Raw genomic sequence first — 288358 nt, 5'->3', positions numbered from 1 at the left:
TCACCTGATGTACTGTCACTGTATGTAGTCACTTATATGGTCTGCAGAGCCTGTGTGTAGAGCCAAGGTCACTAATGTCTGTTTAAAGTGGTTTATTATGTAGATTATTGGAGAATTATCCGTTAATATGTAGGGGTAAGGTGTAGTCATGGTGTAGTACAGGCATAGGCAACCTTGCAACCTTGCAGATGTTTTGGACTACATTTCCCTTGATGCTATTACAGCCAAAACGCTGCAAAAGCATTATGGGAGATGTAGTTTTAAACATCTGCAGTGCCGAAGGTTGCCTATGCCTGGTGTAGTACAATTATTTTGCCCTTGTATAGTGGTGTTATTAGTGATACTGGACTGTGTATAGTGTTTTTTTAAGGGGTACTCCGCCCCAGACATCTTATCCCCTATCCAAAGGATAGGGAATAAGATGTCTAATCTCTGCAGCGCCACCCCACAGTCATCACTACAGAGCAAACTGGCTCTGTGCGTGATGACGGGGTGATGCAGGGGACAAAGCATCGTGACATCATGGCTCCGCCCCTTGTGACACCACACTTCGCCCCCTTAATACAAGGCTATGGGATAGGGCATGACAATTGCCATGCCCCCTCCCATATACTTGTATTGAGTGGGCCGGACGTGACGTCACGGAGGGGCCGAGCCGTGATGTCACAATGCTCCGTCCCCTGCATTGCCCCGTCATCACGCACAGAGCCAGTTTGCTCTGTAGTAATGATGACGGGGCGGCACTGCCGAGATTGCGGGGGTCCCCGGCGTCGGGTCCCCCATGATCAGACATCTTATCCCTATCCTTTGGATCGGGAATAAGATGTCGGGGCAGAGTACCCCTTGAAGTATCAGGATGGTGTTATTATCCCATCACTATATGGCGGTAATGGTAGTGGTCATGGTGCGGTGCAATCATTTGTCCCATGTAGTCCTGGTGTGGAGATATTATTTTATATTTTTAAACCCCAACCCTTGACAAAATCCTGCGTGTGCCCCTGGTGAGCGGCAATGAATATATTGTGTGCCCTGCCATTCTCTTAAATTGCAGGCTGGGGGGCCTCATGATTGAGGTTCACCTCACAAAGTCTTGATCTGCCTCTGACAGTGGCATAGGTTACTGATAGTGTGCTATTAAGGTTGAAGGAGCAGGGCTTTGCCTGGCTATCATTTCTTGCTCCTGTCTACTTTAACCCCTTAACGACGCAGGACGTATATTCTCAGTCGGGCTGTTCGGGAACAGCTGATCGGACACCGGGAGGGCCCTTACCTGCCTCCTCGGTGTCCGATCGACGAATGACTGCTCCGTGCCTGAGATCCAGGCAGGAGCAGTCAAGCGCCGATAATGCTGATCACAGGCGTGTTAATACACGCCAGTGATCAGCATAGGAGATCAGTGTGTGCAGTGTTATAGGTTCCTATGGGACCTATAACACTGCAAAAAAAATGTAAAAAAAAAGTGTTAATAAAGGTCATTTAACCCCTTCCCTAATAAAAGTTTGAATCACCCCCCTTTTCCCATAAAAATAATAAAACAGTGTAAAAAAAATAAAAATAAACATATGTGGTATCGACGCGTGCGTAAATGTCCGAACTATGAAAATATATCATTAATTAAACTGCACGGTCAATGGCGTACGCGCAAAAAAATTCCAAAGTCCAAAAAAGCGTATTTTGGTCACTTTTTATACCATTAAAAAAAATGAATAAAAAGTGATCAAAAAGTCCGATCAAAACAAAAATCCTACCGATAAAAACTTCAGATCACGGCGCAAAAAATGAGTCCTCATACCGCCCTGTATGTGGAAAAATAAAAAAGTTATAGGGGTCAGAAGATGACATTTTTAAACGTATAAATTTTCCTGCATGTAGTTATGATTTTTTCCAGAAGTGCGACAAAATCAAACCTATATAAGTAGGGGATCATTTTAACCGTATGGACCTACAGAATAATGATAATGTGTAATTTTTAGCGAAATATGCACTGTGTAGAAACGGAAGCCCCCAAAAGTTGCAAAATGGCGTTTTTTTTTTAGATTTTGTCGCACAATGATTTTTTTTCCGTTTCGCCGTGCATTTTTGGGTAAAATGAATAATGTCACTGCAAAGTAGAATTGGCGACGGAAAAAATAAGCCATAATATGGATTTTTAGGTGGAAAATTGAAAGGGTTATGATTTTTAAAAGGTAAGGAGGAAAAAACGAAAGTGCAAAAACGGAAAAACCCTGAGTCCTTAAGGGGTTAAAGATGGCTATCAATACATTTTTATACATTAAACTTTAAAGAAGCAAATATTTACCTGTAAGACCAGTGACAAAATGACAACTATGACATCTAACACATAACATAACCTTATTTAACTCAGAGCTCGAAATGCAAATGTAGATTGTAGTGACATCTAGTGGTTAATATGGATATCTACCCTCTCTTTGAAACATTGGAGTTTTCTTTTGAGGCAAACCTCTGTACTTGTTTTAACTATACCCATATTAGACAGGCTGTTTCTACAGATGTTTTATTTTCTTATCCTTAAAAATGATGACTCACTGATGCATGTACCTAGTAAGGTCATTAGCTAGTTCACTTCAGCCAAACTTGCTTACATATGCATTATGCTATGTGGGAAATGATATGGTAAGCATTTGGCTGGCTACCTATAAACATAATTCCCTACCTGGCTAACTAACCAACATAGCAACTTTCCTGGCTGCCTGACCTACACAGCTACCTGCCTGTTTACTCACTTCCCACATATTTGCCTACCTACTGACTTATTTACCTGATCTATTTCTGTACACACCTACCTAGCTACCTGATTACCTACCTACATACATAGCTAACTACTTATTTACCTACCTACCTACTATCGTTCCAAGTTACCTTCCTACCTATCTACATAGCTACTTACCTAGCTAATTGACTACCTACCTACATAGCTACATACTTATCTACCTACCTACTTAGCTATCTACCAGGCTACCTACCTACGTTCTTACCCACCCACATATTTACCTACCTAAGTAAATATCTAGCAGTCTGCCTGCCTACCAACCAACTACTTACCTATTCACCTACTTACTTACATACCAAGTTACATAGCTACTTACCTAACTACCTGGTACCTACCTACTTAGCCATCTACTGAGCATCCTGGCTACCTACATAGGTTCCTACCTAGCTACCTGGTTACCAACCTACCTTCATAGCTACCTACCTAACTATATACCTATCTACCTACCTACTTATTTATTTACCTGCCTACTTGTTCACGTACCTGGCTACCTACATAGTTACCTACCTACTTATCTACCTAGCTACTTGCCTATCTAACCAACTAGCTACATACCCACTTGCCTACAAATCTAGCTACCTACCAGACTAGAGATTATAGAAAGGTGGGCAGCACTGTTAGGTGTATGCTGGTGCTGCAGGTAAACCCGGTCACAGGTCCAGTAAATCCAACAAAGAGAACAGCAGCACTCAATTCCGTGAAAAAATGTGTGGCTTTATTCAACCAATGCCTCCTGTATGTTTGGTTGAATAAAGCCACACATTTTTTCACGGAATTGAGTGCTGCTGTTCTCTTCGTTGTACCTACCAGACTACCTACCCAACATATTTACCTACCCAACATATTTACCTACTTGGGCGGTACAACATATCTAAGGATGTATTTACCTACCTGCCTATACACCTATCTATGGGTAGGACTATTTAAAAAGGGAACAAACTATTGTGGGACATACCGACCTGCCTACTAGGGGGATATACCTACTTAATGGGGGACCTACTAACCTAAGCCCTTTTACATTATTACAGTTTCGGGCCTATAGATAGAGAGATTGTGTAGAGAGAGAACTGTAAAAAAATGGCAGTCTAAAACATCTGTTCTGCAAATGCTAAAGAGATAACGTTTTGGCTGGGAGAAGTCGACATGGCGGTTGGTGCCTGATTGAAAAGAATAGGAAAGAGGATGATGCCGATCAGAAAAGAAGTGAATTGTGAGTCACTTTATTTAACTGTATGTAAAGGGGAGTGGGCCATTAGCAGCAATACAGCACCTTAGCCAGGGGCACAAGAGGCACTAGATACTCCTCTGGTTTTATCAAAGATTAGCTATTTGGACCGTTTTTGGTTGGACTGGGGCCAAAAATTGACATATTAGACTATGCAACCCATTTTTTTTTTGGGTGGGGGTGGCAGCAGTCAGACCCCCATTAACCTCTTGGGGACCAAGGACGTACAGGTATTCCCATGCGTCCCGGTACTTGAGGACCAAGGGTGTACCTGTACATCCTGGTCCTGTTACCGGGGTTTGAAGCATGCTTACAAGCTGAGCATGCTTCCAACCCGGTTGGTCCAGACTGCTATCAGCAGCCAGGAGCCAGGGTTAATGCCGGGTACCGCCAATAGGGCCAATGCCCGGCATTAACCCTTTAGATGCTGTGATCAAAGTTTATTGTGGCATCTAAAACGAAAGTAAAAGTATCCTGGCAGCTCAGCGGAGCTGATCGGGACCATCATGGTGAAACGCCGTCCGATTGGTCCCCGATGTTCCAGTTGGAGCAGCAGAGAACCAATAACACTGATCAATGCTATGCTATGGCATAGCATTGATCAGCATATACAATCAAAAGATTGCATGTTATAGCCCCCTATTGGAGCTAAAAATAAATAAAGTGTAAAAAAAATAGTTAGGAACAAGTTAATTCACTTTTATTAATACAAGTTTGAATACCCCTTTTCCCATTTTTTAAAAATAAAATAAAAAAAATCATATGTGATACCACCGCGTGCGTAAATGTCTAAACTATTAAAATATAAGGGTAGCTAAACCACACACGTAAAAAAATACAAAAGTCCAAAAAATTTATAAAAAGCAATAAAAAAGTCCCAAAAAAATGGTACCAATAAAAACTACAGACCATGGTGCAAAAAATGAGCCCTCATATAGACCTGTATGCAGAAAAATAAAAAAGTTATAGGGGTCAGAAGAGGACAATTTTAAACATACTCATTTTGGTGCATGTACTGTATTTTTCGTCATATAAGACACCGGCATATAAGACGCACCTCATTTTATAGGATAAAAATCTAGAAAATAAAGATTCTGAACCAAATACAATGTAAAGTATAGGACAGTGATCTTCAACTTGCGGACCTTCAGATGTTGCAAAACTACGACTCCCAGCATGCCCGGACAGCCGTTGGCTGCCCGGGCATGCTGGGAGTTGTAGTTTTGCAACATCTGGAGGTCCACAGCTTGAAGACCACTGGTATAGGAGGCAGTACTCACGTGTCTCCGCTGCTCCGGACCCATCACCGCTTGTCACCGATGCCCTAGATGTCGCCCTCCATCGCTGTCGCCGTGTCCCCGGGGTGTCCCCGTCTCTCCGGAACCTCTCTGCTGCCCGGTATCCTTGCTCTCCGTGCGCGACGATGTGATGATGACGAATGAGAGTGCCAGCCATGCAGGGGATCCCGGCACGGAGCAGACACTGAGGAGGCAGGTAAGGTCCCTCCCGGTGTCCTGTAAGCTGTTCGGGACGCCACGATTTTACCCCGGCAGTCCCGAACAGCCTGACTGAACAGCCGGGTTAGTGTTATTTTTGCTTCAGATGCGGCGGTCAGCTTTGATCGCCGCGTCTGAAGGGTTAATACAGGGCATCACTGCGATCGGTGATGTCCTGTATTAGACGTGGCTCCCGGACGTTGATGGCCGCAGGGACTGCCGCGATAGATGTGCATTCGCCTTATAAGATGCACCAACTTCCCCCCCCCAATTTTCGGGAACAAAAAGTGCGTGTTATACGGAAAAAAATACGGTAGTTAGGATTTTTTTAAGGTAGTAAAATTAAGTAAAACCTACATAAATTGGATGTCGTTGTGACCGTAGGGACCTATAGAATAAAGAGAATGTGTCATTTTTACCAAATAGTGCACTGCGAAGAAACGGATGCCCGCCAAAATTTACAAAATGGGGTGTATTTTTAAAATTTCACTTCACAAATAAGTTTTTTTTTGTTTTTTCGCAGATTGTTATAAAATAAGCGAAGTCATTACAAAGTACAATTAGTGACGCAAAAAACAAGCCATTATATGGGTGTGTAGGTGCAAAATTGAAAGCATTATGATATTAGAAGCGGAGGAGGATAAAACAAAAATGCAAAAAAGAAAATTTGCCGGGTCCTTAACCCCTTCCCGCAAATGAACGTATATTTACGTCCACTGTGGGCTCCCACAGTATGACGTGCACTCAGCAGGTGATCACGCACCATACCCAGTGGGTCCCGGTTGCTGATGGTCCTGCAGCTAATACTGGACATCGCCGATCGGGTTCATGTCTGGTATTGACTCTTTAGACGGTGCGATCAAAGTTGATTGTGGCATCTAAAAGGGGAGATTGCCCTTGCTGGTTAGCTCAGTGGGCTGTTCAGGATTACTGTGGCAAAAACGCAGCATCCTGAACAGCTGGGAGGACAGCAGGAGGGTACTTACCCAAGCAGCGATAACAGTGATCAATGCTATGCTATGGCATAGCATTGTTCAGTGTATGCAATTAAAGTATTGCATGTAATAGACCCCTATGGGGACTTAAAAAAGTGTAAAAAAGGGGAAAAAAAAGTTAATAAATGTGATTTAACCCCTTCCCTAATAAAAGTTTGAATCACCCCCCTTTTCCCATTTAAAAAAATATATATAAAAAATAATAATAATAATAAACATATGTGGTATCACTGCGTACGTATAGTCCGAACTATAAAAATATAATGTTAATTAAACCGCATGGTAAATGGCGTTCACGTAAAAAAGTCCCAAAGTCCAAAATTGTGTATTTTTGGTCACTTTGTATACCCCCCAAAAAAATACTGCTCAAAAAGTCTCATCAAAACAAAAATGGCGCTAAAAAAAACTTCAGATCACGGTGCAAAAAAATTAGACCTCAAATCGCCCTGTATACAGAAAAATAAAAAAGTTATAGGGGTCAGAAAATAAAAATGTTCAACATATATTTGGTGCATGTAGTTATAATTTTTAAAAAATAGTAAAATAAAATAAAACCTACAAAATTAGGTATCCTTGTAACCGTATGGGCCCACAGAATAAAGATAAGATGTCATTTGTATGAAAAATGCACTGTGTAGAATCGGGGCCACCACACCCCTTCCCCTAGACTTGTATTAAGGGGACGTGGCCTGACATCATGACCTCCGCAGCACGCGCACAACCTTTGGAACTAAATGTTCCGAATGCAGCTGGAACACTGGCCAGTGGAGTACCCCTTTAAGTCCCCCCCAGACTCATCCTTCCCCTCATCCTCCGGGCTCCTCCACACTGTGAACATTTAGCCAGCAGAATGTCTGCTTGCAGCAGGCGCTGCCGATGCCATTTGCAGTAAGATGGCAATGCAGTCTGGCGGAATTCCACCAGCAGAATGGACGTCCACCCAAAAAGCAAACATGTTAATTCTTTGGGTGAACATCCATTCCAACGGCAAAATTCTGCTGCGGCGATTCTACAGTATGCACAGGGAAGCAGAATCCCATTGAAAACAATTGGACTTTGCTGCAAGCAGATTTCTGCCGACGCAATGTCCTCAATATGGATGGGCCTTAAGTTCCCCCAGACCCCTTAATCCTCTTCCAGACCCATCTTTCCTCCTACTCCTTCAGATCCCTTAACCCCCCCCCAGACTCCTCTGCCCCCCCCAGACACCTCAGTCATCCTCCTTTACAATTTCATCACCCTGACCCCTCTGTTCCCTTCTCCCCTCCCCGAGCCTCAGTCATCCTCCTTCATACTTTCTTACCCCTATACCCCTCTGCCCCCTTCTCCTCCCCAGACCCCTCTGTCCCCTTCTCCCCCAGACCCCAGTCATCCTTCTTCCAACTTCTGTGCCCCTTCAGACCCCTTCTCCCACAGACACTTAGATTCCAAGTGATTTATCCATAAAAAACAGGGTAAATTCACAGCAATACAATACAGAAATTTAGGTGCACTACTGTGGTGGATGTATACAATGACATTGGCTATTCCTCAACACTGATGTTAAAATTGAGACATTCGCCAGTGTATCCTTATATGAAGGACACACCAGAGCCCGCACACCAACGCCAAGGTTTCTCAAATGGCACGGGACCTAACGCTAAACTACCTGTGCGTAATAAGCAAAAACCAGGGGCCAGTGGGCAATTACAGCAGCACTAGGCCGACATGCAGCCTGCTCCCAGTTACCTCCAGTGTGACTGAGCACACATACAATGGGAGGAGGGAGAGACAGGCTACAAGCCCCACCCAAGTTGGCTGATATAGGTGCATGGCCTCACAGGTGCAACCTTAATGCTGCCTGGAAAATATTCAAGGCGTTATAACATATGGAGTTTACACACCTCCAAGTGTACATTTTTAAACAACAACAAAAAATGTGGTCTCAAATGGCTGGAGGTGCTCAACCCCAAATGCAGTTGTGCATTTATACTGGGGGAGCAGATCTTGCCCTTGTAGTCCGTTGCTAGGGGCGATCCCCAGCATAAAAATACATACAATGGAGGATGCCTGCAGTGGACTACAAGTGCCACAATAGAATCCTACACCAGATAAACAGTGTGGATGTGTAACAATTAGAATACTACAATACAGAAATTTAGGTGCACTACTGTGGTAGATGTACACAATGACATTGGCTATCCCTCAACACTGATGTTAAAATTGAGACATTCGCCAGTGTATCCTTATATGAAGGACACACCAGAGCCCGCACACCAACGCCAAGGTTTCTCAAATGGCACGGGACCTAACGCTAAACCTACCTGTGCTTGATAAGCAAAAACCAGGGGCCAGTGGGCAATTACAGCAGCTCTAGGCCGACATGCAGCCTGCTCCCAGTTCCCTCCAGTGTGACTGAGCACACATACAATGTATTGTATTATTCTAATTGTTACACATCCACACTGTTTATGTGTTGTAGGATTCTATTGTGGAACTTGTAGTCCACTGCATGCATCCAACATTGTATGCATTTTTATGCTGGGGATCGCCCCTAGCAACAGACTACAAGGGCAGGATCTGCTCCCCCAGTATAAATGCACAACTGCATTTGGGGTTGAGCACCTCCAGCCATTTGAGACCACATTTTTGTTGTTGTTGGATTCACAGCAAGTAGCGACGTTTCGACTAAACTCCTCTAGTCTTTATTAAGCAGTGCACATATCACAATTCCACACAAGTATAAATAAGGGTACCAATTACCTGGTACCTAAAGTGCATTAATCATCTCATTAACATAGTGTCAGTGTACATATCAAGATACATACAAACAGTATCACAATAAAGTGCATAATCTAGTGCAATAGCATATGTCAAGTGTTTGAATAAAGTGCATACAGTGGGTTAAAATCCGATACTGCCGATATAACCATTAATTATCTTTCTTACATTCACATCTGTGCATAATCTACATCATTAATATAATCAACATTAGGTGGAGATCCATGACACTCACCGAATGTAAACATAGCAGCATGGACTACAGTGTGCGCGTTGTATGCGCATACAATGTGCATCATCACTGGAGCGACAGTGTAACGGCCAATCGCCTTCTCACACGTCATCATGTCCGGTGTCACATGATCTTCCGGGCGTGGTGACGTAGGGCGCAAACTCCTTTACATCCATACGCATGCGCTCCTGTAAAACGGGCTCACAGACGCCATCATGTTCAAGGGAAAAAGCTCAATTCAGCCCATAGTCTCCTGTTGTATCTATTTCTGCTTAGCTCTAGATTCTGGATCCCAGACTCCTGCACTGCCCATTAAATACATACATCGCATACATAGTACTCAAACATACTACCAGATATGAACCCTTTGTTGTTATGGCAACTATAGGTCACATCTCTGTCTCTGTGGCCAAGGAGACCAGATGGTTCACAATTAAGTGCAACCACTTGTCTCCAGCCTACAGATAAAATTTACCTTACATACATATATTCCGGGGCTGCAAAGGATAGTCCAGGTATATATCCATCAGGTCCATATTCCGGACCCTCAAATAGAGACCATCTATAGATTACATCCCCCAAGAAAACGCGTCTGATCCCCAGAATCTATATTCTATATCCAGAATCTAGAGCTAAGCAGAAATAGATACAACAGGAGACTATGGGCTGAATTGAGCTTTTTCCCTTGAACAAGATGGCGTCTGTGAGCCCGTTTTACAGGAGCACATGCGTATGGATGTAAAGGAGTTTGCGCCCTACGTCACCACGCCCGGAAGATCATGTGACACCGGACATGATGACGTGTGAGAAGGCGGTTGACCGTTACACCGTCGCTCCAGTGATGATGCACATTGTATGCGCATACAACGCGCACACTGTAGTCCATACTGCTATGTTTACATCCGATGAGTGTCATGGATCTCCACCTAATGTTTATTATATTAATGATGTAGATTATGCACAGATGTGAATGTAAGAAAGATAATTAATGTTTATATCGGCAGTACCGGATTTTAACCCACTGTATGCACTTTATTCAAACACTTGACATATGCTATTGCATTAGATTATGCACTTTATTGTGATACTGTTTATATGTATCTTGATATGTACACAGACACTATGTTAATGAGATGATTAATGCACTTTAGGTACCATGTAATTGGTACCCTTATTTATACTTGTGTGGAATTGTGATATGTGCACTGCTTGATAAAGACTAGAGGAGTATAGTCGAAACGTTGCTACTTGCTGTGAATTCACCCTGTTTTTTATGGAATAAATCACTTGGAATCTTTTTCACCTAACCTTGTGTGCTGCAGTATATCCCTTTTTTGTATATATATATATATATATATATAATGCAAGTGGTGTAGCATATCGCTGACAATTATTTTGACTATAATAATCATCTAAGCAGTTGTAAGCTGCTTAAAATAAAATGCAAGGCTTCCACTCATTTTGACTGGTTACAGATAGGGTGCAAGAATTTTATAGGCTTGGGCTCCAGGACAAATTAATGACCTTCCCCCACCCCCCAAATAGCAGACTGTGCCCCCCACCATATGGTGACCATAGATAGTCCCAAGGCATTCTTTCCTTCCCATTAACTTTTCCTCTGGTATTCACCTAACAGTACGCATCTAGACCTCAGGTATTCATCCCTCTCAGAAGTAAGTAGTCATCCCTTCCTTAGTAGACAGGTAGTACACAGTACCTGCTAAAATAATAATCTGTGCCTACCCTACTTCAGGGGAGCGGCGGGAGGACAGATTATGTGCTGGGAGGGGGTCAAAGCTTAACCTTGGATAGGGAATTGCAACCCCTTTTTACCCTGATGCCAACAAACAGTGAGATGGAATTTTTTTTATTTAGTTACATAAAAATTCTGTTAATAGTTACCCAATAATAGTGCCCACACAGATAGTCCCTTAAGAAAGCCAAAACCTAATTTTACTTTCTTAAATTTTTAAGTTTAAGGTTCATTATCATTTTGGATTGACAGAAAGCATTGAAGTTGATCAGAAATGAAATGAAACCTCAAAAATACAACTTGCCTAATAATCGTGCATACAAGGAGACATATTGAAAAATTGAATGTAACTACTTGGCCTTCTATTCATATATATGTAAAGCTGCAACCATTCTCAATGTTAACAGTCAAGAAGTGTGAAGTGGCCCAGCCTTAGAAATATGCATTTTTGGCAGCTGGAGGCTTGCATGTGTTTTAATGTTCATGGTAAAAACATGGTGCTGATTTTATATGAGAAAAAAATGTTGAGATGACGCAGGAACAGATGTGGTTAACATATTAGAAATAGTCCAGAGAGAGTTGAGGTAATGGAGCAGATTGATTTTGTTACCTCTATGGCTGCTGGAAATCCTAACATACTTCCCAGGACAAAATGTGCTAAGCCTGTTTTAAATGTATTTCCTATATGAATCAGTGACTTCTTTCTTGTTAGAGAACTTTGTATAAATATGACTAAACTCAATGAATTCAACTGTGGTGGTTACTCAAGGAATTTATTTTTACACTTTTTTTTTTAATACTATATTACAATTTACGTACAGCATATATCTAAGTAAAAATTCCACAACTATAAATACATTCATTACATTTATTATTTGTCTCTGCCAAAGACAAAACTTTATCACAGATAAGCAAGCTTTCCTATCCTAAAAAGCTCTGATAAAGACTGAACGGTTGCTATGAGCAGATCTCAGCATGTGCATGTTGTCTGAGAGTAATACTCCTATCCCCCTTACACAATCTGTACATACTCAGGAAGCCTATACATGCTGAGATTGGATGGTGATAGGAGTGTGATTGCTGCAACCACACTCCTATTAAATAAAAATAAAAAGTTCTTACTTCATAAGTAAACAGAAAAGCTAGACTATATATGTAAAGTATATGTAACATTACTGCAAAAGAGGGTACCTCTAATAGACAGTAGATCAGTTAACAAATAAAAAAGAGTATACAAGGAACTAAATTTCACAATACATGTAACCATCATACTGTTACTGACTAAATCCTCTATACTGAGACCAATGTTATCAATAGTACCAGTGTACAAGGAGGAATTTTATCACCATACATATTACCATCATACTGTTACTGACCAAATCCTGTGTCCTATGATCTATGTTTCCAAAAATACAGTATACAAGGGGAAATATTATCACCATGCATATTACCATCATATTGTTACAGACCAAATCCAGATCAATATTGAGAGAAAAATTACCAATAATACCAGTATAAAAAAATGGTCCATGGCTCCAAACAAAATGAAATACGTCCACAGGTGCTTACTGTTAGTTTTGTGTCTTACCAGTAAGGAAAGATAATACAGTCCCACCATAACCACAATTATGTTGTTACTGAATAAAATTCACAATACAGGAAACCAGTATTTTTCTCCTACAGTGCCAATATAGTGGTGGAGATGAGCTGTACACAGGATCTGCAGTGATTACAGTTACATCCCGTGATTCACAAGTGAAGTCTTCTCTGATCTGAGTCTTCATCTTTCCTTTTTTTCCCTGTCTAGCAATGAGGACTTCTTTCAGCCAAAACAAATGTCTACAGGATCTGCACGACAAACCTTTTAGATTCCCCATCTCTACACAATTTACCTAAACTGTAATATTGCCCCCCTTGGTGTCCCACATAGTAAAAAGGGGTAGGTTAGAAGGTCCCCTGTTAAGTAGGTATTTACCCCAAAGTAGGTAGGTATTTCCCACATTATGTAGGTATGTTCCACAGTAGTAAGCCCTCTTAATACATAGTCCCCCTACACAATAAGCAAATAAATCCTTAGAATGGTAATAAGGTATATCAATAACCCCCCAATAAATAAATACTAGAGATGAACGTGCCAAACCTATTGTTTACAACAAAAACCCCAGGAGGTACCAGGGTAACAACAATTTCAAACTTTAGGGGAAACCCCCAAAGGGGTACCCTAAACTAAGGGTTTAACTTTTATTTGGTGCAAGTTAAAATATGGGTTGATACATATATGAACACTTTGTAGTTAGTAAATTGTTCACTAGATGTCAGGACCACACTACAATTTAAAACCATAGCTCCAGTCTATCTCCTATATAACCTATATAACAACCATTCTGCTTATAAGCAAGGTTTTAAATATAGTGTGGTCCTGACATCTAGTGGACAATTTACTAACTACAAAGTGTTCATATATGTATTAACCCATATTTTAACTCGCACCAAATAAAAGTTTGATTTTATAGGGAAAGCCTTAGTTTAGGGTACCCCTTTGTAAAAACAGTGCAAGACACGAGTGGACAGAACTCAGGGGGACGTTCGTTCGGGGCTACGGTGCCGTTTCGCAAGATACGCTTCAACTGGCCCACATCGTCTTCCAGCCGGAAACACATTTAAATAACCCTACCCTCTGTTGCCATAGAAATGAACCAAACAAAAGGTAAGTGCAATTTAAAATGTTAAAAACAACTGTGTGATCCACCTAAGATTCTGTTTATGTTAATAATGCACTGAGCTCAGTACGTTCATTAAGACCTAAAGGCCCCATTGCTTCTAAACGAAGAATCCATTTCGTTTCACTTCTTAATAGTATTTCTTCTCTATTTTTCCCAGCATATCCATGTTCGATCCTTTCCAGCCCGGCAAAACGGAATAGATATTTTTCTCTAGAATGAACTTCATTAATATGTTGTATAAATCTGGTGGCTCCGATGCCGGTCCTGAGGGATCGAACATGTTCGCGGATTCTGTGAAATAAGGGCCTTATTGTCTTCCCAATATAAAATAATTTACATTTACATACCAATGCGTAAACCACATGGGAGGATCTGCATGTAATACATTGTTTCACATTAATAATATTATCTGCTAGCTCTACAATTCTACATTTCATATTTAGAGAGCAAAATGAACATGAACCGCAAGTGAAATTCCCTTGGCGCAAGTAATTCCTGAGAATATAGTAGTGAACCTCACGGATGAAGAGTTGGATGAGGACACAATCTCAATATTGAATAAAGGATTGAACTTTGGCCTTAGAGAAAAATTTGATTATGTCCAGTTCCAAGAGGACTTATTCAAAGATGTCCGTAAATTAAATAAAAAAAAAATAATTTCTGCAGTAAAAAATGATAATAAAAATGAAATAATACTTGAAGGTGAAACTAGCTGCAAAATAGGGCCTTTGGGGTTTTGTGTACCTAGTGAATTTACTGATGATGAGCGTGAATTAGTCATGTTCCTTGCTGATACTAGTGATCAGGTTTCTGATGGAACAGATAGTACTAGTGATAAGTTTTTTTCAGGAGGTAATTCATATTTGTTTAATCCCCTTGTTACACCTGGGAGTCCACTTGATGTATTCCAGAAGTCAGTTTTAAAAGAAGTTAAAGCCCTCATTTACCCGAAGGTCCAGAGCAACATCTCAGATAGAGAACAAATAGCCCTAGATAAATTAATAAAAAGGGAAGAAATTGTTGTTACCAAGGATGATAAGGGTGGGGGTGTAGTTCTTTGGAAAACTACTGACTATAACACAGAGGCTCTTAGACAGTTAGGAGATGAGAACACCTACTGTAAATAAAAAAAAGATCCTTGTCCACAGATAATTAACAGCCTGAGATCGTTACTTCAGAATTTTCATGAATAAGGGGTTATCAGTAAAAAAAACTGCTGAACGTCTCCTTCCTAGGAACATTAAGAAACCCTCCTGGTATATATTGCCTAAAGTCCACAAGTCGGTGACCCAGCCCCCGGGGCGTCCTATTGTCTCTGGGATTGGGTCACCGACTGAATATTTGTCCAGTTATGTTGATTGGTTGGTGTCGCCTTTATTGAGAGAATTACCTTCATATCTCAGGGACACCGGAGATTTAATCAAAATTCTGAATAATTTCCATTGGCAACCTGGTTTAAAACTGTGCTCCGTGGATGTGGAGAGCCTGTACACCCGAATGCCTTTGGATTCGGGTGTGCAGGCTATGACCTCTATCCTACGGAAAACAGGCAAGTCATCTGACTTTATTAATTTTGTTACCGAAGCCCTTACATTCGTTTTGAATAATAATGTATTCCAATATGGAGGGGATTGGTATAGGCAGACACATGGTACAGCCATGGGGTCTCCTACCTCATGTGCCTATGCCAATATTTTCCTCTTCATGTTGGTAGACGAGTGGGTGTTTACATCCAAGAACCCCTTTATTGGTAAAATTAAACTTTTTCTCAGATATGTGGACGACATCTTTATTATTTGGGATGGGTCACAGGAAGAATTTGCAGCCTTTGTTGAATATCTTAACCAAGTTAATGGAGTTAATGTGTTTTTTACATATGTATTTGGAGATCAACATCTTGAATTTTTAGATGTACAGATAGATATTGTGGATAGCAATATAGTGACATCTGGTTTTAGAAAATCGATTGCCAAAAATTCATTGTTGCATTATCAATCATCCCATCCCCCTCAGGTTAAAAATAGTATACCATACAGTCAGCTAGTCAGACTAAAACGAATCAATAGCAGCCATATGCTGTTTCAAAAACAGGCAGATGATTTACAGTATCGATTGGAACAGAGAGGTTATCCTCTTAATTTAATTTTAGATGCAAGAAAGAAAATAGATCGAGTACCAAGAGAAGTTTTGCTGAAAACGAAAGACAGAAAAAATAATAAACGTTGCATTTTTTCTTTCTCAAATACTCCTATTAATAATGTTGTGGAAAAAGGCAATAACTAATAATTGGTATATCTTACAAGAAAAAGAAAAAAAACGCATCAGAACAGAATTGGTTGTCTGAATTACACCCAAAAGGGAATTTCACTTGCCATTCATGTTCATTTTGCTCTCTAAATATGAAATGTAGAATTGTAGAGCTAGCAGGTAATATTATTAATGTGAAACAATGTATTACATGCAGATCCTCCCATGTGGTTTACGCATTGGTATGTAAATGTAAATTATTTTATATTGGGAAGACAAAAAGGCCCTTATTTCACAGAATCCGCGAACATGTTCGATCCCTCAGGACCGGCATCGGAGCCACCAGATTTATACAACATATTAATGAAGTTCATTCTAGAGAAAAATATCTATTCCGTTTTGCCGGGCTGGAAAGGATCGAATATGGATATGCTGGGAAAAATAGAGAAGAAATACTATTAAGAAGTGAAACGAAATGGATTCTTCGTTTAGAAGCAATGGGGCCTTTAGGTCTTAATGAACGTACTGAGCTCAGTGCATTATTAACATAAACAGAATCTTAGGTAGATCACACAGTTGTTTTTAACATTTTAAATTGCATTTACCTTTTGTTTGGTTCATTTCTATGGCAACGGAGGGTAGGGTTATTTAAATGTGTTTCCGGCTGGAAGACGATGTGGGCCAGTTGAAGCGTATCTTGCGAAACGGCACTGTAGCCCCGAACAAACGTCCCCCTGTGTTCTGTCCACCCGTGTCTTGCACTGTTTTTACCCTTCATGGATTAATAAAGAAGCTTGAAGTTTACGTATTTGGTGAGTTTCCCTGGTTTTCTTTTCTCTTTTCAATTGAATATTTGCATTGGACTTTGCTATCACCAGTGAGCACCATCAGACGTGGTTGAGCCAGCAGAGGCAGTGGATGACAGGTGCTAATAATTAGGCGAGCTGTGCCGAGTTTATCTCTCTACTATTGAATTTTTTCTATCTGTTTTATCTTCTCCTAGTAAAGCTGGATGCTAATCATCATAGCTGTCACTATGTGTGTCATTCATCTTTCACGGACTCCTGAATGTCTGATCAACTTCTTGGTCATTCAGGAGTCCGAGAAAGCTTTGACTATTTCAGCATGCTGGGAGTTGTAGTTTAGTAACAACTGAATCTGCAGTGTTTGTAAATAACTGTGTTAGAGCAGTGTTGCCTCCAGCTGTTGTAAAACTACAGCTCCCAGCATGTCCACACATCCTTTATCTGTAGTTTTGCACACACTCAATAGAAATCTCCTATACTGGATACCGGTATGCTTTACGGCTGGTATCCAGTATGCTGTAAAATCTAGACTAGTCTGTCTGGCTAAAAGACAGGCGACCCCTAGTGGCGGCTATTTTGAGCTTGAATTTCAGGTGAAAATAAAAATTTTTTTTAACAAGTGTATATTGTGAAATGTCATATTATAATGAGTCCTGCAATATATGGAAAGTTTTTAACAATGACAGTGCCTCTTTAAGGGGTTAAACGCACATGGCCCCCAACTTTAATTCCAGCCAAATTCTCTCTCCAAATGCCCAATGGTGCGCCTTCGCTTCTGAGACCTGTGTGCACCAGCAGAGCACTTTACGCCCACAAATGGGATATTTCTATACTCAGAAGAAATGGGGTTTTAAATTTAAGGGGGACATTTTCTTCTAATAACCCTTGTGAAAATGAAAAATTTGGGGTAACCCCAGCATTTTAGTATTAAAAATCAAATTTTTATTTTTCATGTCCAACTTTTATGAAAAGTAATCAAACACCTGTGAGGTGTTGAGGCTCACTATACCCCTTGTAACATTCCTTGAGGGGGTGTCGTTTACTAAATAGTGTGCCATGTGTTTTTTTTTTTTTTTGCTGTTCTGGCACCATAGGGGCTTCCTAAATCCATTCCAGCAAAATTCTCTCTCAAAAATCCCAATGTGGCTCCTTCCCTTCTGAGCCCTCTAGTGCACCCGCAGATCACTTTACATCCACATATAAGGTATTTCCTTACCCCTTGTATAAATGAAAAAAGAAAAATTGAGATTTTGAGTTTTCTCTTCCACTAAAGGGTTAACAAACTTCCTGAATGTCATTTTTAATACTTTGAGGGGGTGCATTTTCTATAATATGGGCATTTATAGGGGATTTATTGGGCCCCTGAAATCCACTTCAAGCTGAACTGGTCCCTGAAAAATTCAGATTTAGAATTTTTCATGAAAAATTGGAAAATTGCTGCTAAACTGTGAAGCCCTCTAATGTCTTCAAAAAGTGAAAACTTGTCAACTTTATGATGCCAACATAAAGTAAACGTATTTTATATGTCAATTAATATATAATTTAATTAAAATGTCCATTTTCCTTACATGCAGAGAGTTTAAAAGTTAAAAAAGCGCTAAATTTTAAATTTTTTCATGAAATTTTGGAATTTTTCACCAAGAAATGATGCAAGTATCAACAAATATTTATCACTATATTAAAGTAGAATATTTCCCGAAAAAAAAAAAATCTCACAATCAAATTCATATGTAAAAGCAACTCTTAGTTATAAATGCATAAAGTGACAGAGGTCAGATTTGCAAAAAATGCTCTGGTCCTTAACCCCTTAATGACAATTGACATAAATGTACATCATGGTGCCGTGGTACTTAATGCACCATGGTGTACATTTACGCTCCGTCATGCGCAGCAGGTCCCAGCTGCTATGAGCAGCCAGGGAACCGGCAGTAATGGAAAAACATTAGCGATCACGTGGATGTCTGCCAATAACCCCACAGATGCCGTGATCAATATAGATCACGGCACCTGCGGAAGTGCGGTACTTTAAATGGATGATCGGATCGCCCAAAGCGCTGCCGCGGCGATCCGATTATCCGGCATTGTGGCAGGAAGTCCCCTCACCTGGCTCTGGCTTTCTCCCGGGGACTTCTGCTCTGGTCTGAGATCGAGCAGACCAGAACAGAAGATGACCAATAAAAAGTAAAGATCATGGTGCAAAAACTGAGCCCTCATACTGCTGCTTTTACGGAAAAATTAAAAAGTTATAAGTTGTCAAAATGGAAGGATTTTAAACATACTAATTTGGTTAAAAAGTTTGCAATTTTTTTTAAGCGGTACAATAATAATAGAAAAGTTATAATCATGGGTATCATTTTAATCTTATTGACCCACAGAATAAAGAACACATGTCATTTTTACCGTAAATTGTACGGCATGAAACCGAAACCTTTCAAAATTTGCAAAATTGCGGTTTTCTTTTTAATTTTCCCACACAAATAGTATTTTTTTGGTTGCGCCATACATTTTATGGTAAAATGAGTGATGTTATTATGAAGGACAACTGGTCACACAAAAAACAAACCCTCATACTTATCTGTGGAGGAAAATATAAAAGAGTTACGATTTTTAGAAGATGAGGAGGAAAAAACGAAAATGCAAAAATAAAATTGGCCTGGTCCTTAAGGTCAAAATGGGCATGGTCCTTAAGGGGTTAAAGTGGGTACTCCAGCCCTAAGACATCTTATCCCCTATGCAAAGAATAGGGGATAAGATGCCTGACCGTGGTGGTCCCGCCGCTGGGGACCCCCAAAATCTTGCATTCTGCACCCACTTTGGTGAGCTGCAAGTGCTGCCAGCTCAGAATCTGCCGTGTGACGACCATGGGGCTGGAGTATCCGCCCCCGTGTGACGTCACGACCCACCCCTGCTATGCAAGTCTATGGGAGGGGGCGTGACGGAGGCGTGAATTGTATCTATACAGGTTACGTCTAGAAAATCCTATATACTTTTTAAAGCCTTGAAAAACATCTATAAATGCATCAACCAACAAAATGGTCTCACTTCAAAATGAATGATGATCTTTATAACAGCCAAATGGTTTCATTGTCCACCTTTCACTTGCAAAATGTCATATCCACTGATAGAAATGTGGAGCTCTAGTACAGCCTTAAGTAGGATAAGGAAATCTTGTACAGAAAATACTAACTATTATAACATCTGGCCTTTTTTAAGCCTGCAATTACATAACCATTAAGACAAGTCAGACTTGTAATATAAGTGTTGCTGGTTACAAGGTCATACAGAGACAAATATCGCAGGACTATATTAAGAAGGCGAATCCTCTACATCCTCTAGGTGGTGCTGATGGATTACTTCGTTTAAACTCATCCTATGTTTTATGTCATTTTAAAAACATTAGGTGGAATGTATCGTTTCCAGTGGCAGAGAGAGTGAGAGAGTGAAAGAGTGAGAGAGAGTGGGAGAGAGTGAGCGAGAAAGAGTGAGAGAGAGTGAAAGAGTGAGAATGTTTATGTAAATGAAATGGGCGCAGCCCCGCCTCCTGTGCGTGATTCACTGAATTCAGCAGAGGATCTTCTGGGGCACATATCTTAGGACCTACTGGACATATTTAACTCCTTAACGACGCAGAACATATATATTTACATCCTGCGCTGGCTCCCACGATAGGACATGGGGTCTCGCGATGACCCCGCATCGTATCGGATCGGTCCCGGCGGCCATCAACGGCCGGGACCCATGGCTAATACCGGACATCAATGAAGGGATTAACCCTTTAGATGCGGTGATCAAAGGTGATTACCGTGTCTGAAGTGAAAGTGAAACCTTCCCGGCAGCTCAGTCGTGCTGTTTGGGACTGCCGCGGTGAAATCGCGGCATCCCGAACAGCTTGCAAGACACGAGGAAGATCTCTACCTGCCTCCTCGCTGTCAAATTGCCAGTCGAGCGTCTATAACACTGATCAATGCCATGCTATTGCATGGCAGTGATCTGTGTAGGAAATCTGTGTGTGCAATGTTATAGTCCCCTATGGGGGCTATCACATTGCCAAAAAGAAAAGTGAAAATTAAATGTTAATAAATGTGATTTAACCCCTTCCCTAATAAAAGTCTGAATCACCCCCCTTTTCCCATAAAACAACTATGTAAATAAATATAAACATATCTGGTATCGCCGTGTGCATAAATGTCCGAACTATAAAAATATATTGTTAATTAAACCTCACGGTCAATGGCATACACGTAAAAAAATTCCAAAGTCCAAAATAGCATATTTTTGGTCATTTTTTATATCATAACATTTTTTTTTAAAAGTGATCAAAAAAAGAGATCACGGCACAAAGAAATAGCCCTCATACATCCCCATATGGGAAAAATAAAAAAGTTATAGGGGTCAGAAGAGGAAATTTTTAAACGAATTTGTAACACTCACTGTTCAGTAGACAGGAACACTCTGCGTAGTAGATCCGATGGACCTGCGTGGCAGATGACACGGGCCGTACCAGGGAGTGGAGTCTAAGGTGCTGTTGGTTTTCACCAGAGCCCGCCGCAAAGCGGGATGGACTTGCTGCGGCAGGCAGCACCCAGGTCGCTACCCCTTGCACGACTCGACCACACAGGCGGCTGAGGAGATTCAAGGTACAGAAGGAGAACAGCAACTCATAGTCAGGATAGCAAAAGGTCTGGGCAGGAGGCACTGATGCGTGGTCAGGAACGAAGCAGGAGAAACATAGAAACATAGAATGTGTTGGCAGATAAGAACCATTTGGCCCATCTAGTCTGCCCAATAATCTGAATCCTATCAATAGTCCCTGGCCCTATCTTATATGAAGGATAGCCTTATGCTTATCCCATGCATGTTTAAACTCCTTCATTGTATTTTCAGTGACCACTTCTGAATGAAGGCTATTCCATGCATCCACTATTCTCTCAGTAAAGTAATACTTCCTGATATTACTGCATGAACCTTTGCCCCTCTAATTTAAAACTATGTTCTCTTGTGGTAGTTTTCCTTCTTTTAAATATGCTCTCCTCCTTTACCATGTTGATTCCCTTTATGTATTTAAAAGTTTCTATGATATCACTTCTGTCTTTTCTTTCTTCCAAGCTATACATGTTAAGGTCCTTTAACCTTTCCTGGTAAGTTTTATCCGGCAATCCATGTACTAGTTTAGTAGCTCTTCTCTGAACTCTCTCTAGAGTATCTATATCCTTTTGGAGATACGGCCTCCAGTACTTTGCACAATACTCCAAGTGAGGTCTCACCAGTGTTCTGTACAGCGGCATGAGCACTTCTCTCTTTCTACTGCTTATACCTCTCCCTATACATCCAAGCATTCTGCTAGCATTTCCTGCTGCTCTATTACATTGACTTTCTACCTTTAAGTCTTCTGAAATAATTACTCCTAAATCCCTCTCCTCAGATACTGAGGTCAGGACTGTGTCAAATATTCTATATTCTGCCCGAGGGATTTTACGCCCCAGGTGCATTATCTTGCACGTCTCCACATTAAATTTCAGTTGCCAGAGTTCTGACCAAGGAACAAGGTCAGGAACATAGCAGGAGGTCGGTAACCAGGCAAGGCAAAACACAGTAATGCTTTCTTAATGGCACGAGACAACAAAGATCTGGCAGGGATGTTGGGGAGGAGCAGGAACTTAAAGAGGAGACACAGATGAACACATAATTAAGGGCATACTGGCCCTTTAAATCCTAAAGGTCTGGCATGTGCGCGCCCTAGGAGACAAGGACACATGCGCCGGAGGTGAGAGGCAGGAGAGGAGGTGGCAGAGGACTGGAGTGAGTGAAAGGCTGGGATTCGCATGCCGGCGCATCCCGCGATGCAAACCCCAGCCCCACCGGCAGCAGTAGATGACAGGGAAATGTGCTCACGGCCAGCACAGGCAGCCGGAGCGCAGACCATAACAGTATAAATTTTTGTGCATATAGTTATGATTTTTTCCAGAAGTAAGACAAAATTAAACCTATATAAATAGGGTATCATTTTAATCGCATGGACCTACTAAATAAAGATAAGGTGTAATTCTTACAAAAAAATGTACTACGTAGAAACGGAAGCCCCAAAAGTTACAAAATGGCGGGTTTTTTTTCAATGATTTTTTTTTTTCTTTAGCCATTGATTTTTTGGGAAAATGACTGATGTCATTACAAAGTTGAATTGGTGGTGCAAAAAATAAGCCATCATATGGATTTTTAGGTGGAAAATTGAAAGGGTTATGATTTTTAAAAGGTAAGGAGGAAAAAACGAAAGTGCAAAAACTGAAAAATGCTCGGTCCTTAAGGGGTTAAGTAAGTGACCCCTCGTTGGACTCCTGTTTACCCACACTATAACCAAGTGTATTGGGTTTAGCGTGGGTGAACAGGCTGACAGTTTTCCTTTAAGGACACAGTTTTATTTTTATTTTTGCACTTATGATTTTTAGAAGATGGGGAAGAAAAAACTAAATACTTTTAATTTTTCAACTACAGACCCATATGAGGGCTTGTTTTATGCGCCACCAATTGTACTTTGTAATCACATTAATCATTTCACCACAAAATCTATGACCAAACAAAAAAAAAAAAATTTATTTGTGGGGGCAAAGTAGATCCATATGATTAAAAGAATACCAAACTTATATAGGTCTTATTTTGTTTTACTTTTTAAAAAATTATAACTTTTTGTACGATAATTAGCATGTTTATAAATGTCCTCTTCTGACCCCTATAACTTTAAATTTTTCCATATACAGGGCTATATGAAGGCTCATTTCTTGCATCATGGTCTGCTGTTTTTATTGGTACCATTTTTGTTTTGATGGGACTTTTTGATTGTCCTTTATAAATTTTTTACACAAAATGACCAAAAATATGCAATTCTGGACTTGTTTTTTTACGCATACGCCAAGTGCGATTTAATTAATGTTATATATTTTATGTTTTATAGTTTGGACATTTACGCACCACATATGTTTATGTATATATATATATATATATATATATATATATATATATATATATATATTTTATTTTTTTTATTGGAAAAGGGGGGTGATTCAACTTTTATTAGGGAAGGGGTTAAATCACATTTATTAACTATTTTTTTAAAAACTTTTTTTACACAATTTTCAGTCCCTGCAGAGGACTATTACATACAATCATTAGATTGCATACACTGTTTAATGCTATGCCATAGCATAACATTGATCAGTGTTATCGATGCTCCATTGCTCCAGCCTGCTGAGGCTTATTAGAGCCTTGGAGAATCCTCTCAGCTGATCATATCATTACGATTTCCCTCCGATTATCCCAATCAGCTCCGCTGAGCTGCCGGGTCTGTATTTTCAGCATTTTAGACGCAGTGATCAACTTCGTTTGTGGCGTGTAAAGTGTTAATGGCAACCATCGGCATGATCCCCGATTTCCGGCATTAGCCACGGGCCTGGCTGCTGATAACAGCAGGGACTGTAAGGGGGTATGAAGCGAGCTCAGCTCCTGAGCTCACTTTATAGACCTGCCGCACGGCCACGCCCTATATATAATACTTAAAATTTTCCCGATTTTCCACTGTGTGAATGGAAGAGCGGAATCATATTAAACATAATGGGAAGTACATTTCTGAAGAATTCTGCACAGAAATTCTGCCGTGCAGTCAAAGAAAGGCAAACTTAGAAAGGAGACAGAGCATAACACAGAAAAGTCCCAGCAAAATTCCATGCAAAACATGCCTTACTACTGTCTACATAAGCCCTGAGGAAGCTCATCATGGAGCGGAACACATATTTTGGGGCTCATGCAGACGGTAGTAAGGCATGCTTCTATGGTATTTTGCTGGGACTTTTCTGTGTTATGCTCTGTCTCCTTTATAAGTTTGCCTTTCTTTGCTACTGGAGGACGTCATGGCGTAGCAGCGGCTGCGTGGAAGTCTCCTCTTCCAACCTCCTCCTCCCCGCGATTCCTGGCCCTAGAGTGCCTCCGGGTTTCCCGGACAGATTGTGACACTGAAACCGGCGCCTGTGGATGGCCCTAGGGAGAGCTGATGCCAATGGAGCTGGAGAGGGCACTTGATGGAGTGGAGCCTCCGGTATCGGACTTGCCCCTGCCAGTGGTGGCGATGGAGATCTGGCAGGGGCAGAGGCGGGTTGGGGGGAATCGCGATGGAGGGGGTCATTGCCTCTTCTCCCCGACCACCCTTCCCCCCCTCTCTACCCTGATGAACGGTGGCTGGCGGCCTGTGATTGGAGAACGGGCCGGGCAGCTGACATAAGCCCATGTGGGCCAAAACCAAGTGAGGAGACACGCATCTGAGGCCGGCAGCAGCGTCCATGCTCAGAATACGGTGCTGGAAAAGAGAGTCTGTAAATATTTAACCTGGACTGTCCACCACGCTGGATTCTGCTCTACGACGGGGCTTTGGGTCAGGCTGGGTCTGGTGTGTCCCCAGTCGGCTGGTTTGTCTCTTCCCTCCCTCCCCCTGCGCCTGCCTTCGCTGCTTGGGGTGGCGGTGGGTGGTTGGAGGGAGCGGTGGACGGACGGAGTGGCTGGGTCGGGGGACCGGGTGGTGAGTTGGGGGATTCCCAGGGTCTCCATTGTTGTTGTTGAACTGATACATGGGAGAGTTAATAAGGAGGAAGAGATCCCGAGGGGGGTTTTGGGATGTTTGTTTGTGATGAGTGCCCATTTTTTCTTTCCCTCCTTTGGCAAAAAACCTTCAGAATATCAGAAGGGGTGGAATGATGCCCTTTGGGGTGAGTTATTTAAAGAATATAGGGGTAAATTTGAGAATTTCATGGAATTTGTGGAAGCAGGTCTCCCGGTGAAGGAGGACCTGGCTCATATTTCACTGTTAAGGTTACTTAGGAGAATTTGGCAGAGGGTTAAAAAGAGATGTAATATAGAGGGTAGTATAAGAAAGAGTGATATGGGATCATGTAGAATTTGAACAATTTAAGAAAGGGAGGGGTAGTGATTTTTTGAAGGGGAAGGGTATTAAATATGTGGAACAGATTTTTGAAAATGGGGAGGTTAAAAAATTTGAACATTTGCAGAGAGAGTTTGGTTTGAGAAATGAACACAAATTTTGCTATATACAGTTGTGTGAAGCACATAGATGCACCAAAAATGAGAAATTTAAAATAAATACACACGGTTTGATATATGAATACGGAGGGTGGTGGTAAGATAAATCAGATACATAAGTTACTTCTAAAAACTGTACCTGAGACATTTCAGGAAAAGAAAAAAATGGAAGCGGGAAAAAAGTTTTGCCTGATTTCAATGGAGTCATGGGAACGAATATTAATGAATGTTAAGAAGTGTTCGATTAATAAGAGATATCAAATCATGCAATTAAGAATAATTTACCTTTGATATTACTTACCGTTATATTTAAAACAGATAGGGTGTCGGAGGGAGGCAGACTGTCCTAAGTGTGGGTGTATAGAAGCTGATTTGGTTCATTTACTATGGGAATGCCCTAGTTACCGTATTTATCGGGGTATACCACGCACCGGCCTATAACACGCACCCTCATTTTACCAAGGATATTTGGGTAAAAAAAGTTTTTTACCCAAATATCCATGGTAAAATGAGGGTGCGTGTGTGCGCGTGTATACCCCGATATACCCCCAGGGGGTGAGAAGGGCCGACAGCAGCGCTCTAGACCCCAGGGAAGGCAGGGGGAGAGAAGCGGGCAGCGACGGCCTCTCTCCCCCTGCCTTTCCTGGGGCGGTATCGACGTATAACACGCACACAGACTTTAGGCTAAAAATTTTGAAAATAAATTAAATATTAAGAGAGAGTGGTTAGGGACAGAGGTAATTTTAGGTGATCTGAATAATATCAGTAATGGTGGAGAATTATTAAATCGTATGTTTATGTTGGCAAAAGTAGTGATTCTGAGAAGGCTATTTGGCAATAGTGGCCCCAATATAGTTATACGGGTCAGGCTGGTCCAAAAAATTTGAAAGTATGAGAAGTGGCGAGCCCTAAATACAAAAAAAAAACTTTAAGAAATATGATGTGATTTGACTGGAGTGGAAAGAGTGACCTCATTGTCCACTGAAATATTATACTTTGACATCTTACCTTTTTTTTCCTTCTGACAGGGGTGGGGGTTCTAAATAATAAATTGTGTTGTTGAGGTCCATTTTGTACTTTGTTTTGAAGTAAGTTTTAAAATGTTATATATATATATATATATATATATATATATTCATATTTTGTAAGACATATTGGTGACTAATAAAAATGTATTAAAAAAAATGTTGCCTTTCTTTGGCTGCACTATGCACTTTATTGATGTACTTACATATTATATATGAATTGAGACTAAGCTATAGATTATTTATTATGTGATCTACTCAGCCTTCTTCCACTATGTTTTCCTGTATGAACTGATTTTTTTTTGTGCCTTTTTATGTCTATTAAATGTTTTTAATATATGGTTGTTTTCAATAAAGATTTATATAATTAATTTAAATCTGGCAGTGGTGTTATAATTCGGGGTGGTTTGGTTACTTCACACTACACAGATTTGTGTTGGTCATTTCAGAATTATTGCCTGTGTCTTATATTGGAGGCTGATACACACACATATCTATTATATATACACACACATCTATCATACATACACACATATCATACACACACACACATCATATATACGTCAATCTATAATAAATATAATAAATACCTCCAGTACCACCAGAAACACCCAACCCCACCCCCCGCCATCCTTGGTCTCCTCAATGCCTTGTCCACACACCCTCCTTACATGTGGCTACCATGGAAATCTGCACGGCGGCCTCCTGCTGATAAGGTGCCAGGGATGAAGGGGTACATATGCAGTGCTCAAGGATGGGGCACGCTAACTCCTGTCCAATCTGCTGCAGTATAGCTTCTTCTTCACTTCTTCCCCGGCAAGGGAAACTTCGGGCAGGGACATTAGTTAGGAGCAGATGTGCATGCCTGTGTGGGGCATGTCTGCTCTCAGCAGCCCCATTCGGGCCATAATGTGCCACAGCCAGAGAAGGGACAGAGCATCCGGAGCCGCAAACTTAAACAAAATAGATGAAAAAGGAAGGTAGGCAGGTAGTCAGGCCCTGGGGGAATTAAATTGGGGGGGGGGGGGGGCACATGGGGGGAACAGCATGATGTGAGGGCGGGGTGGGGGCATGGCCCCCAGCCCCCCTTGGCAATGCCAATGCCTAAAACATCCTAGACCTCCAGTGGTATTAGATCCTAAACATCTTTAGTATTCTACACCACTTGGGATATTAACAAGAGTAATAACGCTAACCTCTCAACTCACTATGTAAAAATATAACAAGGCATGTTATTGTCTCTACAATGAATTTGCCCCCCCCCCCTTCCCCTTCTAGAACCCCTTGTTTGCTTTGATGATAAATTGATTCACTATTTTATGGAAGTAATTAATGGCATAATGTCTGTAAAAAAATAATATTTGGCAGACAATCCAAACTAAACAGAGTAGATCATCTTATGTCAGAGTAGATTCTTTAGTTACCATGGAAGCTGGTCTGACAATCATGGCATACTATTTTCTTGTCACAACTCATTGCATAGCAGGAATTTATATTATATTACACTGTATAGTGGTGAATGAAGTTAGGAACATATGTGTACACCAGGCTCCATTCATTTAAAAACTCATTCACTTTAAATGCTACAATTGCTTTGAACAACAGGCTAACAATGACACATACACCCACCAGTGCTGGATATCAGCTTGAAGGACATGGGATTTCTCAATAAGTTGTATGTTTATTATTGGCAAGGTTAGGAGAAGGAGGAAAAAAGAGACCCGGGGGGCTCCCTTGTAATTTATATCAGCTTGGTGTGAGCCCTCCACCACCCCTAAGTGATATACTCACCTTTCTAGTGATGGCAAACTGATCCATGGTCCTTCTGAGCTGTGGTTGTCAGTGTGTGGTGGGGAAAAATTTCAGATTAATAATGTATAGCTGTTGCACTCCCAACCGGTACTGGACTCCTGTAGGGAGACCAGTATTAGTAGTGTAAGTGGAAGTGGGAATAATACGGTTTTAGAGGCGCTGCTCACAGATGATCACGAAATGACAGACTCAGGCCTGCACAGGACAATATTTGTGCACAGGGCTTACATTCGTTCTCGTGGTTGCAATATTTGAATACAAATTATACACGGCCATACATTGACTTACCAGGTGGATATAGTTCTTTCATACTTGAGACTGTACTTTACATGCAACCCTGTACACCTATAAAAAGAGAAAGACTAACGAAGCGGTTGAGTTGTGCCCAAAACCGCGTAAGAGGGCACGCCTATAGAGGGCATGCCCTATGGTGAAATGATGAAAATAAGGGCGGGTTGGGAGGGTTCCGAAAAATGACTCGTACGCCCCGCCTGCATAGTGGAGGGGCGTTTTATAGTCGTGCCCCCATCATGGCTCCGCCTAGAGGTGCGGGGCGTGGGAATTCATGCCCCTTGCACAAATTCAGCCTTAAAGGCTTCCCACTTGTGCACAGGGCTTACATTCGTTCTCGTGGTTGCAATATTTGAATACAAATTATACACGGCCATACATTGACTTACCAGATGGATGAAGTTCTTTCATACTTGAGACTGTACTTTACATGCAACCCTGTACACCTATAAAAAGAGAAAGACTAACAAAGCGGTTGAGTTGTGCCCAAAACCGCGTATGAGGGCACGCCTATAGAGGGCAAAAAATCAATAAGTAGAATTAATAACATTGTTCCTAACCATGATGACCAAGGCCACACACTAGTCACATCTATCTCCCCTAACTGTAATAACTGAACTAGAGAAACAAGAGTTATGCCTGCTGGCTAGCAAACACAAGAGGCAGTGCTTGATGTAGCGAAGCCATGGTATTCATGCCTACTACGTGCGGCCCGACACTGGAAACGGGACCTGACTACGTACCAGCTGATTCGTGCGTGTCGACATACCTACTGTGCCTTGCAGAAAGGGGAAACCAATAAAGCGTGTCAGGCATGACGTGTCCTCCACTCCCTGCTAAATAAGTGGCAAAAATTCATTGTTAGTTGGTGACGCACAACCTATGTGACAGACCCTCGGTAGATTTTGCCAGGCATTTAAGCGACCTGGTGCCTGTAGATGTGACAGGTCTTTGCGTAGACGTTTTGCCTGACGAGACAAACCTGATTCGAACCTCATACCTGTAGGTGTGACAGGTCTTGAGTAACCCTAGTGTCTGTGGACGTGACGGAAGTTTGCGTGACGCTGACAAGCGTGGACGAGATCGGTTGGTTCGAGACGATGACCACTTGTGCGTCATGAAATGTATAAACTTTATGACTTGAGTCAAAACATTTATGACTTGAGGGAAACATTGACTATGCTGTAAATCCCCTGCAGGTGTGGCAGGAGACGACGATGTGGAACCCCTATGTATGACGGTGTCGTTGCTCTGAAGATGTGTCAGTAACAACAACCAAGTAAAGCATCCCCCTGCAGACGTGGCAGGCATGACGGGTCTACAACTACCTATGTGTCGTGATGTAGTTGCTCTGAAGATGTGTCAGAAACTACTATGCAGTGCATCCCCCTGCAGACGTGGCAGGCATGACGGGTATACAACTACCTATGTGTCATGATGTAGTTGCTCTGAAGACGAGTCAGTAACAACTATGCAGTGCATCCCCCTGCAGGCGTGGCAGGCATGACAGGTATACAACTACCTATGTGTCGAGATGTAGTTGCTCTGAAGGCGTCTCAGCAACAACTATGCAGTGCACCCCCCTGCGGACATGGCTGGCATAACGGGTATACCCCTACCTATGTGTCATGACGTAGTTGCTTTGAAGATGAGTCAGTAACAACTATGCAGTGCACCCCCTGCGGGTGTGGCAGGCATGACTGGAATACAAAGCCACATATGGATCGTGAGGTAGTAGCTCTAAAGACGTGTCTGTAACAACTAATAAGCAGTGCCTCCTGCCGCAGACGTGGAAGGTATGACTGGTACAACCACCTATGTGTTGCAACGTAGTTATTTTTAGGACATGACGATATGCATAAGAATATTCTAGCGACAAAGACCTATGCATTCCCTTGGACAAGACGAAAGGTAACTAGTGAGTGTGTGACGAGATACGGACGCTTAAACTGTGACTACGTGCAGTTACTATGGTGATGTACGTGAATCCTGTCACTACGGAAGCCAATAGCTGGTACATCAACTGTATTGCAGAGCAAAATAAGCGTGGTGAAACTTATGTGTGCATAGTATGTTACTTATGGTAGTGAGCTTGTGACAACACTATGTGGATGAACATGATGAGAAGCCGTCTCGTATATGCCTGACTTGTAGCAGAGTACGCGAGTAATGGAATGTAACAACATGACACAGATTGCTACCATACAGTACACTAAGGACAAGCATTATAGCAACCATGATCATGCCCAACATCAACTTAACTTAGTGAAAATACAACATGCGTGCTGCGAGCCTATACCCAGTGACTGGAGAATGCTGTAACATGTGCTTAAATTCTATAGGTATGTTAGTGTAAAACAATATACAGCATTTGCTATGTACCGGGAAACACCCATGTGATAACCAATATTGCAAGCGTATGTACCGTAGAATGCTACAATCGTATGTTCCGTGAAAACACAATGTATGAAGTGTAATGGCCAGACATATGTGGAGAGTAACTGCTTGTGCCTGTACCGTACAAGCAATGAACATCTGAACAGTATGACGCTATGAATTTATGTGTAGTGTACACCGTGTGAAGCTATGCGTGTATGACCTGTATGAGCTATGAGCATGTGTACGATAACACAGTATGAAGCTAGACACATCAGCACGTATGAGATGGAAGGCACACGTGAGTGCAACATGACAACGACGAGCACATAAGCGATGCTGGTGGTATGAGCATTCAACCCTGTGACTGTACTTGCTGTATGTGACGCAATGAGCGCGTGCACTATACACAAAACTGACCGTGCCTGCTGGTATATGACACTGTGAGCATATGTACTGTTATACAACAATGTGACCATACCTCCTGCATGGCACTGTGAGCGTGTGTACTGCATGCCATGCTGTGACTGTACCTACTGCATGTGACCCTAAGAGCGCATGTACTGTATCCAACACTGGCCATGCCTGCTGCATGTGACACTATGATCGTGCGTACTGTGTACAACGGTAACTGTATCTACTGCATATGAAGTATGAGCGTATGTATTACATACTACACTAACTGTACCTACTGCATATGCCACTGTGAGCATAAGTACTGAACACTGTACTCTAACTGTACCCACTGCACATAACACCATGAACGCATGTGCCGTACACAGCACTGAACTGTACCCCTAACATGAACACTAAGCGTATTTACTGTATGCAACGCTGCAACTTAGCCACTGTATGTGACATTACGAGCGTAAGTATTATACGACACTGACTGTACCTACTTTATGTGACGCTATGAGCGTATGTACTGTAAACAACACTAACTACACGACACTGTAAATTGTACCCACTGCACGGCAGTGGGAATGTATACACTGTGTACAACACTGACTGTTACCCAAAGCATGACACTGCGGGCGTATGAGCTGTACACGACCCTGACTGTACCCACAGTATGTGACACCATGGGCGCACACCCCGCGCCAAACACTGACCGCACGCTCCGCATGTCTCCCTAAGGGCGCATGTAGCCCACGCATGCAGAGCATATGCCGCGAGCGCCCACACGCAGTGTGAGACGCCGTGATCGTGTATGCGTTTGTAACCTACGTGCGGTGTAGAACTGCGATGTCGTAAGAGCAGTGATGCTGTGAGTGTGAATACCCGATATGACAGCTATGGGTGACTGCACGGAATCACGGCTATAGGTGATTGTACGTTATGAAAGCTACGAGTGACTGTACGGTATGAATGCTATTAGTAACTGCACAGTATGAACGCTATGAGTGACTGCACGGTGTGAATGCTATTAGTAACTGCTCAATATGAACGCTATGAGTGACTTCCTGGTATGGACGCTATGAGTGACTGCACGGTATGGCTGCTATTAGTAACTGCACAGTATGAACACTGAGTAACTGTACAGAATGGAGGCCATGAGGGACTGCACGGTATGGAATCTAAGAGTGACTGCACGGTATGAACGCTATGAGTAACTGCACGGTTATGGATGCTATGAGTGACTGCACGGTATAGATGCTATGAGTGACTGCACAGTATGAACGCTTTGAGCGACTGTATGGTATAAATGCTATAAGTAACTGCACAGTATGAATGCTATGAGCGACTGTACGGTACGAATGCTAAAAATGACTGCACGGTATGAAATGCTATAAATGACTGCACGGTGTGAAATGCTATAAATGACTGCACGGTATGAATGCTATCAATGACAGCACAGTATGAAAGTTATAAATGACTGTACGGTATGAATGCTATCAATGACAGCACAGTATGAAAGTTATAAATGACTGTACGGTATGAATGCTATAAATGACTGCACTGTATGAATGCTATAAATGACAGCACGGTATGAATGTTTTAAATGACTGCACGGTATGAATGCTATAAATGACTGCACGGTATGAATGCTATAAATGACAGCACGGTATGAATGTTTTAAATGACTGCACGGTATGAATGCTTTAAATGACTGCACAGGATACAAGAAAGAAAAAAGAAAGAAAACGGTGCGCACCTCGTGCAGGTAACCAAGATAACTTCTTGTGTAAATGGTTAGATAAATGGGCCAGCAGGGTGGTCCCTTACCTTACGGTGTTATGCTCAGAGCATAACACCTGTAGTCACTTAGAGATTAGAGAGGGGTCGCAGCATCCAGGTTCCTCTGGGCTCTGGGTAACAGGGTCCAGCACATCAATAGAAAGGTGGAGCGGATAATCCGATCACAAAAAAAGTGGAACTTCTGAAGGAGCGCAGACCTCCAAGGGTTAGGTTAAAATGAACGGTTTATTTATAAAAGATGCAACGCAACATAAAAACAGCGTTTCCAGCCCGTACCGGGCTCTTCCTCAGGCAATAATGGAAACAGATAGTTACACCTATACATTTAAAACAAACTTGTGTTTTACTTCCGGGTCAGGTGTCAGAAATCCCGAACCGGAACCGCATCCAAAGTAAAAGATGATACTGATGAATATTGAATAAGATACAATAAAATTAGAGAGAGAACATTGCTACATATGTGGCTATGCTGGGAGAGATGTGTATGGATGAAGTTTGAAACATTACTGGTGTCGTTTAAGAAGCCGGTGGCGCAGGCGCAAATGGTATTAGTCTTCTGAACGGCTGACGGTCAGATGTAAAAGATCGTAGTTGACGCATGCGCAGCAGTGTAAGTGAAGGACCTGGAGGCTGGACTCGTATGGTACTTCTATGTCGGTAAGGACCGTTGGCAGGTTTCATCAAATTACTTCTTTTACCTCATTTAACCCATAGGGGGACAATGTACGGAGTGTAAACATCCAAAATATCTCCAGTCTCTTCAGCTGTTCAAAGCGATTGTTAGCCGTTTTAGGTACAATAGGTTTAATAGTGATGGCAGGATCTAGTCCTGGGTGTGAAATAGTGGTATGTTTAGATAATCCGTGTAAGAGAAATTGTCTTTTCATATTTAGCCTGTGTTGATTTAGTCTCAGATGAAGGGGTCTGGTGGTCCGACCTATATATTGGAGTGAGCAACGGGTACATTCTATCAGATAGATGACATAATCTGTGGTACAGTTGTGATGATGTTTGATCGGGAATGTATCACCCGTAGTGGTAGATTTGAAGGTAGTGTGACCATGGCATGATGAATGACCATGGCATGATTAAATGACTGCACGGTATGAATGCTATAAATGACTGCACGGTATGAATGCTATAAATGACTACACGGTACGAATGCTATAAATGACTACACGGTACGAATGCTATAATTGACTGCATGGTATGGATGCTATAATTGACTGCACGGTATGAATGCTATAAATGACTGCACGGTATGAATGCTATAAATGACTGCACTGTATGAATGTTATAAATGACTGCACTGTATGAATGTTATAAATGACTGCACTGTATGAATGTTATAAATGACTGCAACGGTAAGCATGCTGTGAGAGCTATGGGACAAATGCTGAGGCACGGACTCTGTAATTCATGCATGCACATGTGAATAATATTCTGCAGTGAATTCAAGGTGCCTCAGGACAACCAGTGTGGGTTTAACTTGGTGGTCTACATCAGAAATATGGGAGGGTATCCTCTGGGGGGGGGGGCACCTCAGCATGCCAAGGAGCAGCCCATCCCCCAAAGCACACCCAAGCAGGGCACAGACAAGCTCCACACTAGTGAGGCCACTGTCCGTATCCTGCACGCTGATTAGCGGCAGCCCGCCTGGCCAGTTCCAAACTTCGCCAGCAGGCTGCGCTGCTCTGAACCACCCTGCACGCACCTCGTGACCCCGCCGCGCTGCCCCGGCAACAAGATGCCTGAACACGCCGCAGGAGTGAACGGGACGCCGGCGGAGGCCAGAGCAGTGTCGCAGACACGTGACCGGCCTCCCACGTGGCACCGCCGTGGAAAGCCGATCGGGCCGCTGCACCACCGCGGACACCCACCGGGAGGCACGAGGCAGCGCACGGGGCGGCTGTGAACGCTGCCACCGCTGCTGCTAGGGAGTGGATGCCGCATGAGGGAGTGAACGACGGGGCGAGGTTCCCCGGCGGACACCGGGGGCGTGGCGGTGTACGGGCGAGGGGAACATTAGAAGGTGGGTGGCTGCTGTGAAACCTGCACACACCCACTCCTTCCGAAAAATGACTCGTACGCCCCGCCTGCATGGTGGAGGGGCGTTTTATAGTCGTGCCCCCATCATGGCTCCGCCTAGAGGTGCGGGGGCGTGGGAATTCATGTCCCTTGCACAAATTCAGCCTTAAAGGCTTCCCACATATATTTTATTTGCAAAGAACGGACAATGCATTTCGGCATATAAAGAATGCCTTCCTCAGGTCCAATTAGACAGTAGTAAAGAAACAGATATAAAACTTATTCAAAATATGGATAAAATAACAAGTGGATGGGGAGTAGCACACAGTTGTATACAAATTCTCAGAATATAATGGTATGAAGTGACCATATTTTGTTTGACATATTTATACTCAATATACAGTAATATTTATTAGGACAGGTATACAATACTTTTTCTAGGAGATGGATGTGTCAAAGATAAAACACATAAATATATGTGATTGCTAAAAAATGCTTATTTGGGATGTTGGTGTGTTTAGGTATCTACTAGTAGGTAATATACATAATATAGTAAGATGTAGTATAGTGTAGTTTAGCAAGTTGTTAAGAGTGATAAGGAGAAGTATACATAGATACATAGGATATATGAGTAAAATGAAATAAAATGAACAACATTATATATAAAAAGTGAAGAAAAAAATATAATTGTATAAAACAATATATACAGTGACCCCCCCCCGACCTACGATGGCCCCGACATATGATGAAATCGACATACAATGCTTTTTTATGTCGGGGCCATCGCATTAAGTGCTATCCGGCAGCGCCAAATGCTTAAGCTGCTGCCGGATAGCAGCTTAATGTTCCCCGTGTGGTAAGTATTACTTACCCCTCCACGATGCTCCGGGGTGCCCTCCGGGTCCAGCGCTGGTCTTCCGGTGTCTTCTCGGCCTTCTCCGATGACGTCAATACGCTGCTGCGCACGTCATCCAATAGGAATGGTGTACGCAGTGGCGTAATGACGTCACTACGCAGGCCCAGTAAGGCCTTGCGGAAGAAAGCAGAGGACCGGAGAAGACAGCAGAGGACCGGAGAAGACAGCAGTGGACCGGAGAAGACAGCGGAGGACCGGAGAAGACAGCGGAGAGCCCAGCGTAGGCCCGGGGACACCATCTCGAGCGGCGGGGACAGGAGAGTACAGCTTCCTATACTTTACATTGCACGAATCCCTCAACATACGATGGATTCGCCAAACGATGGCTCGTTTGGAACGTATTACCATCATATGTTGAGGGACCACTGTATATATATTTTTATACATTTATATATATTCACTGTGTCCCTAAGAGCCATATGCCGCTGAAAACGTCCACGGCTCCATGGCAACACTGGTGCTGGGTGGAAGTGGCGTGCCGGGATTCCCTGCATAATGCACGAGCTCCCTACACTCACATTTAGTCCACGCAGACACCGTGAATTTACAGGATCCCGACCAGGTATTGTCCTATACCACAAATTCCTCCCACAGCAATGTCTCTTGGCATATTCTTAGCTGTTCCCCTCTATTCCCCAGCACACTCCCACTTTACCAACAACGAAGAGTGGTAAGTCCAATATTTCCACTGTATGTTCACACAAATCTATTTGAATATAGAAATGTGATCACAAGGTGACTATTTTAAAATGCCGGCACATTGTTATCAGATACGGTACTGTAATCATACAACACAGCCCTATTAGATATGGTACTGTAATCACACATGCTAACAGCCATAGGAACTAACATAAACCCTTGCTCATTATATGCCATAGAGCCTATTTTATGTATATTTTTTATGTGCATTTTTTGTGTCTTATACATTTATACTTTTTTTTGTTTTATATATTTATACTCCATATACACTTGTTAATTTATCCATATTTTGAATACGCTTTATATGTGTTTCTTTAATACTGTCTTATCTGGCCTGAGGAAGGCATTATGTAAATGCCAAAACGCATTGTCCGTTCTTTGCAAATAAAATATATATTGTCCTGTGCTGGCCTGAGTCTGTCGTTTTGTGATCATCTGTGAGCAGAGCCTCTAAAACCGTATTTTTCCCACTTTCATTTACAAGTTTATTGTAGGGTGTCCAGGTTTTTGTGAAATGTGTCCTGTACCAGTCCTCAGCTAAACAAAATCTGTCCTGGGCTAACTATAGCTAAACAAAAGCAGCAAAGCAAAGAAGCTAACTAACACCAGATGGGTGCATTATGGCTGGCATGGGGGACTTATTTACTCAAGTGACAGTTGACTAGAATTTTATGGGTGGTAAAAGATAAGAGGGAAGCCTTGATATACCTTCCAATGTGAACCCTGTGGAGGAGGCAGACATGCACAAAATGCATGTACACAGTCCAGGCATTCTCCCTGCAAAATCATATATGTGAGGAAAGCAGTTATCAATTGCAGTAAAATTGACATGGTGAAAAAAAATGACTAGTTAATATAGGAAGCTCTATACTATACATCAGACAAAATGCTTCTTTCTCTTCTTTTTATGCTTTTGCCCTCTCTCCCAAAAACAGCTCTATTCTGTTCTGTGTTTAATATTAAAATACCTGGATCGTACTATTTCTATGATTCTGCAACAATAAAGCTTCATGGTTTGATTGTTAAAATGTCTGGACCCAATAGCATCCTTATTCATTTCATTGTATTGAATGTCTGTCTTTATTGCTGCTTATAGGTTTCATTTTTGCATGTGCTGCTTGATAGCTTTTCAAATGGTTTTATGTATATTTTCAATGCTTATCTGTGTTTATGTGAGTCATTTTTCATAATACCTTGGTGTGTAACTATTCTTCAGTGTTTTTCTTCTATATTGTGTCTACAATTAAAATATAACAACATTGGAACTGCATGAGAGATCACATTACATACTGCCAATACAAATCTTTGGAAAGGAGTGAGATGGGAAAGGATGTGCTCTCAGATAACAGAGGAAGATGTAGAGAGATGCAAAGAGACAGCATAGAGTGTACATAAGCAAACTGTAAGTGTACACTGTATGGGGGACATTTATCATTAGGTGTCTATCATAGGCACAGATCTACCCCTTTACACTGCTTGTCTAATTTACACTCTTGCTCAAAATTTACAAAACTTGCGCAAATCCTTTGATAAATTTTGAGCAAATATAGAAGCGCCCCCTCGCTCTTCCGTGCACTCCTTCTCTACCTCACACTTCACAGAGCTGCACTTCACAGGGCTGTGGAATTTTCCCAGATTACACTGCTCACATAGCTAGAAGTGCTGGAGCAGCAGTGTGTGCCGAACAAAACTCTGCACAATAGTAAAATCATAAACCTTTAAAAAGTACACAGAATGTCTGGGTTTAAAAAATATCTAATTTTGCTAAACAATCTGTCCCCTTACCTATATATCAGTTTTACCAACGAGAATGCCTCCAAGTGATGCAAAACTTCGCATGCTGGGAGTTGTAGTTTTGCAACAGCTGGAGGCACCCTGGTTGGTAAACACTGTGTACATGTACCAGAGCTGAGTGTGTGATCATATACATGTAGCAGAAATTGGTGTGCGGCATGTGTATGGACCGGGCTGAATGTGTGATTATGTGTATGCACACACTTAGCTCTGCTGCATACACACAATCACACACTCAGCTCTGCTGCATACACATGATCACTCACTCAGCTCCTCTGCATACACACACACTCAGCTCTGCTGCATGCAAATAGCCACACACTCAGCTCTGCAGCATACACACAATCACACACTCAGCTCTGCTGCATACACATGATCACTCACTCAGCTCCTCTGCATACACACACACACACACTCAGCTCTGCTGCATGCAAATAGCCACACACTCAGCTCTGCAGCATACACACAATCACACACTCAGCTTTGCTGCCTACACACTCATCTCTGCTGCATATACACAATCACACACTCAGCACTGCTGCATATACACAATCACACACTCAGCTCTGCTCCATACACACAGTCACACACTCATCTCTGCTGCATATTCACAATCACACACTCAGCTCTGCTGCATATACAGAATCACACACTCAGCTCTGCTGCATTTACACAATCACACTTTCAGCTCTGCTGCATACACATGATGACACATATACATAGACATAATAGCCCTACCTCCTTATCCCTCCCTGCACAAACAGTAGCATTCCTAGCTGTAGGGTCACCATGGTTAGATTCTACACAGGTGCAATCTCCTGCACTCATCAAGAACAGTGGGAGTTTGAATTTTACACAGTTCTACAGATCTCCAGTCTGTACAGACCAGAGTCTAATCTAAATGTGTATTACATATTGCTGGACTTGCTGGACTTCTTCTTTTAACATTTTAAGTGTCCTCCTTGATGGTGTAGAACTTGCGCAAAATTTGAGCATGTAAAGAAAAAAGACCACCACATAATCAGCTATACCATACACCATGATTTAGAATTTCACTTGTAAAGTTTTAGCAAAAATTACGCCAAAAAACACGCAAAAAACGGAGTTGCGCAAAAAGATTGTGAAAACTGTGTATATATAATGATAAATGCCCCCCTATATGTGTATTTATGTGCAAAGCTAATGTGTTGTGTATACGGTGCAGAATGGACATTGAAGATCTTCTCCAGGAAGATAAGTGTTCTGGAGATTGGACTTCCAAATAGCTAATATTTGATTGCATAACAGAGAATATTAACTTTATTCATATGTAAAGGATAAGGCTGCTTTCACACTCTAAAAATACCTTCATTATAAACGCCCAATATAAAAACCCTGGAAATCAGCCTTAAGTGGTTAAACGGCCGTTAGAAAATCCCGTTATAGTCTATGGGATTTTTCTAATAGCTGTTTTAACCTGTTATCACCTGTTATTAATAACGGCCGTTATTTTGTGTCGGGCAAATGAACAGAAGAAATAGTGCAAGCACTATTTCTCCTGTTACTATGGTCCGTCACAAAATAACGGCCGTTATTAATAACGGGTTAAAACGGCTATTAGAAAAATCTCATAGACTATAATGGGATTTTCTAACGGCCGTTTAACCACTTAAGGACCTAGGGCGTATGGATACGCCTTGACGTCCTGGTACTTGAGGACCCAGGACATATCCATATGCCCGTGGGAATATCAATCAGCAGGCACCCCGCGCAAATGCCCAGGGGGGTCATCAGACCCCCCCGCTCGCGATCGGCGCAAATCGCAAGTGAATTCTCACTTGCAGTTTGCGCCGATACGGGGTCATACGGGTCTATGGTGACCCGGTGACCCGGGATATAAGGGGGATCACGGTTGTCTAAGACACCCACGATACCCTGAAGGCATAGGAGTGAGGTGGCACCCCTCCTATCCCTGCTATTGGTCTGCTATTGATCTTCAGAGGCGACGACCAATAGCAGATCGGGGGCGGGGGGGGGGGGGGTTAACTTTCATTTTCACCGTCCTGCCCACCCACAATAGGAGGGGCAGAATGGGGAACCGGAGGGGACCGTGCGCCGACATCCACTTACCAATCCGGAGGCTGCGGCGACAGTGATCGGCATGTCGTGCATCAGAAGAGGATGACTCCCGGGATCCTACGGAAGGCGGTAAGTTGATCTGGAGGGCTACAGTCTGAGACTGTGGTCTCTAAACTCTAGCCCTCCAGATGTTGTAAAACTACAACTTCCAGCATGCCCAGACAGCTGTTTGGGCATGCTGGAATATGTAGTTTTGCAACTGCTGGAGGGCTGCAGTTTGAGACCACTATACAGTGGTCTCTAAACTATATCCCTCCAGATCTTGCAAAACTACAACTCATAGCATGCCCACATAACTGTTTGCTGTCTGGGCATGCTGGGATTTGTAGTTTTGCAACATCTGGAGGTCCACAGTTTGGAGATCACTGTGCACTGTTGCAAAACTGCAAATCCCAGCATGCCCAGACAGCAAACAGCTGTCTCGGCATGCTGGGAGTTGTAGTTGGGTACCTCCAGCTGTTGCATAACTACATCTCCCAGCATGCCCTTCGGTGATTAGTACATGCTGGGAGTTGTAGTTTTGCAACAGCTGGAGGCATACTGGTTGTAAAATACTGAGTTAGGTAACAGAACCTAACTGAAGGTTTTCCAACCAGTGTGCCTCCAGCTGTTGCAAAAGTTGTGGTTTAGCAACAGCTGGAGGCTCCTTGTTTAGAAACGCTGGTTTATGGGCGTTTTTCCTAAGGGAGTGCACCATGAATGTACCAACCAATTTTCTGTGTTTTTTTTTTCTTCTCATTTCAGATCCATGCATGCAGAGGACTTCAAAATCGGTGGACTACGTCAATGACCAGCGTTTAATTTTTTTGGTTAAAATTTATAAATTGGTTAACAAGGGCTTGTAGGGGAGTGTTTTTTGGAATTAAAGTTTTTTTTTAAAAGTGTTGTTTATTTTAATTTACTTTACAGGCTTAGTAGTCTGATAGAGTCCTTTACTAAGCCGGGTTAACGTTAGCCACACAAACAGCTAGTACTAACCCCCAATTATTACCCTGGTACCCACTGCCACAGGGGTGCCGGGCAGAGCCGGTACCAACAGGCTAATTAAATGCTGGAAGCATCAAAAATGGGGCTCCTGGACCTAGGCAGTAACAGGCTGGTGTTATTTAGGCTGGGGAGGGCCAGTAACAATGGTCCTCGCCCACCCTGGTAACGTCAGACTGTTGCTGCTTGATTGATATTTGGCTGAGAATAAGAAATAGGGGGAACCCTATGCATTTTTTTTATTATTTTAAATTATGAGATGAAAATATTGGAACCCCCACAAATGTTTTACATATGTGTGGGGGTTTCCAATATTTTCATTCTCAGCCAGATACCAACCCAACCCTCCCCAACATAAATAACGCATTTTTAGGCCTGTTGGTACCGGCTTCAGACCTGTTGGTACCGGCTAGTCCTGGCACCCCTGTCATGGTGGGTACCGGGGTAGTAATTGGGGGTTAGCACTAGCTGTTTTTGGGGCTAACATTAATCCTTGGCTTAGTAATGGATTCCTTCTATAAGACAGCTTCCACTAATAAGCCTGTAAAGTAAATAAAAAAACACAACACTTTTTAAAGACTTTTATTCCAAAAAAACACTCCCCACAATCCATTTTATCAATATAAAAAAATAACACTGGTTATCGACATAGTCTACCAAATCCGAAGAAGTCCTCTGCATACACAGATCTGAAATTATAAGAAAAAAAAACACGGAAAATTGGTTAGTACATTTATGGTGCCCTCCCTTAGGGAAAATGCCCATGAACCAGCATTTCTAAACAGAGAGCCTCCAGCTGTTGCTAAACTACAACTCACGTGATGAAAAAATTAGCCCTCACACATCCCTGTATGCAGAAAAATTAAAAAAAAATATTTTTTGTTTTTAAAAAGTAAAACAAAATCAAACCTATATAAGGCTCCTTTTTTATGCCTTAACAGACGTTATTTTTGATGGGGCACAATGGGGAAACAACGAGTTCCGACAGATGCCATTCACTATTATGGGGTCTGTAGGGCGCCGTTGTTTTTTGACTGGAGTATGATGTATTTTTCCTCCTGCTATTCTCCCCGGGTTCCACCATGGAAGTCACACTGTTGTGCCACAACGGCAGTGTGAAAGAAGAATAAGGTGGATCATTTCAACTGTCTGGACCTACAGAATACATAGAATATGTCATTCTTTTCCAAAAAGTGCACTGGGCAGAAATGGAAGATCCCAAAAGTTACAAAATGGCGTTTTTTTCCCCCATTTTTGTCCCACAAATAATTTTTTTTTTTGTTTCACCATAAATCTTGTGATTAAATTATTGATGGCATAACAAAGTAAAATTGGTAGTGTAAAAAACAAAGCCTATGTATGGTGGAAAATTTAAAGCATTATGATTTTAAGAAGGTGAGGAGGAAAAAAATTTCAAAAATAAAAAACCCTGCGTTCTAAAGGGGTTAAAATTTTTATATTATATATATATATATATATATATATATATATATATATATATATATATATACACACACACACACACAGTGGACCCTCAACATACGATGGTAATCCGTTCCAAATGAACCATCGTTTGTTGAAACAATCGTATGTTGAGGGGTCCGTGCAATGTAAAGAATAAGAAGTTGTACTCACCTGTCCCCGACGCTCCAGATTGTCTCTGCTGCCCGGGATCGTCACTCTCACGTCGCCGTCATCACATCACTATGCACGCCGCTCCTATTGCATGACGGGACGGCGTGCGCAGCGACGTGATGACGACGATGGAGAGCACCGGCGATAGAGGGGATCCCGAAGAGGACTCTCCAGAGGCCCGAGGACAGGTAGGAGACCATCACCAGAGCACACGGGGCACCGTAAACGGCTATCCGGTGGCATCTGAAGCAGTCAGCGCTGCCGGATAGCCGTTTATGCGATGGCCCGACATACAAAAGCATTGTATTTTGATGCTGCCTTCAACATGCGATGGCCTCTGAGAGGCCATCGCATGTTGAAATTATCGTATGTCGGGGCCATCGTAGGTTGGGGGGGGTCACTGTACAGGGTGGGCCATTTATATGGATGCACCTTAATAAATTGGGAATGGTTGGTGATATTAACTTCCTGTTTGTGGCACATTAGTATATGTGAGGGGGGAAACTTTTCAAGATGGGTGGTGACCATGGCAGCCATTTTGAAGTCGGCCATTTTGAATCCAACTGTTGTTTTTTCAATAGGAAGATGGTCATGTGACACATCAAATGTATTGTTAATTTCACAAGAAAAAAAATGATGTGCTTGGTTTTAACGTAACTTTATTCTTTCATGAGTTACTTACAAGTTTCTGACCACTTATAAAATGTGTTCAATGTGCTGCCCATTGTGTTGGATTGTCAATGCAACCCTCTTCTCCCACTCTTCACACACTGATAGTAGCACCGCAGGAGAAATGCTAGCACAGGCTTCCAGTATCCGTAGTTTCAGGTGCTGCACATCTCGTATCTTCACATCATAGAAAATTACCTTCAGATGACCCCAAAGATAAAAGTCTAAGGGGGTCAGATCGGGAGACCTTGGGGGCCATTCAACTGGCCCACGACAACGAATCCACTTTCCAGGAAACTGCTCATCTAGGAATGCTCGGACCTGACACCCATAATGTGGTGGTGCACAATCTTGCTGGAAAAACTCAGGGAACGTGCCAGCTTCAGTGCATAGCAAGGGAAACACATCAAGTGGATTGGTCATCGTGGGCCATTATTAAAATGTGAATGCATCTCTAAGAGTTTGTAAATGTTTCTACGTGACAGTGTGGGAGGTTGAAGCAAAACAAAAGCCTCCACTTGCTTCTTCAGTTTTGCATGGAATCTGTCACGTCTTGGCAGGGAAGGAGTGCACAGAGATAGCTAGGTAAGTTACTAAGAACTATCACAAGCAGAGAATGACTGAAAAGTGCCTCCTTATATATGCCTGAGCTGCAACCAGGAGGACTTTAATTGGCTCAGCAAGCTTAACCACACCCAGGAGCACAGAGGCGTCATCCCAGCAACCAAAACAAACAAGAAGGCTAGAAATCATTAACCCTATGGGTTCTGGCAGAACCAGTCATCACAGTACCCCCCCTTTTATAAGGGGGCCACTCGACCATATCAAATCATAGAAGGTCGAGAGATAGACATACCATCAATCTCCTCTATCGTGTCCTCATCCTCAATATTACACCATTCATTGGTGTCATCTAGCTCAATATTTTCCTCATCACAATCCTCAGACACAGGTTCAACATGAAGAATTTTAGCTGGCTTCTTAGAACTCCCAGAAGATACATTAGTTGATACAACAGGCATATCAATTTTCCCCAGAGATAAATTGGCAGGTTAACATTTTTGGGAATAGGAAAATACCTGTGTGTCCAATGGTCGCGATGATGACCACTTGGACGCGGACGCTTGGCACAGGTACTGATGAAATGAGTATCCGCTCCACAGTAGAAACACAGGCCATTGAGATACCGGAACCTTTTATGTTTTTCTGGAGTAGATATGGAGCCAAGCTGCATGGGTTCCTCTTCAGACACCGGTTGATGATTGGAAACAGAAGAGGAGACAGGCAAAAATGGAGAGACAGAGGAGGAACAACATTCTTGTCTGCGTTCACGCAAATGTCTATCCAAACGTACCGCTAAAGTCATAGCTTGGTCTAAGGTGTCAGGAGAGGGGTAGGTCACCAGCATGTCCTTTAGGATGTCAGATAACTCCAGTCTGAACTGGCAAATCAAAGCTGGGGTGTTCCATTTGGAAGCCACACACCACTTCCTAAAATCTGCGCAATATTCCTCGACAGCTTTACGTCCCTGTTTTAATGTACGCAGCTGAGACTCAGCATATGCAGCTCGGTCAGGTTCTGCATACAGAAGACCCAAATAAGCAAACAGAGAGTCCACAGAGGACAACTCAGGGGCATCAGCATCAAGAGAAAATACCCACTCTTGGGGACCTCCTTGCAAAAGAGACATAATAATACCAATTTTTTGGGCCTCAGTACCAGACGACTGGGGTCTTAACCGAAAGTATAGCTTGCAACTTTCACAAAAGGTTTTAAAAGCTTTTCGGTTCCCTGAAAAGCACTCAGGAGGACTAACCTGAGGTTCCAAAGGAGCTGAAAGAGAAGTAGGAACAATTGAGTGTGAAGACTCAAGCTTCAAGATTCTGGACAACAACCTCTGATTCAGCTGCTCCTGATGTTCAAGCCTCTCAATCAAGTCCTAGTTTATTCTAGACTGAGATTGAGATGACTCTTAGTGCTGTACCTTCTCAGATAAATCCTGGACCAAAATCTATAATAAAAAGAGAAGTTGGGGGCTCACACTATTATTTTGAATGAAGTGTATGCCAAGGTTTCTGCGTTACACATAACCCCACGTGTAAAAAGTGAATACAATAAAAGAAAAAGGATTGCAGACCTCAAGGTATATACCGTATTTATCGGGGTATACCACGCACCGGCCTATAACACGCACCCTCATTTTACCACGGATATTTGGGTAAAAAAAGTTTTTTACCCAAATATCCATGAAAAAATGAGGGTGCGTGTGTGCGCGTGTATACCCCGATATACCCCCAGGAAAGGCAGGGGGAGAGAGGCCGTCGCTGCCCGCTTCTCTCCCCCTGCCTTTCCTGGGGTCTAGAGCGCTGCTGTCGGCCCTTCTCACCCCCTGGTTATCGGCGCCGCTGCCCGTTCTGTCCCCCTGACTATCGGTGCCGGCGCCGATAGCCAGGGGGAGAGAAGGGGCAGCGGCACCCATTGCCGGCGCCGCTGCCCCGTTGCCTCCCCCCATCCCCGGTGGCATAATTACCTGAGTCCGGTCCACGCTGCTCCGCTGCTCCAGGCCTCCGTCGTGCGTCTCCAGCGTCGTTGCTATGCGCAGCGCACTGACGTCATGCGCCGCGCCGTTCAGCGCATAGCAATGACGCCGGGGACGCACGACGGAGGCCTGGAGCAGCGGAGCAGCGCGGACCGGACTCAGGTAATTATGCCACCGGGGATGGGGGGAGGCAACGGGGCAGCGGCGCCGGCAATGGGTGCCGCTGCCCCTTCTCTCCCCCTGGCTGTCGGCGCCGCTTCTCTCTCCCTGGCAGGAGTCAGGGGGACAGAACGGGCAGCGGCGCCGATAACCAGGGGGTGAAAAGGGCCGACAGCAGCGCTCTAAACCCCAGGAAAGGCAGGGGGAGAGAAGCGGGCAGCGACGGCCTCTCTCCCCCTGCCTTTCCTGGGGTGTATCGGCGTATAACACGCACACAGACTTTAGGCTAAAAATTTTAGCCTAAAAAGTGCGTGTTATACGCCGATAAATACGGTACCTACTAGGAGAATTCAGGTAGAAAACAGACATGGTGCACATCTACAATCTTGTATAATGATCTGATTGCTTCTCAGCATAATATCAAAAACTAACAGGTTGTCAGTATACATTTTTGATCAAAAAGTACAAGCCCAATCGCCATGTCAAGGCCACCTATTTAGAGTGGGTCCCTAACGTCCCTAGCATAAAATGGCGCAGCACTGGGCGGCGACCACCACCGCCGCAACACCAGTGCCCACGGGGGGAACAAACCACTGGCAGAGCGGTCCCAATGCCACTCAAACCAGCCTATGGGTCGCACCTCCCCGCAGACACGGCGCCACGGCAGCAACGGACACCGCACAGCACCACACCAGTGTGAACAAGGTGTAATAGCTCACTTACCATGCTCTCCCAGTCAGACTTGGAGGCTGCTAGGAAAGAAATGGCCCTTGTGTAGCTAATTACTACTTATATAGGGGTGGGCTGAGGGGGTGAGGAAGAGTGCAGTACTTTTTGATCAAAAATGTATACTAACAACCTGTTAGTTTTTGATATTATGCTGAGAAGCAATCAGATCACTATACAAGATTGTAGATGTGCACCATGTCTGTTTTTCTACCCGAATTCACACTGTGTTTTCTATCCCCTCCTTTTTTTTTGTTTGAACATGTGCTGCACTCTTCCCCACCCCCTCAGCCCAACCCTATATAAGTAGTAGTTAGCTACATATGAGCCATTTCTTTCCTAGCAGCCTCCCAGTCTGACTGGGAGCACATGGTAAGTGAGCTATTACACCTTGTTCACACTGGTGTGGTGCTGTGCGGTGTCCGTTGCTGCTGTGGCGCCGTGTCTGCGGGGAGGTGCGGCCCATAGACTGGTTTGAGTGGCATTGGGGCCGCTCTGCCAATGGGTCGTTCCCCCCTGTGGGCACTGGTGTCGCGGCGGTGGTGGTCGCCGCCCGGTGCTGCGCCATTTTATGCTAGGGACGTTAGGGACCGACTCTAAATAGGTGGCCTTGACGTGGCAAGTGAGCTTGTACTTTTTGATCAAAAATGTATACTGACAACCTGTTAGTTTTTGATATTATGCTGAGAAGCAATCAGATCATTATACAAGATTGTAGATGTGCACCATGTCTGTTTTTCTACCCGAATTCACACTGTATATACTTACTAAATGTGGAATGGATCACTGGGTTTTTAATAAAAGTATATAGTGGTTAAATTGGGATATATGTGTAATGGAATAGAATGGGCAGCCTAGTTGTATAGATAACCAAAAAATGTTTATTGATTAATTGGTTACATAAATGGTCTCATCAGGGCCCTTGCTAAAGACCAGTTTTGAAAAACTAAATAGTATTAAAACAATGATGTAAGATAAAATAAAATAATATAATAATATAAAAAAATAGTTTATAGCAGCCACCTCTGTATAACTTGGATTATATTTGGTCAAGTCCAGCCGTTTCTGTTATCTAATTTGTATTAGTCTTAGAATAACAGTAGCAATTATCGGCAGTCTTAAAATAACAGTAGCAATTAGAATAACAGTAGCAATAGGTGTTGTAATTCAGGAAATATTGTAACAAGTATGAATTCAGAGATACTGTAGCAATTAATGATTGTTGGTGCTACTGCACCACTCACCGATCCGTTTGGGTCGGGATGGTAGCCCCTGGTGTTCTGGGCTCCTCGTCGCAGGCTGGCTCGGCTGGGCAGCCGCCACAATAGATGTGTCTGCGTGGTGTATTCCGAACCTCCTCCGGTGGGGCACAGATGATTGTTCGGTCTTACGGATGGAATCACAGCAAACAGGCAGGTTGGTGAGTGAATGCAGGCGATGCTTGTATGCGCAGCAGCGTGCGCACGTCCTGAACAGTGGTCCCGGCAATGGGGGGTTCCAGCTGGTGCCAATGTTGGTAGTGGGTAATAGTTCCAGAGGTGGTCTGTGTTAAGTAGGTACAGGGCTAGACGCGTTTCGGGGAGACCCCTTTTTCAATAGCTGATGTACCCCATGTTCTGTGGACATTTATATAGTCTGTGTACTTTGAATTTGGCGTGAGTTTGCTGTAAGCCGCGGATTGGATTGCTGGCTTGTTTTAAAACATGAAATGGATTAAATAGAAGAGATCATATAAGTTCATCTATTTACAACTGGTCTGATTATAATGAATGGGTGATTGATGTATAATAAAGTGATATATGACCTATGATATGTACTGAGTATTTTTGGGATATTGTGTAAGATTGTTTGGATGTGATAGGGGTGTGTTATAAATAGAATAAAAATGTGTAAAAACATGAATTTATATGAATGTATATAGAAAATGTGTATAAATTATATATAAATATAAAAAATATATCAAAATATTTTAGAAAATGTTTTAACCCCTTCAGGACCAAGCCCATTTTGGCCTTTAGGACCAGAGCGTTTTTTGCACATCCGACCACTGTCACTTTAAACATTAATAACTCTTGAATGCTTTTAGTTATCATTCTGATTCCGAGATTGTTTTTTTGTGACATATTCTTCTTTAACATAGTGGTAAATTTTTGTGGTAACTTGCATCCTTTCTTGGTGAAAAATCCGTTAATTTGATGAAAAATTTGAAAATTTTGCATCTTTCTAACTTTGAAGCTTTCTGCTTGTAAGGAAAATGGATATAACGAATACATTTTTTTTTGATTCACATATACAATATGTCTACTTTATGTATGCATCATAAAATTGACAAGTTTTTACTTTTGGAAGACACCAGAGGGGTTCAAAGTTCAGCAGCATTTTTCCAATTTTTCACAAAATTTTCAAACTCGATATTTTTCAGTGACCAGTTCAGTTTTGAAGTGGATTTGAAGGTTCTTCATATTAGAAAAAAACCATAAATGACCCCATTATAAAACTACACCCCCAAAGTATTCAAAATGACATTCAGTCAGTGTTTTAACCCTTTAGGTGTTTCACAGGAATAGCAGCAAAGTGAAGGAGAAAATTCAAAATCTTCATTTTTTACACTCACATGTCCTTGTAGACCCAATTTTTGAATTTTTGCAAGTGGTAAAAGGAGAAAAATTTTATTTGTATTTGTAGCCCAATTTCTCTCAAGTAAGGACATACCTCATATGTCTATGTAAAGTGTTCGGTGGGCGCAGTAGAGGGCTCAGAAGGGAAGGAGCAACAAGGGGATTTTGGGGGGAAGGTTTTCTGAAGTGGTTTTTGGGGGGCATGTTGCATTTAGGAAGCCCCTATGAGCAAAAAAAAAAAACACATGGCATACCATTTTGGAAACTAGACCCCTCGGGGAATGTAACATGGGATAAAGTGAGCCTTAATACCCCACAGGTGTTTCATGACTTTTGCAAATGTAAAAAAAAAAAATAGAATTTTTACCTAAAATGCTTGTTGTGCCAAAAATTTTACATTTTTAAAGAGGGTAATAGCATAAAATACCCCTCAAAATTTCAAGCCCAATTTCTCCCGATTCAGAAAACACCCCATATGGGGGTGAAAACTGCTCTGCTGGCGCACTACAGGTCTCAGAAGAGGAGGAGTCACATTTGGCTTTTTGGAAGCAAATTTTGCTCTGGGGGCATGCCGCATTTAGGAAGCCCCTATGGTGCCAGGACAGCAAAAAAAAAACCACATGGCATACCATTTTGGAAACTAGACCCCTCGGGGAACGTATCAAGGGGTTAAGTGAACCTTTATACCCCACAGGTGTTTCACGACTTTTGCATATGTAAAAAAAAAAATTTTTTTTTACCTAAAATGCTTGTTTTCCCAAAAATTTTACAGTTTTAAAAAGGGTAAAAGCAGAAAATACCCCCCAAAATTTGTAACACAATTTCTCCCGAGTACGGCAATAACCCATATGTGACCCTAAACTGTTGCCTTGAAATACGACAGGGCTCCAAAGTGAGAGCGCCATGCGCATTTGAGGCCTAAATTAGGGACTTGCATAGGGGTGGACATAGGGGAATTCTACGCCAGTGATTCCCAAACAGGGTGCCTCCAGCTGTTGCAAAACTCCCAACATGCCTGGACAGTCAACGGCTGTCCGACAATACTGGGAGTTGTTGTTTTGCAACAGCTGGAGGCTCCGTTTTGGAAACAGTGGCGTACCAGACGTGTTTTTATTTTCATTGGGGAGGGGGGCATGTGTAGAGGTATGTGTATATGTAGTGTTTATATGTAGTCTTTTTATTTTATTTTGTGTTAGTGTAGTGTAGTGTTTTTAGGGTACAGTCGCACGGGCGGGGGTTCACAGTAGTTTCTCGCTGGCAGTTTGAGCTGTGGCAGAAAATTTGCCGCAGCTCAAACTTGCAGCCGGATACTTACTGTAAACCTCCGCCCATGTGAGTGTACCCTGTACATTCACATTGGGAGAGGGGGGGGGGGGGGGGACATCCAGCTGTAGCAAAACTTCAACTCCCAGCATGCGCTGACAGACTGTACATGCTGAGAGTTTTAGTTTTGCAACAACTGTAAGCACACTGGTTATGTATCACTGAGTTTGTGACCTAACTCAGTGTTTCACAACCAGTGTGCCTCCAGCTGTTGCAAAACTACAACTCCCAGCATGTACGGTGCATGGTGTACGGTGACTGCTGAGAGTTGTAGTTTGCAACAGCTGGAGGCACACAAGTCGGGAAACACTGAGTTAGGTAAAAAAACAAAACTCTGAGTTTCACAACCATTGTGCCTTCAGCTGTTGCAAAACTACAACTCTCAGCAGTCACCGACAGCCAACGGGCATGCTGGGAGTTGTAGTTATGCAACCAGCAGATGCACCACTACAACTCCCAGCATGCACTTTAGCTGTTTGTGCAAGCTGGGAGTTGTAGTTATACAACAGCTGAAGGTACACTTTTCCATGCTGGGAGCTGTTGCTAAGCAACAGCACGAGGCTGTCACTCACCTCCTGCTGCTGCTCCGGGACACAGGTCAGTCCCGCGTCGCCGCTCCTGGGGCCCCGATCCCAACATTGACGCCGAGGATCGGGGTCCCCAGCTCCGGGGGTCCACGTCCCGCACCCGCTCACGTCCTCCGGAAGAGGGGCGGAGCGGGTTGCGGGAGTGACACCCGCAGCAGGCGCCCTGATTGGTCGGCCGGTAAACCGGCCGACAAATCAGGGCGATCTTGAGGTGGCACCAGTGCCACCTCACCCCTGCAGGCTATGGCTGTTCGGGGCCGTCTCGATCAGCCAGTAATTCCGGGTCACCGGGTCACTGGAGACCCGATTGACCCGGAATCGCCGCAGATAGCTGGACTGAATTGTCCAGCGATCTGCGGCCATCACCGACATGGGGGGGCATAATGACCCCCCTGGGCGATATGCCGGAATGCCTGCTGAACGATTTCAGCAGGCATCCGGCTCCGGTCCACAACCGGCTAGCGGTGGGGACCGGAATTCCCACGGGCGTATGGATACGCCCTCGGTCCTTAAGGACTCGGAATGCAGGGCGTATCCATATGCCCTATGTCCTGAAGAGGTTAAAAAATATTTTTAAAAGATGTATATCCTAAAAAATATTTTAAAATATATATATAAAAATGTATATAAAAAATTTATAAAAATAGATGAATTACAAAAATAGAAAAATGTGAAAAATTATAAAATGAACATCACATTGGATTATTTATATATTTATATACATTTTTATATATATTTTTACATGTTTAAAATATTATTTAGGATATATATATTTTTTAATATTTTTAAAACATTTTCTAAAATATTTTTATATATTTTTTATATTTCTATATTTATATATATATATATTTTATACACATTTTCTATATAAATTCATATTTTACACATTTTCATTCTATTTATAACACACCCCTATCACATCCAAACAATCTTACACAATATCCAAAGAAAACTCAGTACATATCATAGGTCACATATCACTTTATTATACATCAATCACCCATTCATTATAATGAGACCAGTTGTAAATAGATGAACTTATATTATCCCTTCTATTTAATCCATTTCATGTTTTAAAACAAGCCAGCAATCCAGTCCGCGGCTTACAGCAAACTCCCGCCAAATTCAAAGTAACCGACTATATAAATGTCCACAGAACATGGGGTACATCAGCTATTGAAAAAGGGGTCTCCCCGAAACGCGTCTAGCCCTGTACCTACTTCACACAGACCACCTCTGGAACTATTACCCACTACCAACATTGGCACCAGCTGGAACCCCCCATTGCCGGGACCACTGTTCAGGACGTGCACACGCTGCTGCGCATGCAAGTATCACCTGCATCCACTCACCAACCTGCCTGTTTGCCATGATTCCATCCGTAAGACCGAGCAATCATCTGTGCCCCACCGGAGGAGGTTCGGGATACACCACGCAGACACATCTATTGTGCCGGCTGCCCAGCCGAGCCAGCCTGTGACGAGGAGCCCAGAACACCAGGGGCTACCATCCCAAACCAAACGGAGCGGTGAGTGGAGCAGTAGCACCAACAATCATTAATTGCTACAGTATCTCTGGATCCATACTTGTTACAATATTTCCTGGATTACAACACCAATTGCTACTGTTATTCTAAGACTGCCGATAATACAAATCAGATAACAGAAAAGGCTGGACTTGACCAAATATAATCCAAGTTGTACAGAGGTGGCTGCTATAAACTATTTTATAGTATTTTATTATTATATTATTTTATTTTATCTTACATCGTTGTTTTAATACTATTTTGTTTTTCAATACTGGTCTCTAGCAAGGGCCCTGCTAAGACCATTTATGTAACTAATTAATCAATAAACATTTTTTGGTTATCTATACAACTAGTCTGCACATTCTATTCCATTACACATATATCCCAATTTAACCACTATATACTTTTATTAAAAACCCAGTGATCCATTCCACATATAGTAAGTATATACCTTGAGGTCTGCAACCTTTTTTCTTTTAAATCCTGGACCAACCGAGTTAGGTTCTGCATATGACCAACAAGAGCTGTCATAAGGTCCATATCTAACAACAAAACTGATGCAGTAGTTGTGAAAATGTCACGTCTGGGCAGGGAATGAGTGCACAGAGATAGCTAGGTAAGTTACTAAGAACTATCACAAGCAGAGAATGACTGAAAAGGGCCTCATTATGTATGCCTGAGCTGCAACCAAGAGGACTCTAATTGGCTCAGCAAACTTAACCACACCCAGGAGCACAGAGGTGTCACCCCAGCAACCAAAACAAATAACAGGGCTAGAAATCATTAACCTTATGGGTTCTGGCAGTCATCACAGAATAATTTTGAAGCACTGGACTGTAGAATGTATGAAATGCTCTGTTTTAAAGCTACACTTTTGTATAGTATTTGCAAAACGAACACTTTTATTTCTAAAAGAAAACACAGGATATACCCCAAAATATGTTTATTGTAAGAAAACAGATGTCAACCAGATACACACTGAATGGACTACAAAAAGCATCAAATGCTTTACATATCAGCACTTGTCAAACACTGATTTGGTTGTTATTAAAATATAGTTTTTAAAATATCTTTGGCCTATACAGGTTTGTAACAAACTGCATCTTAATAGGAATTAATTAGCTCTGATTCATTCTATTGCATTACCAGTTATGGGCCCAGTTGTCTGAAGAAAACCATATTCATATACCCATTAGAGAAAGTTTTTAACAATATTTAATATTCAAATAGTTTATCAACAAGTCTTACCATATAGTGGAAAAAGGAATTGTATACAGTTTAAATATATTAGAACTTATTTTCTTGTCTGCTGGTGGTTGTGGTTCTTAAGTACTTCCACCTTACAGTTACAATGCCTACAGTAAATAGATAATAGAGCACCATGTTGTACAGAACATTATGAGACATCTGGAGAAATACAGTACATATGTGAATAAAATGTCAGAAAAAGTTATGATGAAGCTTTCATTTTACTACAGCAGATGAAGAATAAAACCATATAAGACAAGTGTAATACATGTGTTCAAGGCTATTTCAAGGATGGTGGAACCCATGGGCAAAATATTTAGTAGATGCCCCCTTCTATCTTTGTGCTATCCTGTAGCATCGACTCAACATTAACCTCCGGTTTAATTAACTGAAGTGACGCCCCCTTAAGTAAACCTCTACTTTCAGATACCTTTGTGGGGTTATTGATGTATGTGTGCAGCTCATACAATGCCAGTGCTGTTTAGTTTAGATAGCTACATTATAGAATTTATTATAATGAAACTCTAATATCTGGCTGCTGGGAGTATCTAGCATAGTGGAGGCCTTTAAGTTGTTGAGGCACCTTGCCCATTGCCACCTTTACCCTTACTATAAACTAGCCCTATACATGTTACAAAGCTGGTATGAAAGATATCCAGGGCTTGATGGTGTGGTATTTAAAAAGTTTCTATTAGACTTAAAAAAAATCCATCAAACATTCAATAGGCCTATTTGCTGTTCTGCAGCATCACAGGGTAAAAAACCCAGAGTAGTTCATAACTGTGTAGAAAATGGCTCAATTATGACAAAGTAGATGAACAAACAACAAAGGCTCTGTGATTGTTTAAATTAATTTTCACTATGTATCCTATATATTACTGCAGCAAATAAATATACATTAACATTCTACTATGGAGAACAGCAAAATATCCTCAAAAAGTTGCAGACAATTACCAGAATAATAACCTCAGTGTGCATAAGCTATTGACATTGTTCTTTGTGTCCATTGGTTGGTCTAGACTCTGTTGCCACTACAGTCCTTCTAGAAACTGGCTTTAAGTAAATGGAATCCATTTTAAGATTTATTGGGGTCTGTTTGAAACACAAGACATGACAGTAGTGTGAACAGAGACTATACCCTATTTTAAAAACCATTCAAAAGAATGCCCAGGCCTTTTCTATGTATTATGAAAAACTTTTTTTTCCCCAATATTTGAATGTTTTTAAGTTTCTTTTCCAGATCCCTGAGTCAGATTTTTTTGGCATCACTCAGAGAGTCTGTTATAGTCACTGGGATATAAAACAAAACAAAAGAACACAATATCAGCATATACTGCATGATCCAAGTTTTTGTGCCCAATAAATGATGTCCTGATTTGCCAAGATCAATGCAATGTGTCCACTCTTTTTTCATTATAACATTATTTGAAAACAATAAAAAATTAAAAATGTTGAATAAACTCTGATTTTGATAAAACAGGTTTACATTTTAACTTGGTAAATTTAACATTAGAAATCTGAAATGAGATTTTCACCCAAAAATTCTAATACGATATATATTTCTATTCAGTTCTTTGGTACTGGCAGAAGACCTTGGGTCAAAGATATTTTAACTTGAGCCGCCGTAATAATTTGAGGCTATATTTCAATATAACCATAAATGGCATGTCTTATAATATTGCAATGTAAAACTGTCATTTCTATATGATATGTCCAAAAAAAGTCATTGTGCAGGTGCAATACAAAAAAGTGGTCCGTTAAGATTGGTCACTGACTCCTTAAAGCTTTCAAAAAGAGAACATGCTCAGATAGATAAATAAAATGGTGGACGTGATAAAACTGGCTGGAATTTGCATTTGTGCTTGAGGTTAAGAGATGTCTATTTGTAGTTTCATTTTGAGAGTCTCCCCAAGTTCACCTAAGAGGTAGTTTTCATCGTGTTTTTCTTCCAGTTTAGTAAAGTCACTTTTCTTGTAAAGGGGAATGCTGGTTATGTCCAGTGTGTAAGTTCCTGGTAAAATGTTCCTCTGAGCTATGTGGAGGTAACTGAGACCATCTTTCTGATTTATGCGGAAGACAGTGCTATTGCCATTGGAGATAACGTAGCGCACATGGTTATTAAGAGGCTGAATTGCTGGCATGATTTCCAGTATGTGTTTCTTCTTGTTTAATTCTGAGATATTGAATGTTATTTTCAGTGGCTCTTCCATGTCTAGACTCTTCAAACTTACATCTTCTTTCTGTAATAGCAAACCATAACATAAAACATTGCGTGACACATACATACAGAATATCTTTACATTTTTGTATCTAAACTATTTTATTGTGGTTTATTATATTTTTTTTACCCTGATAATAGAACATGTAAAACCAGAAGTGTCCTACCATTCAATGAAAAATATATGAGTGATTTATTGTGGTAAATGTACTGACGGACCAATAGCAGGGATCTGGAGGGGGTCTCCTCCTCCCCCTCTCCTTAGTCGCTTCATTGTGTAAAGGGATCGGGTGTGAGGGGGGGGGGCACCATCGGAGGAGGCCACCCGCCTCGTCTATTAGGGTTACAGAGGGAGGGAGCTCCCTCTGTCACCGATCGGCGCTCTGCAAAGTGAAAGCAGAGTGGCAACCGGAGGCCTCCATTGTCATGGCAACATAAGCGATTAGTCCCTACCTAAGGTAGGGACTGATCTATACTATGCCTGTCAGTACTGACAGACGTAGGCATAGTTCGACTGAGTACAGATGTGTACTCCATTGAATTATGTGTATAATAGTAAAAAAAAGTGTGAAAAAGTGAAAAAAATATAGAACATTTGAAAAAAAATTATTGTGAAAAAAAAGAAATAATAAAAAAAAGAAAATATAATAAATTAAATATGTATGTAATACACCCCCAAAAATAGTCCCCCTAAATACATCAACATGTGCTGCAAAAAAAGAGTCCTTACACAATTGCTTCAGTGAAAAAATAAAAAGCTCACAGAATACGGTGACTTACAAACATGATTTTTTTTAAATATGGTATATGGTTGGATGATAGCTGTGACTGGGCGGTCAACATACAGGGTTATAGTCTATTCAGGAAGGATCGGACAAAATGGAAAGGGGGAGGAGTTTGTCTGTATGTGAAATCAAGTCTGAAGACCGCACTGCGGGAGGATATATGGGAGGAAGGATATATGGGAGGGAGACGACAATGTGGAGTCATTATGGGTAGAAATATATGGAGATTAAAAAAAAAATAGTAGGGGTTTGTTATAAGCCACCAAACATAATGGAAGAGGCAGAAGATCAATTACTGAGGCAAATAAACAAAGCAGCAAATCAAAATGATGTGATAATCATGGGGGACTTTAACTATCCTGATATAAACTGGGAGACTGAGACCTGTGAATCTCATAAAGGAAACAGGTTTCTGACTATAACTAAAGACAATTATCTGTCCCAAATGGTGCAGAGCCCGACCAGAGGGAGCGCCCTACTAGACTTAATATTAACCAACAGACCTGACAGAGTAACTAATGTGCAGGTAAAAAGACACCTAGGAAATAGTGATCATAATATAATACATTATAACTTATTTTTCAATAAGGGAAACTCTCGAGGGGCCACAAAAACAATGAACTTTAGGAAGGAAAAGTTTGATCAGCTCAGAGAAGCCCTTAACCATATAAAATGGGATAATGTCCTCAAAAACAAGAATACTGATACTAAATGGGAGACTTTTAAAGATATCTTAAATTATCACTGTAATAAATAAATACCTTATGGGAATAAAAAGGTCAGAAATAGAAGAAAACCAATATGGATGAATAAAAACATTAAAGGGGCAATAAAGGGCAAAAATAAAGCATTTAAAATACTAAAACAGGACAGCAGTGAAGAAGCATTAACTCCTTGGGGACGGAGCCCATTATAACCCTAAGGACGGGAGCATGTTTTGCAATTCTGACCACTGTCACTTTAAGCATTAATAACTCTGGGATGCTTTTACTTTTCATTCTGATTCCGAGTTTGTTTTTTCGTGACATACTCTACTTCATGTAAGTGGTAAATTTTTGTCGATACTTGCATCATTTCTTGGTGAAAAATTCCAAAATTTGATGAAAAAATTGAAAATTTTGCATTTTTCTAACTTTGAAGCTCTCTGCTTATAAGGAAAAGAGACATTCCAAATAAATGATATATTGATTTACAAATACATTATGTCTACTTTATGTTTGCATCATAAAGTTGACATGTTTTTACTTTTGGAAGACATCAGAGGGCTTCAAAGTTCAGCAGCAATTTTCCAATTTTTCACAAAATTTTCTGTTTTGAAGTGGATTTGAAGGGCCTTCATATTAGAAATACCCCATAAATGACCCCATTATAAAAACTGCACCCCTCAAAGTATTAAAAATGACATTCAGAAAGTTTGTTAACCCTTTAGGTGTTTCACAGGAATAGCAGCAAAGTGAAGGAGAAAATTCAAAATCTTAATTTTTACTCTCGCATGTTCTTGTAGACCAGGTTTTTGAATTTTTACGAGGGGGTAATAGGAGAAAAATCCCCCCAAAATTTGTAACCCAATTTCTCTCGAGTAAGGAAATATCTCATATGTGTATGTCAAGTGTCGGAGGGCGCAGTAGAGGGCACAGAAGGGAAGGAGCAACAATGGGATTTTGGAGAGTGAATTTTTCTGAAATGGTTTTTGAGGGGCATGTCACATTTAGGAAGCCCCTATGGTGCCAGAACAGCAAAGAAAACCCACCTGGCATACTATTTTGGAAACTACACCCCTCAAGGCACGTAACAAGGAGTCCAGTGAGCCTTAAAACCTCACAGGTGTTTGACGACTTTTCATTAAAGTCGGATGTGTAAATGAAAAAAAATTTTTTCACTAAAGTGCTGTTTTTTCCCCAAATTTACCATTTTTACAACGGGTAATGGGAGAAAATGCCCCCAAAATTTGTAACCCCATCTCTTCTGAGTATGGAAATACCCCATGTTAGGGCGTAAAATGCTCTGCGGGCGAACTACAATGCTCAGAAGAGGAGTCACATTTGGCTTTAGGAAAATTTAGCTGAAATGGTTTTTGGGAGGCATGTCACATTTAGGAAGCCTCTATGGTGCCAGAACAGCACAAAATACCCACATGGCATACTATTTTGGAAACTACGCCCCTCAAGGCACGTAACAAGGGGTACAGTGAGCCTTAACACCCCACAGGTGACGAAAAAATGAAAAATTAGATTTTTAACACTGAAATACTGGTGTTACCCAAAACTTTTCATTTTCACAAGGAGTAATAGGAGAAAATGCCCCACAAAATTTGTAACCCCATTTCTCTCAAGTAAGGAAATACCTCATATGTGTATGTAAAGTGCTCTGTGGGCTCAGAAGGGAAGGAGCAACATTGGGCTTTTGGAGAGCGAATTTTGCTGAAATGGTTTTGGGGGCATGTCGCATTTAGGAAGCCCCCATGATGCCAGAACAGTAAAAAAAAAAAAAACACATGGCATACTATTTTGGAAACTACACATCTCACAGAACTTAATAAGGGGTGCACTGAGCATTAATACCCCACTGGCATGTTTCATTTTTACGGACGACTGTTCAAAAAAATCTGTCAGACACCTGTGGGGCGTAAATGCTCAATGTACCCCTTGTTACATTCCGTGAGGGGTGTAGTTTCAAAAATGGGGTCACATGTGGAGGGGGTCCACTGTTCTGGCACCATGGGGGCTTTGTAAACACACATAGTCTTCAATTCCAGCCTAATTCTCTCTCAAAAAGCCCAATGGCGCTCCTTCTCTTCTGAGCATTGTAGTTCACCCGCAGAGCACTTTACTTCCACCTATGGGGTATTTATATACTCAGAAGAAATGGGGTTACAATTTTTGGGGGGCTTTTTCCTATTACCCCTTGTGAAAATGAAAAATTTGGGGTAACGCCAGCATTTCAGGGAAACATTTTTTTATTTTTATTTTCATGTCCAAGTTTAACGAAAATTTGTCAAAGACCTGAAGGGTGTAAAGGCTCACTATACCCCTTGTTACGTTCCGTGAGGGGTGTAGTTTCCAAAATGGGGTCACATGTGGGTGTTTTTTTTTTTGCGTTCATTTCAGAACCGCTGTAACCGATCAGCCATCCCTGTGCAAATCACCAATTTAGGCCTCAAATGTACATGGCTCTCTCACTTCTGAGCCATGTAGTTCGTCCGCATAGCATTTTACACATATGGGGTATTTCCGTACTCAGAAGAAATTGTGTTACAAATTTTGGGGGTCATTTTCCCCTTTTACCTCTTGTGAAAATGAAAAGTATGGGGCAACACCAGCATGTTAGTGTAAAAATTTTTAATTTTTTTTACACTAACATGCTGGTGTAGCCCCAACTTTACCTTTTCATTAGGGGTAAAAGGAGAAAAATCGCCCCAAAATTTGTAGTGCAATTTCTACCGAGTACAGAAATACCCCACATGTGGCCCTAAACTGTTGCCTTGAAGTGAGAGAGCGCCATGCACATTTGAGGCCTAAATATGGAATTTGCAATAGGGGCGGACCCGGTTACCTACAGTAAAACCCTACAGCAGTGTTTAACAAACAGGGTGCCTCCAGCTGTTGCAAGACTACCAGCCTGCCAAGACAGTCTATGTCGGCAATACAGGGAGTTGTGGTTTTGCAACAGCTGGAGGCTCTGTTTAGGAAACACTTCCGTATGAGGTCTTTCATTTTTATTGGGGGGGGGGGGGGGGGAGACGTGTAAGGGGGTGTATATGTAGTGTTTTACTTTTTATTATTTGTTAATGTAGTGTAGTGTTTTTAGGGTACATTTACACAGGCAGGTGTTCACAGTAAGTTTTCCACTGGGAGTTTGAGCTGCGGCAGAAAATTTGCCGCAGCTCAAACTTCTAGAAGGAAACCTACTGTAAACCCGCTTGTGTGAATGTACCCTGTACATTCACATGGGGGGGGGGCACCCCAAACATTCAGCTGTGGCAAAATGACAACTCCCAGAATGTACTTACAGACCGTACATGCTGGGAGTTGTAGTTTTACAACAGCAGTAGGCACACTGGTGGGGAACCACTGAGTTAGAAAACAGACTCTAGCTCAGTGATTCCAACCAATGTGCTTCCAGCTGTTGCAAAACTACAACTCCCAGCATGTACGGTCTGTCAGTGCATTCTAGGAGTTGTAGTTTTGAAACAGTTGGAGGCACACGGGTTGGAATCACTGAGTTAGGAAACAGACTCTAGCTCAGTGTTTCCCAACCAGTGTGCCTACAGCTGTTGCAAAACTACAATTCCCAGCATGGCCAGACAGTCAGAGATGCTGGGCGTGTAGTTCTGCAATATCTGGCCCTTCATGTGTTGCATAACTACAACTCAATTTAGCCAAACAACAAAAACGGCAAAACAATACGTGCCGTATGTAGGTCCCGGGGGTACCAATATAAAGCCAAAAACAAAGAGACCCACAATACTAATATTATTTCAAAAAGTATAACAATCTTTATTAGACAATAAAAAACAGTTTAAAAAAATTAGAAAAAGGCAGAGGATGACCTTACGCAGGAGACAACAGGTGCCAGTGGACCTGGTATGGGTAATGTAGGTATTCAGTCAAGAGTATACATAATATAAGGCTGGCGTAGCTGCATGTTTACAATATCGTAACAATAGATATAATATCTAACATACATTGAGGTAACATAGGAAGCAGCAATGCAATACAACAGACATAAATAGGAAATACCTAAAAAAGACTACCTGTCATATACCCAAAGGCCAGGAGCACCAAGCACCAACACCCCAACGCACGTTTCGCGTATGGGCTTCGTCAGGGGGCGCCCCCTGACGAAGCCCATACGCGAAACGTGCGTTGGGGTGTTGGTGCTTGGTGCTCCTGGCCTTTGGGTATATGACAGGTAGTCTTTTTTAGGTATTTACTATTTATGTCTGTTGTATTGCATTGCTGCTTCCTATGTTACCTCAATGTATGTTAGATATTATATCTATTGTTACAATATTGTAAACATGCAGCTACGCCAGCCTTATATTATGTATACTCTTGACTGAATACCTACATTACCCATACCAGGTCCACTGGCACCTGTTGTCTCCTGCGTAAGGTCATCCTCTGCCTTTTTCTAATTTTTTAAAACTGTTTTTTATTGTCTAATAAAGATTGTTATACTTTTTGAAATAATATTAGTATTGTGGGTCTCTTTGTTTTTGGCTATATAACTACAACTCCCAGCATGCCTGGACAGTCTGGGCATGCTAGGAGTTGTAGTTATGCAACAACTGGGGAAGAACAGGTTGGAGACCGCTAAGTAGTGGTCTCCAAACTGTAGCCCTCCAGATGTGGCAAAACTACAACTCCAAGCATGCCCTGACTGTCCAGGCATGCTGGGAGTTGTAGTTCGGCAACATATGAAGGGCCAGATATTGCAGAACTACATGCCCAGCATCCCTGACTGTCTGGCCATGCTGGGAATTGTAGTTTTGCAACATCTGGAGGGCTACAGTTTAGAGACCACTGTATAGTGTTCTCCAAACTGTGCCACCTCAGTGCATGCTGAAAGTTGTAGTTTTGCAACATCTGGAGGACCACAGTTTAGAAACCACTACACAGTGGTCTGCAAACTGTGACCCTCCAGATGTTGCAAAACTACAACTCCCAGCATGCCCAGACAGCCTTTGGCTGTCTGGGCATGCTGGGAGTTGTAGTTTTGCAGCTTTCAGAAAGCCACAGAGAAGATCACTTACCGCGATCTTCACTGCAGCCTTCTCCACGCCGCACTTTCCGGCCGCCGCTCCTCCTGCTGTCGCCGCTGCTCCAGGATGCCGACTCCGCTGCCTCCGCCGGTCCGGGTAATTCGGGCCCTACTCCCCCCTCGCCGCTCGTGTTCCCCCCGCTCTGCCCGATCGGTGGGCAGAGCGGCGGTGATCGGAAATGCAGAGGGCATATGGATACGCCCTCCGTCCTTAGGTGACTGGACATGAGGGCGTATGCATACGCCCTCCGTCCCCAAGGAGTTAAAAAGCTATAGAGAAAATTGTAAAATATGTAAAAAACAGATAAAAGCCGCAAAAATAGAGACAGAAAGACTCATTGCCAAAGAGAGTAAAACTAACCCCAAAATGTTCTTTAACTATATAAATAGCAAAAAGGTCAAAAATGAAATTGTGGGCCCCTTAAAAAATGATGAGGAATAAATTATAAACGGGGATCAGGAAAAAGCATATATATTAAGCAAATTCTTCTCCACTGTGTTCACCGAGGAAAATTAAATGCCAGGTGAAATACAGTGTGATAAGGTAAACTCCCCAGTACAGGTCACCTGTCTAAGGCTGGGTTCACACTACGTTTTTCAACTACGGTTCCCGCATACGTTTTCTATCAAAAACCGTACGGAAAAAAAACGGATGGAACAGTATGGGAAAAAGTAAACCGTATGCGTTTTTAAACAGTATACTGTTTTTAAAAGTGCATACAGTTCCGTCAGTTTTTATAGAAAAAAAACCCATACGTTCTTGAAAATTTTGTCCATTTTTAATGGGAGGGGTCTTGGGTGGGGACTTTAGGATTCAAATTACTTTGCGCATGTGCAAAGTAAAAATGTATAAGTTTTTCCCATATGGAACCGTATACATGTGCGTTTCCCATTGACGTCCATGTTAAAAAAAACGTATGCGGTTGCAGTACGGTTTTTAAACAGGAGACAAAATCGTGGTCAACCACGGTTTTGACTCCGGTTTAAAAACCGTACTGCAACCGCATAAGTTTTTTTTAACATGGACGTCAATAGGAAACGGACATGTATACGGTTCCATGCGGTAAAAACGTATACGTTTTTACTTTGCACATGCGCATTTAAATCCTAAAGTCCCCACCCAAGACCCCTCCCATTAAAAAGGGACAACATTTTCAAAAAAACGTATGTTTTTTTTCTATAAAAACGGATGGAACAGTATGCACTTTTAAAAACAGTATACTGTTTAAAAACGCATACGTTTTACTTTTTCCCATACTGTTCCATCCGTTTTTTTCCCATACGTTTTTTGATAGAAAACGTATGCGGGAACCGTAGTTGAAAAACGTAGTGTGAACCCAGCCTAACCCAGGAAGAAGTACAGTGCCGCCTACAAAAAATCAAAACAGACAAATCGCCAGGTCCAGATGGCATTCACCCCCTGTGTTCTAAAGGAATTAAGTAATGTTATAGACAGACCCCTATTTTTAATATTCCGGGACTCTATAGTAACAGGGACTGTTCTCCAGGACTGGCACATTTTCCGTAATTACATCACTGGTTATGTATACTAGATTTATAGGGACAGAACGTTGATCCAGGGATTCATTCTGACTGCCATATTTGGAGTCGGGAAGGCATTTTTACCTCTGGTATGAGGGTTTTTTGCCTTCCTCTGGATCTACTCAGTAGGGACTCATTAGGGTTATAGGTTGAACTTGATGGACTCTGGTCTTTTTTCAACCTAATGGACTATGTTACTATGTTACCAATGAAAGTGTCAACTTGTATCCCAAAAACTATTTTTTGCACCCCAAGGCCCCTGTAATTTTGTATGATGCCAATAAAATATCCTAAACTAAAAGGATGCCCATGTAGCACACAAAGGCCACATTTGGGATCTTTCTAAGTATGTCAGAATTCAGGGAATAAATCTTGAGTTTTATTTCTTTGTCAACACCTACTGTGTTACAGAAAAAATGGGTTAAAATGAAAATTTTTTTTTTTCAATTTCACCTCTACTTTACTTTTATTTCTGTGAAACGCCTAAAGGGTTAATAAACGTGTTTAATATCATTCTGACTACTTTAAGGTGTGCAGTTTGTAAAATGGGGTGATTTATGGGGATATCTGATAGAGAAGAGCGAACTTTTGAAAATTTTGATTCGACAATGAGTATTGGGTGTTCCAGTGACATTAGCTCATCGAAGGAACAGGAAAACATGATACAAGTTAATTCTGCAACTGAAGAGCCACAACAAAGAATGAGCGACTTACAGCCTACTGGAACTGAGGAACTTCAAAATGGTAAATCTACCACCTGGGATAGTCAGTCAATTCCAATAGCTGGTGGTCAGTATCCACAGTTCCAACTTTCTCCTAGTCCTTGGCAATATTCCTTTTATTACTGGTCTGGTAGTAGCTCATGGATACCCACATGTTTCCTACAATACACAGTATTGTAGGAAATTACACAACCTGGAGGTGGCTGAAGCATGAGGAGACCATATAGTGTCTGAATGGCACAGCCTGGAGTTGGCTGAAGCATGAATAGAGACCATGTAGTGTCTTAATGGCACAGCCTGGAGTTGGCTGAAGCATGAGGAGACCATATAGTTTCTAACTGACACAGCCTGGAGCTAGAAACAGCATGAATAGACACTAGGGCTTCACAATCCCTAAGATTAAAAGATGAATTTTGCAATTCTGGCCCAGCAGTATGAGTAAACCATATAGTGTCTGAATGGCACTGCCTGAAGTTGGCAGAAGCATGAGGAGACCATTGAAATTTAAGATTTTTAACTTGAAATTGAGGATTTTGAAATTTTAACTCCCAAGTTTTAGTGTCCCGGGCCCCAGCGTGTGGGTACAAAGGACCAAATCACATGTCCCATGGCAGCCCAATAACAGAGCCTGGAGGTGGCATCAGTAAGAGGAGAACATATAGTGGCTTAATGGCACAGCCTGGAGTTGGCTGAAGCATGAAAAGAGACCATATAGTGGCTGAAGAGACAGCCTGGAGGTGGCCTCAGTATGAGACCTTATAGTGGCTGAATGACTGCCTGGAGTTTCTGGCAGCAGGGGGAAACCATATAGTGTCTGAATGGAACAGCCTGGAGGTGGCTGAAGCATGAGGAGACCATATAATGGCTGAATGGTACAGCCTGGAGTTTGTGGCGGCATGAAGAGACCATATAGTGTATGAATGAACCAGCCTGGAGTTGGCGGCAGATGAGAAGACAATAGGGCCTCACAATCTCTAAGAATAAAAGATGCATTTTGACATTTCCATTGAAGATTTCTGGTACCTAGTGCTACCATAAACATATATAGGTAATGTCCTAGGCCCAGCAGCATCACTAAACCATGTAGTTGCTGAATGACACAGACTGGATCTGGCTGAAGCACCAGTAAACCATGTATTGGATGACTCGCACAGCCTGGAGGTGGCTGAAGCATGAAAAAAGTATGTAGTGGCTGAATGAAACAGCCTGGAGCTGGCTGAAGCATGAGAAGAGACCATATAGTGGCTGAATTAGACAGCCTGGAGGTGGCAGCAGCATCATGAGTCCTGAGAGTGGTCCGGTGGGTGGCTACACCAGTACCCAGTAACGAAGGTGGGTGAAAAAAGGTCTGATGCAGAGGAATGTTTGTAACTGGGGAGCAGCACCTTAAATCTGTTTGGCACTATCCATATTTGTGAAGTGTTGGCGTGACACCATGGTCAATCTACTCTGATGCATCAGGTGGTTGGAAATCCTGACTGATTCATGCCTGATTCATCTTCACAAAGGTCAGTCTCTCCCCATTTTTCGTGGACAGATGAGTTATCCTTGGGGTGACTATGGCCTCCGCCACACTAAACACCCGTTCAGATGGCACACTACTGGCCGGGCAGGACAGCTTTTCAAGGGCAAACTCTGCTAGTTGCAGCCACAAATCAAGTTTGGCTGCACAGAAGTCCAACGGATCTTCAAGGTGTGTTGGCATGGGCATTTCAAGGTATGCCACCACCTGCTGGTTCAGGTCCTGCTCCAGGTGTACCTGCTGCTGATGAGTTGCTTCACTATGAGGGTGAAGAAAGCTACTCATCAGCGACTGTAGACTCAGGCTGCTACTGATGAAGCTGGTACTGCTCCTGTAACCCCACCCCTCCCCAGCAGCCATGGAAGTGGACAGTGAGCACAGGGGGCCCCCGATTCAGACCTGCGAGAGGATGGACGATGGCGCTGATAGGCATCGGCCAACTGACTACATAGGATGCCTCTGTAGTAGGTCCCTTTGTCCTCCCTCTCAGTGGGTGTAAAAAAGGCCCCTATTTTGTGGCGGTAGCAAGGGTCCAATAAGGTGGAGATTCAGAAGTCATCCCGCTGCTGAATGGTGACAATTCGGCTGTTACTACGCAAGCAAGTGAGCATGCATTGTGCAATTTGTGCAAGTGACTCAGAGGGACTCCCTGCCTCATCTCCACTGCATACTGCCATGTCACGCCCCCTCCCATAGACATGAATTGAGGGGGCGTGGCGTGACGTCATGTCCCCAGTCCCGGAAACCCGGAGGTTTTCGAAATTGGAGATTCAGCACCCGCAGCGGGCCCCCCGCGATCAGACATCTTATCCCCTATCCTTTGGATAGGGGATAAGATGTTTTTGTCCGGAATACCCCTTTAAGTAGTGAATTCAATAAGTGGTATATTATATGTTGTTTTTACTGTTTTATTTTAGTGAACTCACGAGGGCCCTGTGACTCACTAGACATTGTTCTGGTTTTATCAGTAAATATTATATACAGTCAGGTCCATAAATATTGGGACATCTACACAATTCTAACATTTTTGGCTCTATACACCACCACAATGGATTTGGAATGAAATGAACAAGATGTGCTTTAAAGGGGTATTCCAGGAAAAAACTTTTTTTTTTATATATCAACTGGCTCCAGAAAGTTAAACAGATTTGTAAATTACTTCTATTAAAAAAATCTTATTCCTTTCTGAAGTTAAGGTTGTTCTTTTCTGTCTAAGTGCTCTCTGATGACACCTGTCTCGGGAACCACCCAGTTTAGAAGCAAATCCCCATAGCAAACCTCTTCTAAACTGGCGGTTCCCGAGACAGGTGTCATCAGAGAGCACTTAGACAGAAAAGAATAACCTTAACTTCAGAAGCTCATAAGTACTGAAAGGATTAAGATTTTTTAATAGAAGTAATTTACAAATCTGTTTAACTTTCTGGAGCCGGTTGATATATAAAATAAAGTTTTTTTCCTGGATAACCTTTAACTGCAGATTGTCAGCTTTAATTTGAGGGTATTTACATCCAAATCAGGTGAACGGTGTAGGAATTACAAAATCGGTTTCAGGTCAGGTGATTGACTTGATTCAAACACATGTGTAGGGCAAACAAATGCTGACCGCACGCCAAATGAATCAATGAAAGTGAGTAAAAGATTGAATCATAACTCACGATTTCTTTGGAAACTTCTTCCGGATTTATTTTTCTTTTTTCATTTTATTCATATTGCACTTCAAATCGTCTTAAAAGACTGAATAGCAGCATATTTAGCAGCAGAATTAGACAGCATAAACAGTAGTTCCACCAGTCATGGCACAACGTTTCAGGGGCGGACCCCCTTATTCATGCTCTGCCAGGCCTCTACTGAAACTGTCTTCAGTTCATGTTTGTTCTTTGGGCATTTCCCTTCAGTTTTGTCTTCAGAAAGTGAATAAAGGGGTCAGCCTAATGATGGCTTGCTTCACTGATACTGATGTGACACTGATTGTAATTCCTACACCGTTCCCCAGATTTGGATGTAAATACCCTCAAATTAACCCCTTAAGAAATCAGCCCATTTTTACGTTTTCGTTTATTCCTCCTTGCCTTCTAAAAATCATAACTCTTTTATATTATCATCCACAAATTAGTATGAGGGCTTGTTTTTTGCGCAACCAGTTGTCCTTTGTAATGACATCACTAATTTTACCATAAAATGTATGGTGCAACCAAAAAAATACTATTTGTGTGGGAAAATTCATCAGAAAACTGCAATTTTGCTAATTTTGGAAGGTTTCTTTTTCATGCTGTACACTTTACAGTAAAATAGGCATGTTTTCTTTATTCTGTGGGTCAATACGATTAAAATGATACCCTTGATTATATACTTTTCTATTATTATACCGCTTAAAAAAATCACAAACTTTTTAACCAAATTAGTGCTTTTAAAATCCCTCTATTTTGCTGACCTATAACTTTTTAATTTTTCCGTATAAGTGGCGGTATGAGGGCTCATTTTTTGCGCCATGATCTGTAATTTTTTTGATACCACATTTGCATACATAAAACTTTACATCTTCTGCTCTGGTCTGCTCGATCTCAGACCAGAGCAGAAGACGCCGGGAGACAGACGGAGGCAGGTGTGGGGACCTCCGTCCGCCATTACAGATGATCGGATCATTGCGGCAGCGCTGCGGGCGATCCAATCATCCACATTAAGTGCCACACTTCTGCAGATGCTGTGATCTGTATTGATCACGGCATCTGAGGGGTTAATGGCGGACATCCGCGCGATCACGGATGTCGGCCATTACCGGTGGGTCCCTTGCTGCTATAAGCAGCTGGGACCTGCCGCGCATGACCCTAACATCGCTCTGATGTTCCTGAGAATCAATCTGCTCGCGGTTATGTATAGGACGTAAATGTCCTGCGTCGTTAAGGAGTTAAAGCTGACAGTCTGGATAAGCACATCTTGTTTGTTTCATTTCAAATCCATTGTGGTGATGTATAGAGCCAAAAATTTTAGAATTGTGTTGATGTCCTAATATTTATGGACCTGACTGTATATTTTAGGTGAGTCTGAATATTTCAGACTTGAAGCGCCAACATACTTGTATATTTCTTCCTCTGTTTTTACACCCTGGGCATAGGTGTTGAGTTGGCTAGCTCAGTCTAACTTTGGTAACAGTGCAGATTGAGCCTTTCTATACATATTTTTTGACTTCATATACAACCAAACTTTTATTATGATGAAAACTGGCATATTGCATGAAGCTTGTGGTGATTGGTGATTGTAAGGAATTGTGCCTTGTGCATTGGTCTGTGCAAGACTTCGCAACTTATGACTGATCTGCCCTGCGTGCTGTCAAGAGGGGGGGGGGGGGAGCTTCATGTGAAGGGGACTTGTAAAAAAAAAAAAAATTAAATAAAAGGTAAAAGCAATGCTAATTCCCCTCCCATTTGGATTCAGTCCAGTAAGGTTTGCTCCCTAGCCATTTTTTTATATTACCTTTGCCTGTGCTGCTGCATTATCATTTTGACAGGAAAAATGGTCCCCCTCTTGAAGCCCAATGGCAGGCCCAATGTATTACCAAGGCATCCATGAGCCTAAGAGTTTCAAGTATCTCCCTGTACAGAATCCATAAGCATAGCCTAATAGGTTGCCTGCTAGTATGACATGGACAAGCAATAATGTTTTGCAATAATGTGATTCCGAAGAAATATGAAATCATTCAAATGATCACTGCCTCAAGCCCCCTAGTGGCACGAAAATATATATCTTTTTTTATAAAGTTTTATTTAAAAACAACCTGCCCTTGAAAAATAATAAATATACCATTCTTATATTAAACAATTTTTTTTTTTAAGTTAATGATAAAAAATACATACAGTAATTGAAACTGTCAGTTCAGAGTCCCCCACCTTTTGCTAGATAAAAATGGGTGAAGCCCACAGCAGCGTGCTTCACTTCCCTGCTTGGCACTTCTTGCAGAAGACAGGCTCCATTATCATTATAGTCTGTGGAACCCATCATCTGCAAAGTGACGGATTGAAGTGCTGAGACCCTGATCAATCACAACTTCTGACATGTCTGCATAACATGCCAATTTTTTTTTTACAGTGAAACTTTAAGCTTGAAAAACTTTAAATCCTTAACCTAATGTCAAATCTGTAGCAATCCAGGAGGTCTACATTTATAGTCACATTACAATAGTACTATGTAATAGTTGCACATATTCTGAATACATATTACCAGGTAATTTGCTCTTACCACTGCAGTATCAGTGTCCTTTGAACTTCTCTTTGCCCTTCCAGTTTTCTTTGGATAGCCATTTATTTTACATTCATAACACGTTTCTGGGGACAGAGCATTTTCCTCACTTTCCTCTCTGTTAGCAGATAAATACTGGCCTCTGTTAAATGCCAATCCGGACACACAGTGTCTGCAAGAAAAAAATACTTCAGTCAGTGTATGACTGATATTGTTTTTTCATCCCCCTTTCTACTGAAATATGTGCCTTTTGGTATGTTTACTCTTTTATGCTGCAGGAAATAGCACTTGCTTTTACTTTATTGTAAGGCTATTTTAGTCAGTAAATAACCACTAGCTGAAGAGGTACTCCGGGAAAAAAAGTTTTGAAATCAACTGGTGCCAGAACGTTATACATATTTGGAAATTAACACTTACATTGATGTGATCTAAGGAGGTGCTCAACTCCAAGTGCAGTGGTGCACCTATGTTGGAGTGGAGGACCTGCACCTATGGATCACAATGTGGTTTCACAACTGTGGTTAATGTAAACAATGACATTAGCTAACCCTTAAAACTGATGTAAAATTGAGACATTAGCCAGTATATCCTTATATGAAGGACACACTTGAGCCCGCACACCACGCCAAAATATTTGTAAATTACTTCTATTTAAACATCGTAATCCTTTCAGTACTTATCAGCCTCTTTATGCTCTAAAGGAAGTTTTTAGTTCTTTCCAGTTTGACCACAATGCTCTCTGCTGATACCTCTGTCCATGTCAGGAACTGTCCAGAGCAGGATAGGTTTGCTATGGGGATTTGCTTCTACACTAGACTTTAATTCTCGAGCAACTCCCTTAAAATAGCAGAAGCAGGAGACTGAGGGGAAAAAAATTTTTAAGATGCCTTAACCCTGCTCCCCCACCGCACCCTACCTATTTATGTCCAAGGTAAGTGGCCAAAACTACTGTCTCCCCCACAACTGGCAACTCACCCTTGACCAACTCTGTAGTATCCAGCAGGACATCCACAGAGATAGCCTCCGTCCGTATTGGAACAGCCGTAGTTACAAGGATTGCCTGATGAACACTCATTTACATCATGACAGGAAGATGAAAACTGATCGAACGAGAATCCTGGTGGACAAGCACATTTGTAGCTGCCCAGTGTATTGTAACATGAAGCAGATCCGCATGTGCTTGGAGTAGAACATTCATTCTCATCTGTGGGAGAAAATATGTGGTGAACATTCATGAAACTTTTATATTAGATAAAATCCTCAAGTACAAATTGTATTGTTTTACTTGGATCGATTTGAAGAAGATAAACTCCTCCTGTCTCTGTCTGTGGGTCAGCAGCATTATAAGAGTTGGATAGGATAATATTCTACAGCCCATGTAATGGTGTCATGGAGAGGAACTATTTTTGATTATATTTTTGTCCCTAGCAACTAGTCTATCTCAGACTTTGCCTCTGAATTGAGGAAAGAAAAGGAACAAAAAGGCTTGGGAGAATTGACGACATGATGTTATTGCCAAATTGACCCTATATAAAATGTTGGTAGAATATCCATGCAATTTTGAATTAGTAGAAAGCTTACCAACACACTGGTTCCACTGGTAATGCTGAACGAAGCCCTGCGGACAGCCACAGCGGTATCCACCAGCTATATTCTGACATCCATGCTGGCATCTATGATTTCCATCACACTCATCAACATCTGCAGACATCAGGAGAATACCAAGGTCATATCAGTACTAAGTTGTACAAAACTACATATTAGGGGAACAAATATCAAACCAATGTCAAGTGTTCTATCAGCTCTACCTCTGCTGATGCTTATGTGCAAATGTATAGAAAAATTACTATAAATATGTGAGGTCTTTAAAATGGTGCTTTCTAGGAGTCTAGCTTTGTGTTGTCACTTTTCTTGCAGCTCTTTTCACAAGTGTACAGTACAACACATGTGAATGGGGTTTTCAAAGGGGAGATAGTAACTGTGAACATCTATAAAAGAATATAACTGTAACTATCCAAAGCAAGGCATACCATCACAATTTAAGCCAGTTGAATCCAGGGAGAATCCTCGTTGGCATTCACAAGTGAAGCTGCCAGGGGTATTTTGGCACATCCCTTTAGGTCCACATAAGTTAGATTGCAATCCACATTCATTGTTATCTGTAAAAACATATTGTAAAATAAACATTAACTAGAATACATGGATGATGGGATCATGCGCCCATTGATGTAGTAAGCCCCAAATGAAATGCATCAAGGTATATGGTTAAGACAAGATATGTTTTTCATGATAGAATCACAAGAAAGTTAGCTAGAAAAATAGAGGTACTCATGTCTTTACAGTACCTGAGGGTATTGACATTGCAATGACTAGCTTAAAGTATCACTGTTATTTGAAAAAATCTTTTGAAATGTTACATAGACATGCAAAACCTTTTGAAAGGTCGGGTGAGGGTGTTCGGGCTTCCACCAATCGCTAGCATGAGCCAGGCAAACACTTCACTCCCCAGCTTGCTGCGATCTCTATCCAGTTCAGGAGACCCATGGACTTATAATGGAGCCCATCTCCTGCAACTGGACAGAGGTCACAGTGAACTGGGGAGTGAAGTGCACATGCTTTTATTCTAATCTTGGGGAGGTCTGAACACCCTGACCAATGAAACATTTTTACATGTCTGTGTGACATATGAAACATTACAGGAGCACTTTAACAATGCAAGCACAGGTTCAGAGGTTTGCTGAGGCTATCTTTATTAGCCACATTACTCAATTGTGAAATACATGATGGGGCTATAAATGTCTATGGGGACTTCATCTTTTCATCATTAGGGTTGTCTTATCTAGTACATCTCTAAAAATTAGACAGAACCAGGGTAGATTCAACAAAACTAGTGAAATGGAAAAGTGTGGGTATTGGTCCATAGCAGCCAAAATGAGTCCTTCATTTTCAAAATGGGCTCCACTTTTCATTTTCACCATTTTGATAAATTTCTTCCAACATGCTCATATTTCTTTGCAATGTATTACTGAGCAACAGCAATGCATTACACATATGGATGAGGTGTGAAGTCTTATGCATGGCCCTTTTCTGAAAAATGTTGCTGGCGATTGCAGCTTGAAAGTGTGGGGGACATTATCTGGCAATTTTCACTTCCCACAAGTTTTATTCCTGACCCTCAGGATATTGTGAAATACAGGACAGCTTCAGAGCCTGAGATGGAAGCAGATCTTATATTACAAAGTTTTAGCATATCTCTCCGAAAGGAAAAAAAAATAATAACTAAAAACACATTATTGACCTATTCCTGAGAATCCTTTTACAGTACTCTGATTAAAAAAAAGTGATGAATTCATAGTGGCAAGAAGTAAGAGAACTTTCAAAATACACCACTGTATGTATCTGCTCTGACCTGAATGAATCTCATGAATATTAATGGGGCGGTGACTTCACTGGTTCCAATACAGTTATTTGGCAGCTTACAGGGTCAGGCAAGAAAATGGAAACAGATTTATGTTTGGCCAAACTAATTTTACAGTGTAAAAGGAAATAAATTCAAGCCAGACAGCAATGGATACATATAATATAATGACAAGTTAAAATAAAGATCTCCTTTTAATGTTGACATAGAACATGTCTAGTTTCTTGCGCAGATGTTTAGTGTTGTACTTATACGTTAGTAAGTTCTCACCAATGCACGCTGTGTGATGTTGGGTAAAGCCCGGAGGACATTTACAGCTGAAACTTCCAATGTTGTTGACACAAAGAAACTGGCAGTTATGCTGTTTGGTTTGACATTCATCAAGATCTAGAATAAATAGAAATGTCTCCGTTAAGCCATTTTCCTTCTTTAAGCAGGTGCACTCATGCTCAAGTCTTGAAATGTTGCAGATGTTCTACATTCAAACACTGAAAGTATTTCCTCTTAAAGACTATAGAAATGGATGTGGAGATGTTTGTGGAGTGCAATAATATATTGGTTAAAGGGGTATTCCGGGCAAAAACATTTTATCCCCTATCCAAAGGACCTCCCGCAATCTCCCTGCAGCACCCGCATTCTATGCAGGAGCTGCGTCTCCAGTTTCGGAAACTTCCAGGTTTCCGGGACTGGGGACGTGATGTCACGTGACACCCCTCCATTCATTTCTATGGGAGGGGGCGTGATATTTGGTAATAGGCAGGTTCTATAGAAATGCAAATGGAGTGCAGGCTATTGTTAAATTTTGTAGTGCTTACTGCCATTCAAGAATAATCTTTGACCTATTTGATATTTTTCTCATTGAGAATACATACTCCCATTGTAAGCAGAGTAAGAAACCATTGGGCTTTATATCAAAACTTGGAATGAAGACCCACTACTCAAAAGATAAAAAGCTGTAAATGGGTTATCTGGTGGTGTCTTATTTAGGTGTTCAGGCTGGGTTAAAAGTAACATCACTCCTGCCCAATCCCTTGCCATTGATGGGCCAACACTCACTAGGTCCCCACTGATTTACAAACCATTGGCTGAGGCAGGTCACCAGTGCACCTAATAATCAGCTTAGCAAGCTCTTCATGTGTGTTTAGATTGGACCACAAACTGGAGTTCAGTGATTTGTCAGAAATGAGGGAACCTTTATGTATTTGATGCTGCCCAAGGTTCTGGCAGCATAAATATGGGATAAGGGATAATCTCCCATAGAGAGGATCTTACAGCTATTTCACCCAAGCTAAACCTAATATACTGGGTTATAGTGTGGGTGAATAGCTGTAAAAAGAAGGGTTACTTACATATTTAGGTAAGATGTTTCCTGAGATCTGCCTGTTACAATCTCATTGCCATTGTGCTCCAGTGTGCAATGGAGGCGGGGAGACGGCTTACCCAGCTCTCCTGGCTTATCAGTATTCACTCCCCAGCTTGTCCCCTTCCGTAACCTGAGAAGCCCTGGGGAGAGGGGGCTTTGGGTGGGTTTCTCTCATGTCTCTCAAGTCACAGAAGGGGACAGGCTGGGGGGTGAATATTGATGAAGCAATTTTGGTCAGTATTTTGATTAGTATTTTTACTTTACTGGCCAAAATACTCTTTGTGAACATGCCTGACACTGGCACAATGACTAAGCCAATTTGAATTGCATACAAAGCTCAGTTTCCTTTCCCAGAATGTGTATACTGCTGCTGTTTTAGGATAAGTTTAACTGTGCCTGATACAAGAAACCTCCAGTGGCATGTTACATGATGATGTTATATGTGATACCATTATTATTTTACTCGTTTGCACCATTAGCCCTGTTGATTTGGCAGCCCTGATTAGGGTGGTCTCGTTTTCACTAACCTTTACAAGTTTTTCCATCTTCTTGCAGAATATATCCTCGAGGACAGGAACACTGGTAGCTGCCTTCTGTGTTCTTACAGATAAAATTACATGGTTTGGGGGACTGTGAGCACTCATCCAGATCTATAAAAATAGTAAAAAGCATAGTAAAAAAATGTATATCCAAAAAACACATAACCACTGTCTACTTTATACAATTCTTGCACCTAATAACCAGTGATTTGCTTGTGCTGATTAGATGGCAACAACAGTTTTTATTTTTTACACTATTAAAGGGATTATTTTTAAACAGAAAGGGATTTTCCCTATGTATATCATTTTTTCTTGAACTGTTAGGTTTTAGGTGGTAAAAAACAGTACAAAAATTAGTTTTTAACTTTACTTAATCACATAGAAAAAAAGTAAGAATGCATGAATTAAAATTAATTTTTGTTGTTTTTTTTTTTAAAGAAATGCTGTGCAAAGCTGATACTGTATTATGCCTAATGCAGTTCTTGAGGGTGGGAGATGGTAGTCTATGATTTAGGCATGAATTCTCAAATCATCTACCACTTCCAAAAGTCTTACACATGGTATAAATCAATGTACTTTATTTGTTCCTCCCAGAATATGACTTTTAATATGTATGATATATGTTAGTGGAGATGTTATATTGCTTTGTAATATTTGAATTAAAGCCTTATTTACAATCCCAGGCGTGTCTTACCCACACATGAAGTGCCCCCGATGTCAGGTGTGTATCCAAAATTACAAAAGCATCTAAAAGAACCAATGTTGTTGACACATTGCCCATTACGACACAGGTTTGGCATCACTTTGCATTCGTCAATATCTGTACAAATAGAATATATTATATTAAAGAGAGAATGCATTCAGTAGATTACTATTATAGTATTATATATTATAGCGCTTATTCAGATTAATGTTTTACTGAATAACAACATACATAAAACAAGAGAATTAACATGTTCATGTGCAGATGACCTTCAAGCAAGTATTATTTTAATTTAGTTGCAGCTGATTTAATTTACAGGAAAGGCTAATCAATTATAAAATGTTTATTAAATTTTTTTTAAACTATCTTTTTGAAATTTTTAATTACTTGTGCTTTAGAGGTGTAGAATACTAAATGAGAAATAGTACATGTTAAATAAATTGTAAATAGAATTGGTAAATACCAATGTTTACCAAAGCATACTTATGATGCACCATTTCACTTTGTTCAATCTGTTCCTCAAGTAATATATTTTTTGAGAATTATAAATTGCAGTCTACTACATATTTTCCCTTTTACCGTTCACTAGAAGGCTATGAGCAGTTCAATAGGAACTGCACATACACTGCAGCATATGCCATATTTGCCAATATACTGGCAACATACTCCAAAAGTGTTAAATGAATGATGCCTCAAAATTTCCTGCACCAACAGTTCTCATCATGTAAAAAAGAGACAACCAAGTGGTGTATTCAACAGAGCTAAATGGAGCATGGATGGTTAACTGCCACTCCATTCACAAATGATCAATGGTTCCCATTAGTTTTTTAAACAGTTCATACCAGTTGCAGAGCAAATAGGTATTGTATAAACCAGACTCTCTATAAGGCTATGTTGAGTGACCTATAGTCCATGTTAATAACAGTAAAAGGATTACAAAAGAATAAAAAAAAAAAAAAAAAATGTGTGTAATATGAGATCTGCTCACATCTGCAAAAATGGAAGTCAATTTCTCTACTGGATCCCTTACACAATGGGCCCTTGCACCCGAAGAACCCCATTTACTTAAAATGTGTGTTGGATTCTGCAGAGGTGTCTGTCATTTTGACTGAAAAAATTGCACCATCACATGCACTGTTATATTTTCCTATCATAAATAGTGAGATCTGTAATAGTGAATCTAAACCATGTTATAAGTGAGTGGTGAAGGGTTTATGCTTAAGTACAGCCTTTTGTTTAAAACAATATTTTCCTATTTTCTACCCTCATCTTTGTGTTCAGTACAGAGGAAACATGCAGTGATCCTTCAGTTAACCTCTCCTGCTCTTTTCCTTGGAATGGATTTCTTTTTTTTTTTTGGCTTAAAGAGTACCTGTCACCAATTAAACTTTTAATATAGGGTTCCTTCTGTAATTAGCAGACACTTTCCCATTCACTTGCTTTAAAGATTATCAACATAAATATGTTTAAAATGTAATATAAAAAAAAGGCCACTAGCCGGCGCTTTTCTGTTCCCTGCCACAATTAATACAGTGAGTTTGGTCTACTCCCGGCCTGGCAGGAGTCCATACTGCTTCTAACATAGAAACATAGAATGTGTCGGCAGATAAGAAATATTTGGCCCATCTAGTCTGCCCAATAATCTGAATCCTATCAATAGTCCCTGGCCCTATCTTATATGAAGGATAGCCTTATGCCTATCCAATGCATGTTTAAACTCCTTCACTATATTTGCAGCTACCACTTCTGCAGGAAGGCTATTCCATGCATCCACTACTCTCTCAGTAAAGTAATACTTCCTGATATTACTTTAAACCTTTGCCCCTCTAATTTAAAACTATGTCCTCTTGTGATAGTTTTTCTTCTTTTAAATATGCTCTCCTCATTTACAATGTTGATTTCCTTCATGTATTTATAAGTCTCTATCATATCCCCTCTGTCTCTTCTTTCTTCCAAGCTATACATGTTAAGGTCCTTTAACCTTTCCTGGTAAGTTTTGTCTTGCAATCCATGTACTAGTTTAGTAGCTCTTCTCTGAACTCTCTCTAGAGCAGTGATGGCAAACCTATGGCATGTGTGCCACTTACCTTTTCCATCTGTTGTGTATCCAGTACCATGTGGGCAAAGCTTTTTATACTGAGCAGTGTGGGGCAGAGGGCAGAGTTCACATTGGTTTCCCCAGCCTCTACCTCCATTACAGCAACATTCAGACTTAGTGACGTGATTGCGACTGCTGGATGACATCTGACACATTGTTTGTAGAACTTCAGAGAAGCAGAAGCCCTGGCGTGTATCTGATGGTAGTAAGAAGTATAAAATTATGTTCTACTCATAATGTTCATTTACAAAGTAATTTTACAAAATATGCAAAGCATGAAACATTTAAGACCATTTATAGTGACACTACAGAATCTCCGCCCAGAGATTTTAAAGGTGGAGCTGGCAGAACAAGCTGGCACTAGGACCGCTCGAATATGCTCCGTCCCAACATACAGCAATGCATTTCTGGGCGGATTCCACCGCAAGATTGAACATGTTTTTTTTTGGGATCTGGGATCATCCGCCACTGAAATTCCATAGCATAGAAAAATTTATTTCCTGCATCAGAATACTGGAGCGGAATTCAGCTTTAAAAATATGTAGTGTAAATGGGCCCTTGTAGATGATATTTCCTGTGTACATAACAAGATTATAATGGAAATGAAAGTGAATGTGTATATGTTCTATATGGGTGTGTGTGGGGGGGGGTGGTCTCTTAGAATGATTCCCTTTGGCAAACCCAAAAAGCACACATTCACAACTAAGTAAGCAAATCACATATTGTTTAAAGGAGTTTGATACAGAGATTACAGTTATAAGTACTGTGGGGGACATAGTCTAAGCAAAATGTGCCAGTTTCCTGGCCCCGACTGTGCAAAAAAAAAGGTGTACAAGCCTTGCACCAAATTTATTATGTGTCTTTCATGCCTGACCAGACACTTTTGAGAAGTGTCTAAAAAAGATGCAAAGCTAAATAGTGCTGGAAGAATGCACCAGATTTAATAATGCTACAAACCTTTATTTTGGTACAAAATATTGTTGTATGGTTGGGCAGCAAAAAAGTGGTATAGTGAAAGGTAAAGTGTCTAACATATCCTCAACATGTGCCTTTTTCCTCATACAGTGTAATCCACTGTGATAAATTTGACACAGCTTCTGGCTATCTGATTTAGTTTAATGCCTTCTAAATTTAGGACAGTAGTAATAAATCTCACCCATTTTTTCAGATCATGCAAAATCTATGTTATTTTTTAGCTATTTGACAAAAAGTTACAAATTATTTGCCCTATTTCTTTATTGCAATCATCTTAAAAAGTATTATTTAGGCAAGACATCACTTGAACATCAATTATCTGTTTCCAAGTAAATATTTGCTATGGTTGTTGTCATTTTATTGAATAATAAGATTACAGATATCTACTGTTGTTTCTTTTAATTTTAATCCTAGAAAATATCATAAGTTTGCCTATTGGCTAACCAGGACAGTTGCACAATGGGAAAGTCAGCATGTTGGGTTTATTCTCTGGTTTAAAAAACAAGATATTATTTGCTTTAATCAATAGACCAATATTTGACCATAATAGTTTAGTTATTTGGAAAAAATGTGGAAAGAAATGCTAGTAGCATAAGATCAAAACATTTTTTTTTACCAAGGCATTCTGTTCCTGTAAGTGATGGCTGAAATCCTTCATTGCAGTCACATCGATAACTTCCAATGGAATTGACACAACGGCCATTTTCACAGATGCCTGGTTTTATGCGACATTCATTCTCATCTTTTTCAGGATAGATAAGATACACATAGAGCAAAATATTAAATAGATAAGGATACAAATAGAGTGAAATTTTAAACAATCTGTTAAAGGTAATCATTTACTTCATGTATTTTTTTGTGTTTGTATGTATATAAAGTTTACAAAGATATACTAACTAGTATTTTCCAGTTATTCTTTGTTCCCAGCTTTACCATGATGCTCTTTAAATAAGAGTATTTATGGGGTTATTCATTGGAATTAGTTTAATTCTCATTGTCCCCAGGCTGCATGCAGAAATAACAAATACTTTAACTCACTTTCCGCCTCACCCTCGAAGCTCTGGGATATGGGTGCCCCAACTCCAGCCGGTCTCTGCTGACAATCTGCTTTACCGGATCTGGATGGAGCTGTAGACATAATGTCACAGCTTGGCTTCTCCAATCACGGGCCGCAGCGGTATCCCAACCCAACATTGGTGAGCGGTACTGTCAGTTTCCCTGGCTGTAGGCGCTACATTTTGCAGCTCGGGGGAAAGCAGAGTCTCTAAACGTGGACAGGGGTCCTCAATCCCAGAGCTATGAGGAGTGGAGTTAAAGTGTTTGTTAAAGTATTTGTTACTTTTGTATGCAACCTGGGGACAATAAGAAATTAACTAAGTTCACTGGTTAGCCCCTTTAATAGTTTAGAGCCAAGAAACCAGACGTAGGATCAGTAAATCTATTTTAAAAATATTTTATTTAAGGTACAGAACCAGAAAGCTTTTTTCGAACCCACAGTTAACATGTTACACATTAGTATACGAACACATGATGGCCCAGATTTACTGTTGCAAATGTGGCAGAATTTGCACCAAAAAAACTGTCTTATATGCACCACATTTGCTTAGACTAGACTTAAACAGCCTGATCTACTGTGATAAATTTGGAAATGTTACAGGTTTACACTATCTAAGGCTACATTCACACCTGGGGGAGGGAAAAACCAGGCTCTACCATACCCCAGCCGGACCGGCACTGAAATCCATTTACTTTAATGAGCCGACCGGATTCAAACGGTGACTCGGGTCGGTTCATTTTTTACCTGTATCCGGTTTTGTGACCAGACCGAAAACCATAGTATACTACGGTTTTAGGGCCGGTCAGGAAACCACATACGGGTCAAAAATGAGCCGACCGGAGTCACCGTTTGACTCCGGTCGGCTCATTGAAGTAAGTGGATTTCAGTGCAGGTCTGGCTAGGGTACGGGAGTGCCCGGTTTTCTCCTCCCCCAGCCGGATCTGGCAACAGTAGGCTGAAAACGAGGTGTGAATGTAGCCTTAGAATAGGAATCGAGTTGATTTGTGTAGTTCAAAAGGGTTAAAAGTTTTAAGTGTTATTGTTACAACCAATCAAAGGTTTTTTTATTGGTTAGGGTCTGAGCATTCAGACCTTACCAATTGGTAAAGCAATACGGAAAAAAAAATTCGGCAGATCGCTCCTCTCTTCATTCAAAACTTTTGACATGTTTATGTGAAATCAAAAGTTTTGTTAAATGATAGCAACACTTTCACAATGTAAATAGACACAAAAATATAAATAAACTCATTATTTAAATAATTTTATAAGTAGTTTCACAGTCCTTCTGAACAACCCTTAAAATCTGAAAGTACAAGATATTCAGTCCTTACCTACACAACCTTCTCCATCTGGTCTTCGAGTCATTCCAGGAGGACAAATACACATAAATGTCCCAATGAGGTTTTTACATAGCATACCCCTGGATTCACAGTCATGGATCCCTTCGAAGCATTCATCGAGATCTATAAGGTAGTACAAGATATTTACAGGTGAATTTTTTTTTCTTTTTTTTGACTCAATAAGATGTGTGAATGTTACTTCACTGACCTTTACACATCTTCTGATCTTCCCTCAGAACATATCCAACAGGACATGTACATTCATATGAACCGTAAGTATTGATACATCTGAATGCACAGATCAGAGGATTTAATGCACATTCATTGATATCTGGAGGGACAAAACACAACAAATTGCATAATCCATTATGTGTAGTGTATATTAACAACTATAAAACAGCACTGGGCTTTAGTAAAAACTTAGCAGAACTACTTTTTCAAATCTGTATTAAATAAGATGTTAGCACAATTAGCATGTACTCAATAAATACAATCCTTATCAGCCCGGCTGGACTAATGGTATACCTTCACAGTTCATCATAGGTCCAGGTTCAAATCCTTCATCACAAGTGCACTCAAAAGTACCAATGGCGTTAGTACATGTCCCATTGCCACAGGGATTGCCAATAGAGCATTCATCAGTATCTAGAATGTAAGATAAATTCTACATATTACAGAGAATTTACAAAAAAGAAAAAAGAAAAAGGAAAAGAAAAAAGTACACCACGGACAATAACAACTCTATATTACAATTTTTTTTCTGTTTTTATTATTTGGCAGGAATAGCTACAGCAACTAAAATATTGTGGCCCATAAGTAAAGTTTTAGGGGTTCACATTTAGCCAAGTGATGGTAAATATGATATTACTATTTGGACCAAGCTGTGAAACAAAGGACATCTAATTCTCCATTGGTATGTGTGGAAAGATGATTATTGGTCTGGATAGAAGAACTGAAATACGGTGGCCTAGCTGTCCGTGTTGGAGTGGGTTTCGTCTGGGTGCTTTGGTTTACTCCTACACTTCACAAACATATGGATAGGTTATGTTCACTTGTCTAGGATAGGTGAAACTCATTTTGGACAGGGGCTGATGTGAAAGGCATTATATAAGCAACAAGAAATACATAAATGTGTTTGGTCAAGTAGCACATACATTATAGGTTGCTTGATAATAATATTGTGGCTCCTAAAAGATGACACATACCTACACAAGTGATTCCAGTATAATCTAGATTATAACCCATGGGACACTCGCACCGGAAAGATCCATCCGTATTAATACATAGACCGTTTGCACAAATTCCTGGATTTTCTTTGCATTCATTGACATCTATAACATAACAGGAAAATGGACAGAATAATAGCCACTAATTTCCACAGCTGATCTAATCCATGATTTATAGACTTTAGTATGAAAAACAGTGTTACCTTCTCTGTCACCTTCAGGACCTGTAATGGTACCATGTCCAAATGGACATAATTCTTGAAAAGCCACTGAAAAGAGGACAATACATAAATATAAATAAATGGAATATTAATAATTTTATAGAAAAAAACATTTTCTTCTTGCTTAGAACAGAAGCATGGCGAGTTTTTCAAAGTTTCAAAGTAACAAATGGCAAACAGACTTTGCAGACAAGACAAAAAAATAACAAAAATGAGCTATTTAGATCAAAGCAAAGAGGTCTGGCAAAACACAAAAAGACAGAAAAAGACAACTAAGTCTTATAATCATCCTTCACTATGTTTTTTAATATTCCACATAATTGGTCTTAGCAGTTCTCCGACCACAAAAATCTCCCCCTTATTAAGGCATCATTAATGTTCCTGTTTGGCATTTAGAGCTTCTGGCCATTATAGATTGAATTCTGGTCAAAAACATTAAGACATTTGTCTATGATAAAATGGAGGCACAACGACATTAATACAGCAGGAAGTTCTTTAAGCCTCACATACCTTCTCCTTCTTTTGGACAGAGTTCACAAGGATCTCCCCAGCCCTCTCCTGTCATTTTGCTGCAGCAACACATTGCTTTTGTGCTGTTATATGCCTTGGGCACTGAACATTTCCCATTTTCAAATCTGGTAAAACAAAAGCTTTGCCGAGTATCTGAAATAAACATGAATTTGTATTAATCATAAACATGAATTTGTATTAATCATAAACATGAATTTGTATTAATCATAAAAAGACTGAACTCATGAAAAGGTAAAAATACATTATTTGTATTTGGGCTATTATCATTTTTGTATTATCTTAAATGTACATGTATTGAAGGGAATCTGTTTATCAGCATCACATGCACTGACCTGTTGGGACAAACTTGTAGTGAGGGTGACACTGATAACAAGAGTGTTTACCTTTTTGAAATCTGTGGCTCTGTTGTTAAGTTATACCCATTCGTCTTAATATGATAATGAGCTGGCTTGTTGCACTCAGGGCCTTTCTAAGCCCCAAGTGCACTCTGACATGCAACCTATCTCCTTCTCCATAAATATTCATAACCCTTCCCCTGTAAAATCTTATTCATGATAGAAAAGATTTTGGCAGGTACTGCGCATGAGCCACTTTTAGGGTACACAGTAGCCTATAACTATGATTGAGTATTCGTAAATGCCACGAGAACAAATGCAGTCATCGGCAAAGTGCAATAGGCAGACAAGGTGCTTATGTGCAAAAGATAAGTATAAAGATAGGATGGAAAATATCAAAGAACAGATGTGTCTTTGTACTTATCTTTTTCAAATAAGCACCTTGTCTACCTATTGCACTTTGCCAGTGACTGCATTTTATCTTGTGGCACTTTAGATGTGTAAAGGATTTGTAAGGCGAGGGACAGGTACCAGTGGCATAGGGGCTGCCCTTTCTAGCGTGAGTGCCCCAGTTACATGCCAAACTGCCAGGGTACACCCTACATTAAGGGAAAGTGCAACTGTTAAAAAAATTGTTTATATTACAGGGTGAAGTAAGGCAGGGCAGGGAGGGAGAGAGGCACCATTGCAACTGTATATATAGATATGTATATATTATCTCTGCTATCTCATAATTTCAGAATTATGGTTTTAGCAATTCAGAAAGGTCATATATGTTTAGAGTTTTTTTTTTTTTACTATAGTTCATAATTGATAACTGTGTTATGACGTTATTATCAACAAGAAGTATTTCCTTCAACATCACTATGGTGAAATGATGGTGCTCATTAGAAGGACTGCTTCAGTATTTATACAATGAAACTTAGAAATCGAAGCACATAACATTTATGGTTGTGTCATAAACATCCATTATTGGTGGCATAAAGCTATACAGCACAGAATGTTTTGCTAAATTCCAAACTTTATCCACCTGTACCACAAGAGCAGCCACTACGCCTAGATATTGGCTACTGCCAAATTGACTCTAAGTAGGAATTGCTCCTACCTAATGGCCCTTCATTAGTGATCCTTTTCTACAAACAAAACCTCCCTTTGTGATATGGATGAATAAGGACCTATATGTTGTGTGAAATCGTATTGTGCTATACTACCTGCTATTTGATGTTTGTGACTCAAAATAGATTACTTGCATACATTTTTGCTGTATATACAAATAGACTAGTAGACTAAAAGGAATAGAGACACTAAAGTTCGGTTATTCAAGCAATCAGCATAATTGAAAGAAGGAAAAGGCAGGAGTGGTGTACTGGTTGTAAGTCTAGGGGGTGATGAAAGTAGTGGAGAGTAGGTCATGTGAAAGCAGAGTTTGCATTTAGGGTAACATAAGGAAGATTAGGGAACAAATGTAAAAAAGAGAAACTATACATACCAAAACATCTTCTCCCATTATCTGATAAAACAAATTCAGGTGGGCAAACACACTGAAAGCTTCCTGGTGTGTTTGCACAGGTTCCAAAAAGGCATATATTGGGCTCTTCAATACATTCGTCAATATCTAGAAATTTAAAGGAATACTTTTAGGAGAACTGTTGCCTTTAGGAGAACTGTTGCCGGTCATTTTTTATTCTGATAACAATACCTCTATAAGCAATACGCCCATTACACATTTTTTGAAAGCTGCTATGATCTTGTTGTATGTACCAAACACTTTCTTAAAGGGGTACTCCAACGAAAAACATCTTATTCCCTATCCAAAGGATAGAGGATAATTTGTCTGATTGTGGGGGTCTCGCCGCTGAGGACACCAGCGATCTCCGAGCTGGCAGCAACAGTGTCTGGAACACAGAAGCTTGTAGCTTCCGTGTTCGGGATATCACGCCTTGCCCCCTCCATTCATGTCTATGGGAGCGGGGCGTGACAGCAAGTACGTAGCCGTCACACCTTCTACCATAGACATGAATTTGCTCCGTGCATGGATGACTGGGGTGCCTGAGGTCACAGGGGTCCCCAGCGGCAGGACCCCCTCAATCAGACATCTTATCCTCTATCCTTTGGATAGGGTATAAAAAGTTTTTCACCGGAGTACTCCTTTAAGAATCAATGATGCTTTATGGTCTGGTCACTTTTGTGTCACTTTCCACCTTGTTTTTAGATGCCCCCTGTTCAAACATAGTATTTTCACATTAAAAATATTATATTTACTTGCATATACCACCCCTAACCACATGGTGTGCTTTTACACAGATGCTCCATAAACAATACAATGCACAGGACAAGAAGAAGAGAAATATGAAGTGTACCTGTCACTTTATAAAAAAAAAACTTTTGACATGTCCTAAAGACATGTGAAAAGTTTTGGTCCTCAGAGTCTACATTTTCAGACGTCGACCAACTTATAGAATGAGCAAGGAGAAAAGTGCAGCTGATTGAGATATACCATAGACTTACATTGTAAGTCCAAGCACTTAGAGCCCTCTCTCAGCTAGTTCTATCTATTTTTCAGACCAGATTGATCAAAACTTTTGAAATGTCAAAATTCTTTTTAAAGTGACAGTGCCCATTTAAGTCCAGTTAAAGCTTTTGCAAAACAGAAATGACACACTATGATGTGTTTTTTTTATGTTCCATCAGAGAAAAAGATGATTTTAAGTTACATACCACACCTGTATAACCAGTGACCTACAGATGATGTGAATGATTCAGTAAAAAGGTACTACTTGTATTGATTGAGACTCATTGGTGATTTAATTTTTGTATATCATTGTTGCCATATTTGTATCCTATCTCTGTTTAAGACAAATACTATTCCAAACATTGTGTCAAACAACTTCTCTATAAAGAAACTTCATAGAAGACGGAGAGGAGCTTGGAGAGCACCATTCAGCCCGTAACTGTTCTGATTAAGGGTATTGGTCTGTAGCACTAGCAATGAACTTTGTCTAAAAAAATAGTAATAGAAAAAATGAGAGTTGGTCTTTGAAGTCTGGTTGGAGTAAATGTGAAAGTTTATGTAGGATTGTGTGTAATTTTTTCCAGTGATTTATAGCCAATGCACTGAAAGTGCTATAGGACAGTTATTAAGGGTCACTTAGGCTATAGGCAATACTTGTATATTTTGATGTCTATAATCTGACAGAATAATAAAATATATTAACAGCTTCTGGATATGTACTGCACAGACTTCTGATGTCTTTCTTCCAAGATGAAAATCATTCCGAAAGATCTAAAACTTTTCACAATCCTAAAGAACATACAGACACAGCTAATAACAGTCTTTTATGGTGTTTGCCAAGCATTACAGTTCTGTAGACACTGACATTAAGTAGACTGTCTGCATACAGACATGTGCAGAAACAATTATCTCCAAAAATGCTAAAGTGTCCATTTCTGTTTGTGAGAGGTTTTAATTGCTGGGGCTTTGTATTTGATGTTAGTCCTGATGCGTAATGTTATATCTTGTTTTATTTCATTTGTCAATGGACATTAAGCAGACACTTATGTGGTGAAAGACATGTTTATTGTCCTTTGCACAGAATATGAAGAATAAAACAGGTTATACCATTGCTTGCCAGCTGCTGCTGGAATACCAGAATGCTCCACTGGAATCAATGTTTAGGAATACATAAATGCCTCAAGTATATAAATGTGTGTAGTACTGTACATAATAATGTATGTGTCCACTAGAGGTCTGTACCTGGATTATATTTGCCATGAGACAAGATGAGTATCTTGCGCTTTTTCTGCTATACCACCCCTCCCATTTGACTCCATCACTGTGTACTGTTTGCTCTATTGACCTCATTGGCCTATAAATGATGGCTGGACACAGTTTGGAAATTCAAGGCAGTTAGGACTGGGAATGCAGTAATTATTTCATAACTCTATGACTATAATATAGCAGTATACAGTACGCTTTAATGGTACTGTGATACAGTAGATATTCTGAAAACAATCCTTTCTTACTTATGATTTTCAATGAATGCAGTGCTATTTAAGTTTTTACCTCAGGCAACTGAAGATAGAAGTCCTGTCATATAACTTCTGCTTTTATAGCTTTCTTACCCTAAGTATGCAGTGAATAACTCAATGAGTATGACTCAAAGTTATAGCTAGACTTTCTATTATCTAGGCATAGCTTCAAGTCTTTCCTCTAGTCCTGTACAGAAACACCTGAGCCAAAAAAGAGACTGACAATTTAACACCCTGTGTGCATTCAGTACCATGCCCAGTCAGTCCACCATCTGCGGTGCTTCTGGACCAAATAATAACTTTCTTCCTGACAATTCATAAGATGAGGGAAGATCTAGAGTTGCCATGTTCAGTTCCTTGCTCGGGTTTCCACTTTACAGTTATATGCCTAGGTTTGGTTAAAAATTAAGAGGAAGGATTTTTTTTTAAATACAATAAAATTCTGGTGGACTTACAGCTTTAATGCTATTTTTAGAAAAAGTAGGACGAAAGGTAGGGTGATCTTTACTAATATAAACGTTAAAACTTCATGTGTGCGAACAAATTAAAGGGGTTTCCAGATATTTATTTTAATTTCAGTGGTGCTTAAGGTGGGGTAAAAACCAATTAACCCTTTCCCTTCCAGGATGTATGGGTATGCCCTAGGGTTGGCAACTTCAGAATAGGAATTTGATATGATCCTGAATCAATAGCCTGCAGCAGCAATTGTTGCTGAAAGGCTACTGACCCTTTAAATTCTGTGATATAAGTCAGTCATGGGACCTAGAGACAGTAAAATACTGGTGCCTGTCCTTTAGCATAGCTGAAAGGGACCACCACAGTGAAATTGTGGGGTGCTGATTAGCTGACATGGCAGCTTTAGGGTCCCTACCTGCCTCTGTGCCAGTTGATTTTCATTCTGTTTCTCCTTGCTGCTTTGGCAGGCTGGAGAAGCACAGTGCTGATAATACTGATTAATGCTGGGCTATAGCCCCTCATTGAACAGTGTTGGAAATCTAAGGATTAAAAGTTATAGTCCCCTATAGTGAAAAAAATTATTTGCAAAATAATATAAAATGTGAGTACCCCCCCCCTCCAAATAAAAGTTTAAATCACACCCTTTTCCCAATTTTCTAATAAAGTAATGTAAAAAAATAAAAAATAAACATATTTGGTATTGCTGTGTGTGGAAATGTCTAAACTATTAACATATAATGTTAATGAAAACTTACAGTCAATGACATAGAATAAAAAAAAGTCCAGAATTGTGGATTTTTTTGGTCACTTCATATACCAGAAATAAAAAGCGATCAAAAAGTGCCATTAAAACAAAAATGGTACCAATAAATACTACTCTACCATCAGGAGCACAATCAAATTAAACATAAAAAGGGACCTCTTGCTGCTGGCTTTACCACACCACTTCCACATTCCACACACCACTGTATTTTTGGTATAAAGAATAGGCCCCTTGTTCTATTTACCAAGCTAAAATCACAGGGGCTTCAACCTCCTTACAGGCTGCATCTTCTCCTCTATAGTCAGGACAAGGAGAAGGGGCAGGGGGAGAGCACAGTGGTGACCTGTAAGTCCATGCAGGGGCAGGGTGATGATGGATCTCTTCATGTGGACTCCTTCAAGTTTTTGTGCATGAAAGGCAAGTGTCTCATTGTGTGTAAATACTGTTTATGTGTGTGGTTGTATAACTGCATGTTCATGTATATATGTTGTTTAGCATGGGGGGTTGATAATTGCCCCAGGTGTAAAATCCTTTGGGGTGTAAAGCCTGCCGATCAAATGATTGTCAAATTTAGTGTCACTATATATTTACAATTAGGGGCCAAGCATACAATTTACACATCGCCATTCAGCACTGTACATGGATAGCAGTGCCAAAATTGATATTTCAAAAATTGTAAATACAAGAGTTTACTTAAAAAATGCATAGAGAGATGACAATTCTGATTTTTTTAAAAATGGGGCAATTTTTGATATTGTTAGATTCAGTGGAATAATTGCTTATTCTATTGCCCATATACCTTACGTATTGATGAAAATCAAAATCTCATTTACTTGGTTCTTGTAAAAACTGTAAGAAGTTTCTGACTGACTCGATTAAATCCAGAGAACACCTTCAGTAGCTTGATGCACTGTTTATAAGTCTATGCTGTGACATCACAATATAAAACAAAATATTTCCTACCAAAATAAATTAGAATTTTAAATACAAGCAGATAACATGTGCTTACAATTTACCAGAATTAAAGTGATGAAACATCAAGTAACTCATACATATTAAATACAAAAAATGTGATCAGTGAATGTGAGTTTGGAATTGCCATTTAGAGTTGTTCTTTGTGGTCTTGTAAAGTTTATTAACATGCCTAGAGAGTTAACCACATGACACGACAGAAATGTAACAGGCAACATCATGATGGTCAAGAATATATGTAAGTCATATCTCGAAAATTCTCTCTATGGAAAGATTTTTATAACATAGTCTTACCTATGCAGGTGTCACCTTGGACTGCATACCCCACAGGACAAATACATCGGAATGAACCCTCCAAATTCTGACAAATTCCAGGAGCACATGATCCAGGATAAGCTACACACTCATTGATGTCTATAAAATAGTAAAATCATCATTACCAGCAATATATTGTATAATCCATTGCTAAATCTATGTGTATAATGTCAAATCGAGAATTGATTGCCTACCAAACTTTTGTATACATGAAATAAGGTATAAATAAACAGCCCCTTATGCATATACATAGAATATTTTATTATAGTGAAAGACAATGTTGAAAAAAAGAGGTTTATGCACCGATTTTTCAGAAATCTGGAAGTCAAGAAATACGGAGAAAAGATGAAGGATTGTTAACGTGTGGAGCCCCTAGGTCAGAGATCTCATTCTCTAGTAAGTTTCCTACAGTAAAATATAAGCATTATTGTCCTCATAAAACTAGTTATGATCTACAATTCACAGCAAGGATGCATTTACACTTTGAAGTTTTGGGGTATTTGTTTAAACTAAAATATCTGCTACTAATAACGTAATAAAAAAATTTTTTTTAACTGTGAATTCAGCCCCAAATAAATAAAAATTCATTTTTTTCAGATGTGATTTTTTTTGATCCAAGTTTAGTATAAACCCACATCAAAAACTAGAATAAATGGTTTGATAGAGAGGTGCTGTAGATGCATTGCATCAGCCAGTATACTTGTACAGACCAATTTATTGTATTAGTATCAGTCAATATTATTACTATCCTTCCCTTTTCCTTATTTATGTAATGGAAATACAGTTATATAAAATGCAATCAAAACAAATCTAACACTTTTATTAACTAAATAAATGAAAACAAATCTTACAATTATGTGAGAGTTACATACGGACTGTAGTGTTGGGAGTGTAGGCCCAGCAACAGTATGCAAACTGAGTTTAACTTATTTATTGATGTCCATTTTTAGCATAGATCTGATAAACTTTAAATAGCAAGAACAAAACCCCTATAGACTTACCAATACAGTTCTTGCCATCCACAGTGAGTTCATATCCTTCATTACACAAACAGATGAAGGAGCCGATATTATTAAGACAACGTCCATTTCTGCACACCTGACCGGGGAAGGAGCTGCATTCATCAATATCTGTGAGAAAAAAGGGAATTAGACAAGTAATGGAGTCTGGACTAGTGACTGGCTGCCTGTACTCTGCTAATGGGTGTGCGGGGAAAACAGTGAAATTGTAAATTCCTTAAGATTTTATTGGGTCACATGGACTGCTATTGGGGGAATTAAAAAAACAGGGTATTGTGTGTTATTTATATATTTCTATAATATTTTACTTAAAACAAATGCAAAAGTTTGGCTCTAATTGATTCCACAATTGTCTATACTTTACTGCTGCCACCTAGAGCTTTAACTAAGCCAATATTTGCAAGGACATACAGCTACCAGATGATAATAGTTTTTTTTTTTTTTTAATAATCAAAGGGGTGTAAGTTTAAAAAACAGTTTATAGCCTTTTCTGAGTTATTAAGGGGACAAATGGTCCACGATTCAGTAAGTGAGGGGTTACAAATAGATACTCTCCTTCTAAGCTGCACTGTCCTGCAATACTTAGAAAGCCAATTGTTTGAATGGGCACTGTGCAATGCTTGATTTCCCCTAGTGGTGGCGCTGCAGTGCAAACAAACACTTCCAGATTTCCCCATACATGACAGCTGACTGCTGAAGAGTTCACACAGGGGAATCCCTTGTGATCAACTTAATGACCCATCTATCAAGGGATTGTCCAAAGTGGAGAACCCATTTAAGGGCCCATGCACACTTTATTTTATATTGAACTGTACTAAAGCCTCCAGGTGTTCATGTGCCCTTTACTGTATTTCGTTATACCAACATTGTCATATTACATGAAGGTTCTGTTAGATTCTATCTAAATAATAACTTAAAAAAGTGTGTTGCTTCAATAACATCTGTACATATGGATGTACTCTATTGCATGGATCCTGTACAGGACCCATGCACTGCCATATAGGCTGCATACACAGGGCTCTGCCATATGCATCAACCCTTAGATACATACATAAAATATAAAGTAAAAATATATGACGCAAAGTGTTATAAACTAAAAAAAACTGTAGGATACTGTTGTTAATACAGTGTTTAAAAGAACTTTCGTTTGATAACATAAGCAAATAAAATAGGTGTGGAGGCAGTGGTCAGCTGTAATGTTTGCGGTTGATGATCAGCTGGAAACACCCTGGTTTAGAAACACTGCTTTAAGAGCAAAAAACTATATCAATATTGTTCCTTTTGGCCTCATAATATTTTTCTCCCAAAATCCCAGCCCGATTATAACAACACATCATTTATGTTCCTCATAGAGCCATATCACTTGCTAACTTTATCCACGTGAAAATCCATCAGGACGCCATTAACGCCACTCAGACACATCGGTGTAATAAAGAACTTACCCATGCAGTCATTATTATGAGTAAGCTCAAATCCAGGATAGCAGAGACAGTTATATGATCCCACTGTGTTTTTACAAGTTCCGTTTCCACATGGCTGGCGCTCACATTCATCAATATCTGCCAAAGAGATACATATGAAACAGGAGGAAACATTCTTCCTACTGTGGTTAAAGTTTCTTGACAGCTGGATATTTCCCCCCCCCAAATACTGGTTGGCTAACATGAAAGGAGTTGTAGCCCAACAATAACTGACTCCTGAAACTTGTCTACTGTACTAGACTGCCAGAGGATGCACTAAAAATCTCAGCAGTCACGTTTGCATGTTTATCGCTTAACGTATAGTATGTTTCAGGAGTAAGAACTAACAGGTTTCGGCTAACTCAGCCTTACTCATCTAGAACTAAAATTGAGTAAGCCGAAACGCAGTAGATCTTATTCTTGTACCCTTGTTTTGGATGCTGCTTTAAACGCATAATAAACCATATAATGTGCAAGAACAGAGTTGTGCTGGCTTTTTGTAGGTGTGCTTGTACATTCCATTAAGCATGATATACTTTTTATTTTTTTTTTAAACATGTTACACTACGTATAATGTATATTACTAAGTGCCATCTGTCATAATTATATATAAGATGTGTGTGGGGGGGGGGGGGGGGTCCAACAATGTATACCATTGATGGACATTGCAATATGCAGTGTAAAAACATCCTTATCTATACAACATGGAGGACAATGTAATTTTTCATACTCTATTTTGCCCAGCAATATTATTAAAAAGTAAATAGAAAAATACCCATGCACATTGTTCGATCTGGTGAGGCCTTAAAACCATTGTTGCAAATGCAGCGATAACTGCCCAGTGTGTCCTCGCATGTGCCATGGCTGCAAACATTGGGAATTTCCAGGCATTCATTGCGATCTGCAGAGAATGGGTTCACATCAAAAACACATGTTAAAAAAAAAAACAATGGGATACTGATTCACCCCTCAGGGTTACATGAGCTAATGGAAATGTACATTCCCTATGCAAGTACATCAATTGAATATGGGCTTTGTAATGAACACTTCCTACCTGAACTATATCATGAGCTCCAGCCTGAGATTTATTATGTCAGTATGGATTTTTTTTTTTTACTATTATACAAAACATTGAGTACGTGCATTTACACTGTGACTGGCATTTGTCATGGAAAGAGAGTTACAAGTGCCTATGGCAAGAATGAACACTATATAGAAAACATATTTTATCTGAGTAATTTAAGGGTTCTCCACCCCTAGACATCTTATCCCCTATCCAAATGATAGAGGATAAGATGCCTGATCGCGGGGTCTATAGACTTGCATTGAGGGGACATGGCCATGATGTCCCAAGCAGCGCGTGACCGTGATGTCACAAGCCATCATCCCGCATCGCTAGTCATCTGGCACGGAGCAAAGTTTGCTCCGTGCACGGGATGTCGGGGGTTCCGCAGCCAAGATCACGGAGGTCCGCAGCAGTAGGACCACGCAATCAGACATATATATATTCAAAGTTTAACCCCTTTACTCAATAGCCTGCTTTGACCTTAATGGCCAAGATATATTTTCTAAATCTGACATACGTCCACTCATTTGCTAATAACTTTGGAATGCTTTTACTTATAAAAGCGATTTTGAGATATTTTTTTTTGCGACATATTGTACTTTACATTAGCAGTACATGTTGATATGTTTAGTGGTTTTTGTAAAAAATCCAAAATTCTGCAAAAACAATTAAAAATCAGCATTTTTGTAGACTTTACATTTTCTACTCGTACGATAAATAGTCATGCCGCACCAAATTAATGATTAATTCACATCTAAAATATGTCTACTTTATGTTCCCATCATTTGGTAAACATTCTTTTACTTTTTTAGAATGTTAGAAGGTTTCTAAGTTTAGCAGCAATTTTCCAGATTTTCAAGAAAATTTTAAAATCTTATTTATCAGGTACCAGTTCAGTTCTGAAGTGGAATTGAGGGGCCTGTATGTTAGATCCCCTCATAAATCACCCCATACAAACTCCACCCCTTAAAGTAGTCAGAATTACATTAAAGAAGTTTAATGCCCTTTAGGTGTTTCACAGAAATTAAAGCAAAGTGGAGGCTGAATTTAAAAATTAAATTTTTTTGTAGATTTTTCATTTTAATCTTTTTTTTTTCTGTAACACAGTAGGTGTTGACAAAGAAATAAAACTCAAGATTTATTCTCTAAATTCTGACGTATTTAGAAATATCCCATATGTGGCCTTTATGCGCTACGTGTCTCTCACACAGGTCTCAGACATGAAGGAGTGCTGTGTGGATTTTGGGGCATCCTTTTAGTTTAGGATATTTTAATGAAATCATATAAAGTCGCATAGGCCAAGTTAGGGAGACAAGTTGACGCTTTCATTAGTACCATTCTGGGGTACATTTGACACTCTGATCGTTTTTTATTTTATTTTTTATGAGGTGGTACACAAAAAAATCCAATTTTGCGGTTGTTTTTATAGAAAAAATTTAGGCCGTTCGTCATGCGGTATAAATGACATGTTAACTTTATTCTGAAGGTTGATATGGTTATGGCGATACCAAATTTCTATACTTTTTTATATTTTAGTTAATTTATAGCATAAAAACTATTTTTGAAAAAAAAATCACGTTTGTAAGTCGCCGTATTCCGTGAGCCATAACTTTTTTATTTTTTCACTGATGCAACTGTGTGAGGACTGCTTTTTTGTGGGACATGAATCTTTTTGGGGGGACCATTTTTGGGTGTGTATTGAGGTGTATTATATATATATATATATATATATATATATATATATATATATATATATATATATATAGAGCAATAGGAAAAATGAACAGCACGCCCAAACTTGAAAAAGTTAGCAAAAATTGCAAACAAAATCTTGATGGTGCACGCAGATATTGGAGCCTTGGTTAGGGGCTCACCGTTGACACAACCAGAAAAAAGAGAAGTCCGCAGCACACAAGATAAAGTGTAAAAAAATTTAGTGATTTATTCCATATCAAAAAGTGTTTTCACAGCAAGCGACGTTTCGACTAGGCCCCCCTCCCACTGCTTGAAAAAGACTGGGGGAGCCTAGTCGAAACGTCGCTTGCGGTGAAAACACTTTTTGATATGGAATAAATCACAAGATTTTTTCACTTTGTGTGCTGCGGACTTCTCTTTTCTCTCTCTCTCTCTCTCTCTCTCTCTCTCTCTAAATATATATATATATATATATATATAATATATATATATATATATATATATATATATATATAACAAAAAAAAAGGAATATACTGCAGCACATGGAGCAAAGTGAAAAAAATCTTCAAGTGGTTTATTCCATAAAAAACAGGGTGAATTCACAGCAAGTAGCAACATTACGACTAGACTCCTCTAGTCATTATCAAGCATCAAGATAATGACTAGAGGAGTCTAGTCGAAACGTCGCTACTTGCTGTGAATTCACCCTGTTTTTTATGGAATAAACCATAATTTTTTTCACTTTACTCCGTGTGCTGCAGTATATTCCTTTTTTTTGTTGTACAAATGGTGGGCCTTTGACCACAGCCCCAGAAACTGCTTTGCACCAAATACGCTGCTATTAGAGTGTGCTGCTCTCTTCTACACACACACACACACATATATATATATATATATATATATATATACATATATAAATATAAAATTTATTTCAATTTTTTTTCACATTTTTTATAAAATTTTTCTAATTCTTAAAAAAATCACATTTTTATTTAACTTTTTAAATATTTTATATCCTTTTTTCACTTTTTTCACTTTTTTTTTACTATTATACATAGAGATGAGTGAATCGAAGCTGACGAATCCTAATTTGATACGAATTTCATGAAAAATACGATTTGCAACAAATGTGAATATCGCCGTGAATTGCTTCATTAAACTCCATTTAGTGCGGTCCAGGCTCCAGGGCATCTAAAATGGCAGATCCATATGTGAGGACATAGGGCAAGGAACTCTGGGAAGACAGGAACGAGGGTAGGTGGGATGATCCTGAATCACATGCAGGATGCAGCCTATCAGCATTCAGTCACCCCTGTGATGTCACAGCCCTATATAATCTGCAGCCATATTACGGCTTGTCACTTTATCCTTTCACTGCAGAGAGACAGGACAGTGCTGTGTGTTACACAGACAAGCTTTTTACAGCAGCATTTCCCTTCATAGTCACGTCAGCATTCTGGTGGACAGAGAGCAGTGCATTTTTCACACAAAATAATTTTTACTGCAGTGATTAACCTCCCAGTCCCTTTCTTCAGCATTGTATTACAGAGAGGGGCAGATAGCTGTGTGTTGCCTCATACATTCCAACAAGCTGCCTCAACTTCATAAACCTTAGCAGAGAAGGCAGGATAAGGGATAAGATGCCTGATTGCGGAGGTCCCGCCGCTGGGGACCCCCGTGATCTTGCACACAGCACCCCAGTTAAAATCAGTCTCCGGAGCATGTTCACTCCGGGTCTGATTACCGGCGACCATGGGGCAGGCGGCGTGTGACGTCACGCCTCTGCCCCCGTGTGACGTCATGATCCGCCCCTCGATGCAAGCCTATGGGAGGGGGCGTGACAGCTGTTGTTTTTAATAGCGATTCACCGCGAATAAATTTGGTTAATCGGCCAAGTCGAATTTTTCAAAAGCTTGCTCATCTCTAATTAATTATACACATAATTCAATGGAGTACACATGTGTACTCCATTGAATTATGCCTATGTCTGTCATAGACATAGGATAGATCAGTCACTACCTTAGGTATAGACTGATCTGTTGCCATGACAACAGAGGCCACTGTCAGGCCTACGGTTGCCATGGCAACCATTGGCCCTCTGCTTTCACTTTGCAGAGTGCCGATCAGTGACAGAGGGAGCTCCCTTCCTCTGTTACCCTAATAGACGCTGCGGTCACAGTGAATGCGTTGTCTACAGGGTTAACTCAGGATTAGAGCGAGTGCTGCGGGTGGCCTCCCCAATGGGAGCCCCTTCACCACCGATTGCTTCACTGTGTGAAGCGACGGAGCAGAGGGGGAAGGAGGAGACCCCTGCCAGATCCCTGCTATTGATCCATCTGTACTGACGGACCAATAGCAGTGGTTACTGGCCGGGGACCGCTGCGACTGGTCCCTGGCCAGCTTCAGGGAGGCTCGGCTGTGCAGCACAGCCATGCTCAATAAACTGTCACACTGACCGGCGGCACTGTGATAGTTTATTTCCATCAGGTACATGTACTTTAAAGGGAAGTCACCGCTAATCATCAGGTACCTTGATTTTGAGTAAACGGGTTAAGTGCCAATTTAACCCCTTAAGGACACATGACGTTCTCATACGTCTCCATTTCCGAGTCCTTAAGGACACATGACGTATGAGAACGTCATGTGTTTTACTGGCCCCCCGCAACCATCTGGAGCGGAGCCGGTGCCCGATGCCTGCTGAAATCGTTCAGCAGGCATCGGGACATATCGCCCAGGAGGGTCATTATGAACCCCCATGTCGGCGATGGCCGCAGATCGCTGGACAATTCAGTCCAGTGATCTGCGGCGGATTCCGGGTCAATCGGGTCTCCAGTGACCCGGTGACCCAGAATTATTGGCAGACCCAGCAGGGTTGAGGTGGCACTGGTGCCACCTCACGATCGCCCTGATTCGTCGGCTGGATTACCGGCAGACCAATCAGGGCGCCTGCTGCGGGTGTCACTCCCGCAACCCGCTCCGCCCCTCTTCCGGAGGACGTGAGCGGGTGCGGGACGTGCACCCCAGGTGCTGGGGACCCCGATCCCCGGCGTCAATGTTGGGATCGGGGCCCCAGGAGCAGCGGCGGCGGGGGCGACGACGAGGGACTGACCTGTGCGGCGAGGATCGTTGGAGGTGAGTGACAGCCTCCTGCTGTTGCTTAGCAACAGCTCCCAGCATGCAAATAGGGCATCCTGGGAGTTGTAGTTTTGCAACAGCTGGAGGCACATTCTTTCTATGGAAAAGTGTACCTTCAGCTGTTGTACAACTACAACTTCCAGCTTGCACAATCAGCTAAAGTGCATGCTGGGAGTTGTAGTGGTGCATCTGGTGGTTGCATAACTACAACTCCCAGCATGCCCGTTGGCTGTCGGTGACTGCTGAGAGTTGTAGTTTTGCAACAGCTGAAGGCACACTGAGTTAAGTAGCAAACCAGTGTGTCTCCAGCTGTTGCATAACTACAATCCCCAGCATCCCCAGCCAAAGTAGTATGCCTCCAGCTGTTGCATAACTACAACACCCAGCATGCCCTTCCGCTGTCCGTACATGCTGGGGGTTGTAGCTTTTGCAACAGCTGAAGGCACACTGGTTGCAAAACACTGAGTTTGTTACCAAACTCGGTGTTTCACAACCAGTGTGCCTCCAGCTGTTGCAAAACTACAACTCCCAGCATGCACTGATAGACCGTACATGCTGGGAGTTGTAGTTTTGCAACAGCTGGATGTCCCCCCCCCCCCGCCATGTGAATGTACAGGGTACACTCACATGGGCGGAGGATTACAGTAAGTATCCGGCTGCAAGTTTGAGGTGCGGCAAAATTTCTGCCGCAGCTCAAACTGCCAGCGAGAAACTACTGTGAACCCCCCGCCCGTGCGACTGTACCCTAAAAACACTACACTACACTAACACACAATAAAATAAAAAGTAAAAAACACTACATATACACATACCCCTACACAGCCCCCCTCCCCAATAAAAATGAAAAACGTCTGGTATGCCACTGTTTCCAAAACGGAGCCTCCAGCTGTTGCAAAACAACTACTCCCAGTATTGCCAGATAGCCGTTGACTGTCTAGGCATGCTGGGAGTTTTACAACAGCTGGAGGCACCCTGTTTGGGAATCACTGGCGTAGAATACCCCTATGTCCACCCCTATGCAAGTCCCTAATTTAGGCCTCAAATGCGCATGGCGCTCTCACTTTGGAGCCCTGTCGTATTTCAAGGCAACAGTTTAGGGCCACATATGGGGTATCGCCGTACTCGGGAGAAATTGCCTAACAAATTTTGGGGGGTATTTTCTGCTATTACCCTTTTAAAAAATGTAACATTTTTGGGAAAACAAGCATTTTAGGTTAAAAAAATATATATTTTTTTACATATGCAAAATTCGTGAAACACCTGTAGGGTATTAAGGTTCACATTACCCCTTGTTACGTTCCCCGAGGGGTCTAGTTTCCAAAATGGTATGCCATGTGTTTTTTTTTGCTGTTCTGGCACCATAGGGGCTTCCTAAATGCGGCATGCCCCCAGAGCAAAATTTGCTTTCAAAAAGCCAAATGTTACACCTTCTCTTCTGAGACCTGTAGTGCGCCAGCAGAGCACTTTTCACCCCCATATGGGGTGTTTTCTGAATCGGGAGCAATTGGGCTTCAAATTTTGGGGGGTATTTTCCGCTATTACCCTTTTTAAAAATGTAAACATTTTGGGAAAACAAGCATTTTAGGTAAAAAAATGTTTTATTTTTTACATATGCAAAAGTCGTGAAACACCTGTAGGGCATTAAGGTTCACTTTACCGCTTGTTACGTTCCCCGAGGGGTCTAGTTTCCAAAATGGTATGCCATGTGTTTTTTTTTTTGCTGTTCTGGCACCATAGGGGCTTCCTAAATGTGGCATGCCCCCAGAGCAAAATTTGCTTTCAAAAAGCCAAATGTGACTCCTTCTCTTCTGAGACCTGTAGTGCGCCAGCAGAGCACTTTTCACCCCCATGCGAAGTGTTTTCTGTATCGGGGGAAATTGGGCTTCAAATTTTGGGGGGTATTTTCTGCTATTACCCTTTTTAAAAATGTAAAATTTTTGGGAAACCAAGCATTTTAGGTAAAAAATATATATATTTTTTTTACATATGCAAAAGTCGTGAATCACCTGTAGGGTATTAAGGTTCACTTTACCCCTTGTTACGTTCCCTGAGGGGGCTAGTTTCCAAAATGGTATGCCATGTGTTTTTTTTTGCTGTCCTGGCTTCCTAAATGCGGCATGCCCCCCAAAAACCATTTGTCGCTCCTTCCCTTCTGAGCCCTCTACTGCGCCCGCCGAACAATTAACATAGACATATGAGGTATGTGCTTACTCGAGAGAAATTGGGTTTCAAATACAAGTAAAAATTTTCTCCTTTTTACCCCTTGCAAAAATTCAAAAATTGGGTCTACAAGAACATGCAAGTGTAAAAAATGAAGATTTTGAATTTTCTCCTTCACTTTGCTGCTATTCCTGTGAAACACCTAAAGGGTTAATACACTTACTGAATATCATTTTGAATACTTTGGGGGGTGTAGTTTTTATAATGGGGTCTTTTATGGGGTATTTCTAATATGAAGACCCTTCAAATCCACTTCAAAACTGAACTGGTCCCTGAAAAATAGTGAGTTTGAAAATTTTGTGAAAAATTTCAAAATTGCTGCTGAACTTTGAAGCCCTCTGGTGTCTTCCAAAAGTAAAAACTCATAAATTTTATGATGCAAACATAAAGTAGACATATTGTATATGTGAACCCCAAAAAAATATATTTTGAATATCCATTTTCCTTACAAGCAGAGAGCTTCAAAGTAAGAAAAATGCAAAATTTAAATTTTTTTTCATCAAATTTTGGGATTTTTCACCAAGAAAGGATGCAAGTTACCATAAAATTTTACCACTAAGTTAAAGTAGAATATGTCACGAAAAAACAATGTCGGAATCAGAATGATAACTAGAAGCATTCCAGAGTTATTAATGTTTAAAGTGACAGTGGTCAGAATTTCAAAAAACGCTCCGGTCCTTAAGGTATAAAATGGCCTGGTCCTTAAGGGGTTAAGATGCATAAAACTGTTGCCAGGTGGTATAAACAGCGCCACAGCACAACAGAAGCACAGAAAAGCACCAGATTTTCAAACTAATGTGCACCACATTTTACAATGCATTCCAATTTTTTTTGGGTGCAGACAAAGTGGCGCAAGAAACAACCATTTGTGAATATTTCCCACAATGAGTTCCAGTATTTGCTTAAAAAACAATCTAGCACTTTCATATGCTAATCTAGCACTTTCTAATGCTAGTGAGTGTTAACAGCCTTAAAAATCAGCACAGGTGCCAGTTGATAAGAGTATCTGAGTATCTACAAAGCAATGATCTTGTGATTTATCAAAGTCTTTGAGCATCTTCCGGTTTATTTTTCATATTCAAAGTGTCACTGTCACTTTAAATAGCTCTACAAAAGAAAAGTTGAACCAATAAAAAGTATAGCATCTATTCCAAACAAGGAATAGATGTGGGACATATTATTGGAACTTTATTATTAAAAATACAGAAAAATGCAAAAGACATAATAAATAAAAACACTTAGGTTCAAAAAATGTAGCTCTATTGAAAATTTTTAAGTGTTGTTATCTAATCTGTCCTTTGCCATTCTTCTGTATTCTTCTTTTTTTCATCATAAAGTTACAATTTTATATGTCACACTTTTATTCCTTGGATGTGCTATACTTTTTAATGTTTCAACTTTTTTTTTGGAGTTCTAATTTGCATTTTTGGAAACACTTTGTTGGGTTGAGCCTTCCTCTCGTGGGCTCACTGCCTTTTAGGTCTCGTTGCAGAGGATGTATCAAATAGCTAGAGTCATGGTGACAAATTTGGCATGTCATTAGATTGTCTATTTTAACTTTGTGCGAGTATTAGCACTGATAAATTTGGAATTCTTCCTTTTGGTATCATGTATCCCTAAAGAGGTACTCTGCTGCTAGGCATTTTATCCCTTATCCAAAGAGATGACATGTCTGATCTCAGAGGTCAGGCCGCTGGGGACCCCCACGACCTGCGCCGTGACACAGCTGCTATGCCCCCTCCATTCATGTCTATGGGAGGAGGTGTGACGTCTATGTAATAGCCGTTACGCCCCCCCCCTCCCATGGACATGAATGGAGTAGGCATGGCATGATGTCCCAATCACAGAAGCCCCAGGCTTCTGTTACCGTAAGACCGCAGCTCCGGCACGGAAATCAGACATGTTATTCCCTATTCTTTGGTTAGGGGATAACATGTCTAGGGGCAGAGGACCCCTTTAATTACAAAGGATGGAAACGTATGGTCATTATAGGAAATACCTCTTCCTTGTAAAACGTGCATTTGTACATGAACTGTATAAAAAGAAAGACATAAGAAAAAAATATTGTCTTACCAATGCAAGCACCATTGGGCAGAAGCTTAAACCCAGCTGAACATTCACAGCGGTAACTCCCAGGGCTGTTTAAGCAATCTGCATTTCTCTGGCAGAAATAGTCACCACTGGAGCATTCATCTATGTCTAGAATTTCAAATAATACCATATTCAGAACTGACACAAATACAAAGGTTCTTTCATTATGTTACTTTTCATTAACAAAAACAAAAAAACATAGGTAAAACACTGCACTTCTAGGTCCACAGTCTGCTTCAAAGTTGCAGTAGAGGGATGAAGCAGTACATACTGGGCAGTGGTAAACTGACTTGTTACTCCTGGGCTCTAGCATTACCACTACATACATTTTTTTTTTCACATTTGGATGTTAGTATTAGCTATAGCAGCACAAAGTGACTTTTATTTACTTAGTACTGTACGTTCGTTCACTTCGAGTTGTAGAAGTATAGTAGTTTTATCAATTGAGCCATAAAGAAAAGGAGAATTAATTTGAAGGCTATAAAAGGTGCACAGGTTAGAAATGCACATGGGCACAAACACCCACGGGGACCCAATGGCCACTTTGCTAAAGCAGCAGTATTTGTTTGGTTTTTGTACCCTGACATTACTATTCATTAGTCATTAGTCCTGTACTGTGATGTCACCGTGTTTTTTTCTTTACTTTTAGCACAGAGTTTATTGTGGCCTATCTTTACATTGTCTATGATGCATGTAGTGTGACATCATTGTATGCATTATACTATCCTTGTATTGTGATACACTGTTACCATGATTACTGTACTGTGACATAAATGTGACTATAATTCCTGTGCGGTTACTTCACTTTTGTCATTACTGTGGTGTAACAGCACAACTTTTATTATGAATGTGCAAAGAATTATTGTTCATTATCTCTGTATTAAAGGAAAACTCTCAGCTTTCTCCCCTCGCACTAACCAGCGCTACTGGCTGGTAGTGCGGGGGACTCTGATCAGTTTGGCCCTTACCATGCCCGGATCCACAGCGCCGTTTGGCTGTAATCCTCTATTTTCAGAATATGCAAATGAGGTGCTAACTGGCACCGGCCGGGCTAACTGGCATTCTGAAGTCAGTGCCGCTTGCCGCAGAGCCGCCCAGCTCATCAATATTCCTCCCCTCCCTCTTCTCCCCACTCTGTATTGAAGAGGGAGAGGAGGAATATTGATGAGCTGGGCAGCGCTGCGGCCAGCAGCACTGACGTCAGAGTGCCAGTTAGTCTGGCCGGTGCCAGTTAGCACCTAATTTGCATATTCTGAAAATAGAAGATAACGGCTGAACGCCGCGGCGGATCCAGTCATGGTAAGGACCAAACTGATCAGCGTCCCCTGCACTACCAGCCAGTACCACTGGTTAGTGCTGGGGGAGAAAGTGGACAGTTTTCCTTTAAGAGCTGTAATATGGCCGAGTGCTTAAGCCCACATGAAAAGAAAGTTGGTTTGTGTTTTACATTTGGCTGACAGTTACTACTTGTAGACATTGACTAAACTTTCCATCTACATATTAAGAGTTGGCCCTGGTATATTTAATAAAACTGCCTTTTATGAACTTACCTTCACAAACTAAAAGTAAATCGTTGTAGCTAAATCCTGTTGGGCATTCACACCGGAAGCTGCCTATCTGGTTAATGCAAACACCATTGGCACAAATTCCAGGGATCTCTTTACATTCGTCAATGTCTAGAAAATAATATAAGAGTTGTAAAACTAAATCGTGAAATTGGACTGGACCATAATAACATGTCAATTTTAGTTTTCATATGTTCCCTTGTTATGCCTTACCGACAGCTTTACCGGTGTGTATATCAAAGGTGAATCCAGGGATTGCTCCACAAAGGTTTCTGAAGTTAACTGTTTAAATCAAAGGAAAGTTAAAAGTTACAAAGAACATTTATTTTTTAGCAGTATAAAGACAATAACAGTATGGAAAACAAATAAGTTGTGCTCCCCTTTATTTTTCTGGAGCAGTTGTTGGAAAGCTAACCAGCAGTTTCCCCATTATATTGCTTCCAAGGAAAGTGTGTGACAATGACCACCATTATGGTTACCATTACAACTTCAACATGATTTGTGGCTCAGCTTTCGTAAAGGGGATATTAGGTGAAAGGTATTTCTCTAGAAAGCTGCCCAGTGATAGGGACTGACCGGGGGACAGGGAGAGTGAGCCCTAAACTGACCCTAAAACCGCTCTCCCTTGCCCATCCACCCTATCCGGTGGATCGACAACTGGGCGCCGGTCCCTTCCTGAACTAAAGTGCCAGGGCCTAATAAAAACACATACTAATAAATAGTCGGTCACAAACTAGAAACATAACAGGAACATACAAATCTATAGTATAAGTTCAGAGGACACAGATCAGTGAGCAGCACAGAAGACACTATATCAGCAGACATGAACAGAGGACTCTATAGATAAGCGGTCATGAACAAAACTCCAAAGATCTGAATAAAGAACTAATAAACATATAGAGTTCGACACACCTGACAGGAAAACGGATAAGTCTGAACATACTCCAGAATAAAACAGGCATAAGCTTAATCCCCTAGAAAACCCTTCGGTAGACACAGGAATAACAATACCATCTGTGTCCCCACGGACAGGTAAGCGGAATCTAACGCTAAACAGGAATAATCGCATTCCATATGCAAACTTCCAGTAGACAAGGAGTCCCCATGGATAGGTAACAGGGATGCCTAATTACAACTCAGAAAATTGATACAACAGGATATTAAAGAACACTGTTCACACAGAACACAAGACAGGAATAGCAATACCTCCGAACACCTCCAGTAGACAAGGAGTCCCCATGGACAGGTAACAGGGATGCCAAACATAGGACACTATTCACACTGGACACACAAACTGGACTCTCCACTCCACTATAGGAGTAGCCATTAATAATAAATCCAAATAGACAACTGGCCAGCGGCACACTCCACCATGTGGTCAGGATGCTGGCCCAGTAGTAAAACAGAAATATAAAACACAGAACTTCATATAAACTGATACAAGAGAAAACACAGTGGGAACAGACACATAGCAGAAAGGATATAGGAATCCTAAAACCGACTAAACAAATACAGTTTAAAATCCACTAAGAGCATGCCACCAACCATGGCTAAAACCAAAAGATACAAGGTGATACAGAGATAGTAGATTAAAAGATCAAATAAGGAGTGTTTCATCCAAAGCCTCCATTAGCAGCATGGCCAGCATGATAGCAGCTAGACATAAGGAAGACCAAATTAAGTATCACCAGCACTGAAGCTAGTCAGTGCTAAACTTAAGTAGACACACCCTAAAGGCTATTGGACAACAGAGGCTGAGGCTGGAAAAGCCAGAGACATTAACTATTCCCTGACCAGGGAACATAAAACTGTTCACACACAGCAAATCCAATAACTGTGTGTGAACACAGGCCAATATAGACATGATACCCAGGCTGCCTGCTATGAAAAAAATTGGTGCTGGGGCCCAATACATTAATTGCTGCTCAGCCACTTACTTGCCACAGTGGTGCCCAAACCTCACCCAGTGATTGGCTGAGCTGTAATTTGGAGTATTTGGCTCCAGAACCAGGAAAAGGAGTGAGACTGATAGCGGTGCTGAGCCGAATACGTCAATAAGTCTCAGCCTAAGTGGCTTAGGAAGGACATCCCTGCAGTCAGTGATTGGCAGAACGTTATTTGATGTATTGGGCCCGAGCACCAGGAAAAAGAGAGCCCCAGAAACTGGGAGCACTGTTTCTGTGTTTGTTTATAACAGACAGCCTGGGCTTCTTTCTAAAATAAAAAAACAAACAAACAAAACATTCTGCATGATAACTCCATTAAAGGGGTTATCCATACATACGGTGGTGCAAGGAACTGTTCACTTGAATGGTACTGCACTGCAATTCCTTGCACAACTGTCACTTCCTTTTTGCATCCTAAATCATCTTTGTAGACTATAAAGAGGCCTCTTAATGTCGTTTGACAGAATGAAGTAGTGTCTGCACCATGGGGATCTTTAAAGACTTCAACCCAAAATGTTTCCAGGCCGCTATTGGTCTTAATTTGTAAGAAGCTGCATTTTCTTCTCAGCGGAGTTGGCAGGCATTTTGCCTCTGACCATTACAACTTCCAAAACCCTTTTATTCCATGCTGGCAATTATTTACCAAATCCATTACTGTAATTACAGAATAATGTCTTAATCTGAATTGCATGAAGAATGCGCTTCCCATAAAGAGCTATTTCTTAATTTGTAAGGATGGCTTCAACAGCATCCTGCAGCTTAGAATTTACTGCCAGCTACACAGTCATTGCAGTGGAATGTTAATAGATTCAATGTACAGTACAGTATGTGAACATGTATGGAAATGATGACTATAAATGTGTTCATTTGGTCTACATTTAAACTGTATAGAGATTAATAGTGCAGCTATTAGCAGATGTTCTTTGAGCAGTGAAAACTATATTTTCATCTATCATGTACTAAATGTTTATAACAAAGAATAGTCTGCTTGTAATTAAGTACAGTAGTTTTAATACATTTTCTTACAATATTTATGCATATGGAAGTTATAAAATGGGGCACACCATGCATGACCCCATCTATAAACGAGAATGGACAGATGCACTAGTGGATTAATTGTGGCCAAGCATAACATGGACAGCCATTTATTGAAATGGGAAAATGTAGAGTCAGGTGTTGCTTTCCCTGGCAATGACAGCTGATCTTAAAGAAGCAATGCCCTAAATCTCAGTGACTGAGACAAACACTCAAGAGTCGCCAAATGAGATATTTTAAAGTACCCTAAATTTCTCTACATACATTAAAGGGGTTCTCCGGTGCTTAGACATCTTATCCCCTATCCAAAGTCCTGCCGCTGGGGACACCCTGGATCTGCCTCCGCCCCCGTGTGATGTCACGCTCCGCCCCTCAATGCAAGCCCACGGGAGGGGGCGTGACAGCTATCACGCCCCCTCCCGTAGGTTTGCATTGAGGGGCGGAGCGTGACGTCACACGGGAGCGGAGGCGTGATGTCACACGCCGCAGGCCTTGTGGTCGTCCGTAATCAGACCCGGAGCGAACACGCTCCGGGGTCTGATTACAAACGGGGTGCCGCGTGCAAGATCCCGGCCGTCCCCAGTGGCGAGACTCCCGCGATCAGGCATCTAATCCCCTATCCTTTGGATAGGGGATAAGATGTCTAAGCACCGGAGAACCCCTTTAAGGGAATAAAAGGGGTAGTAACAGGAGACAACCAATAGAAATTTAAAAGGGTCAATAAATAATGAAAATGTCTCACACACAATCAATTCCGTGGAAGTGCAGAAGTTCACTGGATTTATCAAAAAGCGCACATCTCTTGATAAATCCAAAACGTGTGAGGCTGCCCTGGGCAGCAGCCGCAAATTTCCTCTAAACTGGCAGAGATTTTCATTACAATTTACGCCTGCTGGACTGGTTGAGGGGGTGCAATACTTGCCTTGCCCTGAATGATGACAACCCATGCTACACCACTGCTAAAGACTAAGGAACACTAATAAGGAGCAGTACAGCCACTGTGTTCTGGGCTTTGTCATGGCTCTAATCCCCCATGAGCTCACATGCAGCAGCGTAACTCTTTTGCATTTTGGCAGATTAATAACCTTTATATAGCTCAGTCTAGTTGGCCATACTATGCCACACTTCATAAAGATTAAGATGAAATAGTAATTTGTTTTTCTTTTTTAATATAACTTGATCAATGGACATCTGAGAGGGGAGGGTGGATTTAACAAAGCCCAAAAGATGATAAAGAGTGTAAAAGTAAAGAGTTATGGAGAAGAAGCTGAATTACATCATATTGTGTACCTGTTCCAGGAGTTGGACACGGTTCACAAGGCTTATTCCAGGCTTTGCCAATATTATATGTACAGCAACACATCTTTTTTGTGACATTAAACGGCAGTTCATTCTCACACATGGTTCCATTGTAAGTCCTGTAACAATAACTCTTCCTCATATCTGTAATAAAGTACAACACATTTTTTCATGTCATTGAACTACATTCTGAAGTTAGGAACAGTTCATAGACGTGCCCTAAAATGGAATCACAGCAGCAATTATGTAGTCTTACTTTTGGTACAAATTCACTTTTTAAAACTGTCGAGTCTAAGATAGTGCGAAGAAATATAAAATCATTTTCCCAGTCATTAATTAGTACTCCAGGGAATTGAACTAATCAGACACTTATCCCTTATCCTGTATGGATTCCCGTCTTCTTACCTGTTCTCGTTGCACTAAGACCCCCAACCCCCCCCCCCCACACACACACCTTCCTGGATGAGGGCAAGTAATGGCTCGCTCAACCAATCACCAGCTGAGGCAAGACATCACTGCAGCCGGGAGTAGGCTGTCATTTGCTCTCACCTGAGAGTGTCGAGGAAGGGTAAGAAGCCAGTGCCCCGTACAGGAGATCGTGAAGGGTCCCAGCAGTTGGACCTCCCTGTGATCAGACAGGGCATAGGATTTTGCTAAGTTCAGTTCCCTGGAGACCCCCTTTAATTATAGTCTATTTTATTGTGCCACTTTCATAAAAAAATAAAAATTGATAGGCATGTTGGAAGCATTGGGGGGGGGGGGTGGATTTACCAATACCAATGTAATCCTTTGAATGCGGCAGATTTAGCAAGGTGGCTTGTTTAATACATTTGATGAATCTTTAGAGTGTCCAGTCTAGTTTAAGACCAGATATTGGTTGGTTTACTTTACATCAGATTTGTTGGCCAAAATTTTTCGCATTTAGGCCACGCCACTCTTCAGCAAAGCCATGCCCATTTTCCGATAAACCATACCTATTTGCTAGATAAAGAACAAAAGTATGCAAAAAGTGTCTACAACTTATAATAAATGTGGTGGTGCCAGTCATGTAAGCCATTTTACTTTTTTTTGTGTGAACTAAACCAGAATTCTGTCACATTTACAATAATTATTGTAAAACATTTTTTTTTGATAAATAATGGACATTTCCTACATTTTAAGGCATTTTATAAATTTAGGACCCTAAAACAGCAGCTTATATAGCAGTGCATAAAGGCCATGGGGCACTGTGATAAGGAGCCACAGGGCACTGTGCTTAGTCATGGACACATAATGCATGTTAGTCACACTCCTTTGACTAGGATCTAGAACAATGGTCTCCAAATTGTGGACCTCGTATAGTTGCAAAACTACAACTCCCAGCATACCCGGACAGCCAACGGCATGCTGGAAGTTGTAGTTTTGCAGCTTGCGCAGGTCTGTAGTTTGGAGATAACTGCTCTAGAATTTGCCACATTTTGGTTAGTAAACATCTATGAGTTTGGGGTTAACAAAAGAAGTTCTTATTTCATCATATTTGAATAGAAAGTATAACACAGATTATTTCCTATGTGAAATTGATCACTATTAGCAAATAGCAGGGGGCCAATACTTACAACATAAAATTCTTATATATTAAGAATCCATTTAAAAATAGCAAAATGCGATGTGAGGCCAATATTTTTTTGTCAAGCCAAAAAAGAATTACAAGGACACATTGTACTTGTTATTCTTTTTTTTGGCTTGACAAATGCCATATTGGATTCACAATAAAGAGGAATTTTGATGCTCTTGTATTCTGCATTTATCACATTATTATATGAACTAATGACCAGGCCACACAAGCAAAGCACAAATACTTTCCAGTGGTATTTGAGACAAACTATTGTCTGGACTGTATTAGAAAACAACATATGATTTCAGTGGTTGAAATGTGATAATTAGGATGATAAATATTATCCTCCTTTGTCATAACCTGATTTGCACAACTAGACAACTTTTTTCCTGCTGTCTTTGTTAAATATTATTAGTTAAATAAACTACTAGAAGTGTACCCAGCATAGCCCAGTCATCCTACCTTAAAGTGTACTCGGGAGGAAAAATTATATATTTTTTAAATCAACCGGTGCCAGAAAGTTAAACAGATTTGTAAATTACTTCTATTAAAAAATCTTAATCCTTCCAGTACTTATCAGCTGCCGTATGGTCTACAGGAAGTTCTTTGTGCTTTTTGAATTTCTTTTCTGTCTGACCACAGTGCTCTCTGCTGACACCTCTGTCCGTGTCAGGAACTGTCCAGAACAGGAGCAAATCCCCATAGTAAACCTCTCCTGCTCTGGACAGTTCCTGACACGGACAGAGGTGTCAGCAGAGAGCACTGTGGTCAGACAGAAAATAAATTTAAAAAGAAAATAACTTCCTCTGCAGCATACAGCAGCTGATATACTGCAGTACTGGAACAATTAAGATTTTTAAATAGAAGTCATTTACAAGCCTGTTTAACTTGCTGGCATCAGTTGATAAAAAAAAAATGAAAAATTCCACCGGAGTACACCTTTAACGTTGTGGGAGATGAAAAACAACAATGTTTTCTTTCTCATATCCCGTCCTCATATCCCTTCTTCTTAGCTTGTGCTTACATTCTGTCTTCATATACCATCCTCATTTCCTTTCTTCATATCTCATCCTTATATTCTGCACTTATATCCTGTCCTCATATCCCATCCTCATATCCCATTCTCATATCTTGTCCCCTTCTTCATATCTCGTCCTTATTTCCAGTCCTTATATCCCATCGTCATATCTCTTCCTCATATCCCAACCTCATATCCCATTCTCATATCTTGTCCTCATATCCCTTCCTCGTATCCCATCCTCATTTTCCCAACCCTAAATCCCTTCCCCATATCCCGACCTCACATCCTGTCCTCATATATTCCATCCTCATATCTTGTCCTCATATTCAGATATTTGGAATTTATGCTAGAACGTACATACATATGTACATACACATACACACACACGTAGTAGCTTACCCATACAGTTGTGTCCACCATTAACCTGCATGTACTCTGGAGGGCATATGCATGTAAAGTTCCCCAAAGTATTGTAGCATATTCCTGGACCACAGACTCCGGGATTAGTGACACATTCATCAATATCTAAAAGTTAATACAAGAATCATTTAATATACTAAAAATATATGGTAAATAAAAATAGGAAATACATTCTAAATAAATATGTAATTTGCATATAAATTAAATAAGCTACATGGAAATGCATAATTATTAACTGTGCATTTGTAAGTAAATCTTTTGTGTCCAAACTGCCATTTTATAGCCTTATGTGATCTTTGCTGTATACTGTATATTACAAACTGGGTGTAATGAAAAGAATTGGTGAGGTATAAATGTTCTCAGTAGGTACTAAGGTTTTCCAGTTATAAGAATGTATAATCATGTATAATCCACAGGTATCAGTTACCTTCACATATACGAGTTTCCTCACTAAGGTAGTAGCCTTGTGGACATTCACACTGGAAGCTTCCAAAGGTATTTATACAATTACCGCCTTGGCATAGACCTGGTAACTCCTGGCACTCATCAATATCTGATGTAAAAAAAAAAAAAAAAAAAAAATTTTTGATGAAAAATTATTATAAATTTTTTTTAACTTAATTTTTATTGAAAGATTTTTCATAAAAATATTAACAAACTAAATCAACACATACACATACAAATGTGACTAAAATGTACATATTTCGAACAGTTTGAAATGTCATAATAACAATACATGACTGTAATAGTAGGCGGGTGGAATCGCAGGAGATATATAAAGAATAGAAGAACCACAAGACATGTGCTATATGTGTGACTCCATGGGGGAAACAGGGGAAAGTAGATAAATGCTTACTAATGTGTATCAGAGATCAATAATTTATCTAAAGTTAAACAGTAATATGTTCGTTGTTTAACCAGACGTCCCATCTATATAAGAAGTGTGTTAATCTGTCTAAAGAATCGGCAGTTTTGTATTCATACCAGCAATTGCTATTGACACCTCTTATTATCTCTTTAAAGGAGGGTATATCTGACGAATTCCAATTGTGCGCTATCTTTAAACGCACCACTAGAAGCGTGTGTAAGATTACCGTCCTATGTTGGTGAGAGTATAGGTTGATATCTATGTTTAGAATAACTAGATAATCAGTTAAAATAACCAGAAAACCACAAATTTGGGACAAGAATCTGCCCACTCTCCTCCACAGCCTCAGTAGAGTCGGGCATGACCACCAAATATGAAGGAAAGTTCCTTCACTTCCACATCTCCAGCAGCAGTTAGGGATGTTGGAGAATTGAGACAGTCTTTGAGGTGTCAAGTACCATCGATATAAGAGCTTTTTAGAGTTTTCTAAATGGTTTATACACTTAGATAAAGAAGATACTACCGAGTGAGCTTGATACCATTGGTGATCTGAAAATTGCGAACCTAGCTCCTCCTCCCATTTAGATTTATATATATCAGGAGACGTTACATAAGAATCCAATAATATTGTATAGCAATAAGATATTCCTTTTTTAGGAAGGGCTAGGGAATCCAACCAAGCACATAACAATGAAGTTGGAATATTATCAGGGATAACTGCAGGCGTTAACAAGTGTCTAATCGGAAGAAACTTATAAAAATCTTTACTACTGAGGTCATATTTGTCTCTAAGAAACTCGAAGGGAACTCGAAGGGAACAAATACACCCCCTCCCCCCCTCCGAGTCCGAGAGGGTGGACAAACCCCTTTCTCTCCAAAGAGAGATGTTTAAGTCTGGGATAGCCGCTTCCAATACAGAGCTAGATGATGTGGGGACATTAAGATGAAACAATCGTTTGGGAAGAATTAAGGTATTCCATATATGAGTGATGGCACCAATAGCCGGATGTTTATATTTAGGACTGTGGCCAAAAAAATATGCTGCTGAGAGAATATCCTTAATTGTTTTTCCACCTAACACCCTAGATTTTATGTGTACCCAGTGGTTAGAGGTGTCACCCAGCCAAAGAGTACGTAATTGGTCTAGTATTACTGATCTATAATACTGAAGCACTGATGGGCATCCTATTCCTCCCTTGCAGAGAGGTTGATACAAAGTAGCTGCTCTTACCCTAGGGGCTTTATTACCCCAAATACATTTCATTAAAACTGCTTGGATATTTTTTGAGTAAGAAATTGGGAGTAAAATAGGTACATTTCGAAACACATATACTATCTTGGAAACAATCATCTTCTTTACAGCCGCCAGTCTGCCCAACCACGAAACACCTGCTGATGTTAAATTTGACACTATTCTCTTAATGTCTTTTAGTAGTGGTGTGTAATTATCATTGAAGAGCTGAGATGTAGGGAATGAAAGTTGGATCCCTAGATATTGCAATAAGGAGGATGACCAACTGAACGGGAATTTAGATTTAATGATATTAGTTATTTTTGGAGCGAGTCCCAAATTTTAAATTTGGGATTTGGTTTCATTTATCTTATAGTAAGAAACGTCTCTGAATTCTGAAAGTATTTTACATATAGAAGAGAGAGATCTCTCAGGGTCTGAGCATATTATAATAACATCGTCATCAAATAGGCCAATGCGATGTCCCCTATCACCTATCATTAGACCTGTGATCTCAGGGTCCCTCCTTATTTTTTCAGCTAACGGCTCCATTATCATAGCGAAGATTAAAGGGGAAAGGGGACACCCCTGTCTAGTCCCATTTGTTATTGAAAATTTCTGCGATAGAAATCCTGAAGTGTACACTGATGCCTCAGGGGAAGAATATAGTGCACTAATACCTGTTTGGATATGGCTAATTAAAAAATTATTATTTTTGTGCATAATGTTTACTTAAATGCTTAAAAAGGAATTTTCAGGTTTAGAAAAATATTTTTTTATGCCTTTATCCAGAAACAGCAACACTTCTGTATGTTGGTTGTGTCATGTATTTCAGATTCAAGTTAAGTTGGCTGACCTGTAGTACAACACCGCCAATTGACAAAAAATAAGTTTCTTCATGGACAACACATTTGTAAGAATCTAACAATTGCCTGTACTAAAACAGCCTTTTTAATGTTCTTATTGAATTACGGAAGTTTTTATAAATCATCAACATTGTCTCTTATATTACATAAAAAATCTTTAAGCAGTGGACAGATTATTAAATAAGGGGGTCATTTTCCCAGTTGCATTTCTGTAAATTATATGGTTCTGTAGACTGAAGATAGGCTATTTTTTGGGGGGATAGATCACTTTCCACAGTTGTAAGCCTAAAGTCTACTCAAGTTTTCAGCTAACTTTTTGTGATGAATAGCAGTCATCTCTGTTTTAAAAAGTCATGAAAATAGGAATGTAGTTTTTTACCGTTGCAGATCAGGGGTTGATTTAATCCTAATGGAGGTTATCTTTTAAAGCTGCTCCAAATAGATGCACAATAACATTTTAAATAATAACAATGAGTTAAGATGCTGCTGACAGCCATGTAATTTCAACAATAGTGGCAATATCATGTAATTGGCCACTGTGGTCAATTGATGTGACTTTATAGATGACACGCCATAGAAGATCATTGAAGTAACGGAAACCCCAGACGAGCAATGTAAGAGCAAAATTTTCGAAGTAAACATATTATATTCTTTAATATTCTTTGACTTTCAGAAGCTTCAGGAATTTTCCAAGTGTTGGAAAACCTTTTACATTAAGCGCGTGTTCAAACAAGCGGATTTTGTTTAAAACTCGCAGCGGGTTTCCTGCTGTGAATTTGAAAGGGGCAAGCTCTCTGCGAGAGCAGATTTTCAGCAGTGAAATCTCCACTTTTGAAAAATCTGGCACAGACCCCATTGACTTCAAACCCGCTGTGAGTTTGCAACAAAATCCGCCCGTGTGAACGAACCCAAAAGGTAAGTTAAAGCTTTAAAATGTAAAATATCTTGAATCTATGACATTTGTTACTAGTTAAAGAGATATTCCAAACTAAGTGATGTCATATGACTTTGATATGCCATTTTTATCATCAGTGGGGTCTAAACTCTGGGACCCCCACCTGTCCTGAAAATGAAGGGTACACAGCCACAGGAAGCTTACTTCTGACTTGGTTGTATATCTTCCTCCCCCCTTGCTTAAGGCTGCTTCGCCTGCATGCAATCATCGCAACATAGTACTTTACTCACTATTTTAATCCATCCTGCTTCAATCCATCCTAATATCTACCACTCACACACTAAGGGGTCAAGTTTATATGAATCCAATTATTCAAATTGATCCCCACAAATCTATTTATTACAGTCCTTACCTTCTAAAAGAATGGTAATAGGGTTTGGTCTGAAACCTTCTCCGCCAGGGCACAATGTGTTATATTCAGCTGGAAACAAAAACTGAGCCTTAGTTTATAGATGAATCTTATAAATGCATCTTATACATGATTACATTATTTACACATTATGTAGACATTTAGACTACAATAAAAGTTTTCTTTTTTTCCAGGACAATGTGATATTCCAAAGCTTTTGCTGCCTGAGGGGCCTAATGAAATCTTTATAGTAACCTTTCTATGAAAACACCTTATATTTAAGGTAATTTAAGTATAAAGTAATTTGCTAATTTGAAACCCTATTAACTAAACAAGAATGAGATTAGTTCTTACAGCTGTTAACTGGTGGACATATCTCACAAGGGTTTCCCCATGCCCTTCCAAGAGAGCAACAGCATGATGATCTGCTTACACCAACACCAATCTCTGTGCTACAGGAGATGGTTCCATCGCCACGAGGCCCGTGATTCAGATAACAATTTCCCACTCTTGTATCTGGGGAAAAACAGAGATGATATTATTGCACAATGAATCAAGAGGTTCAGAGCTTATCCTGGCTGAATGCTTTATTGTGTTTCTAAGTTACTGCTTCCTTTCGGCAGCTATAATTTGGCATCTATACCTTTCCAGCATTAGAAGAACATTTTGCTAGACACCAAAGTGAATGAATAAGTGTGACTGTCTGTAGGTTTTACTTACTGTATGATTTTTGGGCTTTCAGGCCAACCGTAATACTTGAAAGTACAAGTATAAATAATATTACTGTACTAAAGTATTTGTCATAGTTTGGATTTCCTCCAGGTCAATGTCTGAACAATGTTCTAATTAAATTTCAAGCTTTCAAGGGATGCCAAGTGCTCATTGTCTGCTCCCATACAGATTTCAATTGGTTAGCATAAAAATTATAGCATCTGGACAGGTCAAGAAATCAGTCATTAAGAGAAAAACCCTCCAAAAACAACACCGGCAAACCAGAAAGACTGAATTTAGGAAGACAAACAAATTGGCTACAACATGATTCCTCAAGTGTTGGAAAGTTTTTGCATTTCGTGGCATTGCAGAATGCCTTGTTAAACAAAAGCAGGTGAACATATTTTCGTTTAGTAGAAACACTCCAATTTTACATTTCTTTTTTTCAACCAGTTTTTCTAGATGTGATTTACAAAAAAATATAGATTACATTTAGAAATAGCTAAGGCTGAGGCTTTGGGGGCTTTTGATATGCAACAGCTGTCAGTCAAACTTTTCGTTTCAACAAGCAAGGCTTTAAATGTTTAGCCTCATTTATCAAAGGGAAAGGTTATATAAGGTGCAAACTAGTAGTGTAAATGTATGGTTGGCCATGAGTTTTTAACAAATGATACACAATTGTAATGCCAACTAGCCTCTCCAATGTAAATAGGCCAGCAAAATTACCCCAGACCTAACCTTTTTTGTACTTTTAAATATACTGTGGACCTCATGCAAAATGTTATTAAAAATTGTCAGCATTGTGTTAGTTTGACTTGGAATTATGGGTGAAAATCAATGCTTTGGGGTGGGATACACTAATAAAATGCCAAAAAGACCTGACTCTCAAGGCCCCAATTGTTAAACATATATCAAAAAGGATGTATATCATACTGGGACACCTTTTCTAAAAACAATCTAATATAATCTCAGACGAATAGGATAAAGTTGCTTTGAATATGCTGCAGAGCCCTTACAGCAATAAAGTAGGCAAATGTGTCATTCTTTATGTATCGGTTTAAAATGCACATAGAAGAACAATTATATAAAATAAAAACAATATAAAAGTACTAAGCAATAATTATTGGTCACAAGGGTCAGCAGTGGTTGTCTTGGATAGTACCACTTAAGTAGTAATATAGAGTAGTAATATAACCACTGTTGGTCCTAATATTATTGTGACAATTATTGCTTAGTACTAGAGATGTCGCGAATTGTTCGCCGGCGAACAGTTCCCGGCGAATTTTGCACGTTCGCGTTCGCATTGCCGGGTGAACATATGTGAAGTTCCATCCGCCCCCTATACTTTAACATTGCAGTAAACTTTGACCCTGTGAGTCAGAGTCAGCAGACACATTACAGCCAATCAACATCAGTCCCTCCCTTCCAGACCCTCCTACCTCTTGCACGGACACCATTTTAGCCTCATTCAGCATGCTGCAGGCTTAGGAAGTGGAAGGTTAGAGAAGCTGCTCCTGCTGTACAGGGAAAGCAATAGCTAGGTTGCTGCTAGGTGGTGTATTCAGGGTCCAGTTTACTCCTAAAGCACTAGTGTAACATCTGCTTTAAGGACAGCACCCAAAAAAGCCCTTTTTAGGGCTGAAAGATACCAGTCCTGGTTGGGAGGGAACCGCTGGTTAAAAGGGGTACTCCAGAATCAAACTTAAGTTCCTTCAAGCAACTATCTACTACAGTATTCAAAGGGCTGAAAGATATCAGTCTGTTAGTCTTGCAACAGCTGGAGGCACCCTGGTTGGGAGGGAACCGCTGGTTAAAAGGGGTACTCCAGAATCAAACTTGAGTTCCTTCAAGCAGCTATCTACTACAGTATTCAAAGGGCTGAAAGATATCAGTCCGTTAGTCTTGCAACAGCTGGAGGCACCCTGTTTGGGAGGGAACCACTGGTTAAAAGGGGTACTCCAGAATCAAACTTGAGTTCCTTCAAGCAACTAACTACTACAGTATTCAAAGGGCTGAAAGATATCAGTCTGTGTGTTTTGCAACAGCTGGAGGCACCCTGGTTGGGACCACTGCATAAAAGGGGAACTCCGCTGGCAAGTTTTTTTGCTCATTGTCACACTAGTACAAATCACATTAGGTGTGACAGTTGCGCAAATAAAAAAAAAATATTTTTTGGCTGTTAAATAAAAACAGCCGTCACTGTTAGTTCACGTTCCAGTTGCCATTTTTCCTGCCTGCAGGGCAAATTGTGTCACCCTAGTGCAAATCACATTAAGTGTGACACTTGTGTAAATTTAACCAAAAAAATGACAGGCAGAGGAAGGCCACCCCGCAGGGGCCGTCGTGGTGCTGGGATTCCCTTTGGCCCTAGAATGGCCATTGTTCAGAGGCCACGTACCCTGAACCCCCAAAGTTCTGAGGACTTCGTTGACTGGCTATCACAAGACACCCAATCTACAACTAAAGCTTCCGCTCGGAACCTTGAAGCACCGTCCTTCTCCTCCTCTAGCTTAGCTTCGGGCACCTCTCATGCTACCACTTGCCCACCTGCCGCCACCACCAACACTAGCACCACAGCAGCTTTACTTGATCCGTCAGAGGAGTTATTTACACATCAGTTTGAAGACATGAGTGATGCACAACCGTTATTGCCAGAGGATGTAGTTAACAGGGATATGTCTCAGTCAGGCAGCATTACACACATGGACGTACGGTGTGATGATGATGTTGTACCTGCTGCTGCTTCCTTTCTTGAGGTGTCAGATAGTGGTGAAGGTGTTGATGATGACGTGGGTGCCAGCTAGAAGTGAAGAAGAGGGGGAAAGTTCAGATGGGGAGACAGAGAGGAGGAGGAGATGAGTTGAAAGCAGGAGGAGGTCTTCGCAAGGAGCTAGTGGCACAGTCAGACAGCTTCCATCGGCACACGGGGTCAGCCAGACGGGACGCCAATCAACGCATGCTGTTGCCACCACCAGAATGCCGTCATCGCAGAGCTCAGCAGTGTGGCATTTTTTGTGTGTGTCTGCCTCTGACAACAGTGAGGCCATTTGCAACCTGTGCCAGAAGAAACTGAGTCGTGGGAAGTCCAACACCCACCTAGGCACAACTGCTTTGCGAAGGCACATGATGTCACATCACAAACGCCTATGGGATCCACACGTCAGTACAAGCAGCACACAAAGTCAAAGCCGCCATCCTGGCCCAGCATCTTCAGCCAGGTCAACCACTGCTGCCCTCCTTGCCCCCTCTCAACCATCCTCCTCTCCGTCTCTCGCCTTGAGCAGTTCCTGCTCATCTGCCCACAGTCAGGTGTCTGTGAAGGAGATGTTTGAGCGCAAGAAGACAATGTCTCAAAGTCACCCCCTAGCCCGGCATCTGACCGCTGGCTTGTCGGAACTGCTAGCCCGCCAACTTTTACCATACAAGCTGGTGGAGTCTGAGGCCTTTAAAAAATTTTTAGCCATTGGGACACCGCAGTGGAAGGTACCCGGACAAAAATTTTTTGCACAAAAGGCAATCCCCAACCTTTACTCCATTGTGCAAAAGGAAATTATGGCATGTCTGGCACACAGTGTAGGGGCAAGGGTCCATCTGACCACTGATACCTGGTCTGCAATGCATGGTCAGGGCAGGTATATCACCTACACTGCTCATTGGGTAAACCTGGTGACGGCTGCCAAGCATGGAATGTGTGGCTCTGCAGAGGAGTTGGTGATACCGCCACGACTTACAGGCAGGCCTGCTGCCACCTACTCTACTCCTCCTACTCCATCCTCTTCCATAACATCCTCAGCTGAGTCCTCTTCCACTGCTGCGTCTTGCTCCACATCACCGGCAACCCCCAGCTCCCCAGGTGCTATTCCACATCTCGGATACGGCAGTGTCACGCCATCTTGGGGTTGACTTGCCTCAAAGCGGAGAGTCACACCGCACCAGCGCTCCTGTCAGCCCTGAACGCACAGGTGGACCAGTGGCTGAGTCCGCACCAACTGGAGATCGGCAAGGTGGTTTGTGACAATGGAACAAATTTGTTGGCGGCATTGAGGTTGGGCAAGTTGACACATGTGCCGTGCATGGCACATGTGTGTAATCTGATTGTACAACGCTTTGTGCTCAAGTACCCAGGCTTACAGGATGTCCTGAAGCAGTCCAGGAAGGTGTGTGGCAATTTCAGGCATTCCTACACGGCCATGGCACACTTCTCAGATATCCAGCGGCGAAACAACATGCCAGTGAGGCGCTTGATTTGCGACAGCCCGACACGTTGGAATTCAACACTCCTAATGTTCGACCGCCTGCTCCAACAAGAAAAAGCCGTCAACGAATAATTGTATGACCGGGGTGCTAGGACATCATCTGCGGAGCTGGGAATTTTTTTGCCACGTAACTGGAGGCTCATGCGCAATGCCTGTAGGCTCATGCGTTCTTTTGAGGAGGTGACAAACCTGGTCAGTCGCACCGAAGGCACCATCAGCGACATTTTACAGTTTGTTTTATTCCTGGAGCGTGCCCTGTGAAGAGTGCTGGATCAGGCAGTAGATGAGCATGAAGAGGAAGAGTTGTGGACACCATCACCACCAGAAACAGCCTAATCAGCATCTCTCACTGGGACTGCGGCAACGCTGGAAGAGGATTGTGAGGAAGAGGAGTCAGAGGAGGAATGTGGCTTTGAAGAGGAGGAGGAAGACCAACCACAGCAGGCATCCCAGGGTGCTCCTTGTCACCTATCTGGTTCCTGTGGTGTTGTACGTGGCTGGGGGGAAGAAGATTATACCTTCCCTGACATCACTGAGGACGAGGAATGGGACATGAGTAGCTCGGCATCCGTCCTTGTGCAAATGGGGTTTTTTATGCTGTCGTGCCTGTTGAAGGACCCTTGTATAAAAAGGATGAAGGAGAACGACCTGTACTGGGTGTCCATGCTACTAGACCCCCGGTATAAACATAAAGTGCCTGACATGTTACCGCATTACAGCAAGGCGGAAAGGATTCAGCAGGTCCAAAATAAATTAAGAAGTATGCTGTACACAGCGTATAAGGGTCATGTCACAGCACAACAGGGATCTAACAGGGGAAGAGGTGAAAGTAATCCTCCTTCTCCTCCTCCTCCCACGAACACGCCGACAAGGACAGGAAGCTGTACAGACATGCTGTTGATGGAGGACATGCAGAGCTTTTTAAGTCCTACACATCGCCACAGCCCTTCGAGGTCCACCACCAGAGAACGACTTGACCGACAGGTAGCAGACTACCTGGCCTTAACCGCAGATATCGACACTCTGAGGAGCGATGAACCCCTTGACTACTGGGTGTGCCGGCTTGACCTGTGGCCTGAGCTATCCCAATTTGCGCTCGAACTTCTGGCCTGTCCCGCTTCAAGTGTCCTGTCAGAAAGGACCTTCAGTGCAGCAGGAGGTATTGTCACTGAGAAGAGGAGTCACCTTGGTCAAAAAAGTCTGGATTACCTCACCTTTCTTAAGATGAATGAGGGATGGATCCCGAAGGGACTGACACTGGGCGATACATTTGACTGAACAAGGCCTGATCAGATGACCTGCCTTGGCCTAAAAATGGTCCACATGCTGCTGTATTTGAACTCTGAATGCTGGATGACTTACGTGACTTATCCGCCACCAACTAGCCACAATGTTTTAGGGCACTTTCTCCCTGGCAAAACAAACACATTTTTCAGGCCGCTGCTACAGCAGCGGCTGAGACAATACCATTTTTTCCAGCCATGTGTACATGCCTAATTTTTCTGGCCTCTGCTGCTGCACTTGTTATGGTGCTGCAATTTTTATGGCCGCTGCTACAGCTGCGACAATACCAAATTTTCCTGTCAGGTGTACATGCCTAATTTTTCTGGCCTCTGCTGCTGCACTTTTTATGGTGCTGCAATTTTTCTGGCTGCTGCTACAGATGCGGCTGCAACAATACCCAATTTTTCATCCACGTGAACATGCCTAATTTTTCTGGCCTCTGCTGCTGCACTTGTTATGGTGCTGCAATTTTTATGGCCGCTGCTACAGCTGCGACAATACCAAATTTTCTTGCCATGTGTACATGCCTAATTTTTCTGGCCTCTGCTGCTGCACTTTTTATGGTGCTGCAATTTTTCTGGCTGCTGCTACAGATGCGGCTGCGACAATACCCAATTTTTCATCCATGTGTAGATGCCTAATTTTTCTGGCCTCTGCTGCTGCACTTGTTATGGTGCTGCAACTTTTATGGCCGCTGCTACAGAAGCGGCTGCAACAATACCAAATTTTTCAGGCATGTGTACATGCCTAATTTTTCAGGTACTCTCTGCTGACATCTCTGTCCATTTTTGCAACTGGGGATATTAGATGTATGCTAAGGGTAGCATGGTGGCTCAGAGGTTAGCACAGCTGCCTTGCAGCACTGGGGCCTTGTGTTCAAATCCCACTATGTGCTGCCTCAAGGGGGGCTCTAACTATGTGCTGCCTAATATGGGGGAATCTTATGTGCTGCCTAAAGGGGAGCTCTAACTATGTGCTGCCTAACATGGGGGAATCTATGTGCTGCCTAAAGGGGGAATCTAACTATGTGATGCCTAAAGGGAGGCTCTATGTGCTGTCTAAAGGGGGCTAAAGCACGTTATTCCAAACCATTTAGGAATAATAGGTGACCTATTCCTAAATGGTTTGGAATAACGTGCTTTAGCCCCCTTTAGGCAGCACATAGTTAGATTCCCCCCTTTAGACAGCACATATATTCCCCCATATTAGGCAGCACATAGTTAGAGCCTCCCTTTAGGTATCACATAGTTATGCCCTTTATGGATTAAAACTTGACTCTGCATCAACTATGTAATTTTCCATTGCAGTTTTGCCATGGATCCCACTCTGGCACGCCACAGTCCAGGTGTTAGTCCCCTTGAAACAACTTTTAAATCACTATTGTGGCCAGAAAGAGCCCCTGTGGGTTTTAAAATTTGCCTGCCCATTGAAGTAAATGGTGGTTCGCCCGGTTCGTGAACTTTTGCGGACGTTCGTGGATCGCGAACTAAAAATTTTATGTTCGCGACATCACTACTTAGTACTTTTATATTGTTTTTTTTCTTTTTTCTATTGTGACCAATAATTATTGCGAAGTAGTTTTATATTGTTTTGTATTTTTTTTATTGTGACCATAAATTTTTGCTTGGTACTTTTATATTATTGTTCTTTTACGTGTATGTTAAAATGATGCATACCGAATTACATAATTTATTGCTGTAAGGGGCCCTACAGAATGTTCAAAGCAATGTTTTTTTATCCTGTTTGAGAATAAAGTGTGACTGACTATATTACATTGTTTTAGACATAGTGTCCCAGTATGATTCACATCATTTTGATATGTGTTTAACAGTTATAGGTTGCTATAAACAACACAGATTTTTTTATTAAGTTTTTGTGCATGAGACTATGTTTTTCCCATATGCATGTTTTATAGCTGTTTTCTGCCAATTGCTTCCATTGAAACCCTACAAGTATGTTTTATAGATCCCCTGGTAATGTGTATTTAAAGCACTCTTCATGGCCTCCTCTTACCTACACAGCCCACACCAGTGGGGTTAAGCTGAAAGTCAGGTGGACAGTTGCATTCATATCTCCCAGGAGTGTTCACACAGAAGCCATTAACACAGTTAATAGGATCTGCACATTCATCCACATCTGCAGAAAACAATGATAGATAATGTTATATTAATTTGTATTCACTGTGTGAAATATGAATTATATAATGTGCCTGTGGTTTCTTCCAAATATGAAACTTCTATATTCCCCTGAATTGGCAGCTGTAATGGTTTCTGCATCGATTGAACCATGTGGCCTTGTCTTTCCAGCAAATACTCTTTTCCCACTAGACTACTTGCCTGCCAGGAAATGTTGTACTATATCTTTTGTGTCTGGTGTGTGTTGCCTTTCTGTCTCATTTCTTTCTAGTTGTCCTACCTACAACTTATTGGCTTCTCTTCTCCCCTGCTACATAAGCCAGCTAGTGACTTTGAGCAGAGCTGGGAAATATTGTGCGCCCCACCAGACTTTGGCTCCCTATTGTGCTTCTTGGCCTTGACTTTCAGTAGCTCCAAGTTCCTGAGATCCAAGACTTTATGTTCATTACCAATACATTACCAGTCCTGTCTGCTGGTTATTTCAGTATTCCATTGCTTTATGTCCCCAAGTCTTCATATTAACATATATGTGCTCCTAAAGCCCTGAGTTCTAGAGATACCATTATCTAGTGGCTCTATGGTTTTGTTTTTTTACAAGGCCTAGTTCCAGTAGCTCCATGACCCAAGTTTACTGTGTTTGTTTTCATAGTATTGAGCCTTCTTTTCCCTGCGCTTGATCTTGACATCTATGTGTTTTGTCAATATGTACCCAACTAATTATAAGCAACCATCTGATAACATATCTTTCAATCCTACTTACATCAAGCTAAAACAGTATTGCGTCTAACATTCCTGGAAATTCACAAGTACAAATTAGCAAACTTTTCAAAAGTTCTGTTTGGTTTGAACTAGTTCTGTCCAAACCTGTGCTTCACCAGTAGACCTTTTTTATAACCCCTCAAAAATCCCATTTTGGAGAGTAGCAATAGGAATGGTGTCCTAGAAAGTGCAAAAAAGTGATCCCAAAACCTCTATGCACAGAGACAGGCTGGGGCGGTCTCCTATTAGATAGTTAGGGCTGCGGTTGCCTGTGATCAGTCCTGTAGGGCTGGAAATCAAGGACACATCTCCCAGACACTTGGGCAATTGCAACTTTTATCTGTGTCTTTAAGATGTACACAGTTAAAAAAAACAGAGGCTGCAATGGACTACCTGGTCAGACAGCATCTCTGTCTGCATCGGAAGCTCAGAAAGCAGAGCAGCGAGTTTGTGAATGGAGAGGAGCTGTGGGGGAGCGGTGTGACAGGTGAGATCATTTTTTGTGTTTTTTTCATTGTAGGGACCTGAGGGAGCCTAATACCACATGGAGGTAAAGAGGTGCCTAACTACTATATGGGGACATTGAGGGGGCCTAATACTGTATAGGTGCACATAGTGGGCCTAACTTATTTATGGGGGCATAAAAGGGGCCTTACTTCTACAAAGGAGACATTTAATCTTCCACCAGAGTCCAATTTCTCATCAGAGGCTGCATCAAATAACTTCCGACAAGTAAACTGAGCAGCGGAACTCCCATTGAAATAAATGGAACTGATTAATCAGGCACTGATTAACATCCTACGCATTCAGTTCAATGCTGTCAATATTTTGTAGTTTTTGCTTATATAAATTATTTGGATGGAAAAACCACAGGAAAGCTATTGAGATGTCTAACAGATATTAAGCATACCTGAAGTGTTAATTTGAAACAGAAATATAGAAAAGTAATAGTTGATATATTTAAGCTGAGTCTATGCCAAATAATAAGGAAAAATAGTAATGGACTTTAGTGACAAACAGAGCCAATCTTATTTCTGCCCGCAAAGCTGACCCCTTTTCTTTGGTACATACCTGTGCAATTTCCTCTTGAATGGTCTAATTCATAACCATCATCACAGACACATTGGAACATTCCTGGAAGATTCCGACAGGTTCCAAAAACGCAAATATTCTCGAAATAACACTCGTTAATATCTAAAAGAAGTGATATAAAAAAGTTACTTAAGTATTACCATGATCATGTAAAATTACATTCCTAAGCACTGCCTTGAGCATGCACTTTTGCAACTGATTTTTCTTAGATTTTTCTCTGAATATTAGGCTTTTCCCAGACAAATGACCTATATATATATTTAGATTCAACTGAGTATTACTTATCTAATGCAAAATTGACTTTAAAATTTATGTTGCATCTAAAATCCAACAGCAATTTTGTAAATTAAGTACTACTATTGTGTTTAAGTTGTCTAACTTAACGTGACTCCAAGTCCCTAGGTTGTATCACTTCAGTTGCTATCATATGATTGTGCTAGAGGCAAAACTTTCCCTTTTCCAACTCAGCACTTCTCATCAAAATGGTAGGGGCAGCTAAGGTGCTGCATCATTGGACTTTTGTTCCATAGGTGCATAGGTTTTTTTTTCCACACCTTTATTATGCATTATAAGGTACATACTTTTTATCTCTGGATGCTGTCCTGGACTCAAACCTGTCCAGGCAGAAGTGGGTTAGATAATCAGTTTTGTTGTCTTACTTTCTTCCTCTGGGGAATGTCTTAGGACATACAACGGTCTGATGTGTCTCTCGAAGACATGAACAAGAAAGTAGTAAAATTATTTGTTTATTTGAATCCATTTCTTGCTCAGGTAAATGATGGTCTCAGATTTCATCCACTTATTTGTTTTTTAAATTTCTAGATAAAATAAGTACAGTTTTTTTCTGAGTGGGCTCCTTTTATTCTTTTTCATTGAGAGTTTTATTGTACGCTTAGCTTTGCCTATTTTCTTCCACTGCTTGTCTATAAACTGTAGTCTGCAGAAAGGATATGGCCTGGTAGGAAGTGCTAATACTCTTGATTTAGTGGCCACCTCCTAGTGGCATTGACTATATACCATTTCCTTCTGTGTCCTCTAATGAACTCCGTAAGAAAAGGCGTTTACAGGTTGGTAGCGAAAAATACTCTTTTGTTGTCCATATGTAAATATTTAAATGATTATAGTCAACGGGGAAAGTTTAGATATTCTATAACAGTACCTTCTGCTCACAGGTTGTTGTCCTTCCAAGCCATTTATATAACTTCTATTTTAAAAGGTCAATCCAATTGTTCAGAAGCTGGAATTTAAAAAGAAGTCAAGGACTTACCTTGGCAGGATTTGCTGTCTGGAGCTGGAGTGAAGCCCATCTCACATTCACATCGGAATGAGCTGGGGATATTCAAACATTGTCCATTTTCACACAGGTTAACATTTTCCGCACACTCATCAATGTCTGCATTGGACAAGAAAAAAATGGTAACCTGCTACATTCCACCTTCAAACACTATTTAATAGTTTCAACAGCATGATTAAGGCAATGGCCAGTGACCAGACACCAGGACCTCAAACACTACACCTCTTGCTACTTTTAAAATTGAATATACACGTGTATAGTAAATCTGATCTTCAACAACAATTTCTTTTTGCCAGCCTATTTGGCCCTGGTTTTATGTAAACCAAGCTAGTATAGCAGATAATCCCACCATTTTGAGTAATGTTTTTTTTTTATAGACGTCAGGTAAAGTTTTTTTTCCATACTTTTCTATTGATTAATAGTGTTGCTCGCGAATATTCGCAATTCGAATATTATTCGCGAATATCGCATATTCGCGAATTCGCGAATTTCGCGAATTTCGCGCTATATATTCGTAATTACGAATATTCGTTTTTTTTTTTTTTTTTTTTTTTTTTCTTCACAGTACACATCACAGTGATCACCCCTCTCTGCTTCCAGCTTGTGTGGTGTAAAGAAGGCTCTAATACTACTGTGTGAGACTGGCGTGCGAAAATTCGAATATGCGAAAATTCGCATATACGAAAATTAGCATACGCGAATATTCGTATATGCGAATTTTACCTTATGCTAATTTTGTATATACTAATTTTCACATCCGTAAATTTTCGCATACGCGAATATTCGCATATGCGAAAATAAAACGAGGATATAACGAATATGCGAATATTCGCGAATATATGACGAATATTCGTCCATATATTCGCGAATATTCGCAAATTCGAATATGGCCTATGCCGCTCAACACTATTGATTAATAGCCAATCATACAGTTTTTTGATAAATACAAAACCTGTTGCTACCTGTAACACGTAAGCTAGATCAATAGTCATTGTTGACCGATATTATTTGCCTTAATGCACTGGCAGGAAAGTTGTGTGGGCCCAAAAAGCTGACTCATAAAAAGTTTAAGTGTTAGTTTTACCTGAACATGTAAATCCATCACCAGTATATCCCTCAATGCAGGAGCACCGATATGAGCCAGGGGTGTTTAGACAATGGGCCGAAATGCTGCAGCTGTGAGTTCCATTGGCACATTCATCGAGGTCTACATAAAATACATTGTTGTTATCTGGACAGTATGGAATAAGCCTTCATACATGCATATTGAGTTAGGCATTATATGTTTTTAGTCTTCAGAAGAAGATCCAACTATTACTTCTAGGCATGATGAATTCTATCTAAAAAGGTCTGTTCACATCTAAAAAAAATTACTCCCCCTTACTCAACAAAACCACTGGTATACTGTTCATTAATATCTCCTACCTTGAAGTGTAACACTGCACAGGGCTCTCCTCTGTCCTCTTCAAGTAAGGGCATGTTGCCATTTAATCCTGCACTGGCATCTCCCTGTCACTACCAGCTCAGTCTACTTTATGCTAATTATCACCCAATTATTTGGTGTAAATAATTTGAGTGGTACCACCGCTGCCAGGTTGGCTAGTCAGAGGCCTCCTTACAGAGGGGAACTAGCATGCCTCAGACCCCGGCTGACATATACTATTGTATGCACAATGGCACACTTCAGAGGTGTAAGATGGAGGTATTAGTTGGGAATCAAATATGCAGCTTGATAAATCTGGGCCTCATGGTAAAAAGAATGAGTGACCTCAGAATGTACTAATTGGGGGGGGGGGTAGTTGCAGGAGACTTGTAAGGATTCTGATCTTGTCATATGGGGAAACTGACAATTTACCAAATGATTTATGAGCAACCAAATTTGATCAAAGCTACATCCACTGTGGAGATGGCAGTTAAGAGTTAAAAAGCTTACATATTGATCAGACGATAATATCTATGGTCTACATTTCATGATCATGCCTACCATGACATGTGATGCCGTTGCCAACCCAGCCTTCCTTGCAAGAACATTTAAAGCTTCCAGGTACATTTAGACATGTGGCATGTAGGTCACAGTTGTGAGCGCCAATCTCACACTCATCCACATCTGAAAAGAATTTAGAAATATTAAGCAACATGCAGTTCTGAGAGATAGAAATCAAAGTTTTAACATTTTATAGATAGGTTTATGATGCAAGGCCACTGTGCCAAGAACTGCTGAGATCACAAAGTCATTGGTCCACCATACCAGTACTGAGATGTTAAAGGTAAACCATCTTATAAGTAAGAACAACAGAAATTGAACATTGTAATCCCTATTATTTCCTTGCACAATATATGTAGAGGATGGAATTATTGTGCAGGAAAATTCTTGAAAGAATTCCATACAAAAAGTCTATACATAAGCCATGAGTAAGCTGGAGAATCATTTTCCATGCATGTTTGATGCTTTTTCCAAATGTGCTGTTTGGAAGGATTTCACGTAATTACCAGGTTACTCCTTGTACAACCTTGATGGTTCTTCTCAGGCAACAGCTAAAATATGTTCCAGATTCAGTGGAAAGAGTGGCAGTGGCAGAGCATACACCTCTTATATAAATACAATGCGGTCATTTAGTAAATATAATATGCTGCACAATGACAGGTCCAAACTACATTTGTCTTCATAACTATTTCATATTACAAAGTATAGAGCTGCTTTCAAGTTCCGTAGCATAAAACTAAATTTTCCTTAAAAGGGGTTTGGCCTTAAATTGGAATTTTATTTTTAAATAGTTTTTTTCATGGAAACAGCACCTCAATTTACTGAGTCTGATGAAACAGTGTATTGTCATAGAATTGGCCTGGATGATGAAGTAATTTCATTATCATTAGAAGGTGATCAAGTTTATGATAGCTGTGTTGTATGGTTAGAAGCCTAGATATAGCAGGATAGCTAATCATGACCCTATGCACACATACTAGGCTTTGTGTGCCATTTCTTTGTCACTCCCTGGTGTCTAGGGGAGAAAGCTCTATACCACCTTCTATAGACTGTTAGTGTATGGACACATTTCTATGCAATAAAAGGGGTTATCTATGATTTGACACAGCTCCACACTTGTCCTCAGGTTGTGTGTGATATTACAAATCATCACCATTCACTTCAATAGAACTGAGTTGCAATAACCGACACACAAACCGAGCACAAGAGTGATGGAAAAAAGCAGTTATGTTTTTCTAACCCTTCTATTCATTGCAGCGGACTCAAATCACAGATGCACTGTTTTGCTTACAGAGGTTATCCAGCCCCAAAAACACCCAATCTACAGCGGCCCCCTTGATCTACAGAAAAGGACCCTTTCTCTCTCTGCTGTATGGAGAAGCAGATGGCACATGACGCCTGCTGCTCCAAATATTTGTCTATTAAAGCACCAGAGATACCTTAGTGCTGTACTTGGGTATCTCCAGTGCTCTTATAGTGTTTCGCTCCATACAGCAGGGAGAGATGGGGTCCCTGTTCTGCAGGGATTGCAGGAGGTCCCAGTGGTCAGACTCCCAGTAATCAGATGATTATCCTCTTTTCAGTGGTTAGTAGATACGGTTAGTAGATACATCTTATGTAGTTGGATAACCCCTTTAAATAAACAATGCAATAAGAAAGCATGTGCAACTCATAAGGCCCCCTGCAGGGAATATGTAAAACATTTTAAGCACAGCATTTCTCTTTTTACATATAATTAATAAAACTGAAATGAGATGCAAGAGGATTGGATTGAACTATTACCCCTTAAGTATGCCCATAGGCGGGCCAACCAGTGAGCAGTTAATCCCATCACCATGCCATGCACATGCAAGCCACAAATATCACAGACATGCTCCTTCGCCACCTCATGTGCCCTTTTCATGCAACCCCATGCTTGTAAAGAAAAAATGGAGCAAAACTCGAAGGTCAGGTTAGAAAGACTTTATTGTGGCTCATGAAAACAAAATATGGCAAAGACAGCTCATGTGTATACATGGACGTGCAGCGCTAACACGTGGAGTTACAGAAATCAGTAAAATTATGGTATACCTGTACATCCAGTTGTGCCCTTTTTCACTGAATACCCCACCTGACAGTGACATACAAAGGATCCTTTGGTGTTCTCACATTCACCATACAAGCAGATGTTTGAATTGATGTCACATTCATTAACATCTGTAGAGAAAGAGAAGATAACCAGTACAGTAAGTCCTAGGTTTGGGTAATAAAATTATCATAATGCATTCATCTATATCTGTAAGGAGGCGGTGCTCAGTATGTCAGCACTAACATGTAAGTATCACTCTCTATAGAGTAGTGTTTTCCAACCAGTGTGCCTCCAGCAGAACAGCTGTCTTAATGGCTCTATGAACACGTATTAAGCTGAGTTCTGCAGAAAATCTCATGTCTATTGGGACAGAATGACTGTTTCCAGATGTCTGCTCATGGGGCAGTCAGGAACCATACAGGTTAGATATTATTATTTACCTGTCTAATAGTGTGTTTCCCCCAGGGTAAGTGACGCCAGTTATGCTTCACAGCATTTTATCTTTCTGGCTACACGAAAAGAACATGTTGAACTAAACAGTCATGTTCATATCTGTATTATGTCTACATCTCTTGGAAGGATGAAAATGTTGTTTTGTTTAGATGTAGATGTAGATTCAGCCTGCATCCTGCACTTGCTGAATTTACCATTTGAACCAAAATGAATGGGATATAGATTACAGATGTAATGAACTAAGAGTATTTTGCATTTTTCCTTCAATGGCTCATTTAGTGGAGATTCTTTAGTTTACATGAAAAGGACAATTGTACTATTAACATTTAGGATTGGGACTGGGAATTGTAAAGGGTTATTATTATTTACAAAAAACCTTTGAAATGATGTCCAGGTATGTCAAAAGTTTTTATTGCATCAGGTCTTAGTCCTAAGACCCACTTTGATCGCTAGTTATAAGTCAGGGAGGTGGACTTCATCACATTTGACTCACTAATTGGCCTCTAGATCCTACCTTTTTGTGGCATACATTTAAATAAAGAAAAGGTTGGATTTGATTGAAAGCTGAGGATAGCATCCCACTTGTAACTAGTGATACCAGTGTGTCTCAGGAGTGAGACTCACTGCTATCAAAACTTTTGACACCTCTGGGCAACATGTGAATTTTTTTTTAATGATAGTAACCCTTTAAGTTAGATAATAAGATAATACTGTATAAATGTATGACAAATTGCACCCCCATATAGAGACCAACAGGACCCTAGAACATATATATATCATCCTGAAAAAAATGCTCTCTAAATGATAGAACCTCTGCATATATGCTGGTTTCATGGTGTGCCATGCTATTGGTGTCTCTTGCTTCAGAATGTACAAAGTATACAGAGCAGGAACTCCTGTTTATCCCTGGACTCCCTGCACTAGGGGTCACTTCTGGTGAATGAACGTTAATGCGCACAATACAATTTACCTGGTTCATTGAATGCATGGTACTATACTATAATGCAAGGTAAGCAACAATGCATTCAGTGTATGCAACGCCACTCACCTCACAGGCACTGGCCTGCTGTGCTAACCAGCAAGCTGTGTTAATGCAATGTAGTGCCACTGCAGGTATGGATGTTACATCTGTAACTGGTATTTTCCACCAGATCTTCAGTTATCCCTGCAACGCTTTCCCTGCCTTTATGATGTATTTATACAATGCACATACAGATAAGTGTATCATGCTCTTCTATGTCTTCACAGTACACCCTAATATGCAGAAGTGGCATGGAGGACATTATAGAGCAGTGATTTAACTTTTTTTTTTTTTACTGAGAAGTAGAAAATAGGTTTTTATGTTTTTAAGATATATTACTTCAATAATTTATGTTGCTTGTGTAAAGGACATTGACCATTTAAGGAATCTTTGGTATTCTATATGTGTGGGTGCACAAGCGGGATGCACAAGAAACAGGAGATCAAGTTTTTGTGTATCCACACCTATGGAAAATATAAAGCCTGGCAACTATTAATGGTGAGTTGCCACATTTCTCTTGAGATTTATTGAAGATTTACCTGATACTGTAATATGCTGAGTACCACCGAGTTGGGCTCAATTAATAGTGACTGTGCCACTGTATATAATGCTAGAGGGAGTGATAACTGTATCCCCACTGCAAAAGGAGGCGGCATTGCCAGATGAATTCTTATATTATATATATATATATATATATATATATATATATATATATATATACTGTGTATATAAATAAATATATATATATATATATATTATACATAAGAAACATTTATTCAAGGTATAATAAATTTAAATGTTAAATGTGAAAAATAAGTGATCTGTTATTGAACAGCGCTGAAAAAGTTTTCTGTGAAAGTTAACACTACTTGGTTAGGTCGTGTGTTGATCTTTTTTATAAGGGGTTAAGTGCGTTCAGTTCTTCTCATAAATCCATGACATCACCAGCATCTGGATTACTGTAAATCAAATGAAGAATAGGATAAACACTAGGGCATGGAGGTGACAAGACTTTTTCCAGTGAAAAGACTCAAAGGAAAAAATTTGTTGTCCAGGCCGCCAAGAGATTTTTGTACCTGTACACTTTCCAGGACTTCATGCATTTTCACAAGGGATAATTTATACCATCCCTAACTTAATACAAAGCTGGTGCAATTAGAATTGTCTAAGGATTTCAGTATACACCAGCAAGACTGCAGAAAGGGCAGAAAGTCAACCCTCACATAATGAGTGGGAGTTCAAGTGACGACAGTCATTATAAACTAATGGGGGAGATTTATCAAAACCTGTCCAGAGGAAAAGTTGCTGAGTTGTCCACAGCAACCAATCAGATTGCTTCTTTTATTTTTCAGAGGCCTTTTCAAAAATTAAAGAAGCAATCTGATTGGTTGCTATGGGCAACAAGACAACTTTTCCTCTAGACAGGTTTTGATAAATCTCCCCCATGGTATGTGACTAATATCTCCACAGCTCCCATTCCCTTTCAATTGCATCTCAACTTTGCTCTACTAATATCTAATGGCTTGTAGCATTTGGATATTTTGTAAGTACTGTATATGCATGGGCTTTAATGCTCTCTTTCTTGATGTATTTTGAAACAATAACTTCAACAGGATATGGTAATTTTGTAAAATATGAAAGGATGAAAGTAGAGAAGAGAGAACTGTATGCACATGGTGTTTCTTTTATAAAGATAATATTGGTAATGCTTAGTTAACGCTTCATTGTTTGCCATCATGGCTAGGTTAAGGTTGATGACGGGCTACCATCCCACCTCTGAGACCTGTATTCCGTTTGATTCTCTATGTTTGCCTCATGTAGGAAAGGTGAGTTACAGACACCAACCCAGTGACTCCCTCAGATTTTAGTAGAGAGAAAAAGCCACACATAGGTACATAACCACCTCTCCACTCCTTTTCGGCTTATTTAAGTCGTTGGACACCCGTCTCGAGAAGAATTGGTCCCATTGGTGAGAGGTTATATGATAACCCGGGTAAATAGTGACTACAATGGGTACAAATAAAAAGGTCTAGACCCCATAGCAATCCCTCAGATCAAGATGACCAAAATAAAATTTGCCTTTGGCCTACAATGTGAATATTGAAACAGGGAGCCAAAACGTTTTAAAGGAAAACGATTGTATCAGAACCAGCCTGGGCAGAGAAAAAAGGTCCCCAATGTGGCACAGGCCACACAACACATACATAGTGTGTCCTCTTTTATACCTTGCCTATAAAACATAAGCATGCAAAACAATGCTTTCTACTATTACATTATATACATTATTCGTTGATGTAAACAATAGTCACTCCTATTATTAAAATTAGGTTCACACCCATTTGACTGATTCCCAGAATTGTCAAAGAAAATATAAACCCACATATCTTGAGAACAGGATGGCATACCAAGAAACTATAAAAAGGTATTCGATCGGGACACTATAAGCTATTTAATGATTGTGGGGTGGGGTGGGGGTTGATCACAGGTCCCCTTCAATGTGAGTCACAGGATGTCAGTCCTGGGTTTTGTCGTCCTATGGACTACAGGAGTATCCTACCAGATTCCCTCCTGCTAGCTCCCAGATCCCTCCCTGCTTCTCTCAGATCCCTCCCTCCTGCTTCTTTAAGCAAATAATAAAAAAAAATTCTAATATAGATTAGTCTTTTAAAACTGATCCCATACACTTGAAGATGTACAGTAAGTAAATTACCTTTTTGTAATATTGTCCATATTTAAAATACAAAAAAATAAAGGGAACACTTAAAAAACACAATGTAAATCCAAGTCAAACACACTTCTGTGAAATCACACTGTCCACTCAGAAAGCAACACTGATTGACAATCAATTTCACATGCTGTTGTGCAAATGGAACAGACAACAGGTGGAAATTATAGGCAATTAGCAAGACACCCCCAATAAAGGAGTGGTTCTGCAGGTGGTGACCACATATGCCTTTTAAGTTCCTATGCTTCCTGGCGGATGTTTTGGTCACTTTTGAATGCTGGCAGTGCTTTCACTCTTGTGGTAGCATGAGACTTGAGTCTACAACCCACACAAGTGGCTCAGGTAGTGCAGCTAATCCAGGACGCTGTGTCTGTGGGCGTAGTGTCCAGAGCATGGAGGCACTACCAGGAGGCAGCCCAGTACATCAGCAGACGTGGAGGAGGCCGCAGGTGGGCAACAAACCAGCAGCAGGACCGCTACCTCTGCCTTTGTGCAAGGAGGTGCTGGAGGAACACTGCCAGAGCCCTACAAAATTACCTCCAGCAGGCCACATATGTGCACGTTTCTGTTGCCTGCAAAATCCTCCAGAATGACTGGTTTGGCGGTGGGTCAGTGATGGTGTGGGGTGACATTTCTTTGGGGGGCCACACAGCCCTCCATGTGCTTTACAGGGGTAGCCTGACTGCCATTAGGTACCGAGATGAGATCCTCAGACCCCTTGAAAGACCATATGCTGGTGCGGTTTGCCCTGGGTTTCTACTAATGCAAGACAATGCTAGACCTCATGTGGCTGGAGTGTGTCAGCAGTTCCTGCAATAGGAAGGCGTTGATGCTATGGACTGGCCAGCCCATTCCCCAGACCTGAATCCGATTGAGCATATCTGGGACATCATGTCTCGCTCCATCCACCAACGCCATGTTGCACCAGAGACTGTCCAGTAGTTGGCGGATGCTTTAGTCCAGGTCTGGTAGGACATCCCTCAGGAGACCATCCTCCACCTCATCAGGAGAATGCCCAGGTGTTGTAGGAAGGTCATATGGGCACGTGAAGGCCACACACACTACTGAGCCTCATTTTGACTTGTTTTAAGGACATTACATCAAAGTTTGATCAGCCTGTGGTGTGGTTTTCCACTTTGATTTTGAGTGTTACACCATATCCAGACCTCCGTGGGTTGATAAATTTTATTTCCAATGATAATTTTTGTGTTTTTGTTGTCAGCACATTCAACTATGTAAAGACGAAAGTATTTCATATGATTAGTTCATTCATTCAGATCTAGGATGTGCTATCTTAGTGTTCCTTTTATTTTTTGAGCAGTGTACTTTGGAATGTATCATCTATTGAATACTTTTTTATACAATTTGATTTTCTGATTGCATTTTTTTAATTAATTCTATGTTCATTATCATAGGAGCCATATTGCTTGAGCTGCTGTTAATAACGTTCAAAGATTCGCCACATGGGTGGTGGGAATCTATGGTCTGGAGCTGACATATTGGCCCTGTTTTATCAAAATGTGTAAGAGAAAAGCTGAAGAGATTATTTCCACATCAACCAATCACAGCTCAGCTTTTAAACTTTCTGAGCTCTGATTGTGATAGGTTGCTGTGGGAAAATCAAACCATTTTTTTCTCACATTTTGATAAATAAAGGTAATATACTTTCATAGGAGAATGTTCTAGGCATGTTCTTTGCCCTGTACAGAAGTCATTATGTAGAGAGGGGCTATGATCTATATATAGGTGTTATCTATCATTGTAATTATGTCAGTGATTAAACTGATATAGAACAGAAGGTGTCCATGGCCACAGAGAAAATTTCAGGATCATTTTTACAAGAAGAGTTTAGCAGGAGGGTTACTGTCCCGGATGACAAAAAAAAAACAAAAAAAAAAAAAACGTTTTATGTTAGCAACAAGTTACCTACCTATGCATGTTTTCATGTCAATGCTCGCCATAAATCCATCAAAGCAGAGACAGCGATACTCTCCTGGAATGTTTGTACACTGGCCTCCATCACAGATCTCAGGGTTGTCTTCACATTCATCAATATCTGGAAAACATAGATTTATATAGTCACTTCAGAGAACATTAGAATTTTTGGGACAGTTTTGGATCAAAAGGTATGTAATAAAGATATTTATGTATTACATAGTCAACATTGCTTTAAAAGACACCCTTAAGATTGAAAATGCTAAATTGAGGAAGTAGCAGGTGTCACTATGATCTGCAAATCATCACATTTTTCCTAACACCTACTTCCAATCTGTGGCATGTGGAAGGGGCTTTAATTGTATAAAAGTCAGTTTTTTCAGCCAGAAGAATCCTTGAACTGAGATAAATTGGTTTTACACTCTTGGCGTTGCAATTTCAGTGTTGAGAAGTCTAATTTCTGTAACCTTCATTATACAAGCATCAAATCTTATTAGCTTAGGTACTAACTTAGATACCCTCTTGGATACATTTACTTTATCTCATGAAATAATCTGACTATAAGATATTATGTTCAATACTTGACAGTTACGAAGAATTTTGAAAAAAATGCTTCTACTTTTACACTTGTTATTAATTGAATATTTAAGTGTAGTTGAATAATTCTTTTTATAGGTAAATCATAAACATAAGCCTTATCATTGTTTTTATTATTCGGTCTGCCAGAGTTGATTGGTTAATTAGTAGACAGCTTGACCTTTTTACAGCTTTTTGATATACCCTCCTCTTCCTGAGATATGGCAGTTTATTATTTGTCTGAAAATTCAGGAAATCGGTCAGATGGGCGTTAACTTCATTAAAAAATGGAAGTGAACATCAGGTTATAGACGGGAATATACAGTCAGAGGATGTGAATGTTGTATCTTAAGAGGTGTGTATGCCTAAAATACACTCCCTGACTAAACCCCACCCTTCATCTGATATTCACTCCCATTATTAATATTAAAGCGCAACTGTCATGGAAATTCTACCCCCCAGACTAATAACATGACAGTATAGATGATGATACGTGTAATGCAGCTGTACTTGGTTGCTGTTTATCACTCTTCATCAGCAGGAAAATAGTTTTATTGTGCGGTCAGCAACAGGTGGATAGGCGTGGCTGGGGATCGTAATGCCCACCCTCCGCCACGCCTATTACCTGTAAGTGAGCGCTGGACCACTGTGTGATTGACACACAGGTCCCCACCCCCCGATGTACATGATGTGCGGGGCGCCGTGACTCCACTGAGCCTATACATGTAATGTGCACCTTTATGTTATATGAAATACAGTGCCCGTACTCCTCTTCTTCAGTGCCGGGGAGGCGCTGCTTCTGCTTTCACTACAGGCAGAGAGCTCGCTCCCTGCCTCTAGCACTGCGCAGGCGCACTGAGCAGTCAACGGAAGCGAGCTCACTGCCTGTAGTGAAAGCAGAAGCAGCGCGTCTCAGGCACCATGACAAGAAAGGAGTACGGGCACTGTATTTCATATAACATAAAGGTGCACATTATATGTATAGGCTCAGTGGAGTCACACCGGCCCGCACATCATGTACATCGGGAGGTGAAGACCTGTGTGTCAATCACACAGTGGTCCAGTGCTCACTTACAGGGGATGGGCGTGGCAAAGGTTGGGCATTATGATCCCCAGCCACGCCTATCCGACTGTTGCTGACCGCACGATAAAACTATTTTCTGGCTGATAAAGAGTGATAAACAGCAGCCAAAAATACAGCTGCATTACACGTATTATCATCTATACTATCATGTTATTAGTCTGGGGGGTATAATTTCCATGACAGTTGCGCTTTAAATTATTGTCCATCTGACTATTCCCTGAATTGTGAGAAAAATTATAAACCCACATATCTCAGAAGGGTGTATTCTGGGTATATTCTCAATTTGTTTTCTGAGTAAGGGGTAAGTGTAAATGGTGGAATAGTGTTTACCCTCCTTTTTGTGACAGTCGGTAGTGATGAAGGCTGCCACTGTTGGGCTTACTTCCCCTATCTCCAGAGAAGATACATAGGGACAACTGATAGAATTGTTTGTAGTGCAATATGTATATTTTTGTTCATTGCCCCTTCCTGACAAAAGTTCTCATTAAAACAAAAATGGAAAGTTGGTGGGATCATGGCCAGCTTATAGTTAAAGTCTAAATTGTAGATATAGCTTAGCATCAAATATGTGTCCAAGAAATTTAACAGCTATGGAAAAATTATATTCAAGCCTAGGTTCTAGTAATAAATATGTCACTTAAAAGCTAGTAATTGCTTTGTAGAAAGACTTACAACACCATTCATTCTATATCTTTCTAATGTTGCAACCTTTCCCCAAGAAACATAACCCAAAAATAATTGTGGTGGATTTGGCCATTGTTATCAGGAAATGAGCATGATGAGATCACTTCACATAAATCTCACTCAGCCTGTCTCGTGCAGGGAAATGAACTTGCCATAAAGAAAACGTAATAATCCTTTTAATTGTCTTGAGAAATATATGATTCTTAGTGAGTTGAGTCAGAATACTACTTTATGACTCACATTCTTTCTGACGTAAAGATAGCTACAAATCTCAGCTATTCCCTCTCACCATAACACTCATTACATCCTAGATGCTTTATACGCCTAATCTTTGTGAGTATTAGGCTAGGTTCAGACTATAGAATTTCTGGCTACAATTTTAAAGCGGAGTTGCAGGCAGAAATTCCGTAGTCTGAACTTAGCCTAGCAAAATTCTGCTTGTACCTGCTAGTGAATGGGTTTTCTATTCACTAATTCACACTTCAGAATAAATAAAAAAATAATAATTAAATTAATTTTGGCGGTGCTCATTCTTCAGGCAGAAATACTCGCGGAACACATTGCAGTCTATTGGGTTCTGCAATGTCCGTGCAGTCCGCACTCGGAATCTCTAGATGGAAATTTTTCCGTCTGGAGATTCCGTAGTCTGAACCTTACCTTAGGATCTATTCACATGGCAGAATTTCCACTTGCAGAATGCCACCTCAAACTAAAGCCCATAGACTTCTATGGGATTCCGCACTACCATTTACACTTCTGAATTTGCGCAAGCGGAAATTCAGAAGTGTGAATGTGAGTGTGGAATCCCATAGAAGTCTATGGGCTTTAATTTGAGGAAGAATTATTAGACCCTTATTTGTGTGTGTAAAGTATTTGAAACAAAGTAATCCTTGTTACCTCCACATGTTCTTGAATCCGGTAGCAAAGCATAGCCATCAAGGCAACTACATTGATAACTTCCTTCTGAGTTTTCACAATGTGTGTCACATCCACCATTCAATATTTTACACTCATCAATATCTGAAATAAAAAGAACATCATTTATTAGTTTTGCATTATTATGCATTAATTATTTAAGTATAAACAAACAAAAAGAAAACAATGTATACATATATATATATATATATATATATATATATATATATATTACATATAATAAAATACATATAATAATAATAATATTATATATATATATATATATATATATATATATACACAATATATACAGTCATGGCCGTAAATGTTGGCACCCCTGAAAATTTTCAGGAAAATGAAGTATTTTTCACAGAAAAGGATTGCAGTAACACATGTTTTGCTATACACATGTTTATTCCCTTTGTGTGTACTGGAACTAAACCTCAAAAGGGAGGGAAAAAAAGCTAATAATTGGACATAATGTCACACCAAACTCCAAGAATGGTCTGGACAAAATTATTGGCACCCTTAACTTAATATTTGGTGGCACACCCTTTGGAAAAAATAACTGAAATCAGTCACTTACTATAACCATCAATAAGCTTCTTACACCTCTCAGACAGAAATTTGGACCACTCTTCCTTTGCAAACTGCTCCAGATCTGTCTTACTGGAAGAGCGCATTTTCCCAACAGCAATTTTAAGATCTCTCCACTCATTGCTCTCAGACTCATTGCTGGACATTTCAGAACTCTCCAGCGCTTTGTTGCCATCCATTTCTGGGTGCTTTTTGACATATGTTTGGGGTCATTGTCCTGCTGGAAGACCCATGATCTCGGACGCAAACCCAGCTTTCTGACACTGGCTGTACAGTGCGACCCAAAATCCATTGGTAATCCTCAGATTTCATGTTGCCTTGCACACATTCAAGGCACCCAGTGCCAGAGGCCATATTTCACTGTAGGTTCTGTGTTCTTTTCTTTGTAGGCCTCATTCCATTTTTGATAAACAGTAGAATGATGTGCTTCACCAAAAAGCTCTATCTTGGTCTCATCTGTCCACAAGACGTTTTCCCAGAAGGATTTTGGCCTACTCAAGTTCATTTTGGCAAAATGTAGTCTTGCTTTTTTATGTCTCTGTGTCAGCAGTGGGGTCCTCCTGGGTCTCCTGCCATAGCGTTTAATTTCACTTAAATGTCGACGGATAGTTTGCGCTGACACTGATGCTTCCTGAGCCTGCAGGACAGCTTGAATATCTTTGGAACTTGTTTGGGGCTGCTTATCCACCACCCAGACTATCCTGCGTTGACACCTTTCATCAAATTTTCTCTTTCGTCCATGCCCAGGGAGATTAACTACAGTGCCGTGGGTTGCAAACTTCATGATAATGTTGCACACTGTGGACAAAGGCAAATCTAGATCTATGGAGATGGACTTGTAACCTTGAGATTGTTGATATTTTTCCACAATTTGGGTTCTCAAGTCCTCAGACAGTTCTCTTCTCCTCTTTCTGTTGTCCATGCTTAGTGTGTCATACACAGTCACACAATGCAAATACTAAGTGAACTTCTCTCCTTTTTATCTGCTTTTAGGTGTGATTTTTATATTGCCCACACCTGTTACTTGCCCCAGATGAGTTAAAAAGAGCACCACAATTTTGAAAGGTTACCAATAATTTTGTCCAGCCCATTTTTGGAGTTTTGTGTGACGTTATAAGGTTTCTTAATAAACTGGATACATAGAGACATGACATGACAGGTTACAGGTGTAAGAGGCAAGATTAAAGGAGAACTCCAGAATAAAAAAATTGTCCCCCATACTGCCGGCAGTAAAAAAAAAAAATAGATAGATACCTTCCTTTGCTCCCCGGTGCCTCCGGGAACCCACTCTGGTCTCTGCCACGATCCTCTTCCTGGCTGTCGGTGGTCAGCAAGTCATAGTGTACTCAGCCAATCACTGGCCGCAGCGAAGTCCCGACTCGGCCGGCGATAGGCTACGCGGCAGTGTGACGTTTTCGGCCCCTGCAGCAGGTGCAGGTGTAGTGAAGAATTTTGTGTCCTGAAGCGTTCTCACACTGCCACTCAGCCTATCGCTGGCCGAGTTGGGACTTTGCTGCGGCCGGTGATTGGCTGAGTGCAGTATGACTCGCCGACCACCAGTAACCAGGAAGAGGATTGTGGCGGAGACCGGAGTGAGTTACCGGAGGCACCGGGGAGCGAAGGAAGGTATGTATCGATTTATTATTTTACTTCCGGCAGTATGGACGATAATTTTTGTATTTTGGAGCACTCCTTTAAGAGAAAATGGGGATTGGTCACTAGGTTACTATATAATGTATGTGAGGTAGGAAAGGGGTGGACTGAATCAGCTCTCTATAAGAATTTCCTGCTGTTTTGTTTTGAGGATAGGAAGTGAGTTGTGTTGCTGGTGGAAATATCACTCTCATACTTCAGTCTTGCCTTGCACCTCTATTGTAGAGTATTGAGAATTGAGCTGTGACTTTTAGAGGAAGACTGAAAATGTTTGGGAGGATGTAGAAGGAAATGTTTAAAGGGATAATCCAGTGGAAAATATTTAAACATCTTTAAAAAAAATCTTAATAATAATAATAATACTTCCAGCACTTATCAGCTGCTGTATGCTGTAGAGGAAGTTGTATAGTTATTTTCTGTCTGTCCACAGTGCTCTCTGCTGACACCTCTGTCCATGTCAGGAACTGTTTAGAGCAGGAAGAAATCCCCATAGCAAACCTGCTCTGGACAGTTCCTAATGTGGACAGAGGAGTTAGCAGAAAGCACTAAGGTCAGACTGAAAAGAACAACTCAACTTACTCTGTAGTATACAGCAGCTGATAAGTACTGGAAGAATTAACCGTTTTAAATACAGGTAATTTACAAATCTGCATACGTTTATGGCACCAGTTGATTCCACCGAAATATCCCTTTAAGGATATATGTTAAATGTTAACCCATGTAGCCTTTTCCCATATTTGAAAATAAACAAAAACTGTGTATAGAATTAAAAAGGGCTGAATATTCTCTTTTATAAACAGAATACATTGTGTAAGTTCTATATTATGAAAAATAATTAGGGTATTCAGGGTATACGCATCTCATCTGAACTTACCGGTGCAGCCCAGTCGGTCCGGAGTGGATTGGTATCCCGGGTTACAGGAACATTGATATGTACCAATTATATTCACACATTTTCCATTTCTACAAAGATTTTCACTGAGTAAGCACTCATTGACGTCTAAAGGAAATACAAATGCTTAGACATATACAGATTGAGAAGCACTGGTACACAGCAATATACAAGGAATTGAAAGAGCTAGTGTTTGAGTCTGGAACATTTACTCGGGAGGCAGATTTGGGCAAAGTTACAAGATTCAGCCAATCAAATTAAAACAGTAAAACCATGGCACGGTAATACGCTCATTTGGAAACTTTAACTAAAATCATTTCTGGCCAGACAGTACACAGCAGAACAAATTGGCAGAGACATAAAGGATTATTTCTGACAAGGCTGGTAAACCTATGTATCTTATCATTACGGAAAAGAAAGAGGTATGTTAGTGGACAAAAATGCTTTGGAGCCAAACTACGTGCTGACCACAAGACTATTTTGTCCAATAAGTTCTCCAGTATCAATTAAATTTTTTTTACATGCATATATCTAACACTTTTTTGCTATCTCATATAAATGAATGAACATTGTTGCATATTTCTGCTTCTAGCTTTTTATTTTACAAAAAAAAACTTCAATTATCATGTCATAGGGAACGTAGAAGAGGTTTGAACGTACCTACACAGGCATCACCCGTTGGTGTGAGCTCATGTCCAGGTGGACAATTGCATAGAAAGCTTCCCTCTGTGTTTACACATTCTCCACCCCTGCACAATAGAGGGTTCCGTTCACACTCATCTATGTCTGCGATTAAACATACAAGAGAGATTTGCTTTTAAATGACATTTGTTCTCCAATGGGTTACAATGTTTGTCCTTCTATGACATGCACAGCAAAATATTTCTATAAATGAAGGTATTGTCAAAAAATACGGAAGTGATTGAAAGTCTATGAGTTCTGTAACTTATGTGCAAATCAATTAATTTACCAAAAATTACTTAGAGCTTCAAAAATCTCTAAAGTATTGGACATTAGGTGTCTCACTTCTCTGCAAACTGTTGTCAATTGCCTGTAGTAAGGGGAATTTCATCTCTAGCAGCAGAGATCAAGGCAATACACAGTAATTTGAGGCAAGGCTTATAGTGTAATGCACAGGAGAAGGCCTGGACTGAGTGCCATACCTGAAAAGTAAATCAAAGCTTCCCTCTCATCTTGGACTACCCACAAAGTTCTGGCTAGCTGTCCCATGTGTAAATACTTGTGTTCTTACCATGTACACAGGGCTTCTTTCCATATGGTATTCCCTGTTACCATCTCTCTTTAGTCTGTCAGCTTGTCATCATTATTATCAATAGTTCACTTCTTAGACCGGGGCTGCTTATGTCATGTAACCCCTTTCCTTGCTGTGAACTCATCTGCTACTGCTTGTTTAACTTTATGATCAGGCATGATTAAAGAAACCTACGTTGTCTCAAAAGCTAGCTATTTGTCCTTTTCAGTTAGTCATTAAAAGGTATCAATTACTGAGGACTCTCAGGTTTTAGATTTCCCTGCAAATATTTACTGTGGTCAATGCTTATTTAGCATGACAATGATTTGAAAGCGTATCCTTAAAATTATTTCTAATACCTGGTTTGGTAATAACATAGTACTTTATTAGTACAAATTCTATAACATATAATCAATCACATAGTCAAATGAAAAATTGATGTATACAGTAAACAGCATTTATACTTTATATTGATAAAATTATTTCTTACAGGAACAATCATGTGAATGGAAGACAATATAATAATATAAAAGCCATAACTTACCCATGCAATTCTTCATCATCATAAAGCCACTTTCAAAGCCTTCAAAGCATTCACATTCAAAACTGCCAGGTGTATTTACACAAGTACCACTGCCACAAAGATCAGGGGAAATTCGGCATTCGTCAATGTCTGAGGATAGAGATAAAATCAATATAGTTATTGTTACTATAATAGCCTATGATAAATAAATGTCATATTAAAATGAAATGTAACCTGTGCAGTTCCTTTCTTCCATATCCAGAGCAAAACCATTGTTGCATTTACACTTGAAACTTCCAATTGTATTTCTGCATTTTCCATTTGTACACATCCCAGGGAAAGCCTTACACTCATTTATATCTGTTAAAAGACAAAGATGTCATTTTACTATCATGTCAATATAACGTTAAAGAATGACATTTCATACACATCAAAACAATAAAATGCTAAGAAAAAAAAAAAGCCCACTACGCTTGTTCACTGCGATTTTGTGGTGGGATTATATTCTGGAATTAATTTCTGCTACGACATAAAAACAATTCTGGGTATTTCTTTGAGTTTGTGTGCACAAAACAGAAAGCTATATGTTCCTTTTCTAGTCCTTTATATCAGGTAGAAAAATAGAGTATAACTACAGTATCTGAATGATAGACGGGAGGGGCAATATACAGACAAAAGAAAAATCTATTCTTTTATTACTGCTTTAAAATGATCTGGATAACATTGTAGAGAGAGAAATATCTATAGCAAAAAGTGTCACAAAAATGGCTTCCAAATTTGTTCTTAGTAAATAGACCTATATAGAACTACTGTTAGGGGCAGCTCTCTGGCCATTTATTCTGGCCGTGAGCGCTGCCCCCTCCCTGGTCTCCCTGCCTCCTGGACCGGTGGTGTGGGTTGCACCCGCATGCATGTCCCGGGCGTAACCATGAGTAACGCTCCGGCCGTGAGGTCAGACCATGAGCGTACCCCTTCTTGTCCTCCTGTTTGCTCCGGGACTCGCTATGCGAGGCATTCCCACATGCGAGCCCCGGCATCCCCTTACCGTCCTCTGTCCCCGGCCTCTCTGCTCCTCTGCTTTGCTGGCACGCACATCCCCTGTCCTTAGGGCGTGCGCAGGTGTTGCTAGATTTAAAGGGCCAGTAAGCCCTTAATTCTTGCCCTGCTAGGCGGACTATATATTAGTCTGGCACCTCTCTAGTGTGGTGCCGGATCTTCGTGCCTTGTGCTTAAGAGAAAACATTACCTTGTGTGTCTCATATAGTGTTCCTGACCCTTCACTTGTGACGTGACCTTGCTCCTTTGCCGCCTGCCTGACCTTGTGCCTGTGACCTGACTACACTCCTTTGCCGCCTCCCTCCTGACTTTGTGCCTGTGACCTGACTATGTTACTTTGCTGCCTGTCTCCTGACCCGTGCTTTGTCTGACTTTGCCTTCTTCTTTGCCAAGCATCACCTGGGCAACCTGTGTGGATGTATCATGCCAGGGGTAGCGACCTGGGTGCTGCCTGCCACTGCAAGTTCATCCCGCTTTGCGGCGGGCTCTGGTGAAAACCAGCGGCACCTAGACTCCGCTCCCTGGTACAGTTCAGTCATAGTCCACACAGGACAGAGGATATACCTCTCCTCTGCCGCTATGGTAAGATCTTTACAACTACAAGAATGATTCTCGAACTAGACAAAGTTATAACATTAATGTATAACTTTAATGTAAAAATAATAAGTCTATACTATGCAAATAAAATCAAAACATGAATTTATATTTAACAATTATTGAAAAATTATTTAAAAAAAAAATGTGATTCTCAAGTTCAATGTGACCTGTATCTTACAATATTACCTTTATAGAAAGGTCTCCCTGATAACACATCTCCCCTGTTGGTAAAGCCAGGACCTCTTGGGCAGAGGATATCATATTCAGCAGTACCAGGCTTTGGACACTCTTCACATTCAGTGCCCCAGGCTTGTCCTACAGTACAACAACAGGCATCTAGACGGAACCTGCCAGGAACTTGCTGAACACATTCATCTTCATCCCACTTTAGGAAACACTGCTCCATACGAAGATCTGCAAATGAGTAAGCCATTATAAGAATATGCTTTGCAATATTAATGTAATATGTCCATATATCTGTATTTTGTATTTTTTGCTTTGGGTCCTGTTCAGACATTGGGTTTGTGTGTGAACAATTTCTGTGTTAATTCTCCCTGGTTTGGGAAGAGTTAATGCTTCCAGCCTATGGGATCCTGTGTGGGGTTATTTACACCCTAGGTCTGCTGGAACTCTCTGCTGGTTATTATACCTGTTCTCTGACCATGTCTTGTTTATGATGCACCTTAGCTATGTTTGTCTGAGCACATATCCTGGTTATCTGTCCTGTTTGTTACACAGATTTTAGCCTGCTTTGTTTTAGTACATTTGTCGGGTTTTAGTATTTGTGTATGTTCGTTCTGCATTTGCTTTGTGTTGCCTTAGTTTGTTTTCACACTGAGCATTTGGTCAGTCCTGTTTTGACCTTGTTTGATCCTGCAACTCTGAGAATAGAATCCTGTTCTGAGCCTTGTGCTAATCCGTCTATCTAGGAGTGAGTGAGTCTTGTGCCTGTACCCGTGTTTGCTTGTATTTAGGATTTTTGTTTTCTCCTAGGCCAGTATCCTGATCACTTAGTGGAAAGTGTCTGCCGGCTAGGAGCCTATTTGGCTTTGGTATTGATGTTCCTCCATGCTTGGAGTAGGGTGTCTAGTGTGTTCCTTGTTCTGATTCAAGTGTGAACAGTGCTCTTGATTTCCTGACCTATTTAGGGTTCTGAAATTCAGTTAATCTGTTCATCCCCTGCATCTCCTGGTTTTGTCTGCTGTAAACTTATCCCATATCTTGTCTTGTTCATCTTATCACGTTAATCTTTATTCCGGTTTCTGAACTATAGGTAAGTATGTTATATCCTGCCTTGTTTGTATTTATATAACTGTTTGTTGGTTCCGTTATGTTCCTGACTTAGTTCCTTACTATGTACAGTTCTGTTTGTTAGGTTTACTTTGATGCCAATGCACATTAGCGCAAGGAAGGGACCGGCTCCAAGCTGTCAATCCATCATTTAGGGCGGATGTAATTTATAGGGACATCTTTATTTAGGGCTCACTTCTCCCTGACAATTATCATGACAATTAATGTTTAAAATATGGGAAGCTAATTTCACACCTGAATAAATTTTTTGCTCCATTTATGCTATTTAGATATTGAGTCAAAAGTCAATAACCCAACAGATACCTTTTTTTTTATTTTTTACCTAAACTAGTTATCTCACTAAAACAACCTCTTACATTTGGATGTAATTAAGGGGGATCTCTTCTGCTCAAGACATCACTTAAAAAAAAAAAACTATAATCACTAAATAAGTGAAGAACCAAATGCTTACCTAGACAAATTCTGCCGGTTCCATCCAGAGTTAAACCATCATGGCATTTACAGGAAAAAGATCCCATAGAATTGACACAAATACCATTAGGACACACACCAGGAAAGACTTCACACTCATTGACATCTGGAGCACAATAAAATAAAGTACCTTGATGAAATGTATTAAATATTTAAAAAGCCTTTGTATAACAAAAAATTATCATCTCAAATGGATTTTCTAAGGAGAAAGATAAATAAATAGACAATTAAATCTACAATTATAAAATCTAATGAGGGAGTATTTTCAGTTAATGTAGTTGTTGGCTTTACTATAAATGTCTATGTTACAGACTATCTTTTTGACAGGTTGTCTAAGTTTGTGCGTGGATTTACTCATCTGGGTCACATACATTATTAGGTTAGGTTCATGTCAGGCATGCACAAAAAGCTGTAATATTGTCTAAAAGTTTTTACACCAATTCTATCTTGAATTATAATGTGCTATCTTTATGCACCAAAAATATGTCTCGTCAGCATTATAAGCATGACCTGAATGTAGACAATGCACCTCTTTTGGTGTGAGAAAATGGAAAGTGTCAAGGGTGGAGCATTTTACATTTCTTTCTGTTTAAAACGTAATAATAAATCTGTTCAGCATTCAATGCTCCACAATTTTGGTGCATGGGGTGCCAAAAGTTTGGCTCATGAAGCATAGTTAATATAGGACATTAATGCACAACAGGAGAAATGCTGTCACCTTCACATGTAACTCCCATCACTCTTGCAAATCCACGTGGACAGGCTGGATCTACAATATAATTAAATAAATTTGTGTTGGCAATTTTTACATTTTGATCAAACAGTTTTAACTTTAACTTTAAAACAAAATTGAGTATATGCTTTATATTTATAAAAAGTTTTAATGATATTCCCAAAAATCTTTTCAAACCATACACATTCCATACCAGGACAATCCTCCAAAGCTTTAAAGAGGCAGAGTTGACATTTGTTTGGTTTCAGGTGTTTCAGGGGCATTCTCAGGTGGTTTTGAGGAAAGGGTATCCCATTTTTACCTTTTCAAATATCTTTAAGGTTCAATTGTTTTAATAGCATTTTTTAAATAAATACAAAAGAAACAATCGGATATTGTTTAAATGTTGACAAGTGTGCATGACTTCTTGTCTATGTCTTGTAACTAGCAAATATGGAAGACACAGTTTTATCGAGATCAGAATGAACAGGGAAGTAATATAAAGTGAATTACTAACTCTATTTTTATTAATTTTCTATATTTTTGTTAAACTGGTCAAATACATTCAGCATCAGTTATGAAAGCTAACAAAGAAATTAACTTTAAAGCGCAACTGTCACAAATTTGCACCCCCATAAACTAATCACAGGGTAACAAATTCTTTAGAATTACTCTCCAGGTATACCTTTTACTGCTTTCTAGCAGCTTTTATCAGGCTAACAAATGCTTTATAAGACAGCCAGCAACAGCCCGATAGGCGTGGCGGCCGCGGGCCACAGCCTGTATGTCATTGCTAGGACTGCTGTGGGATTGGTCCCAGCACATATCCCCTTTATTTTCCTTATCTGTGGCGGAAAACATACAAATGTATAAGTAAAACAAGTGCCCATTCTTCTCTTAGTTTACAATGCCGATTCTCCTACTAGGTTACAGTACTATCACAGGGGGTTAGTTTGCATAGCATGTGGCAGAGCATTCCGCTGTGCACTGGAGCCGGGAGGGAGCACTTGCTATGAAAACTAGCCGGCCACAGCATCGGTGATGTGAAGAAAACTGTCTCCTGGGTGCTGCGGGCCGCAAGCGCTCTCTCCTGATGGCCCCAGTATGCTGTAATTACATCACCGGCACTGTGGGTGGCAATTTTTCATAGCAAGCGCTCCCTCCCGGCCCCAGTGCACAGCGGAATGCTCTGCCGCTTGATATGCAAACTAACCCCCTGTGACGGCACTGTAACCTAATAGGAGAACGGAGCACTTGTTCGCTGCCACAGATAAGGAAAATAAATGGGCCTATGTGCTGGGACCAATCACACAGTGGTCCTAGTGATGACATACAGGAGACAGGCGAGGCGGCCGCGGGCCATAGCCACGTCTATCGGACTGTTGCAGGCTGTCTTATAAAGCATTTTTTAGCCTGATAAAAGCTGCTAGAAAGCAGTAAAAGGTATACCTGCAGAGTAATTCTAAAGGACTTTTGCATCCATTATTGTCCGTTTTAATTTTTGATGGGAGAAGAACGGGAAGGGTCTAGATGGCCGTATGAACGCAGCCTTAGAAAAATATAGATAAACTCTTGTGCAACAAAATGAGTATATCCTTTAGACAGTTTTGATAAATGAGGTTCAATTGACTTAGGTGATCCAATTTTTCACAGATAGGTAGAGCAAAGGAATAGACTCACTTAGAGATACTATCAGCAACATATGCTGTTCTTCAAAAATAACTTTCCTTACAAACACAAGCAAAAGAACATGAACTAGTTATGGCACGGCAGGCTTGCACATTGCACCTGCATGGCACAGAATTGTCAGCGTGTAACAATTTTTTACAATTACATTATCAGTTTGTGTACATTTTATAGTCTATACCTACCTAAGAATAGACAGACATATAATTATTTGCAGAAATGGATGAAACAGAAGATGGTTTCAATAGTTTATAGCCATACTGTATTTGTGTATCTCTGGTAATCCCACAGATAGTGCATGGAATACCTGCTGAGCCCACTACTCCATGCACAGGGAGAATTGGGCCCCATTCTGGAGTTTGCAGGGGTCTCAGCGGTAAGATTTCCCCATGATCAAACAGGCCAAAGAAAATAAAGCATTACCCCAAATAGAACAATTTTCACTTACAGTTCTAAGGGTCAGTATGGATAAAAACTATGTATACCATAATTTGTTTTCTCCATTGTCCAGCAAGACACATATCCCCTATTCTGTAGTTAAAGTTTTAAATGACTGGATGACCTCTCTATTAATAGTAATAGCATAAGATAAGAATTTTAAGATTTCAAGTAAATAAAGATGTAAACTAGAGAGGAAAATACATATAAATACCTACAACATACCAATTTCACATTTTTCACAAGGACTTCCCCATGCAGCTCCCAGAGTAGAACAGCATTCTGACTTAAGAGTTGCTCCATTTATGTTGACCTCGCAGCGATTATCTTGAACATTAAGCCAGCAAGTTCCTTTCAGGCTGTCTGCAATATATAAGATTTTGTTTATCTAAATCAAGGTTGGTGAAAGACTCTGAAAATACATTGGACACCGTGGGGTGCTGATAGAGGGATAGGACATAGATACAATTAATGTGATAATCACATAGTCCCTCTGACATTATTGTTATATTATAATCATTGTATCTTCTTTACACAGACTATTCATGTTTGGCTAAAGACCAAAGTTAAGCCAGGAGTTGATGTTTCCCAACAGTGGGAGATGTACAACAACATCTCTAATATATATCCATTATTTATTTTTTGTTTAAAATATTTTATTTTATATTTGAAAACCGGCCACTAGGGGTCTCCCTCATAGTGGCCGGCTGCAGCCTGATGTGACGTCACGACTGAATTAGGACCGATGCCGGATGGGCAATCGGTCCCAATTCAGTCAGCCTGCGCTCGCTCCCTGCCTGTCAATCAGACAGGCTGGAGAGAGCACTGTGAACGCCGGGACTGCATACATTGGCTCACTGGACTTGTGTAGGGATATCTTGCACGGCAGGGATATCTTGCACGGCAGGTCGGCGATACTCCAATACTCCTCCCTGGGTAGCACATGATCTGCTAAACAGGGAGGAGGAGACCCCGGAGCAGCCTGCCGTGCTATTGGCCACTCATCTATGTGTGCTCCCTACAGGAGCGCAGCAAAGATGAGGTGAGGGTGGAAGTTGGCACCCAGAAGGCGTCAGTGACGTCGCGCCTGCTGGGGAAGTTGAATTCCGACAGAGCAAGAGCCGAGCAGCAGAAGAAAAGAGCTTTATAAGGTAGGAAACTATTTTTCAAAGGCAGGGAGGGGGTTAAGGATAAATTAGCAATAGGCAGGGACAGAAAAAAAATTAAGATGGTGGGAGTTACTCTTTAAGTTTCAGTGTGGAGGTTCTTCTACTTGTCTAGACTATCTATTAATCTTATCATTTTTACCATAAAAATTTTAAATACTGTATAAATGTTTTTTGTTTTACTATGCTTTTAAAGAAAGATCTTCAAGCACTTCAAGCAGGGAAAATCAATATTGCCGGTGTGATCATTGTCAAGAAAGATTTGGTTACACGATATACAGTATAAACATTTGGAGGAAAAAAACAGGTGGAAGTTAAAAGGCAGACATGGGTAAATAGTCTGGAACAAATAGTCTGGATCATTTTCAAAGGATATAAAGCAGTGTTACATGCCGAAGGCTAAGGGGGTATGCCAGGCTTGGCATGAAAGGGTTGAGAAACACTCATATCATAAGTGATCTTCTGACAAACAACTCATGAGAAATAATGTATTGCTGCTGGTATGTTCATTGTGGCTGAAACTATGGGGGCATAGTTTGCAATAATTGCCTTGTGTCAAAAGGGGCATTGATCAAGTATATGACCATAGCTCTTAAAGGGAATCTGTCAGCATTGTTCTATAAAAGCAAACTCTACCTTTCCTAGTGCTGATGGTAGTTGTAAATTTTTTCAAATCTCTTTTTTTGCTTCTGGGTCAAGTGTCAAGGAGGCGGGCTTATATGCTCAAGTGCCCCCATTTAGCACACCCCCTTGTTTGCCCTCCTTAAATGAATTACAAAGCCCTATAGATCAATCAAGAAGGGGCTGGGAGGTGAGGAACAACAAGGAGGTATGCTGGGCTATGGTATTCAAGCATCTCAGCTCTGTCTCCTTGACACTTAGCTGAGAAATAAAAAGGAGATTTTATAAGTTTGGCAACCACCATAGGCTCCAGGAAAGGTAACATTTGCTTTTATATTCAAATAGCTCTTAGCAGATTTTATCAGCAAAAAGAGCTAACTTCTCTTAAAAGCCCCTCTCTCAAGTGTAACATTACTTAAAGGAATATTCAAGCCCCTGAAAAGAACAGTGGGTTGGCACACATTCCATTAATTTTCTTTGAGTGCACCAGAGATACCCAAGCACTGTGCTCAGATAGCTCCCGCACTGTCTTAGATAATGAATTGAGTGTGTGCTGACCCAACACTCCACTCACTGAGGAGAGTCTGTTCTCTGTTCTCAAGATCCATGGGATCCCAAAGGTCAGACACAGCTATCACATACTTGTTTCCTGTCTTGTAAATAAGACACTGGCCTACTAAATAAATAACTAACTATAATATTCACCTAGTCTTGTTTCCATGGAAAACATAGCTGATCTGTATCTTTAGGCCTACTTCCTATGAGATGCTGGGAGATTAGGCAGATGCAGATGGCTGTGGTGAAGTGATTGCATTACTTCAGCCTGTGTAGGGGGCAGCATAGGATAGGATGCAGGTCTAAACTGGCTTAAACTGTAGCTAATGAGAGTGAATGAGGAGTGGGGATGACAACTCCTCATTAGATTCAGCTAAATGTGTGTCCTGAGGACACAGATGCATTGGAAAGTAGCAGTCAACTGGAGATCCAGGCACTGGGAGTTTTAGGGTCTATTCACACATACAGTATTCTGTGCAGATTTGATGTGCAGGATTTCAAGCTGTGTTCAGTTTACATAGAAAACTGCAGCAGAAAATCCTGTGCATCAAATCTGCGCGTCAAATCTGCACAGAATACTGTACGTGTGAATAGACCATTAATGAGCATTTACTTGCTACATCATGTATTAGCACCTGCAAAGAGAAATTATCTGTCCATGTAAAAGGACCCTAAAACTAGGTTCACACAGTGTATTTTCAGATGTATTTCATTGTAAAAAAAGTGTCTGAAAAAATCCATATTTTGTACTCTATGAAAGTATATAAGAAAGTAGTTGTATGTGCACACAATATATAAGAAAAGGAAGCATTTTTACCTCTGCATAAATTGACATGCCATTAATTTACGTTCCTGGAAAAAAAATCTGTCGTTAACATATTGGGGTTTATTTACTAAGAGTGGAGTGTAGGTTTCCTTGTGGGTTTTTCCCAAGGTATTTACTAAGGTTTCCCTACATTTTGCACTTCTCCCAAGGTTTTGCTTTTTTTTACACATGTTCTGATCTGTCAGGTTTTTCTCAGCTCAAATCCACCACATTTTCTGCGGAAACATTAGTAAATATGTTGGAATTTTTCAAAACTGTCGGGGACACGCCCCTTTTGTCGGGACCACGCCCACTTTATCACATGGTCACGCCCCCTTTTCAGGTTTTTCTTGTAAAATTTAGGTTTTTGTTTTTTTTGGGTCGCAAATTGTGTCGCAAGGGACGTGCAACACAATTTGGGCACAAAACTCGACAAAAAAGAGTCGGGATCACGTTAGTGAGTAAACCCAATTGTGTGCACAGACAACCACTTTCCTATAGACTTACAAAGAGCATATTAGTGTTAAAAAATTTCTGACATATTTTATACAATTAAACATGCCTGTGTGACTGGAGGGCATCTTTTGGCTGCATTTAAGTAAGAGTACTGGCCCTCACTCATGGGACATTGTGACTGACATGGAGGGATATTTTGGTTGGTACTGCATGCAATTACACTCTGTGGGGTACTGTATGTTGGCACACTCAACTTCTGCAGAGCCATATTTTGAAAAGAACAGTTCATGATATTAATCCATCTTCTACACTTCCGACATAAATCATTTTAAAATTAGCAATAAACAGTTGGGACATATACAATGGCCTAGTTAACTATATCCAAAAGCCACTAGCCGAAAAGCTTACATTATAGAACTGATTTCATTGTGCACTATTCAAGTTTCCTTTTTTTAGTGAAATGTTGTAACATTTCCCCATAGTTTTTTATATTTATGCATATGTTTAGGTAAGTAAGGTCAAGTAAGGATTAATACATTTTTGGTTGTTTTTCCAGGTGTTTTTAAATGTAGGCCCATAATGCTACATGCACTTTATGAATTTTTAACCAAGATTAAATAAAGATAGAACATTTTTTTTGCATAGTGCTGGCATCTGGGACCCTTTTCTTCCTGCATTGTGGCCATGAGCTGAATCCAGGTTTATTATTGCTTTATCCACTACTACAATTTTTCTTTATGTTGTACATTCACTAAAGAACACCTACTGTATAATAGAACAGAAATAAAAAGAAACCAACACCAATTTAAAGTAGTAATACCTACCAATACATATGAGACCAGTGGAATCCAGCTTACTTCCAGGAGAACACTCACACTGAAATGAGCCAAGAATATTTCGACATGCCCCATTAACACATGGACTGCTTTCACATTCATTTATGTCTGGAGAACGTACAAAATACTTTTGGTTAGACTGGGATTATGTAAGAAACTAAACCCTTAGATGAATAAATAGAAGTGTCAATACATGTCTGCTCGGTTTTAGGTATCATAAAATCTTACAACAATTGAGTTCTGAGTAGAGCTCTATGATAATAACATCTTAAGATCTAACACTAAAATGACTTACTCCAACATATAATAAAGATTTTTGGCAGCAATGTATATGTTTCCATAATCTCAATTGATTGTCTTGGAGAACTTTTCCTGCTCAGTTCTCACATTCAATCGAGCACCAAGTTGTGCAAGCAAGAGGCGTCTGGTGTTTTTTCCACAGGGTCTGTAAGTCCAGTGGGCAGTGAGTCACATAGAAAGGGGGATCTATGGCCTAGATGAAACTGGGCCTATTAATATGGTGTTGAGTTTCCAATCCAGGGTAGAAAGGCCAAGTGTTTGTTACTCTTTCACTGCATAAGGATGCTCATAAATCTTAGTAAAAAGTCAGAATCCACCAATACCAACTAATGTGTATGGTTCCTCCCAAATCTACCTTGACAAATAATGTTGAGAAAGAGGGGAATCAGGTATATTGGATATCAACTGCCTGACCCTATTGTTCATAGACAGATTAGCCTCTCCCAGACGAGACTGGCATTCATCTGACCTCCTCCTCTCTCCATTGAGAACACATGAACGCTCGGCCCAGCTGAATGTTAAGTGGATGAAGCGATTGGGAGTGATAGCTGTCAGCCATTCAGCTGACAACTACTGAAGATGTATAGCTAAATGTAGGTCATTTCTATACCTTCTTTAATCCAGCACAGGTTCTCGCTACTCAACAGTAAGGGTATTTTCACATGATGGAAGTCCACACAGAAAATTTCCATGCGGACATTCCACCAGCAGCGGAGCGCCGGCAGAACTAGGATGGCTTGGAAATGTGCTGTCTCATAGACAGCAATTCATTTCCTTGCGTACTCCACAGAAAGAATGTGCGGAAATTCTGCCATGTGAACAGTGCAACAGAATCCCACTGAAATCATGAAAGCTGTTTTGTAATGTCTGTGCAGAATATTCATGTAGAATTCCGCATGGACAATCTGCCGTGTGAACATGGCCTCAGAGGTAAAGCCTGGACAAGGATGTGCCACAAAGTTGTACAAAACTGGGATTACACAGGGAATCTCAATTTGGTGTTCTTTATAGGGGTACTCTGCCTCTAGGACATCATATCAAAGGATAGGGGATAAGATGTCTGATCAGAGCTTCCGTGTTTGTGATGTCACGCCAAGTCCCTTCCATTCATATCTGTGGGAGGGGGCGTGATGGCTAGTACATAGTTCCTTACACCATATGACTGGGGTGCCATGCCAGAGATTGATGGGGGTCCCAGCTGCTGGACCCCGTGATCAGACATCTTATACCCTATCCTTTGGATAGGGGATAAGATGTTTAGAGGCGGAGTACCCCTTTAAGTCTATGTATAATGTACTGCTTCATTCTGGCCCTGCATTATTTTCACATAGTGTATCACTTAGGCCTTGACTGTTCCTTCAAATACAGAGCTAGACAGATTATTAAAGCCAAGTTGCTGAATTGCATAGCATTCACTATGATCATATTGCCTACTGCATAGTGTTTTTTCAAACACTCTAATATAAGTCTGAGGTAAACAATGATTTTCCACTAAGCATCAGTGTAATATGAGAATCATGAACTCTATCTTTTTTTTTTCCCACAGAATGTGTAAGCTGATATTCCTCACATATTTGTAAACATTTTAAATTAAAAATGGTCATCCAGGATTAGTGTCAGCTTTTATTTCCAAGATCATGGGCTTCCAACTCATCAAATTGCAACTCATCCACATTAAAGTGAACCGTACAAAGCTGCAGTGCCAGACACAGCTCCAAGGCAATATACACTTTTACATGGAGGTTGGGTACACACGTGGTGTTTTGATCAGTATTTGGAACTTAATCAGTATGATCAATTACCAAAACAAGGAACCAGAACTGGGCCTAAAATATGCAAAAAATGCTAAACATTTTCGAATAATTTCTGTGTTCCCATTCTTGTTTTTGGTAAAACTAAGGACCATAATGACACAGTCCCAAACAGAAAGAAGCCCGGCACCGCTACTCCGTAATCCAGTAATCTGCTAAGCTCTGCTCCATATTAGGCCCTTACAGTGCTCACATTATAAGAATATAAATGCAGGACCCAAACAGATGGTAAAGAAATGGAGCATTCACCAGGTCATTCGGGGTCATCAAGCTTGATGACCCCGAATGACCTGGTGAGTGCTCAATTTCTTTGCCATCTGTTTGGGACCTGCTAAGGACCACAATGAGTTAGCCCACGTGTTAGCCCAACCTTACTCTAGTGGACAAAAATGCATATGTGTTTCTTCTGTGTAAATGAATGTCAGTTCTAATAACTGAGTGGGTAAAATTAGATCTTTCCATTACATGTCGAAGCCTAAAATGTGCAGAGACACTTGAAAAAGCATTGATAGAATGGGGAGGATCTGAACGATAAAAATGTCAGGAAAATGTTCCTATGCTTATAAACCAAAAGCAGAACAATGTACAGTAAGTATTTGTCCAAAGGTACGCATTATAAAAAAAATTACCTTCACAGGTATCGGTATCAGATCTGAACAAGTATCCCTTAGGACATGAGCAGGTATAACTTCCAGGAGTATTTCGGCAGAGACCATTGTCACACAGCAGTCTATTCACCAAGCATTCATCTATGTCTAGAAAATAAATGTTATGCATGTGAGTAAACACCATGTTTATGTTATTTTCTGTCACAACATTTTAAATAGGGTAATTTTACAAAACAGAAAGTACCAGGCTATCTCTTGTGTCCATTAAAGTAGACCTACGACTTCTCCTGATCTTTCTGTAAAACCTGCATTCCCCTAGAAACAAAAATATGTGCCATTCCTCTGTCATTCTTACTAGAAATTAATGACTAAATAGTCAACTGGGTGTTACCTGCTGTGAGGACGTTGCTCTACAGTATAGCACTGGCAGTTTTATCTGTGTATAATGTGCTGCCCCATTCAGGGCCTATATTAGGTTTATAATAGTGCATCACTTAGGTCTGGAGTATTTACTTAAAGGGGTACTCCGGTACTCCATGTGTTTTTTCAGTTTCTACTTACCCTTGCAGGTGAGTTTTCTTCTTATCTCTGGTCTCGTGCTTGCTCTTTGTTTGTTTTTCTTTTCCTTTCTTTGCGCAAGTGTGTCCATGTAGTGTAGCCTCTATTTCCATTTAGCCTTTGCTTCAGAAACTATAGCTCCCAGCATGCCTTGTAGCCTGTCTCCTCTTTCAGTGCCCTGCTCAACTTGTTTTGCGTTGCCGTCCAGCCCTGTTTGTGAGCGTTTTTTTTCTTTCCCCTTTAGAACTCACTTTCCCTGCCCTGCTCATTAATATAGTCCTCCCACCCTCACTGTCAGCTTCTGACCCCACAGTCCCCACATCAGGGCATGAATGAATTTTCTGCTGCAGCGCACTGTCCCCACAATGTGACTCGCGGGTGCTGCTCTGCTTCCTGCCCCCCCCCCACCAACCCAAGCGAAGTCCCCGCAAGAGTTAACTGGGAATGAATGAATTGCAGCGCTGTCCCCCCGTCAGGGAACTAGTCAAATGAGACCCGCGGGCGCTGCTCTGCTTCCTGATAACCCCCCCCCTTACCGAAGTCCCTGCAAGGGTTAACTGGGAATTAATGAATTGCCAGCCTCAGTGCTGTCCCCATGTCGGGGAACTAGTCATATGTGACCCACAAGCGCTTTTCTGCTTCCTGATAACCCCCCCAAGCAATGTCCCTGCAAGGGTTAACTGTAAGCCGCAGCAGCCCTGAACATTCTCCCCACATCAGGGAATTAATGAATTGAGAGAGCGGGCGCAGGGCTTCTGATCAGTGTCACAGTTAAGGGAAATCTGTAATATTGATTGTGACATATTCCTGTGCCGAGGCTGCAAAAATAAACAACATAAACTTTGGCTTACCTTCTTATCTTCCCCTGTTGCTACAGGTAACAGTTTTGCGGTCCTCTGCTGCAGTCCTCTGCTGAGAGCTGTCAGTGAACCGGTGATAGGCTGAGCGCACTGCCATGTAAGGACATTGCACACGGCAATACACTCAGCCTATCACCGGCAGAGGCGGGACATCGCTGCCTCGGCTGGTGATAGGCTGAGCGCACTGTCATGTAAAGAGCCGGCCTGCTCTTTACATGACAGTGCGCTCAGCCTATCACCAGCAGAGGTGGGATATCGCTGCGGCCGGGGATTTGCTAATGGCTCTCAGCAGAGGACCGCAGCAGAGAACCGCGAAGCCGTTGCCTGTAGCAACGGGGGAGCGTAGGAAGGTAAGTCAAAGTTTATTTTGTTTATTTTTGCAGCCCCAGGCACAGGAAAATGTCACAATCATTATTACAGATGTCCCTTAACTGTGACACTGATCAGAAGCCCTGCGCCCGTACTCACAATTCATTAATTCCCCGATGTGGGAAGAATGTACAGGGCTGCTGCGGCTCACAGTAAACCCTTGCAGGAACATTGCTTGGAGGGGAGGTTATCAGGAAGCAGAAAAGCGCCCGTGGGTCACTAGTTCCCTGATGTGGGGACAGTGCTGCAGCTGGCAATTCATTCATTCCCTGATCTGGGGACTGCGGCATGGGGAATCATGATAGCGCTGCGGCTGACATGTTACTAATTCCCCCGTCATGGGGATTGTGCGCCCATGGGGGAATCATGATAGCCGATTCCCCCCGTGGGCACATGGTCCTCATGGCGTGGAAGGAATTACATGTCAGCTGCAGCGCTGATACAGGGTATTCAAGCTGGGCTCAGGGCAGGCTGACAGCGAGGGGAGACATCCATCCTCCCTCAACAATTCAATGAATATACATTACAGGGGTGTGGAAAAGGGGCGAAACCATTGCAGAAGAAAGAAAAAACAGCAATGCCTGCAGCTCTGAAGTCTTGTCCACAACAGTGAACAAACATGGCCAGGAGTGTGGACAAAAGCAACTGGAAAAACTACTGAACTTCCTTCATAGAAAAGAGGTCAGTAAAAAACATATATACTGTAGACAGATGTATAACATGTGATTTACAAAAGTGTTAAACTCACTGCAAGCATGCTAGATAACCTTAAAACTGTGATACAGGAGTACCCCTTTAAATGCAAAGCTAGACAAATTAATAAAGCCAAGCTGTTGCATGGTATTCACTATGTGTGGGGACACACTTACTGTGTGTGGGCCACTAAGGAGGCAATTACTGTGTGTGGGGCACTAAGGAGGCAATTACTGTGTGCGGGGCCACTAAGGAGGCAATTACTGTGTGTGGGGCACTAAGGAGGCAATTACTGTGTGTGGGGCCACTAAGGAGGCAATTACTGTGTGTGGGGCACTAAAGAGGCACTTTGTGTATGTACAAAGTACAAAGAGACATTAAGGAGCCCTTTATATATGTGGTGGCATTACAGAAAAAGTATCATATAAAAAAAAAAACTTATCCCCTATCCAAAGGATGGGGGATAAGTTTTAGATTGCAGGTGGTCCAAGCGCTGGGGCCCCTGCAATCTCCTGTTTGGAGTCCTGTACAAATCCCCCTAACCCTAACTGTGCAATGTTCACTTTAAAGAAACCAAACCTGTAAACAAAGAGAATCTGCAACTTTTAATTTGGGTTGTGACTTCACCATTCAGTGAATAGTCCATATACCTGAGACTTTACTTTAAAGGTGTTACACCTTGTCTACAGTTCTTAAGTGCTGGATAACTCTTTTGAGGCAGCATTCACACTACTTAACGCAGAAATTCTACCACAATTTTCTAAAATTTTGCTTATGTGCCCATAGGTCACTCCAGGTGTTCAGATATGTGCGCCAAATGGCAATGTAATGTCGCACTTTACAATTAGCTTGAATATATTACAAGGCCCCTCGCTTATAGTAAACTATTTCCAGATGCTGGACAATGAAGGTCATGCAAAATGATGGTGCAGCGTCACACCAAAACAAAGCAGAAAGTAAATGTCCCCCAATATGTCCTAAAAAGGATTTGAAAAACCTGAACAGATGTAAAGAGATGTCTGGAAAATGTATGTTTCCTTGCAGTCCCAACTGGAATGTTTGGAATTAACAGAAAACCACAATTAATGATCTTTTTTTATTCGCCACCAAAAGCTTAGCTAGGACATAAGACCATAAAATGAGTCGTAGCCAACATAAACTCAGGTGTCAGGCTACATTTGTCTGTTCACAAGCATGTACTGTTTTATTGTATACTGTGTCTGTATTTATTTAATTGGATTCCTCACTTTATAATACAATTCAAACTTAAAGAGACATGTTGTCCCATTCAAATGATATAATGGCCTTGTACTGCAACAATAATATCAGCTAATATTATAAAAAGAACTGAAAGTCTCCCCAATAGCACATACACTCTTATTGTCACTGTTCTTGTGGCTTCTGGCATACTCATTTACATACAATATATTGTTGGGAAAAGTAAGTGAACCCTTGCAATCCTCTACATTTCTGCATGTGTTACTAATAAAATATGGACTGAATATTGTTTAAGTCACAGACTAACATAATCTAACTAACAACAGACAGTTGTAGCATTCATGTCTTTTATTGAGCATATTGTGAAAACATTCAGAGTTGATGGAGAAAAAGTAAGTACCTTAAATGTAACAACCTGAATATTCCCTTTAAAAGCAATACCCTCCGTCATAAACTTCCCATTGCTATAAATTAAATACGGTACAGTATATACATCTCTTGGGAGAAATGATACTCCATTACTTCCTGCAAATATTTTTCAGTTCATTAATATTTTTGATATGCCCTCATGTCCCATCTCAGTGTCTCAACAGGGTTGAATTTTGGACTCTATAAATTAAAATGTGCAGGGGGAAACCACTATGAGAGTACTAGTCTGCACAAACAACTTACTAATACCAACACAAGACACAAGATAAAATAAAAATCTGCCCATCAAAAAAAAATTCCGATCTGATCCAGCACTCCATTAAAACAAAAACAAAAAATTATTTTACTTAAGCATTAAAAACAAGGGGCAGACTTATCAAAACTCTTAGATTGCCCTCAACACATTTTCCTCTTCACATTTGCTCTGCTAAAATGAAGCTGAGCTGTGATTGGTTGCATTGGGCAAATAAGCCAGTTTATGTCTCAACCGTTTTCGTGATAAGTCTGCCCCAGTGTGCTATCAAGGTACAAAAAAGCTTTCAGACAGGTTTCAAGTGCATGGCTCTTGATCACTGAATAGCATTTGATTAACATAGGTGCATATTTAAAAATAATAGAGTAGATTTATGAAAACCTGTGTAGAGGAAGAGTGGTGCAGTTGCCCATGGCAATTAATCAGATCACTTCTTTCATTTTTTGATGCCCTTGCATGAATAAAAAAAAAACAATCTGATTGGTCTCTATGGGCACCTGCACCTGCACCTGCACCACTCTTCCTCTTCATGGTAAAAGAGGGTGGGGTTTAACTGAAAGGGGGTGTAGCCTTTGGTGTGCCAAAAAGCATGCCAATGTCCAGAGAGCAAAGTACAATTCAAATGAATAAGAAGCTAATAAATGTATGAATTACTTCTAAATTTATAGCTGTCCGGGCAGATGATCAAAAATGCTAATTGGCTTTGTGGTGGCATTACAAGTTGCCTCCTTGTAGGGATGCCAGACCTTTTTAAAGGTAAAATAAATGCTGTACTGCTCTCAAATCTAAAGTACAGTTAACAAGCAAGTTCAAAATCTTTCTATTGTCTTTATATTGAACATTAGGGCATTGTTAGTGGTTAATAGTAACTGCTCTTGGGAAGTGTCCATGAGGTTCATGCTTTTTGTATTTTGGCATTCTGTGATGAATAAAATACACATTTTTTTATTAGTCTTGTTGTGTTGGTATAAATTCAAGAATTAGGACTTTTCTTTTTTTTCAGCCATTGGCATTACCCAATGTCACTTCAACTTGAATTGCTGCCCTTATATTTTCCTGTAAAATGTCTTAGAATTCATTGTGCTCTTGGAGTAACAGCACAATGTAACTATCCTTAATTTTTCAATTAGTCTAAGCATACATTGATGTATATGCAGATCTTAAAGGAGTACTGCAGCCAAAGACACTAATCCCCTATCCGCAGAATCCCGTACGGTGACCAGACATTACCACGGCTCTGCGCGGCTAATGTTAGTGTCTTCAACCTCACTGACGTCGACAGATACACCCCCTCCATACAGCTCTATGGGAGAGGCTTGGATGCATGAACGATGCATCTCTGCCTCTCCCATAGAGATACATGGTGAGGGCCACGGCCGACAAGCCTCCTGCACAGGAGAGCCTAGGCCCCATAGAGGAGATCATGGGGGTCCCAGTGAACGGACCCCCCATGATTAGACACTAAATGGACAGAGATGTCAGCAGAGATCACTGTACTCATGATTTTAGCAGACAGCTCTGTGTTTCAAAAAGAAAAGAATTTCCGCTGTAGTATTCAGCAGCTAATAAGTACAGGAATGATTAAGATTTTTTAATAAAGTAATATACAAATCTGTTTAACTTTTTGGCACCAGTTGATTTAAAAAAAAAAAAAAAAATGTTTTTCACTGAAGTACCCCATTCACCCAGAGGTTCGCTTACCTTTTCTCCCTGTACTATTTAGTTTACTCAGTCTATTTTATTCTAACATCTACTTGGTAGCTTTTGCATAACTAAATTTGGCTTTAAAAAATTCTGTCCATCAGCAGTGGTTTCCATCCCACAGCTATACACATGTACCAGTTAAACATGACCTCTTTTTTTAGATGACAGCATATCACTTACTATTAGGATAGGTGGTAAATGACTGATCAATTGGGGTCTCACAAGTGGGACCACAATTGATCAAGTGGGACCCCAATTGGTCACAGGAACAGCCGATCTGTTCAATATCTATGGGACTGCCAGCAGGAGCCAAGTGCTGTTCTTGGATATCTTTGCCAGTCTGATAAACATTCAATGAAGCAGCAGTGCACAAACTCAACTGACACTCAATAAAGCATGTAAGGATTCCACATCTTATATATCAGGTTTTATATTAACATAGGATCAGAAAAAAATCCAAATATAAATCCATTATTACCTGGCATGGCATGTTTTCTTTTGGGTTTTAAATCAACACCATGTACTTAGTAGACGGAATTTTCTATTAAATATCAATATATTTTATTCTAAGAGGGTGGTTGGTCTATAACACCGCTACTATTTATAAATGGAAGAAACAACCACTAATATCCTATTGCTTAATGCTAAGGGAAGATTAATGAACAACACCCTGGCCTCTGCTAAGGTTAACATATTTAGTTTATGTAAAAAGTAAAAAAGAAAAGTCTGCTCAGTTCAGCAGAAAGCATAACTAATGATTATTATAAACAACAATTTCCTGTGAAATCCAAGCCAAACTGCCCACTTTGGATTAAACCCAAGGTAAACAGATGTTCCATACACTACTTCTTTGATTAGAGAATAAAGCCCCACCGCCCCCATACAAAACCACATGCACTTATAGACACATTTATTTTATTTGTAGGTGGTTAAGTCATAACCATGAATCACCTTTTCCCGCCAGACTTCCTTCCTCCACTTATTTACAGATTTACTTATTTACTATTGTGTGTGCACACAAATCTTGACAAATAATGCACAGTTATTTCAGTTGAGGAATCATAATGCTTTCTTTTATGGATTCATTTTCAAATGGATCCTAATGAATCTTGGTTGATCCCATTGATATATTATGGGTCTCTCAGGTTTTTTACATCAAAAAGCTAAAGAAACATTATAGAAGTGAGCGGAGTGACATAGCAGACAGACAGAGTACTAAAATTAAATGCACCCTTTTTTGGACATTATTGGGGACGTTGCTAAGTTACCAGATTTTTTTGCCGTATAAGACGCACTTTTTCTTCCCCAAAACTGAGGGGGGGGGAAAGTTGGTGCATCTTATACGGCGAATACACACACCTATCCCGGCAGTCCCTGCGGCCATCAACGGCTGGGACCCGTGGCTAATACAGGACATCACCGATCGCGGTGATGACCTGTATTAACCCTTCAGACGCGGCGATCAAAGCTGACCGCCGCGTCTGTAGGGAAAGTGACACTAACCCGGCTGCTCAGTCGGGCTGTTCGGGACCGCCACGGTGAAATCGCAGCGTCCCCAACAGCTTACAGGACATCGGGAGGGACCTTACCTGCCTCCTCGGTGTCTACTCCGTGCCGGGATCCCCTGCATGGCCGGCGCTCTTCTTTGATGTCATCACGTCGTCGCGCATGCCGTCCCGTCATCCAATAGGAGCGGAGTGCGTAGCGATGTGATGACGGCGACATGATGACGGCGAAGCAGAGAGTGGATTCCGGGGAAGAAGACGTCCGGAGTGTCGGGGACACCCCGGGAATGTGGCGACAGCGATGGAGCGACATCCAGGGCAGCGGTGACGGGTCCGGAGTAGCGGGGACACGTGAGTACTACGGTCTTCAACCTGCGGACCTCCAGATGTTGCAAAACTACAACTCCCAGAATGCCCGGACAGCCAACGGCTGTCCGGGCATGCTGGGAGTTATAGTTTTGCAACATCTCGAGGTCCGCAGGTTGAAGATCACTGTTGGGTTCAGAATCTTTTTTTTCTAGATTTTGCACCTTTAAAATTGGGTGCGTCTTATATGCCGGTGCGTCCTATAGGGCGAAAAATACGATATTTAAAAGTCTCATTTGTTCAAAAGTCTTACATTTTGCCCAAAATTGTGCAACCTCTGAACAAATATGCCGCTTGCCCCAAGAGGGAGGGAAGAATTCAGAAAAACAACTACAACCTGAACTCTGAATGTTCTCATGAAACTGCTGTGTATTATATACACATATGCATATCTGTCTTTGAAGTCCATTTCATTCATAACTTTTTCAAGGTGAGTGTTTCATTACAGTTTATAGGGAACAAGTTAATGTTTTTTGTTTTCAACATGTACAGGAAGGCAATTACAACTGGCAAGCAGATAAAAGAAAATGACGTATGTAAACTCACCAATACAATTCCTTCCTGAAGAATCCGATTCATAGCCGCTATTACAATTACAACGGAAGCTTCCTCGCAGGTTTTCACAAACCCCATTGGAACAGATGTCAGGATCAAGAGCACATTCATTGATGTCTAAAAGTAAAAAAAATAAAATAAAAAAAATGATTCTAAGAGTCTCCAGAAAAGGTTTCAGTAGTATTTGTTAATCAATACATGAGTTGTTTTTTTTTTTTTTTTTTTACATCAAGGTTTATTAGGGATGTGATGCATAAGAACAAAAATCCAGTATAACAATAATGCTCTGTCAAAGTAAGTACTGAATGGATGTGGATCACATGCATAAAATTGTGCAGCAATGTTCTGGTGTACTTCTTGCTCAACAAGGGTGTGAGGAAGCAGTAAAAAAAAGAGAAGGGTTGGGGCGCTCTCTCGTATGTGATGGGGGCGTAGTAGGATAGTAGGAAACCACTGTACTTTAGGTAATGTGATGTCCCGCTGAGGTTATCAACGGTGACAGCACCTCACCTGGGGAGTGTGAAGTGAAAGGTAGTAGCTGCAGTTGTGCTGCTCGAGACCCCTGTCCGTATCCGCGGAAGGGTACGGAGAGGATGCAGTCAGGAAAAGGAGAGGAAAAAACGGGGGTACTGGACGAGCGCTACTGCTTGAAGAAAAGGATTCGGAATGCCAATATAGCACAGGACAGTTTATTAAGGTTTAGAGTAAATAGGACCCTCTAAACCTTAATAAACTGTCCTGTGCTATATTGGCATTCCGAGTCCTTTTCTTCAAGCAGTAGCGCTCGTACAGTACCCCCGTTTTTTCCTCTCCTTTTCCTGACTTGCTCAACAAGGGGGTATCTTTAAGGGGGCATTTCCCTTAATTGCCTTTCTAATTATATATGTTTGATTCATTTAGCTATGGGAATTGTTGTTTAGATTTTTGAAATGAAGACATAATCCCCCCTCCCCCACCAGAATGTAAATGATAAATTTTTAGGGATAATAGTATTACATTTGAGCAGATGCACGCAATATAGTATCCTTGAAGGGTTTGCTTATAAACACATTGTCAAATGCCCTTTTGGACTAGATAGGTCCCCAATTGCTGGAGTTCTCCTTTAACACTTCTTACTAGGTTACCCCGCAGATTACAGCGGATCACTGGTAGTCCAGCAGCAAGACCCCTACAATAAACTTTTCATCATGTGCAGCTTACAACAAAGGAGGGATTGCCTAAAGCAGGCAATCCTTTTCATTTTACCTTCCAATTTTTCAGCCCAATGTTATTTGTCCACACTGGGTGCTTGAGATAACCCACATAAATACAACTTTTAAACCATGGCCTTATAGAGAGCTAAGGGTCCATAGTTTTTAATGAGCTATCTGACCGGCATTCACATATTAACCCTATGCTTTATGTCAGACTTATCCAAACAATGTGTGTCCCCAGCTGTAGCAAAAAATACCTTTGGTTGTCCAGGCATAATGGAAGTTGTAGTTTAGCAACAGCTGAAGACACACTGTTTGGAAAACACTGATTTTTGTATTAGATTTAGATTTCTAAAAGATTATACTGATTTTAAGCCTTTGTTATTTACCTCTTCCATCAAGAGTAATTCCAATTCCTCCACTGCAAAGTCCATGAAATTCAGCTGCATTTTAGAAGAAAAGAATTATTTTATAAAAGACTGCATTATATATGTACATGGATTGCTGCTACTATCCTCCATTACATCTCTGTTAACTAGGTATTAGATTATGCCATCAACTAAGGAAAATAATGTATTGGCTTTTATGTTTGCTTATTTTTTTTATCTCATTCTTTGTTAGTTTTCATACCCAACGTCTATATATCAATTTATCTAATATAATTATATCTTTATCATGTCTATTTATCATTCTATTTAATGCAAATATATCTTCCTCATGTCTATCTATCTATGTCTGTGTGAGAATGATTAAATATTTTTATTAATTTCAGGTAGAGCATATACATTGTTATTACCTGAGTTGCGCGGTGGACATGGTTTGCATGGTTCTCCAAAGCCGTAGTCTGGGTTGGCACAGCAGCACTCAGATTTGGTCACAGTTCTGGGAAACTGATTGACACAAACCCCTGCTTTGATGGCTCCATAGCAAGTACTATGCATGTGTGTATCTAAAGCGATAAATGAAATGTAAATACAAATACAAATGTATTCTCCAACTTTCTAAAGTATCCAATGAAGCACAAAAAGTCAAGTTTATCTTCCATAAAAATGATAAATCTACTTTATGTCTATCCTTACAGCTGTAAAGGTGTAGCCCAACCATGACAACCTCTTCTTGAACACCAGGCATGATGATTAGTTGTTATAATTGAGGGAAATTCTAGAGATCCATACATTAATGGAGATATCAGTACATCAATTAAAAAAAGTTAATATTTTGCATGCTCACTGATCTAAGTCCCCCACATCTTCTGGTGTGCCATAGTGTGGTCCCCTGTTTGTCTGGCTACTATTTACTTCTAAGGCCATGTTCACGTGGCATGAAATGTGCAGAAAACTGGCACATTTGCATGATTCGTTAAGAGCTAGGACTGCTTGGAAATGTGCCGTCTCATAGATGCCAATGCATTTCCAAGTGAAATCCACAGGAAGAATAAACATGTCTATTATTTGTGTGGATGCTGGAATTGGGATTTCCATGGCAGAAACACCTGCTGCTGAAATTCCACTGTGTGAACAGTGCAGCAGAATCCAATTGAAATCAATGGGACTCTGCTGCAGCAGAATGTGCAGAATATTCTGGTGGAATTCCGGACATTCCACCATGTGAACACACCCTAAGATTGACTCATCTCAGCAGTGATGGCCCGCTGAGTCAATCCCTGACTGCAGCAGTATTCCGCCTTAGAGAGTAATTGGCTGTCACTGCTGAAATTAGTCCATCTCAGGAGCTGGAAGTAGAAGGGCAAACAGGGGACTGTGTGACGTCACACCAGGAGCTGCAGGAGACATTATTTTCATGCTGCTTCCAGCCACATATACATTTTTGTATGCTGTCTGTATAATACCTTTAACTCTGCAGTGACTGTTCATGGAATACATGGACAAGTCATGTCCACCAGAAGGTAGTCACCAGAGTGTATTAAATAACAATGAACACATAGCAGACCATCTTTTCAAAGCAGTCTACAGTATTTATACCATATCTTCTGATGGGCAGCAGTGAAAACACTGAAAATTCCCTAACATTCCAACACTGAATCTCTTCTGGTAAGCAAAGTGCTATAAATAATGTGAACAATGGCCTGTTTACAAGGCTTTATCACTAATCTTTTCTAAATGCAATGCAACAAGAAAGAAAAATGCTGTCATCACAAATTCAGTAGGTAATGTGGCACACTTCAGATAGGTAATGATAAGGAACTTACCAACACAAACACGCCCATCTACCCCAGCAACCAAGCCAGGAGGGCATTCACAGCGAAAAGACCCTTCTGTGTTTATACAATGTCCATTCATACATATGCCTGGTGTTTGACATTCGTCAACATCTACAAAATCAGATATTGGAGAAAAATGTAAATGTGACAGAAATAACTGAATAAATAAATCAAGATTATTGTACTTAAAAAAGATCCCAGTTAGGCTTGGTTCACATATGGCCGGCATCCGATGTAAATCTCGATGTAACTGATGCCGCAACTGATGACAATGTGCATCAGTTGTCATCAGTTGTATGGCATCCATGTCCATTGTTTCTGGCCCCAGACAGGGGAACACAGCAAGCTGCTTTCCCCTGTCCGGTGCCCTCCAGCGTGTCCAACCATCCAGCATAAAAATTGAGACGTTGGATGATTGTGAACTGTCCCATTCAAATGAATGGGATCAGTTTTAGCATCAGCGTCCCGCGATGCACGCCAGAAGGAAACTATGCCGGACAACTGATATATGAAAACCTAGTCTAACGTAACATACCTGTACAATAGCGACCACTGGCTGCCAGAACAAATCCTGGTTTACAGATGCACTTGAAGCTTCCATCCTCATTTATACACATTCCGTTTAAACACATATTTGATGTGGCACATTCATCATGATCTGATGATACAGGTAAAAGTACAATACAAGATATTAATAAATGGGTCCAAACTACTCACTAAACTTTATGTCGTCAGTGAAGAATCGTGAAGTTAAAAAGCCTTTCCCAGCAACATGATCTCCAGACACTTAATGACTCAATGTAAACACTGTGTAAGTCTATATATGGACACCTAGTGATTGTTTGCAAATAAAGCCAAAGTCAGCAAAGTCACCTGCACTAACCAGTGGTACTGGCTGGTAGTGCGGGTGATGCTGATTAAAACGCTGCCTACCATGCCCAGATCCATTGCGGCATTCCTCCATTATGGTGCTAATGGTGATCATGCATATGACCAGTCAGTGGCACGGGCAGAGTTATGATGGCGTCCATGGTCACTGTGACGTCTCAGCGCTTGGCCCGCTCATACATATTCATACAATCCCCTCCACTTCCCATTTCTGTATTTACTCCTACTGCGCATGTGCCGATGATCTAAGATGGCCGCGATCATCGGCACATGTGCAGTGTGCCACTCGTTAGTGCGGGTGACTTTGCTGACAGTTTTCCTTTAAACATTCTAATAGCATGTTGTGATATTGTGTTGAATTGCTTTCATGAGAAATGGAAATCCAGCAGCTTCTGATCCCATGACTTGCTCTGAGACTAGCAAGTTGTGGAGAAGAATTAGCTTGAAGTCCCATACGAGACATTGAAGCTTCCATAAAATCCATTTCATGCTAGTCTCGGAGCGAGTCACAGGATCAGAAGTTGCCAGGAAAGGTAAACAGAAATCTTAGTACCGGGACAGTCACTAAAGGGTGGAAAACCTTTTATTTTTTTAAATCAACTGGTGCCAGAAAGTTAAACAGATTTGTAAATTACTTCTATTAAAAAATCTTAATCCTTCCAGTACTTATGAGCTGCTGAATACTACAGAGTTAATTATTTTCTTTTTGGAACACAGAGCTCTCTGCTGACATCTCTGTCCATTTTAAGAACTGTCCAGGGTAGGAGAAAATCCCCATAGCAAACATATGCTGCTCTGGACAGTTCCTAAAATGAACAGAGATATCACCAGAGAGCACTGTGGTCATGATGTCAGCAGAGAGCTCTGTGTTCCAAAAAGAAAATAATTCCCTCTGTAGTATTCAGCAGCTAATAAGTACTGGAAGGATTAAGATTTTTTAACCGAAGTAATGTACAAGTCTGTATAACTTTCCGGCACCAATTGATAAAAAAAAAAAAAAATTCCACCGGAGTAATCCTTTAATAGACTTTTCTTGATTCTGGATTAGGAACTAGGTACCATGAATAAGAAAGCTATTTCCAAGGCATTCCAGATCATTCAAAACTAAAGCCTGCTTTTAAGGCTAACATATTACATCAACTGGCTCAGTTCAAATGATGAATGTAATTTCTTTTAGGTTTTATCGTTTCTCAAACTACAGGTCAATGGAGAAGCAGTCATATTTGTGTAATAAAAGCAGACCTTTATCATGATTATCATGCTTCCCACACAATAACTATGGAGGCGTGTGATATGATCGCTCTACACTAGGGTTTAAAACTTGTTAAAGGTTGTCCTGAAACCCGCCATGAAGTCTACAGATAGTATCTTACAAAATAACAAAAACATATTATACATGACGCAGTCGGCTGTCCAAGATTAGGATACATGATTAATGAAATGGCAGAAAAACGTTTATGAAAAAATAACTCTTTAATATTGGCAAAAATGTCTTAAGAACTTTTATTGGTATCAAGGTCCAGGCATTCTAGTTATTTAAGGATTGTAAATGATACTACTGGTCTAGAAATCTGCTTTATTCTCCTTTTACAACATGTTCGCTCCCTGACCCAAGTCTGCTGTTCCCCCCCAGCACTAGAGTTTGGAATGGACTTATGAATATTGTCATCGATTTAACCATTTAGATACATGTGACAATCATATACATGAAGGTTACTAATTCTTTTAATGAATGGTTTACCAATGAAACCAATATACACATTTATCTTATTGAGTATTTGAAAGTAATATACTTTGAGCATAATGGTTACTGTATTATAGCTTTGAGTAAAGAATGTTACCTGCACAGTTCTTTCCATCAGCAGTTAGCTCAAAGCCGGCATTGCAAATACATTGGAAGCTACCTTCAGTATTTACACACCGACCATGCTTGCAGAGAATGCCATTCTGGATGCATTCATCAATATCTGTGGGACATCAAAACTAAAATAAACATTCAGGAGGTAATTTATTATGCGCTTTCACCTGTTTTTAGGAGTAAAAAAGTTTTTGTGCAACCAGTTTTTAGGAAAATATTTGTAACTTTTTACTAGTTTACACCATGCTTGCCAACTGGGTGGAGCATGTTTAAATTTCTGGTCTTTAGTAAATAGGCCCCTCGGTTTTTATTTAAATTTAATTATCATCGCTACAAAAAGTGAGCGGTAACCGAATAAAACTACCTTTGGCCAGTTATAGCAAAAAAAAATAAAAATGCAATTTCTCATCATTTGGGCTGTAAAGTACAGCCTGGATTAAAATATACATTTTTGACTGTAGCCCCAAAAGACAGCTACAAATGCAGCCAAAATTACAGATGAAAAAAATCGCCAAGCAATGGCCTCCCAAAAAAAAAGCTCTCAAAATGACTGACAATTGCAGCCATGAGTCTGCCCAAAATGGCTGTTTTTTGAGGATCAAAAAATGGTATGGGAATGTAACAAGAAAGTGTAGAACTAGAAATCATACAAATGCAGAAGTAAATGGTGATCATAGAATTTGACAACAGGTAGTTGAACAACATGAAAACATTGTGTGGTTTGTTTTGACCCTTTATTCGACTTTTGGGATGACCGTGTTTTTTTTTTTTTATATGACTTTAGGTGTATTGTTGAATAAACCTCATGTTTGGGATTTTACTTGTTGTTAGTCGTGATAAACCTGGTGGGCCTTCAATCTGAGACCAATTTTCAAACCATCAATTTCCCTTTTGTAGATAAAACATACACTTTAAAGTTATATCCTGAGTTTTTTTTAATTTTTTTATAATATACTAGCTGAGTACCCGGCGTTGCCCGGTTTTTCCTTCCTAATCCTTGTTGGGGAGGAAAATAAACAAAGGAGGAAGCTTTTGACTTCATATCCAGTCCTGATATATTGTTGTCATATCCCAACCCCATATCCCGACCTCCTATCCCGACCTCCTATGCCGTCCTCCTATCTCGACCTCCTATCCCGACCTCCTGTCCCGACCTCCTATACTGTCCTCCTATCCTGTCCTCCTATCCTGTCCTCCTATCCTGACCTTCTATCCCGACCTCCTATCTTGACCTCCTATCCCGATCTCATATCCCAAACTCTTATCTCAACCTCCTATCCCGTCCTCCTATCCCGTCCTCCAATCTCGAGCTCCTATCTCGACCTCCTATCCCGACCTCCTATCCTGACCTCCTATCCCGACCTCCTTTCCCAACCTCCTTTCCCATCCTCCTATCTTGAACTCCTATCCCGACCTCCTATCCCGACCTCCTATACCATCCTCCTATCCCCTCCTCCTATCCCGACCTCCTTTCCTGTCCTCATATCTCGAACTCCTATCTTGACCTCCTATCCTGACCTCCTATCCAGACCTCCTATCCCGTCCTCATATCCCGTCCTCCTATCCCGACCTCCTACTCGACCTCCTATCCTGACCTCACATCTCGTCCTTATATCCCGTCCTCATATCCCGTCCTCCTATCCCGACCTCCTATCCCAACTTCCCATCCCGTCCTCATATCCTGAGCTGTAATATGTGTACCAGGTATTGAAATATCTCCAGCCGTACGGAAGTTATGTGGGAACATACATTTCACATTGATTTACATGGGACTTTAAACAAAAACCCCGCCGCTCACAAATGGGGGTAGTTAAGAGTTAAATTAACTATCCTATTTTTTAAGTGGACATATAAGTAACATGTGACCAAGTATTATCGAAATATCTCGTTTGGAAGTTATGCAGTGACATATATTTCTCATTGACTTGTATAGAACATTAAACATAAACCCCGCCCCTGGCAAATGGGGTTCAGTAAGGGTTAAATCACCTATTCTATGTTTGTTTTTGACATATAAGTAACATGTGTGCCAAGTTTCATGTTAATTTCTTTATCCCTTTGCATGTTTTTATGGAAGATACACACATACATACATACATATACACACATGTTGAGTTTTATATATATAGATTATTGTAGGAATTTTGAAAATCACATTAGCTCATAAAACTACGGACTTGTGACTGAGGGGGGAAGTCCCTGTAGGGAAATGACTATACTTACCAATACAAGCTTGTTTGGTGGGAGTTCTTTGGAAGCCAGAGTGGCACTTACAGTAATACGATCCAGGTGTATTAACACAGTCACCATTAGTACATGGATTTGATGTGCACTCATCAACATCTGTTTGTAGTAATAAAAAGAATATGCTTTGGATTGAACTGTATCATTAAGATTAAGAGTAGATCATTTAAATAAAGATGTTGAATAACTTTCACTAAGTATTCAAACAATGCAATGAGTCAAATAGCCCAAAGTCAATTTTAGATTACTTGCTCAAATGTGTTTATTTTCCTGTGCGACATTTCCTTAGACTCCACTTTAGTCGATCATTTTTACAAAAATCCGTAGATTTTTAAATTATAACTATTTTGTTACAAGTAGTTCAATCATTTCATTTATTATGTTCAAAATGCCTATAGTGAGCATTTCATGTATTATGTTTTCAATTGCTATCAGTCCCACCCCGGGGTGCTGAGCATGCATTAGGGAAAAGTTACTGTATTTTACCAATCTCTCTCCATTAAGTCTAGTATGTTTATTCTTTGACTTTAGAAAGTAAAATTTGGAAATTGGAAATTCGTAAGGCAAACAAGTTCATTTGGCACTGGCTTCTGTTGAACACCCAGAAACACAACTACAATGGCATTTAATAGGTAACATGCAAATATAATCTATACTATATAATATTGGTTTAAATTCACCAATTTCAAATTGTTATGTATTGGTTACTTACCATTGCATTCTGTTTGTGTATCTTGCTTGTATCCCATGTTACATTCACAACGATAGCTATTAAGGTTGGGAATACATCGTCCATTAAGGCAAAGATTTGGGTACTGTTTGCATATGTCTATTGTTTGATTTAATGTTGCTGAAATAAAAACAAAACATATTTTTCATATATAGTTACTTATTTAATACATGTGCACTATGTTAAAGGGGCACTCCACTGGAATTTTTTTTTAAATCAACTGGTGCTAGAAAGTTAAATTGCTATATAAAAATCTTAATCCATCCAGTACTTATCAGCAGCTGTATGTTCCAGAGGAAGTTATTTTCTTTTTGAATGTCCTTTCTGTCTGACCACAGTGCTCTCTGCTGACCCCTCTGTCCATTTTAGGAATTGTCCAGAGTAGGAGCAAATTCCTATAGCAAACCTCTCCTGCTCCGGACAGTTCCTAAAATGGACAGAGGTGTCAGCAGAGAGCACCGTGGTCAGACAGAAAGGAAATTCAAAAAGAAAAAACTTCCTGTGGAACAAACAGCAGCTAATAAGTACTGGAAAGTTATTTACAAATCTGTTTAACTTTCTGGCACCAGTTGATTTAAATTTTTTTTTTCCAGGGGAGTACCCCTTTAATGACTCATGCCCACTGGCACGCAGCCTGTGCAACAATTCTTCAAGGGTGTCATTGTTGGTTATTTTTGTTAAAAAATCCTGTAGATGCTGGCATTTTCACAGTGTTTGACTTCTTTATGGTGTAACATAATAACCTTATAGTACCGGGGCCCAATACATCACACTTCCACTGGTATACCCATCACTGCTCCACATGAATTGTATTGTTTACTGTTTACAGAGGCAGCATGTGAACACATTGGCCCTCATTTACTAACATGTTTCTCACTCTTTTTGTCGGGTTTTGCTCCTAAATTCTGTCGCACGGAACGTGTGACAGAATGGCCCTCATTTACTATTGCAAACCCGACATGTTTTGTCGGGTTGTGCACCATATTCTGTCGCATTGCACCAGAAATTCTGTCTGCAACAGAATTTGTGCCAGATTTTGCGCCAGAATTGAAAAAACCCGACTAACTCTCCATTTTGCTAAGAAAACCCAAAAAGGGGCGTGGTCGCCGGGGAAAGGGGGCGTGTCGTCCAAAAAGGGGCGTGTTCCCAACATTTTCACAAAAACCCAACATATTTACTAAGGCTTCCACATAAAATGTGGTGGATTTCAGCTGAGGAAAACCCGACAGATCAGAGCATGTGTAAAAAAAAGCAAAGTGTAGGGAAAGTGGAGAATGTAGGGAAATCTTAGTAAATACTAAGATGGAAAATAAATTGTAAGGAATTAAAACCCACAAAGAAACCTACACTCCACTCTTAGTAAATCAGGGCCAATGTGCGCTAGAAAAAACCCAACGGAATCTGAATCACTCTGAGTGAAAAAAAAGAAAAAGGAAAAGGGGCGTGTTCCCTACATTTCATCCAAAATCACTCGTCTTTTCTGAAGACCACTCCGAAAATCATGTGAATTTTCTTGAAAGAAATCCCTACACTTTAAAGCATGTATAAAGTTTCGGAAAGTGGAGTAAATTCTTTGGCTGTTTGCTCCTTTGCCTGCCTCGGACAGAGGTGTCTGGTTAATTTATATATATATATATATATATATATATATATATATATATATATATATATTTATAGACTATTTTATTACATTTATTAATCTCTCTCTCTCTCTCTCTCTCTCTATATATATATATATATATATATATTTATAGTTATATATTTATATACATAAATATTTTCAAATTATTATTTTTTTCTTTTCCCGGATTTCATTAAAAAAGTCTATCGCACTGCGACAGAATTTCCATTGCGATAGATTAATGCATGCGCCAGTTTTAATGTGCAACAGTATTAACCCTGCGACAGATTTTACCATGCGACAGATGAACCCTGCGACAGAAATTAATGTGCGACAGATCTTTTACCTGCGACTAAAAAATTGTGAAAAGTTCGACAGATCAGTAAATACCAAGAGAAAAAAAGGTCGGAAAAGCAAAATTCAAACACAGACCGACACTCCACTCTTAGTAAATGCGGGCCCATGTGTAAAAAGGGGGCTTGAGCCCCTGCTCTTTTTAGTTTAATTATGTATATTGCCCCAGCATCGAGGCAAAGAAGTACCCTTTTTTCACTTGAGCCTCTGCCCTCAAAAAAATCTGTGCACATCCTTGTACATCCTTGTTTGTATTTTCCAAACTTTTTAAAATTATTTAAACTCACCAACACCTCCACTGCTGCCAGTGCCTGCTCCATCTACTCCTGTTCCTCCTATAATGGGAGGAAATCCATTTCCACCAGGCACAGGAATATATCCATTTCCAGGGCCAAACCCATTGGGGCCAAATCCCCCTGGACCTCCAGGTCTTGGTCCCCCAAATGGAGCGCCATCAATGCAGATCCTTCGGTAGTCATCTGGGGAAGGAAATAATAAGTATATTGTTTTTTAATTTTTGGAACAGTCCTAGGTATAAGCAGATCTAGTTCTTTAAATTTATGGTTATACATTTAAATTATTTACTTGAATGAAGCTGACTTACCAGAGCCTCTGACTGGACACAACTCTGGTATGGATCCCAATGCAAAGCAACGACCAGATTCACAACAACACTGCATTTTTGTAAATCTGCCTGTTAACTCCTGAGCACAATGTCCATTCACAAGGCTGGAGAAGCATGTACCAGATCTCTGATCTATGCAAAAAATAACAATGCATTAGATTTTTCATTTAGTTTAAAAGCAAAAAGATATGAATGTGTATAGTGGTGTGTTTACTAGTCACGCATTTTTTCTGTGCATATTACTACTGATGATTTGTAAAGGCTATATGAACAACACACAATACACCGAGAAGCTAGTGTACTTGAAACCACAAATAAAATAAGCTGCAAAAATGTTCAACTAGATATAAAACACCAATTCTCACATCATAATTTTCTTACCATTAAGCTGCATAAACAACTTATCCTGGACTTTCTTACTTTATTGGATTTAAACAGAGACTAGGAATCTTAAAGGGGTACTCCACTGCCTCAGCGTTCGGAACATTTTGTTCCAAATGCTAAGTTCGGGTGCTGGGGCTCGTGGCGTCACGGCCACGCTCCATCCCATAGGCTTACATTGAGGGGTATGGCTTGAAATCACAAGGGGACGTGGCCGTGATGTCACGAGCCCGGCGCCCGAACTCAGCAGTCGGAACAAAATGTTCCGAACGTTGAGGCAGTGGAGTACCACTTTAATGGTAATACTCATGCCATGCTCAAACCATGCTGTTTTCAATATGCCTTTTGGATGTGTCATTATTAGCTACACAAAGGAAGATACTGTATTGAAAGGGGAATAAATAGTTTTTTTTTACTTTCTACATCACTGCCTTTTAGGATCCACACTTGGCTTTAGTAAAAACAGGTAAAGGCATTTACCCATAAGGCTAAGTTTCCACTTGGTTTTCTTTCTGGCAGTTTTTGGAGATCTGCCACTGCAGGTTTTGAGCCAAAGCCAGAAGTGTATTCAAAAGGAATAGGACATATAAAGGAAGAACTTCTACTTTTCCTCCCTTATGTCTCCACTTCTGACTTTGGCTCAAAAACTGCAGTGGCAGTTTTCCAAAATCTGCCAGAAAAAAAAACAAGAGGAAACTTAGCCTAAAAGTAATTTATGACATGCCAATAGAACATGCTATAAAACTTAAACTGATGCAGTACAGATTATATTTAGTGTAGACGTATTGGCTTTAAGTCAGCAAATATGGAAATTGACACCAATTGTACTTTTTAAAAGTCCATTCTCCTCCTCTCTGTGGTCAAAATCATATGGATCATATGTTCTGTATTCTCAATCTTTTATTGACTTTGATTAACGTTTTTAATATATGTATAGTTATTTGAGTGCAATTTTTCTGATGCAGAGAAATCTTTTGGAAGAATGAGTCTCCATATGCACTTGCTTTCATTTTGTTAACAATGTTTTATTTCCTGTAATGGTAATTTAATCCTTTTTGGACAACCCATTTTTGCATTTTCTTTTTTTTCTCCTCCCCTTCCTAGAGGCATAACTCTTATTTTTTCATCCACAGAGCCATATGAGGACGGACTTTTTATCTGCAATCAAATGTACTTTGTAATGACACTTTTCATTTTACCATAAAATGTATGGCACAATGAAAAATGGCTACTTGTATGCCCTGCCAGAAGGCAGATCCCTGAGAGGGGTAAAGAGCAGGCAAGGGGACCTCCATCCTCCATCTTCACTCATAGGACCCCCACAATCTTGCTGCGCAACTGCTCTAAATGCCGTGATCAGTATTGATCATGACATCTAAAGGTTTAGTGATGGTCATCAGTGAGTTCCCAGCTAAGCTGGGACCTCCTGTACATAAAGAGAGCTTCATGTTCATGATGTAAATGTTCATCATGGTGCACTACGTACTAGGACACCATTATTCAAGTTTATATTATGGGTCCTCTAGGGGTTACCTAAATTTTTATGTTATGCAGCAGTCTGTTTTCATCTCCAGAGTTGTATCCTTTAAAAAAAAAACAACTTTAAGTAAAAACTATTGTTGGAGTGTTTGCTATATGATTTCTTACAAATCACTCACTCTGGTGTACTGGTATCCTGTTATTCATAGACAAGGCTTCAATAGTAATATCCAGATAGTCTTTACATTATAATTTTTTCTCTTTTATTTCCATTCCTGCTTTTAGCTAAAAATATTAAGCAAACTCCTAAGACTGTCCAAAATACTACATGTGAACTCAGTGCGATATACTACAAATGCTTAGACTACTGGATCTACTATAGAAAACAGCTGAACCCCTTTGCCTGATCCAGCAAACAGGAACCAGTGGAAGAAAGACTGTGGACTTCTGAATATTGCTTGTAATTACAGCATGTTCGAAAACTAAGCACCATGTATTTCTATAACATGGCCTTCTTATATCTAAATGTGTATATGGCATTTGATTTGGACTGAAAATATTATTTCCAAGAAGCCAGGATTACATTTTTTACATACTTATTTATAAATTTATATTAAATGAGATTAAAAAAAAAATCACATCAATTTCTGAACCCACTTGGGATTGATATCTCTATGTCAGCACACAGTAAAATGTCCTGGTGTTTAAGATCTCCATCTGTCAGCACCTGGATACTTGCAACAATGCTTACTCTTAATCTTTAGCATCTGAAGCTTTACATATTAAAAAATCTTTCTGGTTGGCTTCCAAGCCAACCCTATTACAGGAGACAGCGTTCAACAAAGTGGTGTGTAAAAGTAGCTCCCAGCCAAACAGATACAACCGCAGCTGAAAACTAATGCTCCTAGGTCTTGTTTTTAGATCTCATCTTAGTTGGTTCTAAAAAAATATTAAGGTTCTTGTTCTTTTATAATGTTTCTTAAATTTGTTTATATTCATTTAATGCATTTGTATATTGGATAAATCTTGGTGACTAAGAGTTTTTGTGTATGAATAACCTCAATTGACCTGAAAAGTGATGAAGCCCAGAGGAACAATGTAAGGTTTATCTAAGGACAAAGTAGATAAAATCATGTCTATTTATAAGTCTATACACAGTAAGTGTGTTAAGACATATTTAACACTTTCAAATTTTATATAACTTTTATTGATTACTTGGTCGATCATGTGTTCAAGTTATTTTTTTTATATTCAAATACTAAGGATATTTAGTAACAGAGAGAATTGGAAGTATGGCACTCATTCACGTCAGATGGAAATATGATAACATTTTATTTCATGATCTACATGATGTATATAACGCGGGAAGGAGTGAAAAAACAACGAAGCTCCTCAGAACTTTTGGATGTGGTGGCCTGTATCATGATCCACTTGGTCACGCTTGACCCACGAGCTCTGCAGAGCTCGGGTATGTTTTTTCTCCTATGCGCTTTGTACACATCATGTGGATCATGAAATAAAGTGTTATCATATTTGCATCTGAACTTGGTGAGTGCCATACTTCCAATTTTTTCTGCTACTACATTGAATGCACCCCCGAGACAACGCACAACCACATCTCTTCCTAATACATCACTACATAAATTACTATTATTACGGAGCAGTTCCATGGCTACAACTTTCTATTCACTTAGGATATTAAATCTCAGTGAATTAGGAAACAGTTGACATTGAAATGAATGCAAATTATTCAGTGCACAGAAAACAACACATTACAACATATGATTAAATACAATTATATGAACCCTTCAGAAGCATAAACAGGATTCTGAAAATTAATTTTATAGAAATTATAGAACATCTTTTGCTAATTATAATAACTTAATATTCCTATAAACTTACTGGTCATTGGATAATGTAGCATTAAATTGTTAATAGAGTATTCTGTATTTTATTTATTTAGATTTCAATTTTTATTTTCAACTTATTGTTATACATTTCTTAAATTAGAGCAGTAGTCCCTTAAACAAAAATCATATATGTAGACTTAACATGACATCAATCATGTGATCCCTAAAAACATGTAATTTGACACTTGTTACTATATTCAGTCAGAACTGTCCATGTAGCTAAGGCTGCATTCAATGTATCCGGTTTTGTTGTCAGACCGAAACCGCAGAAGACCACGGTTTTCAGTACAGCAACAACAACGGATACGGTCCAAAAATTTGCCGACCAGAATCACTCTGTCCGGCTTATTCAAATGAATGGGGTTGCACAGTGCTGTATCCCCAAAACGTGATGTGAATGCAGCCTAAAATGTGAATAGTAATTTATTGAGGAGCAGACCTTAGTAAAAGGGTTAGAACAATGCAAAACAACATTCATTGCCTATCTACGGAGATAAATACTTTATATGATGAATATGAAAACTGTATGATCGCTGGGGATCTGACTGCTTGGATCCCCATGGATCATGAGAATGGCAGTCCCAAGCCCCCATGAAGGCTGAAACAATTTAGTCCTGTTTGATTAGCCCATGATGCATACTGTATGTTGAGCCAGCACATGTATGTCACTTAACCATGTTGCTAACTGAATTCCTTTGGGTCAAAAGACATGTGGGGAGACATATAACTGATAACATGTGTAGTCCTATCGAGAACTTATCTATGGGCTTCACCATTCTACTGTGCACACATATGGACAGGATTCTAATTACATGTATGTTAGAAATTAGTTTTTCTAAAAAACAAACAAAAAAATTATTAAAACCACTTTACAGATTCACTAGTAAACTGGTAGCTTTACATGTGTAGCCTCTTAAAAAGCATGCTAAACATTACATGAAATTGCATTAAAAATTAATCTAACAAATTTTCTCATGTTTTTCAAACAAATGCAGATTTTTCTTACCGATACATTGCAAGCCATCAACAGATGTAAGATATCCACGTGGACAAATACAATAATAGCTACCAATTGTGTTGGAACATTCTCCTCCATTACAAATTCCAGGAATAGTGCTGCATTCATCAATATCTGTTGGTTTACATAAAACATTGAAAATTGCATTTAGAAATTTTTAAAACTTGAAGCATTTTTAAAATAAAGGCAAATTCTACATCTAAAACTTAAGAGAGAAACAAACATATGTAAAAACCACAATATTGTAAAAAAAAATCAGAGCTTAACCCATATAATCAATAAGATCCTCTGAGATAGGGTCTTGTCGATCCTTCACGACATTAGTAAGTGGTGCACATTTTTTTTAAACTTATATATTTTATTTGAATTTGTATTAAACGAATTTGTAAAATAATTTTATGTTGTGCTGAAATTGGCTCAGTCTAAAATATTGTGGATACATTATTTGTAGTTTGGGAACTACAGGATATGCATGTTCTAGTAAGAGGCTATCCAATCTTCCAAATAAAAACATTCTTTGAAATACAATCTGGATTGTGGGATGCAAAGTCAAACACTTGAAATAAAACTAATAGCTGTAAATTCCAAAATCTTGCAATGTCCAGGAATTCCTAAACCTTTCCATGAACTGACCACATTAAGAGCAGAAATATAATGTGTTGAAGGAAATGCCTTTTTAGTTAATCCTGTGGAACTCAAATACTCAGCAAATGTTACAATATTCCCAGCCCTGTACTACATATATCTAACAATATCAAGGCCTTTTACAAGGAATCATACACGTCATGAGGCCGGAAAGGCAGGTTTTCCTGTAATTCTAAAGGATAACATTTGAATGAGAAAATTTGTGTCTGGTTATATTTGTATCCTACATATGCTATATGACATGATACTAGTGATACTACATACTAAAATCTTTATTTTCTTCAGTATAGTTTAATGGGAATCTGTCAGCACCCAGGAAATCTCGTCTACCATGCTATCCACCCACCCATTGCAACTTAGCCACCCTCCCCTGGAGACCATGTGACTTAGGGCATAAGAAAGGCGGGAAAGGTCAGAGACAGGGTAAAAAAATACACCTTCTATAGAGGTACATTTAATATTTTTTTGTCTTCGGAAAGTGAGTTTTGAAGTAATTTTTTTTGCATTGGTTTTGCTTATGTGCAACACATTTATCATACTATGAAAGAGGATTGATACATTTGACACATATAAGCAAAAAACAATAAATCACTTCAGAACACCTCTTTGTATGATTCCTCCTCTCCTCTGTGACTTTTCTGCACAAAAGTTGCAGTTGTGACTTTTTGTACAGAATTTTAGAAGTGTTCTACAAAGGCATTTTTGTAAGCCAGGTCTGACCTGGCTTTGACTTGCAACATTTTGGAAAGGTTTGCAACTTTTTTATGCTCAAAAGTACCAAACCTTAGCATACAAGTAGCACCCATGGTAAAATCTCCCCCCAATCCACCATCAAACTGGTTGCAGACGAAAGGTTTCCACAGATGTGGAACCTGTGCAGGGTGCAAAATAACCAATTTCCCAAAAAAAAAAAAAACAGAAATATCCAATGATTTTATATATAAAATTAAAGAACATCTAACATGCAAAGGGGTCTAATAGCAAAGGGGTAATTAATCTAGTGCAATTTAAATGCGGTAAGCAATATATTGGTCGCACCAAACGGCACTTTAGGATACGCATTTCCAAACACATATATAACATTAGGAAAGGTTGTAAAGCACACCCCTATCCCTTCATTTTAATGAATTTCATGCAAATGATCCATCAGAGTTAATTTTTATAACTTCGCTTTTCTCTAGGGCCCACACAAGACACATGGGGGTAACATGCAGTCTTTGTAGAAATCAAAGGTCAAAATGGTGGGGGATTGGATAAAGTAAATTTTTCCATCTAATAGAAGACTTGTGTCTATTTATGGGGTCCCCTACATGCTGGGTAGTTTCCCCAACGTATAGGAGACCGCACGGACACTTAATCACATAGATGGCATTTTTTGTATCACAAGTGCTAAAATGTTGCCATTCAATTTTCTCTCCTGTATGGGGATGTGACAGGGTATCTCCTTTAATTACATTACTGCACTGTGTGCAGTGTAGGCACGCAAATGTGCCCTTACGCTGGGTTCTGAGGACAGATTGTTTAGCTTCGGATTTTTGTGATCCTACATCCACATGGACTAACTTGTCCCTCAAATTTGGAGCCCTCTTGTTGCAAATTAATGATGGGTTTACAAATTCCCGAATGTTGGGGTACGAGCCTGATAGTATTTGCCAATGCTTCCTGACTATAGTGTCTATTTTATGAACTGATGGGTGGTATTTTCTTACAAAAGGTATTCTAGGGGGTTTATCCTCTGTCCTTTCTCTTGGTATTGGACCTCTTGCCTCCTCTAGAATACGCTCTGGATAACCTGTAAGGTGGAATTTATCCTCCAACTCCAACAACCTGTTCTGTCTTACCTCTGGGTCTGTAACTATACGTTGCACCCGCTGTCTCTGGGCCCTGGGGATAGATCTTTTCACCGCCATCGGATGTGCACTACTGTAGTGTAACAGACTGTTCCGGTCAGTTTCTTTCCGGAACAGATCTGTTTTAACACCTCCTTTCCCATTTTTTTGCACCATAGTGTCCAAGAAGCTCACCTGGGTCTGATCACAGACTAGGGTGAATTTCAGTTCCGTCCGTACTCCATTAAGATGTTCCATGAATTCTAGGAGTAGTGAATGTGGCCCCTCCCATACGCAAAATACATCGTCGATGAACCTCTTCCAAATTTTGATGTACCGCTGGAAGAGGTGATGTGGGTACACTTGTGTCTCCTCGAAGTATGCCATGTATGCATTTGCATATGGGGGGGGGGCACATTCGCCCCCATTGCAGATCCCTGTTTCTGCAGATAAAAACTGTCCTCATAGAGAAAATAATTCTCTTCCAGCACAATGCGCAATAATTGCAGAAAAAACTTTTTCTGTTCCTCAGTATAATCACTTGTGTTTAATAGCCATTCTGTGGCTTCAAGTCCCTTTGTGTGGACTATTGACGTGTACAATCTGCACATGTCAATAGATATGAGCTATGTTTCATTGGTGACATCACAAATTTCTGATATTTCTTGCAAGAAAGCTGTAGTATCCAGTAAGAAGGCCCTTGTGTTTTTTGTTAATGGGAGCGGGGCCCCCTGAGTCACCGCAAGGTACCTTGGACTTGGAACGGTTTAAATTACGAATAAAGAGTAATTTTAAACCTCCCAAAAATCAGCATTCAGTTGAGACATATGCATTATTGGTTAAACAAGAGGTGGACCAGACAGTGAAACATTTAAAACAGGGTAACCATGAGATGTACTCTAACCTCACCACCAGCGAGAAAACAGCAATTCAGACATTGATGAGAGACAAAAACATCACAATAAAACCCGCCGATAAAGGGGGCCCGCTGGTGGTGATGGATACAGTACAATATAAAAGGGAGATCGTGCGTCAATTATCTGATTCAGTCACCTATCAGAAATTGAATGGTGATCCACTGCCCCGTATTAGATGGAGAATTGATGACTTTTTAAGACAGTTTCTAGAGAATGAGATAATTACGGTACTAAGAAATTGTACAACTACCTGTCAAAAGAGTCACCGATTACTCCGGTATTTTATACGGTACCGAAGATCCATAAGGACCCACTGAATACACTGGGGAGACCCATAGTAGCCTCGGTGGAATCAGTGTTGTCTCCCTTAAGTATTTTGTTGGAAAGAGCATTAACCCCATTAACAAAAAACACAAGGGCCTTCTTACTGGATACTACAGCTTTCTTGCAAGAAATATCAGAAATTTTTGATGTCACCAATGAAACATGGTTCATATCTATTGACGTGTGCAGTTTGTGCACATCAATAGTCCACACAAAGGGACTTGAAGCCACAGAATGGCTATTAAACGCAAGTGATTATACTGAGGAACAGAAAAAGTTTTTTCTGCAATTATTGCGCATTGTGCTGGAAGAGAGTTATTTTCTCTATGAGGACAGTTTTTATCTGCAGAAACAGGGATCGGCAATGGGGGCGAATGTGGCCCCCCATACGCAAATGCATACATGGCATACTTCGAGGAGACACAATTGTACCCACGTCACCTCTTCCAGTGGTACATCAAAATTTGGAAGAGGTTCATCGACGATGTATTTTGTGTATGGGAGGGGCCTCATTCACTACTCCTAGAATTCATGGAACATCTTAATGGAGTACGGACGGAACTAAAATTCACCCTAGTCTGTGATCAGACCCAGGTGAGCTTCTTGGACACTATGGTGAAAAAAAAATGGGAAAGGAGGTCTTAAAACAGATCCGTTCTGGAAAGAAACTGACCGGAACAGTCTGTTACACTACAGTAGTGCACATCCGATGGCGGTGAAAAGATATATCCCCAGGGCCCAGAGACAGAGGGTGCAACGTATAGTTACACACCAAGAGGTAAGACAGAACAGGTTGTCGGAGTTGGAGGATAAATTCTGCCTTAGAGTTTATCCAGAGCGTATTCTAGAGGAGGCAAGAGGTCCAATACAAAGAGAAAGGACAGAGGATAAAGCCCCTAGAATACCTTTTGTAAGACAATACCACCCATCAGTTCATAAAATAGACACTATAGTCAGGAAGCATTGGCAAATACTATCAGGCTTGTACCCCAATATTCGGGAATTTGTGAACCCACAATTAATTTGCAACAAGAGGGCTCCAAATTTGAGGGACAAGTAAGTCCATGCGGATGTGGGATCACAAAAATCCCTCAGAACCCAGCGTAAGGGCACATTTGTATAATGAAAGGAGACACACTGTAACATCCCCATACAGGAAAGAAAATTAAATTGCGACATTTTAGCACTTGTGATACAAAAAATGCCATCTATGTGATTAAGAGTCCGTGCGGTCTCCTATACGTTGGGGAGACTACCCAGCGTGTAGGGGACCGCATAAATAGACACAAGTCTTCTATTAGATAGAAAAATTTACTTTATCCAATCCCCCACCATTTTGAGAAAAGGGGCCATAATGTGTAACAGTTACGCTTTCAAGTAATTGATCAGGTATTCCGTCCCAGGAGAGGAGGGGATATTAATAATTTATTGCATAGAAAAGAGGCCTTCTGGATTCACAGACTGTCCACCCTTGTACCCAGAGGCCTTAATAGGGACTATGAGTTGTCATCTATTTTATAAGAATTAATATCTGGATGTCATTTTATTATATTTTAATATATTTTTGTATCTTTATTTCTAGAAACATTAATGAAAGGAGGCTAAAGGACAAGCATTGATAAGATTAGTATATTTAGCCTTTAACATGTTAAGGTATCCATATATTTTTATGTTGACACAGTAACACATTGTGGACTCTATGATTTATATATATATGTATGTATATATGTAAACAATGTTTTGATATCTATGACAACCTGATAACCAGAAGTAGGAGGGGCTTCAGTGTATAAGTACTGATGAGAGTATTGTGATCTATGTCAGTCTGAGCAAGGCTCTGGCTGAAACGCGTCATATGTTGTATATCACCTTGTGTTAGTAAACACACTTTCACCAAGCAGATAACAGGGAGCGCCGGGATTTTCTTCCAATCTAACATGCAGTCTTTGGGCTGCAAGGAATAATTACAGCTTCTTAGACATTTGTAATAAATGTCTGATATTGTTTAAAGATATTCCAGTGGAATGTGTAAGCCAATGCAAACCCATAAACTGTCTGGCAGAAAACTATGGGGGGAATATGTTAAGCTTCTCTATGCCTTTTTCTCTTAGTGGGCAGGGCTTGATATAGATGGTTCATGTCTTTCTGCCAATGGGGTTACTCAGGAATAGAAAAACAGAGTTGATTTCTTCAAAAAAAAAACAGCATCATGTCTGTCCTCAGATTCTGTATGGTATTACAACTCAGTTACATTGAAGTGAATGGAGATACGTTGTGATAACTTCTACTGGCAGATGCAACGTACTTGGATTAGAAGAATCAGCTGATCTAGCACACATTAAAAGCTTACTTTTCTTATGCAATGTTTAAATGCTGTGCATCAAATTCACAAATAAAGCCCCTGGAGACATTTCAAACACATGTGCTCCATAGCATTTTTTTTTTTTCGCCAATATATCTGTGTATACCGGCAATGCATTAGAGACACATAATGTGCATGGGACCTTCAAAGACCATTACATCCAATCACAAATGACATGACTTTGTATGGTTAAAAATTGTGTTTCTGAAATGTGAGTGAAAACCAGTCCATGGGAAGAACCCAACTGAAAATGTGAATAGCTTAACATGTCCATGTGTATTGTTTGGTGGACACAATGAATCCCATGGCCCCATTACAGTAAAGAAGCAGTGCAATGAATGTGGGGTCTCCACCCAATTATTTTCAAATAGCTTGTAAAGGGAATAATTAATTTTTAGTGAACAACCTTTTTATGACAATGGTGATTGAGTTGTTAATTATAAGAAAAATTGGAGCCCTGTGGGCACCAATTAGAAGAGGTTAAGCTACTTGGATAATTTGTGTCAACATTTCCCATTGACATTCTCAAATAATTATGAGAAATCTTGAAAAGTCCAAAAACACAATAACACGTCTTTATTTTTCATATGCATGTTCCAGACTGCTTATTTGTGTCATGCCAAGAATGATCTGGAACAGCTGAGTGATTTTCATATTAATTGGAGATTACATTAGTAGAGAAAAATACTCCTTTTGGCCTCTGCTGTCAGTTAGTACGTCATGTCTGGGAAGCGGTGAAAAAGACAAGACACAGTTGTCATTGCTTCTTTCTTGTTTGGAGCAGAAGGCTGGATTGTTTATACATATAAGAAGGAAAACTGTAACTTAATCCCATACATTAATGTGGGGTATCCATACTTTTAACATTACATAGATTTGCACGGACTTTTTGCTATGGAACAAATATACAGATGTAGCAACGGCCAGCACAGTACATCTATCTCAGAACCTTAAATAGTGATACAGGAAAAGAAAAAAAGAACAAAATTTTTTTTCAAAAACAGCACCACCCCTCAAGTTGTGTTTGTATGTGGTACATGTTGCTGTGTGTGGTATTGCAACTTATCTCCATTCAATGAAACAGAGGGGCAATACCACACACAACCTGAGTACAGGTGTGGTGCAGTTTCTCATGAAATCTGCTGTCTTTCTAATTCTGGATAACCAATTTACGCTTTTAGCATAACAAGCTTTATAAGAAGCTGGAACATTGTCCATACATCCTTGAGAAGTTTCCATTGTGTCCTATGCTATTAGAGTAGGTTGCTATGGAGAGAAGAGGAGGGGCCGTAAGCTAGGTGTGCTTTATGATTATTGCAGCCATCTTGACTGAGCTGTTGGCCTGGTCTTTTAACAGCAGTTCAGAGATACTTAACTCCTTAAGGACCCAGCCCATTTTCACCTTAAGACCCGGCCATTTTTTGCACATCTGACCACTGTCACTTTAAGCATAAATAACTCTGGGATGCTTTTACCATTCATTCTGATTCCGAGAAAAATATTTTGTGACGTATTCTACTTTATGGTAGTGGTAAAATAATGCTTGCATTATTTCTTGGTGAAAAATTCAAAAATTTTATGAAAAAATTGAAAAGTTTGCATTTTTAACTTTGAAGCTGTATGCTTATAAGGAAAATGGATATTCCAAATAAATTATATATAAATTTGCATATACAACATGTCTACTTTATGTTTTCATCATAATGTTGACATGTTTTTACTTTTGGAAGACATCAGAGGGCTTCAAAGTTCAGCAGCAATTTTCAAATTTTTCACAAAATTTTCTAAATCTAAATTTTTCAGGGACCAGTTCAGTTTTGAAGTGGATTTGAAGGGCATTCTTATTAGAAATACCCCATACACCCCAATTACCCCATTATAAAAACTGCACCCCTCAAAGTATTCAAAATGACATTCAAAAAGTTTATTAACCCTTTAGGTGTTTCACAGGAATAGCAGCAAATTGAAGGAGAAAATTCAAAATCTTGATTTTTTTCTACACTAGCATGTTCTTGTAGACCCAGTTTTTAAATTTTTACAAGGGGTAAAAGGAGAGATATCTTCCTTAAATTTGTAACCCAATTTCTCTCGAGTAAGGAAATACCTTATATGTGTATGTCAAGGGCTCTGTGGGTGTACTAGAGGGCTCAGAAGGGAAGGAGTGACAGTGGGATTTTGGAGAGTAAGTTTTTCTGAAATGGTTTTTGGGGGGCATGTCACATTTAAGAAGCCCCTATGGTGCAGAACAGCAAAAAAAACACATGGCATACTATTTTGCAAACTACACCCCTCAAGGAACATAACAAGTGGTACAGTGAGCCTTAACACCCCACAGGTGTTTGAAGACTTTTCGTTAAAGTTGGATGTGTAAATTATAAAAAAATAAATAAAAAAAATCACTACAATGTTAGTTTTCCCCCAAATTTTAAATTTTTACAAGTGGTAATAGGAAAAATTGCCCCCCAAAATTAGTAACCCCATCTCTTCTGAGTATGGAAATACCCCATGTGTGGACATCAAGTGCTCTGCTGGCGCACTACAATGCTCAGAAAAAGAGTCACATTTGGATTTTGGAAAGCAAATTTTGCTGAAATGGTTTTCGAGAGGCATGTCACATTTAGTAAGCCCCTATGGTGCCAGAACAGCAAAAAAAAAAAAAAAAAAAACACATGGCATACTATTTTGGAAACTACACCCCTTAAGGAACAATGAGTACAGTGAGCCTTAGCACCCCACAGGTGTTTGACAAATTTCCGCTAAAGTTGGATGTGAAAATTAAAATTTTTATTTTTTTCACTAAAATGCTGGTGTTACTCCAAATTTTCATTTTCACAAGGGCCTATTTCTTCTGAGTATGGAAATACCCCAAATGTGGATGTAAAGTGCTCTGCAGGCGAACTACAATGCTCAGAAGAGAAGGAGTGCCATTGAACTTTTGGAAAGAGAATGTGATTGGAATAGAAGTGGGAGGCCATGTGCGTTTGCAATGCCCCCCGTGGTGCCAGAACAGTGGACCCCCCGACATGTGACCCCATTTTGGAAACTACACCCCTCACAGAATTTAATAAGGGGTGCAGTGAGCATTTACACCCCACTCACATTTAACAGATCTTTGGAACATTGGGCTGTGCAAATGAAAAATTTAATTTTTCATTTTCACGGACCACTGTTCCAAAAATCTGTCAGACACCAGTGGGGTGTAAAGGCTCACTGTACCCCTTATTAAATTCTGTGAGGGGTGAAGTTTCCAAAATGGGGGTCACATGTAGGGGGGGGCACTGTTCTGGCACTATGGGGGCTTTGTAAACACACATGGCCTTCAATTTCGGACACATTCTCTCTCCAAAATCCCAATGGCGCGCCTGCTCTTCTGAGCATTGTAGTGTGCCAGTAGAGCACTTTACATCCACATATGGGGTTACAAATTTTGGGGGGTTTCCTATTCTCCGTTGTGTAAATGAAAAATTTAGGGTAACACCAGTATTTTTGTGAAAACATTCGTTTTTTCATTTTCACATCCAGCTTTAACGAAAATTTGTCAAACACCTGTGGAGTGTTAAGGCTCACTATAACCCTTGTTACATTCTGTGAGGGGTGTAGTTTCCAAAATGGGGTCACATGTGGGTATTTATTGTTTTGCGTTTATGTCAGAACCACTGTAAAATCAGCCACCCCTGTACAAATCACCAATTTAGACCTCAAATGTACATGGTGCACTCTCACTCCTAAGCCTTGTGCGCCCGCAGAGCACTTTACACCCACATATGGGATATTTCCATACTCAGGAGAAATTGCGTTACAAATTTTGGGGGTCTTTTTTTCCTTCTACAGCTTGTGAAAATTAAAAGTATGGGGCAACACCAGCATGTTAGTGTAAAAAATTTAAAAATGAAAAAAAGCCCCCCAAAATTTGTAACACAATTTCTCATATGTGGCACTGAACTATTTCCTTGAAAAACGACAGGGCTCCAAAGAGAGAGAGAGAGCGCCATGCGCATTCGAGGCCTATTTGGGGGATTTGCATCTGCCACCAAAATACCCTACAGCAGCGTTTCCCAAACAGGGTGTCTCCAGCTGTTGCAAAACTCCCAGCATGCCTTGACAGTCAGTGGTTGTCCGGCAATACTGGGAGTTGTTGTTTTTCAACAGCTGGAGGCTCTGTTTTGGAAACAGCGCCGTACAAGACTTTTTTTTATGGGGGGGGGGGAGGGGACTGTGCAGGGGTATATATATATGTAGTGTTTTACTTATTTTGTGTAGTGTAGTGTTTTTAGGGTACATTCACACGGTCGAGTTAACATTGAGTTTCTCGCTGGGAGTTTGAGATCCGGCAGAAGATTTGCTGCATCTAGAACTTGCACCCTGTACATTCCCATGGGGGGGGGACAAACCTCCAGCTGTTGCAAAACTACAACTCCCAGCATGCACTGACAGACCATACATGCTGGGAGTTGTATTTTTCACACAGCTGGAGGCACACTGGTTGTGAAACACTGAGTTAAGACACAAACTCTTTCACAACCAATGTGTCTCCATTGACAGTCGAAGAGCATACTGAGAGTTGTAGTGTTGCAACAGCTGGAGGCACACTGCTACAACTCCCAGCATGCCCTTTGGTAGTCTGTGCATGTTGGGAGTGGTAGTTATGCAACAGCTGGAGGCACACTTTTTCATAGAAAAAATGTGCCTCCAGCCGTTGCATAATTACAACCCTCAGCATGCACAGACTACCAAAGGACATGCTGGGAGTTGAAGTTGGAACTCCAGCTGCTGCAAAACTACAACTCCCAGCATGCCCTTTGGCTGTGCATGCTGAGAGTTGTTGCTAAGCAACAGCAGGAGGTGAACAGGCCTCACCTCCTGCTGTATCCTACCGCCGGCTTCGCCGGGACCATCGCCGCTGCTGCCACTGCTCTGCCACTGGGACCGCCGCCGTCTCTCCTGAGGGAACCCCTGCTGGACCAGGGAAAGGTAGGAGACCCCCGCCGGCCCCGATCTCTGCCCCCATCGTCGCCCAGCAGGACAGTAATTGATCGGTCGTTCTGACCAATCAATCACATTATCGTAAGATGGCAACCGTGCCACCTCACTGCTACTGGGTAAGGGTGAAGGGGCTGTCTCGGATAGCCCCCTTCACCCTTTTTTTCTGGGTCACCAGAGACCCGATTGACCAGGAATCGTCGCAAATCGCCGGTCTGAATTGGTCTCAGGACCCCCCTGGTCATTTGCATTGCATGCCTGCTGATAGATATCAGCAGTCATCCCGGTCTGGTCCCCGCCCGGCACGTGTCGGGGACCGAAATTCCCACGGGCATACAGGGTCCCTGGGTCCTTAACTACCAGGGAGCGAGGGTGCACCCTTACGCCCTGGGTCCTTAACCCCTTAACGACAATGGACATAAATGTACGCCATGGTGCCGTGGTACTTAAAGCACCATGGCATACATTTACGCTCCGTCAGCAGCCAGGGACCTGCCGGTAATGGCGGACATCCGCGATCACACGGATGTCCACCATTAACCCCTCAGATGCCGTGATCAATACAGATCACAGCATCTGCGGCAGTGCGGTACTTTAAATGGATGATCGGATCGCCCGCAACGCTGCCGCAGGGATCAGATCATCCAGCATGGTGGCCAGAGGTCCCCTCACCTGCCTCTGCCGCTCTTCCGGGGTCTTCTGCTCTGGTCCGAGATCGAGCAGACCAGAGGAGAAGATCACTGATAACACTGATCCGTGCTATGCCCTATGCATAGCACTGAACAGTATTAGCAATCAAAGGATTGCTATAGATAGTAACCTTTGGGGACTATTAAAGTGTAAAAATGAAAGTAAAAAAAGTAAATAAATAAAAAAGTTAAAAAAATTGAAAAATCCCCTACCCCGATAAAAATGTAAAATGTCCTTTTTTCCCGTTTTACCCCCATAAAGTGTAAAAAAAATAATTAATACACATATTTGGTATTGCTGCGTGCATATATGCCCGAACTATTAAAATATAATGTTACTGATCCTGTACAGTGAAAGTCGTGAATGTAAGAAAAATAAATGCAAAATTGCTGCTTTTTTGTCACATTTTATTAAAAAAAATTATAAAAAAATGTATAAAAGTTTTATATACACAAATGTGGTACATAAAAGTACAGATCATGGCACAAAAAATGAGCCCCATACCGCCGCTTATATGGAAAAATGAAAAAGTTATAAGTCATCAAAATAGAAGGATTTTAAACATACTAATTTGGTTAAAAAGTTTGCGATTTTAATTAAGCGCAACAATAATAGAAAAGTATATAATCATGGGTATCATTTTAATCGTATTGACCACAAAATAAAGAATACATGTTATTTTTACTGTAAATTGTACGGCGTGAAAACAAAACCTTCCAAAATTTGCATAATTGCTGTTTTCTTTTTAATTTCCCCACAAAATAGTATTTTTTTGGTTGTGCCATACATCTTATGGTAAAATGAGGGATGTAACTATGCAGGACAACTGGTCCCTCAAAAAAACAAGCCCTCATATTAGTCTGTGAATGAAAGTATAAAAGAGTTACGATTTTTAGAACACGAGGAGGAAAAAACGAAAATGCAAAAATAAAATTGGCCTGGTCCTTAAGGTCAAAATGGGCTCTGTCCTTAAAGAGTTAAGGGGTTAACCCCTTAAGGGCGCAGGGTTTTTCCATTTTCATTTTTTCCTCAACACCTTCTAAAAATCATAACGCTTTCAATTTTGCACATAAAATTCCATATGATGGCTTATTTTTTGTGCCTCCAATTCTACTTTGCAGTGACATTAGTCATTTAAAAAAAAAATCCACGGCGAAGTGGAAAAAAAAATTATTGTGAGACTAAATTTTGTACATTTTGAGGGCTTCCGTTTCGACGCAGTGCATTTTTAGGTAAAAATGACACCTTATTTTTATTCTGTAGGTCCATACAGTTAAAATAATACCCTACTTATATAGGTTTGATTTTGTCGTACTTCTGAAAAAAAATCATAACTACATGCAGGAAAATGTATATGTTAAACATTCTCATCTTCTAACTCCTATAACCTTTTAATTTTTCTGTGTATGGGGCGGTTTGTGGGCTAATTTTTTGCTCAAGTTGTTCGGAAGTTTTTATCAGTACCATTTTTGTCTTGATCTGACTTTTTGATCGCTTTTTATTAATTTTTTCATGATATAAAAAGTGACAAAAAATACGCTATTTTGGACTTTGGAATTTTTTTGCTCGTACGCCATTGACCATGCGGTTTAATTAATGATATATTTTTATAATTTGGACATTTCCGCACGCGGCGAAAACACATATGCTTATTTTTATTTCAAACTTTTATTAGAGAAGGGGTTAAATGACCTTTATTAACTTTTTTTTTTCACTTTTTTTTTTTGCAGTGTTATAGCTCCCATAGGGGGCTATAACACTGTACACACTGATCTTTAACACTGATCCCTGCAAAGCCATAGCTTTGCATGGATCAGTGTTATAGGCGGTCGATTGCTCAAGCCTGTATCTCAGGATTGGAGCAATCAAACGCAGATTGGACGCGACGGAGCAAGGTTAAGGGACCTCGGCTCGTGATGCTAGCTGATCGGGACATCATGATTTTATCGCTGAGCTGCCGGGAAGCTTTCACTTTCATTTTAGACATGGTGATCAACTTTGATTGCCACGTCTAAAGGGTTAATATCGCACGGCACAACGATCGGCGCTGTACACTATTAGGCCAGGGTCCTGGCTATCATTGGTGCAACCCCGTTTTAAATGCCAGGACTGGGCGTAGGACGTATAGCTATGCCCTATGTCCTTAAGAGGTTAAAGGGGTACTCCGGTGGAAAACTTTTTTTTTCTTTTTAAATCAACTGGTGCCAGAAAGTTAAACAGATTTGTAAATTACTTCTATTAAAAAATCTTAATCCTTCCAGTACTTATTAGTTATTGAATACTACAGAGGATATTCTTTTCTTTTTGGAATACAGATCTCTCTGCTGACATTACGAGCACAGTGCTCTCTGCTGACATCTCTGTCCATTTTAAGAACTGTCAAGAGTAGGAGAACATCCTCATAGCAAACATATGTTGCTCTGGACAGTTCCTAAAATGGACAGAGATGTCAGCAGAGAGCACTGTGCTTGTGATGTCAGCAGAGAGCACTGTGTTCCAAAAAGAAAAGAATTTCCTCTGTAGTGTTCAGCAGCTAATATGTACTGGAAGGATAAAGATTTTTTAATAGAAGTAATTTACAAATCTGTTTAAATTTCTTGCACCAGTTTATTAAAAAAAATAAATAAAAAAAATAAAAAGGTTTTCCACCCGCCGTAGATGTACGGTGCTGCTAAGAAATACTTGTGGTCGGTGCTCATTAGTATAGCGAGCCTACCTTGCTGAACCTCTTACCAACTCCCGTTCCCTACTAAACCATGTGAAACAGCCAACTGTTCCAAAGTTCTGTCAAACGCCAGTGGGGTGTAAATGTTCACTGCACCCCTTATTAAATTATGTATGGGGTGTAGCTTCCAAAATGGGTTCACATGTGGGGGGGTCCACTGTTCTGGCACCAGGGGGGGCTTTGTAAATGCACATGGCCTCCGACTTCTAGTCCAACCAAATTCTCTCACCAAACGCTCAATGGCGCTGCTTCTCTTCTGAGCATTGTAGTTCGCCCGCAGAGCGCTTTACATCCACATATAGGGCATTTCCATACTCAGAAGAAATGGGGTTACACATTTTGGGAGGCTTTTTCTCCAATTACCCCTTGTGAAAATGAAAAATTTGGGGTAACATCAGCATTTTAATGAAAAAAAAAAATCCATTTTCCTGTCCAACTTTAGCGGAAATTTGTCAAACACCTCTGGGGTGTTAAGGCTTATTGTACCCCTTGTTAGGTTCTTGAGGGGTGTAGTTTCCAAAATAGTATGCCATGTGTTTTTTTTTTCTGTTCTGGTACCATAGGGGCTTCCTAAATGCGACATGCCTTCCCAAAACCATTTCAGCAAAATTTGCTTTCCAAAAGCAAAATGTGACTTCTTCTCTTCTGAGCATTGTAGTGCACCAGCAGTGCATTTGATGTCCACACATGGGGTATTTCCATATTCAGAAGAGATGAAGTTGCAAATTTTGGGTGGCATTTTCTCCTATAACCCCTTGCAAAGATGTAAAATTTTGGGGAAAAACCATCATTTTAGTGAAAAAAAAAGTCGTCAAACACCTGTGGGGTGTTAAGGCTCACTGGACCCCTTGTTACGTTGCTTGAGGGGTGTAGTTTCCAAAATAGTATGCCATGTTGTTGTTTTTTTTTTTTTTTGCTGTTCTGGCACCATAGGGGCTTCCTAAATGTGACATGCCCCCCAAAAACCATTTCAGAAAACTCTCCAAAATCCCATTGTCGCTCCTTCCCTTCTGAGCCTTGTATTGCACCCACAGAGCACTTGACATCCACCTATGAGGAATTTCCTTATTCGAGAGAAATTGGGTTACAAATTTTGGGGAGCTTTTTACCTTTTACCCGTTGCAAAATTTCATAAACTGGGTCTGCAAGAACATGAGAGTGTTAAAAATGTATATGTAGAATTTTCTCCTTCATTTTGCTGCTATTCCTATGAAACACCTATAGGATAAACACACTTTCTGAAAGTCATTTTTGAATACTTTGGGGGGTGCAGTTTTTATAATGGGGTCATTTATGGGGTATTTCCAATATGAAGACCCCTCAAATCCTCTTCAAATCTAAACTGGTCCCTGAAAAATTCTGATTTTGAAAATGTTGTGAAAAATTGGAAAATTGCTGCTGAACTTTTAAGCCCTCTGATGTCTTCCAAAAGTAAAAACATGTCAACTTTATGATGCAAATATAAAGTTTGTATATTGTATTGTATATGTGAATCAATATATAATCAATATATCATTTATTTGGAATATCCATTTTCCTTACAAGCAGAGAGTTTAAAAGTTAGAAAAATGCTAAATTTTCAAAATTTTCATGACATTTTGGGATTTTTCACCAAGAAAGGATGCAAGTAATAATGAAAATTTGCCACTTTGTTAAAGTAGAATATGTCACGAAAAAGCGGTCTCGGAATCAGAATAATTGGTAAAAGCATCCCAGAGTTATTAATGCATAAACTGATAGTGGTCAGAATTGCAAAAAAGGTCTGCGTCCTTAAGATGAAAAAGGGCTCAATCCTTAAGGGGTTAAGGGAATCATCATGGGTTTGAAAATTGGTGTCTAGAGATAACCCATTGACTTCTATATGAGACAGGTTATTCTCTGTGACTAGTGCAAGAAAGGGGAGGACGTAAGTTGTCACCATTAATTATTGTCTAAAATGTGACCCTGTGCAATAAATATATAGTTGTTTAAGGGAATGTGTCATCATAAAATGATGATTAAAATATGTTTAACATAACAAAAATAGTTTTTAAGAATTTTTTGTGATGTTTTTTCCATTTTAGTTTACATTCTCTATTTTCAGTCTGGCCACTAGGCCTAATGTTAAGCTGAGACTTCCTGTTCTGTACAGTTCACTGTCCAGCAGTGTCCTCCTTATCTTCAGTGTATTACATATGGTGATTATCGACTTAATGGGCCGATTATTACTCCGTGAAATAGCCAACAAGTAAGCAAAAGGTTATTTTACAGATGACCCTTGAGTCAACGTGGCCCTGGAAATAATTGTTTGTTGGCAGCATATCTACTGGTGTAAACGGGAGACAAAAATGTAATGGCCAAACGGACATTACAGCAACTGATTGCATGGCGCTTTTATATTTGGGTTGTGTAGATGTTTCTTCTAACAAATGCTGATGGACTGAATTTGCGCTCTTATCGGACAGCGGTCTGTCTGTATCAGTGAAGAGATGTCTGCTATGAACTGATCTGTGTAAAACAGAAAGTTGCAACCTATTGTTAGGGTTAGTGGCCACTTTGAAAATACATGATTTTAGTTTTTATGTTTCCTAAAAAATAATAATAATAACAATTAAAAAAAAAAAATAATAATAATAAAATAATAAAACTGTCAAACAACAGACTCTTTTTCCCTAACATGACCTTTTCAGATTTTCATTGTGTTTTTCATGTAAGGAATATTATTAACATTCTTTCACAGGAGAACAGTGTGTATTTTATAATCACATTCCCTTAAATGAACTGCAGAGTGATTCAGACTATTACTGAGTCAGATCTGGTGTATGAATTCAGCAAGTGTGGTCCAGGCCAGTTCTCTGCAAACAGAGCTGGTGTACACAGTAAACATGTCACTTTACTAATGCCAGAAATTCCACATGAATACAGCTGAAATCTGTTAAATGTTCGGGGTATGGAGATTATAACAAGTTCATTTGTTACAGACACAGTCTATTTTTGTGTCAACAAAGTTAAAGTCTATCCTTCCAAACCTTTGTTCCAATGTGCCCGTTTTATTTATGTGTAATCTACTAATGAAATACAAACATACTTGTACACCTGCGTCCAGATGATAGCCAAGCACCTTATAGAGGTGTTGGCCAAGCTATTCCTCCAACCCCCTCCCCCACCCCCCCCACCCACACACACATACTCACACACATGCACACTCTCTAAGTATTAAAAGAAGAATGGGACAATGCCAGACACTGGAAGCTGCTAATTTTCCAAAGAAACAAAAGATATGGCTTACCCAATGTTTCACATGCAGCTTTCAATTAACATCAGGTAGAGACAGGACACTGTCGTACACATTAGATTGGCCGTAATTGTTCAATAATAATCTAATGTGTATAGAAACTTTAATGCTGAGAATTATGCTATTTTTAGGGTTCTCAAGCCATTTCCTTACTCAGTTTAGGTTTAGTCATTAAGCGCCAAAGCTATGACAAATGTATTTTACTTGACACCGGTCTGCTTATTAAAGTAAACTGATATCAGTACTGGTCCAGCTGGGGTACGGGAGCGCCCGGTTTTCCCATCCCCCAGCCAAATCCGGCAACCATAGGCTGAAAACAAGGTGTGAATGCAGCCTAAACTGTATCAAAATGTGTGTACAAATTTTAATCCCTATACGGTTGAAAACCGTATACGGTTTGAAAAATGTTTGTCCGGTTGCATCTGTTTAATAACAAAAAAAAAAAAGGTATACATTTTTAACTTTTCATTCCATTATGAATAAAGTTTTACTTGTTTGATTGAAATTCCAAGAAAAAAATAGTGCAAAGTCAAAAACCATATGGTGAAAACCGGATGAAACCGTTCTGTACTGTTCCCATTGACTCCCATGTAAAAAAAAAAAACGTATACGTTTCAACACGGTTTTTCACCCGGACCAAAAACTGTGGTAGGCTACGGTTTTGGGTACAGGAAAAAAACTGACAAAACCATACAGGATGCAAAATGGACACAACCTGATGCATCTTTTGGCATACGATTTTCAATGGAGAGTCAATGCATATGGTTTTCAAAACGGTTTCATACGGTTTTCAAATTGAAAACATATATGGGAACTGTATTGCAAAAATGTGGTGTGAAACCAGCATAAGGAAGTTTTATACGGATCAGTATTGGTGAGAATTCACATTAGAATCAGTGTAAGGATAGGAAAATCAAGGGACTTCTAAGCAGACGTGGTCAAAGGAATCAGAGGAGGATGTTGTTATGATGAACATGCGCTGCACAGTCAGGCAAGTTACATCTGAATACAATGCTGCCCTGAGAGGTATCTCAGAGGCTACTACTGCCCCCTGCATTCCAACCCCCCCCCCCTACCTGTACATTGCACAGGAAGTGTGCAGCCATGTAATTGCTCTAGCTGGCCAAGTGTAATAGGCGACAATGCATCAAATCAAGGGGTTGTTTTTATGAGACAAACTCTTTACATAAAGTTTCTAAAAGAAATAGGTAGAGGATTTGTATACACAAAGTTCCAAACTGAACTCCATATTGTTCATACAATATCCAACTACAGGTAAATTTGGTGGTTTTCAGAGAAATTTTTATTACAAATGGACTTTTCTGCAAAGTAATAATTCTTACAGCTGTGCAGTTTCCAAAACAATCCTGGAATCCCCTTCACCCCAGGTATTAACACCTTAAGGACCAAGGACGGACTGGTACATTCTGAGTCCTCTCCCTTACTATAATGCCGGGGCCAAGGCGTGGCCCTGCGTCATAGCGGGTGGGGCCCAGCCTCTAACAACGGCCGGGACCCGTTGCTAATAGCATGCAGCACTGATCGCGGTGCTGTGGGCGATTAACCCTTTAGACACGGCGTTCAAAGTTGATTGCCGCGTCTAAAGTGAAAGTAAACCAATTCCGGTTAGCTCAGGGAGCTGTTCGGGATCGCCACGGTGAAATTGCGACATCCCGAACAGCTGTAGGACAGCAGGAGGGTCCCCTTACCTGCCTCCTGTTGTCTGATCGCCGAATGACTGCTCAGTGCCTGAGATCCAGGCATGAGCAGTCAAGCATCAGAATCATTGATCAATGGTTTCCTATGAGAAACCATTGATCAATGTAAAAGATCAGTGTGTTCAGTGTTATAGCCCCCTATGAGGGCCATAACATTGCAAAAAAAAGTGAAAAAAAGTGGATAAAGATCATTTAACCTTCTTTCCAAATTATTAACATGTATCATTAATTAAGACGCACGGTCAATGGCAAAAAAGTCTAAAATAGTGTATTTTTGGTCACTTTTGATATCATGAAAAAAAGGAATCAAAAAGTCTGATCAATACAAAAATGGTACCGTTAAAAACTTCAGCTCACAGTGCAAAAAATGAGACTTCATACCGGCCCGTACGCGAAAAAATAAAAAAAGTTATAGGGGTCAGAAGATGACAATTTTAAACGTATAAAACTTCCTGCATGTAGTTATAATTTTTTCCAGAAGTACGACAAAATCAAACCTATATAAGTAGGGTGTCATTTTAATCTTATGGACCTATAGAATAAAGATAAGGTGTAATTTTTAACAAAAAATGTACTGCGTAGAAACGGAAGCCCCCAAAAGTTACAAAATGGTGTTTTTTCTTCAATTTTGTCGCACAATGATATGTTTTTCTGTTTTGTCATAGATTTTTGGGTAAAATTACTGATGTCATTGTAAAATAGAATTGGTGGCGCAAAAAGTAAGCCATCATATGGATTTTTAGGTGCAAAATTGAAAGAGTTATGATTTTTTAAAGGTTAGGAGGAAAAAATGAAAGTGCAAAAACGGAAAAAACCCTGGTCCTTAAGGGGTTAATGATGTTTCTTTTGGTAGCTAAATACATGTAGACACATAGAGGGAGATTCAAGACCTGTGCTGAGGAAAAGTTGACCAGTTACCCATAGCAGCCAATCAATCAGATTGCTTTTTTATTTTCAGAGGCCTTTTCAAAAAACGATAGAAGCAATCTGATTGGTTGCTATGGGCAACTGGTTGACTTTTCCTCGGCACAGGTCGTGAAGACACACTGTGCTGTTGCCACACCTGACCTTGTTTTTGGATATGTGGTTAGAGCCTTACCTTCACATTTTTGTGTTGTTTCGCTCTGCTTATGACCAATAGGACACTTGCATTCATAAGATCCATCTGTATTAATACAGTTTCCTCCATGACAGAGTCCAGGAATTGCTTGGCATTCATCAATATCTGCACAATTTGAGAAATGTATATTTGAGTAAATAATTTATTAAATACTTTTAATAGAAATGCAATGCTTAAAATACAGAATACCAATAAAAATAATTTTCTACGATTTTGGCTACTTTGTACACATTATTATAATAATTCCTAAACTACTTAATATATTTTCAGTTTTCATTTGTGAAAATAAGAGCAGTAGCAAAAGCTGGGACATTTTAGACCATTATTAATCCTTTTTTATGATTTCATACTAAAAAAAACTGTTGTGGACGTATGTGTACAGCAAATCAGAAAATATATAAAGTCTTGTGGGGGATTTAGCATTTCAGCTCTGAGCAAAAAATATGCAACTTTTTGTCAGTTTGTACTGCTCTCATTGGCAGCAGAGGAGGTGTTTTTGGTATGAAAAAATTGTCAGCTTAGAGCTGGAAAAAGTTTCCTCTCATATGCAACCCTTGATGAATCTAGCAAACTCTTGCTGGAGAGTGATTCATTTAGACCGTCTTGATATTCAGCTCTTAAAATACCTGTAGAAAGACTTAAAAGGGGTAATCCCTTTGATTCGACTTTGATATTTTAAATAAACTGATGCCAAAAAGTTAAACAGATTTGTAAATTACTTCTATTAAAAAATCTTTACCCTTCCAGTACTTATTAGCAGCTGTATGCTACAGAGGAAATTATTTTCTTTTTGAATTTCTTTTTTGTCTTGTTCACAGTTGTCATGATTCGGCTAGCTGGATGTGGATCCTCTGTGTCAGCGAGGGATTGGCGTGGACCATGTCGGTGGACCGGTTCTAGGTTGCTACTGGTTTTCACCAGAGCCCGCCGCAAAGCGGGATGGTCTTGCAGCGGCGGTAGCAACCAGGTCGTATCCTCTGGCAGCGGCTCAACCTCGCTTACTGCTGAGAAGGTATGGGACAGAAGGACTAGGCAGAGGCAAGGGCAGACGTAGCAGAAGGTGGCGGGCAGGCGGCAAGGTTCGTAGTCAATAGCAATAGCAGAAGGTCTGGAACACAGGCTTTGGACAACACTAAACGCTTTCTCTGGCACAAGGCAACAAGATCCGGCCAGGAAGGGAAGGGGAAGTGAGGTTATATGGACAGGGAGCAGGTGGAAGCTAATTGGACTGATTGGGCCAGGCACCAATCACTGGTGCACTGGCCCTTTAAATCTTAGAGAGCTGGCGCACGCACGCGCTAGAGAGCAGAGGCGCGCGCGCCAGAACGTGACAGCCAGGGACCGGGACGGGTAAGTGGCTTGGGATGCGATTCGCGAACGGGTGCGTCCAGCTATGCGAATCGCATCCCCATCGTGAATGTCAGTGCAGCGCTCTCGGTCAGCGGGTCTGACCGGGGCGCTGCAGAAAGGAGAACGCTGCGAGCGCCGCCGGACTGAAAACCGTGACCTATTACTGTTTTCAGTCCAGCTACAAAACCGGATACAATGCAAAAATGAGCCGACCGGAGTCACTATCTGACTCCGGTCAGCTCATTCAAATGAATGAGATGCAGGCCAGGTCCGGCTGGGATACAGTAGCGGGCGACTTTGACATTTCCCACTTATCCGGTAGCTGTATAAGCTAAACGTGGTATGAATGCACCATAACTGCTTACTTGTTTTGATTATGCTGCTTCCTTCCTCACATAGCCCTCAGTGCATATGTAAATACTTCTCTTTCCACATGCCATTGATAGTAGTGCACTGTGTAAAAGTTCAGCTCAGCACAGTGGCAGCCCATGTCCTGTTCAATCCAGTGCACAGACTCCAGCACATAGGAGGAGTATATGGTTTGATGGGCTAGAGAAGTAAGGAAATGGAAGCCCTGTGTGAGTACTATTGACAAACTGCTCAGCTCTGTCCCAGCCCCTGAAATGGAAAGAATGAAAAATAGCTGTGCACTATGAAGAAAGTGCTAAGATGCCCAGTGAGAGCACCAAAATTACATTTTCACAACTCTGAAGGGATGTTTTAATATTACTTGTATGCTATAAGCTAGCCATACACATTTTATTGTTGACAGACGTTACAGGCCAAGAGCTGTCTCCTTGGACCTGAATTGAGGAGGGGCAGAAGTAGGCAAGTGCCAGTCTCATCTGCTGCTGGCAGCATATAACTCCAAAAACAAAAGGTTTGGGCAGTTGAAATTTAACTTGCACAGTTGTTCTCTGCTTCAACATCTGTCAATAGACAGTCAGCCACAATTGGAAAGTTGGTATGACTTTTCTCTAATGTGTGTGGAGCCTTAACTTACAAAACCAATGACAATACCCACAGGAAGTTAGAGTGCTATAGTACTGTTGGTCACCCCAAATAAAAGACCACCGAAAAAGCAGTTATGTTTTGCTAAAAATCACTAGCCACATAGCACCCATTAATTTCAAAAACAAATTCTTCTCTTCCAGAACCAGAATTTATTCCCTCTTTATTTAAAAAACAAACAGTGCACTGTTAGGGTGTTCACGCATACAATATGCTGCGCATATTTGGAACTGACCAACAAAAACTAATTGATCATGTGAAAGCTTCACTGCAATGTAATATTACCACTGAGGATTGGTAAAGCATATCAGTGTGCAGAAAATAATGTCAAAAATAATTATCACAATATAAAAATAGATGAAGGGTTGATGTAATCAGTTACTTTTCTAAGTAGAGAAATCTTTTGGCTGAAAGGGGTACTCCGGCCCTAAGACATCTTATCCCTTATCTAAAGGATAGGAGATAAGATGTCTGATCGCAGGGGTCCCGCTGCTGGAGACCCCCGCAATCTCTCATGCCTCATGCAGCACCCACCTGTGTGTGCTCCATGCAGCGCTGGAGGCTCCGAGTCTGAAGCCTCACGACCATGGGGCCGGAGTAACGTGATGTCACGACTCCACCCCCGTGTGATGTCACACCCCGCCCCCTCAATGCAAATCTATGGGAGGGGGCTTGATGGGCCCATCCTTTGGATAGGGGATAAGATGTCTTAGGGTCAGAGTACCCCTTTCAATTTTCAAGTCCTTCATAGCAATACACAGTAAATTACATATCCCCTGTGGTCTAGTGCACTCCCACACCTTCATTGTCCACGTATATATGGCAACTGCCCAGCTGTTACAGCAGATGGATAGACAATATCATGTTGGGTATGAAAATAAGGCTTTCAAGATTATCTCGGCAAATCCTTACCATCTTTTTGCGTATAAATAACCTTAAATCCTTTCTACAAAAAACATGTGCCGGACTTGGCTTTCCTACATGAAAGAAGGCTTTTGGATCATCTGTGTACTTTTTTTTCTTACACTAAGTGGAAACATCAACTGACTGTTACAATATGCTGAAAAAGCAACAACTACTGTATGAATAAATTCTTTTGGAGGAACGTGTTACTTCCAATAGAAAGTTTTGACTATAAATCTTATTATTGCAACATAATTTATATTTAAAACACTTATCTAAGCTTTACTTTGCCAGAAAGGACAGCATGATACTTTGACACTATCTGCCGGTTATATTGGACGATCTGGGCTTCCAGCCCTTCACAGAAGGCATGGATATGGACTGTTTCTGACATTGTATGTTTTTTTTTTGTTACAATGGCCCAAGAAAGACCACTGTATGTTGAACATATTGTAACCTGAGGGATCAATGTATTAAAAAGACTAACAATAGTGTTTCTCCCCTAAAATGTCCCTGCCACATTAAGAAGCTTTGGATATGTCCTAGAGACATGTGAAGTGTTTTGATCGGCATCCTGGTAACCCCTACTAATCGTTTGATACAGCAAGGAGAAGCACCTGGCTGAACATTTATCTCCCTTGGCTTGCTGCCATCTCCATCTTGCTGCAGGTGATAGTCTCTCTAGACCAGCCTCCTGCTGTTGCGGCATGCTAGGAGTTATAGTTTTGCAACAGCTAGAGGCACCCTCATTGGGAAACACTGCTCGAGACTAACAATGGAGGCCTTCTCCTACAACGAAATGCAAAGGGCAGCGGGCTGTATCTGACAATCGTTGAGGGTCTAATCACCCAAACTCTAGGACATATTAATACCAAACTGACACAGCCCATTTAAGTGATCAATATTACAAAGTTTTAAATGTATTCATTCATTCATTCTTGTTGTTAACAACTGATAGGGGGTTATTTGATTGAAAAAAACATTTTCAGACATCTTAGTAGGAAAGTAAGGTAGGTCCTAAATTTAGATCTCACCTACAGTTTGTGTTGCAATGTCACCAAAAGATCACAGCTGATTATCGGGAGTCCAAGCTGCATAACCTGTGATCATATTAATATTCGGGGCCCCTTAAAGCAACAAAGATCATCCACTAATTCACTAATACCACCAATACTGGCTATAAAAGTTTAATTGGCAACTTGGACAATTACTCCAAATATTATAGCCAGGATTATTGGTATGGTGCCAACATTACCAAATGGATTCATCTTGGTCTTAGTGTCATCCTTATTGAACATAACTATACAACAGGAAAACTAATTTTTACTTTATATAGCACAGTTCATAGAACACAAAAGGATTCTGTTACTATGAAAAGAGAATAAAGGCTCTGTCACAATATAATGTCACCAGGGAATGGTTATTTATGACTGTTATAGCCTTTGACCAGTCCACCCCCTGCTTGTTACTTTATCACTTAGTTATGCCTTTGTTCTCTGTTGTATTACAGTGACTATGTTCAAAATAAACATGTTAAATGCCGAACTCTCAGCAGATCCCAAAGAAACATTGTCTAAGAGCAGCAGCAATAGTGCCTCAATTCTGTAGTTGGGCACATCTGCATGACATTTCAAAGATATACATTGAAATCTATGTAACAGAAATATAAGTTCATGTATTTATGCTGCTGAGATAAGGAGAGTCTAGTCTGAAGTGTCAACATGGGGAAGTGTCAATAGGTATTGATTGGAATTCAGTAAAATCCTTATATTCATAGTCACACAGTGATTAATATACTGTGCATTGGAATATCAAATTGTTATGGGGCAATAAAACATTGGGGAGGTCCCCCAGCTGCTCCCCACCTCACTGGCCTTGAGTGACACATCTCTTTCTATACACACAGAGAGTGAAATGTGTCACTCAAGGCTGTTGGCAGAGAACAATCTCCGGGTAGCAACTTCCAAGACTAGTCACCCTTTTTCTAGTAGCTTTTAAAACCAAAGTTTTTCTGAAAGGTCCGAGCATTTCAAAATGAATCATAATTTTCTGTATAAAACAGCTACCAGGTTACCTTTAAGAAAATACATATTAGAACCTATTAGAATTTTTTTTTTGCATCTGAAAGAAAAATATAACAAAATATAACACTTTGTTTCATTTGGATTCGCCCCATTATGGGGTCTAGGGCTTTAACATTTTTGTGGTTGATAGTATAGGATCAATAAGAATTGCACTAACCATTATGGGAATCTCAGTGAGTCTCAGAGATATCTAGTTCGATTCTAACCAGATCTTTCCGATTAGTGATTTTTTTTTATTCATGTAGATGAGAGAATTACATACCTGGTTCTTAATGCTTGTGTGATTTTGTGGAGAGTTAATTAATAAGTGTAACAATAAGGTTCACAACTATACTACTACATAGTAAATACCACTATTCTTCCCTAGTCCGGGATCTAGCTATAGTGCTGCTTCACATAAAGCCAAATACGTGGCACTGACTGTAAGATTAGAGTTCATCACTGTGTTCTTCTGAAAGCCCCTTCTGCTAAAATTGTTTGAGAACCACTGATTTATTTGACTCCCTTCTATACATTAGCATTTCTCCATTGATAACATGTTTTAGATGAATGGATCTAGTGTATGTACTACAAGACTGAAAATAAAATATAGGTTCAGTAGATTATATAATATGGAAGCATGAAATTACTCAGTATTTTAGGGTTGATTGGCATGGGCCTTTAAGTAGGAGTGTGTCCACTGCATTCACAGTTAAATATATTGATTTATGCTATGTTCAGGAAATGAATTTATTACAAATACACATTAGTCTAAGACAGTTTACCTTGGCAGGCTCCACTACGTATATTGGGAATGTAGCCACGACGGCAGGGTTGTGGTTGAGCAGGGCACATCTCACATGGGTGTCCCCAGGCACGTCCGATGGTTGCACAGCAGAGTGTTTTTGTGCACACGATACCAGTCACCTGACCCTGACACATCTGATTGCTGACTTGAGTGAAGCAGGGCCCTGTTCTATAGTCTGAAAGTAAAAACAGCAAAAGAAAATATTCAAATCCGGCCAGCACCATCTGACGACCTTAAAAGCTCAAATTTAGCAAAACTACTAAGAAAACAGAAATATGAGGAAATTGAAAAAACAGATGACACATTAATATTGTTAGCCTATGCCGAATGTCAAAATATTTGCTTTTTCATTTTATTACATTGGCAGAAATTTGTCTAATTATTTCAATTGTCTGACAGGTTTAGATATTTGAAATATAACATTTTCAGGTTTGATGAAATATTAGGAGCTATAATATAATACACTGGCAGTAGCTGTTTTGAAATTCTTGCAAACTCTCACACCAAATGACAAAAGACCAAATGCAGGATGATCTTTGGCTTGTAGACCTAAATCTTTTAAGCAAGTGGAAACAAGATGTTACCTAAGAAATGTGAAGTTTGTTCAATTATTTACATGGTTTTTTTGAACAAATAAAGAAATAATCTAGATATTTTTACACTCTTTGGGAAAGGATCATTGCTGGTATTGTACTTGGCGAGCACAACAAAATATTCCTCCATTAACTGGAGAGACATACACTGTAGATGCCTAAGGTAGTATGAAAAAGATCATTCTTGTGATTAGTTGACATTTAGCCACACAATACTTAAAGGGGTACTTTGGTGGAAAACTTTTTTTTATTAAATCAACTGGTGCCAGAAAGTTAAACAGATTTGTGAATTACTTCTATTAACCCCTTAATTATGCAGGGTATTTTTTGTTTTTGAATTTTCATTTTTTGCTCATCACCTTCTAAAAATCATAACGCTTTAAATTTTTCACCTAAAAATCCATATTATGGCTTATTTTTTGTGCCACCAATTCTACTTTTTACCCCAAATCCATGGCAGAATGGAAAAAAAGAATAATTGTGCGACAAAAACTGAAGAAACAATGCCATTTTGTAAATTTTGGGGGCTTCTTTTTCTACGCAGTGCATTTTCTGGTAAAAATTACACCTTCTCTTTATTCTGTAGGTCCTTATGGTTAAAATGATACCCTACTGATATAGGTTTGATTTTGTCATAATTCTGGAAAAATCTTTACTACATGCAGGAAAATTTATAAGTTTAAAAATGTCCTATTCTGACCCTTATAACTTTTTTATTTTTCCGCATATGGGGATGTATGAGGGCTCATTTTTTGCACCATGATCTGAAATTTTTATCGGTATCATTTTTGTTTTGATTGGACTTTTTGATCACTTTTTAACCCTATTTTGGACTTTGGAACTTTTTTATGTGTACACCATAGACCGCGGGGTTTAATTAACATTATATTTTTTTTAGTTCGGACATTTACGCACGCGGTGATACCACATGTTTATTTTTATTCACACACTTTCTTTTTTATTGGGAAAAGGGGGGTGATTCTGACTTTTATTATGTAATGGGTTAAATGATCTTGTTAAATGATTCTGTCTATTTTAAGAACTGTCCAGAGTAGGAGAAAATCCCTATAGCAAATATATGCTGCTCTGGTCAGTTCCTAAAATGGACAGAGATGTCAGCAGAGAGCACTGTGCTCATGATTCAGCAGAGAGCACTGTGTTCCAAAAAGAAGAGAATTTCCTCTGTAGTATTCAGCAGCTAATAAGTACTGGAAGGATTAATATTTTTTTAATAGAAGTAATTTACAAATCTGTTTAACTTTCTGGCACCAGTTGATTTAAAAAAAAAAGTTTTCAACCGGAGTACCTCTTTAACTCAAGAGTGAAAATGTATATACTGCATACTGTAGGTGGATTAGATAGAGCCCTCGGGACTGTGTTAGGTACATAGGATGAACATTGGCTTCTCTATGTCTAAACTATTTATCTACTTCAATAAATGTTTGTAGTGCTCTATGACAAAAAACAGGAGTGGACAGTATTAAAAAAGCTAAAGGCAACAAGACTATATGTAAGATAAATATGCAATAGTAAAAGGAAGACAGCTATGGTCTTTGAAAGGTAAGGGCTATAGTAAAAGAAAGAAGCAACTAACAAAGAGGTATGTAAAATTAGACAGACGGAGGCAAATAGATTACAAATGTGACTATTTGTTAAGGATGGGAAAAAACACATCAAAAATAAGTCATTGGGATTTTCCTCTATTGATGATGGGAGATAAAGCAATTGCTGCCCATTTGAATAGCTTCTTCTGCTTAGGTTTTTCACAAGCGGCTTTCATAGTGATAATATGGTAGGACATAGCCTTGCCTCCAGTTGTAAGTGTTTAACTCCAGTATTTTTATGGCTGATACCATCTACCAGAACTCGGTCAGAACTAAGTTAAAAGTTTGGTTTAGCTAGAACTCAAACTTTGGGGGATTCGATTTGGCAGAACCTGCTAAAATAACATCAGTCATATAGCAGAAAGGAGCTAATCAGACGGCAGTATAAGGCAAGAATTCCACAAAAGTTTTTCAGCCAAAAAAGTCCCAAAAAACTTTTTCTTAAAAAACTCTACGCCAGATGTTAGCTGCAAGTCAGTAGGGAAATGCAAAATGCCATATTCACTTGCCGTTTTTCAGTTTGACATTTTTTTTTAAAATCCTTTTGGTGTTTTTCTGCTATTTTGGGCTCAGAGGCTGGTTTTCAAAAATGGCCTGAAATTGAGGCTATGGCATTTTTTTCACTGAAATCTTGGCATTTTTCTCCCATAGAAGTCTGTAGGAGTGAAAAAAACACCAAAATATAAGCCATGTGGGTTTTAACATTTAAGTTTTTTGCTGGCGGGCAGCGACATCAAAATGTAGCCGCAATATAAAAATGTTTGGCCACTCAGAGCACTGATTGGCCGGATGCGAAGAGTGAGACCAGGTGCAATCCGTCCTTTAGGGCATGTACTACAGCTCCCAGCATGGAACAGACACTATTCCATGCTTGGAGCAGTAGTAGTACCCAAATAATGACAGACATATAGCTAATAAAGTTTAAGAATTGTTAAAATAAAATCTGTTTATAAATTACTCACAAATTGTTCCCTGATTGAAAATGAATAAAATATTAGTTCTAAAAAATATAAATTTTGTTCCCTAGAATATTTTCCATCACTACTGCATCCTTTTTTTTTTTTTTTTTTGGTACCCAACTAAAAATTAACCCCTTAAGGACTCAGCCCATTTTGGCCTTAAGGACTCAGACAATTGAATTTTTACGTTTTCATTTTTTCCTCCTCGCCTTCTAAAAATCATAACTCTTTTATATTTTCATCCACAGACTAGTATGAGGGCTTGTTTTTTGCGCGACCAGTTGTCCTTTGTAATTATATAACTCATTATATCATAAAATGTATGGCGCAACCAAAAAACACTATTTTTGTGGGGAAATTAAAACGAAAAACGCAATTTTGCTAATTTTGGAAGGTTTCGTTTTCACGCCGTACAATTTATGGTAAAAATGATGTGTGTTCTTTATTCTGAGGGTCAATACGATTAAAATGATACCCATTATTACATACTTTTATATTATTGTTGCGCTTAAAAAAAATCACAAACTTTTTAACCAAATTAGTACGTTTATAATCCCTTTATTTTGATGACCTATAACTTTTTTATTTTTCCGTATAAGCGGCGGTATGGGGGCTCATTTTTTGCGCCATGATCTGTACTTTCTTTTGATACCACATTTGCATATAAAAAACTTTTAATACATTTTTTATATATTTTTTTTTAATAAAATGTATTAAAAAATTTTGGACTTATTTTTTTTTTTTCGTTCACACCGTTAACCGTACGGGATCATAAACATTTTTTTTTAATAGTTCGGACATTTACGCACGCGGCGATACCAAATATGTCTATAAAAAAAATTTTGCGCTTTTTGGGGGTAAAATAGGAAAAAACGGACGTTTTATTTTTTTATTGGGGGAGGGGATTTTTCACTTTTTTTTACTTTTACTTTTAAATTTTTTTACTTTTTTTTTTTTACACTTGAATAGTCCCCATAGGGGACTATTCATAGCAATACCATGATTGCTAATACTGATCTGTTCTATGTATAGGACATAGAACAGATCAGTGTTTTCGGTCATCTTCTGCTCTGGTCTGCTCGATCACAGACCAGAGCAGGAGCCGCCGGGAGCCGCACGGAGGAAGGAGAGGGGACCTCCATGCGGCGTTCATTCATTCAAATCGCGCACTGCCGCAGATGCCGGGATCTGTATTGATCCCGGCACCTGAGGGGTTAATGGCGGCGGGTCCCTGGCTGCGATCAGCGGTTATGCTTAGGACGTAAATGTACGTCCTGGTGCGTTAAGTACCACCGCACCAGGACCTACATTTACGTCCTGCGTCCTTAAGGGGTTAAATACAAAAACGATCTGAGCTTAGTAGGGGAAATGATCCAGAGCAACATGGGAAAATATTATTTTACTGAAAAATTTGTGGATGCTTGGAACAAACTTCCAGCAGATGCAGTTGGTGAATCTACAGTACGTAAATTTAAACATGTCTATGATAAACATCTGTCTATCCTAAGATAAAAATAAAAAAGGTATTTTTTTCCTGCCAACAATATTCTGTCTCTATTCCTTACAATGGACACTAATGTATTTCCATTTGTATTTAGCTATCATACATGTCAAGTATATGTTTTAATGCATATATATTACCATAAATTACAATCACATTTTAATGAAAGTATTTCTAAGGCTAGCATGAAGGTTTCCATACAATTATATAATAAATACAAAACATGGAAATACCATCTACTGTACAAAGTAGCTTTCCAAAGAACGATGAATAATGAAAAATGGGTGAAATAATTTCATTCTCAGCCAAGAGTTATTAGTAGCAGTAATCTATGATACCATGACCTGATATACCGTATCTTATATAGTTTACTCATGTGTCTAGAAGAAGGCTGAAGTATGTCATAAGGAATAAAATATATTAAAATTCTGTGTTATACATTTATAGGGCAACATTGTGCCTAAGTAGTTAACATTGTGATTTTGAGATCAAACCAGTGTAAAATCTACAAGGAGTTTGTGGGCAAGGACTGCATACATTAACTGTGCAATGCAACAGATCATATTGGTTTAATGTAAATAATCTGCTTTTGCTCATATGCTATTCAAGATGTATGGAGGACATTATGAATGGGTTACGAAATGTAAATAACATCTAATAATAAAGAAATACTCAAAGATCCTATATGTATATTTTTTCTGAATTATAGAACTTATGTACTCCATGTAAATGAAACACTTTAGAACACAATATAGATATATTCCCAGACAAAAAAAAATATTGTATATATGGAGAAATAAATTATATATATATATATATATATATATATATATATATATATACGGTATATATATATATATATATATATATTCGAGTAATAAAGGGAGGTCAATGAGAAGACTCTACTTGAGCTCACTCCATTTTAATTTTCATGTTGATCCAGATGTAAGCAAACAGAGGGACATAGTAGATGCCAATATATACACAATAATCCTTAACCTAAGCTTGACTGTTTCAAGAAATAAAATACAGATTTTGGAAGCTATTAATGGTTAATAATAGTCAGATTGATAAATAGAAGTAAGCCTGCTTACTAGGCAAAACATCTAAAGACTTATCATTGATTTTGTCCCCAAGATTCCTGTGACTCCCTTACACATTGATATTCCCTATGAGATATGAGTCATCTAAAATGTAATTCTTAGTATAAACTAACATTACATTATCAGTATAATACACTTAGTAAATGAAATTTATTATGCATACTTCAAAGAAGGTTCAGTTATAACTTTTTGTATGCCTTAGTGCATCCCTGCATGATCCCAGATATGTTTATTGTATAACAATACTCTTATATAAAAACCAAGCAGGTACATTTAAAAATTTTGGGTAACCGTGATCTCCGGCCTGGCACCCCGGCATTCTGAACATTTATGTTCAAAACAGCGTCTGTGCTAGGCTTTGGGCAGTCGTGTTCACCATTAATGTCTATGGGAGATATATGGAGGGGGTGTGATGGCTCTGGCCGCTTGTAATCCGACACGGAGAGAAGTTTTCTCTGTGCATGCGGACTACTGGGGTGCCGGGCCGGAGATCGCAGGATCCTTTTGATGTCTAGGGCCGGAGTACCCCTTTAAGTTCTTGATGTGTGGGAAAGTTCGTATAAAGGCTGTGCAGTATATTTACATCCATGCAGGTCATGCAATAAACACAAAAATGCAAGAAAAAATATCTTCCTCTCTTTTAAACTTCTGGTCCTGCTTGAATCTTTTGTATCTGAAACCTAGAGAACTATTTGAAAGTATTAACTTCTAAATGTGTTCATTTTGGCATGTACAATAATTCAGTACCCAAAACATTTTATAGACCATGTCTGTTTCAGCAATATAAATCTAGACTTTCCAATTCAAGACACTAACTAAAATATTAATTTTTTTTATTTTATTTTATAATCCCTGAAAACATACTCAAATTTGTTTGGGCTACCACATGTAAAAACCATGAATGTTTTTATCATGTGGTTTTTGACCTTGTGGCTTTCCTTCCATGAAGTCAATAGGAAAAAATTCTACAAGAATGCCTGAGCTGGAATACGCTGGGATTTCATAAAAACTGTGCAGGCCCTGTAAACCACAGTGTTAAGTGAGTCTGTGTGTGAATGGGTATTTGCTGTGCGTGAATGGGAATTTGTAAACTCCCAACCACTCATAGTGGTGAAAACAGTGAAAGAAAAACAGTAAACTGCCACATGTGAACTGGGTCTAAAACCAACAGGCAAGCTGTCTGTTGCTCAGACATAGTAATGCGCCAAGAGCTTCTAAAAATAAAGACCCGGCCATTGCATTTATTTTTTATTTTTAATACCGTATTTATCGGCGTATAACACACACTTTTTAGGCTAAAATTTTTAGCCTAAAGTCTACGTGCGTGTTATACGCCGATACCGCCCCAGGAAAGGCAGGGGGAGAGAGGCCGTCGCTGCCCGCTTCTCTCCCCCTGCCTTCCCTGGGGTCTAGAGCCCTGCTGCCGGCCCTTCTCACCCCCTGGCTATCGGCGCCGCTGCCCGTTCTGTCCCCCTGACTATCGGTACCGGCGCCGATAGCCAGGGGGAGAGAAGGGGCAGCGGCACCCATTGCCGGCGCCGCTGCCCCGTTGCCTCCCCCCATCCCCGGTGGCATAATTACCTCGCTGCCGCGCTGCTGCAGGCCTCCGGCGTGCGTCCCCTTCGTCGTTGCTATGCGCTGCATGGCGCGGCGCATGACGTCAGTGCGCCACGGCGTGCATAGCAACGACGCAGGGGACGTACGCCGGAGGCCTGCAGCAGCGCGGACCCGACCCAGGTAATGATGCCACCGGGGATGGGGGGAGGCAACGGGGCAGCGGCGCCGGCAATGGGTGCCGCTGCCCCTTCTCTCCCCCTGGCTGTCGGCGCCGCTTCTCTCCCCCTGGCTATCGACGCCGGCAATGGGGCGCCGATACCGATAGTCAGGGGGACAGAACGGGCAGCGGCGCCGATAGCCAGGGGGAGAGAAGGGCTGGCAGCAGGGCTCTAGACCCCAGGAAAGGCAGGGGGAGAGAAGCGGGCAGCGACGGCCTCTCTCCCCCTGCCTTTCCTGGGGATGTATCAGGGTATACACGCGCACACACGCACCCTCATTTTACCATGGATATTTGGGTAAAAAACTTTTTTTACCCAAATATCCTTGGTAAAATGAGGGTGCGTGTTATAGGCCGGTGTGTGGTATACCCCGATAAATACGGTACATTTATGTATAAATTGACAAATAGATGTTGGCACTGACAATTTCATTTTAATGATCATGTGTTTTAAATTGACTTTCTTGTACCATTCTTATTAAAAAAAAAAATCTCTACTGTATATTACTTTATAAAACCCTCAAATCAAATTAATATAATAAACACATTATACAGGTGCAACAACTAATATCCACCCAAGATTTTAACTGCTATTAAAAAATTATTGTAATATCCTGTAATATTTATTGTAATATTTATTGACTTAGCATCACTGGGAATGACCATGTTAACATTAGCCGGCTAAAGACTTATGTAATGGCTACCAGTATCAGCTACATGATTTGATTAATACAACTGTGACATGTAATGAAGTTCAATTACACATCATGTAAACACTGGAGAATTTCTAACAAAAAGATTCTTAAACAAAATTATTTCAGCCATTCGAAAAAGGCAGTATTTCCATTTGCAGTGTATTTAATTCCAAATGTAAATATAATATTCTTTGCAGATGGCTTCAATCGAGAACTTTCCAAGCATTAATATTCGAAAATGTGAACATCTATTTTTTTTTATGTGTTTATGCCAACTTCTAGCAGACAGACTGTATTAAAATAATTCTGTGATGTCTAGATCTCAATTAATACTATAATAGTAACAGAGCTTCCTAGGTGTAAGTATGCTAAGGACTGGACGAACTGAAAAGTCAACTAGCCAATGACATTGTCACATAATAACAATTCCACTTCTCTTATAACTAGTGTTGTCTGACTGTGTCTCCACCACAATGTATTAGAGATTGATTGAGAGATTTTTGGAAATGATTCTCCATTAAGAAGTTGCACATTACAAACAATGCAAAGTGTAATTTCAGCTTTCCTTTCTTTGTGCCCCTTAGGAACATGACATTAGAAACCTGGCAACTACTACTTTTCCTATGTTCTGGTTTAAAGAAAGTTCATATCAGCTCACCCTTAGCAGGAAGCGCACGGACTGGCGTGGACTACACCCAGAATATAGTAGAAAAGAGGATGTTAAGAGACATACAGGTACGGCACACGGAGACGTGTGACGCGTTTCGGCTTGTATCACCAAGCCTTAGTCATACCTTGGTGATACAAGCCGAAACGTGTCACACGTCTCCGTGTACCTGTATGTCTCTTTGTGAATTCTAAATAAAGACCTGTTCCCGAGTCAAGCGCTGGACATCCTCTTTTCTACTATGTTCTGGTTTGGTACATTTCCCCTACTGCCTCTTACTATCCCCCAGAAATCGGTGAGATGCTAATGTAACAATATATTAGTTATGTAAATGAAAGAAGATTCAAGTGCCACCAGAACAATGTTTTCCATACACAGATGTCAATAAAATCATGTGTGTCATCCAAATCCCTGATACCTTCAGACCAATGTTTTTAAGCTGAACCAGAAACCACATATTGGCATTGGGATGCACTTTCATTTTAATGTCTAGACATAATGCAAGGAAGGTTATTTGACATCAAATTCATATCTAAAGTTGCCCATAAGCATTAAAGAAACATCAACCAAATGGCCGATGTCAATAGGACCAGCCAACTGTTTCTGGTAGTGTCCCAACTCTTGTCAGGTAAAAGGAGGATCAGACACACTGGATCTTAAGCTGCCCTGTCCCTTGTCCTAATGGAAGAAAAGGCATGACCAGAGGTATTGGGCAGTGGTTTTTCTCCCTATCTCCAATGAGAACAGGCAGTGAGCTGCAAGTGTATCGGGGAAGGGGAGAAATAGCTAATATGATTATGTCTGATTCCTATTACTTAGTCTCCTGTTTTCTTCTAGGTGTTAATCTGAACCTGACAATGTAACACTGTCTAGTCATATAATCTCCTAACCACAAAATCATAAAAAAGTGCAACAGTCACCACCACTTCTCAAACAATCAGGGGCTTTGTAATGTTCTCAAGATTCAAGTATTAATCCTATAACTATTTTAAATTACCATGCTCCCTTACATTGCTACCCACACACCACAAACCAATGCAAAAAATATGCCACAATACTAATAGGCCATGCTTCGCATATAATGCTTACAAACTGCATTAGGTTGCCAACTCTACTACTTCTCTGCAACTTTTTCTATGTTCCTGTACTAGGGCTAACAGTGGTGTAACTATCTAAATTAGCTTTGCACACAATTAAAGACTATTTGAAACAGTTTATAATTGTGTCACTGTGAACTTTTGGTGACAAAATAGGTATATCCTATTGTTGGATGGTCCAGGGCTGGATTGTATGGAAGCCAAAAAAGAGTATTTGCACAGGAACCTCCAACACCTACCTACTTTCCTCAGATTCTCTCAGAAGCAAGACATGGGAGTTTGAAAATATAAAGTATACCTCCAAACAACTAATGTTATGTCTATAGCATCCTACATCCGTTAGGCATTACATGAACTGTTACTGGAGAAAAGATCCCAACATTATTTTCCCTAATGGGGTTTCCAAAACCCTTACTATGGACCTGCAAATAACACAGTGGTTTTAGTCCATCAGTAGTCACGTAGCGCATGCATAAAAAAACAAACAAACAAACCAAAAAAAACAACCTGGTGGCACTACATATTTTAGCACTGTCAAGATAGACATATATTGTTGCAAAAGGTAGTAGTTATGAAGATCACCTCATTTAGTTGTACAAATCAGGACAACAACCCAAGAAGGGCTAACTGTATTGGCACCACAGCCTTAACCTTTTTTGAGGGTGAACATCTTCCTTTGTGAAGAGCAAAGAAACCACTGTTGTTCCAGGCAATAAATATCTGATATCAGAAAGCCTCCCATGGTGCAAGTGGGAGAATCTTTAACCAGGAAACACAATGTATAAATATTGGGTTGAAGTAAAATGTAGGTTTATTTTGGGACAAATTGTTTTTTTCAGGTGTCTACATTAATACATTGTGGTTCTTGGTTAATGATTCTCATGTTGACACTGTGGGAGACTGCCTCATAGCAGATGGTCGGTGCCTGTACATTCTTTGCTATTCAATTCCTCTGCTCTTCACTATTAAAGGGGTATTCCAGGATTTTTTTTTTTTATTTGACTATGCTACAGGGGCTGTAAAGTTAGTGTAGTTCATAATATAGTGTCTGTACCTGTGTGTGAAGGTTTTCTCATAATTCTTCTGTGATTTTCACCTCAATATTTATTTTTACCAGCATACAAAATTACTGTTGTCTCAGATTTTTCCCAGGTTGCCATGCGGCCGAGACCTGACTCACTAGTCAGCTGATGACAGGGAGCCTGTCTGCTTCAATGGGTGGAGGGATCAATCTGCAACTAATGCAGCAACTGTAGGCACCCTGAAAACCACAGGTCTTTTGTTTCAATGGGTGGGGTGTGTGATGTGTGAGAGGGAGGAAAATAGAATTGTGGGATTTGTAGTAAAAAAAAAAAAAAACATAAGTCAAACAGGAAATACAAGTTCAAAAAAATCTAGCTACAGTGTTGTTATGGTAATCTCACAACATAGCCATTTATCCCCAAGACAAGCACAGATCCTTCCTAAGTCATGTCCATTACTGTGTGGCAGGTACGTACTAAAATCACCTTATGGTGGATAACCCCTTTAATGTGGCTGTTTCAGTTTTGTCCCAAGAACACCACTGGCAATTATAAGTGACTTTGCTGATCAATCTGGATACACACAAGTGCCACTTAGCTCTCGTTTTATCTTGGGCTCTGGTTGGATCTCATTTGGTAGCCTCTGTTATTGTACCGCTTCACTCCAGAAACCGGTCTGGGTTGCAGGCAAGTGCCACATGTACTTTTAGGATCACCAATACTAGACAGCACCTCCATTTGTTCTCTTTTTGTCTTCACATGCAGTAATCTGGAAACCCAGCTGTTTAGAATTAGGGATTATAAAGTTATAATACTTTTTCAATTATGTTATTGTCCTGGTAGCTTGTAAATGCACAAGACTACCTACATTTTAGGTTTAACATTGCAAATAATGAGAGGGATGCCTTCAAGAAATATACAATATCATAATGATGCCTCTCAAATATATTTTATGGGGTTGGGTGACAGGAAAACAGCTGTCATATCTCACAGAATCTACCAATGTGACTAAAAATACTTATTTGGTGTACCACATGCCTTAAAAACATAACACATGTACAATATAATTTTTTTTTACATTTTCGAGCTAGGAATAAAGTGAATCTTGGTCATACAGTAAATATGAGTAAAAAGGACCCACACGGGGGGAATTTCCTGATTTCCATTTTTATTTTAAAAGAGTCACTTTTTAAATTTCTTCTGGCATTCATGTTCTTCTATCTTTTCTGCAAGCACATAAAGTCATTGTATGGTGATCAATCAACAACACAAACCATTCACCACTAATTGTTGCTAAGTTAAACCGCACACTCTGTACCATGGGGTTCTCGACAAATTTGATGCTTTTTAAGCCAATGCATTAAAAAGAAGCCTAAACCAGGGTGGTGCAAAAACAGCATGTGAAGTGATCTAGGCTCTGCTTCACTGCTCTAACAGTACTGCAACATAGGTATAAGTGCACATAAATGATATCATCATTTTTGTTGAGTTTGGTTAGGCCTGTTTCACATAAGAGGTCACTGTCAGACATGCTGATTGTTAAGACTGGCACCTACAACCATTGCCTGTTAAAATAAAACTAACATCAATCAGTCCCCTGTAGTCCTTGTTAGAGTGAGCACTCCGTTCCGGTGCTCTGACCGTGAACGCTCGTTGCCGTGCTCTCGCGGCCCGGGTGCGGTTCGCATCACGGGACTCGCACGCATGTGAATCCCGGCCTGTCCCTTATCTTCCTCTGCCCAACTCTCTGCTTCCCTCCTAGGGCGAACGCGTGCTGGCTTCCTAAGATTTAAAGGCCCAGTGCACCACTCATTGGTGCCTGATCCTTCTGCTATGTTATTTAAGCCTGCTCCTCCCCCTCTTCCCTGTCTGATCTTCGGTGATATTTGCCTGAGATTAAGCGTACCCTTTTGTTTGTTGGCCTAGCCCGTGTTCTGACCCTTCCGCTATGTTATTTAGACTAAAAACCTTTGCTGCCTGCCTTGACCTTCTGCTTAGTCTTTGCCTCATCCTACTGTACTTCGCCTCGCCCAGTTACCTGTGTAGTCGAGTCGTATTGGGGGTAGTGACCTGGGTGTTGCCTGCCACAGCAAGCCCATCTGGCTCTGGTGAAGACCAGCGGCACCTTAGATTCCTCTCCCCGATACGGCCCGTGTCATCAGTCACATAGGTGAGTGGATCCACATCCAGCTCTGTAACAGCTAGATACATAGGTATCATCTGCCAGTGTCTCGCCTGTTGAAGCCCTTGTACATCTCAACGGTCAATGGAGAAAATCTGAACTGAACTGTGCTATTAATTATGCAGGTTGTAGTCTTGCATAAGGAGAACTCGTCCTTCTATGTACTCCGTCAAGGTACCTCTCCTCTCCTGCTTGGCTTTCCTTGGTTACAACTCCATGCTCCGCAGCTAGATTGGTATTCTGGAGAAGTTCTCCAGTGGGGACCTTATTGCATCGACCACTGTCTAAGTTGGTGCCTCCTTCTGCTCCTCTGCCCGCTTTGCCTTTGTATCTACAAGACTATGCGGACATCTTCAGTGAGAAACTAAGCTGAAGTTTTGCCACCTCATTGTCCCTATGATTGTCCTATCGACCAATTGCCCGGGACCACTCCTCCTCGTGGAATAATTTATCCATTGTCTATTTCCGAAACTCAGGCCATGTCTAAATATATTCAAGAAAATCTTCTTAAAGGCTTTATGTGGAGGTTATCTTCCCCTGCCGGAGCCGGATTCTTCTTTGTAGAGAAAAAAAGACGGTTCTTTGCGACCTTGCATTGACTATTGTGGCCTGAATAAAATCACCGTCAAAAACTGTTATCCACTTCCCTTGATTTCAGAATTATTTGATCATATGCGTGGAGCAAGGATCTTATCCAAACTTGACCTTCGAGGAGCTTATAATTTGATTTGCATACGAGAAGGTGACAAATGGAAGACTGCGTTTAATACTCGGGATGGACATTTTGAGAATCCTGTGATGCCATTTGGACTCTGTAATGCTCCTGCAGTCTTCCAGGAGTTCGTCAATTATATCTTTCGTATACACCTGTGTTGTGGTCTATTTGGATGATATTCGGATGTACTTTGGATGATATTCTCATCTACTCGCCCAATCTTCAGACTCATCTTTCCCACACTTCCGCCAGGTCTTAAACGTCTCCAAGACAATCCTCTATGCGCTAAACTAGAAAAGTGTATTCTCGAAAAAAAACAGTCTTCCTTTTCTAAGTTACATCATTACCAGTCAAGGTCTACAGATGGATCCTAAAAAGTTGTCTGCTGTACTGGACTGGCCCCAACCTTCCAGCCTAAAAGCTATTCAGCGCTTTCTCGGTTTTGCCAATCACTATCGGCAATTTATTCCTCATTACTTCACCTTGGTAGCACCTATTGTTTCTCTCACCAAGTAACTTCTAATCCCAATGTCTGGACTCCAGAGGCTGAAAATGCTTTTAAACAGACCGCCTTCGCTTCGGCTCCGATCTTGTCTAGACCCGATTCCAGGAAGCTGTTTCTTTTGGAGGTGGATGCTTCTTCAGTTGAAGCAGGTGCTGTCTTTACACAAAAGTCCTCTAAGGGAAAGATTATAACCTGTGTTTTTTTTCTTTCTCTCCCACAAAAAAATTAATAAATATACAATTGGAGACCGTGTACTCTTAGCTATAAAGCTGGCTTTGGAAGAATGGCGTCATCTCTTGGAGGGATCAGTACATCCTGTTACTATATCTTCTGACCACAAGAACTTGCTCTATCTTCAGACAGCTCATCAACTCAACCCACGGCAGGCCCGATTGTCTCTGTTCTTCTCCAGATTTGACTTCTACATTCACTTCCGTCCTTCAGAGAAGAATTTACGAGCTGACGCTCTTTCCAGGTCTTCTGATATGCTTGACCGTGTATCTCCTCCTCAGCATATTATTCCTCCAGAACGTCACATCTCTGCAGCGCTAGCAAGTCTTCAGCATTTGCCTACTGGTAAGACTTACGTATCTTCCTGTTTGAGGCTCCCTACGGCTCATCTCTAGACAATATTGGTGGCCAAGTTTAAAACAGGTTGTCATTGATTTTGTTTGTTCCTGTTCAGTCTGTGACCGGAACAAGAACTAAACCAGCAGGTCTTCTTCGGCCTTTGCCTGTCTCTAAGGTCCCCTGGACCGATATTGCTATGGACTTTATGACCGATCTTCCATCTTCCAGAGGCAATACAGTCATCTGGGTGGTAATGGACCGATTTTCTAAAATAATTTCCTCCGTTGCATACAACAGCTGATAAGTACCTGAAGGACTAAGATTTTTTTTTACTAAAGTAATGTACAAGTCTGTTTAACTTACTGGCAACAGTTGATTAAAAAAAAATTAAATACAATTCCACCAGAGTACCCCTTTAAGGAAATTATGTTTCACACCCAGCATTTCAGTCGGTTAAAACATACCCCCTCCAGGGGTCTCAGCAGTAGGACTCCCCTGCGGATAGGGGATGAACTGTGTTTCACTGGACATCTTATTTAAAGGGGCACTTTGGTGAAAAAATATTTTTTTTTTAAATCAGCTGGTGGCAGAAAGGTAAAAAAGATTTGTAAATGACTCCTATTTATAAATCAAAATACTTCCAGTACTTATCAGCTGCTTTAAGCTGCAGAGGAAGTTGTATTTCCTTCTGGAGTTATTTCCAGTCTGACCACAGTGCTCTCTGCTGACATCTCTGTCCGTATCAGGAACTGTCCAGGGCAGGATAGGTTTGCTATGGGGATTTGCTTCTACACTGGACAGTCCCTGACATATATAGAGGTGTCAGCAGTGAGCACTGTGGTTAAACAATTCCATAAAGAAATACCACCTCCTCTCTAGCATACAGCAGCTGATGAGTACTAGAAGGATTAAGCTTTTTAATAGAAGTAATTTACAAATCTATTTAACTTTCTGGCATCAGTTGATTTTCAAAAATTGGTTTTCCACTGGAGTACCCGTTTAAGCACAGTTTTCCAACTCCAAAACACATCAGTCACATCATCAGGTAAAAACATTGTCTGATGATATTTCTACGATATTATGAAAGAGAATGTGGTTTAACATGGAAAAAATATTTTATCCTAATAAATTAACAGAAAAAAAATTAAAAGTCTGCAACACTAGTGTTAAACGTTTGAGGAATGATCAATATTGGACCAGGGTCCCTTTAGCATACAAAAAATTACACTGAATGGCCACCTTTTTAGAGACTAGTAGCTTGTTAGATCTTTTTTGGCCGTCAGAAGTGCAGAAATCATTGTAGCATACAATAGATTCTACTAGGTGTTATTATCCTTTGGAAAGATTTGTAAAGGAATATTGGCCAATGTGAACAGGATAACTTCTCATAATGCTGCAGATTAGATGGAGAAACAGACATGGTCAGAACAGTCTCATCACAAATATGCTCTATAGTAATAAGATCTGGGGACAACAAGTAAGCAATGAAAACTTCCTGTCATGTTCCTGGAAATATTCCATTATTATATGATCCTTGTGGCATGGTGCCTTGTTCTGCTGAAAGTGTCCTTCTGCCCTACGATATATAGCTGACTTTGTAAGGTCTTAGGCAAAACTCGAACACAAGGCCCCCACGAACACAAGATATGCAAGCACCATCACTGTGTACATTATCCTTGCACTGTGACTTCACTGTGTATATTATCCCTGTACTGTGACATCACTGTGTATATTATCCCTGTACTGTGACATCACTGTGTATCTTATCCCTGTACTGGGACATCACTATGTGCATTATCTCTGTACTGTAAAATGACTGTGTACAGTGATCCCTCAACTTACAATGGCCTCAACATACAATCGTTTCAACATACAATGGTCTTTTCTGGACCATTGTAACTTGCAACTAGACTCAACATACAATGCTACAGACAGTCCAAATCTGTGAATCAAAATAGACATATCGCCAAGTCCAGATGACATTCACCCCCATGTTCTAAAGGAATTAAATAATGTAATAGACAGACCCCTATTTTTAATATTCAGGGACTCTTTAGTAACAGGGACTGTTCCCCAGGACTGGCGCATGGCAAATATGGTGCCAATATTTAAAAAAAAAAAAAAAAAGTCAAAAGGTGACCCCGGGAAATATAGACTAGTAGGTAATTTGTTTGAGGGTTTTCCTAAGGGATGCTATTTTGAAGTATTTTGATAAAAATAAATGTATGACTCCATATCGGCATGGCTTTATGAGGGATCGGTCCTGTCAAACTAACCTGATCAGCTTTTATGAGGAGGTGAGCTCCAGACTGAACAAGGGGCAATCACTGGATGTCGTATATCTGGATTTTTCCAAAGCATTTGATACGGTGCCACATAAAAGTTTGGTGCATAAAATGAGAGATATTGGGCTGGGGAGAATGTGTGTACGTGGGTAAGTACCTGGCTCAGTGATAGGAAACAGAGGGTGGTTATAAATGGTACTTATTCTGATTGGGTGACTGTTACTAGTGGGGTACCACAGGGGTCAGTCTTGGGTCCTGTTCTATTTAATATTATTATAATGAACTTGTAGAGGGGGGGCATAGTAAAGTAACTTTCTTTGCAGATAGTACTAAACTCTGTAAAGAAGTAAACACAATAGAGGACAGTGCACTTGGATCTGGATGAGTTGGAGGTTTGGGCTGGGAAGTGGCCGATGAGGTTCAACACTAATAAATGTAAGGTAATGCACATGGGGAGGAAAAATCTGGGCTGGGATTATGTATTAAATGGGAGCACACTTGGGACGACTGACGTGGAAAAGGACTTGGGAGTCTTAGTTAATAGTAAATTTAGCTGTAGTGACCAGTGTCAGGCAGCTGCTGCCAAGGCAAATAAAATGATGGGGTGCATCAATAGGGGAATAGATGCCCACGACAAGGAAATAATTCTACCACTGTACAAATCACTAGTCAGACCACACATAGAATACTGTGTACAGTACTGGGCACCAGTGTACAAGAAAGATATAGTGGAGCTGGAGAGGGTTCAATGACGGGCAACCAGAGTAATACGGGGAATGGGAGGACTACAATACCCAGAAAGATTATCAGAATTAGGGTTATTTAGTTTAGAAAAAAGAAGGCTTAGGGGATAACTTACAATATGTATAAATACATCAGGGGATCTCTCCCATTATCTATTTATTCCCACTACTGTATCTATAACAAGGAGGCGTCCTCTATGTCTTGAGGAAAGAAGGTTTCTACACCAGCACAAATGGGGGTTCTTTACTGTAAGAGCAGTGACTGTGGAATTCTCTGCCTGAGGAGGTGGTCATGGTTAACTCTGGATGGATGCATTTTTGGTGAATAATATCATTACAGGTTATGGATTCTAGATCTATAAGGACAGAAGGTTGATCCAGGTGTCTAGTAGTGACATATCAGACATGCCTGTGCATGCCACACGACCGGCCCCAGTAGCCCCTTTTCTTAAAGTGGCAAAGGGGTGGAAGGGGCTGGTCGGAAGGAGCATGGCAGCCCATGGGCACTGTTGATGTTGGACTTAACTTGTGGTGGTTGGGGCTGGAGGGAGGCCATAGGCGATAGCCTAAGTGGCCTGATGCTAAAGCCATCTCTGCTCTCAATAGTATTGGATGATTAAAAAAAAAAGGTTATACATTTTTGAAATCCTGGCCTTGGCTAGTCTAACGGCAACAAAATAGTTTGAAGTTTAAAAATAAAAATAAAAAATAAGAACTTACATTGTGACAGGGCGGGTCTCTCTAATAATGTAGTCATTCAGTGTATTTTGATGGTCTATGCTACAGTTACATTACTACATGCAATATATGTTACTTTTAGTAACATGTGACTGATGCTCTAAAAATGACTAATAGGCTGTGGATTAACGCAAAGAAAATAATTTACTTCAAAGTAAAATGGTGCTGTCCAGGTAACTTCCTGGACATTATTTTGGCATGATTCCATTCTCATTTGATGAGACGCTGTGGCCCTTTGCTAGGCTGTCCAAACATGAAACTTATCAAGCTCTATGTTAAAATTGTCAAAGCTTCTAAAGTGTAAAAAAAATATCAAAATTATTTGAAATATGAAGGAAACATCTTTGTGCCCTTATGCTACTAGTTCCACTATTTCCTGAAACATGGGCCATGAAATAGTAAACATCTGTAATGTCAGGAAGGCAAATTGAAGAACTGGGTATAAAAACCTAATGTCACATTATCTGTCAAAAAAAATAAGTGTTTGTATTGTTTTATAATCCACCTATATGTGTATAGCTTGTGTAAAATCTCCTTTTTATGCTAAATGCAAACGTGCATGATTACATCTCATAAGACGGTCTTATCTTCTCTACTATGTTCTCATTTCAATGCCACCCTTTATAATTTTACTTCTGCTTTCTTCAGGGGATTATAAGAATTGTGCACCTTGTGTATGTACTGAGAGAGAAGAAGCAGTCATTTTAATGAAGTAAATAGGTGGGTCCATTCACAGACATAGGCATAGCTTGAGTCAGCCACCATCAAGGTTTGGGTAGGCTAATAGGTCATTTGAGTAAGAATTTACAATATTCAATGACGTTGACAACAAAAATACAGATGTGAGAATCTTTTTTCTCAGAACAATGTATGGTATTATAAATATCTGTGATACAAAAGCCAAAATGTGCACTCACCATATATTTAGGTTTATATCATCAAGCTAACTTTTGTCTATATGCTCCATTAGGGCATTTGAGTCTCATAGAAAGGTGTAGTCTACTATCAGGGCCGCCCATAACTATAGAGGGTGCGAAGGGTATGGTTGTGCCTGAGCCCAGGAAATTAAAGGGGTACTCTGAGAACCATTGTTTGCAGCAGCAGTCCCCTGTGATGAATATAGTGGATAGTGGACATACTTTATTTTTATTACTAGTCTCCTCATATAGGAAAGAGAGATTTATGGACCCCTTGAAGGGGTACTCCGGTGAAAAACTTTTTTTTTAAATCAACTGGTGCCAGAAAGTTAAACAGATTTGTAAATTACTTCTATTAAAAAATCTTAATCCTTCCTGTACTTATTAGCTGCTGAATACTACAATGGAAATTATTTTCCGTTTGAAACACAGAGCTGTCTGCTGACATCATGAGCACAGTGCTCTCTGCTGACATCTCTGTCCATTTTAGGAACTGTCCAGAGTAAAAGGAAATCCCCATAGCAAACATATGCTGTTCTGGACAGTTCCTAAAATGGATAGAGATGTCAGCAGAGAGCACTGTGCTCATGATGTCAGCAGACAGCTCTGTGTTTCAAAAAGAAAAGAATTTCCGCTGTAGTATTCAGCAGCTAATAAGTACAGGAAGGATTAAGATTTTTTAATAGAAGTAATTTACAAATCTGTTTAACTTTCTGGCACCAGTTGATTTAAAAATAATTAAAAAAAAAGTTTTTCACCGGAGTACCCCTTCAAGGGGTCCATAAATCTCTCTTTCCTATATGAGGAGACTAGTAATAAAAATAAAGTATGTCCACTATCCACTATATTCATCACAGGGGACTTCTGCTGCAAGCAATGGTTCTCAGTGTGGTGGATCTAACATGTATAGACAACTGAAGTTTTCCAGTGATAACAGCTGAACAATGGGGGTTCTGAACCTGGATTCAGGTACCTTAATATTTAAAGTTATAGGTCCCTATGGGACCTATAACACTGCAAAAAAAATGTAAAAAAAAAGTGTTAATAAAGGTCATTTAACCCCTTCCCTAATAAAAGTTTGAATCACCCCCCTTTTCCCATAAAAAAAATAAAACAGTGTAAAAAAAAATAAATAAACATATGTTGTATCACCGCGTGCGTAAATGTCCGAACTATAAAAATATATCATTAATTAAACTGTACGGTCAATGGCGTACGCGCAAAAAAATTTCAACGTCAAAAAAAGCGCATTTTTGGTCACTTTTTATACCATTAAAAAATGAATAAAAAGTGATCAAAAAGTCTGATCAAAACAAAAATCATACCAATAAAAACTTCAGATCACGGCGCAAAAAATTAGTCCTCATACCGCCCTGTATGTGGAAAAATAAAAAAGTTATAGGGGTCAGAAGATGACATTTTTAAACGTATAATTTTTCCTGCATGTAGTTATGATTTTTTCCAGAAGTGCGACAAAATTAAACCTATATAATTAGGGTATCATTTTAACCGTATGGACCTACAGAATAATGGTAAGGTGTAATTTTTACCGAAATATGCACTGCGTAGAAACGGAAGCCCCCATAAGTTAAAAAATGACATTTTTTCTTCGATTTTGTCGCACAATGATTTTTCTTTCCGTTTTGCCGTGCATTTTTGGGTAAGATGACTAATGTCACTGCAAAGTAGAATTGGCGACGCAAAAAATAAGCCATAATATGGATTTTTAGGTGGAAAATTGAAAGGGTTATGATTTTTAAAAGGTAAGGAGGAAAAAGCGAAAGTGCAAAAACGGAAAAACCCTGAGTCCTTAAGGGGTTAAAGGAGTTTCATTAGTATGGCTAATAGTGTATAACATACAAATGGATGTACCATTACTAAATAGGAAAGTTTATTCTATGTGAAATGGTTCTATTATAAAGGACTACACATACAGTACAATGCTACACATATACTGCAGTAATTACAGAGTCCATTATATGCAACCAAACTACCAAGCAGTATTAGGTGCTAAAAAAATACAATAACCATTTCACTCTCTTATTTTCTGAATTCCATCAGTTCTTGTAAGAAAAATAAATTACCCATGAATTAAAAAAATAGAGTTAGGGTCATATAATATAGGAAGTTGTATTATATTTCCCTAAAAATGTTTGTTCAAATTTAGGATAATCTTGAGACTTCAATGGCAACTTTTAGCAGAAATTAAATTCTGACCTTTGTAAGCCCCTTAACAGTCAAGACAAATAGCGATTACATGGGTCATTGAAAAATATTAAAAGTTGAAAAGCAGGCACAGTTTTCATGCTAAAAAAGAGGAAAATCTGCAGCTTCTGTAATCTTGTCAGTCTTTCAATACTGCTCAGCCCTCTGTCTCCAGTCCGGAAATTAGTCTGCGATGACTTCAGATAGCTATGAAACTAGTCAGGATTTATCATACAGCTAAGGAGAAGAGGCCTTCTGCAGGGAAATTACATGTGTTCAAAATTAGGAAAAAATCCTCAGCTAAAAAGGGAGAGTAGATTACTCCATTTCTCAATCCAGAGATAGAGATAAACATGACTCCGCTAAGTAGACATTGATGGCATAACAATGGGCGTTCAATCAACAGATGGTTATCAAGCACATGTACAATGAGCTATCACAAACAATCCAAAGCTAGGGTGGGCTGAGGACAGCATCTATGCCGTGTCAGCGAGAAGTATGAGGGTCACAACAGTAATTCATCTCACTGCACAACTGGAAGTGATATCCTGTGGAACAGACATTTTAACCAAAATATAGAATAGTTTTTAAATATTTTATTTACTACTCAACAGTAGAGCCCATATTCAAAACAGTGACGTTTCTCATCTTTAAAGCCATGTTCACACACCATTAAAAAACAGTCATCTTTTGCATTGTGGACGATTATGGCTAGAAATGGGATGTGTCATTTATGGATGAAAAAATGCTGATTTTACAGTGTGTGAACATAAGCTAGATGTTATGTTAGAAATGAGATCCTTATCTCTTATGGGTTAGACAAATGTTTTTTGTTACTTTGAAACCTATGTCATGCCACTCTCTTTAATATATTGCCTTAATAGAGGTCAAAATGGCAGTTGACATAAAAACATAAACATTTCCATATTATGAGCCTGTAACAGAACATAAAGGCATCAGTACTGAACCTGAGAGAGTGGTCCTCATTTTGAATTCAACAATGTGTATAAAATAGAGTATGCATAAAACAACTCATTTGCCTGATAACAAAGATACTAGATATTTCAGAAAAACACTAAAGAAATGACACTCTGCTACAATTTAAAGTTGCTGTCCCCTCAAAATAACTTAACACAAAGCCAGAAATGTATAAACCTTGCCAACAAAAGTGAGTATACCCCTAAGTGGAAATGTCCACATTAGGCCATTTTCCCACCCCGGTGTTAAGTGATTTGTTAGTGTTACAAGGTATCTGCTGTGAATGGAGAGCAAGTGTCTTAAATTTGGTGCTATTGCTCTCACACTCTCTAATATTGGAAACTGGAAATTCAACATGGCACCATATGGCAAAGAACTCTCTGGGATCTGGAAAAAAAAGTGTGGCTCTACCTAAAGATGGCCTGGGCTATAAGAATATTGCCAAGACCCTGAAACTGGGCACTGGATAGACAGTGAAGGTATTGACAGAGGGGAGAGGCTGAAGAGAAGAAAGAGAAGAGGTCGGTTAACCAGACGTAAACGTTGGGGGTAGATTGGAGGGGGGCAAAAGTGTAAGAGAACAATGTTGTCATAGTCAGGTGGGAGATAAGAAGGGCATCCATGAGCATTCCTGTTGAATCAAAGTTGAAGAGTCAGTCCCTTGTTTCTGACGGGTTTCAAATATGGGTATCTTTTGAGTCCTAGGAGCATGTGATAACCACTGCACTACAGAAACTGGTAGAGGAGGAAAAAATACACAAGTCTGTTTATATACTCAATACTCAAGCTACTGATATGAACTCTGCTTGGCTTCTAGGTACTGTTTAAGTGCAAATCATCAGAAACCATAAAGGATAATAATTCATATTATATAAGAATATATAAACTAAAAACATATAATATTTAATAACAAACCATAAAATTACAAAACAATAATTCATTTTTAAAACATATAACAGTTACATATGAAGTAACATTCCCAGTAAGAAAACCCTATTAGAGCAAATGTAGGAGAGGGGTTATTTGCTTGTAATCCAGAGTAGAGACTCTTTGCGCTGCTCCAACTTTACAGGACTCAGCATTACCATGGATTTTTATGGCACAACAAATAAATATTACTCCCTCTGCCCCAAACTTTATGGTGAATGGCTTTACAACAACAAATTGTACTTACCTCTTTCACACTGAGGACCAGTAAATCCATATACACATGCACATCGATTGGGTCCAATGCAACGGCCTCCATTCTGACAACCATTTTCACAGACGGCTGTGTAAAAACAAGTATATAACAATAAGCATATATCCAAATAACCTTCATGTTCATTATCAGCATTTGGGTTATGTTTAGTGACAATAAATCAGTTTCCCAAGGGGATGCATGCAGATTTGCTTTATTTTCTACAGAGTTACAAAAGCATTGTAAATGTTGTTAGGGTGTACTTGTTACTATGTCATGGCTTGGTTTCCAGGATGAAAAGGTTGTGCATTGTATAGAAGAAAGAACTTCTTATATAGACATCTGCACATGTATCTCACATATCCAGACATGAAGTTGAGTGGTTGTTAAGTAATATGTGGTAACCTAACTTGCCAAATACAATAATGTACATCTGTGAGTATGTGTGAACCTTATATGCTGCTAGAAGAGGAATAAAGATGATATGTAAAACTGATTTAGTTATATGACTTTAGTAACTAGAGCAGCCAACTCCAAACCTGTGATTTACTGTAACACAGACTTATATTTCCATTACAAATATCCATAAGAACTCATTGCAATGACCAATAAATCATCTCATTACCGATTTGTGGACATGACATTTAAGCCTCATGTGCGCCTTTGTAAAACAATGTGCAAAACAAAACCTTATTGTGCACCTTATTGTGACCACTTAATTCTGAGTGAGGTTCCATTTGACAGATCAAGTTTTACGTCTAGGGGTTGCACAACTTGCATTCCTTGCTGCTGTTCTGAACGTAAACAGTGTATTAAAGGCAGCTGGAGGGTGCTAAATTGAGAAGACTTTCAGCCACAACCATTTACAAGGCAGTGGTGCTGCCAGATTAAAGGGGTGCTGCCTCGGAGACAGGGACGTGATGTCACAGCCACGCCCCCTCCATTCATGTCTATGGGAGGGGTGTGACGGCTGTCACGCCCTCTCCCATAGACATGAAAGGAGGGGGTGTGGTGTGACGTCACTAGGGGGAGTGGCTGTGACACAGCCTCCCTGTATGGCAGGCAGTGCCTGGCACAGAATGCCGGGAGCTGCACCGAGAACGCAGGGGTCCCCAGCAGTGGGACCCGTGCGATCATACATCTTATCCCATATCCTTTGGATAGAGGATAAGATGTATGAAGCCGGAATACCCCTTTAAGTGCAGGAGGCAAAATAAAGGAGAAAGAGGTTTTAAGGCCAGGAAGACACTGTCAGTTTGCTGCATGGAGACAGACTATTGCACAGTGAGGCCCTGTGTAGTTAGGTTCCTAGGGTACACCATGGGAAAGAGGCATCAGAAGCAACAGGTACCACTATGAGGGGCACATTAGTTTGTGGGGCATTAAGGGGTCAATATTACTGTATAGAGTACAAAGTAGAGCAGCTACAGGTGCTGCATGAGAAACATCAGGCACAACATTGAGGATAGCAGTAGCATGGGGAGCTTTTGAAGAGGGTAAGGAACAGATGGCGAGGGTGCTAGAAAATCAGAGGCAAAGAAGAGTAAATAGCAATCTCTACAGAGATAAGTCATGGCTGGAATAAGTCTTTATGGTGGTCTGGTTTGAATATGCAAGAAAACAGATATTGAGTGACTCACCTATAGGCGTCAAAGACACATTTTCCTATGGATGTGTCTAAAAAATTGTCCCTAAAAAATAACATTGTTTCTAGAACATCTAACTAAAGACTGTCACGATTCGGCTAGCTGGAGGTGGATCCTCTGTGCCAGAGAGGGATTGGCGTGGACCGTGTCGGTGGACCGGTTCTAAGTTGCTACTGGTATTCACCAGAGCCCGCCGCAAAGCGGGATGGTCTTGCAGCGGCGGTAGCAACCAGGTCGTATCCACCGGCAACGGCTCAACCTCTCTGACTGCTGAAGATAGGCGCGGTACAAGGGAGTAGACAAAAGCAAGGTCGGACGTAGCAGAAGGTCAGGGCAGGCAGCAAGGATCGTAGTCAGGGGCAATGGCAGGAGGTCTGGAACACAGGCTAGGAACACACAAGGAAACACTTTCACTGGCACAATGGCAACAAGATCCGGCGAGGGAGTGCAGGGGAAGTGAGGTATAAGTAGGGAGTGCACAGGTGAGGATACTGATTAGGCCTGCTGCGCCAATCAGTGGTGCAGTGGCCCTTTAAATCGCAGAGACCCGGCGCGCGCGCGCCCTAAGGCGCGGGGCCGCGCGCGACGGGACAACACAGACGGGGAGCGGGTGAGGTACGGGAGCCGAGATGCGCATCGCGAGCGGGCGCGTCCCGCATCGCGGATCGCATCCTGGCTGGGAGTAATATCGCAGCGCACCCGGTCAGCAGGTCTGACCGGGCGCTGCGAATGAGAGAACGCTGCGAGCGCTCCGGGGAGGAGCGGGGACCCGGAGCGCTTGGCGTAACAGTACCCCCCCTTGGGTCTCCCCCTCTTCTTGGAGCCTGAGAACCTGAGGATAAGACTTTTGTCCAGGATGTTGTCCTCAGGTTCCCAAGATCTCTCCTCCGGGCCGCAATTCTCCCAGTCAACCAAGAAGAATCTTTTACCTCTGACCGTCTTGGATGCTAGAATCTCCTTCACTGAAAAGACGTCAGGTGAACCGGAAACTGGAGTGGGAGAAACAACTTTGGGAGAGAAGCGGTTAAGGATGAGTGGTTTAAGGAGAGAGACATGGAAGGCATTGGGAATACGGAGAGAAGGACGAAGAAGGAGTTTGTAAGAGACAGGGTTGATCTGGCACTTGATTTTGAAAGGACCAAGATAGCGTGGTCCCAGTTTATAACTGGGGACACAAAAGCGGACATACTTAGCGGAGAGCCATACCTTGTCTCCGGGAGCAAAAATGGGGAGTTCTTCTTTTCTTATCAGCAAATTTTTTCATCCGGGATGAAGCCTGTAAAAGAGAATTTTGGGTTTCTTTCCATATGGTGGAAAAGTCTCGAGTAACTTCATCAACAGCGGGCAAACCAGAGGGCATGGGAGTGGGGAGGGGAGGAAGAGGGTGACGGCCGTACACCACGAAGAATGGGGATTTAGCAGAAAATTCGGAGACTCTGAAGTTGTATGAGAATTCGGCCCATGGTAGAAGATCTGCCCAGTCATCCTGGCGGGAGGAAACAAAATGTCGCAAATAGTCACCCAGGACCTGATTAATTCTTTCTACTTGCCCATTGGATTGGGGATGATAAGAAGAAGAGAAGTTTAATTTGATCTTGAGCTGCTTACAGAGGGCCCTCCAGAATTTAGACACAAATTGAACGCCTCTATCCGAGACGATATGCGTGGGCAACCCGTGAAGGCGAAAAATGTGTATAAAAAATTGCTTTACCAACTGAGGCGCCGAAGGAAGGCCTGGAAGAGGGATAAAATTTGCCATCTTGGAGAATCGATCAACGACCACCCAAACAACTGTGTTGCCATGGGATAAAGGCAAGTCAGTAATAAAGTCCATACCAATCTGTGACCAAGGTTGTTCAGGAACAGGCAGAGGATGAAGGAGACCAGCAGGCTTCTGACGAGGGGTCTTATCCCGGGCACAGACTGTACAAGCCCGCACGAAATCAACAACATCAGTCTCCAGAGTAGGCCACCAATAAAATCGAGAGATGAGTTGAATGGATTTTTTGATGCCAGCATGGCCTGCGAGGTGGGAGGAGTGTCCCCACTTGAGAATCCCGAGGCGCTGGCATGGAGAAACGAAGGTCTTCCCTGGAGGAGTTTGTCTGATGGAAGCTGGAGAAGTGGAGATCAGACAGTCCGGAGGAATGATGTGTTGCGGAGTGGCTTCCACTTCAGAGGCATCTGAAGAACGAGAGAGGGCATCGGCCCTAATGTTCTTGTCAGCAGGGCGAAAATGGATTTCAAAGTTAAAACGGGCAAAGAACAACGACCACCTAGCCTGGCGAGGGTTCAGCCGTTGGGCAGACTGGAGATAAGAGAGATTCTTGTGGTCAGTGTATATAATAACTGGATATTTGGATCCCTCCTGCAGGTGCCTCCATTCCTCAAGCGACAATTTTATGGCCAGTAATTCTCGATCACCAATGGAGTAGTTTTTCTCCGCCGGAGAGAAGGTCCTAGAAAAAAACCCACAAGTAACAGCATGCCCGGAATAATTTTTTTGTAGAAGAACTGCTCCAGCTCCCACCGAGGAGGCGTCTACCTCCAATAAGAAGGGTTTAGATGGGTCAGGTCTGGAGAGTACGGGAGCAGAAGAAAAGGCAGACTTGAGATGTTTAAATGCGTCTTCCGCTTGAGGAGACCAGGACTTAGGATTGGCGTTTTTCTTGGTTAAAGCCACAATAGGAGCCACAATAGGGGAAAAGTGTGGAATAAATTGTCTGTAATAATTGGCGAACCCCAAAAAACGTTGGATAGCACGGAGTCCGGAGGGGCGTAGCCAATCCAATACGGCAGATAGTTTATCTGGGTCCATTTGTAGTCCCTGGCCAGAGACTAAGTATCCTAGGAAAGGAAGAGACTGACATTCAAAGAGACATTTTTCCATTTTGGCATAAAGTTGATTGTCCCGAAGTCTCTGAAGAACCATGCGGACATGCTGGCGGTGTTCTTCTAAGTTGGCAGAAAAAATCAGAATATCATCCAGGTAAACCACAACACAGGTATATAGAAGATCACAAAAAATTTCATTTACAAAGTCTTGGAAGACGGCAAGGGCGTTGCAAAGGACAAAGGGCATAACCAGATACTCAAAGTGTCCATCTCTGGTGTTAAATGCAGTCTCCCATTCGTCCCCCTCCCTGATGCGGATGAGATTAAAAGCACCTCTTAAGTCCAGCTTGGTAAAGATGTGGGCGCCTCGTAGGCGGTCAAAGAGTTCCAAGATAAGAGGTAGGGGGTAGCGTTTTTTTACAGTGATTTTATTAAGTCCGCGGTAATCAATGCAAGGGCGTAGGGAGCCGTCTTTTTTGGAGACAAAAAAAAATCCAGCTCCGGCAGGAGAGGAGGACTTGCGGATAAACCCCTTTTTTAAGTTCTCCTGGATGTATTCCTACATGGCTTGAGTTTCCGGAGCAGACAGAGGATAGATTCTGCCCCGGGGTGGAGTAGTACCCGGGAGGAGGTCAATAGGACAGTCATAAGGCCTGTGAGGAGGCAAAGTCTCTGCTTGTTTTTTGCAAAAAACATCAGCATAATCCAGATAGGCCTTGGGAAGACCAGATACCGGGGGAACTACAGGGTCTTGACTGTGAGTACTGGGAGCCGGTTTAAGACAGTCCTTGTGGCAAGAAGTACCCCAGTTCTTGATTTCCCCTGTGGTCCAATTAAGGGGGAATGGCGTTGAAGCCACGGTAATCCAAGAAGAATTTCTGAAGTGCAGTTAGAGAGGACCAAAAATTCAATTTTTTCGTGATGGGGTCCGATGCACATTAAGAGAGGTTCCGTGCGGTAACGCACGGTACAGTCCAATCTTTCATTATTAACAGAGTTGATGTAGAGGGGTCTGGCGAGACTGGTCACCGGGATGTTGAACCTTTTGATGAGAGAGGCCAAAATAAAGTTTCCTGCAGATCCGGAATCCAAGAAGGCCATAGCAGAGAAGGAGAAGGTAGAAGAAGACATCCGCACAGGCACAGTAAGACGTGGAGAAGCAGAGTTCACATCAAGAGCTGTCTCACCTTTGTGTGGAGTCAGCGTGCGTCTTTCCTGGCGAGGAGGACAGATAGGACAATCCTTCAAGAAATGTTCGGTACAGGCAAAGGTTCTCCATGCGGCGTCATGTCCTCTCTTGAGGTGTCAAGCGAGACCGGTCAACTTGCATAGCCTCCACGGCGGAAGGCACAGGAACGGATTGCAGAGGACCAGAGGAGAGAGGAGCCGGGGAGAGAAACCGCCTCGTGCGAACAAAGTCCATATCCTGGCGGAGCTCCTGACGCCTTTCGGAAAAACGCATGTCAATGCGGGTGGCAAGATGAATAAGTTCATGCAGGTTAGCAGGAATTTCTCGTGCGGCCAGCACATCTTTAATGTTACTGGATAGGCCTTTTTTGAAGGTCGCGCAGAGGGCTTCGTTATTCCAGGATAATTCGGAGGCAAGAATACGGAATTGGATGGCGTACTCGCCAACAGAAGAATTACCCTGGAGCAGGTTCAGCAGGGCAGTCTCGGCAGAAGAGGCTCGGGCAGGTTCCTCAAAGATACTTCAAATCTCCGTGAAGAAGGAGTGTACAGAGGCAGTGACAGGATCATTGCGGTCCCAGAGCGGTGTGGCCCATGACAGGGCTTTCCCAGACAGAAGGCTGACTACGAAAGCCACCTTAGATCTTTCAGTTGGAAACTGGTCCGACATCATCTCCAAATGCAGGGAACATTGCGAAAGAAAACCACAGCAAAACTTAGAGTCCCCATCAAATTTATCCGGCAAGGATAATCGGAGGCTGGAAGCGGCCACTCGCTGCGGAGGAGGTGCAGGAGCTGGCGGAGGAGATGATTGCTGAAGCTGTGGTAGTAGCTGCTGTAGCATCACGGTCACTTGAGACAGCTGGTGGCCTTGTTGCGCTATCTGTTGCGACTGCTGGGCGACTACCGTGGTGAGGTCAGCAACAACTGGCAGCAGGACCTCAGCGGGATCCATGGCCGGATCTACTGTCACGATTCTGCTAGCTGGAGGTGGATCCTCTGTGCCAGAGAGGGATTGGCGTGGACCGTGTCGGTGGACCGGTTCTAAGTTGCTACTGGTATTCACCAGAGCCCGCCGCAAAGCGGGATGGTCTCGCAGCGGCGGTAGCAACCAGGTCGTATCCAGGCAACGGCTCAACCTCTCTGACTGCTGAGATAAGCGTGGTACAAGGGAGTAGACAAAAGCAAGGTCGGATGTAGCAGAAGGTCAGGGCAGGCAGCAAGGATCGTAGTCAGGGGCAACGGCAGGAGGTCTGGAACACAGGCTAGGAACACACAAGGAAACGCTTTCACTGGCACAATGGCAACAAGATCCGGCGAGGGAGTGCAGGGGAAGTGAGGTATAAGTAGGGAGTGCACAGGTGAGGATACTGATTAGGCCTGCTGCACCAATCAGTGGTGCAGTGGCCCTTTAAATCGCAGAGACCCGGCGCGCGCGCCCTAAGGAGCGGGGCCGCGCGCGACGGGACAACACAGACAGGGAGCGGGTCAGGTACGGGAGCCGAGATGCGCATCGCGAGCGGGCGCGTCCCGCATCGCGAATCGCATCCCGGCTGGGAGTAATATCGCAGCGCACCCGGCAGCAGGTCTGACCGGGGCGCTGCGAATGAGAGAACGCTGCGAGTGCTCCGGGGAGGAGCGGGGACCCGGAGCGCTCGGCGTAACAAAGACTTTGTTAAAAAATTATAAATGTTTTGTTTATATGTGCTTATTCTTTGTGTATGTTTGCATATCCATGGCTATAAAATACACTATATGCATAGTTATGCTTATATGGATCAATAAACATATATCACTGTGTATACTGTTGAAGTATACTATATATATATATATATATATATATATATATATATATATATATATATTGTGGCAGTGTGGCAAGGAAAGGGTGTATTTCCCTTGCTAACTCTGGAGAATGCTCCACCTGTGGCCTGATTAATGAGGTATCAGGAAGGGGAAGTGTGTTTAAAAAGAAAGGAAACAGAATAGTTGGGGCTCTCCCTGGGAAACAGCATGTCGCTGTAGGGGGAGACACTCGGACCCTGTTGAGGAAGCACACAGCTGGAGCTGTGAGTGGTCCAAGATGTGGTGTGAACTGTGAGTAGCAGGTTGCAGGAGTCACATGTTTAACTGGCTGAGTGTAGCTCTCCAGTTAGTAGTCAGGGCATGCTGATATGTGTAGTCAGTGACCAGACGGTCTAGGATTTTATTTTGTTCCTGTGTTATGTTTGTTTTTCCCCTGCAACCTGTCTAAATAAAGCTGGCAAGGTGCCAGACTTGCATGAATAACCATTGTCTGCGGGTTTATTGAGTGGAAACGTTTCCCGTGGCAGTGTCCAGGACGATCCTGGAGCTAACCCCAAGGAGGAATCCTTACAATTGGTGGAGGATGCGGGTAAAACGTTGCTAGAAGCAACCAGCGGACGAGTTGCAGTGAAGTTGTTGCCAAGAGAAAACAACCGTGCATGTTGCAAGGGTGTACTCTTGTACTCTTTTTCAGAGAGGAGACAGTGGGACGGGCCCAGCTGTGGAGTACAAGAGCAAGACTGAGCCTTTGGTGAAGTTGTTTCTAGGGGCAACAGATTGCATCAAGCAAGTGGGCGCTCTTTCTCAAGTATGGAGACAGGTGGACGGGCCACCTGCAGAGTGCAAATGACGTTTTGAGACTGTATAAAGGCGTTGCTAGGGGCAACGGAAAATTTTGTTGGCAAGCGGCTGACATTTTGGCAGAGGACTGTGCTGTGTTTGAAAGGTTTAAAGTGTTGCAAGATGGATGTCTTGATAAGTGCTTTGTTGCAGACTGCTGCAGTGCAAGAGGCTATGAGACTGTACATAAGAATGATGGGACTGTGCATAAAAATGCTGAGTCTGAGGGTGGTGTTTCCCTAGTTGACTGTGTGAACCATGTTCAAGGTGGTACCAACCTATGTCCAGTTGCAAAATCATGTGAGGGACCCCTCATGAAGACTGATGAGACTGTTCACACTGTGCAGATCGGATTTAAAAAAAATCTGGTGAACAGAAAATGTTGAATGCAGGACTGGGAGAAAATTTTACAAAACACACTTTGCCTGAGTTAGGTCATAGTGCTATAAACTGTCCTGTAAATTTAAAACATGTGCAATCTGATAATGTTTTTGTTGAAAAACTTATGTTGATGTGTTCAGATGTAAAGAGTACTGCTGCCACCTCTGACAGGACAAAAGAAAACCTGTGTGAGCTGGCAATAGAAGGTATAAGATGATGGTTTTGTTAGAACCCAGATGTATAATAAGTCTGGCAAGGTCCAGCAGCGAGAGTAAGGAGACCGCTGCAAGTAAGAGAACTCGGAAAAAAAGAGCTGGTCTTGGTAAAAAAAAAGGGAGCAGATCCAGAACCTTGAAAAAACCTTACAGATGGTTTCTGCTAACTTGTCGCAAAAGGAAGAAGTAGTCCATCACCTGACAGAGGAGAAAGAAAAAATGCTTGCAGACTTGAATAAAGAGCAGGAAGCGAAGCTTCAGCTGCAGAAAGATATGGAGCACCACAAAAGTGAGTTTGGGCTCTGCAGGATGAACTGTCCCGCTCCCAGGGTCTTGTGACCAGTAAGGAGAGAGAATTGGAGATTGTAGCCAAGCAGATCTCATTCAAGGAAGAAGAAGTGAATGTCCTGTGTGAGGCATATCTGGCTCTACAAAGTGATCACAAGGCTAGGTTGGTAGCCATGGAAGAGCTGGAGAAGGAGAAAGTGGTATTGGCTCAAAAGGTGCAGAGCCTGGAGGCACAGAACGAAACACACATTAAGTCTCACGCAGCTACCTTGGATTCACTGGGTACTCAGCTCTATGAACAAGAGGTTCAGCTAAAAGTCTATGAGCAGAAAGTGTCCAAGATGGCGCAGCTGAATAAAGACAATGAGCAGATGAGAGAACAACTGCTGTCCCTGGAGGATACTGTCAAAAACTTGACAGAATTGCTGGTTGAACTCTGCTAAGCTCAAGAGTGAGCAGCAGAAATGTTTAAAGCTGGAAGGGGACATGAAGGTCCTAAAAGAAAGCAGAGACCAAGCTATAGTAGAACTGGCTAACAAGAGGTTAAAGGTGTCTCAGATTGAAACTGAGGCCAAAGCCACAGCCGTCCGTGTAAAAGAAGTAAAACTGCTTGTGGGGCAAAAGCTACTGGAGACAGGGATGCTTTCTCTAAAAGTGGCGGAGTCTGAACAATGGATGCAAGAAACAGTGGAGTCTGAAGACCATGAGAAGAAGCCATATGAGAGGTCCTCTGAAGCTGAGACTGAGGTGAAACCATAAGGGAAGTTCTCTGAAGCTGAGACTGAGGTGAAAACATATGGGAAGTTCTCTGAAGCTGCAGAGATATTGACTTTGGATGGTGAAAATGCTGAGGCAGAGAAGTTCTCTGAGGCAGAAGTTAAACCAGAGATAACTGCAGAAGCTGCAAGTGAAGTCAGTTCTCAGCCTAAAGATGAGCCTGTGAAGGTTGGTGTCCCTAAAGAAAGGGCTAATAAGAAAGCAGAGTCCTTAAAAAGAGGTCACTGTGATAGAAGACTGGGTCGTGGTAGAAACCCTGAGAGGCGCTGGATTAGTTCAAGAAAACACCGGAAGAAAGTCTGCAGAAGTAGAATTTGGAGAAGAGTCCGTCTCAAGGAGAAGATGGACAGGTTCATTGAAGGGAAGCCTCCTGAAATTGTGGAGGATGTCTTAGAAGTCCTGTAAATGGGTGATACAGGCTCGGTTGGCCACCAGCAAAGTTCGGGCGATGGTCATACCGTTGACAGAAGAAGACAAAGGCCTGGAGCATCTGCCTTGTCCACACCTAGTGTTCAGAGAACTGCACAGACCAAGATGAAGAACCTGGTGCTAGAAAGGTGTGACATGAATGGAGCTTTTTACAAGGAATTTGTCAAAAGTGACCAAAAGTCTTGTGCTCGGTGGCTGATGAAAGTGCGAATGAAAGAAGGGTGCACCATTGAAGTGGAGCAGATAAAATCTGCTGATGAAGGAAGCCAAATGCCTCAAAACCTGATGGACGGAGTTGTTCAAGGAAAAGGAAAGACAGTTGGACTCTGCCTTTTGAATACAAGTGCTCCTTCCCGGTGGTCTGAGCAGAGGGGGGGGGGGGGGGGGGATATGTGGCAGTGTGGCAGGGAAAGGATAAATTTCCCCAATGTGATATATATATATATATATATATATATATATATATATATATATTATGATTACACATAGCATGTGTTTCCACAGGGTAGGGGATTAGTGTCTGATTGCGGGTGGCAAGACAAACCGACGGCTGGGACCCACCACAATCTCCTGAACAGTACTTCAGCTCTCCATGCGCAAGGAATGGGTTCAACACATCCCCTCCATAATTCTCTTTGATAGCTGAGTACAGCACTCATAGACAATGAATGGAGCAGGGTTTCACATGCACAACTAGCATTGGGGCCCTTGAGATCATGTTTGGACCCCTTACCATGCAATCTCACCCTTTGACTTATTTCTTAACTCAGTGTATTCAGAAATGCATGTCATGAGATCGCTAGACTTTCACAGAAACTTGAGAGGAAACATAGAAGGAGATTTATCATTCTTTTCAAACGTATGGCTTTTATAAGAATTATTTTTTTTTACTTACGTTTGCTTATGTGCGACAATATTTATCAAATAGTTGCACAACCTTGATAAATCACACGTAAGCGACAATCGGGAAACTCGCTTACAAAAGCATTTTTTTAAAGCAGAAAATGTTTCCCTTATGTTAATAGCCGAACTTCTTTATCAACCCTGTGTGAATATGTGTCTGATTATTACTGTATTACTGCTACTACTTCCATAACGGAACAGACGCCTTACCATGATGGGAGTAGTAGTTCCCTGGCTGTGGGAGTCTGCAGGTGGCTGGGGAGGCTACATTAGTGTTTGAACTACTATCCCCATCAGGCAACAGAGTCTGTTCTATGTTGGGTCTAGTAGTACAGGGGATAAGGGACTGATCACACCGGTTCTCACTTCTGAGACCTGATGCGATCAGCAGTTATAAAGCAGGGGAATGGGTGGCATGCTCCGCTCCCCTGCGATGTATCTACAGTACTACTGTGTAAACTTTCATTTTGAAATCCCCCACTGGGAGCCCTGAATGGCCAGCACCGAAGAGCCATTCAGGGCTCCCGCCAAGGTTTTTAATTACTACTTTGTCCCCCAAATTTATGCCCCCATACATGTTTATAATAATTGATTGGCCCCAGTGTGTTTATAATAATTCATTGGCCCCAGTGTGTTTATAATAATTAATTGGCCCCAGTGTGCTTATATTAATTCATTGGCCCCACTGTGCTTATTCCCCCTCCCACTGCCTGCTCCTCATCTTCTTGGAGCAGGGCAGCAGTGGGACATATCGGGAATCGGCGGCGGCAAATGAATGATTGAAGCCGACACACTCCCCATGCAGCCCTGCTCCTAACGCAATAAGCGCACCGTGCAGGACATGCCTATTCTCTGCTGCTCATCTCTGTACCTGACGGAGATGAGCAGCAGAGAATAGACATGTCCCGTTGGTGTGTCGATTGTGCTAGGAGCAGGGAGCAACGGCGACGTGTTGGGCAGCGGTGGCGGTGAATTAATTAATGAATAAAGCTTACATGCGGGATGTCGGCTTTATTCATTCATTTACCGCCACCGGTTCCCGACATGTCCCGCTGCTGCCCTGTTTCAGAAAGATGAGGAGCAGGCAGCGAGAGGGGGAATATGCACACTGGAGCCAATGAATTATTATAAACACCCTGGGGCCAATGAGATATTATAAACACACTGGGGCCAATGAATGGAATAATGAATAATGGGTTATTTACGTAGTCTGTCAAAATTCTTACACAATTATTTTTTGCCTTATTCTATTTTAACACAACATTAATTAAAAAATGTAGAGGGTACGCCAGCATGTACGTGTCCTAAAATTAACAGGGTGTGCAGTGTGTATTTTCAACCTAAAAATTTATAGAGTTAATTAATATATATATATATATATATATATATATATATATATATATATAATGACTATAATGTAATTATATTAATATAATATAAATATTTTTTTCTATAATTAACATTAACATTAATGTAGTAGCTTTGTTGCATGATGCAGAACAAGAACAGTTGTTAAAGTGGGTGTTAATATCCTTTTCTGCAGACGTATGCACTTTCTGTAAGCCAGTTAGGACTGGAATACATATGCGACTTTTAAATGGAGATGCAACTTTTTTGCTTCATTAATAGTGACTATCGCATTTGATAAATACATGACCACTGCAAAGTAAAAAAAAAATACTATGTGAGCAGATTTCGGAAATGTGTGTTGGAATAAACAAAAATAAAAAAAGTCACAGCATGTATAGTAAAGTGCACAAGTACATGCAATATTTTTACGCAAAAATAATCTACTAAGGAGCTTGATAAATCTCTTTCATGGTGATTGTTATGTAATTGAAGCCTTCTAAGTGTTCTGATAGCATGACAAAATTGTATTTCTTAGGCTTGTTTCACACTAGCAAATTATTCCGTTTAGCAAGTTCCGTCGCTAGTTCCGTCCTAAAATCAGCTGTCAACGGCAGTAACCAAATCCTATACGTCAGTTAGAAAATCCCATTATTGTCTATTGGATGTTTCTAATATCTGTTTTAATCCGTTATAGTCCGTTATTGATAACAGACGTTATTTTGTGACGGAAGATAGTACGGAAGAAAATAGTTCAGGAATTATTTTCTTCCGTACTATTTTCCGTCACAAAATAACGTCCATTATCAATAACGAACTATAACGGATTAAAACGGATATTAGAAAAATCCCATAGACTATAATAGGATTTTCTAACGGACGTATAGGATTTGGTTACTGACGTTCACAGCTGATTTTAGGATGGAACTAGCAACGGAACTTGCTAAACGGAGAAATTTGCTTGTGTGAAACAAGCCTTAAAGGGGTACTCCAGTGGAAAACTTTTTTTTTTATTAACTGGTGCCAGAAAGTTAAACAGATTTGTAAATTACTTCTATTAAAAAATCTTAATCCTTTTAGAACTTTTTAGCAGCTGTATGCTACAGAGGAAATTCTTTACTTTTTGAATTTCTATTTTGTGTTGTCCTCAGTGCTCTCTGCTAGTGTTGCTCGCGAATATTCGCCATGCAAATTTTATTCGCGAATATCGCATATTCGCAAATTTGCGAATATTCGCGAATATAGCACTATATATTCGTAATTACGAATATTCATTTTTTTTTCACAGTACACATCACAGTGATCACCCCTCTCTGCTTCCAGCTTGTGTGGTGTAAAGAAGGCTCTAATACTACTGTGTGAGACTGGCAAGCGAATTTTCGCATATGCGAAAATTTGCATATGCTAATTTTCGCATATGTAATTTTCGCTTATGCTAATTTTTTATATGCTAATTTTCACATATGTTAATTTTCGCATACGCGAATTTTCGCATATGCGAAAATAAAACGAGAATATTACAAATATGCAAATTTAGTGAATATATGACGAATCAACACTACTCTCTGCTGACACCTTTGTCCGTGTCAGGAACTGTCCAGAGTAGCATAGGTTTGCTATGGGGATTTTCTCCTGCTCTAGACAGTTCCTGATACGGACATCAGGTGTAAGCAGGGAGCACTGTGGACAACACAAAAAAGAAATTAAAAAAATAAAGATTTTCCTCTGTAGCACAGCTACTAACAAGTACTGAAAGGATTAAGATTTTTTAATAGAAGTAATTTACAAATCTGTTTAACTTTCTGGCACCAGTTCATTTAAAAAAAAAAAAAGTTTTCCACGGGAGTACTCCTTTAACTAAACTAAAGGAAAGGTAGAGCTGGATTCCCCCCTAAAAAAATGGAAGCACATAAATTATATGTGCCCCTGAAAGGGTTTGACTGAAAAATACAACTTGTCCCACAAAAAAACAAGAAAAGTTAGCCGTTATATAGCTACGGTGATATAAAAAAAATATGGCACTTGAAATCTTGCAATGGAAAAGATTACTTTAAAGAAAGGATGAGACATATTTTATTGTATAAAAATAAAATGAACTATAGAATGGATCTTAAATAAATAATAAAGTAATATGTCTGCTTACTAATACAGAGTTCTTTCATGCTACCAACTAATAGCCATGTATACAATATTTCCATATAAATTTTAGGTCAGATTTCCTATTAAAGCTTTACAGTTGTGAGTGACATTCGTAGCATTGCTGATGCTGAGCTTTTTAGGTCTTTGGATAAAAATCTCAGTATTGAGCCCATTTTCACACATACGCAGTGTAGTAATGGAAACATGTGACGATATAACAAAGGCTGTGACCTCTCCTGCAGCTCAATGTTTGGAGATTCTGTTATAAAAGGAGCAGTTTTATGTCTTACTCCCTACACTAGGCTTGACATCAAATGCTTGGCCATGAACCACACACAAGAGTGAAGGAATATGCTTAGATGGCTGAGAGGTAGAAAATAATTGTGGCTTAACCCCTTAATGATGCAGGACGTATATTTACTTCCTGCGCCGGCTCCCAATATGTGAAGCGTGCTCAGGGGCTGAGCGTGCTTAAAACCCGGTAGGTCCTGGTTGCTAACAGCAACCAGGACCCACGGCTAATACCGAATTTCCGGTATTAACCTTTTAGACACTGCGATCAAAGTTGATTGTAGCGCCTAAAATGGGAGAAAACTGTTGCTGGTTAGTTCAGTGGGCGGTTAGGGACCGCCGTGGTGAAACCGCAGCATCACAAACAGCTGAGAAAACAGCAGTAGGCTTCTTACCTTGCTTCCCACCATCCCATCGTTGCTCTGCTGCTCCATGCCTGAGATCTAGGCTGGAGCAGCAGAGCATTGATAACACTGATCAATGCTACGCTTTGGCAGAGCATTGATCAGTGTCTACACATCAAGGTATTGCATGTTATAGTCCCTTATGGGGTACTATAACATTGCAAAAAAAAAAAAAGTAAAAAAAAGTTAATAAATGTGTCATGACTGACTGGGGGACAAGGAGAGTGAGCCCTAAGCTGTCCCTAGTGACACTCTCCCTGCCTACTTGCCAAAACACCCTAAGTGGTGATTCGACAACTTGGAGCCGGTCCCTACCTGTGCTACAGTGTAGTGGTATAAAAACAAATTTATACATAGTCAGTCACAAGCCAGAAACAGAAACGAAAAACTATTAGACAACCAGATATACCAGACAGGATACAAATACTAACAGGGCAGAGTCTAAACAGGCAAATGTTTCAAGAACATAGGGCACTGTTCACAAACAGATACAAGTACAATGAACAAAGATCAGATCAACCAAACAGGATATAAATATATAACACTATTCACACTGATAAAAGAAAACCAAACTCTACAACGTAGAGGAACTCAGGTCAGGATACTAGACAGGATATTACTTAAGATACAAAACAGGATATAATTATAAACCAAACTCCACTAAGAGGAGGAACGCAGGACAGGATTCTCACAGTGTGAACACTGACATAGCAGTACAGAAATACAATACTAAAAACCGACTAATGAAACATAGGCTAAAATCTACTAAACAAGACTAATTAACCATGGCTGAAATTAAACTCAGATCAAATAACAAGATATATACAAGGTAAATGCTCAATCAGACATAGTAGCATTATTGCACAAACAGACAAAGAGTATTGCAATAACAGGGCAGAATCTAAACAGGCAAACTTTTCAAGAACATAGGACACTGTTCACAAAAAGATACTAGTACAATGAACAAAGATCAGATCAACCAAAGTCCACCATGGAGCACATATATCTTGTACTAAAACTCAATTCCCCAGAGCCCCATTAAAAGGTCACAGGGATGTCTTGTTACATAAACTCAGAAAACAGATAAAGAAAACCAAATTCTACAACATAGAGGAACTCAGGTCAGGATACTAGACAGGATATTACTCAAGATACAAAACAGGATATAATTCAAAACCAAACTCCACTAAGAGGAGGATTGCAGGACAGGATTCTCACAGTGTGAACACTGACATGGCAGCACAGAAATACAATCCTAAAAACCGACTAATGAAACACAGGCTAAAATCTACTAAACAAGACTAATTAACCATGGCTAAAATTTAATTCAGATCAAATAACAAGATCGATACAAGGTGCTCAAGCAGACATAGTAGCATTATTGCACAGACAAAGAGTATTGCAATAACAGACATCAGAGTATTGCACTCAATAACCAGCACTAAATGCAGAAATCTGGCTTAAATAGACACACCCGAGTTCTCATTCGTTCAGAGCATTAACCATTATCCTATCCAGGGAGAATAGAAATGTCTCGGAAAATTCTAGTGTGTAAATACACACCTAAACAGAAAAATACAAAAATAAATAATTAGACTTTACAAAATGTGATTTAACCCCCTTCCCTAATAAATGTTTGAATCACCCCCCTTTTCCCACTTAAAAAAAATATGTAAATGAAAATAAACATATGTGGTATCGCCACGTGCATAAATGTCCGAACTATAAAAATTTATGTTAATTATACATTATCAATGGTGTACATGTAAAAAAAATTAACTCCAAAATTACGTATTTTTGTCACTTTGTATACCCTAAAAAAAATGTATAAAATGCTGTCAAAAAGTCTGATCAAAACAAAAATGGTACCGATAAAAACTTCTGATCACGGCGCAAAAAATGAGCCTTCATACATGCCTGTATATGGAAAAATAAAGACAGAAAATGACAATTTTACTAATTTTGGTGCATGTAGTTATAATTTTTTTAAAGTAGTAAAATAAAATAAAACCTAAACAAATTAGGTATCCTTGTAATGCATGGACCTACAAATATAAATATATTGTGTAATTTTTGCCAGAAAGTGCACTGCATAGAATTGGAAGCCCCCAAAAGTTACAAAATGGCATCTTTTTCCAATTTTGCCCAACAAATATATTTTTTCTGGTTTCCTCATAAATTTTGTGGTGAAATAATTGATGTCATTATAAAGAACAATTGGTGGCGCAAAAAATAAGCCCCCATATGGGTTTGTAGGTGCAAAATTGAAAGTGTTCTGATTTTTAGAAGGTGATGAGGAAAAAATGAAAATGAAAAAATGGAAAAACCCTGAGGCCTTAAGGGGTTAAAGACAATAAAATAGCAAAAATAAAAAAAATACACTGTGGTTTAGTGACTTTTAAGAATCTGTAATAATAACTTTTTAAGATTTATGGTAATCCATATGTGAATACTAGTGTATAGAACAAGATGCAGGTGCTTAGAAGAGTGGCAGTTAAAGGGTTGTCCACAACCCCTACCTTTTAGAAGTGATCAACTGTAATTTGTGGAAAACTTGTTAGTAAGTGATCAGTTTCCCTGGGGTGCCACCACAGAGTTATGAAGCATTACATAGAGTCCATTCATATCAGTGGCTTGTCTGTGTAAGAAAAGACAAGGAAAGTCATCCACCTGGAAGACTTTCCTTGTCCTGTATTTGGGTACATTCACATGTGCGGATTTACAGTGTATTTTACGCTGCAGATCCGCCGCTGAAGGACCTCAGTATGGTGCCCTTAAATATGCCTGCTCGGAGCGGCAATACGCCGCTCCGAGCAGACACACTGCGATGTGCGAGTTGCCACGCATGCTTGATCAGTGTTATAGGAGGTCGATTGCTCAAGCCTGAATCTCAGGCTTGGAGCAGTCAATCGCCGAACGGACAGGTGAGGGGACCTCCACTCACGTGCTAGCTGATCGGGACATTGCAATTTTATCGCAATGGTCCCAATCAACCCGACTGAGCTGCCGGGAAGCTTTTACTTTCAACTTTGATCACCATGTCTAAAGGGTTAATAGAGCACGGCACAACGATCAGTGCCGCACGCTATTAGCCCAGAATCCTGGCTATCATTAGCCGCCGGAACCAACCCGGTATGATGTGGGGTCACGGAGTGACCCCGCGTTATATACCGGGACCGGGCACAGGGCGTACAGGTACGCCCTGTGTCTTTAAGAGGTTAAAGAAAAACAATCATCCTGTTCACCCACACTAAACCTAATACACTGGGTTATAGTGTGGGTAAACAGGAGTCCGATGAGGGGTTACTGACTGAAATACATACCTTAGGTCTGGAGATTTGTCCCTCCGAAGATCCGTTTCTATATTCTCTAAATTGCACGCTGGTGGCAGGCCCCGTCAGCTCAATTAGCATATTAATTGTCTGTGACTCTGCATCCTAGTGATGTGGAATAGCTGGTCATGTGAGCACATAAGCCAACTGAGCACTCTTGTAACCGATGAATATGAAAATTAAGCCAGTGTGCAATTTAGAGAAGATAGAAGCGGATCTTTGGAGAGACATATCTCCAGACCATATTATAGTCAGTGACCCCTCATCGGATTCCTGTACACCCATACTATAACCCAGTGTATTCGGTTTAGTGTGGGTGAACAGGATGACCATTTTTCTTGAACTTTATTAACTTGTATTGATCACAGCTGTAACATAATAAAAGAAAAGGAATTCAGTAGATTAAGATAGTCACTATAACATCAAGCATTGCACATGGTTGTTTCTATTAACATATTAAGACACTGAAGTTGTACTATACTTACGTTGTCCACAATGAGCTCCAACATAGCCCTTCTGACATCGACACTGATCATCAACACACGTCCCTCCATTCATGCATCGAATGCTACATTGCGAGACTGTGAAATATAATTTAGTCAGAAATTACTTTGCATCATACAACATGCTTCATAATACACTTAAATGTATGGTAGTCGAGTAGTCATCGCTTCATTCATAGTTTAAGTTGGGCCAACGAGGGGTCAAAGTAAATTACTGTATTAAGTCAACTGAAGAAACTTCCAAGCGAATAGTGATTGTGGCGGAGGTGGTAACAATAAGGTGTTCCATTGGACATTTCCATCACCTCTTTTACAGTCTGACAACTTTATCACAAACATGTGTTTTTGTAAACAGTAAAAGCATGCTTTATAACATTTTGGTGCCTTGGCAGCACACCATACAACCTGATGCCTTTTGAAATTTCTTGAAACTACAGGCATATACCTTATTTTCATACATACCTGTTTTAGTTACACAGGCTGGGGAAACTTGACCATTGGAGCATGTGCACATATTTGGACGGGAGCAGAATCCATCCCCACAGCTATTTCTACAAATTGCTATAGAAAAAGAATAAAATAAGAAATGTGAATCTAAATATGAAATTGAAGTAAAAAAACAAACAAACACAAAAACATATATAACAGTCTCTTCAGACATGACATATTGCTTTTATCTTCCAGTAGGTAAAGATGTGTATTGACAAGACTTTTTACATTTTTACTGTCAGTCGGTAAATGCTCTATACACCAAACATAATTTCCATGTTTCTACTCTTCAAATCCTCTTTGACCTGTTTTAGAGTAAAGTAAAAGCCATAATAAGAGGGCTACTGGGAGATATGTTCCATCTAGTAAACTGATGAAGAACAAAAGCTGCTAAACCCGGCTAGAGCAACACAGAAGATCAAACCCTCTGGCCATCATGTAAGGTGATTACTCCGCAGTGGTCCTGATTACCCAAACCAACCAACTGGCAACTGTTGGCTTTGATCGCAGGTTAATTGCCTCGCAGCGGTCATCACTGCTGCAGGCTATTAACTGCTGCCCCTGGCTGTTGATTCCAGCCGGGCGGGCGCCGCTTAGTATGGAGAGGAATAACGTCACAATTCCGCTCTGTAGCTGTCCCCTCCTAGGACTTACCCAATAGGATGAGGACTTTCAGACTATAAGAAACAAAATTCTTTGGTCTGATAAAATCATGATTGTTTTTGGCCTCAATTCTGAGTTTCATTTCTGGTGGAAACTAGGCATTTCTCATTGGCCCAATACTATCCCTAAAGTGAAGCATGGTAATGGCAGCTTCATGTTGTAGGGGTGCTTTTCAGTGGCTGGGACAGGGAGACTGGTCAGGGGAGATATTCTTAATGGAAGCCTGATCCAAAGTGGTGTGGACTTCAAACTGGGCCAAAGATTCACCTTTCAATAAAACAATTACCCTAAGCACACAGCCAAGACAACACAGGAGTGTCTTAGGTGCAACTCTGTGAATGCCCTTGAGCGGCCAATCTGCAGAGGTGAATGGCAGAAAATCCCCAAATCCAGGTGTGCAACTCTTGCTGCGTCATACCCAAGAAAACTGGAGGCTGTAATCACTGCTTCAACTAAATACTCTGTAAAGGGTCTGAATACTTATGTCAATGCAATATTATAGTTATTTCTTTTCAATGAACTAGCAAAGATTCCTAACATTCAGTTTTCACATCTGTTTTGTGTAGAATGATTGGGGAAAAACAGGTGAAAGGGTCTAAAAACTTTCAGAAGTTTGATGGTTTCAGATTTACTGTGCTTTGGCTTGCACATACACTATACTATCACTGCACATATATTTGCATTCAGCCTTAGTAGTCCCTTAGCGACATTAAAAGGTACAATATTATTAGTCACCTTGGTCTGGAACATATCAAACCATGATGAACCCGTAAATACTGTCAAAGCTGACCTGAAGAAGTCCGTCTATACCTGATATGGAATGTTCCATCTAACCTTAGATAAACAAAGTGTCTGTATATAATAACTTTACATCAGAGTATAGTTTGTGATACAGCGATTCTGTAACAAAAAGAATTACCAAAAACAATATATTAGGGGGAATTTATCATTTTTGTCTGTGGTAGACGGGTTTTACAGTCAATACATTTCTGACAAGTTTCAAATTTATAAAATGGCACAGAGCATGTGATAAATTTGTCTGAGCAATACACAGCTAGGAGAAATTACCTTAGCCCAGTCAATTTCCATAGTGTCTGTGTTATGTGCTGTGTGTTTCTGTATTGCATTGCTGACCCCCTATAATATCAATACTGTGCAATACTGTCTACCATTAGGTATCATTTGACTTTATATTAGTGGAAAGATCTGCTAAACTATACATTTCCTGATCTCCTTCAATTTATGGCAATATTTAACCTCTTAAGGACCCAGGGCGTATGGATACGCCCTCACACCCTGGGCCTTAAGGACCCAGGGCGTATCCATACGCCCTGGCGTTTTCCGGTCTCTGCCGCGCGCCGGGCAGAGATCGGAACTGGATGCCTGCTGAAATCCTTCAGCAGGCATCCAGGGCAAACGCCGAGGGGGGCCATGTAGGCCAAATCGCAAGGGAAATCGCCCTTGCGATCTGCGGCGATACCGGGCTGATCGGGTCTCTGGGACCCGACCGCCCAGTAATTTTGCATGATCCCGGCTGTCACAGACAGCCAGGACCATGCTGAAGTATAGGAGCGAGGTGGCAAACAGGCTACCTCCTCCTATACCCTGCAATCTGTCGGTTAGTTAACCGACCAATCGCAGGAGGGGGGCGGTTACTTCCTCCCGTCCTGCCCGGCCCCTGGAAGTCCGAAGAGGACGGGAGGAAGACCGGAGGACGCGGCGGGGGACGGGGGAGTGCTGGAGCCCAGCCCCGGTACTTACCTCGTCCCTGAAGACCTGGATCCCTGCGATGAAGACGGCGGCGGCGACAGGTGAGTAGATCTTCAGCCGCGGTCGGGCCCTTTACAGCAATGCACGTCGCCGTAAAGCGACATGCATTGCTGTAATGGGACCCTGTAAACTACAACTCCCAGCATGCCCAGACAGCCCTTGGCGTCTGGGCATGCTGGGAGTTGCAGTTTTGCAACATCTGGAGGTCCACAGTTTGGAGACCACTGTGCCCTTCCAGATATTGCAAAACTACACATCCTCAGCATGCCCTTACTGTCCAGGCATGCTGGGAGTTGTAGTTCTGTAACATCTGGCCCTTCAGATGTTGCATAACTACAACTCCCAGCATGCCTGGACAGTTTTGGCATACTGGGAGTTGTAGTATTGCAACATCTGGAAGGGCACAGATTGAGAACCGCTGTATTAGTGGTCTGCAAACTGTAGTCCTCCAGATGTTGCAAAACTACAACTCCAAGCATGCTGGGAGTTGTAGTTCGGCAACATCTGGCTCTAAAGATGTTGCCGAACTACTACTCCCAGCATGCCTGAGAATGTTTGGGAGTTGTGGTTTTGCAACAGCTGGAGGCACACTGGTTGGGAAACATTGTCTGTTTCCTAACTCAGTGTTTCCAAACCCGTGTGCCTCCAGCTGTTGCAAAACTATAACTACCAGCATGCACTGATAGACTGTGCATGCTGGGAGTTGTAGTTTTGCAACAGCTGGAGGTCCCCCCCTGTGAATGTACAGGATACATTCACATGGGCTGGGGCTTACAGTGAGTATCAGGCTGCAAGTTTGCGATGCAGCAAATTTTGCGTGGCAGCTCAAACTCGCAGCGGGAAACTCGCTGTAACCCCCCGCCCATGTGACTGTACCCTAAAAACACTACACTACACTACACTACACTAACACAAAATAAAATAAAAAGTAAAAAACACTACATATACACATACCCCTACAAAGCCCCCCTCCCCAATAAAAATGAAAAACGTCTGGTACACCACTGTTTCCAAAATGGAGCCTCCAGCTGTTGCAAAACAACAACTCCCAGTATTGCTTGACAGCCGTTGACTGTCCAAGCATGCTGGGAGTTTTGCAACAGCTGGAGGCACCCTGTTTGGGAATCACTGGCGTAGAATACCCCTATGTCCACCCCTATGCAAATCTCTAATTCAGGCCTCAAATGCGCATGGCGCTCTCTCACTTTGGAGCCCTGTCGTATTTCAAGGCAACAGTTTAGGGCCACATATGGGGTATCGCCGTACTCGGGAGAAATTGCCTAACAAATTTTGGGGGGGCTTTTTCTCCTTTCACCCCTTATGAAAATGTGAAGTTGGGGTCTACACCAGCATGTTAGTGTAAAAAAATAAATTTTTTACACTAACATGCTGGTGTTGCCCTATACTTTTCATTTTGACAAGAGGTAAAAGGGAAAAAAAGCCCCCCAAAATTTGTAATGCAATCTCCCGACTACGGAGATACCCCATATGTGGGCGCAAAGTGCTCTGGGGGCGCACAACAAGGCCCAGAAGGGAGAGTGCACCATGTACATTTGAGGTGATTTGCACAGGGGTGGCTGATTGTTACAGCGGTTTTGACAAATGCAAAAAAAATAAATCCCCACATATGACCCCATTTCGGAAACTAAACCCCTCACGGAATGTAATGAGGGGTGCAGTGAGAATTTACACCCCACAGGTGTCTGACAGATCTTTGGAACAGTGGGCTGTGCAAATTAAAAATGTTGTACAGACCACTGTTCCAAAGATCTGACAGACACCAGTGGGGGTAAATGCTCACTGTACCCCTTGTTACGTTCCTCAAGGGGTCTAGTTTCCAAAATGGTATTCCATGTGGGGGTTATTTTGCTGTCCTGGCACCATAGGGGCTTCCTAAATGCGACATGCCCCCCGAGCAAAATTTGCTCTCAAAAAGCCAAATATGACTCCTTCTCTTCTGAGCATTGTAGATCGCTCGTAGTGCACTTCAGGTCAACTTATGAGGTACCTCCATACTCAGAAGAGATGGGGTTTCAAATTTTCGAGGGTATTTTTTGCTATTAACCCTTGCAAAAATGTGAAATTTGGGGGGAAACACCCATTTTAATGAAATTTTTTTTTTACGTATGCAAAAGTCGTGAAACCCCTGTGGGGTATTAAGGCTCACTTTATTCCTTGTTACGTTCCTCAAGGGGTCTAGTTTCCAAAATGGTATGCCATGTGGTTTTTTTTTTGCTCTCCTGGCACCATAGGGGCTTTCTAAATGGGACATGCCCCCGAGCAAAATTTGCTCTCAAAAAGCCAAATATGACTCCTTCTCTACTGAGCATTGTAGTTCGCCCATAGTGCACTTCAGGTCAACTTGTGGGGTACCTCCATACTCAGAAGAGATGGGGTTACAAATTTTGTGGGGTATTTTCTGCTATTAACCCTTGCAAAAATGTGAAATTTGGGGGTAAACACACATTTTAGTGAAATTTTATTTTATTTTTTTACATATGCAAAAGTCGTGAAACACATGTGGGGTATTAAGGCTCACTTAATTCCTTTTTACGTTCCTCAAGGGGTCTTGTTTCCAAAATGGTATGACATGTGTTTTTGTTTTTGCTGTTCTGGCACCATAGGGGCTTCCTAAATGCAACATGCCCCCCAAAAACCATTTCAGAAAAACGTACTCTCCAAAATCCCCTTGTCTCTCCTTCGGTTCTGAGCCCTCTTCATGCCCCCACCGAACACTTTACATAGACATATGAGGTATGTGCTTACTCTAGAGAAATTGGGCTACAAATATAAGTATACATTTTCTCCTTTTACCCCTTGTAAAAATTAAAAAATTGGGTCTACAAGAACATGCGAGTGTAAAAAATGAAGATTGTGAATTTTCTCCTTCACTTTCCTGCTATTCCTATGAAACACCTAAATGGTTAAAAGGCTGATAAAATATCATTTTGTATACTTTGGGGGGTGCAGTTTTTATAATGGGGTCATTTGTGGGGTATTTCTAAGATGAAGACCCTTCAAATCCACTTCAAACCTGAACTGGTCCCTGAAAAATAGTGAGTTTGGAAATTTTGTGAAAAATTGGAAAATTGCTCCTGAACTTTGAAGCCCTCTGGTGTCTTCCAAAAGTAAAAACTTGTCAATTTTATGATGCAAACATAAAGTAGACATATTGAAAATGTGAAAAAAAAATAAAAATATTTTGAATATCCATTTTCCTTACAAGCAGTGAGCTTCAAAGTTAGAAAAATGCTAAATTTTAAAAATTTTCATAAAATTTTCACATTTTTCACCAAGAAAGGATGCAAGTTACAATTTTTTTTTACCACTATGTTAAAGTAGAATATGTCACGAAAAAACTATCTCGGAATCAGAATGATAACTAAAAGCATTCCAGAGTAATTAATGTTTAAAATGACAGTGGTCAGATGTTCAAAAAATGGCCTGGTCCTAAGGTGTAAAATGGCTGGGTCCTTAAGAGGTTAATGGATTTATGCAGCTGGGGAGGCAGTTTTTACAGAAACAAATTTAAGCCGCACAGTCCTTCCCCAGGATGCAACAATTGTTGGTTCAGAAACATTGTGTAGTAGAACTTTATTATGTTACTGCCCCTTATGCATTGCTATTAGTTTTCATTGCCGGCTGGAAGTTGTAGTTCTGCACTAGCTACAGATTTCAGATCACTTCACTATAGCAGTGCATTCAATACAGCAACACAGGGCCATAGCTGATCACTTTATAAATATCTTTCAATTTATTTAAAAAGTAAGCCCTTTCTCAGTGTTTTTACATACAGGAAAGCAGAGATTGACACCTTTCATGTGATGGAAACATATTGGACGTGCAGAAAACAGCATTTTCAGACAACACAATTTTGGTTCATCCCTAGTAGTAGACTTTAAAAAGCACTCAACTTCCTGTCTAGTGTAAATCCTATTACAGGCTTCCTACTCTCCTACTTACACTAGTCTCTGAGCTGAGATAGGTGGGAGTCAGTGGACTCTGCTGATTCCATAGTCATAACACGAAATGGTTCATTATCTCTACTTCAACTATATGACTATCTAAAGAAACTGGCTAGAAATCTGAGTTTTTTATATTTCTATATGTATCAGTCACGAATAGCACTCCCGCCTATAATGGGTTAACCTAGGGGTGGGATTTCACTCCTAGAGAAGGCTCTGTCTCCCCGTGTGGAGTCTTGAGGGGGGAGTTATAGGCGGGTATCGGAGAGCTCTCGTGATGTAAGGCACACTGGCGTGCTCACTAGCGCGCAGTCCTGGCAACACAGCGGTAACATTGCCACTTCAGAGTCCGAATACCGGTCCTTCACTGTAAGTATACTCGGGATTAACATGATAAAAAAGCGGAGTTACCATAAGTAAATCACTAGCCTAACCAGTCTACCTATGATATGCTTTGCTGTAGGTAGCGTCAATATCTAGATGCTCCCGGGGGTCATGTGAGTAGCTACAGAGTAATATATAGATCTTGTGCACCATCAATGGGGTAAGCAGAATCACCTGAAAGTGGCAACTCTTTCTCTCCCCTCTTTCTTACACAGGTCCACGGCTACTCCATAACCCCAAACTGATAATATATGTGTCAGGATTCGGCCGGCTGGAGGTGGATCCTCTGTGTCAGAGAGGGATTGGCGTGGAGCGTGCCGGCGGACCAGTTCTAAGTTGCTACTGGTATTCACCAGAGCCCGCCGCAAAGCAGGATGGTCTTGCAGCGGCGGTAGCAACCAGGTCGTATCCACCGGCAACGGCTCAACCTCTCTGACTGCTGAGATAGGCATGGTACAAGGGATTAGGCAAGAGCAAGGTCGGACGTAGCAGAAGGTCAGGGCAGGCCGCAAGGATCGTAGTCAGAGGCAACGGCAAGAGGTCAGGAACACTGGCTTGGGATACACAAGGAACGCTTTCTCAAGGCACAATGGCAACAAGATCCGGCAAGGAAGTGAAGGGGAAGTGAGGTTAAATAGACAGGGATCAGATGGAGGCTAATTAGACAGATTGGGCCAGGCACCAATCATTGGTGCACTGGCCCTTTAAATCTTAAAGAGCCGCCGCGCGCGCCGGGACAGCACAGACGGGGAACGAGTCTGGTAAGCGGGCCGGGATGCGAATCGCGAGCGGGCGCGTCCCGCATTGCGGATCGCATCACGGATCGCATCACGGCTAGGGACATTATCACAGCGCTCCCGGTCAGCGGGTCTGACCGGGGCGCTGCGAACAGGAGAGCGCTGCGAGCACTCCGGGGAGGAGCGGGAACCCGGACCGCTTGGCGTAACAGTACCCCCCCCCCTTGGGTCTCCCCCTCTTTTTGGAACCTGAAAATTTGTGAATTAGGTCCTTGTCGAGAATGTTATCCTCGGGTACCCATGACCTCTCCTCAGGGCCGCAATTCTCCCAATCTACAAGAATTTTTTTTTTTACCTCTGAGCGTCTTAGACGCGAGAATTTCTTTAACGGAGAAGACATCTGAGGACCCAGAGACAGGAGTAGGAGCAACAACCTTGGGAGAGAAGCGGTTAAGGATAAGCGGTTTAAGGAGAGAGACATGAAAAGCGTTAGGAATACGGAGAGAAGGGGAAAGAAGGAGTTTGTAGGAAACAGGATTGATTTGGCACTTGATTTTAAAGGGTCCAAGATAACGTGATCCCAGTTTATAACTGGGGACACGGAAGCGGATATACTTGGCGGAGAGCCACACTTTGTCTCCAGGAACAAAGACAGGAGGAGTTCTTCTTTTTTTGTCGGCATGCTTCTTCATCCGGGATGAGGCCTGTATGAGGGATTTTTGAGTCTCTTTCCAGATGGTGGAGAAGTCCCGGGAAACCTCATCAACAGCGGGCAAACCAGAAGGCGTGGGAGTGGGGAGGGGGGGAAGAGGGTGAAGCTTGGCACAGGGCAGAGTGTTACCAGGACGGGGGCTATGAGGAGGAGACACAGCATAGTCCTGATAGGCCTTGGGGAGACCAGGTAAAGGAGGAGACACTGAGGTTTGACTGACGGGACTGGGAGTAGACGTGAGGCATTTTTTGTGGCAAGAAGCACCCCAGCTCTTGATCTCCCCGTTGGTCCAGTCAAGGGTAGGAGAGTGGCGTTGGAGCCATGGCAGACCGAGGAGGACTTCAGAGGTGCAGTTGGGCAAGACAAAAAGTTAAATTTTTTCGTGATGCAGTCCAATGCTCATGAGCAGGGGTTCTGTGCGGTAACGCACAGTGCAGTCCAATATTACTCCGTTGACCAAGGAAATGTAGAGCGGCTTGGCGAGACGGGTCACAGGGACGTTGAACTTATTAACAAAAGAGGCCAAAATGAAATTTCCCACAGAACCAGAGTCCAAGAAGGCCACAGCTGAGAAGGAGGAGTTGGCAGAAGTAGAAATCCGTACGGGCATAGTGAGACGTGGAGAAGCAGACTTCAGACCAAGAGACGCCACTCCCACGTGAGCTGGGTGCGTGCATGCGTTTCCCAGACGTGGAGGACGAATAGGGCAATCCACCAAGAAATGTTCGGTACTAGCGCAGTACATACATAAATTTTTATCTCTGCGGCGAGTCCTCTCCTCATGGGTCAGGCGAGACCAATCCACTTGCATAGCCTTCTCGGCGGGAGGCACAGGGGTAGATTGCAAAGGATACTGTGAGAGAGGTGCCCAGAGCGGTGTGGCCCATGACAGGGCCTTCCCAGACAGGAGACCACGGCAGAGTCTAGAGTCCCCATCAAATTTGTCCGGCAGGGACAAGCGGAGGTTAGGAGCGGCCGCTCGCTGCGGAGGAGGTGCAGGAGCTGGCGGAGATGGTTGTTGCTGTAGCTGTGACTGAAGTTGCTGTAGCATGGCGGTCAACTGCGACAGCTGGTGACCTTGTTGGGCGATCAGTTGGGATTGCTGGGCGACCACCGTGAATATGTCAGCGAGGCTTGGCAGCGGCACCTCAGCGGAATCCATGGCCGGATCTACTGTCAGGATTCGGCCGGCTGGAGGTGGATCCTCTGTGTCAGAGAGGGATTGGCGTGGACCGTGCCGGCGGACTGGTTCTAAGTTGCTACTGGTATTCACCAGAGCCCGCCGCAAAGCGGGATGGTCTTGCAGCGGCGGTAGCAACCAGGTCGTATCCACCGGCAACGGCTCAACCTCTCTGACTGCTGAGATAGGCGTGGTACAAGGGATTAGGCAAGAGCAAGGTCGACGTAGCAGAAGGTCAGGGCAGGCAGCAAGGATCGTAGTCAGGGGCAACGGCAAGAGGTCAGGAACACTGGCTTGGGATACACAAGGAACGCTTTCTCAAGGCACAATGGCAACAAGATCTGGCAAGGAAGTAAAGGGGAAGTGAGGTTAAATAGACAGGGAGCAGGTGGAGGCTAATTAGACAGATTGGGCCAGGCACCAATCATTGGTGCACTGGCCCTTTAAATCTTAAAGAGTCGGCGCGCGCGCACCCTAGGGAGCGGGGCCGCACGCGCCGGGACAGCACAGACGGGGAACGAGTCTGGTAAGCGGGCCGGGATGCGAATCGCGAGCCGGCGCATCTCACATCGCGGATCGCATCATGGCTAGGGACATTATCGCAGCGCTCCCGTTCCCGGTCCTGACCGGGGTGCTGCGAACAGGAGAGCGCTGCGAGCGCTCCGGGGAGGAGCGGGAACCCGGAGTGCTCGGCGTAACAATATGTACTAGAGGGAGCAGAAGAGATGGCGCTACTGATATGAATACTTTGATGGATTTAGGGGTCCATCAATATATAATGACCTGATAAATGTTATTTGATACATGTGATAAATATCTGGTGTAAAAAAGAACATAACAAAACACATTCTAACACAGGTCCCTATATGTTTCCCATATGTTTTATATTTGATATATTTTTGCCTAAATGCTTGCAGAAACGCATCGGGATTGGGAATCATGTGTGAATTATACATGCGTTAGTGATCTGTGCAAATGGTCAGCTGACTGTTTGACACATTTTTGGTTGACCCCTATTGTAATGTTTTGGGATGCTAAATGAGGGCCAGTGGCAGCTAACTGTTCCTAGGTGGACTATATAGTGTATTTACATATATCTTCATATCTTGGTATCAACATAATTATTATTTGGTGTATTTTAACCATTGTAAGTAAAAGTTTACTTTTAGAAGCACCTTTCCTTCCCTAGTGGGATCTCTATATTCATATGATTAATTTAAGGGGCTTTTTTGTATTATTTGGGCATACGTGTAGCCTATTTATTCTGTACACGCTATTTACTACTTACTACTTAATATGGTTTTTATGTCCTAAAGAAGATATTCATTGCTAAAAAATGTATGCCTTATCCGCAAGATAACTGATAAATGTCTGATCGCGAGGGGTGTGGGGAGTCCGACCGCCGGGACTCCCAGTGATCTCCCATACGGGGCCTGCCTCAGCCCCAGTTCTGCTCTGCTAGAGCACATTTCATTCCCAGCACATCAGCTGGTGGAAACACGCCCCCTCCATTCCTCTCTATAAGAGAGGCGGAGATACAGGAATGCTCCCTTTATTGGAGCACAGTGTTCTTGTGAACTTAATGTCACAGACTAATTAATATGTAAATAGTGTAAACCAAAAATCGTATCACAGCAAGACAAACCACTAAAATCCAAAAGCAAAAAGAAGGACCAATACTAATAAACCAATATAGTGGTTATCTACCACCAAAAAGAACACAATTGATCAAAGCACTGACATGATGTGACATGCTTAAATCAAAGCAAACAATACATTGTAATGAACATGCTCCAATGTTTTGGAGACTTACACATAGGCAGAGTCCAGGATAACCAATCTCTAAAGGAAAGATACAGAGGAGGGAGGAGGACCTACGGGAGCATCGACCTATGGATGTGTGGTCATTGTCTGCTGTCCCTTACCTTGTGGTCCCTGATTCTACACCTATGCCTAGGCGGAGTAGACTTCTTTAGAAGGATGGCCCCGCTCTGTAACCTACCCCTCACTCTACTATGCTTGCCCTAGCTCAGACACAGATAGGGGGCTCTCTGTCTGACTAGAATGTTCTGCCTACCTGGGTTGGATAGGAGAAGGGAGGGCAGACCTATTGTCAATTATCATTTGAGACAGGACAATATCTTAGGGTCCGTAGGAATTGTTCCTCGGACAAAGTTTTTTTTATCAAGAGGCCAACAAATTACGTGAACGATTCCATCAGCGGGGATACCCCGATGCCGTCTTAACATCGGCCTTTAAACATGCACAGAGCCAATGTTGGGATGAGTTATTGGTACCACGAGTACGGGAACAGAATGATTCTGTTACCAGAATCATTGCTACCTATGATGATCATTCAACTCTGATTTATGACATCTTACAAAAACACTGGTTGATTCTACAAACAGATCCACTCCTGGAAAAAGTTATATCTTTATGGCCATTAATTACATATTATAAAGGCTGGAGCCTTCAGGACCGTTTGGTCCACAGCCACTACACAGGCCCCATTCCATCAGGGTCTTGGTTGGAATGACGAATCTGTGGTAATTTCCCCTGTAGTGGCTGTCGTGCTTGCCCCTTTATGATGTGGACCAAAGTGGTCATCAGTTCATCTACAGGTGAGAGATATGACATCAGAGACTTTGGTAATTGCCACACCAAGGGATTGGTATACCTGTGCCAGTGTAGTTGTCCCTTCGACTACATTGGCAAAACAGTAAGAGAATTCCGGAGACGGATCTGTGAGCATATCAATCATGTGAAACATAATCACACCACTCCAGTGTCCAGACACGTGCATGAGAGACATAATGGGGACCCCAAACATCTAAAATTCTCAATCCTGGAAGTCTTGCCCCTGTTGCCACGTGGGGACAATTTTAATAAACATCTTCTTCAGAAAGAAAATAGATGGATTTATCAGTTCAAATCAACTACCCCCCCCCCCCCCCCCCCGAGGCTTGAATGAGGTTCTCTCATTTGCCTGTTTCATTTAATAGTCTAGGTTCCTACTTACTTATTTAGTTTACCACTCTAAATCTCAACCATTGACCTTACGCTAGGGACCCATTCCATTGCTGGGTTATGATCAGATGTTCCCATGCATACATCTGGGTCCAGGTAGTACCAAATATCCAGTCTGGATATTGGCACAAGAATGTGCGCCTTCCAGTGTATCTTTCTGACCAATTGGGTCAGAAACTGTAGAACCATTGTTGACTTGAATTTTTATTGTTGTCCCTATAGATCAGTTATTCATTTATTTATCAAATAATCTATATATCCACAGGTTACATTAGCATTATCCCCAGCATATACCAATAGACTGGGTAACTCATTACTGAATTAGTCACCATAACTCCCAGGTGAGATTTGTCCTCCCTCACAGTTTTTATCGAAGAATATCGATAATTGGGGGATTCTTGGATCTTTTTCTGCTCCCCGATTATTAATAAAGTAATGATGGCTCCTGATATATTTGGATAAGTTGACCGAAAAATTATATTTTTATAAATCCGAACATGTTACTTAAATAATTAGATGGTTGTATATGTATTTTTTATTGGGTATATTTTTTGACCCTTTTCGTTTGGGTATTATTCCTTTAAATCGATATACTGCAACATCTTTTGATTCACAATACACCTACTTTAATCTACCAGTAATGGGCATTATGACAGCAGAGCGTGTATATCGTCTGACGGACATCTATGTTCAGTATGTCACATGCATCTCATGTGTGGGATTTGCACAGGCGCAGAGCTATGGATCATGGACTTACCTAGCTGGACTGTTTCCAGTTCTTCTGCCATGCACACGCATAGAATTATCTATGCGGGCACAGCGATACAATCCTCGTATGTAACTAATGATCGGATGCGCGCCTACCGCGCATGCGCTGGACATCGCTCTGTTAATCATTGGAGCCATTGGAGGCGTGCGCACTGCGCATGCATCCGATATCCGATACATGCACATACTGCTCAGACGTCCGACATTCGGGAATGCGCAAATGAATGTGCATCCTCTGTCCCAGCAACCACACAGTTGCCGGTGATTTATTATAATTACTTTCCATGCCTCCATCAGGTCAGTATGCACACTTAGTTTTACGTTTCATCTTCTGAATGGTGTGACTGAGTATCACTCATTCAGCACACTCGGTCTTGATTGGCTGGATCTGACCCGGGAAGCACATTTAAAGGGAGCAGGCTCTCATTGCAGACAATACCATCAGACAGCATCATTTCCATCTCCACCAGCCATCCTTGCAGCAACCAAATGCCATGATGCCTTCATCTGCCCCCCATCGTCCCCTGATGATTGGGGCAAGAAATGCGCTGGGACGTTTTTGAGCTACCTGTCAACCTTGCTTTGAGTCCAGATGAGTATTTCTAACTTGTACTGAATAATGCCTTTATATTCATTATCACAAGAGGTTACAAACTGAGGCATTCTTGAATCCCATGCATCATAGGATACATCCCTCTATTATTATTTTTCTGTCTTACAGTAAATATAAATGTTAGCATATTTTTTTTTTTTGGGATGTGTCTATGAGAAATAACATATCTCTGCCAATGTATTGATATAACATGGTGTTTTTTGTTCATTTATACATCATAACCAATTTAAAGGATTTGTTGTGGTTTTGCGCTACTAATCATTCATTGGAATTTGGTTTATGGAGCTAAACGCATGAATGACTCATAGAATCCATATTGCATTGCAAACCTTTAAGAGGCATTTTTCAGCATCTTCAGAGTATTTCTATAAGAAATGTGTTACATTTATCTAAGAAGTAATCCAATCACAGTAAATTTACATTTTTTTTACATGTGCTCCCATAGACAAACCCCAGGCTGCCACTGTCTCAAATGATTATTGACAAAAGGTCTGCCCTCCTTTCTCCTATCCAACCCAGGTAGGCAGCACCTTCTAGTGAGACAGAGAGCCCCCTATCTGTGTCTGAGCTTGGGCAAGCATAGCAGAGTGAGGGGTAGGTTCCAGAGCAGGGCTGTCCTTCTAAGGACCTCTACTCCGGCTAGGCATAGGGGTAGAATCAGGGACCACAAGGTAAGAGACAGCAGACAGTGGCCACACATCCATAGGCCAATGCTCCCCTAGCTCCTCTCCCCCTCCTCCTACGTTATTCCCCGTATCTTTCCTTTAGAGATTGGTTATCCTGGACTCTGTATATATGTAAGTCTCCAAAACATTGGAGCATGTTCATTACAACGTATTGTTTGCTTTGATTTAAGCACGTCACATCATGTCAGTTGTCAATATCAATTGTGTTCTTTTTGGTGGTAGATAACCACTATATTGGTTTATTAGTATTGGTCCTTCTTTTTGCTTTTGGATTTTAGTGGTTTGTATTAAAAGTTACATTTTAGTGTCTTGCTGTGACACGATTCGTGAGAACTTAGCCTAAAAAGTAAAAACCATATTAGCAGAAAGATAAATATCTCCAGAGTGGCTGCACCGATTTTCATCTGGTAAGAAGCGTTTGAACCAGTTTTACCAACACTATTAACCTGGTTAGTTGTCCTGCTGTCCATCAGCTATTAAAAACATATTATTCACTGCCTAACAACAGTGTTTATATTACTGCCAATGCATGTGTTTGCTTTGCTTTAAATAGTTATTTTTAAGCCATAGGTTTTCTAAAATACTGTCTGCTGGACATAACACATTATGTTTATTTAAAAAGCTATATGTTTAAAAAGCTGGAATCATTACAAATATAATGTTAATGTTTCCAGTATAAATTCTAAAGCAATTATATAAACAGTCAAGCTTGATTTGGACTCCCCAAACAAATCCGATATGATATGGTCGTAGTATTTATATTTCCCTTAAAGGAGTGGCTCACAGGATGCACTAGAGTCTTGAAGACCCTGAAGACTTTAACTCTAGACTTACATGTTTCTTTTTGTTTCTTTTTAAGTAAAGTTCAGTCATACATGATTCCCTTCAGCCATTATCAAGGATTTTTCATCCAGGGTTTTAAACTTAGGTAGGGCATGCCTATTGAAGGTTTCCCACATTGGGAATTCCAAGGGTGTTGCCATCTAGGACTGACTGCTTGCCTCTGCTCTATTACAAAATGACATCCCCAAAAATGCTGCCACATTGGCAAGAGGGTGAGCTGTATCTAATAATTTAATTACCAGATTATATTGCAAAAAAGAGTCTTTGATCAACTGCACAAGGAAACAGTAGACTCAGTAGAACCATGGCCAGCATTAAACAAAGACAGACTCCCTTATCACAATGATATCTGATTCACTCTGAATGTGGACCAGTTCAGTTGTAAAGTGGATTTGAGGGGCCTTCATATTAGAAATACCCCATAAATGACCCCATTATAAAAACTGCACCCCTCAAAGTATTCAAAATGACATTCAGTAAAAAAAAAAAAAAGTTGGTTTTGTGTAAACTTTTATAATATTATAAAGAATAAAAAAATAAAAAAAATTACATTCAGTAAATGTGTTGTTAACCCTTTAGGTGTTTCACAGGAATAGCAGCAAAGTGAAGGAGAAAATTCAAAATCTTCATTTTTTACACTCGCATGTTCTTATAGACCCAGTTTTTGAAGAGATACATCACCCTAAAATTTGTAACCCAATTTCTCTTGAGTAAGGAAATATCTCATATGTGTATGTCAAGTGCTCTGTGGGTCCTCTAGAGGGCTCAGAAGAGAAGGAGCGACAATGGGATTTTGGAGAGTGAGTTTTTCTGAAATGGTTTTTGGGGGGCATGTCACATTGAGGAAGCCCCTATGGTGCCAGAATAGGAAAAAGAAAAACCCACATGGCATACTATTTTGGAAACTACACACCTCAAGGAACGTAACAAGACTTTTCGTTAAAGTCGGATGTGTAAATGAAAAAAAAAAAAAATTCACTAAAATGCAGGTTTTCCCCCAAATTTTACTTTTTTTCAAGGGGTAATAGGAGAAAATTCTCCCCAAAACTTGTAACCCCATTACTTCTGAGTATGTAAATACCTCATGTATGGACGTCAAGTGCTCTGCTGGCGCACTACAAAGCTCAGATGAGATGGAGCGCCATTGAGCTTTTGGAGAGAGAATTTGGTTGGAATAGAAGTCGGGGGCCTTGTGTGTTTACAAAGCCCCCCATGGTGCCAGAACAGTGGACCCCCCCCCCCCCCCCACACACACACACACACACATGTGACATGTGATTACATTCTGTGAGGGGTGTAGTTTCTAAAATTTTTTTTCATTTTCCCATCCAACTTTAATGAAATTTTGTCAAACACCTGTGGGGTGTTAAGGCTCACTATACCCCTTGTTACATTCCGTGAGGGGTGTAGTTTCCAAAATGGGGTCACACGTGCGTATTTATTCTTTTGCGTTTATGTCAGAACCACTGTAAAATCAGCCACCACTGTGCAAATCACCAATTTAGTCCTCAAATGTACATAGTGCGCTGTCACTCCTGAGCCTTGTTATGCAATTTCTTGAGGAGAAATTGCGTTACAAATGAAAAAATTTTTCCCCTTTTACCTCTTGAGTAAAAAGTATGGGGCAACACCAGCATGTTAGTGCAAAAAAATTTTTACACTAACATGCTGGTGTAGACCCAAACTTTTCCTTTTCATAAGGGGTAAAAGGAGAAAAAGCCCACCAAAATTTGTAACGCAATTTCTTGCGAGTACGGAAATACTCCACATGTGACCCTAAACTGTTTGCTTGAAATACGACAGGGCTCTGAAGTGAGAGAGTGCCATGTGCATTTGAGGACTAAATTAGGGATTGCATAGGGGTGAACATAGAGGCTTTCTACATCATCCAGGGTTTTAAACTTAGGTAGGGCATGCCTATTGAAGGTTTCCCACATTGGGAATTCCAAGGGTGTTGCCATCTAGGACTGACTGCTTGCCTCTGCTCTATTACAAAATGACATCCCCAAAAATGCTGCCACATTGGCAAGAGGGTGAGCTGTATCTAATAATTTAATTACCAGATTATATTGCAAAAAAGAGTCTTTGATCAACTGCACAAGGAAACAGTAGACTCAGTAGAACCATGGCCAGCATTAAACAAAGACAGACTCCCTTATCACAATGATATCTGATTCACTCTGAATGTGGACCAGTTCAGTTGTAAAGTGGATTTGAGGGGCCTTCATATTAGAAATACCCCATAAATGACCCCATTATAAAAACTGCACCCCTCAAAGTATTCAAAATGACATTCAGTAAAAAAAAAAAAAAGTTGGTTTTGTGTAAACTTTTATAATATTATAAAGAATAAAAAAATAAAAAAAATTACATTCAGTAAATGTGTTGTTAACCCTTTAGGTGTTTCACAGGAATAGCAGCAAAGTGAAGGAGAAAATTCAAAATCTTCATTTTTTACACTCGCATGTTCTTATAGACCCAGTTTTTGAAGAGATACATCACCCTAAAATTTGTAACCCAATTTCTCTTGAGTAAGGAAATATCTCATATGTGTATGTCAAGTGCTCTGTGGGTCCTCTAGAGGGCTCAGAAGAGAAGGAGCGACAATGGGATTTTGGAGAGTGAGTTTTTCTGAAATGGTTTTTGGGGGGGCATGTCACATTGAGGAAGCCCCTATGGTGCCAGAACAGGAAAAAGAAAAACCCACATGGCATACTATTTTGGAAACTACACACCTCAAGGAACGTAACAAGACTTTTCGTTAAAGTCGGATGTGTAAATGAAAAAAAAAAAAAATTCACTAAAATGCAGGTTTTCCCCCAAATTTTACTTTTTTTCAAGGGGTAATAGGAGAAAATTCTCCCCAAAACTTGTAACCCCATTACTTCTGAGTATGTAAATACCTCATGTATGGACGTCAAGTGCTCTGCTGGCGCACTACAAAGCTCAGATGAGATGGAGCGCCATTGAGCTTTTGGAGAGAGAATTTGGTTGGAATAGAAGTCGGGGGCCTTGTGTGTTTACAAAGCCCCCCATGGTGCCAGAACAGTGGACCCCCCCCCCCCCCACACACACACACACACACATGTGACATGTGATTACATTCTGTGAGGGGTGTAGTTTCTAAAATTTTTTTTCATTTTCCCATCCAACTTTAATGAAATTTTGTCAAACACCTGTGGGGTGTTAAGGCTCACTATACCCCTTGTTACATTCCGTGAGGGGTGTAGTTTCCAAAATGGGGTCACACGTGCGTATTTATTCTTTTGCGTTTATGTCAGAACCACTGTAAAATCAGCCACCACTGTGCAAATCACCAATTTAGTCCTCAAATGTACATAGTGCGCTGTCACTCCTGAGCCTTGTTATGCAATTTCTTGAGGAGAAATTGCGTTACAAATGAAAAAATTTTTCCCCTTTTACCTCTTGAGTAAAAAGTATGGGGCAACACCAGCATGTTAGTGCAAAAAAATTTTTACACTAACATGCTGGTGTAGACCCAAACTTTTCCTTTTCATAAGGGGTAAAAGGAGAAAAAGCCCACCAAAATTTGTAACGCAATTTCTTGCGAGTACGGAAATACTCCACATGTGACCCTAAACTGTTTGCTTGAAATACGACAGGGCTCTGAAGTGAGAGAGTGCCATGTGCATTTGAGGACTAAATTAGGGATTGCATAGGGGTGAACATAGAGGCTTTCTACATCATCCAGGGTTTTAAACTTAGGTAGGGCATGCCTATTGAAGGTTTCCCACATTGGGAATTCCAAGGGTGTTGCCATCTAGGACTGACTGCTTGCCTCTGCTCTATTACAAAATGACATCCCCAAAAATGCTGCCACATTGGCAAGAGGGTGAGCTGTATCTAATAATTTAATTACCAGATTATATTGCAAAAAAGAGTCTTTGATCAACTGCACAAGGAAACAGTAGACTCAGTAGAACCATGGCCAGCATTAAACAAAGACAGACTCCCTTATCACAATGATATCTGATTCACTCTGAATGTGGACCAGTTCAGTTGTAAAGTGGATTTGAGGGGCCTTCATATTAGAAATACCCCATAAATGACCCCATTATAAAAACTGCACCCCTCAAAGTATTCAAAATGACATTCAGTAAAAAAAAAAAAAAGTTGGTTTTGTGTAAACTTTTATAATATTATAAAGAATAAAAAAATAAAAAAAATTACATTCAGTAAATGTGTTGTTAACCCTTTAGGTGTTTCACAGGAATAGCAGCAAAGTGAAGGAGAAAATTCAAAATCTTCATTTTTTACACTCGCATGTTCTTATAGACCCAGTTTTTGAAGAGATACATCACCCTAAAATTTGTAACCCAATTTCTCTTGAGTAAGGAAATATCTCATATGTGTATGTCAAGTGCTCTGTGGGTCCTCTAGAGGGCTCAGAAGAGAAGGAGCGACAATGGGATTTTGGAGAGTGAGTTTTTCTGAAATGGTTTTTGGGGGGGCATGTCACATTGAGGAAGCCCCTATGGTGCCAGAACAGGAAAAAGAAAAACCCACATGGCATACTATTTTGGAAACTACACACCTCAAGGAACGTAACAAGACTTTTCGTTAAAGTCGGATGTGTAAATGAAAAAAAAAAAAAATTCACTAAAATGCAGGTTTTCCCCCAAATTTTACTTTTTTTCAAGGGGTAATAGGAGAAAATTCTCCCCAAAACTTGTAACCCCATTACTTCTGAGTATGTAAATACCTCATGTATGGACGTCAAGTGCTCTGCTGGCGCACTACAAAGCTCAGATGAGATGGAGCGCCATTGAGCTTTTGGAGAGAGAATTTGGTTGGAATAGAAGTCGGGGGCCTTGTGTGTTTACAAAGCCCCCCATGGTGCCAGAACAGTGGACCCCCCCCCCCCCCACACACACACACACACACATGTGACATGTGATTACATTCTGTGAGGGGTGTAGTTTCTAAAATTTTTTTTCATTTTCCCATCCAACTTTAATGAAATTTTGTCAAACACCTGTGGGGTGTTAAGGCTCACTATACCCCTTGTTACATTCCGTGAGGGGTGTAGTTTCCAAAATGGGGTCACACGTGCGTATTTATTCTTTTGCGTTTATGTCAGAACCACTGTAAAATCAGCCACCACTGTGCAAATCACCAATTTAGTCCTCAAATGTACATAGTGCGCTGTCACTCCTGAGCCTTGTTATGCAATTTCTTGAGGAGAAATTGCGTTACAAATGAAAAAATTTTTCCCCTTTTACCTCTTGAGTAAAAAGTATGGGGCAACACCAGCATGTTAGTGCAAAAAAATTTTTACACTAACATGCTGGTGTAGACCCAAACTTTTCCTTTTCATAAGGGGTAAAAGGAGAAAAAGCCCACCAAAATTTGTAACGCAATTTCTTGCGAGTACGGAAATACTCCACATGTGACCCTAAACTGTTTGCTTGAAATACGACAGGGCTCTGAAGTGAGAGAGTGCCATGTGCATTTGAGGACTAAATTAGGGATTGCATAGGGGTGAACATAGAGGCTTTCTACACCAGGGATTCCCAAACAGGGTGCCTCCAGCTGTTGCTAAACTTACAGCATGCCTGGACAGTCAGTGGCTGTCCGGAAATGTTGGGAGTTGCTTGAGGCTCTGTTTTGGAAACACTGCCGTACAATAAGTTTTTCATTTTTATTGGGGGAGGACAGTGTATGTAGTGTTTTACATATGTGTTAGTGTAGTGTAGTGTTTTTAGGGTACATTCACATGGGCGGGTTTACGGTGAGTTTCCTGTCAGGAGTTTGCGCTGTGGTGGAAAATTTGCCGCACCTCAAACTTGAAGCAGGAAATTCACTGTAAACCCACTCGGGAGGGGGGCAAACCTCCAGCTTTTGCAAAACTACAACTCCCAGCATGCACAGACAGACCATGCATGCTGGGAGTTGTACTTTTGCAACAGCTGGAGGCACACTGGTTGGAAAACCTTCAGTTAGGTTCTGTTACCTAACTTAGTATTTTCCAACAGGTGTGCCTCCAGCTATTAAAAAACTACAACTCCCAGCATGTACTGATCGCCGAAGGACATGCTGGGAGATGTGGTTATACAACAGCTGGAGTTACGCAACTACAATTCAGTAGTGGCTGTTCGTGCGTGTTGTTCGTACAACTCAACCGTTTGCTGTTCGTGCATGCTGGGAGTTGTAGTTTTGCAAGATTTAGAGGGTGACGGTTTAGAAACCACTGCACATTGATCTCCAAACTGTGGCCCTCCAGATGTTCCAAAACTACAAATCCCCCTGCCCCCGATCTGCTATTGGTCAGTCGCTTCTGACCGACCAATAGCAGGGATAGGAGGGGTGGGACCCCTGCCACCTTACTCCTATCCCTTCAGGGGGATTGCGTGTGTCTTGGACAGCCCCGATCCCCTAATTTTCTGGGTCACCGGAGACCCGTATGACCCGTAATCGCCACAGATCGCCGGTCGTGATTGACCGGCGATTTGCGACGATCGCCGACATTTGGGCTCAGAAATTCCCTTTGGCATACAGGTATGGCCTGGGTCCTTAAGTACCAGGATGTCGGAGCATACCTGTATGCCCTGGGTCCCTAAGTGGTTAAGTTCCTTTATCCAAAATTGCATGTGGTCTTTGATATTCCGAAACTGGAAGGATTTTCCCCAAACTGTTGTCACAACATATTAAGCACAACTGTCTCTAGACTGTCATTCCATATAAAGAACCAAAGACAATTCGTCCCAGACCATTACTTTCCCTCCACTAAACTTTACAGTTGGTATAACAGATTTGGACAGAGTAAATTCTCCTAGCATCCACCAAACCCACATTCATCTAACAGACTGCCAGATGGTAAATTATGATCCAACAGAGGTGTGCTTTACACTGCTTCATCCAACAGCACCGCTCAAGGAACTCGAAGACTCGTGTGCAGTTACTCAGCCAAGGAAACCCAATTCATTAAATTTCTGATGAAAAATGATTGTGCTGACTTTGCTTTCAAAGGCTATTGTGAAAATGATAGATGATTTTTACAGACTTCATGCTTTAGCACTTGGTGGTCCCATTTTTATGATATTAAAAATTAAGTTGCACTAAATTGACAGTGGTGGGTAGGGTCACATGTGCCATATTTTGCTGCTGCATATTTTCCTACCCATTAAAGTCAATGAGTAGCAAAATAAGCTGCTGATTTTGGTTCCTATTGACCTCAATGGGTAGGAAAATATGCAACAGTGAAATACGCTACATGTGACCCTACCCTAAAAGTGCAAATTTTGAGTTGAAGTAACAGCAAATGAGGAGACAAAACATTGAAAAAACCCTTTAATTAGCTACTCTGTATTTCTGTGTTAATGTGCACCTACAGTAAAAAAATAAAAACTTCATATTGTTCTGAAAACTTGAACAACAGTTTAGTTTAGTTCAAAGCATAGCTAAAGGCCTCTTCTTATTTCTAATGCACAAATAGGAAGTCGTTATCATTGTCTACCATGTTACAAATACAGTGCACCTCTCCTCCTAAAATAGGCTGGGAGGAAGTAAAGGACTCCGGTAATTCAAGTCTCCTCCTACTCTGCCCATAGAAAAATTATTGGAATGTGAATGAAACTCCCAAACAGCACCGAGCACTTATGTTTTTTTGTACTCAAGGAACCTGAATTTATACACTGATGTGCATAACCTAATTAGTGATTTTACATAGACATCTGGAACTTCACTTTCAATGTTTGCTTAAATGGGTTTGTGCCAGGGACCACTGTGCAGGGAAACCATAAAGGAACACAGCACTGCTCTAATACAGTGTGCCCTTCATTCTCACAACCAGTGGGGTGGAGTACTAGTTAAGCAGCATTGGACTTTTAATACTGTATGTCTAAGTAATTAAAGACTGAGGCTACTCCTTCATAAACTCATGGGAACAATGACTAAAGTGAGGACCTAGTAAGTCCATGCTGTCAAAGCTAAAGTATTATATTATCATTATACAAGTCATTTGCAGCATAAAATGTAACCTATATTTTATTTTCATGGGGTGCAGGTTCACAGCATATAAAAGAATAAAATGCAACCTACAGGCAGCACAATGTAGCTCACCATTGATCTCATACAACTTGGATATGTTCATTTTTGTTACATAGAGATAAATGTTTGACTCCACATCAGAAAGAAGCATTCTCATAACAATAACAATAGGCACACCAATAAAGTAATAAAACAATGACAAGATTTAGTTAAAGAAATGACACACTTACGGACAATACACTGATTTCCTCCAGGAAGCGTTTTCCACCCAGGGCAACAGTAAGAATGAAATCTTGATCCACATACATTTGGCCTTTTTAAAATAACAATAAGAATAAAACCATAAAGATCTGAGGGCACATGGACTCACAAACATATAGAATTACTAATGCAAATTTACTTTTGACTTGGCAAGTGAACAGTTTTTCAACCTTCCTTCATCCCAGTTCTCAATTTTCCATGCTTGTTCTATTGTGTAGACATTGTGGGTTTCTCTTAAGTCTTCATGTTCCCACAGTCTTTATAAACCTACCAGAGACACCATGTAGGGTATGCACCATGCCAGTAGGAAAATGGGAAGCCAAACTATACCACATAAAGGAAAAACTAACTCTACTAGATTCCCAGTCTTCTGATGTTCTATATTTTCTTTAGGATCTGGTTGAGGGCATAAGGCATGACTACTCCAAAGTGCTAAGAACTGGCCTTACCAACCATGAAGAACATGATCTCACAATAAGAAATATTTGGGCATTGGAGATGGAGAATAAAGTATTCTTAAAGGGGTATTCCAGGCAAAAACTTTTTTTTTTATATATCAACTGGCTCCGGAAAGTTAAACAGATTTGTAAATTACTTAAATTACTTCTATTAAAAAAAATCTTAATCCTTCCAATAGTTATTAGCTTCTGAAGTTTTCTGTCTAACTGCTCAATGATGATGTCACGTCACGGGAGCTGTGCATGATGGGAGAATATCCCTTGCATGATGGGAGAATATCCCCATAGGAGCTGGACAGCTCCCGGGACGTGAGTCATCAGAAAGCAGTTAGACAGAAAACAGCAACTCAGAAGTTAATAACTATTGGAAGGATTAAGATTTTTTAATAGAAGTAATTTACAAATCTGTTTAACTTTCCAGAGCCAGTTGATATATATAAAAAAAGTTTTTGCCTGGAATACCCCTTTAATGGTCTACAGGACAACACATTGGCTGGCATTTATCATTGTAGGTGTAAGTGAAGCATTTTTCTACACCTTTTTTTTTTGTGTGCTGGTAATGTGTAGGAGCAATACATTTATTCAATGGTCACAGAACATTTGATAAATTTTGTGCAGGTCATATTTTCTGAAATCTCTCTCTTCACGTACACCAAAAAGCTAAGCTATGTCTGGGCTGGTATAGTTTTAGAGACTTTTCAGTCGCTTTGCGCTTTTTTGCGCCTTTTCACAAAAAGGCACAGTTCATAAAACCCTTCCATATCATGGGTATTGCCAAAATCTGTGGATTGCAACTCAAAATCAGTAGAAATGTGTAGACCAAAAGGACCAAAAAAAAAGGCGCAAACAATGCTTGGGCCTTTTTTGTGCCTTTTCTAGACACAAAAAACAGTCTAAAGACAATGATAAATGTCAGCGATTGTGTCCATAGTCCTAATAACTAGTTGATGGGTAAAATTCAGTACAGTAAGGCATTTACTGAATGTCATCCTGAATTCATCATGTCAACAAAAATATAAGACTAATAGACTATGCCATTGAATGAAAACGTACATTAGCTAGCTTTTTCAAACTCTGAAAGTCAAATCTGCTTCAATATGCATCACTATGGAAGCACAGTCCATTGCTATAGGGTTCTGGTGTGTTAATTTACTCAAATGCATCCATGTAGAAGAGTCCTACTCCATAGTCTCTGTTGTATGCTCAGCTAAACATGGCTTTACATAGCTATACAGCAGAAGTTCCCATTAGGTCCTGGCAAGTCGTAGGGTAAATTACTGTAAAAGGATATTTTGAGGTTAAATTTCTTATTATTTAAAAGTCAATATTGGATTGTTATGCCAATAGCATGTAACAAATATATAAACTATAAGCTATAATAAAGATGGTTTGACAAAGTAACTAAAAAACATTCCTTTCTACATGGATTAAAATGTTTAGTTAAACACACACACACATATATATATATATATATATATATATATATATATATATATATATATATATTGATACAAAATAAAAAGTAAATAATTAAAAACTAACAAATATGAAAGTATTATCATAATAATAGAAAGAAGGAAATGAAAACAGTCTTTGCTACTTATTTAGATCCTGCTGCCTAGATTTCTGTTTTCTTTGCCAGTAGAAATCCGGCAAGATTTCCAAAGTAAGCAAAGTCCTAGTCAAGTTCATTCATAAAACACAAATAGCTCTTGCAGATTTCGAGTCCACTAAGCAGAGGAATAACTGAAAGTTCTAACAACACAGTGATTAGGGGGCTCGAGAATCCCCTAGTGTTCACATAATGAATGTAATGAATGCTTCGGAGGTTCAAACAAACCCTTAAAAGTTTACAACCCATAGCTTACAGTAACTTAGATTCACTTATGGAATGCATACATTATTTTCACTAGCATAAACTTAACTGAAAGTTATACAACACCAGTGCATTAGGGCCAAATGATGAAAGCAGAGATAAGAAAAAGCCACTTAGGTAGTATTTCAGATGGTATGATAATGTATATACAGGTCATTTACATAGGAGATGATTCATTTTCACCAATTTGTGTATATAGATTATATGATTAGAAAATTAAGTGGCTGTGGGTTAGATTAACTCTTCATGGAACAAAAACCTGAAAGCAAACAAAGGATATTGCCCAGGGAAGTAGCTGTAATGGGTTAAATTCTACCAAAAGTAAAGGGTAAGTCTACCAACCACAGTTGGCGTGCGCACATTATACGTGACTGTCTGGCTTTTAGATCTTTCAACATTTTTCTGTTTTGAAATGCACTGTGGCAGTGAGTTGTTAATAGAAAAGTCAAAAGTATTGTACACAAAAGGACGGTTTCATTGTAAATGTTTGTCAAACGGATATATTAATAACCTGCAATAGTGGGTGTAAAGACGTAGAGCGTTACTTTAATCCACCACTAGATCAAATTCACTTGCAGATTACAAGCATGTGTTTATACTACATAACCCCTAGTAGGCAAAGCACCACACGCCATCAAGTTATACCCTTGGGTTAGTCAGTGACTGAATGGAAAACAATAGAAAAAAAAGAGAATACAGTATAGCCTTGCTGGATGCCACAGTACAGTTTCCCCTAGTACTGTCACGTTTAAGGTGTTACTTGGAAAATCTTTTAAAAAACATTACAGATTTCACAATACAGTGAACATTCAGTTAGGAGACATTATATAAAGGGATAGTATTATGATTTTTTTTTCTAGTTAAAACATTATATGAGGGAGATTATTCACAATGCCATTTCTTTATAGTACAGTTACAACCTCCAGGAGAGCCAGAAACTGGGTAAACAATTAATATTAAATTTCAGTTTTCTTTTTTTTTTTTTTTTTTGGACACAGAAGTATTTAACATCATATGAATATGATAAAACACAGGCTTTGAGATTATCTGGTATTTCATTGTTTCATTGGTATAAGTTTTCTTTTTAATTATCACTATTAATATAATAATAATTATTATTATTATATTAATCCTAATAACTATAATAATAATGATAACAAAAATACACTATAAGCTAAGCAGTAATGTATATAATATTATTATTAATATTTTATTATTGGTCGCTACCTACCCGTGCAGAGCATACTGTGATCCCCTCCTGCGGGTCCTACTAACCACTGTAGACCCATCATTTGCATCCTGTGTTCCAAGTCTGGACTCTGCATTGAAAGATTGTTGACCAGCAGAGCATCCCAAAAGCACAAGAAAGTAGCCCAGTAGGAGCACAGTCCTCCTTCTTGACCTTGACATCATATGATGCAAGATATCAAACATAGTTATTCAAGACAGAAGGAATCCACTTCTAAGCTGAAAGGTGAAAAGTTCCTTAATATTCACATCCAGAACACAACTATCCTCTGTGTTAGAGAAACAAACTAAAAAAAAATAAAAAATAAGATATATACGGTATATATATATCTACTACAATGATGCCCCAGGTGGCATTAGGTATGGTACTGTATTTTATCGAGAAGTTGGTGGGTTCATAAATAATAGGTACTCAATCCTAAGTATATTAGTGCTTCAAAAGGAAGGATTCCTGCACTGTGGTTGAAGCCAGGAAAAAAAAGAGCATCAAAAATGAAAATCTGTAGAAGAAAGCAATGTCTGTGCTGGAGAGTGCAGACTTGTCCCCATATTCAGTCTGTGTGAGAAGCAGGATTAGGATGAGAGTGCTGAGGGCCAGGGGTTTATGAGGCGGCTGCCTGTCAGTGGGGAGGAAACCACAGAACCAGTCACACACGTGAAGAGTAAGGGGAGGAGGAGGGAGAAAAATGGGATGGAGAAAAAGAGAGAGAAGAAACAGAAGAGGGGGTTTACTTATATTAACCTTTTAGGGAACACTAGCTTGGTGACTTTGTATTTTGTTACACTTTCCGACACCTAGGCTCAGTGTTAATTCTTTCTAATAATAGATGATGGAAGACCTCTTCCCCTTTTCACTAAAAGTTAACTATGCAACTATATAGTAAAACCAAGACTATTTACAGAAAACAGGTAAGATGTTGATGGGCTAGAGCTGCAATACCAAACATAGCCTATGGATAAGGGTGGCATTATTATTATTTTTTTTAAGTAGACCTCCTCCAAGGGACAGGTAAATGTTTTAACACAGTGTTTTACAACCATGGAGCCTCCAGATGTTGCAAAACTTCAACTTTTTTAGCATGCCTTCGGCTGTCCGGGCATGCTAGGAGTCGTAGTTTTTCAACAGCTGGAGTCTCTCTAGTGGGGAAACACTGCTCTAAAGAATGAGCGTGTTAATCCTTTCAATAGAAATTCACTCCGTTTTTCACTCTTCAACTCTAGAACCATACATTGTATCAGCATTTAAGCTTTAATAAATCTGTACAAATTTCCATTGGGCAGATCCGTAAAGGTCGTGAGGGGGAGATTCGTCAAGTATTGTGCTTAGGGAAAGTTGAGCAGTTACCCATAGCAACCAATCAGATCACTTCTTTCATTTTTCAGAGGCCTTTTCAAACATGAAAGAAGTGATCTGATTGGTTGCTATGGGCAACCGGTCAACATTTCCTCAGTACAGTGGTCCCTCAACATACGATGGTAAGTTGTTCCAAACGAGCCATTGTTTGTCGAATCCATCGTATGTTGAGGGATTCGTGCAATGTAAAGTATAGGAAGCTGTACTCACCTGTCCCCGCCGCTCGAGATGGTGTCCCCGCCGCTCCCGATGGTGACCTCGGGCCTCCGCTGGGCTCTCTGCTGTCTTCTCCGGTCCTCTGCTGTCTTCTCCGGTCCTCTTCTGTCTTCTCCGGTCCTCTTCTGTCTTCCGCAAGGCCTTACTGGGCCTGCGTAGCGACGTCATTACGCCGCTGCGTACGCCATTCCTATTGGATGATGTGCGCAGCAGCGTATTGACGTCATCGGAGAGGGCCGAGAAGACCCCGGAAGACCAGCGCTGGACCCGGAGGGCACCCCGGAGCATCGTGGAGGGGTAAATAATACTTACCGCACCACACGGGGAACATTAAGCTGCTATCCGGCAGCAGCTTAAGCATTTGGCGCTGCCGGATAGCACTTAATGTGATGGCCCCGACATAAAAAAGCATCGTATGTCGATCCTGACATCGACATGCGATGGCCTCTGAGAGGCCATCGTATGTCGATTTCATCATATGTCGGGGCCATCGTAGGTCGGGGGGGTCACTGTACAAGTTTTAATGAATCTCCCCCTATAGTCTTAAATAGCTGAAGCAGATACAGAAGCAAGTTGCATTTATAATAGAAAGGATTGTGTATATGATTTTAATTATTCTTAATTTAAAATGGGAATTTTTGGTATCCACATAATTTTTAATGAAAATTTCTAAAAACAAAGTTTATGTAATTATGAAGTGGTCTTAGAAAACTCTCATATTCACCCCCCCCCCCCCTCAGCTATTTAATGGGCATATGAATTTTCTTTGGTAGATCCCTAGGCTGAAGCCCCAATCCGTCATCAATCAGCAGTGCGCTAAAAACAGATGTAATGCCTAGAAAGTGTGTAGAAAGGATGTGTACAGCAGGATATCCAAAGATCTACTGTAAAGACATCAAGAGACATGTACTCAGGAGACAGGGATGAGATTAAAAACAGAGTTTGGCTGCATTCACACCACATTTTTGCAATACAATTCCCGTATTAGGTTTTTGATGAAAAATTGCTACGGTTTTGGGTATGTGAAAAAATCAGACAAAACCATTTAAGACGGTTGTCAATGGAGAGTCAATGCATATGGTTTTCAATATGGTTCCGTATGGTTTTTTCATTGACATATACGGGTACTGTATTGCAAAAATGTGGTGTGAATGCAGCCTATTACAGCTAGATAGCAGGAGTAAAAAGTAGAGGTGTGAGGTCAGAGAGTGGCAAAACTCACAACTGTAAAATTTGGCACAGATCAAGGCAAAATGGCAAACAAAGTTCAGGTGAGGTTTGGAGGGTGTTGGCCCTTTAAAACGCTTGCCCTTGATTATGTCATCAGGCCATGTCGCCATGAAAACAGGATATGGATGGAAAAAGGAATCCAAAGGGAACTGTTGGAGACCATAAGTATTCTGTTGGAGCAAAGGGCCAGAAGGCAGCAGTTGGCAGGGAGTGGAAGGAAGTATGGCACTAGACCTTAGAGTAAATGTACTCAATGTACACAATCAAACACTCTCAACCCTTTGCAGCTCTTTCTGTGGCATACCTACCATGGAGGCAGGGACCATGAACTTGAGGATCCATGACCATCCAAACTACCCACTTTACAATGGTGGCATGCGTGTTGGAAAAGGAAGGAGACTAGGATGTTTTTTGGGCAGATTCTGCAGAAAAAATCATGTCTGGAAAAAGTCATCTCACTAGTTTGAAGAATTTAAAAGAAAGAGAATGCCTAAAAGAAGGTGTCACCTGTGAGTCCCTAGATATAATGGCACAGTAATCAGTCACTATGTGATGGTGATGATAATGTGTTTTCCTGTTGGGTCATTATTATTGTCCCTTGTATAGTGGTATTATTGGTACTTTATACAGTGATTTTTATTCAATAACAGTAGTGTGGTATGTTTTGTTCATAGAGTGTTTAAAGTAAAAGTTTATATTCCCAAGCAATGCAGTACAGGACAGGAAAAAATTGGTCCTATGAGCTTTGGAATGCTAGATGCTCCCCTGGCTCTTCCTACTAAGAACTCTTTTAATTGATATCTGGTCCAGCTGCTAATCCAAAATAAACCAAAAAGGTTATCATGGATCTCAAAATGCTACCTGCCTAAATTGAAGACTATTGCACATGTCTGGCAAACTATAGGTGACAATGGGCAAAGCTTATTAAATGTACTCACACTATACCATCTGCCTTCATTTAAATTAACTGTTTCATATCCCAGGTCCTAAATGCTGCAATAAATCTACAGAACACCACATATGAGACAAACAAGATTTGTTCTACTGTATAGATTAAAATTGTCACTCCAGTGTTTTCCACTTTTCTTTACTGAGC

The 288358-nt window shown here is 40.6% G+C and overlaps 1 protein-coding gene across 1 annotated transcript; it reads right to left on the bottom strand.

The window, feature by feature from the left end:
* Window positions 1–54986: 54986 nt before the first annotated feature.
* FBN2 (fibrillin 2) lies at window positions 54987–285035 on the bottom strand. The gene is made up of 65 exons (XM_056537296.1): window positions 284446–285035; window positions 280850–280932; window positions 257235–257333; window positions 256755–256850; window positions 237443–237538; window positions 213393–213590; window positions 207260–207385; window positions 186685–186810; window positions 181888–182040; window positions 181571–181762; window positions 179291–179428; window positions 178558–178677; window positions 176318–176443; window positions 174124–174246; window positions 173577–173699; window positions 172164–172316; window positions 171757–171810; window positions 170166–170291; window positions 161686–161811; window positions 158934–159053; window positions 154732–154869; window positions 152389–152439; window positions 151651–151776; window positions 150075–150302; window positions 148470–148595; window positions 148257–148385; window positions 147121–147246; window positions 146443–146568; window positions 143301–143423; window positions 140055–140180; window positions 133928–134053; window positions 131858–131980; window positions 130958–131080; window positions 129847–129972; window positions 128559–128681; window positions 126607–126729; window positions 118697–118858; window positions 118346–118414; window positions 114501–114626; window positions 114053–114178; window positions 111030–111182; window positions 106972–107040; window positions 106744–106869; window positions 105176–105301; window positions 95761–95886; window positions 94968–95084; window positions 93508–93636; window positions 92486–92605; window positions 87461–87586; window positions 85616–85768; window positions 85088–85153; window positions 84864–84989; window positions 84184–84303; window positions 83867–83989; window positions 83650–83781; window positions 81878–82003; window positions 80276–80482; window positions 78180–78305; window positions 77474–77596; window positions 75854–75970; window positions 74196–74324; window positions 73747–73866; window positions 73141–73369; window positions 72166–72337; window positions 54987–57620 (listed from the first exon to the last, which is right to left on the bottom strand). The coding sequence occupies exons 1-65, from the start codon at window positions 284646–284648 to the stop codon at window positions 57249–57251; spliced, it is 8640 nt and encodes a 2879-aa protein (XP_056393271.1). The 5' UTR covers window positions 284649–285035; the 3' UTR covers window positions 54987–57248.
* Between the last annotated feature and the right edge of the window lie 3323 nt (window positions 285036–288358).

Source organism: Hyla sarda, chromosome 1, assembly GCF_029499605.1.
Source record: "Hyla sarda isolate aHylSar1 chromosome 1, aHylSar1.hap1, whole genome shotgun sequence".
In the NCBI taxonomy this organism is placed as follows: Eukaryota; Metazoa; Chordata; class Amphibia; order Anura; family Hylidae; genus Hyla; species Hyla sarda.
The sequence above is the reverse complement of the archived record's forward strand: the minus strand, read 5'-3'. Positions and strand labels throughout refer to the sequence as shown.

Coding starts and splice junctions, on each gene's coding strand:
- FBN2 (XM_056537296.1), bottom strand. CDS start 284,648: ATGTTTGATATCTTGCATCATATGATGTCAAGGTCAAGAAGGAGGACT. Junction 85,154..85,615: donor CTGTCCAAAAGAAGGAGAAG/GTATGTGAGGCT, acceptor TCCTCTTTTCAG/TGGCTTTTCAAGAATTATGT. Junction 57,621..72,165: donor AGGACACTGATACTGCAGTG/GTAAGAGCAAAT, acceptor TTGCTATTACAG/AAAGAAGATGTAAGTTTGAA.